Source organism: Crinia signifera, chromosome 6 (assembly GCF_055691185.1).
Source record: "Crinia signifera chromosome 6, ASM5569118v1, whole genome shotgun sequence".
NCBI classification, from domain to species: Eukaryota; Metazoa; Chordata; class Amphibia; order Anura; family Myobatrachidae; genus Crinia; species Crinia signifera.
In genome coordinates, this window is record NC_139222.1 from 124,264,408 (window position 1) to 124,552,765 (window position 288,358).

The 288,358-nt window shown below is 42.3% G+C and overlaps 1 protein-coding gene and 1 long non-coding RNA gene across 4 annotated transcripts; one reads left to right on the forward strand and one right to left on the reverse strand.

Moving 5' to 3' along the window:
* The first annotated feature begins 34,095 nt into the window (after positions 1 to 34,095).
* On the forward strand, positions 34,096 to 50,297 carry LOC146007052 (uncharacterized). 2 transcript variants are annotated; one of them, XR_014444224.1, is made up of 4 exons: positions 34,096 to 34,201; positions 42,246 to 42,465; positions 45,019 to 45,098; positions 49,782 to 50,297. It is a non-coding gene; the product is annotated as an uncharacterized LOC146007052 (long non-coding RNA). The 2 variants fall into 2 exon arrangements; XR_014444223.1 differs by lacking the exon at positions 49,782 to 50,297 and adding an exon at positions 49,040 to 49,349.
* Positions 50,298 to 53,100: 2,803 nt separating this feature from the next.
* Positions 53,101 to 178,845, reverse strand: UQCC1 (ubiquinol-cytochrome c reductase complex assembly factor 1). Of its 2 annotated transcripts, none has more exons than XM_083147029.1 (10): positions 178,690 to 178,845; positions 157,870 to 157,971; positions 148,566 to 148,667; positions 146,233 to 146,340; positions 138,965 to 139,037; positions 136,331 to 136,388; positions 125,757 to 125,865; positions 73,500 to 73,577; positions 71,079 to 71,192; positions 53,101 to 55,091 (listed from the first exon to the last, which is right to left on the reverse strand). In XM_083147029.1, the coding sequence occupies exons 1-10, from the start codon at positions 178,711 to 178,713 to the stop codon at positions 54,957 to 54,959; spliced, it is 903 nt and encodes a 300-aa protein (XP_083003155.1). In that variant the 5' UTR covers positions 178,714 to 178,845; the 3' UTR covers positions 53,101 to 54,956. The 2 variants fall into 2 exon arrangements, with proteins under 2 accessions (XP_083003155.1, XP_083003156.1); XM_083147030.1 differs by lacking the exon at positions 178,690 to 178,845 and adding an exon at positions 178,562 to 178,623.
* Between the last annotated feature and the right edge of the window lie 109,513 nt (positions 178,846 to 288,358).

Consider the following 288,358-nt stretch of genomic DNA (forward strand, 5'->3'; position numbering starts at 1 on the left):
TGATGTTAGCATCCAGCAACCTCCCTCCAGATCTAGTTCCTGATCTTACTGCAGTAGAGGTCCGACTGGCGGCGGCTCCTCCGCGGACACTACATAGGCAGCAGCAGTGCATCCCATCTACTCCCTCTCCAGCGGCAAGTCTCCCTCTCATTGGGACCCCGGATCCCGGTCTCTTGCATCGGCAGCAGTGGGGGTCCTGCATATACCCACTCCGGGAGTCTGACGATGTGGGGAGACACATGCCGATCCGGGCAGAGCGCATCCCGGGGGACGCAGGCATACTTGCCGCCAAACGACAACCGCATTCATGTCAAAGGTCAGACGAGCTACTACAAATCACCAGGCGAGCCACCCGTCGCTCGGGTTGGCGATCCCTGGATTAGACCATAAAGTTTCTATGCTACTGAGATCTAATGAACTGTACAACACTTTTGTTGGTAAACTGCTCAATCAGAGGTCTGTCACTCAGGTGCCAAAAGGGAGGGGTAATTCTGGTTAGGATTATTATGTAGATAGAAACATAGAATTTGACGGCAGATAAGAACCACTTGGCCCATCTAGTCTGCCCCTTTTTTTAAACATGTTACCTCAAACCATATTTGATCCTTATTTTTTTGTAAGGATATCAATATGCTTATTCCAAGCATGTTTAAATTGTACTACTGTATTTGCGTCTACCACCTCTGATGTAGGCTATTCCACTTATCTACTACTCTTTCTGTGAAGTAATTCTTCCTCACATTTCCCCTGAATCTTCCTCCCTCTAGTTTCAGTGCATGTCCTCGTGTTCTGTTGCTCCTCTTCCTGTGAAGAATGTCTCCCACCTGTACCTTGTTAAAACCCTTGATATATTTGAAAGTTTCTACCATGTCCCCCCTTTCCCTTCTCTGCTCTAAAGTATACATATTAAGATCTTTTAATCTTTTCTTTTTTTTTAAATTCATTAATTTTTTATTGATTTTTCACACACAATTAAACAAGTCAAACAAACAAATAGACACGGCATTGTATAGGTGGTATATATCCAGGTAAAAACTTAGCATAGTGCAATCATACCAAAGGAGACAAGTATTTATTACAGGATATAAGAAATAATTCCCATATATTTCTACCAACAGAAATACCCGAAGGCGCCATTCGGGTAAGTGTCTGGTGTAAAAGTAGCGGGAATGTACATAAAACGGTCTTATGAAAACTAAATGGACAATCCCCTCTGTCACATAGTATAAACAGAATCTTTGTATCCACTCAAGCTGCAATCAACATAGGATAGTAAGAACGACGTGTCTAACAAGAAATAAAATAAAACCCCCACAAAGCAACCCCCCAATTAACCCCCCTCCCTGTATGACCTAAACCCCAACCCAGGTATACTTGGATCCCTTAAATAGTGCCCAACAATCCCCGCCTACTAACTATCTATGTCCCCCAACCCACCCACCCACCCACCCAAATGTGTAGGGACAAAAAACTAATGACCTTGAACTGAGCGTGCACCGGCTCTCCCACCAGGAGCCTATACAGCTGAGCTGCCTCGTAATAATACCATTAAGGTAAAAAAAAAAACCTTATCAGGATATAGTTTCAATAAGAACAACAAAATCAGACAAGGACAAAATAGGATTAGATAGCATATAACACGGTTAATAATAGGAAGTGATCACATTCGGACATAACCTCTTCATTAGAGAAAGAAACCACATCTTCAGTCGGGCCAAGCACAAACGTCCTGATATGGGATAAGTATAGCGCTAGTCCTATCCCCATACAGTCCAGAACATTCAGCAGTAGATTCACTGCATGTAGATATTAGAGGTTTCAGGATATCCAGCAGTGGCAATGGTAGCCACATCATGAGCATCCTGGCGATCCCACAGTACTGCAGCATGGAGGTACAGCGGTCTATCGATCCAGAGAAAGTCTCATAAAGAAATCGGTTTCCATCGCATGCACGTTTTATAGGCGTAGCAGGATTGTTATAAGTGAGCAGAATAGACCCATCACCAGCTTGGAGCATATTCATGGCGCGTAAGAGGACAGGTATATTCACATACCAAGCTGCAACATTCGCATGAGAGAGAGGGGTACAGTAATCAAGGAGAGCTGTTTTATTTTCGTCCTTCCCATATGTAGGAGTAGAGAGGGCAGAAGGAGTCTCTATCTGTGTAGCCTGTAGGTGTTCAGGAGCTAGAGATGTAGAACAGACAGATACATCAGATATAGCCCTGTCGTCACCATCTGCGAGGGCATAGGAAGGGGACAAATTTCCCTGTCGCAATTCCTCAAGTTTAAAAAGGATTCTTTGGGTTGAGGCTTGTATAAAGTCAAGGAGATGAGCGATGGCCATGGTTATGGTGGAGAACAAATAAATTGTACAAAGTATATAGTATGACACCGATGTGTAAGGTAATATATAAAATAATATTCAGCACTCTGCTGCTGACTTTATAGCTTGAAGTAGAGATGGAGAGCACAGTAGCAGAAACCCAGACTGCAGATTATCAGGAGTAAACGATAGACTCACCGCTACAGATAAGCCACGTGCTCCTTGCAGAAACGCTGGCCAGGAGAGTCAAAGATGGCCACGGCTCTGTACGATCACCAAGATTGTCAGCTGAGTGGCAGCGGGCGGCGGGTATGACCAGTCCGGACTGTCAGTCTGTACAGGCAGTCACCGACAAAAAGGACAAAAACTGCACTGAAATACCGTTTAAAGACATGCTGTGTGAAAGGGGTTTTAGCTGGCAGACCTGTTTTTAGAAACATTTTAAAATACCTGGTCAAAGCCAGTTTTGCGGTCTGAAAGCATCATTAGCAACAATCCCCCAGATGTGCTACTGGGGGGGGGGGGGGGTATCTTTAGAAGATAAACAGTAAATAGATAGGCAGTCAATTGGTCAACACTAGATGGTAACAGTCAGCAAGTTGATATGGTCAAAATTATGCCAGTTAAATGGTCAACACAGAAATGGTTGACATGATTTTTCATGATATTTAGGGTTAGGGTGAGAGCTAGAGTTAGGTATAGGTACTTGGGGAAAGGTTAGAGACATGAAGCTAAATGTTGGCATCCCTAAATTTGGACAATTGGACGTTGTATGTGTTTCACTTATAAGGCGTGTTGATCGACATAAGCATAAGCCTGTTGTCAGCTGCATCTCATGCGCTGAGTATAGGGTATTTCTTTCTAATGGGGTGGGCCTACCTGTTCACATAAGGGAAACATAGCAGTTAAGCTTTTGTACCATTCCTAAATGACTCATAATAGCTAATTTGCAAAACATCATAGTTTAAAATAAATATGTATTTTTATTTTTACCGAATAGGAAATAAGGTCTCATTGTGTTTCTAGTAAATGCCTAGCAGTGCTTATTTGCGTTTCAGGTTTCCTGAATATTTTCTATCCTCCCCTTCTTGAAACATTTATTTTATAGCCTGTAGTATAAGTAATGTAACAATGATGTCACTAATCTGGGTATTTGTTGGAACTTGACTAATTCTTTAGCAACACCAAATGTATCACTTCCTCTTGTATCATGAATATTATCAATCCCTCAAGCTAGACGCATCCTGATTTAATTTTTCCTTGTTCCTTTTTGTGGATTCAGATGAGTTAATTATTAGCAAAATAAAAGGATGAGCGCCTCCTATGATCAAAATCAATATAGATGGACAATGAATCTTCACTTATTCAAATAAAAGAAAGATACATCCCTTAATGCCAATGTAGGTCACGACTAAAAAAGGGGCAGACTAGATGCGCCAAACGGTTCTTATCTGCCGTCAAATTCTATGTTTCTATGTATCTATGACTGCTCATTCTCATTCCATCTTGTTGTGTTGAGCCTTGTCTTATTGAAAATTCACACATATCGAGCTCATGTGGATTCCATTACTTGAAACCCACCAGTACTAATTGCTGATGGGGAATTACAGTACAAGCATTCAGGGAGGGTTATGTAATTTATGTGAGGGTAACGAGCTATGTACAGTATGCAGCTCAATCTGATATTATCATCATAGCTGCATGCATTGCTGGGGACCCAGTGACATAACTGAATGATGTAGTTAAACAATATGGTTGAGTGTGTGTGTTCTATATTGTTTACACAGCAGTACCGCCCATATAATTAACCATATCGGTGGTGCCTCTAATGTTGTAGTATGTATGGGGCATACAGTAAGTCACTTCGTATCCCCAATCCTAGAACACATAGTGATAAGGGTGAATGCATGTGCACAGGATTTGTACTATGCATGAGCAAATCTATGGGGGAGGGGGGGTGATTTAGCAGTAATCGATCCCCAGTGGGCGTTCAACCGGGTGGTATTTCAGTGCTCAGTAAGTAGCAAATTTTGCTGCTTACTGAGCCAACATGAACTAGGCCCTTTGACTACAGAGAATAGTATGAAATCATTGCAATAAAGGCTATGCAAAGTCACAAATCCTAATAGTAGAATTCTACCTATTATTAAATTATTACTGATGTATATAAGCAATTCGCTAGAGTAATAATGTTTTATAAACTATAGGATTATATTATACAGTATATGTCAGTAACTTATAAAACATTATTTTAAATATTTCATAAATTTACTATTTAATTTATTTTGCTGCATTTTAAATATATTTCCACCAGTGAAGATTGGTTATTAATGCAAACAATTCAAACAAGTTACCTTTCATGAATGATTTTTATTGTGCAAAAAAACTGTATATAACAATTGCTCTTTTCAATAACAATGTCCAGTCACTTAGGCTGGAGGATATGTATTCCTTCAAGGACAATTTGTCTATACAGAATGAAGTAAATCAAATAGAATAAATGGAAAGAAAAAATAGAAAAAAAGAAAAAGAAAAAAGAAAAAAGAAAAAAAGTAAAAAAAGTATCACTGCTTTTTTACTTTTTTTCTTTTTTCTTTGTCTTTTTTTCTATTTTTTCTTTCCATTTATTCTATTTGATTTACTTCATTCTGTATAGACTAATTGTCCTTGAAGGAATACATATCCTCCAGCCTAAGTGACTGGACATTGTTATTGAAAAGAGCAATTGTTATATACAGTTTTTTTGCACAATAAAAATAATTTATTTTACCAACTTGTAGAATCTTAGTGACAGAGCGCAGCACTGAAACCAAAATTCCTATATTGTAATCCACAACGGACATAGTCACCCGTTCTGAGTGCAGCTGCTAGTCCTAGGGACAAACCAATAGAATCTTTGCGCAGGTATACCTAAAACAGCCCCCTGTTTTTTCCAACTGTAAGTTACCTTTCATGAATCCAATTAAAAAGATAATTGTGAATCCTATTTGAAGATTACATTTCTCTAACCTGTTTCTATGCTCCCAGCTGCTCTGGTTACTGGTTCCTTTCCAGTTCACCGGTCCCAGTCCAATCTCCTGCTCCAATATCTGTTCCAGTACAGTCACCTACTGGTTCTAGTCCAGCTCCAATACCAGTTCCAGTCGGGATGCCATTTTGCTTTCATTCCACGCATCTTTATTATCATCATCAGAAACTGGATTAGACATTCCAGCTTCCAGCCAACTATGTCCACCTCTGTTCCAGCCACTCATACCTCTCCCAGCCAAGCTCTACCTTCAAGCACACCCTTTTCCTTCAGTCGTGTAACAGTTTCTTCTGATTCACAGCAGCAGTATCAAGGCTGTAATTGTCTACATATGTCATAAACCAATCTTTCAATCAATCAAGATTTTTGTCTCTTATTCATGCATACGTATACTGGTAAAGTGCAACGGAGAGGGGGGTGGGGCCGGATCAACGTGCGATTTGAAAGCGCCAAACTGAATAACCAGGTCTACCAACCTAGCATTTCAACCAGGGTTATAAGTAGGGTTAAACCAGGGTCGCCCAGTGTATAATGAGCGTCAGGGGTTTAGTGTGAAAGGGTAGGACCCGGGATCAAAATACCTCTTCCGACCGGGGATATCGATCTGGAAGAGCCTCTTAGACACACTGCGCCAGAAATACACATTGTTATACACTGTAATGCCAAGGTTGACACGGTTCTAGGAGATAATTAGTTCGACAGTGTCTAGGTCGACAGTCAAAAGGTCAATATTGTGTTTTTCAATGTTTTTTTTACCCAAATGTCGAAATAGTCGACATGTACACAGATTAAAGTGCACCGCATCGCTTGCTGCACTCGCAATGCATCGGGCACGGGGCCTCGCTATGCTCGGCACACTATTTTATTCTCCCACCATGCCCTAGTGGATGGTAGGGCATGACATACCACCTGTCAGCACATGTCGGCTCAAAAAAACAGTGAAAAACCCCAAGTCGACCTTTTGACTGTCGACCTAGACACTGTCGAACTAATGACCTTTGAACTAATGACCTTTCGACCTAGAACCATGTCGACCTTGTCCCATGTCGACCTAAACTCATGGCGACCTTTTCCCATGTCGACCTAATGGTGTCGACATAATGACTGTCGACCATCATGCTGTAGACCATATGACCGCATCCCCCCCAACATACCCTACTCCCCCTATCTCCTTCAAACACCCCATATACTGCTACCCCCAACACATCCTACACTTCAGTTCCTGTTCCCCAACATATACCCCCATAACCCATAATCCCAGAGAGGGCAGCCAAAAAGTCGGCAACTATGATGTGATAGCAAGCAGTAGCAGATTGTACTATTTATCAGAATCTACTACTGAACCTGGATAAGGCCCTTAAGCTGTAAAAATTATATTGCGTAGTAAAACAATCTGCAGTTCCAATTAAATTATTAACTTTTGTGGTGAAACAGTTTTATCAGAAAGTGGTATAATTCTTTGGTCACAACTGCCCTGTAAACGGTTAAAAAGGAACTGTCCAGCCTTTAGAGAGAGTGCTTTGCAGGAGGTATCAAAACCTGGTTCACTGCAAAGCCAGGAATGGGTCCCTGAGGTGTGCCTGGGGGAGAAACGGGCGAGCTCTCCTGAACACGGCTTGAGTAAAGGTTTTCAGACCTACACAGCTACAGGTGGGAACTGGGATAATCGCAGTAGAAGAAATTCCTCAGTTTGCTGTTCATGGCGCTGGTGCCTGGTAGGGACCAGTTAGTTTTTGAATAATTTTATAGCATTGTTTTCCAGTGTGTTTCTGAGGGCCCTGGTTGAGGAAGCCTTGCATATTTATATATATATATATATATATATATATATATATATATATATATATATATATATATATCTTCTGTCAATATTAGTCAATGTGTCAAAGGTTGCAAGTGTTAGAACAATGATTCATTCACATTGTGTGCAGATGCCATAAAGTCATGTCACAAGGATACAGAAACAGAAAAACTTACAGTATCTTCCAAGGTAGCAGATATACATCAGTAGTAAACATCATATTGCATACAGTGCCTGATTTGTAACACTGTAAATAAGTATTCCTATTGATGATAAGCTTTATGAAAAGCACATCTTTAATAAAAAAAAAAGGAAGGTGACCTCACCATCCACACATTAAAAACTATTGAAACCAGTAGTGTTTAATTGTATATGGGCAATCATGGTGTCAATTCACTTTGCTCTGGTTGCAGTAGGATTGTTAATTCCATGCAAAAGAGTTCAAATTCCATCTGAGAAGTATTTTGAATTCCCAAACTAAATGTAGGATGAGATGAATATTTAGTAGCTGTTTCCCCACCATAAAGATTGTAAAGAAACCCCGTATGCGTTAGATGACCCCCACGGTGGCCGATATTGTTAGCGATATCAAATTGAGCATACACACTGAACAATATCGGTAAATTATATATTTCAGTGATGTCACTGGGACCTGCTGAACATGCAGATCATTGGCTTTATAAGGAAAATTAACCTGCATGTTCAGTTGATGGGGGGGAGGGGGGGTTGTTAAAGATGCATAGGAGCACGCATCGTTAATGCAGCAACACACTACCCTTTTATAAAGATATCACCCCGAAGGGCCCTTACCTCAGTCTCTATATATAGTTTTCTTATAGTTATAACTACATGAAGGCATCACAAATTTGCATTGCAGTTTACTGTCATTTACATATTATTGTGAACTATATTTCAACTTAGTTCCAACTGTATACAGTATATTCTAAAACAGCAGGTTAACCAGGTAAAATGACAAATTAATCTTGTAAGACTCTGTTAACAGAATAAAATACTAAAGCAATATATTAAGTTTGCACAGATTAAAAGTGTGTATGTTTAGGTTACATCTGACCTTTATCATTCTATTTGTTCGCAAAGAACTGGATTGAAAAAAGAATCAAGATTTATTTAAACAACTCAATCAGTACCAGAGTGAAATACTATCAAATGAATGACCTGGCTAGTAGTTTACTATGGCATGGCCCAGAAACAGCTGTTTGCTGGTGCAAAATAGTCTCTTATCAGAACAAGTACTCTGACGTGCGGGACTTACAGATCAGTATAGAAACAATATTTCATTTTTCAGGGTGTGATTCATGTAAAATTATCTGAAAACTAATCATGTACATGGGCATACTTGTCTACTCTTCCAGAATGTCCAGGGAGCTCCTGAATATCCAGTGGCTCTTCCAGACTCCAGGAAAACTGGGCAAAATCTCTCAACCCCCTTGCATCTCTATGCTGCGACACTATGGGGACAGGCAGTTTGGTGATGCACTTCACACTGAGGGGCAGATTTATTAAGCTTGGAGAAGAGATAAACTGGAGATAAAGCGGAGAAAAGGTAAAAGGAGATAAAGCACCAGCCAATCAGGCAGTTGGGAGCTGATTGGCTGTGCTTTATCTCCTTTTACCTTTTCTCCGCTTTATCTCCAGTTTATCTCTTCTCCAAGCTTAATAAATCTGCCCCTGAGGTTCTTCAAGGCGAACCCGCACCTCACTTTACAATTATTTCTAATCTTATATTAATCTATAAACACACATCAACAACTTGGTTTCCCCCTCTGTAAGGGGGAAGCCATGGAGCCAGTTAGGGTATGCAGTCCCTGGGTCGATACTGTATAGGTCGACAGTCACTACGTAGACCACTAATGGTCACCATTGACAGAAGATGTCACAATCTTAAGGTCGATATGGACATGGTCAATACTTAAAAGGTCGACACAAGTTTAAAAAAAAAATGTGTATTGACTGACTTTGTTCATTCTCCACTAAGTGGGCATAGAGTGAGAATATAATAGTGTGCTGAGCGCAGCGAGGCACCGTGCTCGAAGCATTGCAAGCGCAGTGAACCATGCAAGTTGATGCGGTACATTTATTTGGTGTTCATGTCGACATATGTTGACACAGACACAAAAACCATGACAAACTCGTGTCAACCATTTTCAGGTTTCGACTTAGTCACAGTCAACCATTAGTGGTCGACCTACGCATTGACAACACCCCATACCATAACTGTCATTTAGTTCGGGTCATGTGCATTTTGGCTATTGTCAGCAGGGCAGCCGACAGGGGGGGGGGGGGGGGGCAAAGAAGGACACCTGTACCATGCCTCAAGCTTGTTAGGGGCCCCAAGGTTCTGAGGTGCTCAGGGGCTGTTGGCATAGCTGCCGCAGTGCAGTGCCTAGCAATGGTTTATAAAGGTACCCCCCAGGTTCCTGTAAGGCAGGGCTGGGCAATTGCGGCCCTCCAGATGTTGAGGAACTACACATCCCAGGATGCTTTGCATTAGTTTTGCTATGTGGTCATGCTGAAACTGATGCAAGGCATGCTGGGATGTGTAGTTCCTTAACATCTGGAGGGCCGCAATTGCCCAGCCCTGCTGTAAGGGTACTTACTCGGACCCTCCTCCAGTATTAGTGAAATATTGTAACAATAAAAAAACACATTCATTTTGCAGTATAATAAAAATGTTTTGCTCAAGCGGGTGGGGTTAGGGGTGCTCACCAGAGATATCAGTGTACCGGGCCCAAAAATTTCTGTTGCCGGCCCTGATTGTCAGCTGCAGTATTGGTATCTTTACTTCCTCTCTTATTAATGTACATGGAATATTGTATTATTTGAAACAAGCACATGATACATATTTTCTTCAAACAGTCCTATATAGTTTATTACTGCAGTCAATATAAGAGACAATTTTTTTGCAGGTATTTAACAAATATATATATTTTTTCTTAAGATGGTATATGTGTCATTGTGTAATTAATTTGTTTTAATACAGTAATTCACAGTCTTATTGAATTCATTTACCAGCATATTCTAATTCAGGCACATTCCTTACCATGGGGAATATTCAGACCTGATCGCTGCTGTGCGAATTTGCAAGTTGATTGATTATCGAATGACTGCGCATGCATACAGATTGTGGCATGCATGTGCAAGGCCAGACAGTGACAAAAAGCAATGATTTAAAAAAAAAAAAAAATTATTGAGATATTGTATATATGGGGTTTATTCTGGTTCGTGCGGCTGGGCCGTAAGCGTACGTTCCGTTTTTTTTTTTTTTATCTGCGCATGCGTACCTTCCGCAATGCGCAGGCACGACGAGTGCACAATGCTCACGGACGGTTCTGTCCGCAAGAGTACGGTCATTGTGGGCGGCATAGGGGCGTGTTGAGGGGAGCGGCCGAAATACTGGAAAACTGGGCGTAAACATGGGCGTATATGGGGGTGTGCACAAAAAATGTACGCTGCTACTACCGCTCGATCGGCGAAAGCACCGTGCATTTCGGAAACAAAACAGGCGGCCGCCACCTCCAGACCACCCCTACAGATAACGCATGAGAGCGGACGCCTGGGTCTGCTAATTAACTCTGATTACTACTCAAACACATACACCTGAATGTAATAAGCAATGCTGCAGCCTATTAAGCCCAAACCATTATTTCACTAGCTGCAAGCCACACACAGCACTCAAACACATTGGAAGCATATCTTTCTACACTTCTCTACATGTAAAGGTTGGTTTAATTTTAGGTAAGATTCATTCTAAGACCTGCTTATATATGTCAAGGTAGTTATTTTATAACCATCTACACCCATTCAATAATGTTTTTGTATACTTTAAAAAGCAGGACACTCAATTCAAAGAAGTCGACGTGTCAACTTTTTCACTGTAACACCAACATAACTTTATTTAAAAGTAAAACCAATGTGGGGACACATAGATAGTAATTAATATGCAACATTATAACATAATAAATATACATGTAAGGAGGGGTAAAATGTATTTTTATTAGGCTGTTCATTAAGGTAGACAATTGAGGTAATAGAAAACAATAATTGAATAACAATTAGAATTTCATTTAATTGGCTTAATCATAGTTGAAAGGCTAGATTAGCAGGTCCATATATGTGAAGGGTATGCCAGCGTTCACGGACGTGAGCTCACTCTCACGATCGGTGACATACGCTGAGTTTTCCATTGAAAACAATAGAGACCCGTCCGTGCACGGTGGCGTACACTCAGATAGCCGCAAGATGTCGGTGGGAAAACAGACAAGAGACGTCCGTAAACGGTGGCGTACGCTCTGTTGTACCCCAGTTGTCGGAGTCTAAGCGGTGATCCGTCCGTGTACGGTGGCGTACGCTCAAGTGTACGCCACTCCCCTTTGTCGGTGTTTGTGACCGTCCGTATGCGGATGTTTTGTGGGTGGACTTTCGCTCAATGTCCGCGCACGGGAAACGTACGCTGATACGGAACGTACGTAAGTTTGGCCGCCGCAACCAGAATAAGGTCCTATGTTACATAACAGACATATTGTCGTATAGAATATAAAGTTCAAATAAACATAGAACATATTAAATTGTATTTGTCCAGCATTTTTCTGTCTAACCATCATATAGGACACTTTAAGGTTACTTAAGGAGAGGCAGTAAATATTACATACACATTCTCATTCAAGAGGGTCTTGAGCAGCCATTCTAGTTTGACATTCGTCTTGTGGTAAGAGGTAGAGTGGGTATATAAGATTTCCATAAAAGAAAAACATTTTCCACATATTTACCTCTATCAACAGTAGCCTCTATCCAGTCCATACCTAATAAAAAGTGGAGCTTAGTCAAAAATATAGGGGTATTGTGGGGGTGTGGCATCAATCCATCCCTGAAGGATAGTTTTTTCGCCCGCTGCACTCACTGCTAGTAAGAGTTTTTTGCTTTCTTTTGTCATGCGGATAGCGGGGTCAAAGATGCCCATTATCACCCATTCTGGATTGAAGGGAACAAAGGTGACCAATTTGGCCTCTGCATAGCGCTTTTTAAGAAGCCAAAATTTGCGAATTATAGGGCAAGCCCATAAATAGTGGTAAATGTCTGCATTGTCTTGTTGACATTTTGGGCAGGTATGGGTGTCAGAGGTTCCCATATGGTAACATCTGAGGAGGGATAGATAGGAATTATGATAAATATTAAGGAAGAGTTCAGTGTACATACTAGACAAGAGGGTTTGTCTGGAATATAGGAGACCTTTTTCTAATGTTGGTATATTCAAAGAGGGAATGTGTTCCAACCATGTGGACATTCCTCCCTTTATTTTAGTGTGATCTAGAATTTGTATTAAAGAGTTATAAGAGTATGTCTTTAGCGGGTGAGACTGGATATGATAACAGGTGTTGTTCCAATCTTTTTGTGAAAAATGAGAAAGAACATGGGAAATGTAAAATCTGGCCTGTAAAAATGCCAATGGGTTTGGACTGACCATAGAATATTGGGCAGACACTTCTGAGAATTGTAAAAGACGTTTTTCTTCTTTCATTACTAACGAGCTAATGGAGAGTATCCCCGCCAGCTTCCATACAGAGAAAGGGTGAGCAGCCATGCTGTCTAGGAATATGCCGTCACAAAATATCTCCCATCTCGACCAATCCGCTCTGCACATGATCTGCATCTCTCTTCTGCATGGATCACTAGCTCCCATTCACTATTACAGGACTTTCATCGGGCTGCTCCCATCTTATGGAATGCCCTTCCACGCACAATAAGACTCTCCACTAGCCTCCAAACTTTCAAGTGTTCCCTGAAAACTCACCTCTTCTTCAGGCAAGCCTATCATATTTAAGTCCTACACGCATAACCCTCTGAGGCACTTATGTATTATATAGCTTCCCTTCTGGACTTGAAACTTTGTGGGGCTGCTATGCTATTACTGATGCCTGTCCTTGTGTTTCCCTCCTATGTCCCTATAGATTGTAAGCTTGCAGCAGGGCCCTCCTACCTCCAAGTCTGTCTGTCTTTACCCAGTTTGTTTTATCACTGTCTACTATTGTAAAGCGCAACGGAATCTGCTGCACTATATAAGAAACTGTAAATAAATAAATGCAGGGTTTTTCAGAAGGGGTAAGAATAGGAAGTGGTATTGGTTTAGACCCGCTGCGTGTTGCAGTATGTGCAAAATCTTTCTAGTGGACCAAAAAAGGGGTTGACTTTTAAGTAAATCAATATTTTTTAAAGCTCCCACATAGGAGCGATATGCGTCAGTGAAACCTTTGTGAACCCCACATTTGCAAACTACCCCATGGATGAGACTTTGATGAGACAGGAGAGACAGCGCAGTTTCATACATGGCACCTGGAGAACTGGAGGCAGAGAAATCCGAGCGGCAATTGCACTCATTTACAACAGCTCTATTATTGGGAGAGGTAAACCTCCAAAGCCGTCCTGAATACTTCTTCAACTCGTGGAGAGAGGGCATTTTACTATACTGCTAAACCGAACTGAGCTCAATCTGTTAACCAGTTTTATGGACCTATCTATTAACGGGGATTAGGTGGCCCATGCGAAATTTTGCAAGCAAATAAAATACAATTAATTTTATAGCGAGGTTGGGGGTTTGTAGTAGTATGAAAAAAAACTGGTTCATTTGTAGCCATTTTGAATAGCCGAGCAAAACTGATAATCTCAAGGGGCCTACACATGATGTGCTGAGCAATCTGTCAGGACTAATGTTCTCCGGTGAAAACACTGGCCCTGACCAATTAATATTCAACATGCTGGATTTAGCTATGTAGGGGCATTTTCTAAGCTATATAGTGAGATAGCTTAGAAAAGGCCCCTGAATCGCTACGTGTGTAGGCCTCATTAGCTGTGCTCAGGGCCAGCGCTGGCCGCTCAGCAGCTCCTGCAAAGCAGGGAGGCGCCATGGTGAAAAGGCGCACTCTCCCTGCTCTGCTGCTAAAGCTGCCTCAGCCAGCCCCTCGCCTTCACTGCCTGCACGCAGCGCTTGTCTGACAGCGCCGGGCGGCAGTAATATGGAGACTAGAGTATACAGACAGCAGTAATGGATGCTGCTCCCTGCGCCGGGTGCGCCCCGCTGTGTGCGCACTGTCACAAACCCTCCAAGTCCGCCTCCTATGTGTAACCAGCAAAGAACGGTCGTGACGTGACGTCACTCACGGCGGTGCCCGGCTGTTTCCCCCCTGCACCAGTCCTAGTACAGCCTGCGCAGTGCGACGCGTCGCTTTCGCTCGGGCTCGGCTTCAATGTATGTTTATTTTAATAATAATGGCTACTACTCACTGCTAGTTAGCTACTGGCTGCCACAGCCTGTCAAATATTATGACAGGCAGCCAGCGGCACCAGTAGCTCCCCTCACTCACCGAGACAATGCCTGCAGCCCCGCCCCCTACCCATTGCTCCCCAGGCTGTCAATCAAATGAGCAGCACTGCAGAGCCTTCTGGGTCTATGTGTGGAGTGGCCAGTGTCTACACTCCGCCCCCTCTATCTCCTCCTTCTCTCCCCTCCTTTCCCCCTCAGTCACGAGAGGGGTGTAATGGCGTCCTGGTCCTGCCTGCGCAGATAGAAGAGGAGGGACTGGTCTGCACAAGATTATAACAGCAGTGAGTCTTTTATAATACATGTTATAACATATTTTTAATAATTGCATATTTTTTTAATATTCATTTAGACGGATAAATTATGTACTTAAATCATACTTGTCTACCTGAAAATGCTTTGCTCCTGGACTTTTCCTGGTAATGTATGATTGCCATCACCTGTGGTGACACCTTTCTTATCAATTACCTAGCTTCCCACAGGTGATGGCAATCCTACATTACCAGGGAAGTCCAGGAACAGAGCATGTTCTCCTGCATGGAGAGGGTCAGGTAGGCAAGTATGACTTAAATAATGGGCTGGGTTATATTCTAGTCCATTCGTTCCTCTGTGCATTCGCACGGAGGACCGTTGGTGCGCGCCTGCGCAGGCGTGTATCTGCGCATGTGCAGACGTAGGGTGCGTGCACCCACGGCAAACTTTCAGTTCGCCGGGTGCACGCACCCATGATGGCGTGCAGGGGGCGGAGATTACCATATGGGAACTCCCAGCATTCCATAGGCGTTCCGATGAGAATGCTGAGCGTTCTCATGGTATTGAGGTGGTGGCGCGGGAGCAGGGGACTGGCAGCTGACATCACCGGATGTCAGCTGCCCGCCCATTTCCTGCCAGCGTGCATGCATATGTAAGTGACATAAAAGTCACTTATATGTTTGTACCTACCACATCTTTCGATGGTTGCTGACCATCGAAAGATGTGGGCGGTTACTCGAGGCATATGAATGGATGTTTATGCTAAACATCCATTTGCAGCCTGTGCGGGCGAACCCGCAGTGCGACGGGGGTGGGTGGGCGTTCATTCGCCGGGAGGGGTTTGGTGTACTCGCAAGGCTGTGCTGCCTATCTGTAATGCCAGACGCAGGCCGGCCATGTGTTGGTTTGTGTGCCCTCCCCTGACGTGCCTGAGTTGTCTTGACCGGTCACGTGAAATGCTGAAGCGATGGCCCCACAACAGGCCATCGGTGGTGGGGAGGGTAGGCGGTGACAGGGTTTTGCATGAAATGCTGAAGTGATGCCCCCGCAACAGGCCATAGTCAGCAGGGACGGTGGATGGCAACAGGGCCCAATGGCTTTGCTTCAGGATTTCATATGAACGGTCGAGACAACGCATGCATTTCGGGGGAGGGCATTGACGGCTGGGTGACATCACACACAACCCAAAACATGGGCAGCCTGTGTCTGGCTTCACAGCTAGGCTGCGCAGCCAGGGTGCAGCCGGTACTGTGCACACATTGCACTGTGTAGCAAACTGCTCGCATCTCAGTGCTGTGTCCGCAAATTGTTGTAGGCATGTCACGGGCTGGGACCAGGCGAGCGGAACAGCCTTGCCCTGTGCTGGGTATAGTATTATATATGTGCGCATATTATTATGATTAATTATAGTTTTGATTGTATAGATTAATTATAATACAAACTTTGTTTTGTGCGTTGTAGATATTGTCACATGTTGATGACCTCTCACTGTCTGGATGGAGTCAAGTGATTATAAGGTAAGCTTAGGGTTATTTTATTTTTATGTTAATATTTTTTTTTCCATTAATGTTAATATTTGTTCTCACAGCCTATCATCCTCTTCCCATTGACTCACACTGCCTCTACCTGGCCATCACCCTCTTCCCGGCCATCACCTTTTTCCCATCACTTCTCTACTTTCACCCACTTTCCGTCATCTCCCATTGCCTCTCCCAGGCCATCATCCCCTCGCTGTCACCTCTCCTCTGTTATTCTCTCCCTGTCACCACTGACTATCACCACTGCCTTTTCCAAGCTTTACCCTCTGCCAGTCATCTTCTACTGCATCTCTTCAACTGTCTCCTGTCACCAACTGACTCACCCAAGCTTCACCCTCTGCCCGACGTCTCCCACAGCCTCTCCCTGGTCATCACACTCTCCCTATTACCTCTCTCCTGTCACCCACTGACTGTCACTCACTGCCTCTATTCTTTGTCACCCTCTGTCCATCTTCTGCTGCCTCCTCTCTGCCTTCACCCTCTCCCCATAAACTCTCTCACCTGCCACCCTTTGCCTTGTCCCCCTTATCCTCTCACTGTGGGCCAGGTGTATCAAGCTTCAAAAAATGGTAAAGTGTAGAGTGATAAACAACCAACCAATCAGCTCCTATCTGTCAGTTCTCAAACCCAAACTGTAACATGACAGGTAGGAGATGATTGGCTGGCTGTTTCTCACTCTCCATTTTATCACTTTTTGAAGCTTGATACATCTGGCCCTTTAACCTTTGACTTCCACCCCCTGCCACTCCCCAGCATCGCTCTCTGCCCATCCATCTCTGCATCTCTCTGGTTGCCACACTCTACTTCTCTTCACTGTCACTCACTGCCTTTCTCCATATCGCCCACTGAAGTCACTGTCTCCCACTGCCTATCCCATCATAAATATATTATTTTGTGCAATTGTAGGTCTGCCGCACGGTGATTACCTTCTGCTGCTAACTGATTGGAGTCAAGTTATGGTGTGGTAAGCTTACATTTATTTTTTGTTATGTTACTATTATTTTTCTGACTACTGCAGTGTCCCACTGCCCCTCCCTAGAATCACGCCTGCCCACCTTCCACTTCTTCTGCCTGCTTCTGTCTCCTCATCACCTCTCTCCCTGTCACTCAGTGATTCTCTCACCCTCTCCCTGTCAGCCGCTGACTCTCACCCTCTCCCAGTCACTTTTTTCTACTGTCACGCACATACTATCACTCTTCCTGTCCCCATATCTCCTCTTTCACTCTCTCCTTGTCACCCTTTACTTCTCAGTTTCACCCTCAGGTTTTCACTGTCACCCGTTTTCTCTCCCTAGCATTGACTCCTGTCTGTCCACCATACTTTACCACTCCCCAGTGTCATCCACTGCCTGTCACCCTCTCCTTGTACCCAACATCCTTTTCCATAGCTCACCCTCTGTCTCCCATTGCCTCTTCTCCCAACCCACTGCCTTAATTGACATTTAGGCATATTTTGAGCTCCTCTCAAATTCGGAGTAGGGAATAGACTAGCAACCTCTTGCCATTATGCAGAACAGCAGCATGGTCCATTTATTTTCAGTTACCATAGAGTACCCCCTGACAGGAGAGTACAGTGCAGATTCATGACTCTGTCTCCTCTATATGCCTCTCTCCTTCACAGCCAGGTTATTGTGGGCTGCCAGCATTTTAATAGTGCTAAATGGCCAGGATATTACAGCAGCACATCGGGCCCCGACATTTTTCTCCTGGCTGTCCTGTGCACACACAGGTTATGGTATTAGATGTGGAGTGAGCTGCTAGCACACTAGCAGCTCACTCCACATCTAATACCATAACCAATCTTCACCTACAGTATTCCCTCCTCTCCTGTCTGCTCCAGTCCACAGCTCCCCTCTAACACTAAAGGTGCCCATACACGTTACAATTATTGTATACAATATCGCATCTCATCGCATCTCGGTTTTGCGATGAGATGAAATCTAGTACAAAAAGTATGTGCTGCACATACTTTTTGTACTAGATCTCATCTCATCGCAAATCCGAGATGCGATGAGATGCAATATTGTATACAATATTGTATACAATAATTGTAACGTGTATGGGCACCTTAAGTCTCCCAGTCCCTGTCCTACTTGTCCCTGGCTCCATAGCCCCTTTCCCCATTCCCATCTGTCAGACTATGACCCAATATGGTGCTCTGTCCCTTCCTTTTACTCCCCCTGGCTGTCCATCTATACCAGACACCATATCCGTCCATCCATTTATGCCCCCAATAGCATTTCTATCAGACATTGGGCCAGATTCTCTAAGCTTCAAAAGTGAGAAAATGGAGAGTGATAAACAGCCTGCCAATCAGCTCCTACCTGCCATGTCACAGACTGTGTTTGAAAAATGTCAGACAGGAGCTGATTGGCTGGCTGTTTATCACCCTCCAATTTATCACTTTTAAAGCTTAGAGAACTTGTCCCTATGTCCCCAAATGGTGCTCTGTTTGTCCATCAATACTCCTCATCCGGCTGCCTATACCTCTCCCTCTCTCCTGCTCACTCTCCCTCCCTCTCCCCCCCCCCCCAGTTTTCCCTGTCAATTTATCTCTCTCTCTCTTGCTCTCTCTCACTCTCTCTCTCTTTCATTGGCACTGTCTCTCTTTTTTCCTGATACTTTCCCTCTCCCCCCCTATCTTTCTGACATTCTCTCTCAGCTCTCTCTTCCTGACACCATCTTATTCTCTCACTTCCTTCCCCCTTTTCTCTCCCTACAACCCTTGCTCTCCCCCTTTATTTCCCTGACACCCTCTCAATGTCTCTTCCTGACCCTTTCTCACTGTCTTGCTCCCAACTTTCTCCTTCCCTGACACACTCTTTCATCCCCACTTGCACTTCCCCCCTCTCTCTGATGCACTCTCTTCTCTTTCTATCATTTTCTGTTTTTCCATGGCTGTAAATGACTACTATTATATTTAGTCAATGCTTTTTGGGGATTATTGAGGTGAATGAAGCAAGATATTTTTTAAATGGCTTAATTTATTTCATATTATTTCATATTATTTATTTTATGTATAGCTACAATGCTAATAGCACCATTCAATGAAGTCAGCAATGTAAAAATACAGATAGAGCCATCCTCATCTAGCCCTTTAATTGGATTAAGTGAGCCAGAGCTGTTGGATTTAATCCTCTGCTAATCCCCTACTGTATTGTTCTATGTATTGTATTGTAACTGAGAATAATAGGCCTTGGTGAGCCATGGCTATCCAGAGAAGGCTAGTTGAAGAAGGCTCCATCTGTATTGTTGCCATTAGTATTGTATATTGGGTATATTTGTTATTAGGGTGTGAGTGAGATTATATAAATATGGATTCATTTGTGTTCCTATTAGGTGTCTTTTGGGTAAGGCTTAAAGGATTATTTGATTTATTTAGACTATAGGTGTGTTGTTCTGAGTAAGGATACCTTGGAGTGGCCTATGTGGTAGCAAATAGGAGTAGTATCCTGCACAGGACATAGACTAGTTACGTGTGAATTATAGAACCAACTAAACAGACAATATGTTTGTATACATACAAATTTTTTTTATATGTGTTGGAGGTGCCCCCAGGAATTAAGTACTAATATACTTAAACAAAGAGAAACAATGGTCCATAGATAGTGGGCCACCGTTCAAAAGAAGAATTCCTTTTTGGAGGCACACTTTTGAAAGAGTAAGGATAATGTTGAATGAGTAAGATAAAACTTAACTTTTATTTCCAATTATTATAAAATACTGATAACTCTATAATTTCATGTGTTACAAAATTTACCATGAAGAGTTAAATAAATAAATAATAATGAAACAAAGAAAACAAACGAAAAAGGCCACTCAAATTTACTGTATATTTCTCTGTCGACACAATGGCAATTTTAGCATATAGTATTGTCGACACAGTGGCAGGTAGTGGTGTTATTAAGTAATCATATAATGTTAATATATGATTTATAAGGGTCCTTAATAGGCCCGGGCTGGCGACATGTCCAGATTCTGTGAGAGGTTTGTACTGCTAGCACATCTTAAATATCAGAAAAAATTGATTGTTAGGCTAGGTAAAAACAATTAATCACAGAAATACCCGCTGGTAGTACAGATAGTATTAGTACATGGGCAAAGATTAACATTTTAATGGCATATCAGGTATCATAAGGGGTTTAGAAAAGCAAAAGTACAGTGAGATAGATTCAATTCTTTCTGCTGCCCAATGTCTTCACAAATAGGAGCGGACAGAAGGTGAGAGAAGAAATTGATGCACTGATAGAAAAAAAGGCAAATGGAAAGAGGACACTTCTGTGAGTGGTGTTGGGTCCACCCTGATACTTTTAAAGCATTGCAGGGTGGAAATGCACCACCAGAAAGTCTCTCTTCCACGGATAAAGAAAAATGATTAGAAGAAAACGATAATGACGACAATAAAGGGTTAGTTGGCAATTAATGTGCCGATATTCAGAGACAATCAGTCAGGCTGCTCTGACAAACTACTGGGACATATCTATCAATGCTTTGACTTAATAGTTAGGGTGTGTCTCAATTCCAAAGTGCTGATGACTGCCAGATATCAGGATATGGTTATTATGTCGACACCAATGTGTGTCGTCAGTTTGACAGTCACTGAATCTACAAAGTAGGAATGTAAATCATGACCTAATATCTTTCAGTGTAGGTTGTTAAATTGAAGCAAGATGCCGAAAGCACTATTAGCAGCTGGATGGCAGGGTGTAATTGACCTGTCAGCCTGTGTGATTAAATTAACAGAGAGTCACACCAATTGATGGGAAAGGTAAATATCACCCAATATCTTAAGGCTTGTTAATCAATTTACATAGCAGCATTTATCAAATAATAGATATGTACAAGTACCGCATGAATGAAATGACGGATATCACCCAAATTATTGAACAATCTCAGAATAATTGCCGATATAGAGTCAAATTAATAAAAAGCTACAGACGGAAGAAAGGAAGAAAACAGTGTTTAACTGCAGGGATCAATCACACACGACCCATCATCTGGGAGCGGACGGGAGGTGATAGAGATGAAGCCGGCACACTGTGAGAAGGATAAGGAGCGGTGTGCAGGGACAGACGCTGTGTGCGGCGTTAGGTCTGCCCTGATACCAAGGTAGAGCAGGACCGAGATGCGCCGCCAGCGTGTCCGTCGCACCCTGAGAAGGAAGCGGGGAGAGGGAAGATACCTGAAATACCAGCGGGTAACTGGAGCGATGTCAGGGCTGTCAGTGTCCCGATGCTCGGGGAGCTACTGCAGCCTGGTCAGCTCTGTCAGAACGCGTTTCACCACGTGGGCTTGATCACCTGAAAGCCTAACGTGGTGTACGCTGTATCAGGTATATATAGCGCCAGCTGATCAGTTAATATGTTTCAGCTGGAAGCACTTGGCGCGTTGTTAAATCATTGCTTGCGGCTGCCAAGTGTTTGCTATCTAATGTGAGACGGAGGGACATAAGCATTAAAATGCCTATGAATACCGGGGTGTATACAGCCAGCTAAACATCTTGTGTGTTCTGTCGGCTGGAAACATATTGCACGTATGTTAATCATTCTATGCGCCATAGTGGGATCCCGTATCTATGTGTAATAAAAGGATACCTCCTGCGGCTTGTATGTGTCCCCGTGTCCATGCTTAAACAAGGGGCATTTAAATTTACACTATGTTACGAGCACACAATGGGTAATTACAATAGGCTTGCTATTGTAATCAAAAAGAGCGATATTAGCATTAGGATGCCCATGCATATAGGAGTGTGTCTAGCCAGCTAGTCCACTTGTATGTTTTCAAGTATGCGCGATTGGTACCTTTATAAATCGTTATTTCCAACTTGTATCAATGTATGGCATAGGGGCATCTCCTGCAGTTTGTATGAGATCCCGTGTCTATAGACACCAGAGGGACAGTTAACTAGAGAGCCTAGATGCTTGGATTATGTAACAGAGTTTCTTGACATATATTGTTACAGGATATTTATCAAAAGAAAAAAAAGAGAAAAAGAAAAAAAAACCCAGTTCTGCGGTTTTTATTTAAAGAGAGATGATAGTGAGTATATCATAATAGTATAGATAAATAACAATAACGCAAGATATTTTTTAAATGGCTTAATTTATTTCATATTATTTCATATTATTTATTTTATGTATAGCTACAATGCTAATAGCACCATTCAATGAAGTCAGCAATGTAAAAATACAGATAGAGCCATCCTCATCTAGCCCTTTAATTGGATTAAGTGAGCCAGAGCTGTTGGATTTAATCCTCTGCTAATCCCCTACTGTATTGTTCTATGTATTGTATTGTAACTGAGAATAATAGGCCTTGGTGAGCCATGGCTATCCAGAGAAGGCTAGTTGAAGAAGGCTCCATCTGTATTGTTGCCATTAGTATTGTATATTGGGTATATTTGTTATTAGGGTGTGAGTGAGATTATATAAATATGGATTCATTTGTGTTCCTATTAGGTGTCTTTTGGGTAAGGCTTAAAGGATTATTTGATTTATTTAGACTATAGGTGTGTTGTTCTGAGTAAGGATACCTTGGAGTGGCCTATGTGGCCAGCAGAGCTAAACAGACTGGTGGTAGCAGTGCCTTTGACAACCACTACAAAGTTATCGGTACTTCTTTACTTTCACGGCGCCAGCATGGCGCCGCGCGTACTTCCGGGTTACGCTCGCCACGAATTAAGTTAAAAAAACGGAGTTAACGCCATGCCAACATGGATAGTTCATACCTCCACTATCCATGTTGGCATGGAGTTGATTTTAATTAGCGTGGCGAGCGTAGCGAGCCACCGAGCCCGCAGCGTGGGCGAGCGAAGCGAGCCCCACAAGGGGACTCTGACGCGCGGCGCCATGCTGGCGCCGTGAAAGTCCAGAAGTACCAAGTTATCCAGCTAATATGTACCTGTTAACATCTACCTATTGTCAAATTTCCATTTTTTACATTTCCATCTTTAATATATATTTCTAAATCTATAAATTCAGGTTTGGGTACAGTGTTAAATTTGAGAATGTGTTTGCTCATCTCCATATGTAATTACGGAATGAGTCAAATCAATACTTTCTTTTTCCTAGATATTCTGATAACTAAATGGTGTTCCATTGTTGTTGTTACAATGGAAGGAAAAAAGAAATTATCAGGCTGGCAGAACAAGAAAAGAAAGACAGCAAAAGAGGAGGCCCTCAAAAAACAAGCTGGGGCTCTTTTTAATTATATGAAAAAAGCCAAAATTACTAGTGAAAACACACAACTTGAGGACATTCAACCTGGTACTTCTACAAGTGAGATCATCCAGCTGGAAGAAAATCTAGAAAGTACCTCTACAATTGAAATCTCCCAAATAGAAGAAAGTCTACCAAATACTTCTACAGATCAGAACCCACAACTGGAAGAGAACGTCGCTAGTACTTCTGGAACTAGCCAAGATCTGGATGTTCTATCAGGACCAGATGTATGTACAGGAGACGAAAATGACCAATGTGACTCTGAAATAGCTGAAACAACAAATTTACTGACATCTTCATCACATTCAAGCTTACTTGCCCTTGAATTAGAGGATCCTGCTAAATGGCCCAAAATTACAGATAAAATAAGACTGATTCTTATTGAATCAGGACCTGTTCAAAAGAAAAATATTGTTTACCCAACAGATTCCAGTAGACTAAAGTTTAGCAACACATACTATAAACGTAAAATGGAAAATGGTGAATTACTGCCAAGGTCTTGGCTAGTATATTCAGCATATAAAGACTGTGTGTTTTGCTTCTGCTGCAAATTATTTGCACCATCAGATACAAGTGGTTCTTCCAGCTTTGTATCTACTGGCTATAATCGATGGCAGAGTTTATCCAAAGCTCTTCATGCACATGAAACAAGTCTGAGTCACATAAAGCATTTCAAGATGTGGTACGTCTTAAAAAAAAATCTGAAGAATAAGACCACACTAGATTCCCAAAATCAGCAGTTGTTCGACCTGGAAAAGAAACATTGGACAGGTGTAATTTCAAGGCTTATTGAAATCATTAAATATCTTGGTTCAGAATGTATGGCACTAAGGGGTTCATCTGATAAACTCTGCCAGAAAAACAATGGACATTTTCTGAAGCTGGTACAACTATTCGGAAAATTTGATCCTATTATGACCACTCACATAGAAAGAACACTCCGGGCAAAATCTCAATTTCATTATTTGAGCAAGGACATTCAAAATGAAATGATTGAATTATTGGGCAATGCCACCACAGAAAAGATTGTTTCTTCTATCAATGAGGCCAAATATTTTTCTATTATCCTGGACTGTACACCTGATATAAACCACACTGAGCAAATGACTGTTGTCATTCGTTTTGTTTCTTGTAAGGAAAATGATGTTCTCATTGAAGAAAACTTCTTAGGTTTCCTTGAAGTTGAAGATTCAAGTGGTGAAGGCTTGTGTGAGACCATTCTGACAAAATTGTCCACCTTGAATCTTCCGATTGATAATATAAGAGGACAAGGCTACGACAATGGTGCCAACATGAGAGGAAAAAAGATTGGCTTGCAAAAACAAATTTTAAACAAGAACCCACGTGCTTTCTATGTACCATGTGCTGCTCACACCCTCAACTTAGTTGTTAATGATGCTGCAAAAGTCAATCATGAAACAATGAGCTTTTTTGGATTAGTTCAAGAGATATATAAGTTTTTCTCAGCATCTCCAAAGCCTTGGGCAGTTCTTAAGAAGCATATTTCTTCCTTGACACTAAAGCCTGTTTCTGAAACAAGGTGGGAAAGTCGTATTGATGCTCTGCGGCCCCTCAGATATCATTCTGGAGAAATATATGACTCCTGCTATGAAATCGTTTCTGACGAAAAACATTTTGAAAAAGATTCCAGACATCAAGCACGGAATTTCTGCACAAGTTTAAAAGATTTCCAATTCTTGTGCTCCCTTGTCCTGTGGCATGACCTGCTAAATCATATCAATCCTGTTAGCAAGATGCTTCAAAACACTGGGGAAAATATTTCCATTGCTTTAACTGCCATTGCCAATTTAAGAGGTTTTGTTTCTAACTACCGAACAGATGCAAGTTATAAGGCCTTGATTGAAACTGCCAGACAGCTATGAAAAGATCTTGATGGAGAACCTCGATTTAAACCTGCAGAAAAAGTATGTCAAAGAAAAAAGACTTTACAATTTGATTACGAACACTCAGATGAATCCCCTCAAGCACCTGAAGATGTTTTCAGAGTTAATTTTTTCTACACTGTTTTAGATGTCGTAACATCATCTCTAAAGGAAAGATTTGAACAAATGCAGCAACATACTAATAAATTCAAGTTTTTGTATGAGCTAAACAATGTTTCTGGACAAGACAACGAAGATTTGAAACAGCAGTGCCTTAACTTGGAAACCCACTTATCGGATGGTGATAACAGAGACATCACTGGATTAGAATTATTTGATGAACTGTGCGTCTTCAGGGATCTGTTTTCATCCGAACTGGAAAAGTTAGCAAATCCATTTGAAGCAATTAAGTTGATCCATTCGAATGAACTGTCATTCCCAAATGCCTAACATCATCTAAAGCAGAGTTTTTCAACCACTGTGCCGTGGCACACTAGTGTGTATTGAGCTGGTCTCAAGTGTGCCCCCAGCTCTAGAGATGCTCAAAACCGTTTACAGCCACCACCAGTTTAACTGTTATTGAATGGTCTTTTCTTTTCATGTAAAGGGCCAATATATTTTATTTTTGTTACCTATGGGGACCAGTGTGATTGTTTTTTATATGGGGCCAATAGGTTTGTTATATTTCCTGTGGGGTGCAATGTGTTTTGCCTTGGCAATTTTAAAATCATATTTAGTGTGCCGCAAGGAAAAAAGGTTGAAAATCACTGATCTAAAGGATAAAACTTCTTCACTAGTTGAATACCCAAAGTATAAGCCTAGACTATGTAAATAAAGGTTGTGTAGACACTTTAGCACTTTTTTTTGCTAGTTTATTTGCAGTTATAAATGTTGATAAGGCCACTATCCCCAACTTCTTATATAGGATATATACCTCATTATATATTTTTCTTCTGTACTCCCCACCAAAGTTTTAGTATTTATAAATTATTTATTTGAAAATAATTTATCATTTAATAAATATTTGCGGTTTGCAATAAATCTCTGTTGTACTTTATTACATCAGTTGCATACATACACATTTAAAGTGTAATGAATGTTAAAACGTCACAGGAGGGTGAAAAGTTTTTTTCTTAAATATCTTTTTATTGGAGCCATAAAGTGAGTATAAATATAAGAGTGAAATATTTCACAAGATACTGTACTGCACATTACATTACAACTATGAATCATTGCAAAGATACATGTCAACAGGATAAACATATGTGTCCAGTGGTGCAAGTAGAATTTTTTTCTTGGTGGTACTGATAGCCTCCACCAAAAAATGGACGTGGGCCATGTGTCATGAGGGGGCGTGGTCACACAAAGCTAGAGGAGTGACTAAATGACAATAGTGGCGTGGCATCAGGAGTCAGGGAATCAGAAACAGGGAATGACTGGGGGTGGGTTGGCTCTTGCTTGGGGGAGAGCCGGGCAGCTTGTGCTTACAATTGTGGAGCCTTCATGCTGTCGGTGCCGGTGATGCCTGTCAGTGTGACAGGCTAAATCAGCAGTAGCCGGTAGCTGCATACAGCACCAATCATAACGCTGGGTGGGCGGGCTGCGGATGCATTATATTTAGACTTAAAATAAAAATAGAATTGACAGTGGGTCAGGGGGTAAGTGGTACTGCGTACCTGCAACATATTTCTTACAGGTACTCCGTACCACGCCGTACCCCCTTACTTGCAACACTGTATGTGTCCTTAAAGGCTTATTGGCCTTAAACTAAAGGCTTAAACTTAAAGGCTTATTGTGGCAAACTTACAATTAGAGTGCAAGCAGGTGTATGCATACATGCACCAGAGATCCTTCATAGGATTCCATGGTGCATACGCTCGCACAAACGGACTGCAGCTTGTTGCTATGGCAATGTGAAAGGGCGCAAAATTTATGGTTTGCAGGAGGGCGCCGGACACCCTAGCACCGGCCCTGGCTGTGCTGTATCGGCGCATCAAGGGAAAGAAGTCTATTGCCAAAAGTCCATTTTTAACTTCAATTTTTTTAAACAAACAATACAATGTGCAATTCTAAATTAACAATTTGTCATAAGAGGAGAACATAATCTTTATAATGGTACCTCATTTACAAAGGGAGAAAAAGGGGTCGATAAATAGAAAATATCTTTTTAGTGAAGAAACTCTGGCTGTAAATATGGTATAAGTGGTATAAGAAGCTGGTACACTAGGCATGTGCAGTAGCTCTGCTCTGTCCCTTAAACTGCATGATGTGGTGGCAGCTTTTGTCAAAACAGCCATATTTTGAATACAAATATATATATATATATTATATATATTTAAAATAAAATAATTTCAATAAGTCTGAAATAGGAGTTTTTCACCTAATTCAAACGAAGAAACTATTACTGAGCAGTTTTTGGAAAAATAGAAGCAAGTTAAGTGCTTAAGAAGTATAATCCTTTTGCTAATCCAGCTCGGCTAGGCATGATGGGAAGAACCCCACTGCCTATCACTGCCAGACTGTTAGCACGTGTGACAAAGTGACACACTGTTTTGTGCAAATCTCACCTCCCTTCCCGCCCTCCACAAAATGAGCAGCTCCATGTTGACAAGATCAAATTTGTTTTCACTATAGCACTATGATCTCATCCTCATGGTGAGGAACGCTTTCTTCTTATTTATTTATTTTTTAATTATTATTTTCCCACAGTACAATGGCCACTGATAATTACATGTGGCAGTTATGTGTGTTGTATTACCTTACTCAAAGTGTACCTGCAAATAGACTTCGCATTGGACAATGCATCCATCAGTGAAAAGTGCCAGTGCAGGTACTGTAACTAGGGATGGCCATCATTGCCATTGCCATTGATGGTTGCCATCATGGCAATAGTGCAGCCAGACATTGATAGTTGCATACTATGCAATGAATGAATATTGTTGTTTTTTCCTATCAATGGTCATCCGTTTTCTTTGAATGATTGGCCTGTGGGCCAATCAGAACCTTCACAGGGGTTGGGGGCGAAATTATGCTGTGTCCCGGTCCCTTGAGGAAAAAACCAAACGATTCAGTTAAGCTGGGCCATCGATGGAAGGAAACCATCTGATTCTGACCCATTGATGGCAAAATTACTTTACATCAGCCATAAACCATCGAAGGGTACTGCTTTCCTAGCACGGCGCCCGTCTCATTGATTGTATGCCTTAAGTTTAAGGTACTTAAGGCATACAATCAACGCGATGGACCCGATTTTTTAATCTCATGGATCTTATGCATCCATAAGATGCATGAGATCCATGAGATCCATGAGATAAATCGTGAGCCCCCAATAATCAAACGCCACAAGCACTATCAACGCCAACGAGGGGCGAGGGGACGCGGACTACTTTACATGTATTCTGCGTCCGCTCGCCACGCTTCGGGCTCGGTGGCTTGCTGTGCTCGCCACACTATATAAAATCAACTCCACGCCGACGTGGATAGTGGGGGTATGAAAAGGTCGGAGGACGCGTACCGCCGCCCCTCACGGGCTCGCTGCGCTCACCGCGGTTAGGGTTGGCGTCAATAGTGGGGTGGCGTTAACAATGGGGGGCCCATTTCACCCATGGGGGGGTTAGCAATTAAAATTGGGGTTTTGGGGCCTTTTTACATTGATTCCAATGTAAAAATCTCGTCGATTGCATCATCTCATGCATCTTATGCCGCACAAACACATAAAATGCATGAGATGCTTGCAATGTAAAAATCTTGTCCATTTTGACGATCGCGTCGATTGCATCATCTCATGCATCTTTTGCCGCACAAACACATAAGATGCATGAGATGCTTGAGATATCAGCCCCACACATACAATCTAGATCGTGGGCGCAGCAGTACCCATCGAAGATTATAAAACATTGATGGTGGATGGCCATATTTAACTGTAACTTAGGCTAAAGCAACACCTGCCTTGTTCTTAGATTTGCTGGTTGCACTGGAATGTATGGATGGTGTAATGGTTAGCATTACTGCCTCACACCACTGAGGCCATGGCACTAACTGTGCGGAGTTTGTATATTCTCCCCGTACTTGCATGGGTTTCCTCCGGGTACTCCAGGATCTTCCCACAATACAAAAATATACTGGTAGGCTAATTGGCTCCCAACAAATGAATCCTAGAATGTCTGTGTGTGCATGTAACATGTGGTAGGGAATATAGATTGTAAGCTCCACTGGGGCAGGGACTGATGTTCAAATATTCTCTGTAAAGCGCTGCGGAATATGTGTGCGCCATATAAGAAACTGTAAATAAATAAATAAATATATATATGACAGATGTTGTGTTTCTGCGCATGTGCAGACGTAGGGTGCATACCCCTTTACCAAATTGGAATGCTCAGAGTTACATGGGTGTTCCCATGAGAACATTGGGCATTCTCCTGGTAATGAGGCAGTGACGCAGGTGCGGGGGGCTGGCAGTTGACATCACCAGACATTCGCCGGGTGGGGTTTGGGGGATTTGCAAGGCTACCAATTTGAAGCCTTGTGAATCAACCAGAATAACCCCATCTGTGTGAATTGGGGTTGCCTATTGCTAGATGCGGGGTGCGGTACCCAAAAATTAGCATAAGCCAGAAATCCCAGAGCAGCACACCAAAAAACTAAAGTATTAATAAATGCTATATATACAAATAGTGATGCAAAAGTAATGAATGTCATTAAAATATTAAGAAATAGTGTTAGTGAAGAGATTAGTAAGAGCAAAGTGTTAAATAGAATTTAATAATGTGCCACCTCAGAGCCTCATGCATCAAGGTCAGCAAGTCTGAAGGTCGACATGCAGTTATATCGACAGGGACATGAGGTCGACATGGGGTTTTTTACTTGAGCTGACAGGTGGTATTTCATGCACTACCTTCCACTAAGGCGTGGTGGGAGAATAAAACTGTGTGCTGAGCTTAGCGAGGCACCATGCCCGAAGCATGGCAAGCGCAGCGAGCCATTTGAGGGGATGCAGTGCACTTTTTAAGTGTCCATGTCAACTGTGTTACATACAGGATTAAAAAAAAAGCGGAAAACCCCATGTCAACCGTTTTACAGGCCGACCTAGCCCATGTCCAGGGGCGGGCTGGGCCAGGGGGAAGGGTGTCATGTGCCCCCCAGGCCGCTCTAACGGGAGTGTTGCAGGCCGCGGACACCTTACCACCTCCACCTCGGCCGCTGGCTTTCAAAACATGGCTGCCGGCTGCAGGAACATGGCTGCCGGCCTCCAGGGCTATGTGGAGGAGGGTCCGGCTGCCTGTTCCTCCTGATGCCCGGCGGTGACGCTGCGTGTGGACCTCGCCCACCCATGCATCTCCGGAGGACTGGGACTGTGGGACCGGGAGCCGCGGCCAAGTAAGCACTAAGCAGCAAGCAGGGCAGAGAAGCAGGGAGCCGCAGCAGCACAGAGGGAGGAACATCAAGCAGGTGAGGATCTACCTCACAGAAGAAAAAAATATTTATGCTGTTTCCTGTGGTGCCCCCCTTTTAATGTGCAGCCTGTTGTGTCCTCCTGTTATTATGCAGGGGGAGCAGCATGTGGTGTCATGGCATGATTATTATACAGGGAGAGCATCCTGTGGTGTCCTGTTCTTTATGCAAGTGAGCAGCCTGTGGTGTCCTGTTCTTTATGCAAGTGAGCAGCCTGTGGTGTCCTGTTCTTTATGCAAGTGAGCAGCCTGTGGTGTCCTGTTCTTTATGCAAGTGAGCAGCCTGTGGTGTCATGTTCTTTATGCAAGAGAGCAGCCTGTGGTGTCCTGTTCTTTACGCAAGGGAGCAGACTGTGGTGTCCTCCTGTTATGCCTGTGGTGTCCTGGTTTTATGCTGGGGGAGCAGCCTGTTGTGTCCTGGTACTGTGCAGGGGGATCAGCCTGTGGTGTTTTTTTATTATTATTATTATTAGTATGCAAGGGGAGCAGGGGTTTTTCCCACCCCTTAGCAGCCCATCACCTCTGATGGAACAAATGTTTTAATTTTTGTTGTTGTATGATCACGCATTGTGATCATAGCTTCGCGCCCTTGCCCTCTTACCGAATTATTCTCTGGCCATTTGCGGCAATATTTAAATTTTGCCGGGGGGGGGGGGATCTTATGGGCCTGTGCTCTGGACTTGCCCCCTAGGCTAAAAGTTGCCAGCCATCCCCTGCCCATGTCGCCCTATTGTTTGTGTCGACCTAATTACACTGTGGCTGTGGACCTAACCCCATGTTGACCTTCAGACATATCAACCTTGATACATGTCGGCCTTCAGTGGTCGACTTAATGCATGTCAACCTTCCTCTTGTCGACCCTATGATCCATTCCCCTCGGAAATATCCGACGCAAATTACATTGCTACGTAGGCGTTGTAAGGGTACTTTATGATTAGGAAGTCAGTGGTCAGAAAGTTCCCACTTGGCAGTTGGTTTCCAGAGATAATTAAACTTTGTGAAGCATTACTAAAAAAACTTTATTTGATACACATTACAAAGAGGATACAGTTTGCTCTTTGTAATGCGTATCAAATAAAGTTGTGCCCTACTTCTGTTTTTTTCATACTTTCATGTTTGTGTTTTATTTACAGGCCAGGGTAGAGTATTTTTACTCTTGCTGGTGGCAACCTGCACTCTGCCAGTCCAGTCTGTAGGCAATGACAATCAGAACAAATAGAGTATTGCTGTCAGCCACAAGAGGGAACTCTTGCACTATTAACTAGAGGAGAACTCCTGAAAACACAGAACATGCTAACCAATATATGTTTTAACAAATGTAAAATACAAACGGGGAAATTTAATTAGATATGAGTTCTATTTCACATGAGATGTTGCTATGGGCAACCAATCTGATACTCTCTATTATCTTCTAGAATAGTAATGGCTAACCTTGACACTCAATCTGTTGTTGAACTAAACATCCCAACATACCCTGCATCAGATTTGGTTAGCCATCACTGTTCTAGAAAATGCTAGATAAATAAGTAGATTCTGATTGGTTGCCCATAACAATGGAATATGGGAACTCCCATCTTAGTAACTTTCCCCCAAACACAGAAATCAACAATGAAATAATTTGATTACTCTAAAGTCACACCAAGTTAAAACCTATGTTTTCCCATATGAAAGCCTAAGTTGAAAGGTTTGAAAATACAGTAGCATTTGAAGGAAATGATCACAGTAACAGCATAAACATCTGGCTGTCCAGTTTGGGAATTGTAGCAATAGTTACGCTCTCCCTACATACATCTGCGAGCCAATAATAAACACCCCTTTTATAACCTGGCTGTTAGCAAAAGCATTTTGTCTTTTTTTGTTACTCTAAAGATAATGATTAAATGTTTTATATTACAGGAGGGACATAGGAGCACAGGGTGTGGCCTTGACAAAAGGGGGTGGGTCTTAACAAGAATGCATACTGCATTAATTCACGACTGCTCTGCCAAGCAGAGCAGTGAGGGACAGGGGGATTCCTAACTACTCCCCCACCCCAACCACCAACACTGTGGGACACTGCGGCCCACGGTTGAGACATCGGGACATTCCCAAAAGGGGAACAGTCCTGTGAAAATTGGCACAGTCTGGAAAAGTGCTCAAGGCACTTTAACAGTCCAGGTTTAGGATATCCATGGCTACGCAAAGATGTTTAAATCAAATTGATTAATCTAATACCCTGTACACACAGGGTGATGGGAGAAGTGTGCTGAGCAATCTAGTTTTGCACAGATCGATCATCACAGCATTGCCCCAGCGTGTTCAATTGAGAGAGCACTGGTGATCACTAGATATATACTGCATGCCGTATGAGGGGTCTATTCAATTAGAATCGGAAACTGCCGTTTTTAGTCAAATCCATGATTTGACCTATTACATTATTTTTTTTTGACAGGTCGGAATTCTCCGACCTGTCAGAAAACATGTGGATTGGCGGAATAGCCACAAATCTGCATGCTTTTGTCGAAAATGGGCCAAATTAGATTTCTGACAATCTCAAGCCGACTATTAAAAAAGTCGGATTGAGGAGATGAGGCGGGGAGGACGTCGCCGGGTGAGCAGCAGCGGTGGTGCTACCACTGCTGCTGCTTATCCGATTTAGTGCCAGGACTTGGTGAGCAACAGCAGCGCACCATTGGAAGCTGGATCCGTGGTTATAGGAAGACACTCATCTCTGACGGCCCCTGGCCAGGTTCCTCTCTCCTGGCAGCATTCCCCGGCCCACAGGTGGCTACAGGACAAGTGCCGCTCCCTCTAGCAGCTCTCTGTGATTCCACACACAGGGAGCTGCTGTCAGCAACAAGATGGGGCACTAGTAATGGCCAAATGATTTGCCTCAAATTCGACATTCGGATTTGGCCGCCTATTGAATAGGGCTTGTCGGATCCATTCCGACAAATGCATGTCGGAATGGATCTGACTAATTGAATAGACCCCTAAATCTAGTCAGGCGACCTTGCATTGCCATCACCAGGGGGCAGGGCCGGACTGGCCATCTGGCCTTCTGGCAAATGCCAGAAGGGCCAATGGCCAGGTGTGCCGAATTTGAGTCTTTTGAGTCTTTTCTGAGGAGAGGACGGATGTGCTGGCCGGCCGGAGTACACGAAACTGCTGCTGCTGCTCTCCTCTCAGCCAATGTCACTGTCCACTGCAGTATCGCTGGGTGCCTCTAGGTGTCTCTTGCTTTGTGCTCAGCTTTGAGCACAAAGTGAAAGCTAAAGTGACAGAGGAAGATGGTGTGCACACAGCAGCTCGGAGGCAGGAGCAGGCAGCAGCATGGGGGAGAGACCTGAATCCAGACATCACATTCAGGAGCTGGGATCATACAGTAAAAGTTAGTATTGTTATTGTGTATTTTATCCCCCCCCCTCTCCTTCTCTCTTTCGGTTTCTGTCCTGTCTGTCTCACTCTCTGTTCATCTGTCTTTCTATAGTCTCTTCTCTCCCACCCCCACCCCCTCTCTGTCTCCCCCCCCTCTCTGTCTCTCCCCACCCCCTCTTCTCTTTCTCTCCAACTCTCTTGGTCTCTCCCAATCCCCCACCCCCCTCTGTCTCTCCCACCACCCCACCCCCCTCTCTGTCTCTCCCACCCCCCCTCTCTGTCTCCTCAACCCCCCCACCCCCTCTCTCTGTCTCGACCACCCCCCACCCCTTATTAGTTGGGGGAGCAGCCTGTGGGGTCCTGTTTTTATTATTATTATACAGGGGGAGCAACCTGTTGTGTTCTGTTATTATACAGGGGATCAGCCTGTGGGGTCCAGTTAATATAATACAGGGGTAGCAGCCTGTTGTGTTCTGTTATTATACAGGGGATCAGCCTGTGGGGTCCAATTATTTATATAATACAGGGGGAGCAGCCTGTTGTGTCCTGTTATTATACAGAGGGAGCAGCCTGTGGGGTCCAGATTGTGTCATATTCTGTAATGGGCATTATGGTGTGTTCCATAATGTGTAATGGGCATTACGGTGTGTTTCATAAAGTGTATTACGGTGTGTTTCTTAATGTGTAACGCCTCCTTTTTCTGATGCCATGCCTACTTTCCATGAGACCCTACCCCCTTTTCGCTGTGCGGCTTCACCGTGTAAGGGTCCCGCATGCTGCAGGTGGGCCTGTGTGCTCAAAATGCCAGGGCCAATTTCTGTTCCCAGTCCGGCCCTGCCAGGGGGTGTAACATGGAGCCATCTGTGCTGCATTTCTAAGCAATCTAGACAGATTGCTTAGAAATGGGTCTGTAATCGCCCTGTGTATATAACCCATAACTAAGACACTTGTGCCCAAGCATGGTTATCCCTAAAACCTGGTCCATTAGGGTGCCTTGAGGACTGACTAGGGTTTTCCTTGGAAAGAGCCTTAGAAGGGTTTCAGATAAGGGAGAAATGTTTTTGCTGGGGGGAGGTAGCTATGGAAGCTACTGTCAACATTTATAGCATTATTTTGGAATTAGTTTCAGTTGATATTTAATGGAGGTAAGTTTCCACCTCAAAATTATTTAAGAAGCTATTGGGAGTGTTGTTATACAGTATGTTCCAAATGTTAGGTAGATTTTTTTTCAGTTACTTTACTTGCTATTTGGCATTTTTCTGCATTTTCTAAAATATTGTTAAACTGTGTTTCGGAATGCACAAATAAATCTCCCCAATTATAGGACTCATTTGAGACCACACCAACCTAAATGTGAAATGCTGTAACCCTCTAAAGCACAATGGACCTTATTCTGGTCGGCACGCAATTCTGCATTATGAGTGGATAAAATGCCGCCTGCCGTTCGCACAGTGGTGTCCTCCCCCTGCTTGGTGAGTTCCCCCGTGTGGCTGCGAATGGCTGTTTAGCATAAACAGCCATTCGCAGCTTTGGGTGTGGGGGCCAAATCATTATATGGTCGGCAACAATCAAATGATTTGTAAGGTGCACGCAAATCTAAGAAACTCACTGGTGTCTTAGATGTAAGTGCTGCCTGTATGGGAAGAGGGAATGCAGCCCCCCCCCCCCCCCACACACACACACACCCGCATCATGCCCACATTAGCATGGGAACGCTAAGCGTTATCATGGGAACATCCATGAAGTACTGGGCATTCCCATGGGCGCAGCCCATCTCCGCCAACTCATGCCCCCCGTTTGCACTGCTAGCTGAAAACAGGATGGCAAACTAGCAGCTTGCTGTGCCCGCTCACACCCAGCATCTGCGCATACGCATAAATGTGCATGCGCACATGTGCAGAAATGCACATTCGCACATGCAAAACATTGATGCGATCAAATCAGAATAAGGCCCAATATCTGGATTAATAGAGCCCAGATGTGTACAGGGGTGTAACTTCTGATGCCCTGTTTCTTTTGAAGGGAGGGATGGGGATTTTAGCGGTCAGCTGATCCATGTCTGGAAATAGGTTATTTTTTGTGTCTCCCGAGAGGGGGTATTTAAACCAGTCTACTACACTGGTCTATCACACGCCTTGAAAAAGATTCATTGTGAATCGAAACCGGTCGGCCTGTGACCTGTGACACAAAGGGGACTTCGGTGGACCTTGCCTGATACTTCATACCAGCAGCACTCCGGGGACGCCTGTGGTAACATTCCTATGCGCTGTTTGTCTACATTTACACCTGTAGACATATCTATCCGGTGAGGGTCCTCTGTTATAGTCCTCCTGTGTCATTCTGTTTTTACCTGTTACTATTAAAACTTACTGCACCAATATTATTTCTTTCATTTTTTGGAGCTTCACCTGTTCCTGGTGTTTAATGAGAGAAAGCGGATCCTTTGGTGGAACCCAGATTCCCCCCAATCAAGTGCATTTGTCTACCTATTAAGTAGACCAATCTCTGTGGTACGAGCAAAAGCCTCATTTGTCTTATAGATGTGTTCTACGTAGTGTAACCATATCACACTATTGGTTTTTTCCTTCTCTTTTGGGTACCATACAAATAATATCTAAAGAGGAAGGCCTCCTACTGATAGCGCTCTGGAATTTCAGACACCTTTTTGGTATTATCTGGTATGACATTTATGTATGCATTGCATTATCGTCTTAATTAGCTTTGAAACATGCTCTTTATTTTAAGTTACAAAATCTCCCCTGGATACTTCTCATACTTTTGCTCTTGTTAATTCACTGATCATATTTGGCTGGCATAATATTAATGTGCATGTATGCATTTTAATACATTTCAACTTTTTGGAATATTCTGCACCATAGAAGGTTTTTCTTTTATACACACATATCGTTGACCCATGGGGAAATAATAAAGCAACCTTGTTGTACCTGTTTAAAGCATTATTCTGTAAGCACAAGAAGTGAACATCTACAAGGCTGTTATCTTCTTGTACAGTATGTTTCTTTTTGGTGAAGGGAACTGAGCAGCGGTGGCTATTACCTCTACAGAGAAGGGGGCTGCTGCAATGCCACCCCCCACCCCAACCTGCCGCAGCTGCTGGACCCCACCCCTGTGCCCGCTGGTCCCTGCTGCTGCCTCCGGTGCCTGCTGGTCCCTGCTGCCAGTCTTGACCCCCATCGCAGTCCCGTTAACAGCGCATGAGCAGTAGCTTCTTCGGTACTGCGCAAACACTGGCCCCCCAGCCTCTATAGTCTGCTTCTGCAGCAGTCCATAACAACATTTCACAGTCCCGGATCTGGCGCAAGTGCAGTATCATCCTTGGTACTGCGCATGTACAGAACCTGTTTTTATGGGCTGCCACCGCAGCAGCCCGTAGAGGCATAACAGAGGGAGGTAACACCTCCCAATGGGAAGACTGCCTTGGTTGACTGGCAGGTTGGACTTTCAGTAAGAAGCCACTGTCAGTCACTGTGAAGCCAGTGCAGTCTCACAGAATGCATCTGGCTTCACACAGTGGCTGATCCTTGGGGGGTGCAGCCCTGCAGCTCATAGGTAAACACCGCTATTGGAACAGAGGTGTAACTCTGGGAGGCAATGGGCTCCTGCTCCCAAGAGCCACCTCTCCTCCCCTGCATGTTTGAATCAGTTAATTAAAATTCATGAATATCGCTTTGTGGCTGACTCTACCTCCTAGCAGGACAATAGATGTCACACTCTCTTTATTCTAAACATAATTTTTGCAAGTGTCACTCACTTATTCTTCTAATGAAGGGTTGAAAATAAACCTGAAAGCTTGAAATCCATTGTGACATTTTTTTGCCTGGCTTTTAAGCTGCATAATAACCAACATTTTGGTCCTAATCTTGGACCTTAGTCACTACTTGGGGATTCTTATAATGCACTGCGTCATGACTAAGGTTCAAGATTAGGACCGAAACCTTGGTTATTCCCCACCCAGCAGCTACAGAGCACATCCAGCAGTGATGGAGGGGGGGTCCCCACCCAGCAGCTACAAAGCACAGCCTGCAGTTCACCGGCCACCAGTGATGGTGCAGGGGTCCCCATCCAGCGGCTACAGAGCACAGCCGGCAGTTCACTGTCCAGCAGTGATGGTGCGGGGGTCTCCACCTGCTGGCTACAGAGCACAGCCAGCAGTGTAATGGTCAGCAGTGATCGTGTTGGGGTTCACACCCGGCAGGTGTAGAGCACAGCCAAAGCAATTGCAAATATAAGCAATTGCCTAGGGCATTTGGAAGGCTCAGGGGCATGCATTCTATGCTTACGGCCAGCTCAGTTGACAGCAACAGCGGCGGGACCAACACAAATCTATAATAGAGCTGGCAGAATATTATGGGAGGCACTGTGTGTGTGGCAGGATAGAAGGATGACAGCAAGTGAGGAAGGGCTTAAGGTGGTTCAAGAGTGGGCCTGGCTTTGGAGATATAATGGAATCCAATTCAATCTGCAGGGGTGGGGTAGCCCTTCTGCTCCAGGGGGGGCAATGGTAGCTAGTACAGGAGTACCAGCCTGTCAGGCCCGGTGGTGCAGAGACACACATAAAACGGGACTATGTTACAGTGAGTGTGCTGACCGCAAATCCATAGTCACTCAAGTAGAGGGGGGGGGGGGGAATCCGGCAAGGGTAGCCACCCCCAATCACAAAAGTAGCCCCGCCTCCACCACCTCCTGTCACCTGGTCTGTGCTATGCTGATGTCATTATGCTGCATCCAATTCGCCAGCCCATCCTTCACTGCTGCTGCCACCACTGCCATATAGCAGGACTGTATGAGGAGCCAAGTTGAACCGATGGACAGCTTCACAAAACAGCTGAGTGAAGGTACCTGCCCCAACCATGAGGCAGCTGACACTCCCTCCAAGCAGTCCTTGCACATTTAACAGCTGAAAAGGGGGAAGTACAGCACTGTTGTGGGGAAGAAGAGTCTGGAAACAGCTTAATTTTATTTACCTGCTTCAGAGAATGATTACCCCAGTGTCTGTCCATCTGATAACTCCACCTCTTCCTTGCTGCGGTCAGGTATTGTTTAAGCACCCCTGCCGCTGCCCTGCTCCCTTACCATTAAATGTACAGTATGGCAGGCTGTCTCGCTGAGTCCCCATTTGTCTCCTTGTCCATGTCTCCACAGTCCCCCCCAGTCACCAGTATGTATGTCAAACTAGGCCCCAATGTGTATGTCTCCATCTATACCCCTCTCCAGCCACAATGTGTATGTCTGGGGTATGTGGTATGGAACATTACACTTAAAGACACGCCCCTTTTCCAGAGCACTCGTATAACTACATCAATTATTTTTCCATACCCCAATTTAATATTTCCACTTCAAGCATTGGTCTTTGTACTTTAATGTCTGTGGCTGAGCTCCTCCCCTCTTCTGCCGACATATTCACAAGAATCTGTTGCTGCTGACTACATATGCTTACTTAAGCACAAATATAAACACAAGCTGGTGCCTACCTCCTAGCTGCCCCTCCTCCTTGTTGCCAGGCTAGTTGGTGAGCAGATTAAAGTCCATCTGCCCAGAAAAAAGGGAGAGTAGGCAGCCTGACCTAAGCTCCTCCCTGATAATATCACCTGACACTGTCAACCCGCTTCACACAGCCTGCAGTCACAGGGTTTGTCAACAGCTGATGACTGCCAGGCCTCGTTAATCAGCTGCCATTAGTACATGGCACTGGTGGTGGCCTGATCATATTGCCAAAGGCCTCACCCCACTATGCAGAATTTACAATTGCTGTAAATTGCCAGAGACCATCTGGATGAATCCCCCGGAAACCCGGCAGGCCAGTCCAAGTCTGACTTAAGGTGTCATACACTTAAAACAGTTAGGGTTAGAGGAAACACCAAAAATACAGTGCAACTTAGGAGCCTTAGAAGATCAATGTAACAATTTATAGTTCATTTCATCCTAGGTTGTAGAAACCAAGGGCCTGATTCTGGTTGACTTTCACTTTTGCGAGATCGGCCCTGTTTTGGGGACTGCGCATGCACGATTATGCGCATGTGAAGCCTCCCTGTGCGAATGGCTTCAGTGACTTGCTTAGTTGCCATGCTGTTCGCAATTATCAGGGTGGGAGGGGGCAGACTGGGGGCATTAGGACACTCAGCATTTCCAGGGCATGCCCACAAAAATGGTGGGTGTACCCAGGAAACCACTGGGCATCCCTATGCTAGCACTGGCAGGCTGAAGCCTGCTTGGGGTGTCCAGGCACTCACAAATATGAGTCAGTCTAGGCTGACTTATATTTGCAAATGGGTGGCACAATCATTCGATTGTCAGCAAATGATTAGTTGCAGCAGGGTGGCTGGCAATCAGTGCTAATGCCTGGGATCCCTGCTGTCGGTCCTGGCTGATGATCCCTGGGTGATTGCCCCTGTGATCCCACCTGCATTTCCCCCTTCACTACACCGTGGCCCCCGGCCCAAATTTAAAAGACACCCCCCAGGGGGGTTATGAAAACTGATCATTTAGATGGCAGCGGCCTAGACAGGAAAGAGGGAGTTACTGATTTTTATGAAAATCTTCCTCATATTCATAACTAGACTATGAAACTTAGAAGAAATTTGAAAGGGATGTGAAGAAAAATGTTAACCAACATATTTTATAGACGTGTTAGCCCATTGAACTGGAAATTGACCAACCCATTCTGCTTGAATCCATCTATAAAAAGCTAATGCTACTGTTAAAGATTTAATAATTAGAAAGCCAGAGATAGAATGAAAGTTCTAAAGTATGTAGAACTGTTGGGATCGCCTCATTGGAGTTGCAAAAACATAATAAAAATCATCCACAAATGTGGAAACTTTCAAACTTACACCATTATGCATTAAAGTTTATGTTAATTATATGCTTGTTCAGAGTACACGATTTAATGTTCAAGGAGCCAGATGTACTAAGCTTGAAAAGTTATAAATTGTAGAATGATAAACCACCAGCCATTCAGCTCCTAGGAGAGAGAGGACTACTCTGTCCATTCTCTTTACCTGCTGCCTCGTGTCCTGACCATCCCTGCCATCCTCACTTCTTGCCTCAGGTCTCCTTACCTGCACCTCATGTCACCTGTCTGTCTCTCCCTCCCTCTAGATTGTAAGCTCCTTAGAGCAGGGCCCTCTTCCCTCCTGTTCTCACAGCACTCTTCTTGTATTTCAACTACAGCTCTCTTACTCATCTACAATCTATACCTGCATCTATTCTCATTCACTTCCTTATATCTCAGCTGTATTGTGTACTAAGAATTGTGCTTTAATTGTGTTATGTCTAGTTCTGTGTACCCTGTACTGTTCTTTTGTGTTCTATATGTACGGTACTGGCTGGTGCAATCACCATGTGGCGCTGTTGATTGGCTGCCTGGGTGCTGCACAGCTCAGTAATTATATGTTCCCCATGTCTGTGTCCCTCATTAGAGTACATCTAGTATATATATATATATATATACAACATCACTTGGGCATTACCCCCACATATATACCTGTGACAACCACAGGACCAGTGTGCTTTTTCTTCCTCTCCTCTTAAACTTCTCGCTATCACTTTACCCTTTCTGTTTTACCTTGAGTTGTCCCACAGTTAGTTATATATTTTTTCGACTACCCAGTATAGACCCCATAGGTCGAATTGGGCTTGACATTTGCATTATGACTGACTTGATGCCGACACTAAAACAGTTGACTCCTGTTGTCCGTGACGGAACTATACAGGGAAATTCAACCCTGACAGATTGCCATGCTGCTACATGATACTGGCTATCCAGGTGCGTCAGTCACAGTAAATGCACCGATATCCATAAGCACGGTATCCAATATTATGCAAGTCCTTACAGACTGCCAGATTTACCCACTGTGAGAGAGGTGTTACCCACACCTTGTGTAGATGTTTTTTATTCAACATGTTTTTATATGATATGTCTTTCTCACCAATATATAGCACTAGATACACGTATATATAACACATTGAATGTCTTTTTCACCTCCTATTACGTTTTGCTATTTGCATTTACTTTACTGTGTATCTTTGTCTTTTAGGCAGAGACCAATCACGCAGCGGCTAGCTGGAGACATGCACACACCCCCTATGATTGTTCTCACCAGTGTCTCCATGGAGACCATGCAGCTTGCACTCCAATGTGCTGTTCACACACAGGAAATCCTGCCACATAGCACTTCCTGTGCTCACACTTCCGGGTCCTGTAGCACCAGCATGCTGAACAACGTGATTTGTCTCTGTCACACTTTGTTATTTAAGGTAAGCACCAGTCACTATTTTCTTGTTATTGCACTTAAACCTTGACAAAGGGGTGAATGATACCCCGAAACGTTGGTTTGCTTTAATACACGCTGTTGAAAACCCTTGGAGTGCCGCTGTCTGTTCCTTCTTACGAGACTACCTGTTTGTTCCAGAAGGCACCCAGGTACTGAATCCCAGCTGAGGGAGTGCCAGGCCGTCTACCTCTCTCTCTCTCTCTCTCTCTCTCTCTCTCTCTCTATATATATATATATATATATATATATCTGTACTGTTACTGGCTACCTAGCTGGCTGTGCAATCACCATGTGGTGCTGCTGAATGGCTGCCTGGGTACTACACAGCTTGGTAAATATGTTCCCCATGTTTGTGTCCCTTGTTAGAATGCGTCTTGTGCATATCTGTATGTGTGATGTATATCTGTACTGCCATTGTTGCCTGTTCCTTGTACTGATAACCCTTTGTATTGCAGTATGTGCATTGTTATTTTTAATGTCTGTAAAGCGCCTTGAGTCCTGTTGGAGAAAGTGCGCTATATAAATAAAACTTGCTTACTTACTACTACTTACCTGTAATTTTTCAAACACAGCCTGTGACATGGCAGTTATGAGCTGATTGGCTGGTGGTTTATCACTCTTTGTATCACGTTTAAAGCTTAAATACATCTAGCCCAATATCTTATTAGCTTATAAAATTGTATCTTAGTATGGGTCTATCATGTGTTTAAGTGCTCTCTAATAATATTTCACTCAATAAAATAAATAAATAGAATTGAATGATAGAAAGTGATATACATACTTTTAAACTTATTATAAATCTTTTATACTTGGCTAAAAATAGCTGCTGCACCCAATCCACAACTCGTTCCAAAATTTACCTGCCCTTGGCTCATGGTTTCCATGGAAATGAAGACATTGACATGAAACAGTGGGGGGGGAAAAAAAACTAGAAAGACATTGACATATCCCATGTATATTAAGCAGCAAATCCAACATCCTGAATCTCCTTTTATTTCTATTTACAAAAATATTTTAAGATGAATAAAAAAATAAATATAATTGGTAGTGAGAAAGTATGTCGCATATGAAACCATAGGGATTAAATAACAATTTTCTATATGAGTTAAAATATGCCAAATTGTCTGTCATTAATTTTTCCATATATAATAGAAATGGCAAGATACACAGAGCAAAGTTTATTTTGGGCACTGATGTACTTTTCTCCCATTAAAAATAAATTAATCAGCAAATTCTTACACAGCTAAGCCCTCTTTCTGTAAATATAACACAGCTGTAATGCATTACAAGGTGATACTGTCTCACATTTACTTTACACATAAGTACGTTTTCTGCAGCTCACCTTGCAACAAAAGCATGTTAAGTAAACTGAGAAAATTTTGTTTGCTTTGTAATGTTTTTACAGAAGTGGGATATACCTTACACTTATAAAGTTTCTTTATATGACTCATTTTATAAGATGTTAAAGTGAGGAAGTTTGGCTTGGAAAACAGAATTAACAAAATTGCTTTCTCTCCGGCTGAAAACCAACCTGTTTCTGTGTACTTGGAAAAAAAAAAATCTATGGCGGTCGACAGACTTCCACAGATATATTTCTAAATGTGCAGTGTTCTCAGAGGAAAGATATATGCCGTGAAATTAAAAAGGTGCCCTGAGGAAGGCACAAATGCACTTACAACTTAATTTAATATTCCCAAAGGTTAAAAAAACATGGTTTTAATATTGAGTAAATTATAACACACCAGTTTTGAACTGTAATAATAATACACGAACACATAAAACTGCATATATGCTGACAACCACAAAGTTAAGTCTTCTGTAAGCTGGTAAGCAAAATGAATTAGACACATTTCATTTTTAGAGGTATGTGAAGTGGTGTATATAGTTATGATTTTGGATAAGCAGAAAAAGTTCACAGGAACTAAACAAATCCACTAACTGAACAGTGGTTTGTTAAAAGATTTCTCTGGACTTTTGAAAGAGGAATGCTGGACAGTTGCCTGGTTACTTTTAGAGAGGGGCGATTCTCCCAAGTTTTGGTTTTCCGGCCCACTGTGTAGAATTTTAGTGTTTTATGAAAATTTTCACCTGAAGTTCTATGGAGATTCTTAGTGAGGTGTTTGAAAAATATAGAGCTTGCAGTTTCCAAATCAAGGTGTTTTGGGAAAACCCCAACAAAGTTAAATGCTATACTGTCTGGAATTAACATCTCATCTCTTCCTCCAAAAACAATCTTATTTCATATTTTTCATGGATTTAAATCTGAGTCTGCATGATGGAAACTCTCCCCCTTTTCCCTCTTACTCACAATTTACCTTCCCTGATGGGATTGACTATGTTTAAATAAATAGCCTGAATAGCACAGTGTCATCATTATATAAAGTTTTGGATCACATCTCAACCAATTTCTCAGAATAAAGTGATGAGCGTATGGTCTGCTTGGTACAGTAGGTAAATAGGGGGGTGATACCAAGTGCAGAATTTATGTTGATGTGGGCAGTGTGGCCACTCACTCCAGAGGATTTGTCTTCCATAGTGGGAAAGTTGCAGAGTAGAAGAAAGAATGAAGATATTGTTAAAGAAGAAGAATCTGGATCTTGCTCTGTCCTTTATGGGGTAGGTACTGATGTGAATGGCCAAACACTGCCAAACTCAGTGTGAAGAGAGAATTGAAGTACATTATGTGTTGATGTATTTCAACTAATGAATGTAATAACCAATGAATAATGAAATGAGTCCTCTAAACTATGTTAACATAACACCAACATTTGACATCAGGATGTTAGCTTCTACCATGATTATAATAAGTAGCTTTCTATTGCAAATGATGCGATCCCGAAGTAATTAGCATTATTATTTAAACTGTTTCATCTTGGAGCAATACTGGAGTAATGAACACATACATTTGTTTATTGTTTGAATGAATGGAAGGTATCCAAGATCATTAAAATTCTAACACCGATGTTCTGTGCATCATGGCTCGACACGCTTATGATGGCATGATGAATTTGGGAAATCTTACCATTGATATGTCACCAGGCTATACACTTTATTGAAAATACTTTCACTGTAAATGCCTTTAACCTCTTTGCTGCAGAGAATGAGTGGAGCTCATCCTACAGATATATGGCCAGACTGCAGGGAACAAGCCCCATTTGTCCTCGACAGCTAGAGGCTGAAATAAAATATTACTTTTTACCTTACCCATGTTCCAAAAGCCTGGCGGAAACGCACTTTAGCAAAAGGTAGAAAAAAAAGGAATGAAAAATATTGGATGGGGGCTGTAAATCTCCCCAACACCAGCACCTAGAAAGATTAAGCTGCCATCATTTGAAAGGGGGAACAATCTCCTTCAAACTTTGGGGGTCAATCCAATTATTTACTTGTTGCCAAAATCTTTCAATGCCAGCAACAGTACAATAACCCCACTTCCTTTTCTCAACGATGATCACTGGAAAATGTTACCCACACTAAAGAAAAAAAGGTACTTGTTTAGTTTCACGGCGGCCGATATATCGGATGCAATATCGGGCGATCCGGTGCGATTTTTTACCTGTTCATAACCCCACTATCCATTACGCATGGAGTTGACTTTATATAGTGTGGTGAGTGCAGCGAGCCACCCAGCCCGAAGCATGGTGGATTACTGCGCTCGCCACACTATATAAAATCAACTCCATGCGTAGTGGATAGTGGGGTTATGAACAGGTAAAAAAAAAAATCGATAAATCGGCCGATATCCAGTGAGGTATAGTGGTAATGCAAGGGTATTATCCTTCAATCAAAAGCACCTACAGAGAGACTACATTGGCCTGATTTGTCATTTCTGGATGAAACAGATTGGGCATATTGTTTGATGTGTATGCCTGATATGTGGGTGCCAACAATCACTAGAGATGTCATCCGCGATAACGCTAATGACCATGGCATGTATAATGAAGGAAGGAGCGATATATTTCGCTTTGACCTTTATTACACCATTCAATATCCACCCAGGACCTTATATGTTTGCCCTTCAGGCCGACATTGTACCAGTGTGTATCCAGCTTAGTGCTGAAACAACAATAGCAAAGTATTTCTATGTGGCATTTATAGGAAAAAGGGACATTTGCTTTTCTTAAAATTTTAGTTAAGAAAAAACTTTTTTGGCCATTTATGTGTCATGTTAAAATGTGTAAAAAGACTAGTGTTACTTTGCAAAAAGTGATTTGAAAGAAAAAAACAAGCTAGATTGTGTAGATTGCATGCCAAAATCTGTGATATGATTTGATGTTGGACATCAAAAAACTACAGTACTTTCAGCAGAGAAAGGGTTAAGAAGGTAAAGTTGGGTACAGACTATATACCGACATTGGCAGCAATGGGACCAGACATTGGCAAGTTGATACACATCTGCCCCTGTGGGCAGTCACAGAGGGGCCATACTGTTGACATCCCATTGGCCCTGCATGTAAACGCTGATGACCCGTGTGATCATGCCGAATAGGTCATTCTGTTCTGCAGGATTGAACAATATATATTCTAGTGCAGGGGTGGCAAAAACGGTCCTCGAGATCTACCAACTCGGTACTTGTGTAATAGCACGGCGCCCGGCTATGCTACGTTTTCAGCATAGGCTAAGCTACGCTGTCATCATAGCCCAACGGCTGCCTAGCGTAGTTAGCGTAGTGACTCCGCGGCAGCCCAATGGCTGCATAGCGTAGTTAGCATAGTGACTCCGCGACAGTCCGGGTCTGTCCCCGGCATCCATGGCTCTGTCCCCGGCATCCATGGCAAGCCTAGTGAGCGCCTCTCACACAATGCCAGTAACCGCTAGGTCCCCTGCGTTGGCGGACACCTGCGGAGAGGCCCTCCATCTGTCTGAGATGCAGGTGCGTCTCAGACACTCCTGCGTCTCAGTATTATTGCGGCAGGGTACGGCAACCCTATGCTAACTACGTAACGGGCGCCGTGCTATTACACAAGTACCTCCAAATCACCTAGCTGGTGCACAGATGTAGCCATTACTGTCAAATTCTGCATTCTATCCTACTATAGATCCACAGTTTGACTGAATGCGCGCTGAAAATGGGACACGCTGTGCTTCTGCGCTGCAGTCGGTGCAGGTCCCAAAGCACAGGCTTCTTCAATGAAGGATGATGGCACCCAATTAAAATGCTGCACCGGCTGGTGAGCCAATCAGAGCTCATGTACCGGCAGCTGCTCTGATTCGCTAATGGTACACAAGCTCTGATTGGCTCAAAAGCCAATGCAGCATTTTAATTGGCCACCGGCATCCTTCATTGAAGAAGCCTATGGACCTGCACCGACCGCATCGTAGGAGCACAGCGGAGGCAGTGTGTGTGTGTGTGTGGGGGGGTGTTGCGGTGGGCAGCTGTACCCACAGCACCCACCTATCGGTGGCCCTGTCTGGCACCACCTGCTGTTTCACTTTGTGAAGTGCCAGACCAATGCTGTATATATATATATATATATATATATATATATATATATATATATATATATATATATATATATATATATATATATATGAAATGGAAATCCGGCACTCAGTCAGATATGCTCTCCTTGCTCCGGTGCCCTCCTGGAACCCGCAACGGTCCAAAACACACACAGAAATGGCAAAGGCGTCACTAGGAGACTGAATAAATGCTTAATCCAATGCTTTTATTGCATTACTAGTATCTGCAGATACCAGTAATGCAATTAAAGCATTGGATTAAGCATTTATTCAGTCTCCGAGTGACGCCTTTGACATTTCTGTATATATATGTATATATTAACGTTTCGGTCTTTAATGACCTTTGTCAGATTGAACAAAGAGCATACAGTAGAAATTTACCTAAATAATTCCCGCCACCACCATGATTCGGTGCTCGGCACGTGCCATCCATTTGGTCAAATGACATCATCCTCAGCGACGGGCGGCCTCCTGATGCATTGCCAAGGCAGCCTTCAACGATAAAGTACTGAAAATACATGTACTGTCTGACATTTTGCAAGAAACAGTAAATAAGTACCCATTTACGCTATTGTAATGGCTGTTAGTCTAAAGCAGTTATATCAGAAAAGCATTCCATTGAAAAAAGTATCATAAGAAACAAGCTAGGCTATTATGTTCATTAAGCTCGTGCAGAAACAGCGTATTAAGTCGGTGTATCCAATGGTCCTCACATTGGGGTTTATTCTAGTTCATTCTTTCTGACAAAATCCTTCTTAGATGGACAAAACCATGTTCAATGCAGGGGGGCAGATGTAACATGTGCAGATAGAATTAGATTTGGGTGAGTTATTTTGTTTCTGTGCAGGGAAAATACTGACTGCTTTATTTTACACTGCAATATAGATCTCACTTTGAAGAAAAACCCCACCCAAATCTAATTCTCTCTGCACAAGTTACATCTGCCCCACCCGCAGTGCACATGGTTTTGTCCATCTAAGAAGGATTTTGTCAGAAAGAATGAACTAGAATAACCCCCATTGTAACAACTGTTTGGCACGGTCTCCTCCCCTAGGGTTAAGTGGGACCTGATCTATGATCTTATATTTCAATGTAGATACCACATGTCTAAGTTCACCAAGATGCCTCATCGCTGGTTCTTCTGGAGTACCTGGTTTGCCTCCCAGGGACAGGCGTACAGTGGACCTGTGGACAGCTGCTCTTTCCTTAAAAGGGGCGGGTGGTCTCCCCCACGCATACCAGTCCAACAGGCATTTTTGAGAGGGGACTCTCTTTTGTTCCATCGACACATTTTGACGGATCACTCCTTCCTTTTGTGGCCTCAGGCGTGCACAGCGCTGCCGGGTCGCGGCCCCATAAGTAGTGTGCCTGCGCTGCCGCTCTATTAAGATGCTGGCGGCAATAGCAGCGTCTCCAGTGCCAGTTCAATTCAATACTACTTGTCACGATCTGGGTGATTAAACGGACATTCGTACCATTCAATTGTTTGCGCAGACTGTGCCTGCGTCTCAAGCAAGGGTGCTGTCAGCGTCCAGTGTGCAGTGCGGCTGCTCTGCAATCATCACCATATTCATCCAGCACCGCGCAGCATGTCTCCCCTCTCATGTTGGCTGACAGTTCTTAGCTCTGTACAAATGTACTTTCTTGCCATAGCGTGGCTTCCATGTTGGTTACAGTCACATGTTCTTCCGAGCCAATCCTGTAAGGTCTATTTTCATTATCATACTTCCTCAGCCAATCACCGCTTCCCAGTGGGTATACGTATGCTGGGAAATCTAGATCTAATTGCTTTTGCTTCAATTGTCTTCTGCTGATACAGTTGTGTCTCTCTGCTGCAGTGTGTTTGCTTACAGGTATTCCAGCTCTTGTGATCCTCTGCCCAGAGAAGGATACTCACACCTCAGCACAATCCTGCCTAGCTATTGATTTTCCACCATCATTCCTGAGTTATCGATGTTCCGCCATCATTCCTGTGATATCGATGTTCCAGTGCTATCGGTGTTTTAACCATCGCTCCTCAGCTACTGATGTTCTAACCATCACTCCTAAGCTTACAATGTTCTAAAATTGCTCCCAAGTTCTCAATGTTTTAATCATCTTTCTTGTATCATCTACAGCAACAGTAAGTAACATACTCTCTGCACCTATTATGTTTATCGGCTGTAGCCTTAGCCAAGAACTGCATCAGTGCACTGCACTGCACTTTTAACATCATTGCTGCATTAGTCAATGTCTTGCCAATTACTGCTTGTTTGCCGATGTTACCTTTTGAAAGTTACTGAGTACAGTCTGTTACCATTTGCTGAGCTTTAATAAAGGGATTGTACTTTTACCAATTGTCTCCTCCATGCTGATCCTGCCTCTGGGCTTACTCCAGTGTCATACCCTGGGTTCATCGGTCTGAGCCTATGCCTGATGCCTTTGTAATCTCGACTCAGACCCCAGGCATGACACTACTCACAGCGTGTTCGGGTTACTACTTATGCCTCCTGGCAGCGATGTGAGCGCCTGAGCCACAGATAAAGGTTGAGAAGAGCCACATGCGGCTTGTGAGCCGCGGGTTGGTCACCCCTGGTCTAGTGCGTACCCAGCTTCAGAATTGATGAAAAGTACAAAATGGAGAAACATTGGTCTCCAGCTTTGAAGGGAACATCCGGCCTGACCTCCATTGCCTCTGTTGAAGTCCAGCCTCTGCGCTCCATTCACCTGTGTAATGAAAGCAGCGCTGCTCCTGAATATTAGTGGAAGAGGATACAGAGCTAGTCGTCAGTGTCAGTCAATGTTCCCGCCTTCTGACAGCCCTGCTGCAGCCTGTCCAGCTCTCTACCTCCCGCGGCCCTTTGACCCTTGCTGACTTCGGACAGATGTCATAGCTGAGAGGGTGGCCGTTGCAGTGTTTGAGACCGTAAATGTGTGTATGTGTCATGTGTGTGTATATATGGGGCTAGGTTTATGTGTGTCTTTGTGTGCATTCTGTATATGGGCTGACTGCATATGTAGCTGTGTGTATACATGGGTGTATGTGTGTATAAATGTGGGGGTATGTGCATATACAGCTGTGTTTCTATGTGTGTGCATATTGTACAGTATATGTGTGATGCTGTGTATATAAATGTGGCTGTTTGTGCACATGCAGCTGTGTTTATATGCGTGCATATATGGCTGTGTGTATACATTTGTGTGTATGTGGCGGTTTGTGCACATGCACCCTTTCACTCTACCTCACCTCCAACAATTGACGGCGCTGCTATTTCCACTAGTTCACATGTGTGCTGTCTTTAAATAATACTTGACTATTCCCTCTTCTTCAAACCACACATTTAGCACCTTTCACAAACCTGCCGTTTTTATCTCAACAATATTTCCAGGATCAGACCCTTTCTCACTTAGGAACCTACTAAGAGCCTCATCCACTCCCTGGTAATCTTGCGACTAGACTATTGTAATCTTCTCCTACAGTATGTGGCATCCCTGAAAAATACCTCTCTCCACTCCAATCTGTCCTCAATGCCAGAGCCAGACTCACCAAATGCACTACATCTACCTCCCGCCTCTTACAAGCCTTTCACTGGCTCCCCTTTCCTTTCAGAATTCAATTCAAGCTTCTCACACTCACAAAGCTCTCACCAATTCCTCTCCCATTTACATCTCTGACCTCATCTCCTAACCATTCTCTTCCCTCCGCTAATGCACACCGCCTCTCCTGCCAACCGGTTACTTCCCCACACCCTTGCCTCCACGACTTTTCACGCACTGCTCCCTACATCTGAAACTCTCTACAAAACTTTAAACAGGCTCTCAAGACCCACTTCACCAAACTCCGCTAACTTTCATCCTGTCCAACTGTAACATGCTCACTCCTACCACTTGTCACCCCTGCCTGCTGCCCTTACTTATTTTTCCTTAACCATCTACATACTTTGTTTGATGGAATCTAATCCCTTGGTTAAATGCCACCATATTACTTATTTTAGGATTGTCTGCTGATGCAGAAATGTTTATATACCATGTACTTGTCCTATACAGTCTTAAACTGTAAGTCACGGTCTTCTTGTTTTTTGTTTACTTATTCGTAAACTTTGTAACTGGGTGCTGAGGATCCCTTGTGACACTATATAAATGATAATAATAAATTGTTTGTATCATACAGACAAATGTAGCACCTGTTTCAAATCTTTTGCATCCAGCAAAGGGAGGGTGTAAGTCTAATAATTATGGCTATGGATTAAAAAATAAAATAAAAAAAAAAACAGTGGATGGAGCAGTCTTCCAAATGCAGATGTACAGATACTTGGCATACACAGGTGGATACATACATTAGGAAACACACAGGTGTGAGTGAATCAGGATCTGCGCAATACGTACGTACATTACCATAAGGCAGTATCCAGGCAATGGCCTGTTTACTACTGATGATGGCTGCTAACAATGTTATAACTTTCAGCTGGTTTGTTGTTTACCATCAGTGGCGGCTCTTACCTCTGCGAAGGAGGGGGGCTGCCACGATGTGTGCCCACCCCCTCCGCTGCTGTGCTCGTGGTCCCCGCTGCTGCTGCCACCACAAATCCCAGTCCCAGCCGCTGGTCCCTGGCATGGGGCCAGCGCAGTAGCTTCTTGCATACTGCGCATGCACTGGCCCCCAGTCTCTATGGGCTGCTATTGCAGCAGTCCCCGGAGGCATATTCAGGGTCCCGGGTCCTGCGGAGTACTGTGCATGTGTAGAACCCATTTTTGGAGCTGCCTCACAGCTGCTTATAAAGAGGCATCCCGGAGGGAGGGAACACCTACCAATGGGACTGCCTTGAGTGACTGGCAGGTTGGACTTTCAATAGGAAGTCACTGCCAGTCACAGTGAAGCCAGAGCAGACTTGCCGACTGCATCTGGCTTCAGCCCATAGGTAAAAACCGCCACTGTTTACCATCATCCAGTTTGGTTGCTACTGAGATCTTTAACAACTGAAATGTATTCAAAGCCCATATTTTCTTTCCCTGATGACCGTTATATGTACAAGCTGATATCCGGCAATTGCTAACTAACAATGACTACATCTATGGTAATGCATTTATCAGAGTATTATGCCTTTTCCTTTGTAGAGTCAACTTTAGGAACCCTTGTGTGGAATGAATTTGCTGTTATAACAGAACAGTAGTCATAAACCCAGAACAACAAGTATTTAATGAACAATCACAAATACTCAAATATTAACTTTTGAAAATGTAATGTACATATCTATTTTTCAAAACATTTGTTGTATATGTACTTATATTCTTATACATTTCACTTTCTACAGTAATCAGTAACTAATTGTATATAAATTCCTCTAACACCACACATAGGTTTCACAACAACAGTTATAAGTGAGAAAAACATTAAGAGGAGGAAAAGCTTCTTTGCAGTTTGCAATTAATGTAACAGTAAAAATACATGGCCACAAGTGTATATGAGCAGAGGAGTCTAACTCTAGTCTCGTAATCCATAGCTCCCAATCAGATTCTTTATTTAATTGGTTTTCAATGACACCAGGCGATTGATTTTCTTGCTATTGCTCCAGTTTTCATTATCTACTACATTAGCACATAGAGTGGTCCCAACATCTAGCCATAATGGAGGCAGCCATTAACTCATACTCTATGAGGCAAGTTTCAGCGGATTGATGAGTTAAATATTAGTTCCATACAGAAAATTTATGCATCCACTATGAGTAGGATTTCAATCGAAATAGAACAATCAATAAGATATTCGCTTTTATTTATGTAACCAGCACTAGACTGGACATTGTGCATGCATTTTTCTTAAGTTCCTTTCAGTGAGCTTCTATAACTAAGGAATTGTGAGACTACATTACAACAGCTAACGTCTTTGTTATACATGTACATTGTGATGGGAGAGAAGCAGAGATCTGTCTTCTAGTTGTCTAGACTGGTGCTAAAATGCGTCAGACCTGAGCTCATGGCTTTGCTGAGGTGAGGAATTGGCAGAAACCCATAAATGTTTTTAATACAGGTGTTAATTTATGTAAATGACCATAAGCTTGCTGCTAAAATTGATGCACACTACTTCGCTTTCTTATTCTAGCTGGTGTTAAACCGTAGACTCTGGCGCTACTGCAGCATGTGTACACTGCTGTACACGAACTGGGCCATTTTCCTAGTGACTTTTTTATGGCCACCACGGGACTACAGAGAGGTATTAAAGAGCCCTGCACCCATTATAGATACTCCTACCCTGTTCATTAAAATTCTTCACAGAGGATACTTGACAGATACTAGACCATGAAGTCTATGGAGACAGAAGTGCACACTGGAACATTACAAAGGCAATTAAAGATCAGTGATTTAATGCAATACCCATCAATAGTCTAAAACCTGCAAAAATCAGAACACAGAGGGAGACCAGTTAAAATGTGTATTTCTTTGGGTGCACATATTTAGAGAACTATTACACATAAGTAGCCTTTTTACAAGAGAAGCTTGGTAGCCATATCTGAATTGTGAACAGCCAGAGATGCTACTTCGAATACTAAATAAAAGACTAGAACCATTATTTTAATCAGGCAGCATCTTAAACAATTGATACTTTATTCCCATGCTTAAAGTCAAAAATAACCATGCTGGTACCTTTTTCAGGATACCTGTGGTTCTCACAGTGTACCGAATTGCAAATTATGATATCATCTTTTTGGTAAGGAGGCTCTGTCTTAGCTCCAGAGAAGAGTAGTAAGTGTAAATCAGTGTGTCAGTGTTCTGAGATTTGAGAGAATCTCTATAACCACAGGGCCAAGACAGATATTGCATAGAATTATTAGAATACTGGTTCTCCTGTACCAGTACACTAAGTGTTAGAGTACATACTATTTAGTCTTTTCCCTGAAATTTATAATGTAAACTAATCCACTCAAATTATCATAACATCTGGTTTCTTCTGCTTCCGTATAATTGCACAAGAGTACTCCTTGAAGGTCTTCACGATTAAACACACCACTTTTAGGATCACAGAGAGAGATACTATTTTTCTAAAGTCCTTCATCATTGTATGTTGGAGTAGATGGCTTCAGAATGCTTTTAGGGTCACTCTCCACCAGAGGGCGCCAAGATACTTCCCCAGTTAACAGAAGATCTTCTCCATTTAGTGAATCCAGATATTGCATCTAAATTAATTAGAACAATAAAAACCCTGTTAATACAGAGAAAGTATTGGAAAAATATTTTTTCAATAAATATTAATTTGAAACACTAGTTTGAAGATTAAAATCCAACCAAACATTAAGTAACATCCTAGTAACATAGATACAGAGAATTTGACAGCATATAACAACCATTCGGCCCATCTAGTCTGCCCCTTTTTAAACCATATTATTACCCTTACAACCTCATTTGAGCTTTATTTATTTGTAAGGATATCCTTAGGTCTATCCCATGCATGTTAAACCCTTTGAGTGCCAACGTTGCTGTAAAAGATCCTCAAAATATCTGATACAAATGCAAGTGTCGCTCACAGCGACTGTTCTTTTAGTATAAATACATACAAATACAGCAGAATTAATTGAAGTTTAGTTAAATATTGCACCCAAAAAAGCATTTTTAGCGGATATTTTGAGGCTCTCACAGCAACGTTGGCACTAAAAGGGTTAATAAAAATGTTTGCTTGACAATTTTCACATGTATTTTGACAAATTCCCTTGGCACTCAAAGGTTAAATTGTTCTACTGTCTTAGCCTCCTCTGAGACAGTAGAACAATTTAAACATGCATGGGACAGCCATAAGGACATTGTTAAATAGAAAAAGGGATCAAATGGGGTTTAAGGGTAACAATATGGTTAAAAAGGGGCAGACTAGATGGGCCGAATGGTCCTAATCTGCCGTCAAATTCTATTTTTCTACGTTACTGGGAATCCATTTAAAATATTGTCTTATAATTTTGGTTACGTTACTTTGTGACTGCATTTTAATCTTCCAACTACAATGTCAGTACACTTATGCACAGATGCAGAAATAGGAGAGTACCAACAGTGGTGCGCAATTAAAACAATGTGCAGCTAGTGTGATTACACCAAGAGGTATAACATCCAGAATATACCCACAACAAGGATGCAATTGATACAAAAGGAGGTGTTTCACACACAGCGCTCAATGTATAACCTCAAAAATAAAGATAAATATCACCATTTGTTTCCCACTGATTTCTTAGATGGAGGACTCAATCAGGGACTTATGCACAGATATCAACCTACATGGGTCACAAATGTGAGGAATGATTAGGAAGCCGATTAACAAATGCATGTAATTTTAATTTTACTGCAATGCACCTTAACCAAGCATACTGTATGTAACAGATGACTCTTGGCTGGAAATGCATCTTCATTTGTGACTGAGGGGTAGATTTATTAAGCTTGGTGAAGTGATAATGTGTCTGGTTTTTATCACCGCCCAATCACCTCCTACCTGTCCTTTTGCAAACCAAGCCTGTAACTTCACAGTTAGTAACTGATTGGCCGGTGATAAACACCACACTTTATCACTTCACGAGCTTAATAAATCTACCCCTGACTTTGTTAACTGCAAAGCAACGGTGTGTTCGCACATAAGCAAAGCCAGGTGGTGGAGCGGAGAGGGAGCATTCTTTAATAGCCTCCCAGTCTGCAGCCAAACCCTGAATTTGTCAGCATGCCCATTGGTAGATGGAGGGAGCTATCCACCAATCAAGTGCTGACAGCCATTCACTGTATACAAGCATGTGGAGAGACAGCGCAGGACTACAGGAGGGTCACGTTTTATTTTTAATTATTCATCATGTCAATGTAAAAGTAACATTTTGTAAATTGTCAAGGGCTGCATTTTATTTGTATTTACTTGGCAGATCATATATAAGATCTGTAGGGATTAAGCTGCTATAGATCTGGCTCAAATGCCAGGGCAGTACTATGACCACACCATGTGTAAGTGTTGTCTTGAGCATTTAAACACTATTGCATGTGATGCGTGGAGTCGATTATGCCTTTCATATCAGTCGTCACTGCAGATTCCTCCATCACTTGAAGGCACAACTGAGTATCACATCCACCTAAAAACTAGCAGAAAGAGGCTACTAAACATCTTGCATCTGTGCTGGACAAGGAGAACTCTGAAATGTTTCTCCTCCGAATAGATTAGTACAGGTAATGTGCTGGTGCACATCTGTGACCGTTCTCAAATTTCTGTTCTTAAGTGTGTGCGTGGCTGAACATTGGATGAGGAGTTCAGGTGCTGAGTAAAGAGTCATTTTATAACATGTGAAGACTGTCAGCGACTCTCATTCTGTAACTGACCTGCAGTGTGAGAAGCTTGACCCACTGGCCTGGCAGGACGCATATGACCTGTTAGCCATATTTTCCCCTCCCTTAATGGACATTCTCCACATTTTTTTCTATCTACTTTAAATAATACTGTCTGACTACATAAATGATGATAAATAATATTTATTCTAATGCAGATCATCTACCAGCTGAGAAAAAAGGAGAAGGTTAAACTTTGCTACACCTAAAAACATGCAATAGGTGTGGAAAATTAACAATGTGGTTTATCAAAACAAAATATTAGGTACTTAAAAGCAATATTGGTTGCTATAAAAGAATAAATAAAAAGGTACTGCCGGTATCAAGCAGGATTTAATGATAAAATGTATAGTCACCCACAGTCCAAAACGATTTCCTGTCCAGTGTCAGTTCCTTTTTTGCTTCCCTTAGTGTCCCAATTGTTTTAGGCTTATTTCTAATCCAATGACTCTCTGGGAGAGACTGTGCTCTCCTGCCGGTGGAATACCTTTTTGAAAATGGGGTTCCACTTGATGTACTGGCTGTTTGAAGTCCCAATAAGGAAAACGGCTACCGGGATGGTGTGGGAGCTGGTCCAGTCACAATGTAGAAAGGGAGGTGTGAATACAGATTGGTGTGTTAGCATGCTGTAAGTCACCAACGCGTTTTGATTTGCAGTACCCTGTACCAGTGTTTTATACCCTCAGCAATAGGGCCAATAACGAACACCTGTTGTGTGTTTAATTGCTAAATTCTATATATTTTCAATAATATTTATAGGCTGATCGTTCTCAGAATAGGAGACAAAATATTACCCATTTATATATATAATTTGATATAAAACAAGTATTAGAAGGCATTAAAAAACCCAGTACTTGTGTATTATCACGGTGCCCGGCTACGCTAACAACGTAGCCTAAGGTACGTTGTGAGCGTAGCCAGCACCGTGATAATACACTCGATGCCTGGCGAATACACTCACGATCCCTGGTGGTGACTGACCAGAGGCGGCAGCGAGAGATAATACACTTACGATCCCCTGCAATGACTGACTAGAAGCGGCAGCGGGAATCCTGGCACGGAGGAGGTGACGCACAGGAGTCAAGGAGGGGGAGCGGGATCTGGCAGCGCCAGCATTGTACGTAATTCAGCGTACTGCCGCTGGGGGAGCATCACATGGTTTCCCTGCTCCCCCAGCGGCACTACTCTAATTGCGTACATTGCTGGTGCCGGGGAGAGGAGGGGGAGTGAATGCTGCCGCCGGGGACATTGGTGCGGGGATCGTGAAGGACGTTTGCCGGCCCGGAGGAGGGTAAGGATAAAGCACTACACACACACACTAACAATGTCATATCTCAAGTATCCACGTGGGCGTGGAGTTAATTTTATAAAGCCACACTTTATAAAATTAACTCCACGCCCACGTGAATACTGCGGGTATGACCTGGATAGTGGGGATATGAACCATTGTGTATTATCACAGCTCCTGAACAAGTGACGTAAATTATGTAGTTTACGTAAGTTACGTAGCCAGCATAGTGGTGTATTGGTATTCTCAATACACCCCTGTGCAAACTACAGAATGGGCACCGTGATAATAATATATCGATGCATTTGAGCTATATACAAAAAATTAGATCGATATCTACATTTATATTTGTGTTTCCTCCTGTATTTTATCTATTTATGTCTTGTATTTATTATTCAGTAAGACCACACATGCGCACCATAAATCATAGCAATATATATGGAACTAATATAAATGCCTCCTAAATGTGGAGAACAAAGAATGGGAACATGACATCATTTCCTGCTTCAATAATGATAAGCAGTAGATACTACAGATAAAATAGCGCTTACCGGCATATGAATACCGGAAGTATGAAATCCTCCATTTTGGAGATGGGCAGAAATAGATTAATTGGAGTGCCGCAAGCTAATAGATGAGGTGCAACGCATGTGCGGTCCATTAACCGGAAGTCCTGTATTCCGGATATCCGGAAACGGACTGTATATGTAATCTTACTAATTTGGGTTTTTTAATGCCTTCTAATACTCGTTTTATAACAAATTATATATAAATGGGTAATATTTTGTCTCCTATCTGAGAACGATCAGCCTATAAATATTATTGGAAATATATAGAATTTAGCAATTAAACATGCAACAGGTTTTCGTTATTGGTCCTATTGCTGAGGGTATAAAACACTGGTACATGGTACTGTAGACATCACCTTGAGAAAGCTGCAAAGCGAAACGCGTTGGTGACTTACAGCACGCTAACCCACCAATCGGTATTCACACCTGCCTTTCTACATTGTGACTGGACAAGCTCCCACACCATCCCGGTAGCCGTTTTCCTTATTGGGACTCCAAAAAGCCAGTTTATCAAGTGGAACCCCATTATCAAAAAGTTATTCCACCGGAAGGAGAGCACAGTCTCTCCCAGAAAGTCCTTGGAAATATCGGCCTAAAACAATTGGGACACTAAGGGAAGCAAAAATAGGAACGGACACTGGACAGGGAACCGTTTTGGACTGTGGGTGACTATACATTTGATCATTGATACCAGCAGTACCTTTCATTTATTATTTTATAGCAACCAATATTACTTTTTAAGTACCTAATATTTTGTTTTAATAACCCATATTGTTAATTTTCCACACCTGTTGCATGTTTTTAGGTGTAGCACAGTTTAACCTCTTTTTTCTTTATTGTTATTTGGGCTTGACACCCAAATTAATTTTAAACTGCAGCTCTAGCAACTCTGCTCCTCCCTAGGCGCCCTCTTGAGACACCCTCCTTTCCTCCATCTACCAGCTGACGCTGGTACAAACTATGTAAACTTGACGGCAGACTCGCCTTCGTGTGAACAGAGCAGCTGATTCAGCTAAGTAGATTCACTTACCGATCCACCACTTGATGTTTAAAGTCCTGTCATCCAGCTGGGGTACAGCCAAGTCAATGGACATCTGTACACACAGCCAGATGAATCAATATATCTGCAGATATATCAGCCATTGGCTGTGCTGCACAGCTGACGCAATATTATTTGTATACAGCCACCTATGATATATTGGCCATTTCCTGAAATGGACAAATATCTCCCAATGTGTACCCAGCTTAAGACGAATAAGGATTTGAACAGTTCGTGTATCATGCATACTAATTTTAACTTATTTTGTTTACTTAATTTTATTTAGCAAGTTTAGGGACATTTCTATATTTATTTACAGTTTCTTATATAGCGCAGCAGATTCCATTGCGCTTTACAATTGTAAACATAGATAAACCAAACTGGGTAACAAAAGACAGACAGAGGGCCCTGCAGCAAGCTTACAATCTATAGGGATATAGGAGGGAAACACAAGGACAGGCACCAGTAATAGCATAGCAGTCCCACCATGTTGCAGGTCCAGAAGGGAAGCTATACAATACATAAGTGTCTCATAGGGTTTTGCGTGTGGTACTTAAACAGATAGGCTTGCCTGAAGAGGTGAATTTTCAGGGAACACTTGAAAGTTTGGAGGCTAGTGGAGAGTCTTATTGTGCGTGGAAGGGCATTCCGTAGGATGGGAGCAGCCCCATGAAAGTCCTGTAATATTGAATGGGAGCTAGTGATCTGCACAGAACAGAGACGCAGATCTTCATCAGTCCATATTATGGGTTTGAATATTGTATATCTAACAAATTGCATATGCAGCTGCGGGATACATACGCATCTTTACAAACTTATGAGCAATTCACAGTCATATGTATTTTGGTGATTTTTTATGGGTGGCAACAGGTCTGTAAAAAAGTAAACACATGCAAAAACCATTTTGTATGGGTCATGGGCCTTTAGCCACAGTTCTTGCTATTCTGAGGTGTACATATGCAATGAGGATACCGAATTCAGACGTATGCCCTCTGCCTAGTATGGGGTATTATGTAGGTGCGAACCTAGGTGGAGTGGGGCAGAGCGATTGCAGTGATGCACACAACCAGTGGCGGTTTTTACCTACGGGCCCAGGTATGGTTACCACCTAGACCCTTTAATTCCGGACACATATTAATTACACAGGTTCTGTGGCTGGCTGACTTCAAGACTCCACTTCACCTGATTTTAAACTGCCACAGAACCTGTGTAATTAACATGTCCCTAGGCCCAGGTAAAATCCGCCACTGTAGTGAACCCAGATGCAGTCTGTGAGACTGTGAAGAAGCTGACCAGCAGAGATGCTTCCAATAGCAACCAATTAGCTTTGAGATTGCATTTATTAACACTCTATAAAATGATAGGTAGATGCTAATTGGTTACTATGGACAACTTCTTATGAGTATCTGTGTGCTTGCTTTTTAAAACAGGTATATTTTTATTATTTTTTTAAATTTTAACACAAAACATATAGAATACACTAAAACAAAAATGATGATAAATAACAAATTACAGCGATGTTTATAGTCGCTAGGCCAGTGGTTCCCAAACTGTGTGCCGAGGCACCCTGGGGTGCCTCGAGACACTTGCAGGGGTGCCTTGGATTGGTGGTCTAGGTCAAATTCAATAGGCAAAACCAGAGTTTGTGGCTGCCAATCATGAAATATGTGGCAAGCAAAAGCTAATGTTGTTCCTCACTACATAATTGATCATAAGGTTGATATATAAACACAATTTACTTAATTTAATATTTTTTCTAAATTTATCAACAAGAAACGTTTGACCTAGGGGTGCCTTGAAAAATATTCTGATAGTCTAAAGTGCCGTGATTCAAAAAAGTTTGGGAACCACTGCGTTAGGCACTCTACATTCAGTAGTTATAATTGAAAATGTAAACATACAGAAAAAAACATTATTAGGAATCAGAAAATCATGAATGTTATAAAATTGACACACAACTATAGATAAGTCGGTACTTGTTTACATTCACAGTGGCCGATATATCGGATGTGATATCGGCCGATCCGATTTCTTACCTGTTCATAACCCCACTATCCACTACGCAGCGTGGCGATGGCGGAAAGCATCCTCCCGACCTTTTCATACCCCCACTATCCACGTCGGCGTGGAGTTGATTTTATATAGTGTGGCGAGCGCAGCGAGCCCCGCAAGGGGATGCAGATTACTTTACATGTATTCCGCGTCCGCTCACCACGCTTCAGGCTCGGTGGCTACCCACAATATATAAAATCAACTCCACGCCGGCGTTTGAAAAGGTCGGGAGGACGCATTACGATGCCGCTCGCCATGCTTTGGGGTGTTGTGGATAGTGGGGGGGGGGGGGGGGGGGGGGTGTGTGTGTGTGACTAAAACCTCATTGTATGTCATACAAGTGTATAGCTAATGGCATGGTATTGCACCCTATAAAATCGCAAGCGATTTCACTACGGTAGCGTACGTAGGAAAACTGGGCGCCCTGCTAGGAAACAAGTACCTCAAAATCTAATGTCGGTACTTGTGGAGTATCACGGCTCCCACGACCTTGATCGTATGCTGATCGTATGAGAAAAAATCGCATCGCATGCGATGCGATGGCACCCGATTTTGCACTGAAATGCATCAAAATGCATTGAAATGTGTAGTAAACATGTGAAATGCCCCCAAATGCCATTTTTCATAGTGTACCACCCCCACTATCAACGTCAACCCGAAGCGTGGCGAGCGGCAGCGGTACGCGTCCGCCGACGTGGATAGTGGGGGTATGAAAAGGTCGTAGGACGCGTACCGCCGCCCCTCGCAAGCTCGCTGCGCTCGCCACGCTTTGTGTTGGCGTTGATATTGGGGGTGGTACACAGTGAAAAATGACAGTTGGGGGCCAATTAACAGGTTTCATACTAATTTTAATGCATTTGGATGCATTTAAGATCAAAACCGTATGCCATCGCATCGCATCGTATGCCATCCGATGCGATCGCATACGATTTTTGACCAAAAATGCTGAAAAATCGGTAAAAATCGCATCGCATCGTATGCCACTACGTATGGCATACGATGCCATACGATGGGAGCCGTGATACTCCACAAGTACCCTAATGTCAAATCTCACCGTGTGTACACAGCATTAAGGGCCACAAAACAGATGCATCCACATACAGCATTAACAGTGTAGGGTTTGTGAGGTTTTTATAAGCTCAGTAGCATACGCATGCAGTGCGCACATTAGGTACAAAGTGATGGCATATTTCTCAGCAGTTAATTTCATATAATTATATAACAACACTTGTATGAACCACATCTAGCTGGTGCAGCCACTGCAGTACAGTAGGTTTTTATTCATTGCATCTTAGCAGCAACTTCACAGAAAATATCAGGTCTTCCACAACAGTAGATTACAATTTTTTTTTTTTTTAATAAAGCAGTCACAGCAGTGGGGTTTCCCCTTTGGTTACAGCAATTTATGCAAGAACAGTGGTCCCTCCTGGTCCTGCCATCCTGAAACTAAACCCCACCAACCACCCGGCCTATTGCCTGGCTGCCTTGTTTAGCATCATGAGCCCTGAACCTTGTTCAAGGGGAATCTTTAAGCCCAGCTCTCATATTATGATGCCAGACTTCAAAACCTTGACCAGACCTGCCATACACCCTTCACCATGGAAACGAGGAGGAGAGCATTTCACAACTTACTCTGCAACTGAAAATCATACTGGGCCAACTTATTCAGCTGCAGCCCTGTGACCACCCCGCCACAAGATCTAGCTAATTTTTTTTTTTAGGTTTTGACAAAACCACCTTCCTGTGTAAGGGGGAATTCAATTACCTGTGATCCATTCCATGGTAAAATCACATTTTACGGGATTTTTTTTAAATTTGGGTAATTACATAACCCATTTTTTTCCATGAAAGTTTTCACACAAAAACCACACAGGATTCCCATATTTAAGTTTTTACCGTGGCTCACTGAATTCCCCTCATAGTCTTCTGAAACATTGGGGGGTTTTCAGACCTGATCACTGCATTGCTAAATTGCAGTGACCTGCGATCAAGTAATCACCACCAAGAGTGAAATCCCGCCCCATAGAAGCCAACAATTTGCTTAGCATGCCTTGTGAATTAGCTGGATCAGCAAATAGCTGCACATCCATTCGAAATCAAACACCATCGAATGATTTTTCCAGTGTGTGTAGGCCAGGACTTACTTGGCAGCTGCAATAGAAGCAGACAGATCCGGGCCAGAGCTGATGTCACACGCCCTCCTCCCCTCAAACTCACTAGCAGAAAACACTGATTGCCACCCACAAACGCTGACTTTCTTTCAATTAACTTTGTTACGGCCAGTGATCAAAAAAGTAGCAGTATTTCATTGCAGGACGGTTTCGCGCCATGATCCAATTAGCTAAAATCTAATTTGCCATGAGGTAAAGTCCTCAAATGAAGGCACTGTACACCTGAATAGAAGAAAGGTAAGTCTCTGGTAGAAGATAAGGGGATCATTAGAGTCACAGTATACACACACATGCATATATTTTTTAAATCATTAGAAGGTTATACAGGTTGAGTATCCTGTATCCAGAGATCCATTATCCGAATTATTGCAAAAAATGTGTTTTTTTGAATAATTTGAATACCTCCCCCCTGACTCTTTTTTTTAATATTTACCAAGTCCCCCGGGGTCCACGGCAGGCCTTCAGCAGCGTCTCCGGCGATCCCAGGAGTGCATTGCGCAACATGACATCACCGGCGCACCTGGGAACTTGCGCAATGCACTCCTGGGACCGCTGGAGACGATGCTGAAGGCCTGCCATGGTGCCGGGGGATGCCGAGGGACCATCAGGGCACCACCAGGGGACAGGTATGTTAAATCACTTATCCGGAGTGCTCGTGGTCCCGAGCATTTCGGATAAGGGATACTCAACCTGTATTGCCTTTAAGAAAATGAAAAACAGTTTTAGAGATGCACCGACTTAGTAACAGAGGCTTTAGATACCTGTATTAATAAAAAATAAATAAAACATTTGGATTTTCCTGCAATTTCTCACTTTCAAATGAGCTGCTAATGTCACACCTCCGTGACTCTCGGCAGCTTGCTTTCCATCCACTATCCATTCACCTGCCAAATATCACATCGCTGAGCGTTTACCTACGCACGGCTCGTCCAGATTATATTTGTCTTTCAGAAGATCTAAGCCTTTCCAGAGGGAGTACAGGGATGAGAAGACAGACACTGAAACTCATATTTTCAGTAAATCTAATTTGTACTTGGGCTCAATTTGTTGGTATTAACAGGCTCAAAATGGTTTATGTCTGAATTAAGCTGCCAAGTCTGTATATTTCCGTGTATGCTACAGGATATGAATTTATTCAGCAATTGAAACCTGCCCTAATGAAAATATTATTATGTGGAAAAATTAAAAAATGTGAGCTAAAATTAGCGGACAATGAAAACACCTGAGTAAATGAAGGACACCAAGTATATTGAAAGCACAGATGTGCTTCATTAATTTCTCAGCCAAGCATGACCACTGTCATATATAAAAATGCTAGACTATACTGGCTGCCTGTAATTATGCCTAGCATGGATAGAAGAGGACACCTCAGTAACATGGAAAGAGGTATTGTTTGGTGGGTAAAATTTTAGAGGAGCTTCGGTGACCAAGATAGCTCAACTTGTGAATGCTTGACAAGCAATGTTGGCTAAGATGATGTCAGCATGAATGCCAGGGAAAACAAAATAGCAAAGGACAACAATCTTCGGCAATTCAGCATCCTGCATGTTGAGGAAAAAACATATATTTGTGCAGATAGATCAAGGTAAATGAAGGAAATGTAAAGAATTATTATACTGTATGTAAAAAAGGCAGCTCTGATGTAGTAATATAAATAGGAGTTGCAAAAAGCATAATTGAGGGGAAAAGCTGAAGTAGGCACAGGGGAAATATTTTAAGTTGTTGCTGGCTGTATTCTTATTCCTTCTGTATTTAGGGCTATTTATTCAGCTCTGGATTGCACGAGATAGACACCAAATGGCGCCAAATGTAAAAGAGTTTGAGAATAAGAAGGTAAGAGATTTTGAGAGAGTTATCACATTTTTATTTTTTAAACGGCAATCCATTACATTACCTGGTTTTGCATTGTAAATGATTGCCGCTTTCAAAAGAAATGGGAAAACTTTCCCAAAATCTCTTTACCTGATTCCCACACCCTTTTACATTTGGCCCAAGAAGTTGTTTGACTGTGATAGTTTAAATGGACATTTGAACATTACTAGAAAATACCACGCCTTTCTTTAGTCTGACAATAGTGGTTATTCCCTTTCCCCATCTTGAACATTGTTTAGTTCACACAACTACAGATTACACAGCAGAAACGCAATTTTTGAAAGCGCTCTTTACATTTCTAGCATCCCGAACCATGAATACCATGGCAGGAAACCCAAAGTGTGTCTGACATATGTATTGATGGCAGTTCTACTGGAATTAACTTACACCCAACCAACAAAAAATATATGTCCACAAGGTGTGCGTGAGCTACACTATGTTTCTGGAAGACGTCTGGTGGAATAACACTGCTTAGCATACACAGTGTGTCCCGAAGGTCTGGGAACTGTTCTCACCAGGCTTGGCCTGCAGTCAGCAAGCGAGAGCACCAGCTACAGAGTGGCAGGAACACAGACCAGCTGAATAAACAATGACATGTTAGAATGAAGGTAAAAAAAAAAAAAATCTACTCTCAAGATCCTGCCTGCCCCGTACTTGTTAACACGGCTGTTTCAGCCCAATCTCACATAATCCGTAATGAATACCTTGTGTTTAAAAAGAAAAAAAAGAAAGAAACAACTTTAAAAGTGAAATTAAATAGATTTTTTTTTTTAAAGACCAAGAAGAAATTTTAGAAATCTGGTTATAAAGAACAGAAAATCCCATCTTCTTGCATGTGGGAAAGGACCCAATGCCCACTGGAAACTGGGAAGACTGAGTGAGGAGGGTTAACTAGAGCTACACCTTCAAATCAGTTCTATCTTTGGTAAATATCTCACGGAATCCTTGTAAGGAGCATGGAGTCATTTGGGAAAGGATTACGTAACTCACAGGTGTTTCTGCAGACCCATACAGTTCAGTCCATGCAGAAAAAGACATCATTAAAACCAAACCTTAGAAGGACCTACAAAATCCACATGAGACTAAACACTAAAACATTCTTTGGAATTGAAGGATTATTAAGCATGTCACGGTGGTGTTTATTTCATTTAACGAGTTTCAGTCCAGCTACAGAAACCGTACCACAGAAGGCATGGATGCTGGAAACTTGAGCATTGCTCCACAAACGTTCAGTCAGGGCAGCACGCAATGCTCTCCTGTGTCCTCATGTCCTTACTATATCCATTTACTAGCGAGAACATGCTAAACAATATTAACTAATGCCCCTGGTGAGTTGTTTACTGCATGCCAACACTATGTGTAATGCGTCTGTAAAATAAAATATGTAGTCAGGATGCCTCTAATACACCATTGCGTGTGTGATCAGCTGCTTTGTATTAAAATGTGATAAACAGAGTATTAGAATGTCTCTCATTGTTAGCTTCCAAAAAGAGTTGAGAGAGCGGTACTTGTTTCCTATCTGGGCGCCCAGGTTTTCTACGTACGGCACCGTACTGAAATCGGATCGCATCGCATCGTACACATACACGATATTGAACGATGCGATGCGATGCGATGCGATCCGATTTCCCATAGGAAACAATGTTAAATGGCTCAATTTAGCCAAATTATCATAGGAACAATAGTAAATGGGCCAAAAACACCCCTGAACATTGAAATGTCCCCCCAAAAGTAGTTGACGCCACCCCGCCATCAACGTGAACCCGAAGCGTGGCGAGCGCAGCGAGCCCGCGAGGGGCGGCGGTACGCGTCCTCCGACCTTTTCATGCCCTACTATCCACTAGGGCGTGGAGTGAGAATAGAATAGTGTGGCGAGCGCAGCGAGCCACCGAGCCCGAAGCGTGGCGAGCGCAGCGAGCCCCGCGAGGGGACGCGGATACCTTCACAGTTATACGCGTCCCCTCGCGGGCTTCCCAGGTGTCCATGGCGACGCGGACACCTGGGAAGCCCGCAAAGGGACGCGTTTACCTGTGAAGGTATCCGCGTCCCCTCGCGGGGCTCGCTGCGCTCGCCACGCTTCGGGCTCGGTGGCTCGCTGCGCTCGCCACACTATTCTATTCTCACTCCACGCCCTAGTGGATAGTAGGGCATGAAAAGGTCGGAGGACGCGTACCGCCGCCCCTCGCGGGCTCGCTGCGCTCGCCACGCTTCGGGTTCACGTTGATGGTGGGGTGGCGTCAACTACTTTTGGGGGGACATTTCAATGTTCAGGGGTGTTTTTGGCCCATTTACTATTGTTCCTATGATAATTTGGCTAAATTGAGCCATTTAACATTGTTTCCTATGGGAAATCGAATCGGATCGCATCGCATCGCATCGTTCAATATCGTGTATGTGTACGATGCGATGCGATCAGATTTCACTACGGAGAATAGCATGGTGCTCAATTTACTTAGTGGGCGCCCAGATAGGAAACAAGTACCGAGAGAGCTTTGCTCAAAGAAAAAACAGCTATAGAAAAGTAAAAAAAAAAAAAAAAAAAATCAGTAAAGTTTGGGAGCAAAGTTAGCGATAAGGAGGTGAAAATTAATTTTGTGGGCTAAGGCGTAGTGAAAAGGAGAAAAAAAAGCTGCTCTATTGTGAAAAAACTAGGGCAGGCAAATGCAAGTTTGTTTTAATTTGTGTTGCACTTAACAATAAAGAGCTGGAATGAGCAGCAATCAGCACCAAACACAGACAAAAATGTAACAAAAGTATCGTGGAAGGATCACTTTCCAAGATGGCCTCTCACAGCGTTGATCCAGCAGTGATTGGGCTGATTGACCTCTCGTATGACGGCATACTGGTGTTTTGTTATGGTCTAATTGTTAATCATGTGTATACAATGAGCCAATCAATTTTATTTTGCTGCCAATCATGTAGTAACATAAAGCCAATATGCAAATGTGGCTAGCGATTAGAAATAAAGGGTGCCTAGCACTTTTCCTGTGGATAAGGCTGTCATTTTGATTTTTGCATAAACCAATTAAGAATAAATTGGTCAATCAACTCAGCATATTTGTATGTTTCAATTTAGGCAGGGATAGAAAAACTTGTATCCAATAATATGAAACCACACAAACATCAGAAGATATCAGATTTGACTTGTTGTGCACTCACAAACAATATGTATGTATATACAATTCATGAGTGAAGGGGTGTACACATGGACAACTTTTAACAGGAGATTTTGACTAGATAGTCAAAATCTCCTAGAAGGTTAGCCAAAATCTCCCTATTTTTCTCCTGCTTAGTCGATATGGTCTAGCAGAAATTGCTTAGCATAGAAAGACTGTGCAGGCAAGGCAATTTTGACTAGATCATAGACTATCATTGCTTAGACAAAATCACTTAGTCAAAATCTCCAGAGCATCTAGCCAAAATCTCTCCCAAAATTGCTAAGTCAAAATTGCTTAATCAAATTGTCCATTAGCCAAAATCTCTCCAAGTGTACACCCCTTAAGGAATGTCTTTTTGAGCAGATTGTACCTGTATATTGACCAGGGAAGATGAAGAACAATTATCTCCCTGCAGACTTGTAATCTGCAGGAGAAGATAGAAACTAGGCAGAATAGATCATTTTGAACTCTTCCATATGCAATACTTCTAGAGCCAATTCAAATCAATTTAAAGATAGAAAAGACACAAAAAGGCTGATGTTTCCACACTCATGATTAATATAAAATGAAAGAGTAAACAAAAGCAGTATTTTGATGGTGGAAAAAAAGTTAAAATAAATAAAAGTGTGGGCTTTAAAGTGTGATTTTTTTACTTTTTCCAGCAAGTGAATTTCTACTTATACGTGTAGTCCAGCAGAGTGACCCGCGGCTCTCACTAGGGATGAAAAAAGGAGTCAATTGAATGGTTACTCCATCTGGCCATTTATTAGCCATGGGAGACACATTTCTTTTACCAGCTAGTTGTCCTAACCAGGACTGTAGATGGGTTAATTTCTACATGAAATGTAAACCTGTCTATCTGGGCATGTAAAAAAAAGTTATGGGTGCCTGATCAAAACCAATGAACTGCTCCGATGGGTGCCTATTACTTTTGGTGCTCATTAAAACAATTGAATTTCCCCCTTGGTGTGCACCCTACAGTATACATGGAGGGGATAAATAGATACAGATTGAGTATCCCTTATCCAAATATCCGTTATCCAAATTATTCCAAAAACCATACATTCCAAATAGTAAAGAAAAAAAATTACTTGCTAAAAGCACTACTGGGGACATCTGTAGTTGCCACTACTGAGGACATGATATGTAACTGGCACTAAATATGTGCAAGACAATGATTGCTTGGCATTCAAATTCAGTGTCTGGGATTGTGCACAAACTTTGTTTCATGTTTTGAAACCTTGTTTTATGCACAAATAAAATCTATTTGTGTGTATTTCATGTGTTTGATGTGTTTATACAGCATAAATGCAAGATACTTCAAGATACAGCATTGAAATATAAAAATATTCTGAAATACAGAATAATCCGTTATCCAAAATTCTCCTGGTCCCAAGCATTTTGGATACGGGATACTCAACCTGTATATGCACACAGTGATCAGTACATTTTGGTTGAAACAGTCAAAGCAAGCATGACTTTCATCTCACCGCCATGGTATACTTATCTTAAAAAATTGTTCTATTTATACTAGAACTCCAGGTCTCTATTTATTGGAGGTGTGCAGAAGAGACGGACCCTATGTCTTACAAAGTAGATGCATCATGTACATTTTATTGCAGTCAATGTATAAATTGAATTGGTTTTATTTTCTTAACTAGATGACCCTTTTACCTGTTTGCGCACATATTCAACTATTAGTTCCAGTTGTTGGGGATCATCACAACGCATATTGAAAATATTTCGCCAAAGAGCTGCAGCCAGAACTCGGTCATCGGATGTAATCCCCTAAAACAGGGAACAAAATGATTTATGCCTATTCACCAAAAAAAAAAAAACTAAACTGAAGAAATATATACATTAACCTGACATAAATATTTGCAATTAATCAATGGGAAGTGAGGGATTTCTGTACCATAGGCAAAGGTCCCATGGCACTGCTGACAAACAGAATTAAGCAATTGATGAGTACAGTTAATTTACATGTTAAATTCAAGAAGGCTGCTGTTATTTAACAACCATGTCAGAACGCAGAGAGGTATTTGAGATATATATATATATCATTAATGAAATTCTGCTGAGGCAAAGTAGTTTTTGGGTTTGCTCACAAATTATGTACCGTCTGCATAGTAAAGTAATAGTACCTCCTCTGGCCTTTCTAACTGTCCGTGGGCTTGTGTTGTTCATGCAACTTGCAGTACGGATTCCAATTTGGCAGCCTGCCCCCTGTTTGAAGAGCTTTGTCAAGCCTTATATAAAGCAGGCGTGCTGACGAAATGCAATTCGAACTACATATGGCTGTATTAGCTTCAACATAGCAAGGTGTCAGGAGAACACAATTGCCAGGTCCACAAATGAAAACCACATTTTGTATAGACAGAAACGGATGCTGGCATCCCAAAAGACGGAATCCTGATAGGGATCCGGTAAGTATACTTATCTTCCCCCTGCCCCTAATGCTCACCGCAGTTTAACCCTACCTGCTAGGGTCTAACCTTAAGTTCCTCTTTAGTGCCTAAACTTAACCCTCCCTCTCAGCCTAACACTAATCCACCCCCAGATACTTAAACTCGGGATGTTAGCAGTCAAGATTCCGGCATCTGCATCTTCATCGTTGTCAGGAATCCAGCCCCAGTCTTCTGGCTACAAGTCGGGGTGCCGGCATTGGTATTCTGACTGCCGTCATCCCATCAGCTGGGATGTTAACTGAATTCCACACATAGGAACAGACTTGTACATACACGTGTGGCTAAAATCAGTTGAATCTAGACAATGACAACATGCACAGCAATATGCGGCAACAGTTTGCAACAACCCACCTATCATCTAATAAATAGCACTTACAGTATATTATTGTTCTGGCATAAAGGATGTTTCTGGTATGATTTGTAGACAGTTATGTAAAAAGGCTGCTGTTATTTAACGACCATAAATTACTTAAAAGCTAAATATTGCAGGATTCCTTTGTCAGCAAGCAGAGTGATCCCTGAGTCAGTATTAAGGAAATGTAGTGTTGTCTTCTTCCACAGAAATATGCTTGTTGCTTACTGGGTTTCAGCACAAATTATGTACAGTCTGCTTAGTAAAGTAATTATACTTTATGATATTCCATCCAGAGGAGGCTCCTGCTATAGGGCTGCCGCCCCTCCACTCAAAATCCCAACACCAGAGACACAGACAGACAGCACCAGAGCTCCGGTGCTTGCTGGCTGTGTGTCTGACATGCTGGTAACCTCCTCTCACCAGGCCCCATGAAGCAGCTGTGCAGACACAGCAACAGCCCAACCCTGTGGGGAGGAGTTCAGCATGTAGTGGATTCCTACTATTGGAAGCTGCTACTGCTCATCATACACAGAGCCACATATCTGTAAACTACCTCCCTTCTTGGGCTGCCAGTACATGGATTGATGACAGCAATAGCTTTCCAGCAGGAAGCCATTCTGTGCACATCACCAGAGCTACAGTGCTTCTATGGGCTGCTTTCTGTGCAGCCCAGCAGAAGCAAACCCTCTGCAGTAAGCATGCCCAGACTTTAGTGAGTCAGTGTGACGCAGCTGAAGGAAGGTATGCATTGCACCAGAAAGGTGCATGGAAGTTTATTTTATTTTAATAATATTTGTGTGTAGATCTTTATTAAGAGTATAATTTTGTATACTTTAATTAATATTAAAGTTATTAAAAGTGTGTATTTTGCTCTGTACCTGTGTTTATGTGTATATGAGTACATCATTTATTTACAGTAATTGCATACAAACACTTGTACAGCGCAAATCAAACTAATAACCTGCAAATAATTAATGACTGTTTGCAATGAGCAGTACCCAGGAAATTGCAGCCCCACTTAAGTCTAAAGGAAGGAGCCACCACTGATCCCATCTGATTTTGCACAGATCGGTCTAAAATACCATTATTCGGATATTCTGAAAAATTGGATACTTCTGTTTGCAAGAAATTTTGTTTATGGAAGACTCTTCGCAATAGCACCAAAGAATAGCAATTACTAAGGATAATCATAAATGGTGTATTTCTGACCCATTGCACGGGACACAAAAAGCTAAATAATTTGTTTTAAAATAATATACAGTAATAGCGTACCTCATCATAACCAAATATTGAAGCATAAAATATTTCAGTTAAAGCTTTCATAGTGGTCTTCATGGCCCCTGAATCAATCTGAAAACGAAACAAAAGTACACATATGAAATGATGTTATATGTTCGAATATCACACTAATATCTTAGTTTGTAATAACCCCCCCCCCCCCCCATAGAAACATAGGAGCTCTGCTTAGAGTGACAGCTCAGCCAATCTGGAGAGTGCTACTATGTGGCACTGCCTGATTGGCTGATGGGTCTCCAAATGACAGGTCGCGTGGATGTCCTCAATTCAAGGAGAGAGAATCCATGTAAACACAATAGTAATTCTTCCTTTTACACGATAATGCCAGGCACAGCACTGAGTTTCAGACATGACTATTGTGTGCCCTAGAGAGGGGACCTCACTATCCTAGGGACCCTGACCAGGGATGATTAGTTGAGGGGTAAATGCTATAGCTGCAGGAATCATTATATATGCCTGTCCCTGGTTGTGTCATTACATAGTAACATAGTAATTAAGGCTGAAATAAGACGTTAGTCTGTCGAGTTCAACCTATCCAACGTATAACTACTGACTTGAGTAAGTTATATCTATGGGATTCCCTTAGTGGCCAAAAATGCATCCAGTTTTGATTTAAATTCATTAACAGTAGTTGCTGTAACCACCATCACCGGCAATGAGTTCCAGAATTTTACTGCTCTAATGGTGAAGAATCCTCTTCTTAATTCAGTACGGAATTTATTTTCCTCGAGCCTCAGTACATGTCCGCATGTCCTAAGTATAGGCCTGTTAGTGAACAAGTCATCTCCCAGTTCCATATGATTACCAATCCTGTATTTGAACATACTAATCGTATCACCTCTCAACCTCCATTTCTCCAGTACCTTACTGACTAGTGCAGCCTGGCGCCAGGTTTAAAAAATATGAGTGAACCCTACGCCCTTTTTTTCCCTGTATTTTTGGGACCGGACCAAGAGCCTGATGCTGGTTCTATAAATAGAGGTGGACCGCAGTAGCTCTGTATTTCTAGAACCAGGAATGACTCAGATTGGGATAGATAATGCTTAGGAGTGGGGAACCAGAAAGGTTTTAGTTTTTTTCTTTTGCAAACAAAAAGTTCTGCACATATCTGACAATGGTCTATTGATTTATACATGTGCATTCTACCATGATTTTTATTTGTATCTGAGCAAACCCTGCCGTGTTTTATAAATTAAGAGATGTATTTGACGGCTGAGAATGCACTCTCAAATCAACACTAACGTTAGTAAATTGGCCCCTTCAAGTACATAGCATTATAGCACACTTTGAAGTGTTATGTTTAAGAATTGTATGCAGACAACACATGGAAGATGGCCCATAGAAGAAAAGAACACGCATTACACAAAGAATGTCTATAGGTACCTGCGTAGCAGTTTTGTCAGACACTTACAGACTGTTGTTACCATATTGTCTACAAAACCACCAAAAAGCATCATGGTCACGTGTGGCCAAATGATGTGCCAGATATACAGGGGGTGATTCAGGTTGGCACATCCCCTCACATGTGCCTGCAGCTGGAGAAATAATTTGATGGTTTGTGACCATTGAATGGTCTCCCCTGCCTTTGAATATATAAGTCAGTGAAGACTGTGGGCAGCGGGACGAAGACAGGGCGGGTAGCTGGCTGACGTCATGTGATGTCAGCTGCCCGCCCCCGGCACACCTCGTCTCGCCCGCAATCCAATGGAAACGCCCACCATTTTCATGGGGATGCCCATGAAATGCTAGGCATTCGCATGGGCGCTACCCAAGTCAGCCGCCTCAGGACCCTGGACCGCAATACTCCATGCAGACGGCCCGGCAACATTGCACATCACTGCAGCCGCAAGCAGTCGGGGTGTGCGTTTTGCAGAAAAGCGCAACCCCAACCATGGGGGCAGATTTCGGTTCCCTGCGAGTAAACCAGAATCGGACCCACATTGTAATAACCGCACATAAATTAGGACATTAAGAAGTTGACAAAAAAATTCTCAAACAGATTAAGGGACCCAAATTACATGACCATTGATGCCTTAAGAAATCGGGCTTTAGAGTTATAACCGTTTACTGGCATTGAGGAAGTTTTTCTTCTAGTAGTGGATTACTACTTTGTCAAAGTCATGTGCAAATGCTATTCTCTTTTTGCTTGTGTTGAAAATATTGACTGTTTTGAAGTGACACACACACGCATATACACTAAAATGGCCAGTTTTATAACATGGATTTTGCCAGACTGCTATGACCATACCTTCTTCCTGGATTTATAATCTAATCTAAATGAAGTCCATAGTTCATACCTCAATAAATCAAACAGTCCAGAATAATATAAAGCATGGTCAAGAACATTTTCATAGTTCAAACATTCATATCAATTATAGGAGATTCATATCACAGCTAATGATCAGAAGGATACTAAATTGTATTTAAATAATTCTAGTGATACCTGCCAGACAAATGTTTACAATATATACATGAAGAATAAAGGGACACTGAGGAAACATCCATCATAAAAATACAAAGTCCACAATCAGTAGTTGATTGAGCCCACCAAAGTAAGATGCAAATCCAGGACCAGGAAAAGGGCCCTCAGCAGCAAATATGTGTAACTGACCAGTGCTGTGTGGGTGTGACCAGAGCCATATTGGTATGTACACCCCCTACACTATAAGCCCCAGTGTCTCCCTAAATAAGGAAAAGTTGAAAATGTTATAATTTTGTGAGGAATTTACTTAATCTGCATTTTAATGCTCAGGATTTAAAGTCAACTGTGTGGCCGGTGGGTGAATGATAAATCATCATGCTGTCATGATGGTGGACCTATTTTTAGGTGGAGGCCTGGAGCTCATCTTCATCAGCCCTATTATGGACCAGTGCATAACAGATAAATAAAAAAGAAGTGAGAGCATCTCTGTCAGCGCAGGCGGGTTTTGTGTTCCCGGCTGTGACCGTGGTGGACCAGTGGAGGGCGCTGGAGAGCCAAAGGCAGAGGGTTTGATGTAGGACATACACGGGGAGATCAGGGCACAGCGAACCAGAAGGTTGACGGAGACCAGGAACAGGGGCGCGGAGTCTAACCTGCCAGCGGTATTCACCAGGGAGCCCCGCAAGGAGCTTTGGACTTAGCTGCGTCTGACAGGCAGGTCGCGGCCCCCTGCCCTGGTCCTCTGGACGCAGGCAAGGGAGATGATACTGGAGGTAGTATTGAAGAAGGGAAGGCAATCTGGAGACTGCGGAGGATTGCACAGGATGTCGACAACTGAGGTAGACTGTGGTGCCGACAATGGTGCCGACGGCTGGTGAATGACTCAGGTCTATGCTGGAGCAATAGGACGTAGATGATAAAGTCTCTATAGAGCACAGCAGCTGGATGTCGACGCTGGTGTCGATGGAGCCAGTCGCTAGTTCAGGACAAGATGGAGAATGTCTCTGAAAGGCTTGGGAGCCAATGGTGGTAATAGCGAGGCACCTGTACTCGACTGCAGAGGTGGAATAGCAGGAGTCTTCTGGAGATGGACAACCCAGGTAGGTATAGCGGATGCAGGTAACGCTGGAGAGAATCACAGGGGAGCCTGGAGATCTCGGAGTCTTGGAACTTCTCTGTCACAGGAGAATACTGAGAGCAGGTAAGCAATTGTTCAAGACAAGGAAGGAAGGCCGCAGGCCGGCTTTATCCCCCTTGCTTGTCTGTGATTGGCTGCCAGGTGTAGCACCAATCAATGCTGGGAAAGGAGCACACACCTTGATCCAGGTACAGGTGTGTGGGTCAGAGGTGACGTGGATGGACAGCGGGGATTGGTCTGGGGAATCAGCTGACTTGAGAGTATCATGGCGGCACCCATGCTGCCCGGGAACGGCGTGCGCTTGGCAGGGAACTATGGCAACCGACCGCGGGGACACTGGGGACATCGCGCCACACATCAGAAGTCATGCGGATGACAGGCCTCTCACGCAGTACCGACCATCGAGATGGTAATGAGCGATGTTTCCGATGGTAAGATCTGCGGTTTGTGACAGTACCCCCTCCTTTTAGGGTGGGCACCGAACACCCTTGGGGCTTGGAAGGATGTTCCTGATGGAACTTTTCTCTTAGACGAGGAGCATGAACGTCTTCAGCATTGGTCCAACTTCTCTCCTCAGGACCATATCCCTTCCAGTCAATGAGATACTGAAGGCGTCCATAACGATGGCGAGAATCCACGATCTTTTTTATCTCAAACTCCACTCCTCGCTCAGTTCTGACTTGCGGTGATACCGGGGATGAAGACTGGAAGCGATTAAGAATTAGAGGTCGTAGCAAGGAGACATGAAAGGAGTTGGGAATGCGTAAAGACTTGGGTAATTTTATTTTGTATGCTACCGGGTTGATCTTCTGTTCGACAATATATGGACCTATGAATCGAGGCGCAAATTTCATTGAGGGGACCCTCAGTCGTATGTTTCGGGTAGACAGCCATACTTTGTCACCAGGACGGAATTCTGGTACTGCACGTCTCTTACGATCCGCAAAGAACTTGTAACGAACAGAAGCTTTTTTTAGATTGAAGTGCACTTTCTTCCAGATTTGTGAAAGTGTCTCAGGGCTGCGGTAGCTGCTGGCACTTCGATGGTTGCTAATGCCTCGAAGGTGGGTGGCCTGGGATGTTGGCCATAAACAATGAAGAAGGGGGAGTGACCTGTGGATGAATGGTACCTGTAATTATGGGCAAACTCAGCCCAATGGAGTAGCTTGGACCAATCATCCTGGGAAGATGAGATGTACAGCCGTAGGAATGTCTCGAGGTCCTGATTAACTCTTTCTGTCTGGCCATTGGACTGCGGATGATAAGCAGATGAAAACTTCAATTTAATTGGAAGGGCTGAAGACAGGGCTCTCCAAAAGCGTGCCACAAATTGCACTCCTCGGTCAGAGACGATTTCTGTAGGCAGGCCATGGCTTTTGAAGATGTGCTGCACGAATAACTGCGCCAAAGTAGGAGCGGAGGGTAACCCGGAGAGAGGTATGAATCGGGCCATCTTCGAAAAACGGTCAACTACCACCCAGATGGTGTTGTATTCTTGGGACTTGGGTAACTCTGTGATGAAGTCCATTGAAATGTGCGTCCATGGACGCGTTGGAATAGATAAGGGGCAAAGTTTTCCAGCAGGAATTTGACGAGGGGTTTTATGCTGGGTACAGACAGTACACGATGCCACAAAGTCTTTGACGTCTTTTCTCATCTGGGGCCACCAGTAAGAACGTTGGAGGATTTCAAAAGTGCCCTGAACGCCAGGGTGTCCGGAGAATAAGGACTTGTGAGCCCAGGACAGCAGTCTTTGGCGGAGCTCAGGGGGTACAAGAGTTTTGCCAGGAGGAGGTACCGGAGAAAGTTGCGTGGGAGCAAATGCGATGGGGTCAATGATGGGATGATTCTCGGGTACTAGAGGATCCTCTTCCATGGAGCGAGATAAGGCATCGGCCTTTACATTTTGAGAACCAGGACGGTACAAGATCTTGAAAGAAAATCTGGAAAAGAATAAAGACCACCGGGCCTGACGAGGATTCATACACTGAGCCGATTGTAGGTACAGGAGATTTTTATGATCAGTGTATATGATGACTGGAAATTTGGCGCCTTCCAGGAGATACCTCCATTCTTCGAGTGCTAATTTAATAGCCAGTAACTCCTGGTCGCCTATGGAATAATTTCTCTCTGCTGGTAAGAATTTGCGTGAGAAAAAACCACAGGGATGCTGTTTCCCATCCTCGGATGTCTGAGACAGTACTGCACCTACCCCTATGTTGGAGGCATCGACTTCTAGGGAGAAAGGTCGTTCCATATCAGGCTGGGACAGAATGGGTGCAGAGATGAATGACTGTTTCAGCAACTGGAATGCCGACAAGGCCTCTGGGGACCAGACAGACGGGTTGCTACCCTTGCGGGTGAGAGCTGTAATAGGAGCAATCAGAGTGGAGAAACCCCGGATGAATTTTCGGTAATAGTTGGCGAAGCCAATAAAGCGTTGTACGGCTTTCAATGTAGTGGGTTGAGACCACCCAGTGATGGCTTCCAATTTCTCGGGGTCCATGCTCAATTGTGACCCGGAAATTAGGTATCCTAGAAATGGGACTGAGGGTACCTCAAATGTGCATTTGGAGATCTTGCCGTAGAGTCGATTTTCTCTGAGACGGAGGAGGACCTCTTTGACTTGGGAACGGTGTGAATGTAGATCTCTGGAGAATATTAGAATGTCGTCCAAATAGACCACAAGACAGACGTACAGCATGTCTCGGAAGACCTCGTTAACAAATTGTTGAAAGACAGCTGGGGCATTGCAGAGGCCGAAGGGCATCACTAAATACTCGTAGTGACCATCCCTCGTATTGAATGCAGTCTTCCACTCATCACCCTTGCGGATACGTATCAAGTTGTATGCCCCACGGAGGTCCAGCTTGGTGAAGACGGTGGCACCTTTCACTCGATCAAATAATTCTGTAATCAAGGGGAGCGGATAGCTGTTTTTGACTGTGATGTTATTTAACCCTCTGTAATCAATACAAGGTCGCAGACCACCATCTTTTTTTTTTACAAAAAAGAATCCTGCGCCCGCTGGGGATTTTGAGGGTCTGATGAAGCCTTTCTGTAAGTTCTCACGAATATATGTAGACATGGCTTGAGTCTCAGGGACCGACAGGGGGTATGTACGTCCCTTGGGAGGAGTCTTTCCAGGAAGGAGGTCAATTGGACAATCCCACTGACGGTGGGGCGGCAGTGTGTCGGCTGATTGTTCACAGAACACGTCAGCAAAGTCTCTGTAAACTTCGGGGAGGCCAGGTACAGAGGTGGCCACAGCAGAGCGCACAGGTATCACAGGATTGATGCAATGCTGATGACAATGATGACTCCATTGCTCTAATTGTAAAAGCGACCAGTTGATGGTGGGGTTGTGGAGCCTGAGCCAGGGAAGGCCCAATACAACATCATAAGATGCTTTAGGAATGACAAAAAATTTAATGTGCTCTTGATGTAATGTGCCCACTTTCAGCAGAACCGGCTTGGTACAGGCACGTACCTCACTGCCCGGAATTTTACTGCCATCCACTGCTGTGACAATGAGATGAGGATGTAGAGGCATCACGGGAATTTGTAACTTGGTAACAAGATGTTGAGAAATGAAATTTCCTGCCGACCCGGAGTCGACCAAAGCGGAGCTTGATCTGAGTCCAGCAGGGGTCTCTAAGGACACTGGGAGGGTAAAGTCAGTACAGGGAGGAGACTTTGAGACATGACCTAACCTAACTCCTCCGTTACAGGTTAGGCCCTGGAGTTTCCCGACCGCTCGGGACAATCATTGATGAAGTGACTGGGAGCAGCACAGTAAATGCAGAGTTTGTTGCGCTGTCGACGGGAACGCTCCTCAGGAGTCAGGCGTGATCTACCTATTTGCATTGGTTCTTCACTCGCAGGGGACTCTGAGTGTACTCGAGGAGTAAACTTGGGAATTAACTTCTTTTGTTTCTCCAGACCTCTTTCTCTGAGGCGGAGATCAATCTTTACACACAAGGAGATTAAGTCTTCCAAGGAATCAGGAAGATCGCGGGTGGCCAGTTCGTCTTTAATGCGGTCTGATACCCCTAGCCAGAACGCGGCTGTCAGGGCTTCGTTATTCCATTGTAACTCAGAGGCCAAAGTCTGGAACTGGATCACATATTGTCCCATGGATCGGGACCCTTGTTTGACCCGTAGTAAATCTGTGGATGCTGAAGTAGAGCGTCCAGGTACATCAAATATACGGCGGAAAGTCTGTAAGAATTTGCCATAGTCTGACAACAGGGGATCAGATCTCTCCCATAACGGTGATACCCAATTGAGGGCGGAGCCAGTTAGCAAAGAAACCATGTAGGCTATTTTAATTCTGGCAGTAGGGAAATTGTGTGGAAGAAGTTCAAACTGGATCTGACACTGGTTGATAAACCCCCGGCAGAGTTTTGGATCGCCGTCATATTTGCTGGGGACAGGTAGCAGGAGACGAGAAGGTAGAGCAGCGGGTGGAGACAGATTCCCCTGGGCAGTTGACACAGGAGTCGGCAATGACTGTTGCAATGTGTCCAATCGATTGGATACTTCTTGGAGGAATTTTATCACTCGCTGCTGTGTGGCTTCTTGAGTCTCTATTCGGGCGGTAACATTTTGAATGACCGCTGGTCCCACACTGGGGTCTTGAGCCGAGTCCATCGGTCTTGAACAAACTGTCAGCGCAGGCGGGTTTTGTGTTCCCGGCTGTGACCGTGGTGGACCAGTGGAGGGCGCTGGAGAGCCAAAGGCAGAGGGTTTGATGTAGGACATACACGGGGAGATCAGGGCACAGCGAACCAGAAGGTTGACGGAGACCAGGAACAGGGGCGCGGAGTCTAACCTGCCAGCGGTATTCACCAGGGAGCCCCGCAAGGAGCTTTGGACTTAGCTGCGTCTGACAGGCAGGTCGCGGCCCCCTGCCCTGGTCCTCTGGACGCAGGCAAGGGAGATGATACTGGAGGTAGTATTGAAGAAGGGAAGGCAATCTGGAGACTGCGGAGGATTGCACAGGATGTCGACAACTGAGGTAGACTGTGGTGCCGACAATGGTGCCGACGGCTGGTGAATGACTCAGGTCTATGCTGGAGCAATAGGACGTAGATGATAAAGTCTCTATAGAGCACAGCAGCTGGATGTCGACGCTAGTGTCGATGGAGCCAGTCGCTAGTTCAGGACAAGATGGAGAATGTCTCTGAAAGGCTTGGGAGCCAATGGTGGTAATAGCGAGGCACCTGTACTCGACTGCAGAGGTGGAATAGCAGGAGTCTTCTGGAGATGGACAACCCAGGTAGGTATAGCGGATGCAGGTAACGCTGGAGAGAATCACAGGGGAGCCTGGAGATCTCGGAGTCTTGGAACTTCTCTGTCACAGGAGAATACTGAGAGCAGGTAAGCAATTGTTCAAGACAAGGAAGGAAGGCCGCAGGCCGGCTTTATCCCCCTTGCTTGTCTGTGATTGGCTGCCAGGTGTAGCACCAATCAATGCTGGGAAAGGAGCACACACCTTGATCCAGGTACAGGTGTGTGGGTCAGAGGTGACGTGGATGGACAGCGGGGATTGGTCTGGGGAATCAGCTGACTTGAGAGTATCATGGCGGCACCCATGCTGCCCGGGAACGGCGTGCGCTTGGCAGGGAACTATGGCAACCGACCGCGGGGACACTGGGGACATCGCGCCACACATCAGAAGTCATGCGGATGACAGGCCTCTCACGCAGTACCGACCATCGAGATGGTAATGAGCGATGTTTCCGATGGTAAGATCTGCGGTTTGTGACAATCTCTCTTTCTATTCAAGGATTCCGCAACCCATTGTTGGAATTGAACTTGCTGGATAAACTATTCGCCAACTTTTGAATGCTTTCCCCGACATACAGAAGCCCATTTGAGGATGATTGCAGCAATATGAGTGGCATGTGACGGTGCTTTATTGCAGCAATATGAGTGGCATGTGACGGTGCTTTATTGTATCATTCTAATACAAAGTACAAATTCATTGCTTTTTCTATAGCCCTGTCCAAGAAGCATCAGCAGCACAAGAGTAGCAAAACCAAATCCATTTTTCCTCTCTTAAACAGACAGCATTGCTACCCTTTTCACACAAGTATTGAGACACTTCACTTGGTCACCTTTTGAACATTGCATAATTGAGCAAAGGATCCATAACACTCCGAGATATCCGAGAAGTTAGAATAGACACACATTTCTATAAACCGTTTTTTTTTTTACAAAATGCATAGTCTTAAGCACATTTATAAGTCCATAATGTTTTGTTCTGGCTTTCTATTAATCATAAACAGTATCTAAATGTACTGTAATTCTTTAGATTTTTCCTATTCCTATTGTGGCAGGAGAGGTGTTTTGCCCATCTGGAAACAACCCTAGGGACTTGATAGTGGCTTGTGCCACTGATACAGTGGCTGGCGGAAGCTACTCACAGGGTACCAGGGGTAGATGGAAAGTGTGCATGGACCGGGTTCCCATTCATTGGGCCCAGACCAGGTCTTATAGGCTTCTTAGCCCAAGAAGCCGCTTCATCGGCCAGCACCTGGCTGCTGGGTTTAAAGCAGAGTCTCTCCCATTAGTCAGGGTTCCTGATGGCAGCTACTGTCCAGGTGATAGGTCTGCTAAGGACAGTGGGATTCAAAAGACTGGGGCACTAGTGTCAGGAGGCCTGGACCTGAGGGGTTCCTTATTAAGTAAAAGGGAGTGAGGCAAGGCCTAACCTCCCTTATTGTTTATTTGTATTTGAGCAACCTGAATAAAAGGTATTTGATTTTGAACAACCTGGTCGCTGGTGGATTTTTGTAGCAAGAAGCCTGTTACACTATGTGTATAGAAATGCTACACACCATTCTATGGTGGCCCGACAGTCAGGATTCCAACGATCAGTATACCAACATCGAAATCTCAACTGCCGGTACTCCAACAGGGAGGCAAGCACACTGAGGACCCTTGCCGTAGCTTACATGGAAGCTGCAGTAATCGCACTAATATGGTAATGCAGCAGAAGGCATCATAGCCTCTGCATGTATTGCTGATCCATGCTGCTTCCTAGGGCTCAGCACCGGATAATCTGCAACACCATCGGCCAGCTGCATGACCCATGAGGTCATGCAAACCAGCTGCCGTAGAACAAAGAGGCTAGGAAATCTGTGCCCACAGATGGAGATCTTGCTCATCCCTCCCCAACATTGGGGGTATTGCTCCACTAAAACTGAATGCATAGCTGCCCCGCACCCAACTGGCACATGAAAGTATGCTGCTGACCCCCACGCTACTTCGCAGACCTGTACTGCGAGTGTGCAGAGTACGAAACACTTTGTTGACATCTGAATTAGGCCCAGAATTACTAACCTACAGTATAAAGAAGAAACAAACTAACAAGTGTTTCTTTAGAAGCACTACACATATACCCAACCCTAGGTTTCCACTCATTTGCAAAAGGAAAAAAACAATGCATTACACGTGTCTCTAAACTATATATGTACCCTTAAATTAAACTCCAACTATTTTAAGCTTAATCTTTCAATGTATCATTCTGAAAAAATAAATGCTCTCTACAAGGGTTTTAGAAATTTACTGTTTACAGAACTGCGATATTAAAAAAGTCTAATGTTTGCAGTATTTTAGGTAAACAGATTTTTTTCTATGTTCCTGGCCCTTTCAGTAACATGCTCGATTTAAGAAGCTTCAGTTCTGCCATTCTTGGATTCAAGTCAACCTGCCGTCTTCTCTACAGACTGTGTCACTGACACCAGCCAGAGCACAGAGCTGCCTGCGCAAGTGAGATCAGCATAACCGAACATACACCAATTTCTTTATTAAATTAGAAAACTTTAATTGGCATTTTCTTCATCAACAGAAAGTTATGTCATCTGATTATATAATGTTATTTTGGCTATAGCAAATAAGAGAGATAAACCATGCATAGTTTCAAGTTGGATTTGCCTTAATGCCGAGTTGTGGAAAGTTCTTCAGGGAGAGTGAGCCCCCATTACAGATCTTCTTACGAAGGTTGGACTGTAATGACGTGATTTGCACTTGCTCCTTGTACCAACTTTTGGGATCTCCTGGGGAGGAGATCCACAAATTAGGCAATGTTATCAAAGTGATGACAAAAAGGCATTCAGATCTTTGTTATTTGTACAGAACTGTTCTAAAAGAACTTTGCTATAGTTTTCAGTTCATATTTGAGATAAATCAAGCAAGGGTAACCTCATGTAGACATGTAAATAGTTGAAAAGGACATGTACATAAAAGCACAATAACTTAAGGCCCCCATACATGTTGCAATGAGAAGCCTGCAATGCGACGCGATGGGATGCGCAATCCCTCTGGCATCCCATCGCACAGAACAAAAAGTATGTGCTGCACATACTTTGTGTACTGCCCACGGATCGCATCTCACGCAAAACGCATGCGTTGCGATGCGCCCGATAACGCGTTGCATTGCACGCAGTTATCGTAACGTGTATGTGCACCTTTACAGTAATTGCCTTTGATCTATCGCCTAGATTCTCAGCTGGTGGTATATATACACCAATAGGTACCTGGATAGATTTGCTTCATATAATATTCAAATACTTTTTGGAAATACTTGGTATGGTCAAGATCGGGAAAAAAGTAGAACAGCGTCCTAAGACGTTATTCTTCTCCTGGCGCTAATTATACTGATGTCAATAGGACATAAATAAATTTAGATAAAATTGACAGTAATGATGTTTGGCATAAACATTAATGGCTATCCCTGCCGCGTGTGATCTTGGGATTGGCCACCCCACCAATAGGTGAAAAAGAAGAAAAGGAAATTGGGTTAGATCACAGCGACTGGGAGAGGGCCAGTAATTGTAAAAACAAATAGGTATAATTAATTGTATAATCGACCGCTAGAGATAAGTAGGGGTGATTCCTACAGTGTATCATCTTAGATAGATCTTAACGGGTTGATGGTATTCACAGTATGAGGAGAAACCATGCGTAGCAAAAAAAAACGTTTATTAGCACCGCAAATAATTGCTCTACAAAGGCGATGAATATCAAAGTATAGTAATTAATTAAAAACGCACACAAAATAATAGGATGATAAATACAGACAGTGGGTTAATAAAAAGATGACGATAATTTAGGATGTGTGGATGATAATATAAAATGAAAGATTGATGTGGCTAGATGGCCACAGTGGTTCCTTAATTGTACTGATACTCTAAGAAGTAATGGTCCGGCGTCCTGGCAATTGCTTTTAAAAAAACAAAACAAAAACAAAAATATTCCTTTGCAGGATGAAATTGCACTCACTGCACTGGACATGGATTGTATATGTTTGTAAGGTAGATTGATGTACTGTAGCAATCCTTCAAGGTCCATGCAACATGGACATTGTGGGAGAAGCTGTTCTCTGCAATGGGTCGGCAGATGGGAGATACAGTCCGCTGGGGGAATCTATAGTGTTGGTCGGCACGGAAAGTAGGGAGCCAGGTAACCACAGGATATAGGCTGGCTTCAGAGCACTCCGACCACTGGTTGGAAGTTTTCCTGCCTGCACCGGAATGTGTGTGTGTGTGGGGGGGGGGGGGGGGGGGGGGGGGGGAGGGCTCCCCGGGACACAGGCAGCACAAGCTTCTCCCCGGGTGAGCTGGCAGGGGACACGGGTAGGGAGCCGATGAACTGCTCCCGCTTGTGCATAAGTAATGAGTGGGAGCATTGAATATATGAATATGTAATGAGCGGCTCTCAGCCCCCTGCTGGCTGTTATGTGTAAAAAAAAGAATTTTTTTTTTAATAGCATGCCCCTTCACCGAAAAAAGTAGATTTTTTTTTACACCAAATAAAAAAAAAAAACTATATTTTAAAAAGATAACATTCCAGCTCACCTTAAAAAGATGGCGATTGCTACACAGTGAAGCACAGCAAAAAATCACGCTGAATGCAATTCGCCATCCTAACATTGAATACACTCACAGCAGAATCACAGTGAAAAACAACAGCGAATTGCGGCGACTAACAGACAGCAAATTGGCAGTCATTCACTGTTCGCCGTCGACGAATTTGTTGAATGTGTTGAATAGGGCGAATGACTTTTCCAGTCAAAAAATTCGCCAGGGAGCACGAAAATAGGACACATTCGCTGCGAATCAGCCTCATTGAATACTGCCCACTATCTCAAACCATCGCGGTTATCTGCTGACAACTGTGGCCTGGATCCAGTGAGCGCATGTGTATGTATTTGGTCTGTTACCCAGAAGTCTTTTTTGGTGTTTTATACTGTACTTGCATTTCTCTGTATACCTGCGTTTATTGTTGATCAACGGTTACTGCATTCTGTATCGTTTTTCCCGTTTTCTCTTTATTAAATATTTGCGGGTTGGAGTGCAGTACATTTGTAATGTGTTTGTTATAGATGTAAAGTGTTGCACTTCTCATCAGAGTTGTGTCCACACGCTTACCAGTTTGAGCTTGTGCATTCTTAGCACTGGGAGGTGCCATACGCTAATTGACGCAGAGTTGCATCCGGTTACATTAACCATTGTACTGGTTTTAAATATATTTAATCTTTCACACTGTGTTGCATCCAATGAGAGGATTCCATGGATAGCACAGTATTCTCACAGGCAGCATATCCCAATTCAAAGCGCCATTGTACAATGAAGCGTGTATTGTGTACCCAGCTCAAGCCACTGCTATTATCAACAAATAAAGTGGTAAGAAAATGCACTGTAGTAAAAGTCTAGTAGTGAATGTCAAAGCAGTGTCTTCTAGTGACTAGAGATCATGGAACTGAAATATGAATTTCTTTAATCCAGGTACAGACAAGGTCTGTATTAAGGACAGAGGTCTTTGTGTTTTTACTCAAAATACTCAGTAAAAGCTGGAAAATAAAGATTATAAAAAATAATTTTGAGAAGGTGGTAATGGTCTGAAAAACAAAAGTTCAAAAACGAAGGTCTCAGCTGTAGTGGCGCCTTCTCTTCGCCCCAAGAGAACTCTTACTAGGCTATTCCGAGCCAATTTTGTCTTGAAATGCAGACATATTTTGGAAGTCCTTCTATCTAGAGACACTCGAGAACAGGTCGGCAGAGCGGAGGTCTGAGATGCAGACCTCGACTGGGCTGTCATCCAAACGGGGCCTTCAAAACAGCAGGAGACTTCGCTGCTACTGATGACTATTAGAGTGTCAATCACAAAAGAGACGACTTGTTCTATCCCACTGACTGCGAGAACATAATCTTTTTTTTCTTAAACTTCTTTGAAATATATATAAAAAAAAACTTAAACATTATAGGCCTATGGGGAAAAAAATCTAAATAATGAAGTCATTTTTTTTGTAGATTGCCCAAATGCCTTTAATACATCTGGCTCCAGTTGATGGAGGGGGGACAGCTTTTTTGCCTTTTGCTAAAGTCATGTACTTTAATCTTTTATGTGACTGTGCACAGACCACTTCCACAGCTTCTAAATAAAACATTTTAATACAGAATTGTGTACTGTATGTTACGATATTTTTTTTCATTTGGTATCAAAATCTAGTAAATGAGGATTGCTTTATCAGATAAAATAAGAACAGGCATGTCCAAACTATGGCCCTCCAGCTGTTATGGAACTACACATCCCAGCACGCCATAGTTTAAGCATTCCCTAATAGCAAAACTGTGGCAAGGCATGACATAGTTTGGACATGACTGCATATTGTGCAATATTATTCTTAATCTGCACAGGCGTTATATAGTGTATGTATGTCCAATCTGTCATTCACTGCATTCCCACTGGATGTTGACAAATTCTATATTTCCATATTTAGAATACACTACCCTGGGGTGCCTCAAGACACTTGCAGGGGTGCCTTGGATTGGTGGTCTAGGACAAATTCATAATAGTTATGGGCAAAGCAATAAGCAAAACCAGAGTTTGTGGCCGCCATTCATGAAATATGTGGGCAAGCAAAAGCGAATATTGTCCTTCACTACATAATTGATCCAAAGATTGATATATAAACACAATTTACTTAATTTAATATTTTTTCATTCAATGCCGGCATCCACCAGAATGTCCACGCTGGCGAGCGCTGGCTGAGAGGGAGGTACTTGTGTAATACCACGGCACCCACTAAGCAATTTGCTTAGTGGGCTATTCTCCGTAGTGAAATCGCATTGCATCTGTTCGCACACCGTGTATGGTGACGTGCGATCCGATGCGATGCTCCTTTAATTAATATTAAGTGCACTCCTGCCCGAGGAGAGCATCGCATCGGATCGCACGGCACCATACACTGGGTGCAATCCGATGCGATGCTACATTTCATTGTATAAGCACCCATGCTATGACATATGATGGGTGCTCCATTTTGAAAGCACCCATGCCATTTTTTTGCATTTTACTTTGCACACCCCCACTATCCACACCACCCCAAAGTGTGGCAAGCTCCGCGAGGGGACACGTAATGCGTCCTCCCTACCTTTTCATACCCCCACTATCCACGTCGGCGTATTAAAGTGTGGTGAGCGCAGTGAGCCACCGAGCCCGAAGCGTGGCAAGCCCCGCGAGGGGACGCGGAATACATGTAAAGTAATCAACGTCCCCTCACTGGGCTCGCCACACTTTATAAAATCAACTCCACGCCGACGTGGATAGTGGGGGTATGAAAAGGTAGGGAGGACGCGTTACGCGCGCGCTCGCCACGCTTCGGGGTGGCGTGGATAGTGGGGGTGTTTTAGGAACACATTTACACCTTCAATACATCGGCCAAACAAAAAGAAAAACAAAAATCAGGATAGCGGAACATATTTACAACATAAGAAGAGGTTTAACCACGCATAGTGTATCTAACCACTTCCTTGAACATCACAATAAAGATCCAACAGAATTGAAATTCATAGCAATACAAAAAATTCACAAAAACTGGAGGGGAGGAGACATTGTCAAAGATCTTCTAAAGAATGAAATGCGATGGATTTTCGAATTAAAAACCCTCCACCCTCGGGGGTTAAATATAGATATAGAACTCAATGCTTTTCTGGACTAATAAAAACTACATGTATAAGAAATTTCCTCTGAACCAAAAAGTTCCTAATGGACCAAAACACCACTAAATGCCTTTAAACCATCATTCTTCAGCTACGTTATATTAGCATCCACAATTTATTTTATTTTATTTATGAATTACAACTTTTTTCACAATTTTTTTCAATTTTTTTCCAATGAATAAACGAGTGGCACCGTGAAGACTAAGAACCCATGAGGTTCCCACCAAAAAAATGAGGACATCCGTCCAGCAACTTCCTGTTTTTCCAATAAAGTTTTTAGAATAAAAAAGCGGAACTTTTAAACAGACTGCATCCTTGAAAAAGTGCCCTAGCGGCATGAAACGCGTTGGAGCAGACCCAGCAGACCCAGAGCCCACCTGCCTCATCCCCTTCGAGTACCCAACAGCCAGCAAGAACATCATCAGAAGCCGTGCCGGGACGCCGGCGAACAACGGGATCTGACAGCTGCATCCCCGCTGCCATACGGGAGAAGGTACACATAGCCGCGGCTATACAACGCAGCCTCCGTGCTGCGCCGCCGGCTATTAGTTAGGGTGAGATAGGACGGGCAACTCCACACCAATTCACGTAAAGAGTGTAAACATTGGAATTTCCAATTCTTAACCCATTATTTCCTTTACAGGTGTCCACTCGTTATTCTATTTCTTTCCGTTTTTTTCATTTATTTTTGCTATATATAACTTCATTTCTATTTTATTCTTATTTATTTTTATTATTATTATTTTTATTATAATTTTTTTATTTTTATTTTTAATTTACATCTAACCATAGAGCGCTCCATTACCCCCGTTTTTCACATTTACACCTGCCATATCATACATCTGACACAGTAATGACGACATGTGTTAACTATTGACTTGAATTTACTTAATAATTAAATATAACAATCAATCGAGTAAAAGAACATGAATAATGACAATTAATAACTAAATGAACCATTAATAACAAAAGTTACCCTTCACACTGTGCATTGGCTTTAGGAAGCAGCCCAATTGCATGCAGAATACGTAGAAACGCATTGTCAGCGCCCAGTCTTCCGCCACATAAATTCCTGCAGGTAGGAGTCTAAATGTTTGCGTGACGTGCCTCTTTGGCACTTGTGCCATTTACATGACCCCCCACAGGCGCTCAATGTTCTGGGTGTGAACACCTGTCTCCATCAATGTAGTGGCATCAAGCTTCTCGACTGGAGTTACAAAGCAGTCACCAGTCTCCCTGCAAATCCCTCCAAAGATCCACTGCTGAGGCAGCATCCATCCCACATGGCTTTACGTTTCACAAACAGGCTCTCGTCCACTTCGACTATCTTACCGGGACCGTCAATTTGCCGTTGGGGCTATGCAATTAGGTCCAGAGTGCAGGCCTCATGCATTAAACTGTTATACTGGATTGGACTAGTTTTATTAGACAACTGCAGTTGATGCTAACAATAAGTTACAGTTGTCAGCTCCTCCGCTCAGGAATATATAAAGCGTCAAGTGTCAGGAAGGACAAACGGCACCCCGGGAACCAATGCGCCGCTCTGAGGCTCTTTCTTGCGACAGGTTTTATTGTGGCAGCGCCACATGCACTCTTTCATCGATAGTAGCATAGGGTGCTTGTTAACACAATTTTGCGTGACTGGAAGCAAATTGTGTTGCTGGAAAAAAAAAAAAGAACAGCCTCCTCCTTTGTCTTTGGCAAGGTGAACATGCTCACAGGTTCACCAGCCATTACTGTCACTTAGTTTTCTGCTCTCCCTGATGCAGCCATTACTGTCAGTCATTCACCTCTGACAGGGACCGGGAACCCTACGCAAGTTCAGACTGACTACGCTATTTGCGCAGCCTACGCTGATTCTGAAAGCACAGTTACACTTACTGCCTACCTTCCATACCATATTAACTACTGAGATTGCATCGCATGGTACTAAAACGGCCCATGCAATGCGATTTCCCAACGCTAGAGTACGTATGCTAATTGGGCGCCGTGCTACTACACAAGTACCAAGAGGGACTCCATTAGACTGGGACGCGCAAACTTCTCACACGCACGCACGCACTTACCAGTCAACTGGCGGCGGAACCCTGCCCGTCTCCGCTTCAGGGAGACCGGCAGGGTTAGGGGGGTGCGGCAGAAACAGACGGGGAGCCAACATTAACTTATAACCGAATACGGAAACACTGAAAAAGCAATACCAACCTTGTCGTAGCCTAAGCATTTGGTGGAAAAAAATTAGCGATCCGCATGTGTGGCCACAAAGTCCATCTACACACATTATGGATTATGAGGTGCGAGAGGAAAAAGTACAACATTGTGGAATGCCTTGAGGACCAATCCGGGGCCACAGATATTTTAGAATGTCAACAGAACTATAACAATGTAGCCAATCTGAACATCAGTAAAAATACGATTATCAAACATTATTAAAAACACCAGTATTAACAGCACCAAATGTACAAACATATAAAAAGTGAATTTGAATGCACCTCATTATATAAATAAGGTCATGCATGTAACTCATTAAGAAATCACTGAGGCTATTTCCGAGGGGTTGGTAACGTTATCCCAGCGCACACAGAATCCTGACCGTGGAATCCAGATGTTCAAAATCTTGACAGATTTTATTATATAAATTTTAACCTTAACCCTAATCTTAACCCACCCCTCTCACAGCCTAACCCACGCCTCCCACAACCAAAACCTAACCCACGCCTCCCACAGCCCAACCCTAACCCACGCCTCCCACAGTGGAGCCCTAACCCACGCTTCCCACAGCGGAACCCTAACCCAGGCTTCCCACAGCCTAATTGTTCCCTTCTGAAATCTAACCATAATCACCTCCGTAGCCTAACCTTAAGCCACCCCCTAATGCCTAACTCTAACCCCAGTACTTCTCGCCGGGACGCCGCTGACTGTCTGATTCTGTGCACCAGGGATATTAACTACTGTACATCCCATATCCTAGAATGTGGACAAATCATGCAAGTACTAATGCACACATTTATGTAATGATAACTGACAGATCATCACATAAATGTTCCAGTCTCTGTACCTTCTGAGCAATCAGTGTGTACATTTTACAATGCATTGGGAGGTTGGGTATTCTAAATATTGAACTACATATTAAATGCACCCTTTTAATCAGACTGCTGCAGGAGAGTTTTAAGCTGTTTATTGTCTAACCATCCTGCATACACTCCTATACAATCATTGAGACATCACTTAATATTGGGTGATCAGCCGGACTGTTGTGTACTGTAGGTGTGTACCCAGCTTAAAGCACTCTACTTTAACCTGAAGTGATTACCAATTGTCAAACAAATATCATATGTTTGAAAGACTAAACTAAAGGTGCCCATACACGCTGTGTTTATGGCAAGCATGTAAACTTTTAAAGTTCAAAACGAATTGCATGTGTGATAATCACACCGTGTAACCGCGGGGATGAGATGCGCGTCCCCGCGGGTACAATATTGTATAGCACAAAAAGTATCTGCAGGCAGTACTTTTTGTGCTACATTGCATCACTTTAGTAGTACATGCGATGAGATGTACATTTGTAACTATTAACTTAAAAAAAAAAAAAAAAGGCTGAAATCAAATCACATCGCATCCACTTCAAGTGCCAAAATCGCATGTACAAAACGCACAGCACACAAAATCGGTGCGTGTATGGGAACATTAAAGCAACAATATAACAATAACAAGGCAACCCAAACAATAAATAAAACTCTATAAATAGGTTTTGTAAACAAGTTTCTACAATACATAATAACCTACATTATAAAGACATAACAAATTCAAACTACATGGAGTTAAGTAAAAAGGTTGCTTTAAAAGTATGCAAAAATAAAATAAAACAAGCTGGTGACAGTAAAGTTGTGTGCGATTTTACCGACATCGTCAAAGTCGCTTAGAAGGCTTTCCTGACCCTCCTGGTGTGTACACCGTGGGCGATAGCGATGCGTGGCCCCCGCAGAGTCTCCACCGCCCGGCCAAATAGACACTGTAGGCAAGAATATTTTGACTATACACTAGTGTCCGTTCAGCTGTACACACGGGCTGCTGATAGGGATAGCCGCCGGCTTAGCTCCGGCACGACTGGGCGATTTTGACTGAGCAAATTCACTTAGTCCGCATCACCCAGCCTCCAGCTTGTGTGTACACCCCTTAAAATGTTCTTTCCTCGAAATAAAAGCAATGCATATAGAGATAAAAATACTCCTAATAAACCTTGATGTATTTAAGTAAAAAAAAACACCGCCATTTTGTCTCTATGATACAGCACAATATGTAATTAAATGTAGATACCAACACTATATTTACAGCTTTATGAACGGATGGATTTTAATCAAACTAAGTTTATATTCACCCATATATTACTGGTAAATCTGTCTCAAAGAGGAAAACACCATTCCGTGAAGGTAAATGGTCTCTATTTTCCAGAGTGTGATTTACTAAACGACATGCTGCAGTGGGGCTTAAACTGCAGAATTTATTGCAAATTTAAAATTGTTCTCCGGATTTGTTCTTTCATCATGATAATGTTCCCAGTTCATATACAGCACACTGCATCCATTCATTTTTTTTTCTCTTTACAATACATTTTAATTAATGGTATCATGCATGGCATAGCCACAAACAGTTAATAAATATGGTACACTATATCGTAAAAGGGCAAAAATACAAACTTAATTTGTAAAAACTGTTAGTATCCTCCAGGCTGTTCAAAAATAAATATACTGTAGAAAATTCTCATCTAGTGCACAGCAGAAAAAAAAAGAGAGTAGGAACTAGGTGTGCTGGTAGTGCCATTAACAGATTTATTCAACAGGTCACTAGGTGCAGTTCCAGAGGACTGGAAAAGAGCAAATGTAGATCCACTGCACAAAAGCAGAAGCAAAGAAGGAGCAAGTAACTACAGATCAGTGAGCCTTACATCAGTAGTAGGAAAATTAATGGAAACACTATTAAAAGAAAGAATAGTGGCATATCTTACATTAAACAATTTACATGATCCAAAACAGCATAGTTTTACTGCAGTGAGATCATGCCAAACAAATTTTATTTACTTTTTTCACTCCAAAACCAAAATAATATATGAAGGGGGGTCTGTAGATGTGGCATATCTAGACTTTAGTAAGGCATTTGACACTGTCCCACATCGCAGACTGCTAAATAAACTTGAAAGTGTAGGATTGGATTATAAAACAATTAAAGGGATAAGAACCTGGTTGCAGGGTAGGAAACAGACAGTTGTAGTAAATGGAGTGCATTCTATGGAGAGACAGGTTATCAGTGGAGTACCCCAGGGATCTGTACTTAGACCAGTGCTCTTTAATATCTTTGTTAGTGAGATTGCAAATGGTATTGAAGGGAAAGTATGCCTTTTTTGCAGATGACACAAAGATATGCAACAGAGTAGACACACCAGGAGGGGTAAATCAAATAACTGATGATCCAGGTAAACTTGAGAATTGGTCAAGAGCATGGCAACTAGTTTAATGCTAAAAAATGCAAAATTATGCACTTGGGACTCAAAACCCCCAAAACTCAATATAGTATCAAGGGTACTATAATGGAAACTACTGAGGAGGAAAGGGATCTAGGAGTCACTATTTCAAGTGACTTAAAGGCAGGAAAGCAATGTAGCAAAGTAATGAGGAAGGCTATTCAGATGCTTGGTTGCATAGGGAGAGGAATCCGTAGCAGATATGTCATTGGTACGGCCTCATCTGGAATACTGTGTCCAGTTCTGGAGACCATATCTTCAGAAGGATATAAATACATTAGAGAGTGTACAAATAAGGACAACTAAAATGGTGCATGGCCTACATCACAAAACTTACCTGGAAAGACTAAAAGATCTGGTACTCTTTACCTAGAACGGTGCCCATCGCGACCATCGCGACCATCGAATGTACTAAAAATCGGGTGCGATGGCCGCGATTTCCCATAGGGACCAATGTTAAAAATGAGATTGGACCCGATTTTAGTGTTCAATGCCTCAATGCCCGCGATTTTTACATAGGAAACAATGTTAAATGGGCCACATAGCCCAAATAGTCACCGTGAAGTCTGAAATGGCCCCCACAATTGTTAACGCCACCCCACGATCAACGTCAACCCGAAGCGTGGCGAGCGCAGCGAGCGCGCGAGGGGCGGCGGTACGCGTCCTCCGACCTTTTCATGCCCCACTATCCATGTCGGCGTGGAGTTGAGAATAGAATAGTGTGGCGAGCGCAGCGAGCCCGAAGCGTGGCGAGCGCAGCGAGGGGACGCGGATACCTTCACAGTTATACGCGTCCCCTCGCGGGCTTCACAGGTGTCCATGGCGATGCGGACACCTGTGAAGCCCGCGAAGGGACACGTTTACCTGTGAAGGTATCCGCGTCCGCTCGCCACGCTTCGGGCTCGGTGGCTCGCTGCGCTCGCCACACTATTCTATTCTCAACTCCACGCCGAAGTGGATAGTGGGGCATGAAAAGGTCGGAGGACGCGTACCGCCGCCCCTCGCCGGCTCGCTGCGCTTCGGGTTGACGTTGATCGTGGGGTGGCGTTAACAATTGTGGGGGCCATTTCTGAGTTCAAGGGCACTATTAGGGCTCTGTGGCCCATTTAACATTGTTTCCTATGGCCAAATCGCGGGCATTGAGGCATTTAACAGTAAAATCGCGGTCAATCACCGTTTTAACATTGATCCCTATGGGAAAATCGCGGGCATCGCGTCGCACCCGTTTTTTTATGTACCCGCGATGGCCGCGATTTTTTACCCCCGACGCCCGCGATTCCAATCGCGGGCGCCGTTCTAGGTAAAGAGTACCAAAGATCTTAACATGTATAGTTTGGAGCAGAGAAGGGAAAGGGGGGACATGATAGAAATCTTCAAATATATCAAGGGTTTTAACATAGTACAGGAGGGAAATTTTCGTCAAAGGAAAAGTAGTAATAGAACATGAGGACATGCACTGAATCTGGAGTCAGGGAGGTTCAGGGGAAAGGTTAGAAAAAAATACTTCACAGGACGGATAGTGGATAAGTGGAATAGCCTCCCATCAGACGTGGTAGAGGCTAAGATAGAACAATTTAAACATGCTTGGGATAGGCATATGAATATCCTTACAAAGAAATAAGGATCAAAAAGGGTTGAGATTACCTGAAGGATAAAAAAAATGGGGCAGACTAGATGGGCCAAATGGTTATTATCTGCCGTCAAATTCTATATTAGGTGCAATATGGATGGTGTAATGGTTAGCATTACTGGCTACATTACTTGAGTCCCACCAAGGTCCTAAATGCCCATACATACTGGGAGACTTTGAGCTGAAAGCTGCTCAAAACCACATTTTTGAGCGGCTTTCAGCTAAAAGCAGCACAGTGTGTATGCCCCAGCGATGAACGGTGAGGACTGCTGCGCGCTCCCGCATCATCGCAGGGAAAGTCGCTCATCTGCTGGTAATACCAGCGGATGAGTGGCTGTGCATAGCTCTGCGCTATGCAAAGATGTCCTCTCTCCTCCGTTGGCGCCGGGCAGGGGGAAAGCCGCTCAGTGTGTATGCACTGAGCGGCTTTCCCTCCCAGCAATGAAGGCTATCATCGCTGTCCATACACGCTAGGCATAGTCGCCCAGTGTGTATGAACCTTAACTGTGTGGCGTCTGTATGTTCTCCCTGTACTTGCATCTGTTTTCAAATATATATACTGGTACGTCAATTGGCTCCTGGCAAATAAATAAAACTAACCCTAGTGTGTACATGTGTTTAGAGCAAATTAGATGGGTCAAGTGGTTCTCTGTTTCTGTGATCTCCCCAACCAATGAGAGCTGGGGCCTATAGAAGAAGGAAGCAAAGTGTCCGGTCAGAGAATGCTAGTCATGAGCTCTCTTTCATACATTTGGAGATTTCAAAGCAATGATAGGTGGCTGCACTTAAAACATGATGGGCAAGCTTAAAAGCATGGTTGGGGGCACTGTATCCATTTTTATTTTATATGTATACTGAATAAATCTAAATAATTCAGTGTTGCTGCATACATGTTTCTGTGGCCTGTTTCTCTGGTCAGCCATTTAAAACTGCATGGGATATAAGTAGACACATTCTGTCACGCCACACCACCTGGCAGTCCAGCGCTCCTTCTTACATAGGTGTCTGATAGGGATATGCGGCAAGGTGGTCTCTGAGGCTACAGCAGTGTCTGGCGATAGCAGCAACTCCCACTGTTCACCTTGTGCCACATGATGCCGAACCACCTATAAGGGGTCAGCAATTCCGATCTGGACAATCAGATTGCCCCTAAAAGGTTTTTTTAACCCTTTGAGTGCCAAGTGAATTTGTCAAAATAGGTGTGAAAATTGCCAAAGAAACATTTTTGTTCATCATAATGGCTTGTAATGTTTGCCTTATATAGGAAATACAATCTTTTTTTACACAACATTTTTTATTTGACTTTAGATAACTAATGCAATTTGTAGGTGATATTTTGCCCTTCACAAAGATGTTGGCACTCAAAGGATTAAACATTGCTCCCAGAATTCACAGATGCCAGAGCAATGTTTCCCATAGCCAGACTGTGTGCAAGTGTCCTGAGCTCCTTGTCCCTGTGGTCCCAGCATTTGGGTCTTCTTGGAACCCAAGCTATTTCTCCAGTTCTCCAATCATCTGGTCCTTATTCTTCTGGTCTAGTCCATCTGGTATATTTATTAGCAGTCCTTTTGCAAGAGGTTAGAAATTAGCTGTCCTTCTGTGTACTGTTAAAGGTACATACCCTTGAAACACTTTGGTACCTTCCCTTGGCATAAAAACTTTGACTCAGAATATTGTGCCTCTTCACACATTAATCTGTATGATATAAAGTATTGTGTAGAGATAGGCATTTCTAAACACACTGACCACTACAATAGCAACACCTGAACATATGAACATAAATGAAAAGGTTTGGAAAAATAAAGTGGGTGAAATAAAGTGGGTGGTTCTAAAGTGGAAGTTGTACTCTAGTAAACCATACTATTATTTCCATAAGGCACAGTATTAACCAACCTATAATACCAAGCTCTAGAGCGGGTGCCCCTTTTGGTTTAAGCCTTGTGCACATAATGAAAAATACTGAGGGATAGATTATTAAGCCTTAAAAAAATATAAACGCGGTGATAAAGAGTGATAGCATCCAGCTAAAAATCTCCTGTCACACTTGCATTTTTCTCTTTTTAAGGATTAATACATCTGCCTCTGAAGTTGGTGGAAGAAAATTTGTGTTAAATATTTACTAATTGGGCAGGTATCAAAATGTAGGGCATTACAATATATGCAATATATTTTAAACAAACTTATTGGGAGTAAGGAAAGCAAGGATGAGTGCAAGATTAGCCATCAGAAAATGTATGCAGGGTTTACAAGCTACTGTATGTTCAATTGGGTTCTAGGTAGAATTGCTTTCAGGTGCAAACTTTACACTGAACCACAACCATAAACTACCTGGAGCAGTGGTAGCCAACTCCAGTCCTCGAGAGCTACCAACAGTTCACATTTTCCAGACAACCTAGCTGATATATAGGTGTACTCATTACTCACTAACACATTTTAAAAGATCCATAGGTGGAGCTAATTAATTCACTTGTGATTCTGTGAGGAGATCTGGAAAACATTAGCTGTTGGTAGCTCTCGAGGACTGGAGTTGGCTACCCCAGACCTAGAGTAATGCTGGATATGGATTATAAGATTGTCTGTCCAATCTTTTGGAGTGGAGCTGGAAAACAGGCAAAAATTGTCATTTTGATAAATCTAATTAAATTTAACCACATTTTCTGAACATCCATTTTTGTCTTTATTCCGGTGTTTTGGAGCCAATGGTCAATTGTCATTTGCTCTTATACATTACCAGATTTTTGGATATTTAATATTATAGTGTGTTTCCAACATGAATTAGACAATGAAAATGGACAAGACAGACATTGTAGTGAATTAATGAATCTGGTGCCAACAACATAATATTGAACAAATCATTACTCTATATTGATTGCTGAAACTTCTGTAAAAATGTTATTTAATACATTCAAAAACCTGTATTCATTTCATAAAGAATATACACAGATTACATATAGAATATATGTAGAAAAACGGAACCATAGGTATAAAATAGTGCAATTATAGCTCAGAAATTAAAATTAATGGGGCACCTGTATTTTAAATCACCTCCAGAGTGGAGGCGAGTCTCTCCAAATTGCTGGTATTACAAAGTCTGATGCAAGGAAAAGTTCCAAAATGGTATGAAGTTGCTAGGTAGAAAGATCCGGATTAGTAGTGGCCTTTTCACTGTAGGCTTGTGGCATATTTATAACCAGTGCAGTGAGCGTGACGCACATGGGCCTCTCACAAATTGCACCCATTTTTTTTTTAATACTTACCCTTCAGATTGATTCAAATGGGAAAGGATTCAATATCACATAAAAGTATTGACTACTTTCATTAATTTATGATCATAAAAAGAGCGATATTCAGATTCCTATATCAACTAACACAACAAGCACAATTTTTTGTAATAAAAACTCATACATCAACCCCCTCCCCCCCCCTGGAAATAAGGAAACTCACAGGAACCAGAGAGGCTGGTCAGGGAGCCCTCTTGTTCGATTCACGTAAATTGCTTCAGGAAATACGTTGTAATATACAATATTACCAAAATGTACTGTACTAATATACAACATTAACAATGATGCTTCACACTGGGAAGATGAAAAACACAGTTTTACCTTTCAGTGACTTAGCAACTGCGGGAGCACCAGGCTCTCTAATCATACTCATGCTGCTATGGGCAATGGATTGTGTCACGGCGGTATGGATTTCCTTCCTTTCAGTAATATATAATATCTGGCCAAGACTGTAAAACAGAAGCACTTTATATAGCTCACTTCCTGTGGGTTGTATAGATTTGCTACAAGTAAAGATATATGGTGCAGGCAAGACAGAGCTGTGCTTTGTAGATACAAGCGTGCATTGGCCAGCTTACAACTCTTTTAAAGTACATCTGACAAAATGTGGGGGACTTCAAGTGTGCTGATCACAGGAATATAAAACATGCCAAAAACGATACATACTATATCTATTGTGTGTGTGTTATATCTTAATAAAAATATATATATATATATATATATATACACACATATATACACACACACACACACACACACACACATCTATATATACACATACATACATCTATATAGACCTACTGTATATCAATCTATATACTGTATATTGTGACAAGGAATCACATAGACTGGATATAAGTACATTATCGTCTTGTTCTGTATTTGTAGCAGGTAGGCAGCATGCAAGGCAACAGCGCAGCAATTCTTCAGTTACTGCATGGTAGGTTTTCCACAGTAAGGAAACACTCCAGCAAACAACTACTGTAATCCACACTTTCCCCACCGATCACCCAGCCTCTTAGGCATTAGGAACAATGACCCTCTGCTGTGCACAAACATATAAGAGGAAGTAACAGGTGCTGTTAATCAGCAGACAATGATTCACAATACGTTGGATTGAGGGGAAAAAGGGAAGACTAGTGCACAGGCATCAAAATCGTAATAGGGTTAAAAGGTAAATGTGAAGATCCACAATTAGGACCTTATTCTGATTGATTCGCAAGGCTGTGAATCCGTAGCCTTGCGAGTCCACCAGACGTCACCCTGCGAATGGCGGGTCAACCGCCCTCCCCCGCTCACACAGGTTTTGAATTGATGTTTTACATAAACATTCATTCGTAGGCTGTGGGGGAACACATGTTACTCTGAGGTAGCCTTAGATGTGCATGGGCATTCGTAAGGAAATGGGCGGGCAGCTGACATTTGTTGATGTCATCCGCCTGCCCCTAGCACCCACGTCACTGGGCGATTTCCATGGGAACACCCATAAAATGCTGGGTGTTTCCATGGGCACGACTATTCGCCGCAAATCCCCCTCCCCTGCAACATGGCCACATGCACCGGGCGTATGCACATGTGCAGAAATGCAGCTGCGCATGTGCATATGCCAAACGTCGGTCCCCATGCAAACGGATAAGAATAATCCTCTTACTCACAATAGAATAACAGTGCCATCATATTGGGTAATTAGTGTGGAGGTGCACCCTTGAGAGTAAATAAGTTCAGAATTTGTAGAAGAAAAAAAATACTCTATTTTTGTTGGGGCACTCTTTATCGGAGATATTATATTATGTTATTGATGAATAGTTTATATGAGTAATATCATCTATAGGGCTAAACACAAATAAAGACATAAGGAAGAAAGGAATGCTCTGTATTGTATACAGTACTGGTAAATGAGTGATAGGGATCGTTCATTATAATCAGATTAATGTTAAGACTTAACTTTAAATAAGTACAATAAAATAAGTGCATACATACACACACACACACACACACACACACACACACAGATGTAAATGACACACAAATAAACATGAAAATATATACAGCTATATGAACAAAAAGATGTAGGTTTTTATAGGATAGAATATAGCCCCCATATCCCTATAAAATTATGTGAAATGGATATTATATATATATCACAGACTGCCAGATGAGCTCTCTAATACCCCTTTTACATCGCACTTAATTACCGGGTTCATGCTAGTTCGAACCGGTAATTGGTGAGATGTGAAAGGGGTTACCGGGTCCACCAAACCGGTAGCAACACTGCAATACTAATAAGCAAAAAAGAAGGGTTCTTGCTTTGCATTGTGAACTGGTTAATTAGGTCAAGCGACTTGTTTCCCATTCACACTATGGAGTAGGCAGTGCTTGAAGCAGCGCCAGCTCTAAGTGCAGATGCTGAAGCGATCTGAACAGCGCAAAATGCAGGGTCGCAGCGGGACTGAACCGTTTCAAAGTCCCGGTGTGAGAAATGTAACATTGTGTCAGTATACCGTCACACTTTTGGTGGATACTCTCAAACTGATATGTTGTGTCTATTAGTCTGCAAGTAATGGTTAAACAGTCTGCTGACAATTAGTATTCCAGCATCACATAGTTCTCTGTGGACAAAAGTACACATCACATAGCAGGTTCTGCAGTAATTTGGAATGTTTTGATAATTAAATAATTAAGTTCACAATATAGGTGATGTACTGCTCAGATCTGTTAATAGAGATACATATAACATTAACAGGTACTTGTGTATTATCACGGCGCCCACTAAGCTAATAGCTTAGTGGGCTATACTGCGTAGGAAAATCGCATCGCGTAGCGTCTGTAGTGCTGTGCGATGCGTGCGGTGCGCTATCCATGTTAACTGTACAGGAGTGCTTATACAATGAAATTTTGCATGGGATCGCATGGCACCAAATACGATGTGATGCGATATTTCATTGTACAAACACCCATGCCATGAGAGGTGATGGGTGCTTACTATGACATGTGATGCAAGCACCTCTGGCATTGTTTTGCATCACCCCCAGTATCCACATCAGCTCGAAGCGTGGCGAACCCCGCGAGGGGCGGCGGAACGCGTCCTCCGACCTTTTCATACCCCTACTATTTACGTCGGCGTGGAGTTGATTTTATATAGTGTGGCGAGCGCAGGGAGCCACCGAGCCCGAAGCGTGGCGAGCCCGGAGAGGGGACGCGGAATACATGTAAAGTAATCCGCGTCCGCTCGCCACGCTTCGGCGCCGACGTGGATAGTTGGGGTATGAAAAGGTCGAGAGGATGCGCAACGCGTGTGCTCGCCACGCTTCGGGATGACGTGGATAATGGGGGTTTTTCTGGACACATTCACACCAGCAATATAATTCATCTGACTCAGTAATGACGACCTGTGTTAACAAATAACTGGTCTAATTTAGTAGAGAATTAATGATGAAAGAGCATATAACAATCAACCTCAAAAGAGTTAAGAATGCCAAGCGGCACCCCAGGAAGAAATGGGCTGCTCTCAGGCTCACCTTTTGCCAGCATGCTTTTATGTGGCACCTCCACATGCACCCTTGATGGACAAGCGCATGGCATGCCCATTCGTGCATGTAGCCATCACTGGCAGCAGGTGATGCTCCTGGAAAAATTGGACAGCGTCCTCCTCGGTCTGAGGGAGCGTGAATAGGCTCATTAATGATGTTGTCATTTCACAGAAATTATTGGAAATCACAGTCGAAATAAGTGGAAAACACTGGAAAATCATGAGCTCTGAAATACACCTCTTGTCACCAAGATGTGACAGGGGGTGGGAATAACATGGAGCAGGAAGGGTAACATTGCATCGCATGTTCATATAACGCTATGCGATGTCACTAAGATAACGTACGTAAGAAAAGTGGGCGCCGTGATAATACACAATAATACACAAGAACCCATTAACATTTAGACAGTGTGATAATGTTCTGTCAATTACTCACAAAAAGGTAGATAATTTAGTTGCATAAGTGGCACCATTTAGAGCTTTGGTAACTGCTCATAGACCATATATGGTCATACAATTTTCAGACACTTTGGTCCTTATTCAGATCTGATCTGACAAATTTGTTCTCAAACTAGGCAAAACCATGTGCACTGCAGGTGAGAGTTACATTTGGGCAGGGTGTGTTGAAACTGAAATCTGAAAATTGCAGTGTAAGAATTCAGCCAGTATTTACCCTGCACAGAAACAAAATAACTCACCCAAATGTAACTCTCTCTATACATGTTACATCTGCCCCCCCCCCCTGCAGTGCACATGGTTTTGCCCAATTTAAGAACACATTTGTACTGTGATCAGATCTGAATAAGGGCCTTTATGTGTAATAGAATGAGCAATTTGTTTTACTCAACAAAAAGGTGCAAACGATTTAGTGCAATAATGGCGCCAATTAGCCTGCTCACCGACCTTATCTAGTCACACAATTAATAGACACTTAATGTGTAGTAGATTTAGAGCAATTTGTTAGATTAGTTTAACTGGGAGAGGAAATATGTACTGTAGCGAAAGCAAAACCAGATGGCATAATATAGTATGAGTAAATGCAGGTGTTAATACCTAATGCCACTGCTAAATCTATACAGTTCCACAGTGCTGTCACAACTAGACAGTTCAGATTTAGGACCTTATTCTGATTGACTTTCAAATTTAATTTTGTAGCCTTCCGAGATTATCAGACACCGCGTGACCCCCCACACGCCTGCGAATGGATGATTTACATAATCATCCATTCGCAGGCGGGGAGGAATCATTCGATTGTCATTGACACACCCTGCGGTCCTCGAATCAATCAAAATAAGGTCCTTAGTCTCCAATTAATAATGACATCATTTGTATTTTAAACAACATGATTAACATGGATAGTAGATATGAAAATAATAGTAGTGTCAAAATGCGCTTTAACCCCTTCAGTGGTAATCCCGAGAATTTTTCCGGGCTATGCCTAAATGCCCAGACTGGCAAGCCCAGAAAGTTATCAGGATTGCCACTGATCAGTGCCTGGCAGCACTGCTGAGTTGATCGCTGAGTTGCCGGTGGCAGGGCCAGGCAGCGGCTGAAATAGTGTTCAGCGGTGCTGCTCGGCCCAGGAGACCGCGTGGTGGGTCTCCTGGGCCAAGCAACACCACTGAACATTATGTTGCGCTCCCCCCAAATAAAATTCACCCAGGAGCGCAAACTTAAAAAAACACAAAAAAGAACACCACTGAAGGGGTTAAGTAATGTGTTAAAACGGTCAACCCCGTTTCGGGATTACTCCCGTCGTCAGGACCAACATGTGTTGGTCCTGACGACGGGAGTAATCCCGAAACGGCGTTGACCGTTTTAACACATAAAAGTATCACCTTTTTGCATGAGACCTGGAGTGACACCCATCTGTTCCTGCACAGGAACATTTTGCCGAGCTCCTCTGTTCAATGCTGTCAGGGAAGACAGCATTGAATAGGGCCGGCGGCCATCTCCCCCTCAGGAGATGGTCGCCGGTGATTGAATACCTCCCAAATATCATCATGATTGGTCATCAGTAAACTGTGAACAAGGCTCTGGGGAGAGGGGTCTCCTGCACTGCTTATCGGTTCATTGTTGAGATTTCACAATGCATAGGAGAACATCGTCACTTGCTTGTGACAGTGCTGGGAGTAAAAGGGCGCCTAAGCTGAGCAGGTATCGCAGCTAGGATCTATATATATTATACACAAATACATGTATTAAAAGGTGTTAAAAGTAATGGATATTAAGGAATTTTGCAATATAAACCTAAATTCAAATATATCTACTGTATATTAAACACAACTGTTTCAGCAATTGTTTACTTTTTGTACAGTAAGCATATGAAATGCTTACAGATAGTCTGGTGCAAGCGATGGCTGTAAAAGTCAACTAATGAACAAACATTTTTCTACCAGTCCCAAAGGGGTTAATCTAAACCAACAAACTGAAAGCATTCTGTAACAATTCTATGAATTACAGTGACTGAAAATGTTTCTATTATAACAAACGAGTAATTAAATGGGGTACATAAAGCCATTCATTTTCCAGTGTATAATAGGAAGAAGTGGATCAGTCGTGTTTCTAGGCTGTAAACACCTGCCTAAAGAATCATGGAGCCGCTTAGATCTGGTTATTACAATATTTAATAAGGTTTGATAAACTAACAGAGACACATTAGAAAATTCATAGTATGATTACAATTCATCTGATGGTTCAATTATATTTTATAGTGTTCACAAACAATGAGCTCACGTCTGGCCAATCAGAGCAAGCTGTTCGACGAGAGTCGCAGGACATGTTTTTTCTCAGAGGAATACATTGTAAATTAGGATTACTTGGCTTTAATAAGGCAGACCCGGGTACATGTAGCACACTCCATAAATTACCTCTCCATTTTAAAATAAACAAACTCCACGACTTACAATATATTTGCTACGCTCTTTTTATGACATAGTAAAATTGTTACCTTGAGAATTGCTTAACACTTATTACAAAACTTACATCAGGCAAATCTAAAGAGGCTAGGAAAATAAACTTTGTTTCCATTAATTGAAGTACTTCACTCTATATACCAGATAGATATATATATATATATATATATATATATATATATATATATATATATAGATAGATAGATAGATAGATAGATAGATAGATAGATAGATAGATAGATAGATAGATAGATATATATACACACATATCTATATATACACATATATCTATATACACATATATCTATATACACATACACACACACACATATATGTACACATATACACACACACACATACATACATGCTAGTAAGCCTGCTTGAAGCAAAAGCTTTGAAAGCGTGTGAGAAAGAAGTAGTTTCACTCTTTGCCAGCAGATGGCAGTGTTTCAAAAACTCACGGACACTAGACGTACATATAGAGGATCTCGCTTTCATAATATAATATATATAATATACATCCAAAACTGGTGCATAACTAAAATCGACGTTTCGGGGATAACCCCCATTTTCAAGGTGCAGATAATGTCACAACGGCGTTGCCAGCACAACAAAGCCCCTTGAGGGCTCGCTGCGCTCGTGGACCCAGACGAGAGAGAATAGCCGACGGCCGTCGGGAACCTGGCCGTCTGTGTTTTAACAGTCGGGATCCCGACTGTTGGAACCCCCTCTGGCACCCATGAGGGCATATAACAATCAACCTTTTCCTCCCAAACACAGGAAAACAGACAATGGTCATGCATCATTCATTACATCCATTGTATTGATATAACAAATTTCTCCAAACAATTGTTTTTGTCTGTTATCCAATGTTTGGGAGCAAATGGTTGATGGTTGATTTTTATTTGCTCTCATACATTACAAGATATTTTGGTACTTGTTTCCTAGCACAGCGCCCATCGGGTCCCATCGCATACCTTAACTTAAGGTATGAGATGGGACCCGACCGACCCGATTTCGGGCTTTTTTTGAGGTTTCCCGACAAATGTAAAATTGGGTCCATCGCATGCCATTATAATGGCATGCAATGCGACCGACCCGATTTTACATTGTAAGCATTGTATGTAATGTTAAATTCCTATGTAAAATCGGGTCCATTGTATGCCATTATAATGGCATACAATGCGACGGACACGATTTTACATAGGAACCAATGTTAAATGACCCCCATACAATCAAAAATTGGGTATACCCACCCTGATGAGTAATTTGTATGTCAAATGCCCCCCCATTGTTAACTCCACCCCAACGATGAACGCCAACCAGAAGCGTGGCGAGCGCAGCGAGCCCGCGATGGGCGGCGGTACGCGTCCACCGACCTTTTCATACCCCACTATCCACGTCAGCGTGGAGTTGATTGTGGAGTTGATTATATATAGTGTGGCGAGCGCAGCGAGCCACCGTGCCCGAAGCGTGGCGAGCCCCGCGAGAGGACGCATAATACCTGTGAAGTAATGCGCGTGCGCTCTCCACGCTTCGGGCTCGGTGGCTCGCCACACTATATAATATCGACTCCACGCCGACGTGGATAGTGGGGGTATGAAAAGGTCGGAGGACGCGTACAGCCGCCCCTCGCGGGCTCGCTTTGCGCGACACGCTTCCGGTTCACGTTGATCGTGGCGTGGCATTAACAATGGGGGGCATACAATGAAAAATGGGGTCTGGGGGGCATTTAACATCGGGTCTCAGGGACCATTTAACATTGGTTCCAATGTAAAAAAATCGGGTCGGTCGGGTCAATCGCATCGCATGCAATTTGGTTGCATGCTATGCGATTGACCCGATTTTTGAAACCCGATTGCATACAATTAAAATTGGTGGTGCCGTGCTAGGAAACAAGTACCAATTTGTCAAAATAGGTGTGAAAATTGCCAAAGAAACATTTTTATTTATCATAATGACTACTAGGAAACAAGTACCGATTTTTGTAACCTACAGACAGATTCGACAGATATCTTTTAGGTATGTACTCAAGTTGGAGGAATGGACAGTAAATACTATCTGTGTAATCTTTTTTGGTATGCTCGACCACTTCACTCAGGGACACTTGCTACTGTACATAGGAGCAGATGTACTAAGTCTGAAGAAGAAAATTAAGTGATAAGTGCAGGGTGATCAGGCACCAGACAGTCAGCTCCTGTCAAATTCATAATAATTGACCAGTGCGTTATCACCTTGCACTTATCACTGCTTTATCACTTCTTTATCCATACCTCCCAATATGACCCAATCCAGAAGGGATAGAATGCTCTGTTTCAGGACTTCCCTCTTATTTTATTATTTAGCAATCACTGATTTATGACATTTATTCAATAGTCATAATTAGCATCTGATTGTTCCTGTCAAGGCTATTCTGCAATTTCTCACCAATTGGGTCTAAAATAGCCTAAAGGTGCCCACACACTAGAACAATTTTTTTGTCGACTGGCCGATTTCCGATAAAATCGGCAGATATATCGTCTGATGTTTACCGAAAATCGGCCCCATCGGTCCAATGCGCGCTCCCGAGGATCTTTTGCTAAATCTTCTGATCTTACGTGCTGCATGAAAGATCAGAAGATTTAACAAAAGATCCATAGGAACGCACATGGAATCTTGAGAAAAATCTTTGGTAAAGATGTGCGCTTGCCTGAAATCTATTGTCCAGGACAGACAAAAGATTTCAATGCTAATTTATGCGCACATCTTAAGATGGCAAACTTTCTCTAGCTTAAGGCCATGTGTTGTTTCTACAGAGGACAGGTCATGCTCTCAATAAATCGGTGAGGAAAATAAATAACTTTAACCCTTTCTAGCCATGGCTTTTTCACCCCTGTGCCAAGCTTATTTTGGCACTTTTTGGGCTGGTCACATTCCATGATCAATATCGGTAATTATTATACAGTAACCACACAAATTATAGCTTCATTTTGGTCAGACAAGTTGGAATTCTCAGAAAAATTTGATTTATTTCTTTATACCGTGTAAGCAGCAAATATAATCAACCCAAAAAATTACGTTTTTTTTTTCTAACAGCAATACTATACTTTGAGGATCTAGCTTCAGCATTAATGCACTTCTTCAAAACCACAAATAGCAATTACACATAGGTTTACATAACAAAATTTGTACTTGAAAATTGTGATTTTCTTTTAGTTACTAGTCTGACTAAACCACATATAATAATATGCCGACCAATAAGGCATATAATGTTGCAATGTACACATCCTGCCGTATCAAATGAGGGCATCACTGAGTATACTGAAGTCAGGATGGGGGAGAGCTGTACTTTTTAATGCTTTCTGTATCATGGGCTGTTAAGGCTAAATTATTATTATTATATTTTTTTTTTCCAGCAATACATTTTTATTGTGACAGATTTTTAATATGGGGTACAGAAAAGAAATAGGGGGCATTTAGGGGAGGGGGGGAGGGGATAGAGGGTAACAGGCGTATACAAAATACAGTGTATTTTGCTACGCAGAGCGAATAAAATTACATAGATAAAAGAAGATATAGAACAAATATCAATAACATATAATATCGATAACAGATAGCAATGTAGAAGGCAAAGTTATAGCGGGCCATATTACATTTCCCAAGGGGGAGGGGTCTATTGAGTAGGGTGAGCGTGTAGATCAGGCATGTCCAACGTTGGCCCTCCAGATGTTGTGAAACTACACATCCCAGCATGCTTTGCCACAGTTTTTCTATTAGAGAATGCTAAAACTATTGCAAAGCATGCTGGGATGTGTAGTTTTACAACATCTGGAGGGCCAACGTTGGACATGCCTGGTGTAGATGTAGCTCTGATTATTATTGAACCTCGGGAGGTTCATTTAGGCTGAACTGAAGCGGATCTGAAGGAGAGGAAGAGGGGAAAAATTGAGCACCTTCACCCTCCGTTACATAAGTGTGCCATAAAAGCCATCGCATATGAGGGGAGGTGGGTGAGGGAACAAATGAGGTGAAGTTTGTCTCCATACGGAAATGGTGGTTCGTCTTCAAAATGACTTGGAACAAGGGTTGGGGGGGAGGATTGTTTCCAATGCTGGGCCAGGTTGGCTCGGGCAGCAATAAGTATATGTCCTAATACAAATCTTTTCTCCGGAGGAATATTCTGAGGGTAGAGATGGAACAAAGACAGAGTTGGTTCAGGTGATATAGCTATCTTTAAAACAGTGGAGATCAAGTTGAAAACTGTGGACCAATACTGTTCAATTATGGGGCAGGACCAGAAAATATGGTATATGGTGCCTACACATCCACATAGCCTCCAGCATTGGTTAGAGGAGGATGGGCAAAAGGTAAGCAGGCGGTCGGGGGTAAGGTATAATCTATTAATTAGTTTGATGTGCATCTCTGTGTGATTTAAACAGCGGGACATTGCATAGGAGGAAAGGAAGATCTGTCGCCATTACATAGGGGTAAATGTTTTACCTAGATCTGTTTCCCATTTCATGTGGGAGGGCATTTTGGAAAAGGCAGAAGGGGTTACCATGGTCTTGTACCAAAAGGAGATGTCAACTTTAGTTCCTGTCATGAAAGGTCTGGACAGGAGTATCTGTGATGTAGCGTCTGGGGGGTATAGGTACAAAAGTGAGCTTTCCACCAATGTGCTATTTGTAGATAATGGTAGTATTCAGAGGAAGGGATAGAGAAATTACATTGTAGGGATAGAGAAATTACATTGTAAGGTAGAGAAGGGGAGCAGGGAGTGAGCGTCTACCAAATCTCCTAGGGTGGTTACACCATGGGTCTTCCATGTATTTAAGTTGAGGTTAGGGATTAGGTTCGCTACAGTTGTATTGGAAATGTTGGGTATAGCGTATGCCGGGGTGGATAAGGTGGCCAGTAATTGGTCCCAGGCTTGTAAAGATGCCTTGGTGGATGGGAGTAGAGACGGTTGGGCAGGTCTAGCGTGTTTTGGAATTCTAATTAAATCTGCTAGGGGAAAGTGAGGGGTTGAGGCTTGTTCAATGGAAACCCATCCTGTAGGGGAGTTAGTGTCAGTATAATTTTTAAATGGGGCAAGGAGGCATGCGGTATGATAGCTAGCCAAATCCGGGAGGCTCTGGGTAAAGACATTCTAGAACGGGCCATAGCTGGGGGCCTGGATGACCACACATATTTTGTCAATATAGACGCGCAAAGTTGCAATGATTTCTTAGGAAATGTGTAAGGAATGGTGCGGAACAAGTACATTAATTTGGAAAGTAAGGACATTTTAAAAGCTGCCACACGTCTCATCCAGGAGATATCAAAAGACGGCCAAGATTTGGTTAGGGTGGATAATGTTGTGAGGAGGGGAGTGAGGTTAATATTAAAGACCTTAGATGTGTTTGAAGGAATATAAATACCTAGGTATTTTATTGATTCGATTTGCCAATTGTATTTGTAATTTGATTTTAGGTGGGATAAGGATCCAGTGAGATTAATCGGAAGGGCATCTGTTTTGGTAGTGTTTAGTTTGTAATAGGAAGCTGCGCTATAGGAGGCTTATATAGTATGGAGGTAGGGAAGTGTTCTAACTGGATTGGTCACGAAAAGTAATACGTCGTCAGCGAAAAGACAACTTATGCCGCTGAGGACCTATCTGCAAGCCAAGGAAGTTAGCATCGTTGCGTATAATAATGGCTAGGGGTTCTATTGAGAGAACAAAGATTAAGGGGGATAAGGGGCACCCCTGTCTAGTGCCATTTGTGATATCAAAGGAGTCAGTCAGATAGAAAACCGTTGCTGAACACCCGAGCCGTGGGGGAGCTATAAAGTGTCAGGATCGATTTTAGGATCCGACCTTTGAAGCCAAAACGTGCAAGTATTTGGAGCTCTGTATATGTTACAAAAATTTACGCCGATTGAGCAAATTGTTATTCATTTGTGAACTGTACACACACACACTATACAATTTATTGGATGTAACCTATTATCACAATCCAATCCATTTTCGCTATCATGTCTCATTTTTGAAATTCAGTGTACTAAATTGACCCACATTTGTGGACATATACACTAGAAAATTGACCCACATTTGTGGACATATACACTAGTGATACCAGTGATATATCGCTGGAGGGACTCAACTGAGTCCAGCAAGTGGTTCTTACCACTGATTTATGTAGTATGTTTGTGTCTTTTGTCCATTGCAAAGCCTTTTAGGATTTATTGATTAAAAGTTACGTTTTAAAATTGATAACCATTACAAAAGTTTTTTCTTTTATGACAAGCGTGCCCCCAAACAAAGGAGAGTACTTTTTTCTTTTTTCCTTGATTCCATTCGCAGAGTAACCTACCGGATAATGCAAATCTTTGAACAATGGGAGATTAGTGGAGTTAAAATGAGTCTCCTGGACAGCAACCACATCTGCTTTCTGTTTGTGGAAGTAGGAGAGAGCTAGCCTTCGTTTATTAGGGGAGTTTAACCCCTTAACGTTTAAAGAAAGAAAGTTAGGCATCGTAAGTTGAGGGGGGTTGGTAGAGGGGATCTAGTTCCTAACTTGAAAAATACTCTGCATCCACAACAGTCGCCAGTACTCTGGGGGTAGGGTCGGGGAGGGTTAGGGGACGTGAGGGGGAGAGAGGGGCAAGGAGAGAGAAAAAAGCATAGGGAAAGGTAAAACAAAAGGGTCCGGTACATTGGACCCGCATGACTACTGCAGGGGAAAAGGGTTCATGCAGTAGTAGGTGTAGGGTTGGCTCGGCTCACAGAAAGGGAGCTGCCACTCACTAACTAACACACAAACACTATCGTGTAACAAAGTAAGTCTAGTAACTAAGAAGTGTAACAGTCTAGGCATAACCCAAAGCTTGGTTCAAGGAACAAGAACCAAAAATATTCGGCAAAACAATAAATTCTAACAAAGTGAACTAATTGTCAAGAGACTTGCATAATGTGACAAACAAACATATAAGATACTTAGCGTATGGATCCCATCCCGGTGGAAGGGAAAGCAAGTACACAGGCATAAAAGTTCACGGAACCGGTGTGTTCAGTCGACGGCCCAACGCAGTTCGTCAGGTAGCAGCCCATTCTTGTTGTAGGGTATGCGGACGTTTTAACTCTGGAGGTCTTGTGACCGATATGTCCCAGTCCATCAGGAGCTTGACTCCCGCGTCCAGGGAGGATATGGAGTATGTAGTGTCTTCATAGTAAATGATCAGCTTGACCGGGAACCCCCAGCGGTACCTGATGTCGTGGGATCTGAGTGCGGCGGTGATGGGAGTAAGTGCTCTTCTATTGGCAATAGTTGTAGGAGAAAAGTCCTGGAAGATTTGAAGGCCTACTAATGTGTCGGAATTTTTTGACTCTCGAGCAGCTCTGAGGATGCGTTCTTTGGCCGTGAAGAAATGCACCCTGAGGAGGGTATCTTTTGGTAGGTCGGCAGAGATTGTTCTAGGTCTTGGGAGGCGGTGTATGTGGTCTATCAGGAAGTCTTTGGGATCTGTTGAAGGGAGTAATTTACGGAACAGAGTGTGGACGTAATCTTCCAGCTCTGAATTCGCCACTGAGTCTGGAGATGCCTCTAATGTTATTGCGTCCGGGTCTGTCCTCCAGGTCCGCTAGTTTAGATTTGAACTGATCTATGTCGCGTTGTTGGCGGTCATAGGAGGATATTAGATCTTTGTGAGATGCGACCAGCTCCTCCATTTTACGCTCCAAGTGGTCAGTTCTGTCTCCTATGGCGACCAGCTCTGTCTTGACTTCACGGATGTCCGATTTTAGATCTCTGGACATCTCTGCTTGGAATGCAGAAAAGACTTGACACAGAGACTTCACTGTCACTGGTGCATCCGATTCAGTGTCCACCCCAGCCATCCCAATGGGAGATGATGGTTTCCCCAAGTTCCCTGGGAGAGGTGACACCTGATTTGGGGAGCCAGCATGAGTTGTAGGACGTTGTGGAGATTTCCTGGGGTGGAGGGAGATCCTGGACGGCACTGCATCCTTAGCTTTCTTGACAGGCATAGTTAGTTATGGGAGCACGTATTAGGAGAGGTACCGGGGGTAATATTTAGGTTAGCTATATCATAGTTGTTACCAGGATTATAAATTTGGTGAGTGGCAGCTGAGGGAGCTAGTTTTTCACATGCCTAAGCTGCTGATAAATCCACCCCTATATTCACACAGTTGGAGCACCTCGTAGTGGTTGGACTGATGTATGTACTCATAGGGAGCACCTCTGTGTACCAAGAGGGGGTACTGTATATGCAGCGGTGTAAGATATGGAAAGCGAGTGTTTCGTATTATATTAACCCCAGGAGTTGTGTTGCAGCATATAATGAGGGCTGTATAAGGGGGTTGTTCAGTGGGGATTGGGTAATATGGAGCTGTGAAGGCCCAGCGACCCAGCTGTCCTGTAAGTCACAGGGCCTAGTCCTGGTGGATGATAGAAATGGCACCAGGAAGTGCTTTCCCCAGAATGGCAGTGGTGGTGTGTCAGTGGTGAGTTTCCAGGTGCCTCACTGTGCCACCTTTCCTTTGCTCCGGCCGTCCCTCAGGTTTGCGGGCGGTAGGCAAGCTCTGTCTCCCCCAGCCTCCGTCCTCGGCGCCGCCCCCCGCTCGGCGGGGTGCCTTGACGGGCTGTTTGCTGGCGGTCAGAGGAGTGCTGCGGGCGCGGCGGGGTTCTGGGAGGAGAGGCGCGATGTAGGGGTAAGTCAGCCCCTGCGTCAGATGTCGCGGCAGGGATACTGCTCCGTCCGTCTGGTGAGGTGTGGGGATCAACTTCCGGGCAGAACTTTAGATCCTGGCTCCAGCCTCGTGACCGGGCCGCAACCTGCAGGAGCACTGACAAGTGCTCCACGGCTCCGCGGCGGGGGTCAGAAGCGTTCGGGGCACGGGAGGAGAGTTGTAGGGCTGTTGTGGGAGGAAGGGTGAGATGCCGGGGAGGGAGAAAAGGGTATTTTAGGGTGATCCGAGCAGGAGCTCCGGCTGATTGCTTCCTCTCAGCTCGCTCGCCAGGCCATGCCCCTATTTATTTATTTTTTTAAGTAGCTCCCTTTTGGAGTTTTTGAGCTCAAGATCACCTAGTGTGTATGGGCGGGCGATGAGCAGTGAGCACTGATACGCGCCCCCGAATCTTTACTGGCTGCCGTTTTACCAGCCTAGTAAACCACTTTCCAGTGTCTCATACTGGGTTCAGCCCCGGTGAAAAATCACTGGGCAGATTGAAAAAGTGTGTAAGCTCTGAGCGATTTATTGGCCAGCGATTTGTACATCATTGCTCAGCAAAAAACACCCAGTGTGTATGCACCTTGACTGTCTAGTGACCAGCAGACCATAACTACAAAGGGTACATCATTTGAAACAGGGGGCGTTATCTATCTGTGAACTTCTTACTGATTTGTGCAGAGAATCTATATATAAAAAAAAAAAAAGGAAAAGCTTGTTTGTTCAAAATCTTAAATCTCCAAAATTTCTTCACCGATTGCTTTGAAATTTGGACACAACGTTGCATTCGTATACGTGCATGTTTTTTATGCACAATAAATATAAATGATGAAATTGCACAGTATCAGGCTGGAAGATACAGAAGCAGCAATGAAGCTGTATGGCAAATTCTTCATTTCCCATACATGAACGAAGTCCATCTGTTGTTCACTTAGCAGAACATCTAGAAAATGGACAACGCGTTTATTTCACAGCTGCAATTGTGCAACAAGCACATCGCCGACTACCGCACACATAATTATTGCATATGCATGTACATATGTGATAGTTATCGCAAAGGCCAGCTCTTGCGTTAGTAGCGGTCCTTTGCGTTGTGGCCAGTGATGTGCGGCGGGTCCCCCTCCCTCCCTTTACCGGCTGCTGGGCATGGCTCCACCTCCTACCTTCACCGGGAAGGGGGACGTAGGGGCTAGGGAGGAGGAGGCCAATGGCCCGGCCAGCACAGGATTGTGTGGACCAGACAAAGGTGAGGGGGGGGGGGTCGGCAGGGGGTTGACACAGTGCGGCGGGGGTCACAGTATGAAGCTCATAGGTTTCTATGGGGTATCACCAGCTTTTTTTATTTCACAGCTGCAAATGTGCAACAAGCACATCGCCGGATACCGCACACAGTCGCAGTAAGAAGCACATTGGTTTCTATGGAGCGATACCCCCGGCAGCGAAAACCCGGTAAAGGGGTTTTAAACACATTTTCAGTTTAGCGCATCCCACCCATGGACAATTATATTTTGTGTGTTCTAGACAATCTCTATATCTGCACAGACAATGGAACAAAAAATATTGCATATCCACGAGCATTGTAAAATTAAACATATTACAAAACGTGCTCTCTCTCTTTTCTTTCTTTTCCATTTAACCAGACTGAGCCACAGCAACGCTTGGCGGGTACAGCTAGTAAGGAATAATAATGCATGGCACAGGTCACTATACATCTTCCTTTATTTTGCAACTTTTTTCAAGTTTATGGTCCAGATGTAATAGCGTCCGAGTTTAGCAGCCAGGCTGGTTACCAGCCAAGCTCGTACATTTTTTTTTAAAAGGGGCGCTCACAAGGCAAAATCATGCCTTGTTAGTGGCTGTACGTCCGAGATCAGCCGGCAAACAGTCTAGCATGGGAGCTTTAGCAGAGTCTTATATAGAGTTTAATATCACTGCTATTGTGCAGAAGCCAGACTAACAAGCTGTAGATTAAGATACGCTGTATCGGCCAGAGAATGCTTTTAACAGTTACAAATAAAACATGCGTTTCAATGTTTAGCTAAATGTTCACATTGTATAAGTGACATGAAAAGTACTAGTACATGCAATTTGAAAAAATGGAATGATGGCATTTTGCGGAATGCATTATTGGATACATTCTACAATCAGAACCAAGAACCAATCTTCATGCTATACGTTTTTATTGTGAAATAAAATCTCAATTGATTTATAACCTTCAATGACATACTGTATGAACAGTTTCCAAATCACCACGAGCCGCAAAACAGTTTTCCTGATCATAGATCTCATTCTCCTTTGCCATACGTAGCTTATGCAAATGACTGTGCTAGAAAAAAAAAATTCAGGATTCTGCACGGTCTCAAAATATAATTAATACACAGCAACAATATATATATAGCTGTCTTTATATGGGGATGGTTGGTTAACTATTATGTATGTATAGGTTTGGGAAAAAATACCCATTTTTGGCCTGTGAAAACATATACTAGAACTTTGCTGAAAAATGAAGCACTACAATTATGTTTCGATCCTAACGTAAAGCTCCAGATGTACAGTGACTCATTGTTTCCCACACTGCACCTGCACAAACGTGGCATTGACATATCCATTTCCCTTCATAGAATTGTGCCGCAGACTGGTAGTATGCTACACCCAAGCACAGCTGTGAGCCTGTGTTCAATATTTCAGCATCCGATTAATAGAAAAAAAAAAAAAAAAAGAATTGCCAACATACATGTACAGACGGACTTTAGGTGCAATTCTGATTTGGTATAGTAGAATATACCAATATGGGGAAAGAAAGAATAGGACACATTAAGAGTTAGATGTCAATGTGTATGTGGGGGTGGGGACAGAAAATAACATTTGGGTGCTATTTATCAGGATAGTTCAGTGAAAGACTAGAAATAACAGGTAAAGGAAATGGGACACTGGGGATGTGTGAAACCAGAGAATACACAGACAGACAGATACGCTAAGGGCTTTTTCAAACGCTCCGGCTCCTGCCGGGCAGCGAAATCCCGCACGGCCAGGAAGCCGTGCCGCACACAGTAGTTTACAATGGAGGGGATGGACACAGCCCGGCAGCCGTCCCTTCCTGTGGTGGGATCCGGCCGCAACCGGGCGGCCGGGCCGTCTCGTGTGAATGGACACATTTGTGTCCATTATTTACTGCTGTGTGCGGCACGGCTTCCTGGCCGTGCGGGGTGTCGCCGCCCGGCAGAAGCCGGAGCGTGTGAAATAGCCCAAACTATGCTAATTGCTAGTCCTTTTTGTAAATCCAATTTTATAGGTATTCTATATACTGATGCCTTTATTTGCTTTCATTTACAAAAGCATCTGAATGTCTTCCAAACTTTAGAATAAACAAATGTATATTGAGGACATCCCAGTCTTTTTGGTCCGAGTCAATGCAGTGTGCTTTCATGGAACAAACGGTGTGAAATTTAATAGGACGAGAGATTAAGAAAGTGAGGGATATGGTAAGAAATCTCCAATTTTTTTAAAGCAGCAACCATTTACACTGCAAAATCAAACTGGTTTTGCAGTGTAAATGATTGCCGCTTTAAAAAAGCTGGAGATTTCTTACCAAATCTCTCACTTTTTGAATCTCTCATCCTATTAAATAAATAAAAAATAGTAACTAGCTAATCACACTAACACAAATCTAAATCAACTTTACCCTGGTATCCATGGACTTATGTGGGGCAGGCCCATATTTGCAGCCTGCCTCATAGCACTGCGAAGCACGGAGTTTTGGAATAAACTGCAGCTTTGGTCAACAAGAAGACACCTTATCACATCTGTCCCCAGATTCTCTGTCTTGTTGTAACTGTACCTCCAGTGATGGCCAGCATAACATAGTAAAGACTGTCAGTATCAGGATGGGGATTTCGAAACCTATTGCCTGACTTTGATGCCTGAGTCACCACCACGAGCAGGGGGACTTTCCCTGCCATGGTCACATTCCATGCAAACACAAAAGAATGTGGTTGGTCATTAGCGATATTGAGTGTACACACTAAAATAAAATAGATCGCTCAGAAGTAGCTTTTAAAAAACCTTGTAATGTGTATGGGGCTTAAGAACATAGGAATTTCAGTACTCTAGCTACCTCCAAAACATAATATAGGTCCCTAGCACTAATAAAAAATAAAACTACATGGAGAATTTAAAACTACCTGTGTAGAGGGCATTTAATAAGTGTGGCATCTGGTTGGACAGGAAAAAGACAATTGTCAAAGCAGGGAAGCAGGGATGGCTCCCTTTTCCCCCTGCATTTGACAGTGCAAACCTTTTATTTAAGAGTAATACAGAGTGGGACATAACGCAATAAAATTCAAGTAAATGTGGCTAATTTAAGAAAAGCTGGCGTCCAAAATGGGACAGTCTGTTAAACAATTATTATAGCAACAATTACCGGTATAAAAAGAAAGGTTGTGTGTCATGACTGAAAAAAAACATTTTTATCATTGCTCCCAAAAGAATGACAAGCAGAGCGTGTAACTGCTAAAAGAGAAAAAGAACAAGATCTAGAAACAGGTTGTGTACAAGGGGTGAAGCAGCCCAACAGTTAAACGTTTTTCTTGCCAATGTTTTAAGCGTGCAGGAGGTTCAAAATGACAGATAAAAATAAACAATAATAGGCCTATGAAAACCTTTGGCAGCCTTGCTTTCTGATGTTAACAAAGGTCTCTTTAATACTGCAACTTTTCTGAAGTGAATAAAAATTATTGCTTTGCCCTGGTTCTGCCCTCAAGCATTAGGAAGGAGGGCGGACAGAAAAAGAAAAAAAATGCACTCTGGAGTAACATAGTAGCAGTGTCAAGCATCTTTAAAAATTGTATCAGACAAGCTCTTAATCATGGAAACTTCCCAATTTGTCACAGTTTTTTGTGGCTGAATTTCATATAAAAAAAAATGTTTAAAAAAACCTGAATTAAATGGGCCAAGAAGAGAAAATGATACAAATAGGACTAGTTTTCTACAGCTAATTTTTTGCCAAAAATGACATTAAGTTTGCCCAGGATTCTGCCAACTTTCCTTAATCTTTTGCAAAAAAACATGGTTTTACTTGCAGCTTGCTCACTGCCAGATTAAGGAAAAACTCAATTCATTTATTTGCACTGTATTGCAGTTGGTACTAAGCAAAAGAATAATTCACTGTATTTTGGCAGGAGGATTTGGTATCGTACTTTGGGCTTGTCTACTCTTTGCTAAAGTAAGATTATTTCTGAGGCTAGCAATTCATCTACATTGCACAATTTCTACCTACCTTCTCCCAAAAACAGAGGCATCACTAAAAGGTCAGGAAAGCCCCAAACAGACAGCGGTGAGTGTCAGTCAAACATTGGGGGTTCTTTTTGTGGGCATTAATAGTTCTAGTATGATTATTTAACTCATTGATTAAAATATTGGTATACAGGACATGTAATGATGCTATGTGCGTCTCTCTTGTGCACCTCTATGTCACTGCAGCTATGGTTACAACTTGCTGGGGTTATTCCCTTCCCCCAGAAATGTGAAGGCAAATGGTAGAATGCAAGCAAGACCTAAAGCATTGTGACTAAAATGTAGAGCGGTTTACTATGTTTACTAGGTCTAAAACAGCATCTAGATGGTGCAGATGAAAAAAAACTCATTTTGAGCTCTGTGGAGCAGTGAAAAAGAACTCCACAGAGCTCGAAACACTTCGGATTCCTCTGCATCATCGAGATGCCGCATCTGCCAATAAGGACTACCGATACATTAAAGCCTGTGAGTGGCTAGTAGGGAGTAATAGGAGACTCCATGCAACTCCACGGAACCCGGAAGACACTCACCACCACAGATGAGTACAATCTTGCTCATTTCACTATTGACTATATTTTATATTTCCAACATTTTACTTATATGTGAATTAATTCATGTGATTTTGTTTTAGACATTAGTATAAGACACTTCATCTTACATGTGTTCTCCCCACACCAACCATTGAGCAGCACAGGTCCATGACTACCAATACCACATTCACGGAGCAAGTGCAGTGTGGTAACATTGGGAGACATCTGGGGGGGAACTCACAATCCAGGAAGCCACTGGTTACATCCACAGGGAGAGATAGACACCGCACCCTGTGCACTGCTCAAGCTTTCCCACCAATGAAAAGCGGTTGCCAGCAAAAGTGCCATCTACACTCCATATCATTGGAGACCATAGCATCAACCATCAGAAGGGGTAAGAAGCTAAGCGGGACGCGGCTGCTTTGGCTGTCACACTTATCGCAATTCTCATCTGGTATCCATACCACTGTGGTTATTTCACACGGCAGAGACTCAGACACTAACAAGTGATTACCCCTATTGACTTTTTCCTACACCCCCACCAACCTGTCCCCTAGTGTCCCCAGTGGATTGCCTGCAGCTACAGTAATGTTTAAAATTCAATATTTTTTATTGATTTTTGAAGAGACAAACACACAAACAAAATAAGATACCTATGAAAGGAAATTATACAGGCATTATATTAATCATAATACATGAAGTTGGAAAAACACAGACGTCAAATAAGTTGCCTGAACTTGTACAGATAAATGTGAAAGACTGTTGATGACCACTACTTGGCGTGACCAAGGCTAAATTACATCACTGCTACATAATGTTTAAATTACTTAAATAAATCAGAATATTAAAAGTTTATAGAAAAAGGATTGTATTTATCATTTGTTGCATCACAGTTAGACCAGGAGAAGGCCTGTAATGCCATGTCATACAGAATAACATAAAACACCTTCCTGCGAGTGAGAGGCTGCTGGGAGATACAGCAGGAAGCATGCGACTTGCATACAGTAGGGTTGGAAAAATAAGTTATGCACCTGGAAGGATAAGATAAGATGAAGTTTATAGAAGTACTGACACTTTGCAAAGCTGTACATTATATGGTCAATGGAAAGCTTTCACACTACTTAAATACAAAAGAGATGCTATTCTATGGTTAGACGCAATGGAAAATGTGAAGAAAAATACTCTTGCAGACCACAGAGACCTCAGAAGGGAGGGAACCTGCCAGAGCAGTGCACTTCATTAGCGACTGGGCAGAAGAGTTAAACACCCGGTCTGGGAACCTGCTCTTATTAAACAGATGAGGCCGAAACAGTAGCTCATTTTCATAGCTACATAAAAAGATGTATTTACAAATGTGTTTGGAATAATTTAGGTGTAGATGCAGATATATTATTTAAAAAATAATAATAATAAAAGAAAGAAAACTACAGCACATCTTTAAGCAGCGACAACAGGATGAGTTATCTGTAAAAAGAATATAGTGCCTCCATAAAATTTGGAGGATATATAAAACTTCTGGGTAAAAATGCGCAGTAGTTAAAGTTTTTTTAAAGAACTGTTCCCCTTCAGACATTCCAAACACATAAAGCCTTCAGCCTATTGTAACCTTGATTTTGCTACTGAATTTCTTGCATTACATTTCAGCCCCCTGCCAGTGAACGACTGGAAATTTATCAAAAAACATCCAACTGGATGTCACACTAAGGACCCCATACACTAGTCCAACTTATCTTAAGGACAAGTCAGACCCAATTTCCCCTGAGCTCCTCTGGCAACTCCCCAGAGTCTCACTTACGATTTGGCACTTGATGTAGAGATGGGCAAAACGGATCATTAAGTTGAGCCGGGAGCCGACGGATCTCCCAATGAAAAGATACAGATCTTTTCGGCTGGACCTCGGCTCGCTTTAAAAAAAAAAAAAACTTATTGATGGCTGGGTGCAGAATCACCATCGATGGTGTCCGCACCGATGGCCATCCCTGGCAGCAGCAGCTAATCTTTCTATCACTTGTAGTCAAAGCACTGTACTCAGTCTCCAGAGGTAGTACATCTCAGCTGCCACAGGCTGCACTGAGATCAAGAAAATGCATTGTAATGGAAAACTAAACTGAAACGGATCACCTTTTTGGGATCGGCGGCTCACTCATTCTTGAATGGGATCCGTTCAAAAGATTTGGTTCGTTCGCGAACGACCCATCTCTAGTTCCGGGGAAACGTCAGACAGGACAGGCACTCTCTCCGCTCTGCCTGCTGCTACCCAGCTGCTCTGAGGAGAGAATCTAGCACCTAGGAACAGAGGAGCTGAGAATAGGCTGCGGCAGAGAGCGAAAATAAAAAAATCCCATTTAATCAATGGGCGGCCGCTGAGAGCCGCCTCTCACGCTGTGCTCAACCAAATCAGCGGTTTCCTATTTATTTCAATGGGAAAATCACTGATTGGCTGAGAGCCATGGCAGATGCGTCTCTTGGCCAATAAGTGGGCGCCAATTGATTCACTGGGATTTTTTAAACCTCCTGCCTGCCTCTCGGTGCCGGCCTATCTCCCCATAGCAGCTGGGCAGCAGCAGGATAGCGCCACCCTTCCCCCTTGTACTGAGAACTGCTCTGCTGTTTTCCCCATGCTTCCGACAGTCACACAATAAGAAGAGCGCCAGCACTCCTGCACTACCAATACTGCCACCACCCTCGAACTGACTACACCACCAGCACACCTGTACTGCCAACACAGCTGACTCTCCTGCACCTCCCCCACCGCGCTTGGAGGACACAGAAAGCAACCCTGCTGTGCCAACACTCCATGTCACAGTAAGTGTACTATGGTTGTATCCATCACACACACACACACACACACACACACTATATCCAACACTGTATATATGCAACATTGTATCTAACGTACACTGTATTCAACACACACTAAATACTGCACTGTAGTCAAGCTGCTCTATATGCGACCCACACTGTATCTGACCGACATTGTATCCTACACCTGTATCTAAAGGAAACTGAATCCAAACCACAATATGCCCTGCACTGTGTTGGATGGGCACTGTATCCAACCCACACTATATACGATGGACACTGTATCCAACCTGCATTGTTTCCGACCCTGTGCAGCTGCAGTGGAATGTGGACAAGTTGCACTGTGTGGAGTAATGTGTAAAATGGACACTACTCCCCTTCCCCTTGAAGCTACACCCCTACACTGTACATATGTGTGTGCGTGTGTGTTTGAGTTGGTGTGTGGGTGGATGTGGGCAATTCTCTTACTGGCATAGGTAGGCAAAACAAAATCCAAAACAATGCTGACTAGTGAGAATAACTGAACTACCCACCCATGGTTCAATTAGCCGCTGTAATTTAATGGAAGTTGTAGCTAGGTACTTTAGGCATTTAATTACCAAGAAGTCTGACATGTTTACTCATGTTACTGAATGAAGCGATGTCACTTAAATGGAGTTCTGAGTCAGTTGAATCTAGAGACCCTGTATTTCGACTCCATAAGGTACAGTGGCACAGTACTTTTGATAACACCATCCACAACAACTTTTGTACAGCTTCTCTGTAACGATTTATATAGTTGGTATTCTGTTGTTGATTTCCATTTTACCCACGTTTGTCTATTTTCATTTATTGGTTAGCTTGTAAATTGTACCATATGTATTGCATTCAAAATGGCTGACTCACCTGGTATTCTCTAATGTAGTATGAACAATGCATGGTTTTCATTTTCCAAGAATTATTAGTTAGACTATTTTGTATTTCCGACATTAGGGGTTATATCTTCTAGGCATTGACTTTTCTATCTAGTATCATCCTTAAGTGAATAACTCACCTGGATCATTTGTAGGTATGAATAATTATTGGAATTAATTACCTAAAATGGCTGCCGCTATACGATATTCATGGCACCTTGTATTTTATGAAGATCTAAATGTTTTTGTCATCTTAGTTTAGAACTGTTTTATTTTCGTTGTACATGTACAATGCCTTGAGCTCTTTAGAAGAAAGGAGGAGTTTTAAAATAATATTATTTTTATTTTCTGGGGATATTTGCACATTACCTATTAAAGCAAAAAAGGCATATTGAAAATAGGGTACTGCCAACAAATCATAGAACAAATCAGTGTAATTCAGGAGATTGTTTTGTTTGCTTGAGCAGTACAGAAGCAAGGTTTTATCCATGATGAAAAACTTGTCATTTTAGATGCAGACAGGTCATTCCCAGTTGTAAAAGAATAGATAAAACAACAAAACTTACCCCCATCACTTTCCCACGCTGCTCGGCATCTTCCCACATAGAGTAAACAATGAATCTACACATGTACTTTCCAGTTCGTCCTTCCTGCTTCATTCGGACCATACACATCCTAGAAAAACATATTACTGTCATTCTGATGCCCTTCAATGTACTGTCTTTATAATAATTCATTCACGGTTTGACATATGCCTATTTTAATACATTGGACAACAGACCTGGTGACTTTACCATATATTGATTTTCTATGTACTTAAATGGTCATAACTTATGCGATTGCAAAAGGTACAGATGCAGAAGAAATTAGTGTCTAAATTATATTAGATAAGCTCTAAATAGCTAGAACAATGTTGTACTATGATTACATGGCTCAAAACATTCTACTCCATCTATACATCTCATGCAATACCCCTGCACCAATGCTTTGCAAGAAACTTATGGCCTGATTCAGACCGGTTTGCTAGACTATATTCGTAAAATGTTGCGCTTGAAATTATATAACAACATATTTGTTCTTATAGAATGCATCCATCCGTTTCATACAAAAAACAAAACACAAAGCAAATATAGACTGATTGTCAAAGTAGATTTTCAGAATAAGTGTTTCCAATACCCCTTTTCCACTAAAGTCACAGGTCTGCCCCAGGATTTGGAACACTGTTCCAAGACGCATGAGACCCTGGGACTTTGCCCTTTTAACACTACAGCGCTGACCTGGGACATTCCGGGATTGCCACTGTTTACAATGCAAATGGGTGCATTGCCTCTTGGCCTGCACTTGCAGATGACGTCATCTCCAAAAGCCAGGAAAACCAGCAGATTGAGACCTCGGATGGGACAGAGACCAAGTCCCTAAAGGAAGTTTGCTATATCATTCTGGGGGCAAGCCCAGCACTATGGAAGCTGCTGGGCTGCCCCCAGCACCTGACACACATTTTTATCCAAATGGCACTATGTCTGCACGTGTCCCCCAACTGCCCACGGGACATTGCAGTTTGAGAAATATGGGCTCTCAGCATGCTGTAAATGGGTCCTGGGTAGGGTGACCCAGTTTTACACTGCCCCTTAACCTACCCGGTTCCATTCTGGTTGCTACCTAGGTTGTAATTCCGAATGTACTGGTCCATGAAGGTACTGGTCTTTGCACAGCAAAGTTAGAGAAAAATAAATAGGTCTCTAAGATTTCATTATGAAAAAGGAGAGAAATATATGTATATTTTTCAAGTCATGCCCCTACTTTTGAGAAAATTTACTTGAAAGCACACAGGTTTGTGCTGCAACATTGTGGAATACAGTCTAGGCGGCTGAAGAAGAGTTAAACACAGGTCAGAGAAGCCTCCCACATAGTATGCATAGAACGAAAAAGCCTGGACAGATGTTGATTCTTCTTAGAAAACATAATTGGATTACAGTTGTATATCAAACAAATGGCTTCATTGAATTAGCACATCTTCAATCTCCTTGCCAGGCTTTTTCAGAAAGAAAAAAATCAGAAAGAAAATTATAGACAAGGCATTAAATTGTAAAAGTTCTAAGACTATCTTTAAACAGGTTGATGTGAACACAGTTGAAATTATAAAAAAAATGTAAAGTTCATAAATCTGTAACCAACCTCGAGCTGCGGCCCAAGAGGAAAATTGACCCCAGATTAAACATAACCTTAGTGAGAAAACTTCCAAAAAGATAAAAGCTGAATTCCAAGGTGATCATATATCAGTGTCTGATCAAACCATCCAACACTTATTGAGCAACAGTGGGTTCATAAGAAGAATGAAAGACTCCACTTTGAAAGAATTTTTTTTTTATAAATAGGATAACTAATTCCAGTATGGTGTATATAATATGCATATTGACATCCACAATGGAATTGGGAAAATGTCCATAGGACAGAGGAGCTAAAAATTGAGCTTTTTTGTCAAAGTCTCATCAGCTCTATATTCACATGGGGAAACATGAAGCTTTCATAGAACAGAATGTTCACTTTTAAGCCTGAAGGTGCCCACACACGCACCGATCCCGGCGTGCGTTGTGGGCTTAACTAGCACACATAGCATTGCATTGTATGCCTTGTGCATACGTTGCGATGCTATGCTAGAAAAAGCTAGTACAAAAAGTATGTGCAGCACATACTTTTTGTACTGTGCGATGAGGTGCCGCGGGAGCGCGCACCCCATCGCATAGCATCGCACTGCCGGGATCGGTGCGTGTGTGGGCACCTTAAGAACTGCTTAATCTCCCATTCTCAGGTTTTCTATAGGGTGTATTTAATTACCAGTTGAGTCATTCATCCGCCATCAATGCTTAAGTTGTACAGCAGCACTCTACAAGACAGTTCATAAATACCCAAGGAGAAGATATATAATTAAAAAAAAAAACCTGTGATGGAAACATGTACTTAATACTAAGAAGTGAACAGTCTTATACCGTTCAGAGCCATTGAAAATAAAACCATTTTTATTGTATATTTCGACTTTGTGGGAGGTGTGGGGAACCCCCTTATTTTCTGGGGCTGCAGTCTTGCATGCAAACAGAACAGTTTTCACTTTTATTGATATTGTGTTTCCCAGAAAAGAACACCATACTTACCATGGAGACATAGAGAGTGCTCGGTTATGTTTTGGGTCTGTTCTGCTGTGTCTGGCATAGGGTACATTGAATTTAGGCAGGACAAAATGACATTTCAGGACTAGCAAGGCATTCTGGAGCAAAACATGCTGCCCAGTGTCCGAAAGCTCATTTGCAGGCCATGTGTCCTCGCAACAGAATAAACACATGGCCTGCAAATGAAACCGAGCTTTCGGACACTGGGAAGCATGTTTTGCTTCAGAATGCAAGACAATGGACTATTCATAAGCGGACTTCCATGAGTCCTGATGTGAATCGAAATGAACATCTATGAAAAGAGGTTAAACATGCAGTCTGGAGAAAGAGCCCAAGAAACCCGAGACAGCTGGGGGAATTAGCTCTGGAAAAGTGGGCCATACTGGGATACAAAAATGGCAAATCAATGAGCCAATCATTTTATTGGTCCATTGCATGAAAATAATACCTACTTGCAGACACCTGTAGTATTAGGAGCACCATATAAAAAACACTGATGTGGCTGGAGGTTTAACCATATTTTGCAAATATATGCAACATCTCTTCATTACTATTATCATATAGAATGATAATCACATTTATAATCTTCTGGAGGAATTCTGTGTTACTTCTTTTCAAGATTGGGCTAAGCTACCGGTACAGAAAACTTACTGAACGCTACATAAATTGTTTGATTGGACTCTGGTGGGACATGGTAGATTTGAAGCACAACTGCAGAAAGGATAGACTTAGCACAGCACCATGCATATACAACCTCCCGACACTGGAAAGAGCTATCCAAAAGGAATCCCACACAGTGGCCAGAATGAAGAGAACGCTCCTGTTTGTCCAATTGACCATTGTTTGGCCAGCCTTATTTATACCAATTAAAATGTATGCAAAAAAAATGTAACATAATTGTTATTATGATTATGCCCAGGACTTAGGCAATAATGGGAAAGTGTAGTTTTGACATGAGCGCATACAGTACATTTGTGTTATAATTTTGTGGTGTAGTAGGGTATATGTAGTACACAATTATTAGGGGTTTTTCTTTGGCTTACATAAAATGTACATTACAATGCACTGGAAAGAGACTCAAACTATGAAGAACGTTTATACTCCTTAATCTACACATACTTGCATTTAAAATCTACCAAGTAACACAATATTTCAATTAGAAGGATTTTATAGGGAGAAACATGGCCGTAGGCTCTTAATACATCAGTTTGCTCTATTATTTCTTGAGATTTTAAGGTATAATACGCTCTCTTTTAGCTTAGAACAGCCTACTTTTAGCAGCAAACCTGGCACACCTTAATGGCATGGAACAACTAACCTAACCCAATCAAGTAATCTACAAACATAATAATGTTAATAGCCTGCTAAACAAGAAGCATGCTTTATCAGTACTTAACAAGCTTTGAATCTTAATAACGTCCATAATTAGAGAGGAGGGTGGGGAATCAGAGACAGACCGCAGACAAGTAATCTTTTGTATAATCAAAGTTTTATGAGCGATACTTTTCTAAACTGTTCATTGGAATATTGTGAAATTGAGAGTGATCAGGCCATTACTTTGTCCAAGCGATTTTCCAAATTAAATCACGTCACATTGCAGGGTCTCACCATTGCAGGGAAAGTATACGTTTGATGTATCATCATGTACCAATTTATCAATTGAAATAATGAGGTAATGGAATTCTGTGTTTTTATTTGATTTTTTTTTTAGCTGCACCTGCAATCTGGGGTTTAAAAGACATATATTTTCTCAGTCCATAAAATTCCAGCTTATAATCAGCACTGTTTGTAATTCAAACCCTGCAACACATTAAAAGTCTGACTCATCATTGTCAAACCACAAAGGTAACATTGCATTTCTGTTAACAAAATTTTTAATAAACTCCGTTCCAAACTAGCTAAAGGTTAGCAACTTTTTCCATATGCAAAACAAGTGTCCAGTTTAGCCCAGTTACAGTAGTCTATGCGAAACTGCAATATGATACAATTATGACAGCACGTGGCCTACTGTATGTAGCTAGAGCCAGGTAAGGACAGGTGAGAACATTTGAGGAAATTGTCTGGCTAGGTGTTTCATTTAATCATTTTCGTTTAGAACACTATTTTCCTTTTCAGAATAGAACATTTGAGTTTCCTTGGTGACAAAAAAAAAAGTGTCATTGGGAAAAAAAGCTTGTTCAGCTAGCTAATGCCTTCTAACCACAGAGTCGTTCACTAATATTTACAATTTTGTAGACTTTGGCGATTTCTTTTGCATTGTACAGTAGTCTAATTATTTATGGGCCAGAGATTTTCTTGAACAAGAAATCTACCCAAAACCTAATTTTATGTTTTATGTGGGTGGAGTTCACAATTATAGACCTACTGTAGGAAATATTGCCTTAACTTTTCTGATGTTGTACACTCCACCCAATGTGTCTTCCAGGTTCCTCCCACTATCAAGTGCTGCATTTCTTGATATGAATAGCCCAGAGGCATCACTGGATCTAATTGATTTGGAGACCTTGGACTCAAGGACCGATTCGGTCAGCCCTGGTATAAAGGGGTAACTGTCACTAGGTCTGGAAATGGCTGACAGATGAAAAGGGTTTTCATGGTGTCAATTTGTAGAGTTCTTCACGTGGACTCCAAATTTGTGTCCCGTATCTCTTCACATGGGAAGTGAGCTTTGGGCAAGGTCCACTTGATTGGTAAAGAATTTAAAATTCCAAAAAGAAAGGGGAAAAAAATCATGTTGACCTTTCTTTTGTTAACAAGTGCAATGATGCTCTATCTACCTGATACCACCCAAGACATAACTCAGAAGGTTCCTCCTATGTGACAAGAGCCTAGTGCTGCAAAAGAATGCCCCGCTGCGGCACTCTGGCTCCTGTCACTGCAGAGGAGCGGCCATTTTAGTGACACCTGGGTGCGGCCCACACACCCTAGTGATGCAATTGGCCATACCCTTGTTTTTTTAGATAATGAATGCATGCATTGTCAATGTTGCACTCAGGGGACCACTTATTTGACACTGAGCACAAAGGAATAAATCAGCAAAGTAATTGACATGTATTCAGTGTTTGGGAGGTAACGGGGGTGGAGGGTGGGGGAAGAGGCATGTTAGTGTGGTTTTCTGGGAGATGCTTAGTCAGCCAATGCAAATTTGTCAGGAGATGGAGCAGTCCTGTATCTTAGGAGAGTGGCTGTCTGAGACATCTGTGTTCTAACAGTGCAGCTGATGTTCCTGCTCATACACATGAGCTGCAGATGTGAGATGGTGACAGAGGGCATATCTGTACACAAGGCAGTGGTTGATCCATCAGCATATTGCAGCACACAGACCTGAAACTGGCTATGCTTTGCTCTATGCTGCTAAGAGCAAGTATAACACCTGGATGTAGCATGGATTGTGCCAGACAAGGGAAACACTGCACCCAAAGTAAGCAGATTCCTACAATTTGCTGAATTCTACCTAAAAAGAGTTTTGGGTAGACCATACTTAGCAGTGAGAGCTCACTAACTTTCACAACTAGAAAACACAACACCTTTATTTTAAAAAGAGATTTTTTTTTCACTTTTAAAATCTATTCCACTGAATGGGATGCCATACCAATGTATTTCAGAAGAAAACCAGTTGTATTCAGTAAGCTATGGTACAACTAGCGGGATGTCTGATGTTTTAGTTTGGCTAAGTATGATTATTTATTTTTAGCAGGAGACATCCTAAACCAGGGGTATTCAAGGCCAGTCCTCAAGTGCCACCAACAGGTCACGTTTTGTGGATTTCTTTTATCATGAACATAGGAGTTAAACTAATCTACTTTGCTGGGTCAGACAGGCATCCTCAATACATGACCTGTTGGGAAGACTTCTGGGTTAAGGTTGAGAAAAATGTCCTGCAAAATACAGAGAAAAGTAAGAGAAGTACATTCATTGGTAAAGGACATAATATTATAAAATGTATTATATATTTAAAAAGGAGTACAGGAGAATATGTTTGAACTGTATTTACAATCCAGATATGTCTTTTGGACATATTTGTAAGGATAAACCTCTTAAATGGCTCTCATGAGTCTATCATGCGTAATATCCACCGGGTATAACTAAGGAACTGTGCATCAGTGTTGGCTGGATAACAAAAAAACTGCATTTCTCAGTCCAATTGAATGTTCTGTTAGGGAGATGATGCCTTCTGTGTTCCTTTACCTAAACAAACCATACCAGTTAAGCCTAGAGAACACTTTCACAAGAGTTTATTTCCAGAGGACACTTCTTAATAGGGAAAAAAAAACCTTTCGAATTTAAAACAGGGCTTGGCAAGTACCGGTCATATGGTTAACTAAGATTTTGGTACTTATGTAATATCTGGGCTCCCGTTTTTCTTATGAGACCGCGGGGCTCGCTGCGCTCGCCACGCTTCGGGCACGGTGGCTCGCTGCGCTCGCCACACTATATAGAATCAACTCCATGCGTAGTTGGATAGTAGGGGTATGAAAAAATGGGGTGCATTTAACATGGGAGCCCAGCTAATACATAAGTACCAGATTTTTACTAAAGTAACAGTCAGAAGAAAATTTTACGAAAAAATATTAGTAGCCAACTGCTGTCAATGGCCAATCTGACCCTGGACATTACAGAAACTTTGTGGTTGCTCAGAATGTCTGACACAGATACGCCCCTAACAAAAGCCACCCCTCAAATTACCACCAGGAACACTTATAGAAACTGCATGGATCTTCAGTGCAGTGTAGACGCCCATCAGGACGCATGCACAAGTTCATGTTGGATGCCTGAGCAAATTTGAAACGGTGGGTAATGGTGCTATAAATTCTAAATCTGTCATCTCTGAATCAGGCCCATCAGTCATTGTAAGAGCTGCCACAGATATTGTAGAACAACATGTAAATGTACAAGCAGCAACTTAAATTCTCATATACAGTAAGCAGTGTTTTCAGAGAAAATTACTACTAGCGAAGGCCCCATAATCTGAAAGATTAGTAGACATTATCTAGAGTTGGCCACAATATATTCTAGAATATCGATAGCTAATAAATGCATTTTGAATGTACACCAACACTGCATGTGCAAAACACAAACCTTCGAAGGCTCACCATCTATGGCTTCTGTCTGATGGTTTCAAATCATCAATAGTATTTTCCCCAGAATGTGGACGTTACCTTCTGTATTGGCTATGCAGATAATTAGGCAAATCATTGGAATGTCATTTATACAAAATCGGGGTAATTCTGATTGACTCGCTGCAGGAAAAATTATTTGATGGCTGCTGACCATCGAATGATTTCTCCTGTTTTCCCAAATAAAAAAGTCAGTCTCAACTGACTTATTTGTGGCCGCCGGGACGAAGACAGGGCGGGCAGCTGATGTCACATGACGTCAGCTGACCGCATACCCTTGAGAACGCCAAGCATTTTCGCCACCGCCCCTCCCTCCCTTCTGCAAACTGCCTTGCTAGCGAGTGATTCTAAACAAACAATTATCAGCATTGGTGAGTCTGGGATATTTAACAAGCTTTTTTTTTTTTTTTAAAGTGCTTACCTTGTAGATACATTGAATCTCACATGTAAGCATAATATACATATAAAATATAGTTCATTAGACAAACCTGTGCATTAAAGTAATAAAACCTCAGTTACCGTAAATAATTTAGATGATTATTAGCTTAAAATTCCTGTGACCTGTATGAAAACAGTATAGAGCTTCATGCTTTTAAATGGTCGCAAAAACAATAATCATAACGTATTCAATTTAGTCCATTAAAATCCTCTACCATCTTCCAGCATTCATGGAAAAATGGGAGGAAAAAGTAAAAAAGGTGGCACAGCACAATTAAGTCATTATAGCGATAATTTTTTTTATTTTAGAAAATTTTAGCATATACAAATGTTAATTCACGCAAGTCCACCAAAATCTTCAAGGTCAACCAATTTTCCAAATATCACATCATAACACCAGCAGTCGGATAAATGAACAGAAAACCGCTACATTCCATCTCTGCGGCTGGATAGGGGGATTCCAGCCCTCAAGGAAACTGTTTGGCGGCCTAAGACATTAAAAATACTGCCGGGTTTAAATAAGGCCCCATACATTTCAGCTAAAGACAACCCTAGCAATCAGCTCAATTTATGATGTGTTAGCTCTTGCCGGCATGTTAGCAAATGTTTGAATGTACTTCAGCGAGGTTCCTGTTACACATTAAGAAATATATCTTTCCCCTTGCCACAACATACGCTGACCTTTTCAATAATGCTAGATTAAACAATATTTTATTTTTTGGGCTATTTACTCCACAGATGAAAAGGAAAAATATTGCTTAGGTGTTAAATATTTTCACAAGCAACAAATCTGCAATTTAGGAAAATTGCATGTGTATTTTTTAGGTGTAACATAAATGTCAATGTAATAACTCTTATAGTCTTCTGACATCTTGCAGTGAAATCCCAGCAGGGACATTTGAGCTTAACCACTTGTAAGTAGCTTAAAACAGCAAAATTTGGCAATTATTATTTTTTAAACATTATATGTATTATATATATTATCTGAACTGTGCTACTTGTAGCACTGGGGATTCCAAAGTCCTTTAAAGGTTACATTTATAGTGTCTCTGGAAAAACAGGGATGCACTCAAAGAGAATATAGCGTCCTCCACAGTAATACACTGTCCCCTAGTGTTTTAAGCAGCGCAAAGCTTCATTTCCAGTGTCACTGTGCTCCAAAACGACCTCCTCTTCCCCCTCGGTATCTGTGAGTCACAGCATTTCCAATTACTGATCAGAAAATAATGAGTAATGCAACATAAATCACCTGTGCCTTTTCCTACAGATACTGCTATAGTAGTAGTGGTTAGGGGTATCATAGACAATGACATACGAAGATGCTACTTGAATGAAGAAGTGATGGGTGGTGTCAGAGGAATGAAGTAGACATGAGATTGAGCAGAAAAAGGCTAGAACCATGAGATGAGGAGATAACCTATCCTTTTCCCTCTCAAAAATTATGGAATTCCAGTATATCCGTCATGTATTAAATAGAAGTCAAACGAAGCAGTTTGATGGTGGGATTAAATGAGTGTAGTCATTTACCGCAGCTAATTGAAGAAGCGGGTCTATTCAACTAGAGCTGGCAGGTCAGTAGTCTGCAGTTAACAAGGATGTATTGTCTAGAAGCAGACTCAAAAAGAGACTTACCCTGGATTCAATGGGATAATATGTATTATTAACAGAGATATTAACCAGCTAATTTCCCTGTGCAGCCACTTAGTGCTGCTAACTGACTTCCCCCGGATGGCTCTGTTTGGGGTGTAATTCATGCATGTGGATTACAGCTCGCAATGTTTCATAACTGTACAGCATCAAATGCAGTTAAGTTAGGCAAAATTGGCAAAATAATTGAGGAGCAAAACATGGAAGGATGCCACATGGGGGGCACTTGTACATAATGAGATCTGAATAAGAACAATACAAATGCTGTAGGCAACGGCTTTAGAACTTCCATATAAAACACTCCAATTCATTTCAAAATGTGTTAAACAGCAATTAACCAGGATTGCTGCTAAGCATGCATCATGTGACAAGGATGAAGTGACAACCTGCAGAATATGCAGGAGTGCACCAAATTCAATTCAGCACAAGAACACACAAACCGCTCTTTTACTTCCTACTTAAAAAGGTATAGGGGGATATTCAATCTCCAGCGAGCACCTCCCGTCGGGGAGATGCCCGCCGGGCCCTATTCAATGCTGTCTTCCCCGACAGCATTGAACAGGATATCTCGGCAGAACGAGCCCGACAGCACTAGCTGTCGGGCTCGTTCTGCCGAGAACAGCCAGGAAGTGACGATCTGCCTTCTGCAGCTCACCTCTTCCCGGCAGCAACTTGGGCCACGCCCCCTTTTCACTCCCCAGCAGGCGGGACATTGAATCCCGCCTGCATGTTCTCGGTCAAGCTGACATAAATGATCACCCCCTTCCTACTTACCATACATGTAGCTGTGTCACGAGGAACCAAGAATTCAGTGTATCAGGAAGACTGCATTCTGGATTCAAAAGAAGAGAGATTGGCTTTTTAAAATGGCATCTACATGGGTCTAGTTCATTAATATAATATTCACCATTATGTGCAGTAGGTATGCTATTACATACAAAAAGTAGTGCTCGACTTGAGATGTCAATGCCAACACTGCAGATGATTTCTACCAATATACAGTTTGATATTCCCATATCAAAAAAGCTTTGGACCAAAAAGTACTTTGTTTCCTAGCACGGCGCCCATCGCATTGTATACCATAAGCCTTACAATGGTATGCGATGTGACATGATGGCACCCGATGTTATACAATTTCAAATCGTATACCATTGTACTTGGCAATGGGATGGTATATGATTTTAAATTGTGTAAGCACCCTAATGGGTGTTTTCAATGTTAAATGGCCCGCCTATAAGATTATTAATTGTATAATCACCATAATGGGTGCTTACAATGTTAAAAACACCCCCACGCCACCCCCAGTATCAACGCCAACCCAAAGCGTGGCGAGCGCAGCGAGCCCGCGAGGGGCGGCGGTACGCGTCCTCCGACCTTTTCATACCCCCACTATTAACGTCGGCGTGGAGTTGATTTTAGATAGTGTATCGAGCGCAGCGAGCCACTGAGCCCAAAGCGTGGCGAGCCCCGCGAGGGGACGCGGAATACATGTAAATTAATACGCGTGCGCTCGCCACGCTTCGGGCTCGGTGCGCTCAGCACACTATCTAAAATCAACTCCACGCCGACGTGGATAATGGGGGTATGAAAAGGATGGAGGACACATAACGCTGTGCTCGCCACGCTTCAGGTTGGCGTCCATAGTGGGGGTGGCGTGAGCGTGCATTTAACATTGTAAGCACCCATTAGGGTGCTTATACAATTAAAAATCGTATAGGGGGGCCAAAATTGCATCGCATGCGGCTATATGGCATGAGATGTGATACAATGCATAAGATGCCTTACGATTGAAAATCGTGGGCGCCGTGCTAGGAAACAAGTACCATTTTTTTTTGTTTTTTGGAATATTGGCATACTATAATGAGATATCTTGGGGGTGGGATTTGAAGTCTAAACTATGAAAGCATTTAGGTTTCCTATACATACATAGCCTAAAAGGTAATTGTATGCAATATTTGTAATCATTTTGTGGAAGAAATAAAGTTTGTTTAAACTGAACCATAAGGAAGCAGAGGGGTCATTATCTCAGAGTTTCCCACATGGGAGAGTTATCTGTATTTATCAGTATGTCATTCAGACATCACACTATTTCATATATTGGCACACATTGATAAGAATTTGGAGTTGGAACTAAAGCAAAAAGAGCATGTAACTTTGCACCTCAGAAAAACCATGTTGATATGTACTAAGCCAACTGTGCTAACTAGATCTTTCAGCACAAGAGTTAAACACACATCGCCCAGTGTGTATGGGGCTTTACTTGCTTTGCTCCTAACAAAGAATTGTACTTTTAATATGAACTGGCAAACTTTACCATTATAAACAATTCATAATTTTAAATATACATCCTTTAAGATGCTTTCATACACCACTTGTATTATAAGTGTGCGGGTATGAGCTACGCTGTTAGATTTTCCACAGACACACATATATACAGATATTAATCTCTTTGAGTATCAAAATATCTATGGAGCAAAGGGAAATTGTCCATGAGTTGTAGTGCTCAACCAACTGGTCATGTATTGGGCAGATAACCAAAGTACTAGAAAGCATGTGCACTCTAGAGCTGTGTACACACGGGCAACCATATTGTCAGCGACCATATTGCCAGCGATTGGAGTGTGCACTGGCGATAACTTGCCAGGTGCGCGCTCCCGTTTTCAGCGCCCTAACGGTCGGTGGAGCATGTTCCTCCGACCAGCAACTTCCCCTGCCTCTTCTCCCGGCAGTGTGTCATTTTGAAAATGAGACACTGAGCAATATACTGTAATTATAATATATTGCCAGCGATCATATTGCTTTGTGTGTACACAGCTTAAGGGTGTCACCAGGGCCCGAGTAGCAGGGCTGTTTACAGTACATACAAAATGCCACACACATACATACATTCTGTCACTGATTGTCCCTCCACTTACTTTATAAAACTTTGTTGCTGCTGTGACAGGGACATACAGGAAACTTTCTTCTGTTTAGTTCTGCCCATTTGCAGGAAGCCCTGTCCCTATGCTCCATGTAGCTCCGGCCCTTTTTGGGAGCCGCTGTCTCTTGCTTCAGCCTTTCATTGGGACTGCAGTGGCTAGCTGCCGGTGCCTCTGACTGTCCTACTCTAATGACAGGCAGCGGCAGCCAGCAGGAACAGCTCAGCAGAGAACATATCAGCAGGGATGCAGAGCTGAGAGAGGGCCTCTCTAGCCTGGCACCTCTCTGCTTTGAATCCTTTGCTGAGCAGGTAGCGCCAGCCCTGGGTGTCACCAACTATAAATGAGCAGCAACCTTTGAGCAGCTTTCAATGGTCTAACATTCTGAATTAATAAAACCCAACAGATTAGCATTAGCTACATAATCAGATTTTAAAAAGCGCACATAAAAAAAAAAAAAAAAAAAAAACACAACACATACTATACTTACTTTCAAAAAATTCATCATAATCAATCCGTTCCACACAGCATGTATACATACGCAAGGCAGCTATTTTAATTTTCTGTTGATATAAGAAAAAAATAACAGAACACAAAGCTTAGTCACATTCTATGACACTTAAGCATAGAAAGAAGAAAAATGAAATCCATTCCTATCCCATATGCATTATTAGGTGCTAGTGACAGTCCCCAAATTCTCCCCATATCAACCCCCCCCCCAAAAAAAATTATATATATATATATATATATATATATATATATATATATATATATATACACACACATACACATACACATACACACACACACACACACACATATATATACATACACACATACACTTGTGTATTATCACGACGCTCATCCCATTGCATACCATAAGGCTTAATATGGCATACAATGAGATGAGATACGACTTTAAATTGTATAAGCATAGTAATGGTTGCTTTCAATGTTAATTGGCCCCCATATAAGATTTTTAATTGTATAAGCACCCTAATGGGTGATTACAATGTTAAATGCATCCCCACGCCACCCCCAGTATCAACGCCAACCCGAAGCGTGGCGAGCGCAGCGAGACCGCGAGGGGCGGCGGTACGAGTCCTCCGACCTTTTCATACCCCCACTATCCATGTCGGCGTGGAGTCGATTTTATATAGTGTGGCGAGCCCGAAGCGTGGCGAGCCCCACGCGGGGACGCGTAATACATGTAAAGTAAAAAGCGGCCACTCGCCACGCTTCGGGCTCGGTGGCCCGCTGCGCTCGCCACACTATATAAAATCAACTCCACGCCGACATGGATAGTGGGGGTATGCAAAGGTCGGAGGATGCGTACCGCCGCCGCTCGCCACGCTTCGGGTTGGCGTTTATAGCGGGGGTGGCGTGGGGGTGCATTTAACATTGTAAGCACCCATTAGGGTGCTTATACAATTTAAAATCGTATCTAATCTCATCTCATTGTATGCCATATACAATGGTATACAATTTTAAATTGTACAAGATGCCATAAGATGGAAATCGTGGGCGCCATGCTAATACACAAGGACATATATATTATGATCAGGCAGTATTCAAACAGGAGACTCTGCTGCATACTAAATGAGGCAAAACTGAATTTTATACACTTAAATAGTCCGGAAAAATATTTTTGTGTTTGGATATCCATTTACCTCCTCTGTGTTTGGATATCAATTTACCTCCTCTGTGCTTTTTAGAACTTTTCTGTAAATGTTATACTTCTTTGTTGTTACATTTTTTGTGATCAAATAAATATATTTTTATAATCTATAGTATATATTGATACCAGTTTTATTTTTGGGGTACACCACACATGATCTATATATGGTCTATATACTGCAAGCACATCTGTGAAGAGTGACAAAGATACCTTTATGTGAATTGAAATTGCTTTTTATTTCGAGAGTGTGGTACGCCATCTTATAAAAATTAACAAAGATACCTTGATGTGCAGGTTTCAAATAGAATATGTGTGAGTTGGAGTACGAAGTTCCCTCTATATATGGGTGACATGTGAAGATTCGAAAGAAACCTTTATACATAGTTGTGCACTATGATACATGTGAGTGGGGCACGCACATTCCCCTACTTGGTGAATCCCTTATTTTTTTAAGTCCCACAACAATGCTACACATTGTTATTTTTTTTCTGACAATTAACACACCAACAGAGAATCCTTAAACCAGGAAGAAAGGAGACTGCTACTGACTTGAAAAGATCCCACAATGTAATAATATACATCACACTTAGGGGGGTATTCAATCTTCGGGTCACGGCAGACGAGCTTGCTCGTCTGCCGTGACCCTGTCCCGTTTTCGGTCAGCTCGACCGAGAACATGCAGGCGGGATTCAATGTCCCGCCTGCAGCGGGACGAGAAGGGGGCGTGGCCACGAGTTGCGGCCGGGAAGTGACGAGATGCAGCAGGCAGCTCGTCACTTCCCGGCTGTTCTCGGCAGAACGAGCCCGACAGCTAGAGAGGTCGGGCTCGTTCTGCCAGGAAACCCTGTTCAATGCTGTCGGGGAAGACAGCATTGAATAGGGCCCGTCGAGCATCTCCCCCACGGGAGATGCTCGACGGCGATTGAATATCCCCCTTAGTATGGTACGCAATCCTTGAATCCAGTGTTGAACATCTGCATAAAAACAAAAAAATACCTTGATGAGCTTATCAAAGAAGCAGCTCATGTGAGTCTCGGTATGATTCAGTTGCCATGATAAACGTGATGTATATAATAAAAAATGCACTACCATAGAAGTTTAAAGACACCCTCATATATCTCCAGCACTGAAAGGGGAATAGGCTCATCTTTCATTGAACACACTTCGCTTGGACTTTTTTTGACACATTTTTGTTGAGCGTTTTACACATTTGTTAAAAAAAAAAAAAAAATCTATATCTATATCTATATATATATACACACACACATACACATACACCAGAGATTTTCTGTCCTACTGAAAAGTGAATCTTCAATTACGATATCGTCTGAATATTTCAACCGTAAGCAACGTAATTAATAAAATTATGTTCCCCGGAACATAGAATATGGCGAGCAGGCAGAGAGAAGAAGGTTGGATTGCGAGGATGGCTTCACCCCGCAAAAAAAAAAAAAAAAAAAAAAAAAGCCATCCTCGCCTCCAGCATTAAATATACCCCTATATCTACTTGGATACTTTGCCTGATACGCTTCAATAAAGAGGTGCTTTCTTACAATATTTTTATGCCCTCCACATTCTCTACATCAGTTATGATGTAGAGCACAATAAATTACATCCACAGTGTGTATTTGGTAACACCAATGGAGAATCTTTTACCTTCATGCATATAAAAACAGGGGCAGACTAACATATAATTGTTATTAATTTGGGATGCTGGTAAGGTAGCCGTGCAGAGCTCCTCATACAATGTGGCAACACTTTGCATTAATTCGGCAAGATTTGTATGGATTACAGCATGTAAATTTGAAAGTGGTAAAAGGAAATTCTCCAAATGGACCAAAACTAATAAAATACACAAGTGTGATTCAACGCACCAAAAAAGTCAAAACCTGGACCTAACATTTTCATTAAATCACTTAACCTTTATTTAAAAGGAGTTAAAATGTCAGCATTTAGAGGATGCCAAATGCCACAAAACCACAAAGAACAGATTCCTACACAGCTTGCACAGTGCATTCTTCATTAAGCCACACTTTAAAAAAATTAAAATAAACTTTATTTTCTGAAAACACTGGTGCAGACTTTTATTAAAATGATTGAGCCATCTCATTATTTATTCTTTTACCCGAAAAGACGGTAGTCAAGTGCACAGTAAACCAAAGGGAAAAATATCCCTACATTTTGACAAATTACTCTGACTTGAAAATTGCACGTAAGCGAAAAACTGTACACGGACACCGGGACATTGCTAGATTCATCATGAATTTTAAAAACATAAACAGGAATGGGCAGTTTTTTGGAAGAATCATCATGGATGGAGAAGTATGAAAAAATAAAATAGTAGACAGCGTGCTAAACTCTATGTCGCAAGTTTTCTATACCTCAAAAAGTGTCCTTCTCTTCTAACCGGAAACTCAATGTTGGGCAACAGGTAACAAGACTAGAGCAATACTTTGTCTTCGTTTGTCCTCATTGTAGGGAGGCTTATATAAAAAGTGTTAGTACATGACTTGTTTGAGCACTGTATTGTGTGAACATTTTACTTTATTGCTACAATCAACATTGTTTTGAGAGCATAATCCAAAACGTGGTGTGAATTTAGCAGGACAAATGTACTGTCTTCGCATAGATGGAACCACAAAGATTGGATAGACTCCCAAGAGGAGTCAGGGGGTCTAAATTAGCAGCGGGTTTCACCAGGGTCAGCAGGTTGCGCCCTTCCGAGGGGAGTACCTTTGAGGCCCTAGGCTAGATAACGGTGACAGGTGAATTCGTAGAAGCAGGTTACTGACCACTGGTTGGATCGAAGTTCAGATACTAGGTCAGACAGAGTCTTTCTCCGGAGGACGTGCAGAATTCAATAATGGACAAACTAATAGCCTAAGGCTGGGATTACGAAGAACCTGGGGTTAACTAAGGAATACCTATCAGGCAACTGAAGATCGCTCACTTTGGTGAAATAACTAAATGTAGGCTTGATAACTGAAGCTCCGAAAGATTCTATGCCGGTGAGGGGAGATCATCGGATGACGGGCCACGCGGAGAGATCAGAAAAAGCAGCTGAAAGGAAGGCAGAAACCCGAACAGCGAACCCTGGCATGAATTGCAGGAGGTGATTTGAAAAAGTCACTCAGAGAGCAGTGAAACGCATTTTTAGAGGAGTCCTAAGGATACTACATCAGGCTAACCGTGCCCGCATCTACATTGGTGAACCCTCTGATCCCCAGCGACACACTTCATTACTTCACCGCTCCCACTGCAGCGGAGTGACAGACGGCTTGTACATCTACCATCCCCTGCCTGTGCTGTGACAGGGCGGCAGACGTTGTGTACACGCACTGCATACAGCCGCCAGAGGGGGGACGGTAACCACCGGAGAGATCTTAAAAAGGTGGCCACAGAAGGCATCTTTATAAGAGGCATGGGACGCCCAGAAGGGACACTGACACTTTTACTGCAGGGAAATCATGCCAAACAAGTCTCAATTACTTTTTTGACTCCGTGACCAAAATACTAGATGAAGGGGGCACTGTAGATGTGGCATATCTAGACTTTAGTAAGGCATTTGACACTGTCCCACATCGCAGGCTGCTAAATAAACTTGAAAGTGTGGGATTGGATTATAAAACAATTAATAGGATAAGAACCTGGTAGCAGGATAGGAAACAGACAGTTGCCATAAACGGAGTGGGAGAGACAGGTTACCAGTGGAGTACCCCAGGGATCTGTACTTGGACCAGTGCTCTTTAATATCTTTGTTAGAGACATTGCAAATGGTATTGAAGGGAATGTATGCCTTTTTGCAGATGACACAAAGATCTGCACAGAGAAGACACACCAGGAGGGGTAAATCAAATGACTGATAATCTAGGTAAACTTGAGAATTGCTCAAGAGCATGGCAACTACAGTTTAATGCTAAAAAATGCAAAAATTATGCACTTGGGACTCAAAAACCCAAAGGCTCAATATAGTATCAAGGGTACTATAATGGAAACTACTGAGGAGGAAAGGGATCTAGGAGTCACTATTTCAAGTGACTTAAAGGCAGGAAAGCAATGTAGCAAAGCAACGAGGAAGGCTAGTCAGATGCTTGGTTGCATAGGGAGAGGAATCTGTAGCAGAAAAAATGACGTAATAATGCCACTTTATAGGTCATTGGTACGGCCTCATCTGGAATACTGTGTCCAGTTCTGGAGACCATATCTTCAGAAGGATATAAATACATTAGATAGTGTACAAAGAAGGGCAACTAAAATAGTGCATGGCCTACATCACAAAACTTACCTGGAAAGACTAAAAGATCTTAACATGTATAGTTTGGAGCAGAGAAGGGAAAGGGGCGACATGATAGAAATCTTCAAATATATCAAGGGTTTTAACATAGTACAGGAGGGAAATTTTCTTCAAAGGAAAAGTAGTAATAGAACACGAGGACATGCACTGAATCTGGAGGGAGGGAGGTTCAGGGGAAATGTTAGAAAGAATTACTTCACAGAAAGGGTAGTGGATAAGTTGAATAGCCTCCCACCAGAGGTGGTATAGGCTAAGACAGTAGAACAATTTAAACATGCTTGGGATAGGCATATGAATATCCTTACAAAGAAATAAGGATTAAAAAGGGTTGAGATTACCTGAAGGGTAAAAAAAGGGGCAGAATAGATGGGCCAAATGGTTCTTATCTGCCGTCAAATTCGGTTTCTATGTTTCACCATAAAATTATTGCTTCACACACTGAAATGTGTGAGGTGTGGGAGCATTCATCACAGTACCATTACCACTACCATTGGAGGGGATTCGGTGTGAAATCCCAACGATCAAAATCCCAAATGGGTCAAAATACTGACAAGGACAAAATCCCAACATTTAAAATCCCGACAAGGTCAAAATACAGACATATAGACTGTACAGGTGAAACAGTCAACATGACTTTGTGTCGACAGGTCGCGAGGTAGGCATGGGTTTTTCACTGTGTTTTGACCCACATAATACATTTTAATCTTGTGTGTACCTTTGAGCACCCCAGCTTTTTCTTTTCATGAACTGCAGGAGGCACTTACTGGCAGGATTCCAGGAAGTTGCAACAGCATCAGGAAGCCCCGGTCGGTTGACTTTAATCCCCCCCAGGAGAACTGCCAGAGGACCAGACCTCCAGCAGAGGTCAGAAATAAGCCGGAATGGGAAGTCCCCCACGGAAGCAAGACGGTAGTGCCTATACCCATAGCCGGCGGCAAACGCTCACCAGACCCTCCGTGGAACTACGACCACAATCCAACACCTACTGGAGCCCTTTGGGCGCACGTTGGAGAAGTGGATGGAACAAAGACGCCACCCGGGTGAGTATGCAGGACCCCCCTTACTTCGGAAAATCACAAGGTGTATGATTTTTTAAACACCTTTAAAAAATTCTGCAAAGTTTTGTACACATTTTAACCTCTATATTCTGTACCATTACTTGAATACCGTGGAATTTAACTCCATGAATTTTCTTTTTACCTTGCTAACCTTTACAATGCGAGCAATGCAACAAAACGGACACTGAAACTTTTCGGGCGCTCTGAGGGGTATATTTTCAGATGCCGATAGGCCAAATTTGTATAGAAATATTCAAATACACTAGATGGCCTGTGTGAAAATTTCACATGTGAATGGGCCAAAAGTTCATTTTTAACCTGGATTTTTAAACAAACAATACAATGTGCAAATGTAAATCAACAATTTGTTAGAAGCAGAGAACTTAATCTTTAAAATGGTACTTCATTTATGGATTTTAGTTAAGGATGAAGGGAGAAAAAGGCATCATAATCTTCGCACAGGCCTCCTTACTTCACAGAAAGAGTAGTAGATAAGTGGAATAGCTTCCCATCAGAGGTGGTAGAGGAAAATAAAGTAGAGCAATTTAAACATGCTACGGATAGGCATATTGATATCTTTACAAAGAAATAAGAATCAAATATGGTTTGAAGTAACATGTTTGAAAAAGGGGCAGACTAGATGGGCCAAGTGGTTCTTATCTGCCGTCAAATTCTATGTTTCTATGTAACTCTAAATGATATTTATAAAGATAGAAAAGTTCTCTTACCCATTTGCTGTATTTAAGTGGTCCAGTGAAGCCCATTGCCTCAATTATCTTGGTAAAAGTGCCAACCTCTTCCTCCGATGGCTGAAGTTCATCTTTTGTTGTGCAGTTCTAGATCAGAATAAAAAAATAAAAATAGGGCATTTGCATAGATTTCAAACACAAAACAAAAATGCATATCATCTATGCTTGATTGCACTTGTTCTGTTTTTGGATTCAGAACCTAGGATGACAACACCCTTCAGTTTGCCGTAAATATCATAAGCCCTTCACCATGGTGTGTTTGTTTTAATATCTTAGTAATTGGAGGTTGCTTCTATTTTACAGAAGTAGCTATAAAGACCAGCGGTTGGGTTAACAACGTTCTTTATATAAAGTCACAGATGAAGAGCAGAAAATAAACAGTTGACATTGGCATCTGCCCAAACAAAATATTCTAATATCAGAGGTAAACCACAAAGTTTTATTATATGAATCCAAGGGTTTAGCAAAATAAAGATAAATATGCTAACAAGGGTCTTCTTTAGGTAGAATTTACAAATGGGCCCTAGATGCGGTTTGTGTTTTCAGAATCGCTTTGTCGTTCCGCATGTTCAGATAGGTTGTGCAGAACCATATGATGGCATGCAAGAAGTAATCATCTCAACCACTTGTGCATTAATCACTTTGATGTAGGCATTACTTTGCATGTTCCTCGATGTTGGATGTAGTTGTGAGCAGCTATATATTCCAAATCAGTCGAAAGTGACCCTGAATCGCAATGTTAGCTGCATTCGATCCCGATGTGCGGCCCTGTGGTAACAGGATCAAAAGAAGAAATAGACTTGGCAGGCAAGTCTATTTTTGCTTCGATCTGCTATATCAAAAGCAGTGCCATGATGCTCAATGCAGCTAGCCCTTTATTTAGCACTACAGAGGGGGAGGGGCATGGCAAAGATTTGTTGCAAGAGATGAGTTGAGGCTGGAGATGACCCCTACCTCATTGCAGACTACCTGTTCAGACTCCAGAAGTATCTGATTCCAACATGAATGTTGTGCCTAGGGCAGCAGAAACCCTAACTCCGCCTCTGGAAATAACAGCAGTGTGACAATTATATTGCAAAACTGCAAAATGTTAACACTCGTGATGACATCAGCAGAAGCTTACATAATGCAATTTTGTGTTTTGCTGCAGTAGATATTTCAATTAGCATTTAAGGGACAGGTTATATAAACAGATAAGCTGGGAGTAGCCATATTCGATCAATAAAAAAAAAAATCTTGACTTTTGTACAGACAAATGCTTTACTGGTCCATGAAATTGCAAGCCAATACAGATATATAGGTCCTGAGTCAGAGAAGAATGTACTGTAGCTGCTTTCGCGGTGGTATCTTCTTATGCAACGGTACTGTAGAAATATGCTAATGTTGCACTTGTTGCTCCTCTAATTACCTGCTTAAATACAAAGATGCATCGTCAAAAGCACATCAGAATTTTCAGCAATCCGGGGGTTGCGGAGGACGTCCATCAGAAATTAGGGGCCAATAATTCTGCCCCATCCCCAATGGTGGGGAGTGCACATGCGCATAGTCACCTTTTGACCATGTGTTACCTTTTGGACCCTATCGACCTAGACATTGTAGATCTAATATACCATAACCCTGCAACACACCCAGGAGATGGTCACAACATGTCTGCATTTAACTAGCATCTCCAATATTACCTCTCATAAACGGTCAATCACTCAGTGTTCAAAATCACAGAGTGACCGCCGTCGGTAAATCAATCCTGATGCAACCATCGGCACTGCACCCACCTCTGAATATGCTTAACCAAATCAGTACTGATGATTGTGAACAATCATCAGTACTGTGTACAATAGTGGGGGTATGAACTATCCACGTTGGCATGGAGTTAATTTACTTTATTTTAGAAAGTTTGACGAGCGCCGAACATGGAAGCCATTTTATTTGTCACTTTACAGCTAAACACATGAATGCAATGAGGTGGATCATGGCCAGACCAGGTTAATGAGATTATTATTGAGTTTACCTTATTTCCACCCAAAATAGCATTTTTAGCTTTAGCCGACGTTAGCATTCCAATGAAATACTACCCTGTCTTAGTGGAGAAAAAAAATGGTTTATTCAACTCTTCAACTGGTAAACCGTGGGCACAGTTTGAAGGGAGACAATGGAGTCAAAAAGAAAGTGGTTCAAGGAGGGACAGAGAGTTCAGAACAGGATGATTAAAATCTGTAATGTAGTGAACAGTTGTACTTCTGTGGTGACTTCAGAATCTGCTTTTCTATGTTCATTTACAGAACCCATACAATAGTACAAAACCTAGGTCTTACTTTGTGTGTGGTGTGCAATGTTCTCCATGTCTGTCTTGCTGCAGTCTTGTGCTGTACTGCTTTACATTCATCTTTCAACACTGTAGTAAAAGTGCGCAGATTCTAAAGAAAAAAAAAAACACAAGTCAACATAGTTTAATGTAGTGGTTCCCAAACACAATCCTTAAGGCACCAAATGGTCCAGTTTTTAAATAGAACCATCTGTGCTGAGCAATAGGTATACTTAAAATCTGGACCATTAGGGTGCCATGAGCATCAAGTTTGGGAACCTCTGCTTTATTGAAATATATGGCCATCGCAGCTAGGGCCTGAAAGTAGATGCTTTGCATTAAGCCCTACAACATTGATGGGAAACCTTCGGCCCTCCAGCTATTGTTGAACTGCACATCCCAGCATGCCCTGCAACAGATTTAGCATGACCAAATAGCAAAAATGTAGCAGAGCATGCTGGAATGTGTAGTTCAACAACAGCTGGAGGGCCGTAGGTTCCCCATAACAGTGGATGTGGTACAATTGTGCTTTTTACATTTGGAAGCAAAAAGGAACTGCTTCAAAGTTAATCACTCCACGCTATCAACTGTACATTCAAAGTGACTAATCCGCTCATCTATTTGTTGAGACTTTCAATTACAGGCAATCCATCATTTCGGAGGTGGCTCCGTTTAATAATACTAATTGATGAATATCTCCTGGTATTTTCTGTGAGAAGCGGATATGCTATTGTTAACAATTATTAGGATTAGGAGCAGCCTAATTAATCTTTTAATTGAATATATTCCATTAATCTCCATATATATATATATATATATATATATATATATATATATATATATATATATATATATATATATATATATATATATATATATATATATATATATATACATATATATATATACAGGTTGAGTATCCCTTATCCAAAATGCTCGGGACCAGGAGAATTTTGGATAACGGATTATTCCGTATTTCGGAATATTTTAATATTTCAATGATGTATTTTGAAGTATCTTGCATTTATGCTGTATAAACACATAATATACACACAAATATATTTTATTACCACATAAAATACACACAAATATATTTTAATTGTTCAAAAAACAAGGTTTCAAAACGTGAAACAAAATGTGTGTACTATCTCAGCACTGAATTTGAATGCCAAGCAATCATTGTCTTGCACATATATAATGCCAGTTACATATCATGTCCCCAGTGATGCTGTTACAAATGTCTCCAGTGAGTTTTTAGGCCAAAATTTTTTTTTTTTCACTTTCTGGAATGTCCGTATTTCGGAATAATTCGGATAACGGATATTCGGATACGGGATACTCGACCTGTATATATATATATATATATATATATATATATATATATATATATATATATATATATATATATATATATATATATATATATATATATATATATATATATATATATATATATATATATATATATATATATATATATATATATATATATATATATATATATATATATATATATATATATATATATATATAGAGAGAGAGAGAGATAGATATAGGAGAGATAGGTGGAACAAACATCTAATTATCTTGCCTGATTGTTTTATTGTTGTTACCTGTTCTTAAAAACAGTATTTAAAGTTGATCTATAGAAGCCTGTTTGCAACAGCCCACTACTGGGTATTGATTGGTTACTTATATCCCAGCTGTATTGCAAGGGAGTGTAGAGTGGAAATTACCTTTCTGCGAAACCGTGACACACAAAAAGCTGCCACAGCCTTGGAGAAATGCAGACAGAACTTGCCACCTTGTGACAGTGTTGACTTCATCCAATTACCATTAACCTGTCCATTTTGTCTCATTTCTTAGTGCACACTTCTCCATATAAATATACACACACAGCATCTTGCCCCCAGGGTCAATACCCATTAGAGATTACAGGTATCCAAACTTCAACAGTGATAAGCTGGGTACACATCTATACAAACCGTTTTCTTCTGACCGTTCACAAACAGCCGATACGCGCGTACACACCTGTACAATTAAAAAAAGATTGTACCACCGTACACACTGTCTCGATTTGGGCTATTGACACGTCATATGTGAAAAAAAATTATCATAATGGGCTGGGTTAGGGCATACTTATAGCAAACCACTATATAAGCAAAATTATTCAGCCGGCAGGGTGACTGAACTTCTATATAGACGGGTTATGCATCTAAATTTTAGTCGCGAGTGCTGTGTTGCGACCGCCATGCACTGCATGGGCGGGAGCATTGCAAGAAGACAGAGTCCATCAGCCGCAGCAGAAGCAGCCATTACCCTGTGCAGCCGGAGCTACAGTAATAACTGTTCAGTGTAAAAAAGGTAAATGCTGCTCCCAGCTCATTACTTTCCCTAGCTGCCTCTTGCTCCTCTCACCCAACCTCACTCATGCCGACCTCCTTTCCCCAGTGACTGACAGATCCAGGGGTTGTCATTTATTCATAAAAAGTGACAGTGTGGAGGAAGCAGGGGGGGGGGGGGTGTCACCCCCAAACAGGTTAATGTGATTATGTCTGATGATCAGACATAATCATATAACCCTGTTTGGGGGTGACACCCCCTTCCTCCACACTGTCACTTTTTATGAATAAATGACAACCCCTGGATCTGTCAGTCATCCATATCACCCTCACACTGCTGTGCATTAATTAGCCATCCCTGGTGTCTCTTCAGTGGTGGGCAGAACTGTTATGTGTATGTCCCCACGTGTATAATGCCCACATGTATAATGTCCGTGTGTACAATGCCTGCATGTATATATCGCAGCCTGTGTGTATAATGCCCACATGTATATATCGCTGCCTGTGTCTATAATGCCCACATGTACATGCCACTGCCCCTATGTATAATGCCCGCATGTATATGCCACTGCCAGTGTATAGTGCCCACATGTATATATATATCACTGCCTGTGTGTATAATGCCCACATGTATATATCGCTGCCTGTGTCTATAATGCCCACATGTACATGCCACTGCCCCTATGTATAATGCCCGCATGTATATGCCACTGCCAGTGTATAGTGCCCACATGTATATATATATCACTGCCTGTGTGTATAATGCCCACATGAATGTGCTGCTCCCCATGTATATAATGCCCACATGTATATGCCACTGCCTATGTATATAATGCCCACATGTATATGCCACTGCCCCTGTGTATAATGCCCACATGTATAATGTCCGTGTGTACAATGCCTGCATGTATATATCGCAGCCTGTGTGTATAATGCCCACATGTATATATCGCTGCCTGTGTCTATAATGCCCACATGTACATGCCACTGCCCCTATGTATAATGCCCGCATGTATATGCCACTGCCAGTGTATAGTGCCCACATGTATATATATATCACTGCCTGTGTGTATAATGCCCACATGAATGTGCTGCTCCCCATGTATATAATGCCCACATGTATATGCCACTGCCTATGTATATAATGCCCACATGTATATGCCACTGCCCCTGTGTATAATGCCACATGTATATGGTGCTGCCCATGTGTACAATGCCTGCATGTATATATAGCTGCCTGTGTGTATAATGGCCACATGTATATGCCGCTGCCCGTGTGTATAATGCCCGCATGTATATACCGCTGCCCATGTGTATAATGCCCGCATGTACATACCGCTGCCCAAGTGTATAATGCCCACATTAATATATTGATCATTTTTATATGGCCCCCGAAGGATTTTTTAAATATCCAAATGGCCCTTAGTAGAAAAAAGGTTCCCCACCCCTGCTTTAATACATCCAAAGCCCATACATACTGATACTTACCTATCTTGAGCCCGTCGGTAGGTCCCTGGGTCTGGTCCGGTGCCTTGGTTCCGGGGCTCCAGAGCTGAAGAGTCCGGGGTCCTGGATCCAAAGAAATCCATGGGGGACCTGTGGAAGGAAATCCTACTCACCCAGGTCCTCTGGCAAAGATCCCCTCATCTTCTCCGCTTTCTCCGTCTCCGCCGTAGTCAGCCGCCGGTACCCATCGGACTTGGAGGCGCGCAGATGTTTCATCTTCCGAGGCCAATCAGGAGCCGACTTTCTCAGCTCTGAATGGCCGAATAGAATCATTCGCCTCTCAAAGTCCGATGGGTACCAGAGAAGATGAGGGTATCTTCGCCAGAGGACCTGGGTGAGTAGGATTTCCTTCCACAGGTCCCCCATGGATTTCTTCGGATCCAGGACCCCGGACTCTTCAGCCCTGGAGCCCCGGAACCAAGGCACCGGAGCGGACCCAGGGACCTACCGACGGGCTCAAGATAGGTAAGTATCAGTATGTATGGGCTTTGGATGTATTAAAGTTTTATTTGCAGTGTGTGTCGGTGTGTCTATTTGACTATTTTTTTCTGTAAAACTACAAGTGCTAGCGGGCCCTTTAATGCCCCGCATGCTGGGACTTGTGGTTCTCCAAGTCCCAGCATGCAGGGGGGATGCAGTTAAAATCCCGGCGTTCAGAATCCCGACGCCGGAATCCCGACCGCCGAAATCCTGACACATTCTCCCTCCGTGGGTGTCCACGACACCCCTGGAGGGAGAATAAATTAGTGTGCCGAGCGTAGCGAGGCACCGGGCCCGCTGCGTGGCGAGCGCAGCGAGCCCGCAAGGGGGGGCGATCCACGTCCCCCCCTTGTCGGGATTTTGGCTTTCGGGATTCTGGCGTCGGGATTCTGAACGCCGGGATCCCGACCGCCGGGATTCAGTACTGAATCCATGCGGAGGAGGCTTGCTGGGACTCATAGTTCCACAGTAAAAGACAATAGTTTTTATTCTATTTTTTTTTACACTTCAATCAGCCTGGTGACCACAGCACAGGGTCACCGGGAACAGCACCAGGCTTCAGCCTGGTCAGGTAAGTCCTGGAGGGGGGGGCCTTTATTGATGGGGTCCCCACTTCCCCAGGACCCCTGGCTAGGCTGACCGGTCAGAGAGCTGAATGCTTTGGCCGGGAGGACTTGTATAAAAAGTCTCTCTCCGGCTGTGGCATTGGGATGCGGTCATTTGGTCGAATGCATTATGGTAGAATGTCATTACATCGAATCCATTAGGTCGAATTGCTAAAAAGTCGACATGATTCTAGGTCGACATGGGAAAAGGTCGAAATGATTCTAGGTCGAAAGGTCATTAGTTCGACAGGTCATTAGGTCGACAAGGTCATTAGGTCGAAATTGTCTAGGTCGACATTCACAAAGTCGACATGGGGTTTTTCACTGTTTTTTTACCTGAATGTCAACACAGTCGACATGGACACAGTTTAAAGTGCACTGCATCCCCTCGCATCGCTCGCTGCGCTCGCTATGTGTCGGGCACAGTGCCTCGCTACGCTCGGCACACAAGTCGACATGGGGTTTTTCACTGTTTTTTGAGCCGACATGTGCCGACAGGCGGTATTTCATGCCCTACCATCCACTAGGGCGTGGTGGGAGAATAAAATAGTGTGCCGAGCGTAGCGAGGCACTGTGCCCGACGCATTGCGAGCGCAGCGAGCGAGGGGATGCAGTGCACTTTAAACTGTGTCCATGTCGACTGTGTTGACATTCAGGTAAAAAAACAGTGAAAAACCCCATGTCGACTTTGTGAATGTCGACCTAGACAATGTCGATCTAATGACCTTGTCGACCTAATGACCTGTTAAACTAATGACCTTTCGACCTAGAATCATTTCGACCTTTTCCCATGTCGACCTAGAATCATGTCGACCTTTTAGCAATTCGACCTAATGGATTCGATGTAATGACATTCTACCATAATGCATTCGACCAAATGATCCGAACCCGTGGCATTACTCTGCTGGCTGGTTCTTAAAATACGGGGGACCCCTATTCATTCTGTCCCCCCGTATTTTGGGAACCAGCCCCGGACCTGTAGCCTGGGGCTGGTTTTGAAAAAAATCAGCAAAGCCCTAATTGTCGGGTTTCCTGATTTTTAAATACCAGCCCTGGCTCTTCAGCCTGCTGCTGGTTACAGCCATGGGGGGGACGGGTGGGGGGGGGGCAAACCCACGTTGTTGTTTTTTTTTAACGGGTAAAAATGGTGACTAAAGTTCTATATAGACAGGTTTGCGTCTAAATTCTAGTCACCCTGCCGGCTGCATATCGATCAAACGTGCGTACACACTGCACTTTTGTTCCGATATGGGACCATCCTGTCAGATGAAGATTTAACATCACTAAACCTTCGACTGACCGAGTATGGACGGACAAGACCGTTTTTGCCCGTTTATCACTCGTACGGGACAGCGTACACACCTATACAATTGAACGGATGTCCGACCCAGAACGGATTAACAGATTTATTTCAAATGATAAAATGTAGTTTAGAAAAAAATTAAAAAGAAAGAAAGTGAATAATGACAGAGTCATTGTTCTAATCATCTTCCTGCGCAATGTAATGGGTCTCTTATGCTAGGTACACACCGGAACGATCATGAGACGATCGTACAATGGTTGCACTATCTGTTGGAGCATATGATCTGCACACAATCCAATCACGATCTGTATCCAGTTAAATGGATCTTCAACAATCAGAAGTAACAAAAAAAAAAAAAAAATCCGGTCTCTTGTGAACTATGGGCATTGTACATTTCTAGCCAAGACCTAGCCAGTATACACGCTGCCAGGTCTCTTTATGGTCTGTGGTTTAAATGTGGAAGAGAGCGTCTGTGAAAATGAATAGCTGCCACAATGGTAGACTGTTCCAGAGTTGCATGCCGTGCCCCGACAGCTGCCAACAAACCATTCAATATAAAAACACTCCCTGTGGGTACCGGTGAGCTCGCAGCACAGCAGCCTATGATATATAGGTCATCGACCACTATGTTGCTGTCTGCACAGCCTCCTAGTGCCATAACGTTGGCAAGCACAGATTGCACCATGCTGCGTGTATTGTGCACTCTTGGAATGTGCACGCTTCAATGGAGCTTTTGCATTACAGTCCTGCACTTTTAAAGATAATTTACATTACTAACATATGATAATTTTATAAACAACAGGGACTGGAATTTCCTCTGAAATAACTTCAATGCTGAAATTTTGCAGCTGACTGTTCCAGTGATTTATGAAACATTTTCCCCTCTATTTATGTACCTTCTGCTGATTAAGTGTCATTTGAAAAACATCTGTGGAGCATTGAGGTATTATGCCACAACCAGACTTCCACCAGGATCTTAGTTAGTGTTATATAATAAACACAGCTGTGAATCTCCTGCTATTTTCTATACTTCTGATTCTAACAGAGCATATTTAAATAAAAGTGTTGGCAAGTTAGGTTAGCAAAGCTATAGGAAGGAAGGGAAATGTTGGAAAACCTACAAATGTAGGTTTGTGAAGGTCTTGTGTTAAACGACCATTAATCAGCTGCTAGGATCAATGGCAATCTCAGTGTCAGGTAAGATAATATGGATGGATGACTGCAGGTTATTCAATGGAACTTTAGGTGCTCATATAATTCATGCAAGGAATGCGGAAAGGTTGAATTAAACAAAATCTATGGTCAACACAAAACTGACAACACCTGTACCACATATGATATCATAATTCAGTGTACTACTATAAATCGATTTAGGAGTTTAAGCAAACATTTCTTTGTGGCGCTCAAGGAATAAATAAAACCCTTTCATACCAGAAAATGCAGGGACTTAGCCGGGAATATGGTCCCTGAATCATGCAGGAACATTCCCGGGTTGGACCCTTTCACAACGGCCTAGTCCCTGCAATTTCTGGTGTGAGGGGGCAACAGGATCTGGACAGTTGGTGGCAGGGTTCAGGCAGCAGGGTCCAGACTGTGGCGATCCTGCAGCGGTGGCTGGGTGTTTGTAGCAGGACAATTAAATTTTTTTTTTGAAAAAGACTGGCCGGATGCTGATTGGCTGAGAGTGTCCTGCAAATAGCCCAGACACCGCTGCTGGATCCCAGCAGTCAGGACTCCGGACCCCGCTGCCCGGTTGGAAGCAAGCCGGAATAGGCCTGCTTCCCGGGCTGGTTGTATTCTAGCAGGGTTGTATTCCCGGTACATTTTCCTGGGAATTTGGCCTGGGAGACTTGCACATCAGCGCTAGTCATGGGCTGTTCCTGGGAATTCAGGCTGGTGTGAAAGGGGTATAAGGAGTTGATGTATCAGGCAGTGAAACAGTGGAGATGTGGACCAGTGGAAAAGTTGTCCAAAGAAACCAATCAGCTTTTATCTATCATTTTATAGAATGTACTTGATAAATTTGGTAGGCAATACTGATTGCTTTGGGATACTTCTATACTCTTTTCATTGCTTGACCAATCTTTTTAAAACTTTTAATTCTTTAATTTGCCTCTTCCCTATCCTGGCAGACCGTTTCTAAGTAATAGGTGGGTTCTCCAAAGGTTCTTAAGTCCTTTATGCCTGTGATGGGTGCTGAATCTGGGGCATAACTCCCAGAGGCAATAGAGGCTCCAGCCTGCAGGCTCCAAGCCCTGAAGGGGCACTTGCATATACAGCAGTACCTGTGTGGTTCACTGTGGGATCCAAGTGTAACCACAGCTCTTGCAATGGAGCTGTGCATCTGTAGGTAATAAGCTCTACCAGGAGCCCTGCTAACATCTTTAATAGGGGACAGGATGGCTACTGCCTGGTACCACTCAGCCTGTGCTGCAGCAAGTAATGCTGAAGGACTCAGATGAAACGCACAGGTGAATGTTTGTGCAGCGGCAGGGGGTGGGCAGTGGGGTCCGTGGGGTGGTCGGCATGGTGGCTGGGAACTAGTAGCAGTATTTGCCGGGCGGCAGGGTGGGAAGCGGCTGCTGTACTTGAAAAAATATTTTGAAAAGACTGGCCGGACGTTGATTGACTGAGAGAATTTGCTTGGCCAAATAGATGGGAGGGGGAATTCCCTAAGCCAATAAATGGCTGGCCAAAATATTTTTTCTAATTCAGCAGCCGCTTCCGGCCTCCCATCAAATACCACTTCTAGTTCCCAGCTGCCACATGGACCCTGCTGCCCGCTCCGCACTACACAGACCCCGTCGCTGCCAGCTCCCCAGGAGTTTTTACATACAATAAGTAGCATGCGATTTATTGCATGTAAAATGGCATATCAAGTGCCAAATCATATGTGAGCCTCCCGGAGAGCTGCTGGGAGAGCTCAAGGGCATATTGGGACAAGTCGGATTAATGTATGGTGGCCTTTAGAGCATAATCCACTACAGAATCAATAATGGAGATTTACAGGCATCCTAATGACTCCCATAGTAGCTTGCTAATGCTTGTATGTACAGTAGCTCAATTCTATGTTCTCACCTGATTTGTATTGGAACATCTCCTATGCCACATAATCTGTGCTGTACTTGACTGGATTGCACCACAAGTAGCAATCTGTGATCCTAATCGCACCTGCAGCCTCTGGAAAAAAAAAAAAAAAATCTAGTTAACCAACCATTTCCTTAACAGTATAACAATGCAATTACAAGTCAAGTAAAATTGTATCTTTATGACCAAGGGTGGTCAGGATATTTTTCATGACTTATAAGCGGGCCATCGTTTTACAACAGTGTTAGTTTCATCAGGGATTTTCAATTTAGTTTTAGTCTTAAGGCCCATACACACAGGGCGACTTAACTGAAAGTCGCTCAAAACACCCAGTTTGAGCGGCTTTTAGCTCAAAGCCGCCCAGTGTGTATGCCCCAGCGATGAGCGGTGAGTGCTGCTGCGCGCTCCTGCATCATCGCCGGGAAAGCCATTCATCTGCTGTTTATTGCAGCAGATGATCCACTTTCAGGACAGCTTTGCATAGCTCTGCGCTATGCAAGGCCATCCTTCCCCCCATTGGCGCCGGGCAGGGGGAAAGCCGCTCAGTGTGTATGCACTGAGCGGCTATCATCGCTGTCAATAAACGCTGGGCATAGTCGCCCAGTGTGTATGGACCTTAAGACACTTTCCTAAAATTTTACAAAATTAAATGTAACATTTTAGTCAAATTTTTTTATCTAGTCGTAGTCAAGTTTTAGTCAGTGGATTTACACTCATTGTTTCAACCGTTGCTATCCAATCCACATATTCAAAGTGGAAATAAATGATAAAGTGATTTGTAGCTGGCATCTCCAGGGCCTTAGCCTATTGTATAAACTTTTGAATGACGATTGTTCAGACATTCTTACTATATCCCAGTTGAAAGAGAAGTACCCAAATCTTAGTTTTCCTCTCTTTGCATATTTTGAGATACGTAGTTTTGTCACTAGCAAGTTAAACTCACACCCAACTGATCCTACTTTCCCTCTAGACAATCTAGTTTGAAGATATCCAACCTCACCACACTCCACTTCACTGATTTATTCTTACACTAGAAAGAAATTAGACTTATCTAACCTAACAGGTATGATCAGATGGATAGAGACTTTCCCACAGGTTGATCTTAAAACTGTGATTCAGTGGTGCACAGAGCTTAGTAAACAATTAGTATCTTCATCATCATAGGCGTGCGCAGCCCGATTTCTTAGGGGGTGCACCATTGGAGGGGCATGTCCATCACCGCCTACTGGGCGTCAATGCAAACTAAATAGAAGGTGACTTATTTATGTATTTGGGCTTCAGAATGAATAATTCCCCTCCACGCACATACTAGAAACAGGAACAGTGCGCGGTGAAAGCGCTGCAAAAAATGTTCACTGTAAAAGCCCATTACACATAATGCCACATACAGTAATGCCCATTACACATTACACATTATGCCACCCACTGTAATTCCCATTACACCACACACCATAATGCACATTACACCACACAGGGACCGCTAGCATTAGGTCGGGGAAGGGGGGTGGGGAGGTTAGGCTCAATGGGGGAACTTAGAGGTAGGCTGTGGGGAGGGGGAAGGTTAGGGTAAGACCGCGGGAACAGTGGTTTCGGGTTAGTTACTTAGAAGGTGGGGTTAGGGTTAGTCTGCAGTGTGGATATGTTTAGGTGCTGGGGCACTGGGATTAGAGTAGTGGGGACAGATAGTATTAGGCTACTAGGGCAGGGCTAGGCAGCAGGAAGTGAGGGAGGGTAAGGGGGGAGGATAAGTACAGTATACCTACCTGACAGCTGTCAGGATTCCCTCTATTGGGATACCAGCATTGTATTCTGACGGCCAGTATATATACACTATTGTAGGATAAGAATTTGTGGCCAGCATGATTTAAAAAAAAATATATCAACCAAACCAACAAAAACGACCATAAAATACACCAATAAAATAAAAAATATATACTAATTACATGCCAGTAGTATTTATATGCGCCCGAAAAGGTAGAGTGTTAAAAGGTAGAGCAAATCTGTTATAAAAGTAATACGGCCTACACACATGCCGATATTAAGGCATTTTCTAAGCGATTTTGCTTAGTTTGGCAAAGTCGCTTAGAAAATGCCCTCACATCGGTGTATGTGTGGGGGCTATATCGGCAGCAGTGCGCGTCCCTGTGCGTCTTTATCGCTGGCCGAGATTGATGGACAGTGTCCATCAATCTCGTATCGGCAGGGTTCTCCCACCGGAGAACACTGGCGCTGTCTGCTCGTTTAGCACACAGAGCTGACAGCTCGCTCTGTGTGTGGGCTGTCAGCTCTGTGTGCTATGCGATAGCGGCGCAGCACAGCCCGACCTAGCATAGCTAGGTCGCCCTACACACATCGCTATGTGTGTAGGGCCCAATACACAGAAGTCCCACAATATACAGTACAGATGCTTGACAAAAGCCCATTACAGCACTGAAATGTTGCTGGTACAGCACTGTGCTTGGTCTTGTTATTTGCACTGGAGTGCTGGCATTTGGGAATAATATATATATATATATATATATATATATATATATATATATATATATATATATACACACACACACACACACACACACACACACATACATATATACATACATACACAGTAATATATATATATATATATATATATATATATATATATATATGATACACATTACTAATATTGTTTTTCTTTACTGCAATAGTTGAGGCCTCTCCTGTCTTAAAATGGGTGGATGAAAATCCCCCCCCCCCCCAAAAAAAAAAACACAACACAGATATCTAGAGAGAGAGAGTCAGAGAGAGAGAGAGAGAGAGAGAGAGAGAGAGAGAGAGAGAGAGAGAGAGAGAGAGACACAGAGTGAGAGAGAGACAGAGAGAGAGAGACAGAGAGAGAGTGAGAGAGACAGAGAGAGAGTGAGAGAGACAGAGAGAGAGTGAGAGACAGAGGAAGACAGAGAGACAGAGGAAGACAGAGAGACAGAGGAAGACAGAGAGACAGAGGAAGACAGAGAGACAGAGGAAGACAGAGAGACAGAGGAAGACAGAGAGACAGAGTGAGAGAGAGACAGAGTGAGAGAGAGACAGAGTGAGAGACAGAGTGAGAGAGAGACAGAGTGAGAGAGAGACAGAGTGAGAGAGAGACAGAGACAGAGTGAGAGAGACAGAGAGAGAGTGAGAGACAGAGAGACAGAGTGAGAGAGACAGAGAGACAGAGACAGAGAGAGAGAGAGAGAGATACTTGACAGGCCAGCACTCACTGGATCAGGAAAGTAACTGCCGGGGTGCTCAGTAATTAGCAATGTAGCCTTCTAGTTTCCAGCAGCACTCCCACGGACTTGCACCAGCGTTAAGCTCTGTGTCCGAGTGATATATTGTGCAAGTCCGTGGGAGTGCTGCTGGAAACTAGAAGTTCTGTAGTTCATACATGTGTGTGTATATACATATATATATATATATATATATATATATATATATATATATACACACACACACATTTACCATGCAAGTTCTTGCCTGGGCTCTGCCTCGGTCTGTTGCTGATCGTTGTAGGGGCCGTCTGTGTGGTGAAGCTGCACTGGCACTGCAGCAGCTACTTATTAATGGTACCGGTGCTGCGCTTGTGTCAACAACAGTGTGGTACACTGGTAGGGTCCAAAACTGTGCGCCGCACAGGAAGAAAGTGTGTGGGCGGGCAGAGGTGTGGGTAGCAGCGCTGCAGCGCCGCGCAAACTCGCTCTGCAGGCAGCTTGGCTCAGTGGCATGATGAGCAGAGCCGCCGATGTCCTCGTTTGATCAAAGGCAGTAAGGAGCAGGCGGGTGCCCCATGTGATCAGTGCGCCGGTAGAAACAGCACTGCGTGCAAGCGCGCGCGCGGGGGGGACAGTCATTAGGAGGTGCCTGTGCACCCCCGGCACCCCCCGTGCGCACGCCTATGTTCATCATATACAGAGAGCACCCCCCCCCCCCTTAAAAAAAATTTAAATCTTAAAAAAAATCAACTACTGTACCCAAAAAATGTGGTGTCCTGACGAAAATAATACAGCATTTTTGTCTTGTCAATTTTAGTCATGACAGCATGGATTCACAGAAGAAAAAAAAAAACTGTCAATGAATAGTTTTAGTCTAAATTTTAGTAGAAGAAATTAACACTGCTTTACAAGGGGGCTACACATTGCATTTATACACATCATTCAATATCCAAGACCTTGAGTAGACAATCGCATGTAACAGACTGTACACATGCGCTGTGCTCACTCTGACAGCAAACTCACAAACAAAAAAGTACTGTACAGAGATGGGCCACGTATTATCCACCACTACTACTGAAGCTTCCTATGTCATGTGAAGTGTGGAGAAGTTTCTCAGTGGAAAAGTTGCCTATAGCAAGCAATCAGCTCCTACTTATCATTTTACAAAACTGATAACTGCTAAGGCAAATTGGCTTAGTTGCCATGGGCAACTTTTCATGTGTAACTTATAGAATGTTTAAGAATGCAATTATTGCTCTATCTAGTCTGGACACAATGTTCATCTGAACATCGCTGTACAGCACAGTAGTTAAACTTACTTTCCTGTGCACCAATATGGTTTGCAAGGAAGAGCTGCAAAGTTGCTTAGTGTACCTTGTGCCAATCAAAAGATAATATTCCCCCTACAGTTGTTTAAGTGCATGCTTGCAATGGCAAGATGAGACTTACAGTATGGAAAACTAGAGTGACAGGATGACCTTAACTTATATATGTATTTATACTGTCCGACCCAGGAAATGTACTGAAAGTATTTGCTTTTTTTTTTTCATAAAGGACCCTTTTAAAGTATAGGAGGAAGTAACATTACTGCACATAGTAATTTACAGAACACTGCACTCTCCTGGAGACACTAAATTGAAGCCAGTTGCCTATTATTTATGTATCGGACTATTGAATCTGTTAATTAAAGCAGTATAAGGATTACACCTCCCAAAGCCAAAAAAATTAAAATACACACCCTTCATTTCACCTATTTATGTGCAGATTTGATTTGTTGTAATGTTTATACTATGAATACCTACAACACTAAAGGTGTGTACACACGGGAGCAATATTGTGTGAAATCGCTGGGAATATGGTCGCTGAGCGACCATATTGCCAGTGATTTCGAGCGCAGGTGGCGATAAATCGCCAGCTGCGCGCTCCAGTGTGCACTGCCTAATGGTCGCTGGTCGCAGGAGCATGCTCCTGCGACCAGCGGCTTTCCCCGCGATCGCTGTGCCGGGAGGTCAGCGCCGGGGAGATCAGCATTGATCTCCCCAGCCCCGTGCGGCTGCTCCCTCCCTCCTCCCATCAAAGTGACAGCAGCAGCGTCTGCTGCTGCTGCGCTCCCCCTCCGCCCCGTAGCAGTGTCTCCTTTTCATCGCTGATGAAAAGGAGACACTGAGCAATATGATTGCTGGGGATATATTGCTAGCAATATATCCCCAGCAATCATATTTCCCCGTGTGTACACAGCATAAGTGAGACTCCATAATACTATGACATCAATGTTTATACTGTATATTTATTATAGTTTTCTTTTCCTAAAATGAAGATATGTCAAGCAGACTGTCCACATCATAAGTAGCAGCAGCAGACAAGATAGATGAACTGAAGAGTCAGTAGCACACTTAAGGTGTGTGCACGCGGTGCGATGTGGTAGCCGCCGATATTGATTCGATATTGGCAGCCACCAGGACCTGGCATGAAGGGGGGGGGGGGGAAATGGGGGCCATGATACATCGAGCAGCATGGCCCTCCTTTCGATCTAGCAGATGGAAGCAGAAATAGACTTGCCTGCACAGTCTATTTCTGCTTTCAATCCCAATGCCGCAGGAATCAGGATCGAATGCGATTTAGAGATTCATTGTCACTTTCTATTTAATTTGGACTATATAGTCCAATTTGAAACATAGAATTTGACGGCAGATAAGAACCACTTGACCCATCTAGTCTGCCCCTTTTTGACCCTGAATTGCACCACGTGTACACAGCATTACGTTATATAGAGACCTGTACTTATTATGCTGAAATGTGCATTATACAACTCATCTGTAGGCACAGCTTCGTTTTGTATGATTTTGTAACAACTGTTACATATTTATTCTTCGATGCATGGCCAGGACTTAATATCACAAAAACCAGTCCAAACATGCAGACACAAATGAGGACAAAATATGAAGTGGCAAGTTGTATGTGTGCAGTTCTGAAACTATAGCTGTGTGCCTTATTTATATAAACACATAAACCTGCTAATGTTTTAATTGGTCTTAAATTGGGCCCACAAGGTTATTCGAAATTGACAGAAAATTATATATATTTATTAACATATAAATGTTTAGAGGAGGCACAGACATTTCCTTTTGGTTCATGCCACAACTGATTAATGGGGGATCAGCACGGCATGTGATTAGACAAGCCGCAAAAACAAAAAGGAGAGAAGGCGACATAGCTGAAACCCCAAAGCTACATTGGAACCCAACTGTTTAATGGGTGCCTGACCAAAATTTCTTCTTCTAGCCTCTAGAAATGAACAAAATTACCAGTTTGGGCACCCAAAGGGCGCTTTTTTACATTGTGCCCAGCACAAAAAAAATATTCAATTGCATATCCTAATAAGGATGGTTAAATCAAATCAACTGAGGAACTGATTATGTCACCTGTGCTCAAGCATTTAGATCTTTAAAACTGGACCGTAATGGGGAGATTAGGCAACTATTATAAAAGTATATAAGACCACCACTTTGAGATTCAAACCATATACTTCTGAGGAAGCTATGCACCGCTGCATAAAGACGTGCGATCAGTCTGCTGCCTCAGTTTATATGATGGCAATTTACATATACTGCAGAATGCCATGATCAGGTGAGCTGTATTTAATTGCAAAGTCCATCTGTGTCATGACAATTACCTTAATCCCAAAAACATTATTTCCACAGCATTTTAGCCCTGCCGCACATATACCAGCTGACATCATGTCAGAGAATCTCTTGTGAACAGAGGTAATACTGTTGACGATGACAAAGCTGGAGATCACATTGTCATGACGACTGAGTTAGAATAACAGACTGGAAGAGATTGCACCTCAATTTTTTGTGGATTTCAGTGCAGCATCAAGCAGGGATGATGGGGGGGGTTTGACATTACATACGTTACATTGGGACATTACATGCGGGGGGGGGGGGGGGGGGCATGACCACAGAGCTGCACGGCATCTAGGCAGCCATCAGCGGCGCCACTGGTTATTGCAGAAGCGAGGTGGGTAACAATATAAGCAGTACAGATTTCACATGGGGATACATACCCGCCGAGCTGCACAGCGCCTAGGCAGCCATTCAGTAGCGCCACTGGTCGTTGCAGAAGCCAGGTGGGAACAATATAAGCAGGGACGGTACAGTTACCGCACAAGGAACACATTCCCGCCAAGCTGCACAGCACCTAGGGCAGCCCTTAGCGGCGCCACTGGTCATTGCAGCAGTCAGGTGGGTAACAGTATGAGGTAACAGTGTGAGCAAAGAGAGCACAGTTGTAACAGAGACAGTACAGTTATCAGATAGAGGACACGGGATACATATGGCTGAGTGCACAGTTCCTAGGCAGCCATTGCGGCGCCATCTTGCATCTTCCTGTAGGGAGAGCCGTGGGTAGCGTGGGTGGTGGTGGTAGTAGTGTGTGTGGGAGGGGGGGGGCGAGTCACTGAGGCCTGTGTGGAGACATTGAGGCCTGGGGCTGGAGTTGGTGGGGGAGAGTCAGTGAGGCCTGGGCAGAGTCAGTGAGGCCTGGGGCTGGAGTTGGGCCCTCCGTGGGCTGAGATCCATGCCACAATGTCTCCTGGGGGCACCGCTGGTGCCCTCCCATAGCTTCTTCTCACCTCTACCACCGATGGTAGCCGGGAGCCTGGACGCCGGGGTCACTGGATACACGACTGCAGACCTTTGTGTGGGGCCTCCGCCAGGCCAGACCGCCGCTGCCTGGGGGGATCCCGGCCCTCTCTCCTCTTCACTCCTGGTGGCCGTCTCAGCTCGCGATCCTGCAGTGGGGCCGGGGGTTGGGAGCTCCATAGATGGAGCTGGAGCTCCCATTGTGGTAGCCTCTCCAACCCCACCAGGGGGGCTGCCCGTCCGCAGGCCGATGGTCCTGACTGTCCCGCTGCTACTCCAGCAGATTGCGGTGCTCGCTGCCGGGGGTGAGCAGTGCTGCCTCGTCCCTCTCCTCACCGCCACGCTGCCCCGGAGGCCGGTGATGGTGGAGCTCCGTGGATGGGGGACCGGAGCTTCACGTGCATGCGACCATCCCCGGCCCCACCGGAAGTTGTATCTCCAGGATGTCTCCTCCTAAATCAGCTACAGGTTTGTGGCACCAGCAGTGCAGTAATGGCAGCAGGCAGATGTAAGTGTATCTGCACACACAGTGTGGCAAAGACTTTTGGAGGATGGCCTGGTGTCAAGAAGGGCAGCAAAGAAGCCACTTCCCTCTAGGAAAAACATCAGGGACAGACAGATATTCTGTAAAAGGTTGATATTCTCCAAAATTGGACTGCTGTGGACTGGGATAAAGTAATTTTTTCCTTTTCAGCTTGTTTGATACATCTGGAAAAACGCTTGTCTGGAGAAGTAAATGTGAGAGCTAAAATGATACCAAAACATCCCCCAAGTGCAGCTCCTAACCATCCAAAAACGTTTTTGTGATGAGCAATGCATTTCCAGCAGGATGGATGCCATATAGATAAAGTGATAACTATGTGACTCGGGGAACAAAACATCAAAATTTTGGGTCCATGGCCAGGAAGCTCCCCAGGAATTTATCCCATTGAGAACTTATAGTCAACCCAAAGAGGCGGGTGGGCAAATAAAAACCACCAAATTCTGACAAACCCCAAGCATTGATCAGGCAAGAATGGATAGTCATCAGTAATGATGTGGCCCTGGAGTTGATTGATAGCATGCGAGGGCATATTGCAGGAGTCTTGAAAAAGTAGAATAAACATGGCAAATAGTGACTTTTTGCATAAACTTTATGAAATGCTTGTCATTTTACTTTTAGAAACCATGGTAACATCTGACAAAAAGGTCTAAATACACTGAAGCAGCAAACTTTGTGAAAGCCAATGCTTGTCATTCTTAAGACTTTTTCGGCCAATCCAAATTAATTGCAAGACGCCCACTTTCCATTCTAACCAGCTGCATTATTGGATGATTTAAACATTTCTGAACATCTTTGCATGACTTTTGGATGGAGTCTGGGTTATGAGCTAGGATCACTTAGTCTTCATTCTAGCACCCGCTGTATTTGAAAACCCATGCAGTTCCTCTTCCCTGCCTGGGGTGTCACTGTCTGCTCTGGTGTTTCTAGCACAGGTCTGGTTTGCATAACAGTGCTGATATACAGACCACACTGTGCTAGAAGCACTACAGCAGACAGCAACACCCCAGGCAGGGAAGAGGAACTGCATGGGTTTTCAAATATGGCGGGTGCTAGAATGAACACTAATCACTCAAACACCCCATCCCTGATCTTAAATGGTTGAGTTTATATAGAGATCTGAATTTTGGGCTGCTACAGATTATTTCGTAGGAAATGAGTTATTACTGATGGTAAGCCACAGTTTTCATCTTCAGTGGCACAATTTTCATCTTCATTATTCATGGCAGCTGTACAATCGGGTCAACCACATAGTGGTGATAAGCCTACTCGTAGCAAAAGCTTCGAAAGCTAGTCTGCTAACTTCTGTGTTTGTGCATGTGTGAGAAAGTTGTAGTTTCACAGACAAACGTCAGCAGATGGCAGCATTTCGAAGACTCACGGACACTACGCATACAATATAATATATATATATATGTGTATGAAAAGAGGGGACAATGGTGCAGTACTATTTTAATATTTAGAAAGCAAAACATTTTTCATAAAAGCAGTCTAAGTACGACACCCGTAACCGATAATTCTGCAGGTGTGGCTGGTTACCACAAGATTTAACAAACAATCCCACTGGTACACTGCTACCTTGGAACTGCTGACCGCTAGGTGTTCACTCACGGGACCTCTCCCCTGCGTCTTCAGATGTCCTGCAACGTCGGACACAGTGGGGTTCTTGCAGCTCTCCACGCTGTTAGCCGGCCAGTTGGGAATAGACATGTCATTCTGGCTACTCCCCTACCCATTACGTCACCAGACTTCATCACTGCACAGCAGTTCCGGAGGGCCAACTGAAGGGACATGGTGCATACTTTCTAGACCAGGGGTGTCTAAACTTTTTGCGACGAGGGCCAGATTTGGTGAAGCGTAAATGTGTGGGGGCCGACTATTCAGCCTGACATTCTTTGAATCATTAATCACACCAGAATGGTCACCCACTCTGCCCCCATTCACTCTATTTCCTCAGCCTGCCCCCATTCAATGTATGTTCCCCACTCTGCACCCATTCACTCTGTCCCCCAGCCTGCCCCCCTTCTCTTAATGTCCATAAGTGCCTCCAATCATTGTATGTCCCCAAGCCTGACCCTCCTTCACTGTATGACTCCCATTCACTATGTTCCCCACTCTGCCCCCATTCACTGTATGTCTCCCAGCCTGCCCCTGCTCCCCCTTCTCTGAATGGCCATCACTGCTTCCATTCACCGTATGTCCCCCAGCGTGACCCTCCTTCACTGTATGTCCCCCACTCTGCCCCCTCCCTTCTCTGTATGTTTCCCAGCCCCTTGTGTGAGCCAGAGGAAGGAGAGGCAAAGCAGGCACTGCAAGGACAGGAGATGCTTGGGCTCCCACTGCTGCCCTCCTCCGCTCTGCATGTTACGGGAGCAAGCTTCCCCCTTGCTGCCCCCCTCCCCAAACACTGCTGTCCCTGTGATTGTGGAGTAGGGTGATATACGATTGCAGCAGCAGGGGTAGGACGCCAAACACATCTGACTGTGGCGGCCAGTACCTCCTCACTGCAGGGGACAGCAAGGTAAAGGCTCGCTGACTTTGGACATGCCTGCACAAGACGATATGCACAAAAAATTTAATTGGATCAAAATAAAAAAATCTGTATTAATAAATGAACCCCTTAAAAATTAGAGAAGAAGGAAACTAAAGAGGCCCTGGCGGCGGCGAAAAGGCTGGTCCCGGCTATTCAAGTCGTTGGTGCACAGTGTTGGATATCACTGTGGCAAGCTGTTTGCTGTTATCTATGATGTATGTGAGCCTGCACTTTTAGTAAAATTTGTTTTACACTTTGCTCATATCTGCGATATAGATATATATATATATATATATATATATATATATATATATATATATATATATATATATATATATATATATATATATATATATATATATATATAGTCCTGACGAAGGGGGTATTACCCCGAAAGCTTGACCTATGTGAATGCAATTCAGAGTGTTTTTCACTACCTTTGCTTCCCGAGTGACATTTTTTTTGTGTATGTATGTATGTATACATACACATACATATATATACACACACACACACACACACACATACATACATACATACATTCTGGGGTGTCGCTGTCTGCTGTAGTGCTTCTAAATTAAATGAGCAAAGAAAAGAGAACAGTGACCCAGTGCAATGGTTATGAACACAATGAAACCAAACCATAGGGAAATGGCACCAACACAAAAACCTCAAGGCATAGCGTGAGGGATGGAGTGCAGTGTCCCCCAGCTGGATTTAAAGGTGAGTAACCAAAAATGCCCTTTTTGTCTTTCATCCAGGCTGGTAGACTATGGTACCATGGGATAGGGGAGAGAATGCCCAGGCTGCCTGAATGGATAACCGTACACCCAAAGTGGGCGCTGCCTGAGACATGAAAACAAAAATATGTGGACAGTCGACCAGGTTAGTTTAAGTACAAGGTCTACAGTCTTATCCAGTAACCCCACGACCAGTGTCCCCCAGCCTGGATGAAAGAACAAAGAAACTGTAAATCATTGACCAAAACAATATAATAAACAACTGAAGTGTCAGTGCATAACAAAATAGATCTACCACCCTCTCTTTCGCTGCTATGCTGCACCTTGCCATGGAGGGAGATGGTTCTATAAATAAACAAGCAGTGACCAACAACTAGGTAGACCTTTTCTGCAAAAATAAAGTGTGTATTGGTTGATTGATGCTCAAGGTCAGTGCCTATGAGGACAAATCAACGCAGTCTTAGGAGTTACACCAGTTTGTCATGGATTGGAAAAGTAATAATTTACTTTTTTTTTTTTTTTTTTTTTTTTTTAAACATTTTTTAGTGGATATTTTGTACATCTCTCACAGAGATGTTGGCACTAAAAGGGTTAATAGCTGCACTGGAAAATGTCATGTTATCAATAAACAATGGTACTTGTGAGTTATCCGGGCGTCCGATTTTGTACTTACGATTTGCATGCGATTTGCATGCGATATCGCATCCGATATCGGATCCGATTTGCGATTTACATGCGATTTGCATAAGATTTGCTATTCATTTCATTACCCCACTATCCCCAAAGTGTGTCTATCAACGTGAACCCGAAGCGTGGCGAGCGCAGCGAGCCCGCGAGGGGCGGCGGTACGCGTCCTCCGACCTTTTCATGCCCTACTATCCACTAGGGCGTGGAGTGAGAATAGAATAGTGTGGCGAGCGCAGCGAGCCACCGAGCCCGAAGCGTGGCGAGCGCAGCGAGCCCCGCGAGGGGACGCGGACACCTGTGAAGCCCGCAAGGGCACGCGTATACCTGTGAAGGTGTCCGGCTGCGCTCGCCACGCTTCGGGCTCGGTGGCTCGCTGCGCTCGCCACACTATTCTATTCTCACTCCACGCCCTAGTGGATAGTAGGGCATGAAAAGGTCGGAGGACGCGTACCGCCGCCCCTCGCGGGCTCGCTGCGCTCGCCACGCTTCGGGTTCACGTTGATAGACACACTTTGGGGATAGTGGGGTAATGAAATGAATAGCAAATCGGTACTTGTGAGGCTCCCGATTTTGTACTTACGATTTGCATGCGATTTGCATGCGATATCGCATACGATATCGGATCCAAAATCGGACGCCCAGATAACTCACAAGTACCTAAACAATATATTAACCCCTTCAGTAGTGGGTTTTTTTGAGGGAGCGCTCCCCACTGGGTAAGTTTTTTATGGGGAGTGCTCCCTAAAAAAAACCACCACTCTCTCCCCGGGTCCGGGCAGCGCCGCTGCACTGTCAATCACTGCCCGGCACTGCGCCCAGCCGCCCCGTGTCCCTGCTCCCGGCTTGTCATAAGCCGGCGCCGGAAACTTCAATAGAAAACTCGGAGGGGAGGAGGAGGCGCTGGGGAGGGAGCTCTAAACAGTGGCAATCCCGAGAATTGTCCATGCCTGTCAAACTGGGCACGGAGGCACAGCCCGGGAAATTCTCGGGATTTCCACTGAAGGGGCTAAATGTTCAAATTTTAGGGTTTTGTCATCAATGAAACAGTTGCACTGTACATATAGATGCACCATAACAATAAAAAAAAAAAAAAAAATCAACTCAGGAAATGCTTCCAAAACACACAGTGGTATGAAACCCAAATATTAATACAAGGTGACCCCATAAGGGTATAGGGAGGTAGAGTATGGAGACCGGACCACACAATTTTTTTTTTTTTTTTTTTTCGGAAACATAAAATAGACAAGCATATGTGTCAAATGAAATTTAAATGATTGTCAAAGTAATTGATATAACAAAATGTACAACCGTATTCTGAAAATGTTATTCTTTTTAAATGCTTCAATATAAGATAAAATAAATATATGTAATTATCCACTAAAGAGTGGCTTAGCCGCTCCATGTATTTGGCACTAGAGAACACTAATAGCATCCGGAATGGGATCATTCGTCAGACTGCATTTAGGTCTACAGTCATTAGGTCGACCCCACTAGGTCGACTGGCAGGAAGGTCGACCTGACTTAAGGTCGACATGGGCCAAGGTCGACATGACTTAAGGTCGAATTTGCATAAAGGTCGACATGAGGAAGGTCGACTGGTCATAAGGTCGACATGGGTTTTTCACTGTTTTTTTATCTGAATGTCGACACAGTCGACATGGACACAGTTGCCAATGAGAATCGGACCCTCGCATCGCTCGCAATGCTTCGGGCACGGTGCCTCGCTGCGCTCGGCACACTATTTTCTCGCACCACGCCCTAGTGGATGGTAGGGCATGAAATACCGCCTGTCGGCACGTCGGCTCAAAAAACAGTGAAAAACCCATGTCGACCTTATGACCAGTCGACCTTCCTCATGTCGACCTTTATGCAAATTCGACCTTAAGTCATGTCGACCTTGGCCCATGTCGACCTTAAGTCAGGTCGACCTTCCTGCCAGTTGACCTAATGACTGTAGACCTAAGTTCATTCTAATAGATGACCGCATCCCTAGCATCCACACACGGTTACCCTCACTGGAGAACATTATCTCCTGTTATATCTCCTATATATTTGGCTACATCTGTCACTCAAAGTGGGTGTCTGTGTCTATAACGCTCAGTTCCTGGACTTTCCTCTTAATGTGTGATTGCCTTCATCTGTGCTGAACACCTTTCTGAGAAATTAACCTGTTTAAAACAGGTGATGGCAATCATACATTAAGGGGAAGTCTAGAAACAGAGCATTGTGTCCCTCCTGGAGAGGGTCATGTTGGGAGGTATGTGACAGAGAACCAGCCCAGTGAGCCCACAGACAGTGCCAGACACCCACTGCCTTCCCATGTTGCCCAGCACTGCTACTCCACAGCCACCAGGTGAGCGCCCCCCTCCCGCGATTTGCGGCAAAAACACCCGCTCCCCCGCGACCCCCCCTACCGCGATTCGCAGCAAAAACACCCCCGCGACCCCCCCTCCCGCGATTCGCTGCAAAAAGAACCCCCCCACGACCCCTCCCGCAATTCGCGGCATAACCACCACCCCGCGACCCCCCCCACCGCGAATCGCGGCAAACCCTCCCCCGTGACCCCCCCCCCCCCGATTCGCGGAAAAAACACCCCCCCCCCGCGACCTCCCTCCCGTGATTCGCGGCAAAAAGAACCCCCCCGCGACCCCCCCTTGCACGATTGGCGGCACCCCCCCTGCGACCCCCCTCCCGCGATTCGCGGCACCCCCCCCCCCCGCAATTCGCAGCAGCCCCAGGCTTAAATGGCACATGCAAAACACTGACATGGCTATGGTCGACAATGAAAAAGGTTGACATGAGTTTTTGAAGATTTATTTTTAATTTTTTTAATTTTTTCATATTCATTCTCATGTGTCGACATGGACACCAATGAAGTGGCACACTTATGTCAACATTTACATGTGTTGACCTTTCTGTGTTGATTTTTTATTGTGGCGATTCGCGTCACACCCCCCCGCAACCCCCCTACCGCGATTCGCGGCACCCCCCGTGACCTCCCGCAATTCGCGGCAACCCCCCACCGGAACCCCTGTGAACCCCGCCCTCCCGCGATTCGCGGCACCCAACCCCGCGACCCCCCCCCCTCCCGCAATTCGCGGCACCCCCCGTGATTCGCGGCAGCTCCAGAATTAAATTGCACATGGAAAACACTGACATGGCTATGGTCGACAATGAAAAAGGTTGACATGAGTTTTTGAAGTTTTTTTTTTCATTTTTTGAATATTTTCATATTCATTCTCATGTGTCGACATGGACACCAATGAAGTGCCACACTTATGTCAACATTTACATGTGTTGACCTTTCTGTGTTGATTTTTTCTTGTGGCGATTTGCGTCACACCCCCCCCACCACCCCCCCCCCCCCCACAACCCCCACTCCCGCGATTCACGGCACACACACACCTCCCCCGCGATTCTCGGCACCCCACCCCGTGACCCCCCCTCCCGTGATTCACGGCACACCCCCACGACCCCCCCTCCCATGATTCGCCGCAACCCCCGCCCCGTAACCCCCCCTCCCGCGATTCGCGGCACCCACCCCCGCGACCCCCCCACCCGCAATTCGCGGCACCCCCCCGCGATTCGCGGCAGCTCCAGAATTAAATTGCACATGGAAAACACTGACATGGCTATGGTCGACAATGAAAAAGGTTGACATGAGTTTTTGAAGTTTTTTTTTCATTTTTTGAATGTTTTCATATTCATTCTCATGTGTCGACATGGACACCAATGAAGTGCCACACTTATGTCAACATTTACATGTGTTGACCTTTCTGTGTTGATTTTTTCTTGTGGCGATTCTCATCACACCCCCCCACCCCCCCCCGCAACCCCCACTCCCGCGATTCACGGCACACACACACACCCCCGCGATTCTCGGCACCCCACCCCGTGACCCCCCTCCCGTGATTCACGGCACACCCCCCGCGACCCCCCCTACCATGATTCACCGCAACCCCCGCCCCCGTAACCCCCCTCCCGCGATTTGCGGCAACCCACCCCGCGACCCCCCTCCCGCGATTCTCTGCAATCCCTCCCCTCCTGCGATTCGCAGCATCCACCCCCCCACAACCCCCCCTCCTGCAATTCGCGGCACCCCCCGCGACCCCCCCTCCTGCAATTTGCGGCACCCTCCGCGACCCCCCCTCCCGCGATTCGCGGACACCTAAGTTGCAATACAGGGCATCTTTCATACAATTCTAACCATATTTCTCATATACAAACGTTCACAAATTAAGGGGGCGCAGCCCCTTACGACGGTGTGAAGAGCGCCCGTAGGGCGCGATGAATCACCTAGTAGCATAATAGTGGCTCTTCACGTCCTTTTACATTATTTGTTGTCTAGTTGTTTTGTGTATTTTATATTATTTGTTGTAGGATTAAAGTTGTCCATTTTTTATGAGTTAGAATTAAAATGATTATTTTTTCTCTCGCAAAGAGCATTCTACTAACCCAAACAACAAATAGCGACCTTCAGGGGTTAAAAACTTCTGACGAAGTAGAGTACCTATATTCTTAGTGAAGTCCTTATTTGGAATTTGGTTAGTGACTAATTGGGAACAGGTTGGAGTTGCTTATAGAGCCAATCCACAAGCGCGCAACCACTCAAAACCCCTTCGCTGCCTTTGTTCACAAAATGTTGCATTTTCACTGACAATAGTTTGTTATACAGTACATGTACTAATGCTCTTGTCACCAACGTATACTGGTAATTATCCCTGATACACTGACTATTTGCTGTACTTATATTGATGTTTCTTTTAATAATGTATACTGATAATTGAAATTAAATTTCTTATTTGACTATTTAATGTATACTCTGCTTCAATAAAAAAAAAAAAAAACAGTTGCACCGGAATAGTTACCTAGCTCAAGGTTTTCGGTAGTTTTGCCTGCTGCATTTAAAATGGCAACAATATTGATTTCAATCATAGTATTGCCATGTTATAGCCCACTGGCAAAAACTGCAGAAAACCCACTGCTTAGTAATTCTGCTCCCATGTTGAGTATTACAATATGTAGTGTCAGGGCCGGTGCAAGGCACCGGAGCGCCCCAGGCGAGTCGGGCTGGGGGCGCCCCGGTGCCGGGAGGGGGGTACCTGTCGTTCGGCGCTGTCTATTTAAATCTGGCGGCGGAGGCAGCGGGGGTCCCTGCAGTCCATTAAAAATCACGAGCGCTATCCGCCGGGCTATGCGGAAGCGCTTCTAGTGTGAAAACACTGGCAGCACGCTGATTGGCTGAGATCAGCATGCGCCGTGCTGCCAGAGTTTTCACACTAGAAGCGCTTCCACATAGCCCGGCGGATAGCGCTTGTGATTTTTAATGGACTGCAGGGACCCCCGCTGCCTCCGCCGCCAGATTTAAATAGACAGCGCCGTAGGACAGGTACCCGGGCGGCACAAAATGCCGCCCTCCAGTGGCCGGCGCCCTAGGCAAATGCCTAGATTTGCCTAGTGGTGGCGCCGGCCCTGTGTAGTGTTCATTCTAGCACCCGCTATCTTTGAAAATCCATGCAGTTCCTCATCCCAGCATGGGGTGGTATGTGTGTATGAACTAGTATGTATGCACATGATAGCACAATTACTCAGAGCTCTGTGACTTATGCAAAGAGCATAATATATTGGAATTATTTACATGCCCGAATATACACTTTGTTCTTTGTTACCGTGCCTAGATTCATGTTAGCACAGGATACTTTCTTGTAGCAATATAGCTGTAAGTAATAGTTTTGACATAACAATGACAGATTTCTTAGAAATGTCAACTTTTTTCACACTACACTAAACTTATTAATTTTGAGTTAAACATGACCAATATACACCCCACACAGTTAGAGGGCAAATACAGCAGACCAACATTCCTCCAACTAGTTAGTTGCTTGGAATACAAATCTGTTAATGTACCTGAGCAAAAGATCAGTAAATTGCTATAAAAGCTGGAGAATGGACAAGTACATCATTCAGGTGAATTGATTAAATCAAGCAGATTTAACAAACTTGAGTCTTTTTTCAGACATTTGGGAGCAAATTGCTTATTAGTATTTGTCCCCATACATTATCAGATTGCCGTTCCAACCAAACAACTAGTTGGAGGAAAATTAGTGTGGTATACTTGCCCTGTGAATTAAAAAGTGTCATGGTCTCAATATCTGATAAATGACAGAAATGCACAAAATGCCAACATTGGATAAGGAAGCCAGTAAAGGGCTGGCAAGAATTTAAAGTTTAAAGCAAAGCACAATAAAAGTCAGTGTAAATCCCGCTCGCCGATGTATTAAGGCCCTTATTCTGGTTCACTCGCAAATGCAAAGTCCTTCTTTGTGCACTGCAGGTGGGGCAGATGTAACTTGTTCAGAGACAGTTATGTTTGGGAGGGGTTTTACTTCAAAGTGAGATCTATATTGTAGTGTAGAAATAAAGCAGGCAGTATTTTCCCTGCACAGAAACAAAATAACTCACCCAAATCTAAATTTCTCTGCACATGTTTCATCTGCCCCCTGCAGGGCACATGGTTTTGTCCATTTGAGAAGGAATTTGCCTTTGCGAGTGAAACAGAATAAGGGCCTAAGTCTGTGCACGTGTCTAAGGGCCTTATTCTAGTTCACTCTGACAAAATCCTTCTTAGATGGACAAAACCATGTGCACTGCAGGTGGGGCAGATGTTACTTGTGAAGAGAGAATTAGATTTGGGTGGGGTTTTACTTCAAAGCGAGATCTATACTGCAGTGTAAAAATAAAGCAGCCAGTATTTGCCCTGCACCGAAACAAAATAACTCACCCAAATCTAATTCTCTCTGCACATTTTACATCTGCCCCCCTGCAGTGAACATGGTTTTGTCTATCTAAGAAGGATATTGTCAGAAAGAGTGAACTAGAATAAGGCCCTAAGTCACACAGTGCTTGCATCCCAATTGTTAATGCTCAGAGACAATACACAAAATCAGACGCATGGTCTGTGAAATGTAGTTAGTGTTCTTGGGGAATAGAATATCAGTGGCTAAGGAGATGCAAGTGTCTCTCTGTAGGTGGCTGCTTTCAAAGACGCATATGCCTACACAGAAGGCCAAGATCAGACTACACCTGACTTATGGGGCCTACACACATATTTCACTTAGAAATTAAGCAAAAATTGATGCGTGTGTAGGGCCCATAGCCATAGTGATGCGCTGCAAACCCACACATCGCTATCGCCGGCTAGATATTTCAAGCAGGCTTGAAATAATCGAGTCATTGCCCATGTTTTCTCTATTAAGAACACGGGCAGTGACTGATCGCACAGTACACATCGCTGGTACAGCACTGTGCTAAGCGATGCTAGATCATTCAGTGTAAAACTCCCATTGCCTCATGTGTAGGCCCCATAAGGGCTGTTACAAATTTTGATGGTGCATCTGGAGCAAATGCTTCAAGTGGGGTGTTAGCATTCACAAAATTGCACATAAGCTTTGCTCCCCTAAAGCAATGGGTAGGAGGACAGAGCAAAGCAACAACTGAATTGCTCCATTGGACACCCATAAGTTTAAACTCCCACCGGGGCATATCTGTGATATATGCATTTCTTTTCTCGGCTTTGCATAGCGCAGTTCTATGCAAAGCCGCTCATCTGCTGATAATACCAGCATATGAAATGTTTTCCTGGCGATGATGCAGGAGCACGCAGCAGCGATCACCACTCATCGCCGGGCCATACACACTGGGCGACTGAGCTGAAAGCCACCCAAACCTTCTGTTTTGGGAGGCTTTCAGCTCAAAGTCAAAAAGAGGTTTAATAACTGCGCTTGATTGTGAAAGAAATTGGTTCACAACACAATCGTATTACACTTTTTAAATATATTAACAAAATAAAATATTTATCATAAACATAATTAATGTGTACACAAATTTCTAAAATGTTGCTAAAATACCATTAATTGGCAAGCAATTGATGCATAGATTGTTAATGATAGAATCTTCCACTTTGATTGTGTGCACGGTTCAGCAAATAAGCTGAAAACAAGTTTTAAAGTTAAAGAAGTCTGGTATGCATGGCAAGTATTATGAATATACATAGAAAGTAGTTTGTTAGTGACACACACCACACTTACATAACACACATCACATGTGAAAAAAAAAAAAAAAAAAAGCGCAACCAGCTATCATGTTACCCAACACTGTCCATTCAGTCAGTACTGTACAGCAATACTACCAATGACACCTGTCAAGTACATACATTGAACGCAATACTATGGGCATCACGTCTGCCTTGAGAACATAAGGTCACCTTGTTTCATGCACTGTGTGGGCTGTACCTGTCCTAAACTCACATGCATTGCAGCCTCCATGCCCTCCTGCCCAGCTCATTAATGAGCCTCATAGGTATAAAGAGACACTGCAGACCATACCAATCGCACGCTGCTGCGGGGGTGTCCCAACACACACCACCTCTACTTACTCCCAATCTGACGAGCGCTGCCATAGTGACGCCAAGGAGTTTACTTGCCGCTGCAGCCGCTAGTTCTAGTTCTTCAGGACATGCTGCAGAGACTGAACACTTCCGAGGTAATTGTGCCCAGCATCCGCCTATCCCTGGTGTCCGTTGTGTAAGTGTTGGCCGCCATCTTGTGGTTGGCGACGTGTTTAGTGACAGTCTGCAGAACAATTTTAAATGACGTTATAAGCATCTAACTCGTGATTAACTTATAACTACTCCGAGGCTAATGGTTAGATAATTATTATTATTTTGTTTTTTATTTATTTATTTTCTCATTGAATAGCAAAATGATTTGATCCTTTGAAATTGAATGATAAGATGCATGGAGGTTCTCACACCCTCCTTTTAAAGATTGTAGGGTACTATCTCGCCATCCATCATATAGGTGTACAGAGAAGATGCTCATAATAATGAAAAATATTATTTTAGTAGCTTTGTGTTTGAGGGTGGCATGACTAGGCTGCCAGACACACACATCATGGCACGATCTAATGTCAATTGATTACTGCCCAGGAAAGCCACTAGGTTAATGGCTGGTGTATCAAAGGGGGGGTCATTTAATAACACAAAATGTGCGTTCAAAGATTAAGGGGTCGATCCTATTAACTCCAAAAGGTGCTAGTTCCCGTTCGGGTGTCGTTTTAACGCTGAAATGGCACCCGAATTAACCCTAACTTGCACCCTTTGCAGGGCCGAATTAGCTAAAAATTGCTCGCATCCCTAAGGAGGTGCGAGAACTTTTCAAAGAGTTCTGCCCGCCGTAAAGTACGCCCGGTGTCATGACAATTCACAAATACCGGGCGCATCCGCAGCCTTCGGGTGTAATAGGTTCAACCCCTAAGGCTAGTTTCACACACTCCGGTTTTGACCAGACGGCAAAAAGCCGGACACACTTTGTCCAGCTTTTTGCCTGACAGTTGTTTCTTTCACATGCTCTGGCTCCGTGAGCCAGTGCTGTGTAAATTTGAGGGTAGAAACTGAAGTGACGTCAGTTTGGTGGCTGTGGAGAGCTAAAACCGGACACCAAATGACTGGTGTGTGTGAAAGGCCCCCATCGCCCTCAGCACACACTGACCTGTGAGGACGGGACATGAAGCCATGAAAATCTCTCATCAAACTCAATAATTCTACCCTGCAAGATAAATGGGGAATTTTACTAGGATAGGAATTAGACTTCACATGTGATGTTGATATGGGCAACCAATCAGATCCTGTCTACTATCTTAGAGGTTGCTAAATAAATAAGAACTAGATTCTGATTGGTTGCCCATAGCATCATCACATGTGAAGTCTTATTTGCATCTAAGTAAATTTCCAGTGGCAAACGCAGGATTTTCAGAAGGGGGTTTCCAAAGGGGCGGAGCAAAGCACAGAGATGGACACTTAGGTGACCCAGTATATGCCGGGTCAGTTAAAGTATTATAGATAGACCAAATCTATTTCCCGGAGGGCCGGCCCGAAAAAGTCATGAAACGGCTGCTCTACCCCCTGCTGGGCCGCGGATCGCCATTTCTGCGGTTAGCTGCCACGGCCGCAGCACTTTGCCCTGAACAAATATGGACGCGGGAGGGCTGCCTGCTGCGCATGTGCGGGCGCACGCAGCTCCTCCTGCAGACTTTGATTGGTGACAGTGGAGCGGCAGCTGGCAGCGGTACCACTAATCAGCCAAGTCACTATCACCTTCACCGGCACGTGGGACCCCAGGAAGCAGCCAGAACCTGCACTGCTGGTATCTGGTACCACAGGACGGCGGCCACATCCTTAACCATTAGCAGCCGGGCCCCTGGGTAGCAGCCATGTCCTGGACCACTGACACCCCGCACTGTGACAGCGGGAACATTGCGTTCTGCCTACACCGACGGCAGCAGCCACCTCACGCACCACAACACTGGGAACCCAGCTTGAGGGCTGTTCAGCGCCACCCCTGCCTGTCAGCACTATGACCTGAGACTACGTCTGGATGCAGCTTCAAGAGAAGGTCAGGGTAAGAGAAAGGGAGAGTAATAGGTTCAAGGGTAGGAGGCAAAAGGACAGTGTGAGAGATGGAGTGAGGGAGTTAAAAGTACAGGGTTAGAAGGTATGAAAGGGGAAGGTGGGGGGGGAGAAAGAGCACAATAGGGAAAGGGGAAGTAAAACAGAGAATGGGAAAAATCAATCACCATCCTGTGTTAAATAATGTGATAAAAAGTATCTATATTGATTTTACATGATCAAAATCAATAAAGTTTCTGGAGTTCTTGGTGTACCGCATACCCCCACTACATATTTCCCAATCTGATCACTGTCCTAGCATATAAAACACTTCTGCCATCAGCCTTGGTGAAAACTTTGAGGCAGCGCTCACCAGGACTATGGGAAGGGGAAGAGTCAAGACTCAGGATTGAACAGTAAACACCCCCCCCCCCCCCCAATTATTTCCGCCACTGCTTCCATGTAGCACTCAGAGCAGAAGAGGAGAGGGTCTGGCCAGGGGCGGATTGGCCTACCGGGAAACTGGGCTATATATATATATATATATATATATATATATATATATATATATATATTTTATAAGGATCTGACGAAAAGAGAGACATTCTGGATTATAACACTGAATACCATTATACCACAGGGACTGAATGAAAACTACGAGATAACACCTTTCATTCAGGATAACTGACAATTTAAATCAGTGGAGTGGAGAGAGATTTGGTCACCTCCGACCCTGTATTATTTAATGGTATCAGTGTGACACTAATACAGTATATCAGACAATCTCCTACCTTATATACAATCTCCGTCCGCTTATAAAAAGACCTGTGAGACATCAGCGTGTTGGCCAACCAGAAAATCTCGAGTATAATAGTAGATAAAGAACAAAGGCCACCCATATGGTCATAAAGTACATATATGCATTGAAAACTATGTGTCTGTAGCTTGTACATGAAAGCTCCCATATAATGGTTTTAAACAAATGTATATATATAAAAAATTCGAAACATCTTTATATGAGGTGGAGACACCAATAATCATCTAAAACAAATGAATCCATAATAAACAGTGGGAATTAATGTTACCCGTACTACAATGAAAATTCTCCATGATACTTGTATTAGCTTTAGGAAGTGAAAAAAGTTGACAGCCCTGTCGACAACTCGCTCTGTGCATACTGAGATCTCTAGCCTGACAAAATAAGATATATTGTATAATAAATACCCCTGAATTAATGTTAAATGAGACCTTTTTCTATCCCCGTGTAAATGAGACCTTTAGCTATCCCCTTGTAAATGAGACCTTTAGCTATCCCCGTGTGAATAAAAGTCGGGTGATAAAAAATCTTGTATCAAAAAATCTTGTATTACTAAATATCAAGCCTATGTGAAACAGTTACTGAGTTGAACATGTATCGAGTTCAGCTACTGTAATAACTAAAATCTAGATAATAATGCCGCTAATACAGAACTAAGATCACCTGTAAATGCCGTAAGCTTGCCAGTAGCTGCGTGTATACATGCATATGGTGCGTTCACGGTCCAGAAAGTATTGAGAACATGGACCATGTCTGGTCCTTCTGTGATTAGAGAATGCAGATGTACTAAGAATATGGATTCTTTCTCTCACTGGATGCATTAGCAAATTGAAAACTAAGGAACCAACTACCTTTTAAAGACCCGTTCCACCATATAAGACCTGTACCGAATGTACAAATTTTTTATTATTTATATTTTATGTTCATCCTGTGCAGCAGCACTTATTAGAATTTTTAAAGTGTCCAGCAAAAGATCCATTAATAAAGATTTTAAGCATTGTTGAATCTCCGTATTCAGTGAGGGAGGGAAACATCAATAAATCCCCACTTTGTAATATTCTAAATAGATGTTTCTACATTGGGCGGTCTCCGTGAGTGGAGAGCCGCATATAAGGAGTTACTAGCGTCAGCCAGGCCACCCCACTGACGAAGTCTTCTGACGAAACGCGTAGGGGCATGGTTTGACTGACGCAACCATGTTCGGAGCAGAGGAGTGTGTCCCCGGAGTCCTGTGCGGCGTGGTGTTCCCGTCCCTGCACACAGCCAGTGTGTAGCCGGCAACCGTGAGTGTACAGCAAGGGGTCACACACCCACCATTGTTTCCAGCTTGCCAGTGTGGATTTATGTATTGCCAGGTGGTTGATTGAGTCCACCGCTGATGAATCATCTGGTACGCAATATGTACAATTAAGTACTTTTAACATTCATTTAAAATAAATACCAAAGATACTGCACCATTGGGCGCCCTTTTCTTCTGTTGTTGTAGAGAAGTGTTGGTGATCTCCCCGTGGGAATTGGGAGCGAGGAAGAGGAGCGACGGTCCAGGATTTGAGGACACGTGCATATAGACTGAGAACTGTTTAAACAGCTCTGATTGAGCAAACGTGCCAGCGCACCTATTCCTGCTTTTTCTGTGTATGTGTATATATATATATATATATATATATAACAAGAGAAATAAGTGCGCAATCAAATGAAAAAACCTGTGGACCGTGGATACTGTTAGAATTATCCACACATGAAGGACAGATGAATAAAGTCCCAATTTCAGTTTGTCTGCACCAAAGGAATCTCAATTGTCCTGGCTGCTCTCAATCACCTGAATTTCACAGGTGTAGAAACACTAAAAGAAGAGAGGAGAGCGCTCCATAGTGCAATATCATAAAAACTTTTATTTATAGGAACAAAGATTTTCTTCAGTAAAAGCAGGTATATAATGACGTACCACAGTGAGCGGTATACCACCGCAAGATTTTCGCATAAAAACGTGTTTACCCAACACAAATGTAGGAGAGGTTACACTCCGGCTTTTCAGCGTCTTGACACAGCTGGTGGATAGACTGCAACGCCAGGCCACGCCCCAACGCGTTTCGTAATCACATACTTCGTCAGAGGGCTGGCCTGGCGTTGGTCAGATTCCTCTTTTAAAGGCCGCGGCTGTCTTCTGCAGCTGAAATCCATCAGCTAATTTAAAACTATACTGCAGTAATCTTTGACAGCAGCGGTCTCCAAAGGACTGTCTTTTTCTAAGTGCAAGATGCTACATAAAATGCTACATACAATATAAGGTGTAAACAATTCATTATAAAATAGAAACAATTCATTAACATTTAAAAAAAAAAAAAATTACTTTAAAAAACAAGGTATATTACCGATATAAAATATTTTCCAATTACACGGAAACATCGATGTTTATCACAATGCATTTTAAAACAAAGGAAAAAATCTTTTTTGCATTATTTACTCCGTGCAAATATTCTCAATATTTTAAAAGCGTTATTTATATACAAAGAAGAGTAAAATAAATATTGTTGCAAGACACAATCATAGTTATTTATCCGGTATTGTTACAACATCATTTATAGATAACAAGACGTATTCATGTGAAAAAAATCGATGGTTCATTACAATCTTTATCCGAAGAATGTGATGGTAATACGTCTCTCTCTTTGTAATGGTAGTTGATTCAAGCGATTTCTGTATACTACACACTTGGCAATCAGGCGATATGTCTTTACTTCATGAACCATCAGTCCGAATAATATTCGCACAGATATGAGAAAAAGAAAAGAAACGAGATGAGGAATAAAAACAACACAGATATTCATCATCTATATATATATATATATATATATATATATATATATATATATATATATATATATATATATATATATATATATATATATATAACGTTTTTTCTTTTGTTTTAAAATGCATTGTGATAAACATCGATGTTTCCGTGTAATTGGAAAATATTTTATATCGGTAATATACCTTGTTTTTTAAAGTGTTTTTTTTTTTTTTAAAATGTTAATGAATTGTTTCTATTTTATAATGAATTGTTTACACCTTATATTGTATGTAGCATTTTATGTAGCATTTTGCACTTAGAAAAAGACAGTCCTTTGGAGACCGCTGCTGTCAAAGATTACTGCAGTATAGTTTTAAATTAGCTGATGGATTTCAGCTGCAGAAGACAGCCGCGGCCTTTAAAAGAGGAATCTGACCAACGCCAGGCCAGCCCTCTGACGAAGTACGTGATTACGAAACGCGTTGGGGCGTGGCCTGGCTTTGCAGTCTATCCACCAGCCGTGTCAAGACGCTGAAAAGCCGGAGTGTAACCTCTCCTACATTTGTGTTGGGTAAACACATTTTTATGCGAAAATCTTGCGGTGGTATACCGCTCACTGTGGTACGTCATTATATACCTGCTTTTACTGAAGAAAATCTTTGTTCCTATAAATAAAAGTTTTTATGATATTGCACTATGGAGCGCTCTCCTGTCTTCTTTTAGTATATATATATATTGACTTTCTAGTGCGGGCACCCACAAAGCAACGATACAGGAGGCAGTGCCTGGTAAGACTGTACATGTATATATATATATATATATATATATATCAAACAGAAAGATTAAAAACAACCGGCGCTTTACCTCAAAGCAGCTGCACGAATCTCTAATTTTAGCAACTACAACCTGCTAAAACAAACAAGTACATATAACAAAAGGTGGTTTAGAGATCTCTGCGCTGCTTATCCTCTCAAAAATTGATGGTCAGAACCGTTGCCTCAAACAAAGATTTTCTCTGTGTTCACCAAAGATGTTATTTCTTCAGTATAAGCCGAATCTCCACATATAGGACAGGAAAGAGAAACAGCAAGAAACAGACCGTCAGGCAACTTTCTTTACGTATATATAATGGAATATAATCCAAAGGAAGGGGGATTCCCAAAATCCCAATGTGGATGGCTTACACGTGCTTACAGGGATAACGTGTGTAGTAATCCTATCTGGGTATCTTTTTATGGGACCACCAATATGTGCTCAAACGATGTTAGCTTACATGTGCTTACATGCAAGTCGCTTGGGGTACATATATAATGGTATCTTTACAGACTTCTATGGGACCACCACTTAAGTGCTGAAAACGATGTTATCTTACATGTGCTTTCATGCAAGATGCTTAAGGTACACACAGAAAGGTATCTTTTTGCTTGACTTTGAAACAACAATGCTCACACTGTCTTACGTGATTGAAAAGCAGCGTCAATCATACAAAGGTATCTTTCTCTTTGTTCAGGACAGATGTATTTTCATATGCAATAAAGAAAACATCTCCTCATGGTGCAGATATGATAAAGACACAAGACTTTATTTACAAAATAAAATAAAATGGCAGGCCAAGCCTCGTACCGTAGGTCAGGGATACAACAGCAGGGAAATGAATGGAAACCCGGGTAACTCCTACTGCAATCTCAACCTGGTCCTCTGTAGCGTGGATGGCCTCCTAAAAACACTCCTCCAACATGTTTCGACGCTCCAGGCGTCTTTTTCAAGGTGGAGTGTATGTGTGTGCACCCAGGGTATTTATCCCCCTCCTACCGGAAATAGTCATAACCCGGAAGTTGGTGTAAAAACAATGAAAAGCCTGGAAATCATAAATAAATGAAAATACCAGCATAGCGTTATATGGGTAAACGTCCCACCGTGTGTATTATCTATAATGCGTGTCCCGTGGAACCAGGATCACGCTGCTATTACAACTAGCGGTGCTTCGTTTCCGCGATCACGTGATCTGGGCTCAGGGCCGTTTCTAGACAATTTAGCTCCCAGGGCAAAGGAATAAAAATGCGCCCCCCCCCAAAAAAAATAAAAAATTAACACGTCATAGAAGAAATTGCGCGCGCTGTAAAAGGGGGCATGGTTTATTTGTAAAAGGGGTGTGGCTTAATATAAGGGCATGGTCTAGCAGGAAAACAATTACCTTACATCTCATGTTTGCAGCCTGCATGACCAGACATTGGTTACCGCAGGAATTGTCATTGTCCTCCCGCACTTTAGTTGGCGGGCTGAAGGCCACACAGTGACATAAAAATATAAAAGGCCCACACAGTGACCTAGTACGCCTCACGGATCAAGGCCAAACAATGACAGGCTACTTGAATTATTATACACTATTTATCCGTGATGCCAATTACACATGACGCCACACACCGTGATGACAATTACACATTGTCGCACACCGTGATGACAATTACACATTGTCGCACACCGTGATGACAATTACACATTATATCGCACACCGTGATGACAATTACACATTATATCGCACACCGTGATGACAATTACACATTGTTGCACACCGTGATGACAATTACACATGACGCCACACACCGTGATGCCAATTACACATGATGCCACACACCGTGATGCCAATTACACATGATGCCACACCGTGATGACAATTACACATTGTCGCACACCGTGATGTCAATTACACATTGTCGCACACCGTGATGACAATTACACATTATATCGCACACCGTGATGACAATTACACATTATATCGCACACCGTGATGACAATTACACATTATGTCGCACACCGTGATGACAATTACACATTATATCGCACACCGTGATGACAATTACACATTATATCGCACACGTGATGACAATTACACATTGTTGCACACCGTGATGACAATTACACATTATATCGCACACCGTGATGACAATTACACATTATATCGCACACCGTGATGACAATTACACATTATATCGCACACCGTGATGACAATTACACATTGTCGCACACCGTGATGACAATTACACATTATATCGCACACCGTGATGACAATTACACATTATATCGCACACCGTGATGACAATTACACATTATGTCGCACACCGTGATGACAATTACACATTATATCGCACACCGTGATGACAATTACACATTATATCGCACACGTGATGACAATTACACATTGTCGCACACCGTGATGACAATTACACATTATATCGCACACCGTGATGACAATTACACATTATATCGCACACCGTGATGACAATTACACATTGTCGCACACCGTGATGACAATTACACATTATATCGCACACCGTGATGACAATTACACATTATGTCGCACACCGTGATGACAATTACACATTGGCGCACATTGGCGTCTGAGAAAAGACAACATAACTATAAAGGGAAATGTGAACTACTCATATTTATCAAACTTCAATTGTAAAATTAATTCGGAAGGGTGATAATATTGCCACTTCTTAGAGGCGTTATGTAGGTATTATTTGCAATAAGGCTGCCTTAGCAGCCCCCCCCCCCCCCCCTTCTCTCTCCCCCAATTGTGTGCAGTTCTCTAGGGAACAGATACCTTTTATTAATCTACTCTAAGCATTGTGACTCCATGCTTCTGTGCACTGTATGGGGGAAGAGATCCCTGCAGCTCCGTCTCTCACCTGTCCCCCCTCCCTCCCCCTCCTCATTTCTCCTGCGGGGGACTGTAATGTATAACAGCACAGGCAGGAGTGATTCTAAAATAAACATGTCCTGCTGTATATTCTATGGCACCAGCGCAGGGGAGGGAGAGGGGACAGGGGAGAGACAGAGCTGCAGGGATCTCTCCCCCTGTGCTGTGCAAGGAGGCAGAGTAAACCACATGAAGAAAAGTAGGAGCTGGAGCAGATGATCAGCAGAGAGGGGCCAGGTGCTTCTCTATATTAGTTTGTGTTAATAAAACAGTGTAAAGAAACATGTGTAGCCGGTGACCTCTCCCATGTCTGCCCTCCCTCCTCACTGCTGCCGGGGACTGGAATGTAGTGTACTGCAGCACTTCGAGCTCAGGCAGAAGTTCATGAGCCCGCTGTGATTCTTCAGCAAACAGGGACTCTCCTGCCTGAGCTCCTGGGCGGCTGCTGTACACTCCCATCCATAGCAGCAGCGCTGGGGAGGGAGAGGGGACAGGGGGAGAGACGGAACTGCAGAATCTCTCCCACTGATACTAATGAAATCAGGAGCTGGGGAGGGAGGGGGGACGGGGAGAGACGGAGCTGGAGGTCGGACGGACGTGGGAGAGACAGAGCTTACCTGCTCCACATGGATGTTTCTTTACAATGTTTTATTGAAAATATATATGGAAGCATCTGTCCCCTCTCCTCTGATCAGCTGCCCCTGCTCCTGCCTGCTTTATAAGCAAGGAGCAGCTGCTGCAGGGCACACGGGGAAAGTGAAAGTAAGCCTGCTGGCTAACTTTCTATTAGCTGCACATGCGCAGTAAGATCCTGGACTATTACACTGCGAACGGGGGGAGAGCAGGGAACTGAGTGGCAGCATTTAAAAAGAGGGGATGAGCCGTGCGGCGCCCCGGGCAGATGCACGGCTCGTCCCCCTGTAAAAACGGCCCTGTCTGGGCTAAAAGACAGTATCCAGTCTGACGTTGCCAGCGTCAGATGCATCGGCGTCCAGGAGATGAAGAAAACCATGTGATGTAAACAAACATCACATGGTCTAGTAGCGTCCAGACCACGTGATCAGCTCTCACTGACAGTGTCTGATCTGACGCTGCCAGCGTCAGAATATGTCAGCGTCTAGGAGATGAAAAGCCATGTGATGTAAACAAACATCACATGGTCTAGTCACGTCACCGCTGGAACTTGGCAACGTCTCCCAGGCATATTATGCGTATCAGAACTGAATAGGTACTATATAGCTATGCAAACGCTTCTTTAAAAAGAAAGGAATTCTTACTGGTTCTGCATACCCAGGTTACCATTCTTAACAGGAATACATGTATATACAATAGTACAATATTTCTCAGGTGGGTGTACAAATATATAAAAATACAAAATTTCATAAAATCTATATGTATAAAAAAGTACAAAAAAATTTGTAAAAATACACATATATAAAAAAACATCAAAATGAGTCATAATTCACTATATCAACAGATCTTAAACAACTGGACAAAAATGGAGAAATATAGGGATATAAAGATTATTGTATTGCACGAGGTACATTTATTCTTACTTCTACAGAAACCACTTTACCTCAAATTCTGCATTAAGCCCATGTGGTTTCAGTGAATTTAAATCATATATGCATCGCATCTCCTTGCGTGCTAACCTCGCGTCTCTATTATTATTTCTCCAGTCTTCTTTAACCAAAGATATCCCACAAAAATTCTTTATCCCTTTAGTGGACTGTGCATGCTTTTCTTTAAAATGAGCTGAGAAAGGATGTGTCATCACTCCATTCGTGATGTTTCTCACATGCTCAGCCCATCTTATTTTTAACTGCCTTTTCGTTTTCCCCACATATAGGAGATTGCAGGTACATTGTATCGCATAGATTGCATAGCGAGTATTGCATGTGAGGAAATCTTTGATTTTAAAAACCCCATTTCTATGTTCTAATTCTACCTGTTTAGATTTTGGACTGGGGCAGGCTTTACAGATTTTACAGTCGCCACAGCGATAAAAACCTTTGTTCCTAGGGAGGAAACGGTTTCCATCCATAGGTAAAGCGCTAGTGACTAATTTGTCCTTTATAGTGTTAGCTCGCCTATATATAAACTTAGGTTTATTTGGTAGAACTTTTTTAAGGGCTTCATCCCTGAGCAAGATATTCCAATTTTTATGAAAAATGGATTCTATCTTCTTATGTTGTCTATTGTATTGGGTACAGAAGGCCATAGTGAAATTAGTCTCATTTGAATGAACGGTTTCTACTTTCTTTGTGTCCAAAAGACTGCTCCTATCTAGAAGACTCACCTCTGTCGCCGTTTTTTCTAGTGTATGTCTATTATAGCCTTTACTGACGAATTTCTTTACCATATTATTGGCCTGGATCTTATAAGTCTCGGTTTGGGTGCAATTCCTTCTTAAGCGTAATAGTTGTCCTTTGGGGACATTGTCCAACCATTTGTTAAGGTGATTGCTTTCCCTCTCGATATAGGTATTCGAATCGGTAGGTTTATTATAATTGCACGTGATGAGTTTGTTATTCTCTATCATTATTGTTAAATCCAAAAAATTCACACACTCTGTACTTATATTAAACGTGAATTTAATATTTAATGCATTATCATTGAGGTGTTGGCAAAAAGCATCTAGAGACGTCCTGTCGCCTCTCCAGACGAACAGGACGTCATCTATATAACGCCACCATTGCACCAGATTCGCGCTCCAGGCATGCTCACTGAAAACCTGCGACTCCTCCCATCTCGCCATGAACAGGTTTGCATACCCGGGCGCGAATCTGGTGCCCATGGCTGTTCCCACGCGTTGGATATAGAATTGACCATCAAAATTAAAATAATTATTATTTAGGGTGAATTCTATCCCTTCTATAAGGAAAGAGCATAGTTTATCATCTAAATCTGTTCTTCTGAGGGTCTCGCTAATTGCGGCTATTCCATCTTTATGTGAAATAATGGTGTACAGTGATGTAACATCACCTGTCACCAAAAACATCCCCTCTTCCCATATTATGGGGTCAATCTTGACCAGAACATCTCTAGTATCTTTCAAATACGCTTTCTCATTGCAAACCATAGGTTGCAAGTGGTGGTCGATGTATGCTGACATGTTAGCTGTAATAGCATTTGTGCCGGCCACTATCGGACGTCCAGGGGGGTTGGAACTGTCCTTGTGGACCTTCGGCAAAAGATATAAAACCGGGACGGTATATTCATTATTAATAAGAAATTCTGCAGTCTCCTTAGTAAGGGTGCCGCAATCCACATATTTTTGTATAAGGGTCTTTAAAGATGTTAAAATTTTATTAGATGGATCACCACGGAGTTTATCATATGTGGTGCCATCATTCAATTGCCTAAGGCCTTCCTTGATATAATTAACTTTATCCATTAGGACAATCCCCCCCCCTTGTCGGCCTGTTTTATAATAAGGTCTTTATTGGCATGTAAGTCTTTAAGGGCCTGATTTTCTGCCATAGACATATTGTTTTTATATTTATTTTCTTTATTTTTCATCTCCTCTATATCTTGTAGTACACTTTTATAAAACGTGTCAACAAAACATCCCCTTGCAAAAGTGGGATTGAATTTGGATTTCTGTTTAAATTTATTGATAGTATAATCAGCTAATTCGTCTTCACCTGTCTCTTTCTGTTTGCTATCAAAAAAATTTTTCAGAGATAATTTTCTGATATACTTTTGTATATCGATAAACAGATCGAAATGATTGATATCATTTGATGGAGAGAACTTTAGACCCTTCCTTAGGACAGATATTTCAATGTCTCTAAGTTTATGTGTACTAAGGTTAAAAATCTTAATATGGCCTTCATTAAGGTCTATTGAAGCTGAATCGGCAACTGGTCTATTTCTAGTTATATTCTTTTTCCTAGGTAAGTGGGTATGGGCCCCTGCTCTTTTTCCTCTCTTAGGCCCTTATTCTGGTTGGTGCGGCCGGAGCCGCACACGGTGCTCCGGCCGCACAAACCAATCCCCGCCCACGAGACGGATCGCCACGGCCGTCCGTACACGGACGGCTGGCGATCCGCATAAAAATGGTGGAGGCGTACGCCTCCACCATGGTGGGAGCTGCCCCCTGCATTCGATGGTCGTCGACCATCGAAGGCAGGTCCGCACGCCCCAGCAGCTCCCGCAAGCTGAGACCACACGGACAATCGTCCGTGTGATAGCTTGCATGGGGGCTGAGAGCTGACATCCGGCGACGTCAGCTTTCCGCCCCCATGAGTTGCGTCATACCCTCATTACCATGCATACGCCCCGCGTTTGCATGGGAACGCCCATGAAACGCGGGGCGTACACATAGGGAAATGAGGGTATGAAGCCCCTCACGCCCCTATATGCCCCCTTTGCGGCGGACGAAATCCGTCTGCGGCGAAGGGGGCTGCACATGCGCAGATTGACCTCTGCGCATGTGCAGAATAAAAACATCGGCGGTACGGCCGCACGCGGGCCGTACCGTCCGATTTAGAATAAGGGCCTTAGTTTTTTTCTTTTTAGGTTTATCTTGAGTTACCACAGTTTCCTGTGGAAACTCCTCTCCCCTAAAAAATTATTTTCATTCTCTGTGTGGTTTAGATTTTCAAACCGATTATAGGTGGGTAATCTCCAATCATCAATTGTTTTGGGTTTAAATTGTCCCCCTCTTCCATTATTTCTCCATGTTTTATTTGGACCATGATGGATGGGAGTCCTCCAATTTTCATTTTCCCAAGAGTTATTATATTTATCTCTCCCCTCATCTCTCCTGTTGAATTTAGGTCTATGAGTATAGGGTTTTTGAATATAGGGTTTTTGGTATTGCTTCTGGTAATAATTGTCTCTAATCTGCGGTGTATTTCTATTCCTTAGATTAGGTTTTTTGTATATCCCAGGGGTATTTAAATTCTCCCTTGGGTTTATATTGGGATTTTTATTCTGATTAGGATACCTCTCTTTTCTTATTTGTTTTTTGGTAGGGACCACACTTTGTTTGTTCTGTGTGGTCTCAACATTGACAGATTCTGTCAAGGACCCTAAATCCCTGAAGAATTTTTTCTTTTTCTTATTTATAATTTCTCTTTCATTTTTCTGTAATTTTTGAGTAACTCTATTTTCAAGTTGTTTATAATCCTCCATATCAATGAAAGGATGCACTAGGTCTTTAAGTTGTTTAATTTCCCCTTCATAGGTGATCAGCTCTTGTTTTCTCTCATGGATAATGAGGTCTATGAGGGTAAAAGAGCAGGTTTCTAAAACCTGATTCCATTTATTTTTGAATGGCTCAGAAGCTGAATTGAATGAGGCCTTCTTATCAATTTGTAGACCTTTAGGGATGAGTTTATGAGAGATGTATTGCTCTAGGGACATAATTTCCCACCAAGCTCTGTTTTCTTTTAATAGTATTTTCTCCAGTTTACTCATGAGTCCCTCTAATGTCTCATCTCTGAGGTCTGGACATTCCTCTAGGGTGTTATTCTTAAATATATTATTAGCTATATTGACTCTGTGGTCTCTATGCGAGAACATAATGCTGCCGAAGTTTTATAATGTAGTAAGGAACATATATCAAACAGAAAGATTAAAAACAACCGGCGCTTTACCTCAAAGCAGCTGCACGAATCTCTAATTTTAGCAACTACAACCTGCTAAAACAAACAAGTACATATAACAAAAGGTGGTTTAGAGATCTCTGCGCTGCTTATCCTCTCAAAAATTGATGGTCAGAACCGTTGCCTCAAACAAAGATTTTCTCTGTGTTCACCAAAGATGTTATTTCTTCAGTATAAGCCGAATCTCCACATATAGGACAGGAAAGAGAAACAGCAAGAAACAGACCGTCAGGCAACTTTCTTTACGTATATATAATGGAATATAATCCAAAGGAAGGGGGATTCCCAAAATCCCAATGTGGATGGCTTACACGTGCTTACAGGGATAACGTGTGTAGTAATCCTATCTGGGTATCTTTTTATGGGACCACCAATATGTGCTCAAACGATGTTAGCTTACATGTGCTTACATGCAAGTCGCTTGGGGTACATATATAATGGTATCTTTACAGACTTCTATGGGACCACCACTTAAGTGCTGAAAACGATGTTATCTTACATGTGCTTACATGCAAGATGCTTAAGGTACACACAGAAAGGTATCTTTTTGCTTGACTTTGAAACAACAATGCTCACACTGTCTTACGTGATTGAAAAGCAGCGTCAATCATACAAAGGTATCTTTCTCTTTGTTCAGGACAGATGTATTTTCATATGCAATAAAGAAAACATCTCCTCATGGTGCAGATATGATAAAGACACAAGACTTTATTTACAAAATAAAATAAAATGGCAGGCCAAGCCTCGTACCGTAGGTCAGGGATACAACAGCAGGGAAATGAATGGAAACCCGGGTAACTCCTACTGCAATCTCAACCTGGTCCTCTGTAGCGTGGATGGCCTCCTAAAAACACTCCTCCAACATGTTTCGACGCTCCAGGCGTCTTTTTCAAGGTGGAGTGTATGTGTGTGCACCCAGGGTATTTATCCCCCTCCTACCGGAAATAGTCATAACCCGGAAGTTGGTGTAAAAACAATGAAAAGCCTGGAAATCATAAATAAATGAAAATACCAGCATAGCGTTATATGGGTAAACGTCCCACCGTGTGTATTATCTATAATGCGTGTCCCGTGGAACCAGGATCACGCTGCTATTACAACTAGCGGTGCTTCGTTTCCGCGATCACGTGATCTGGGCTAAAAGACAGTATCCGGTCTGACGTTGCCAGCGTCAGATGCATCGGCGTCCAGGAGATGAAGAAAACCATGTGATGTAAACAAACATCACATGGTCTAGTAGCGTCCAGACCACGTGATCAGCTCTCACTGACAGTGTCTGATCTGACGCTGCCAGCGTCAGAATATGTCAGCGTCTAGGAGATGAAAAGCCATGTGATGTAAACAAACATCACATGGTCTAGTCACGTCACCGCTGGAACTTGGCAACGTCTCCCAGGCATATTATGCGTATCAGAACTGAATAGGTACTATATAGCTATGCAAACGCTTCTTTAAAAAGAAAGGAATTCTTACTGGTTCTGCATACCCAGGTTTCCATTCTTAACAGGAATACATGTATATACAATAGTACAATATTTCTCAGGTGGGTGTACAAATATATAAAAATACAAAATTTCATAAAATCTATATGTATAAAAAAGTACAAAAAAATTTGTAAAAATACACATATATAAAAAAACATCAAAATGAGTCATAATTCACTATATCAACAGATCTTAAACAACTGGACAAAAATGGAGAAATACAGGGATATAAAGATTATTGTATTGCACGAGGTACATTTATTCTTACTTCTACAGAAACCACTTTACCTCAAATTCTGCATTAAGCCCATGTGGTTTCAGTGAATTTAAATCATATATGCATCGCATCTCCTTGCGTGCTAACCTCGCGTCTCTATTATTATTTCTCCAGTCTTCTTTAACCAAAGATATCCCACAAAAAATCTTTATCCCTTTAGTGGACTGTGCATGCTTTTCTTTAAAATGAGCTGAGAAAGGATGTGTCATCACTCCATTCGTGATGTTTCTCACATGCTCAGCCCATCTTATTTTTAACTGCCTTTTCGTTTTCCCCACATATAGGAGATTGCAGGTACATTGTATCGCATAGATTGCATAGCGAGTATTGCATGTGAGGAAATCTTTGATTTTAAAAACCCCATTTCTATGTTCTAATTCTACCTGTTTAGATTTTGGACTGGGGCAGGCTTTACAGATTTTACAGTCGCCACAGCGATAAAAACCTTTGTTCCTAGGGAGGAAACGGTTTCCATCCATAGGTAAAGCGCTAGTGACTAATTTGTCCTTTATAGTGTTAGCTCGCCTATATATAAACTTAGGTTTATTTGGTAGAACTTTTTTAAGGGCTTCATCCCTGAGCAAGATATTCCAATTTTTATGAAAAATGGATTCTATCTTCTTATGTTGTCTATTGTATTGGGTACAGAAGGCCATAGTGAAATTAGTCTCATTTGAATGAACGGTTTCTACTTTCTTTGTGTCCAAAAGACTGCTCCTATCTAGAAGACTCACCTCTGTCGCCGTTTTTTCTAGTGTATGTCTATTATAGCCTTTACTGACGAATTTCTTTACCATATTATTGGCCTGGATCTTATAAGTCTCGGTTTGGGTGCAATTCCTTCTTAAGCGTAATAGTTGTCCTTTGGGGACATTGTCCAACCATTTGTTAAGGTGATTGCTTTCCCTCTCGATATAGGTATTCGAATCGGTAGGTTTATTATAATTGCACGTGATGAGTTTGTTATTCTCTATCATTATTGTTAAATCCAAAAAATTCACACACTCTGTACTTATATTAAACGTGAATTTAATATTTAATGCATTATCATTGAGGTGTTGGCAAAAAGCATCTAGAGACGTCCTGTCGCCTCTCCAGACGAACAGGACGTCATTTATATAACGCCACCATTGCACCAGATTCGCGCTCCAGGCATGCTCACTGAAAACCTGCAACTCCTCCCATCTCGCCATGAACAGGTTTGCATACCCGGGCGCGAATCTGGTGCCCATGGCTGTTCCCACGCGTTGGATATAGAATTGACCATCAAAATTAAAATAATTATTATTTAGGGTGAATTCTATCCCTTCTATAAGGAAAGAGCATAGTTTATCATCTAAATCTGTTCTTCTGAGGGTCTCGCTAATTGCGGCTATTCCATCTTTATGTGAAATAATGGTGTACAGTGATGTAACATCACCTGTCACCAAAAACATCCCCTCTTCCCATATTATGGGGTCAATCTTGACCAGAACATCTCTAGTATCTTTCAAATACGCTTTCTCATTGCAAACCATAGGTTGCAAGTGGTGGTCGATGTATGCTGACATGTTAGCTGTAATAGCATTTGTGCCGGCCACTATCGGACGTCCAGTTCCAACCCCCCTGGACGTCCAATAGTGGCCGGCACCAATGCTATTACAGCTAACATGTCAGCATACATCGACCACCACTTGCAACCTATGGTTTGCAATGAGAAAGCGTATTTGAAAGATACTAGAGATGTTCTGGTCAAGATTGACCCCATAATATGGGAAGAGGGGATGTTTTTGGTGACAGGTGATGTTACATCACTGTACACCATTATTTCACATAAAGATGGAATAGCCGCAATTAGCGAGACCCTCAGAAGAACAGATTTAGATGATAAACTATGCTCTTTCCTTATAGAAGGGATAGAATTCACCCTAAATAATAATTATTTTAATTTTGATGGTCAATTCTATATCCAACGCGTGGGAACAGCCATGGGCACCAGATTCGCGCCCGGGTATGCAAACCTGTTCATGGCGAGATGGGAGGAGTCGCAGGTTTTCAGTGAGCATGCCTGGAGCGCGAATCTGGTGCAATGGTGGCGTTATATAGATGACGTCCTGTTCGTCTGGAGAGGCGACAGGACGTCTCTAGATGCTTTTTGCCAACACCTCAATGATAATGCATTAAATATTAAATTCACGTTTAATATAAGTACAGAGTGTGTGAATTTTTTGGATTTAACAATAATGATAGAGAATAACAAACTCATCACGTGCAATTATAATAAACCTACCGATTCGAATACCTATATCGAGAGGGAAAGCAATCACCTTAACAAATGGTTGGACAATGTCCCCAAAGGACAACTATTACGCTTAAGAAGGAATTGCACCCAAACCGAGACTTATAAGATCCAGGCCAATAATATGGTAAAGAAATTCGTCAGTAAAGGCTATAATAGACATACACTAGAAAAAACGGCGACAGAGGTGAGTCTTCTAGATAGGAGCAGTCTTTTGGACACAAAGAAAGTAGAAACCGTTCATTCAAATGAGACTAATTTCACTATGGCCTTCTGTACCCAATACAATAGACAACATAAGAAGATAGAATCCATTTTTCATAAAAATTGGAATATCTTGCTCAGGGATGAAGCCCTTAAAAAAGTTCTACCAAATAAACCTAAGTTTATATATAGGCGAGCTAACACTATAAAGGACAAATTAGTCACTAGCGCTTTACCTATGGATGGAAACCGTTTCCTCCCTAGGAACAAAGGTTTTTATCGCTGTGGCGACTGTAAAATCTGTAAAGCCTGCCCCAGTCCAAAATCTAAACAGGTAGAATTAGAACATAGAAATGGGGTTTTTAAAATCAAAGATTTCCTCACATGCAATACTCGCTATGCAATCTATGCGATACAATGTACCTGCAATCTCCTATATGTGGGGAAAACGAAAAGGCAGTTAAAAATAAGATGGGCTGAGCATGTGAGAAACATCACGAATGGAGTGATGACACATCCTTTCTCAGCTCATTTTAAAGAAAAGCATGCACAGTCCACTAAAGGGATAAAGATTTTTTGTGGGATATCTTTGGTTAAAGAAGACTGGAGAAATAATAATAGAGACGCGAGGTTAGCACGCAAGGAGATGCGATGCATATATGATTTAAATTCACTGAAACCACATGGGCTTAATGCAGAATTTGAGGTAAAGTGGTTTCTGTAGAAGTAAGAATAAATGTACCTCGTGCAATACAATAATCTTTATATCCCTGTATTTCTCCATTTTTGTCCAGTTGTTTAAGATCTGTTGATATAGTGAATTATGACTCATTTTGATGTTTTTTTATATATGTGTATTTTTACAAATTTTTTTGTACTTTTTTATACATATAGATTTTATGAAATTTTGTATTTTTATATATTTGTACACCCACCTGAGAAATATTGTACTATTGTATATACATGTATTCCTGTTAAGAATGGAAACCTGGGTATGCAGAACCAGTAAGAATTCCTTTCTTTTTAAAGAAGCGTTTGCATAGCTATATAGTACCTATTCAGTTCTGATACGCATAATATGCCTGGGAGACGTTGCCAAGTTCCAGCGGTGACGTGACTAGACCATGTGATGTTTGTTTACATCACATGGCTTTTCATCTCCTAGACGCTGACATATTCTGACGCTGGCAGCGTCAGATCAGACACTGTCAGTGAGAGCTGATCACGTGGTCTGGACGCTACTAATCCATGTGTTGTTTGTTTACATCACATGGTTTTCTTCATCTCCTGGACGCCGATGCATCTGACGCTGGCAACGTCAGACCGGATACTGTCTTTTAGCCCAGATCACGTGATCGCGGAAACGAAGCACCGCTAGTTGTAATAGCAGCGTGATCCTGGTTCCACGGGACACGCATTATAGATAATACACACGGTGGGACGTTTACCCATATAACGCTATGCTGGTATTTTCATTTATTTATGATTTCCAGGCTTTTCATTGTTTTTACACCAACTTCCGGGTTATGACTATTTCCGGTAGGAGGGGGATAAATACCCTGGGTGCACACACATACACTCCACCTTGAAAAAGACGCCTGGAGCGTCGAAACATGTTGGAGGAGTGTTTTTAGGAGGCCATCCACGCTACAGAGGACCAGGTTGAGATTGCAGTAGGAGTTACCCGGGTTTCCATTCATTTCCCTGCTGTTGTATCCCTGACCTACGGTACGAGGCTTGGCCTGCCATTTTATTTTATTTTGTAAATAAAGTCTTGTGTCTTTATCATATCTGCACCATGAGGAGATGTTTTCTTTATTGCATATGAAAATACATCTGTCCTGAACAAAGAGAAAGATACCTTTGTATGATTGACGCTGCTTTTCAATCACGTAAGACAGTGTGAGCATTGTTGTTTCAAAGTCAAGCAAAAAGATACCTTTCTGTGTGTACCTTAAGCATCTTGCATGTAAGCACATGTAAGATAACATCGTTTTCAGCACTTAAGTGGTGGTCCCATAGAAGTCTGTAAAGATACCATTATATATGTACCCCAAGCGACTTGCATGTAAGCACATGTAAGCTAACATCGTTTGAGCACATATTGGTGGTCCCATAAAAAGATACCCAGATAGGATTACTACACACGTTATCCCTGTAAGCACGTGTAAGCCATCCACATTGGGATTTTGGGAATCCCCCTTCCTTTGGATTATATTCCATTATATATACGTAAAGAAAGTTGCCTGACGGTCTGTTTCTTGCTGTTTCTCTTTCCTGTCCTATATGTGGAGATTCGGCTTATACTGAAGAAATAACATCTTTGGTGAACACAGAGAAAATCTTTGTTTGAGGCAACGGTTCTGACCATCAATTTTTGAGAGGATAAGCAGCGCAGAGATCTCTAAACCACCTTTTGTTATATGTACTTGTTTGTTTTAGCAGGTTGTAGTTGCTAAAATTAGAGATTCGTGCAGCTGCTTTGAGGTAAAGCGCCGGTTGTTTTTAATCTTTCTGTTTGATATATGTTCCTTACTACATTATAAAACTTCGGCAGCATTATGTTCTCGCATAGAGACCACAGAGTCAATATAGCTAATAATATATTTAAGAATAACACCCTAGAGGAATGTCCAGACCTCAGAGATGAGACATTAGAGGGACTCATGAGTAAACTGGAGAAAATACTATTAAAAGAAAACAGAGCTTGGTGGGAAATTATGTCCCTAGAGCAATACATCTCTCATAAACTCATCCCTAAAGGTCTACAAATTGATAAGAAGGCCTCATTCAATTCAGCTTCTGAGCCATTCAAAAATAAATGGAATCAGGTTTTAGAAACCTGCTCTTTTACCCTCATAGACCTCATTATCCATGAGAGAAAACAAGAGCTGATCACCTATGAAGGGGAAATTAAACAACTTAAAGACCTAGTGCATCCTTTCATTGATATGGAGGATTATAAACAACTTGAAAATAGAGTTACTCAAAAATTACAGAAAAATGAAAGAGAAATTATAAATAAGAAAAAGAAAAAATTCTTCAGGGATTTAGGGTCCTTGACAGAATCTGTCAATGTTGAGACCACACAGAACAAACAAAGTGTGGTCCCTACCAAAAAACAAATAAGAAAAGAGAGGTATCCTAATCAGAATAAAAATCCCAATATAAACCCAAGGGAGAATTTAAATACCCCTGGGATATACAAAAAACCTAATCTAAGGAATAGAAATACACCGCAGATTAGAGACAATTATTACCAGAAGCAATACCAAAAACCCTATATTCAAAAACCCTATACTCATAGACCTAAATTCAACAGGAGAGATGAGGGGAGAGATAAATATAATAACTCTTGGGAAAATGAAAATTGGAGGACTCCCATCCATCATGGTCCAAATAAAACATGGAGAAATAATGGAAGAGGGGGACAATTTAAACCCAAAACAATTGATGATTGGAGATTACCCACCTATAATCGGTTTGAAAATCTAAACCACACAGAGAATGAAAATAATTTTTTAGGGGAGAGGAGTTTCCACAGGAAACTGTGGTAACTCAAGATAAACCTAAAAAGAAAAAAACTAAGGCCCTTATTCTAAATCGGACGGTACGGCCCGCGTGCGGCCGTACCGCCGATGTTTTTATTCTGCACATGCGCAGAGGTCAATCTGCGCATGTGCAGCCCCCTTCGCCGCAGACGGATTTCGTCCGCCGCAAAGGGGGCATATAGGGGCGTGAGGGGCTTCATACCCTCATTTCCCTATGTGTACGCCCCGCGTTTCATGGGCGTTCCCATGCAAACGCGGGGCGTATGCATGGTAATGAGGGTATGACGCAACTCATGGGGGCGGAAAGCTGACGTCGCCGGATGTCAGCTCTCAGCCCCCATGCAAGCTATCACACGGACGATTGTCCGTGTGGTCTCAGCTTGCGGGAGCTGCTGGGGCGTGCGGACCTGCCTTCGATGGTCGACGACCATCGAATGCAGGGGGCAGCTCCCACCATGGTGGAGGCGTACGCCTCCACCATTTTTATGCGGATCGCCAGCCGTCCGTGTACGGACGGCCGTGGCGATCCGTCTCGTGGGCGGGGATTGGTTTGTGCGGCCGGAGCACCGTGTGCGGCTCCGGCCGCACCAACCAGAATAAGGGCCTAAGAGAGGAAAAAGAGCAGGGGCCCATACCCACTTACCTAGGAAAAAGAATATAACTAGAAATAGACCAGTTGCCGATTCAGCTTCAATAGACCTTAATGAAGGCCATATTAAGATTTTTAACCTTAGTACACATAAACTTAGAGACATTGAAATATCTGTCCTAAGGAAGGGTCTAAAGTTCTCTCCATCAAATGATATCAATCATTTCGATCTGTTTATCGATATACAAAAGTATATCAGAAAATTATCTCTGAAAAATTTTTTTGATAGCAAACAGAAAGAGACAGGTGAAGACGAATTAGCTGATTATACTATCAATAAATTTAAACAGAAATCCAAATTCAATCCCACTTTTGCAAGGGGATGTTTTGTTGACACGTTTTATAAAAGTGTACTACAAGATATAGAGGAGATGAAAAATAAAGAAAATAAATATAAAAACAATATGTCTATGGCAGAAAATCAGGCCCTTAAAGACTTACATGCCAATAAAGACCTTATTATAAAACAGGCCGACAAGGGGGGGGGATTGTCCTAATGGATAAAGTTAATTATATCAAGGAAGGCCTTAGGCAATTGAATGATGGCACCACATATGATAAACTCCGTGGTGATCCATCTAATAAAATTTTAACATCTTTAAAGACCCTTATACAAAAATATGTGGATTGCGGCACCCTTACTAAGGAGACTGCAGAATTTCTTATTAATAATGAATATACCGTCCCGGTTTTATATCTTTTGCCGAAGGTCCACAAGGACAGTTCCAACCCCCCTGGACGTCCGATAGTGGCCGGCACAAATGCTATTACAGCTAACATGTCAGCATACATCGACCACCACTTGCAACCTATGGTTTGCAATGAGAAAGCGTATTTGAAAGATACTAGAGATGTTCTGGTCAAGATTGACCCCATAATATGGGAAGAGGGGATGTTTTTGGTGACAGGTGATGTTACATCACTGTACACCATTATTTCACATAAAGATGGAATAGCCGCAATTAGCGAGACCCTCAGAAGAACAGATTTAGATGATAAACTATGCTCTTTCCTTATAGAAGGGATAGAATTCACCCTAAATAATAATTATTTTAATTTTGATGGTCAATTCTATATCCAACGCGTGGGAACAGCCATGGGCACCAGATTCGCGCCCGGGTATGCAAACCTGTTCATGGCGAGATGGGAGGAGTCGCAGGTTTTCAGTGAGCATGCCTGGAGCGCGAATCTGGTGCAATGGTGGCGTTATATAGATGACGTCCTGTTCGTCTGGAGAGGCGACAGGACGTCTCTAGATGCTTTTTGCCAACACCTCAATGATAATGCATTAAATATTAAATTCACGTTTAATATAAGTACAGAGTGTGTGAATTTTTTGGATTTAACAATAATGATAGAGAATAACAAACTCATCACGTGCAATTATAATAAACCTACCGATTCGAATACCTATATCGAGAGGGAAAGCAATCACCTTAACAAATGGTTGGACAATGTCCCCAAAGGACAACTATTACGCTTAAGAAGGAATTGCACCCAAACCGAGACTTATAAGATCCAGGCCAATAATATGGTAAAGAAATTCGTCAGTAAAGGCTATAATAGACATACACTAGAAAAAACGGCGACAGAGGTGAGTCTTCTAGATAGGAGCAGTCTTTTGGACACAAAGAAAGTAGAAACCGTTCATTCAAATGAGACTAATTTCACTATGGCCTTCTGTACCCAATACAATAGACAACATAAGAAGATAGAATCCATTTTTCATAAAAATTGGAATATCTTGCTCAGGGATGAAGCCCTTAAAAAAGTTCTACCAAATAAACCTAAGTTTATATATAGGCGAGCTAACACTATAAAGGACAAATTAGTCACTAGCGCTTTACCTATGGATGGAAACCGTTTCCTCCCTAGGAACAAAGGTTTTTATCGCTGTGGCGACTGTAAAATCTGTAAAGCCTGCCCCAGTCCAAAATCTAAACAGGTAGAATTAGAACATAGAAATGGGGTTTTTAAAATCAAAGATTTCCTCACATGCAATACTCGCTATGCAATCTATGCGATACAATGTACCTGCAATCTCCTATATGTGGGGAAAACGAAAAGGCAGTTAAAAATAAGATGGGCTGAGCATGTGAGAAACATCACGAATGGAGTGATGACACATCCTTTCTCAGCTCATTTTAAAGAAAAGCATGCACAGTCCACTAAAGGGATAAAGAATTTTTGTGGGATATCTTTGGTTAAAGAAGACTGGAGAAATAATAATAGAGACGCGAGGTTAGCACGCAAGGAGATGCGATGCATATATGATTTAAATTCACTGAAACCACATGGGCTTAATGCAGAATTTGAGGTAAAGTGGTTTCTGTAGAAGTAAGAATAAATGTACCTCGTGCAATACAATAATCTTTATATCCCTATATTTCTCCATTTTTGTCCAGTTGTTTAAGATCTGTTGATATAGTGAATTATGACTCATTTTGATGTTTTTTTATATATGTGTATTTTTACAAATTTTTTTGTACTTTTTTATACATATAGATTTTATGAAATTTTGTATTTTTATATATTTGTACACCCACCTGAGAAATATTGTACTATTGTATATACATGTATTCCTGTTAAGAATGGAAACCTGGGTATGCAGAACCAGTAAGAATTCCTTTCTTTTTAAAGAAGCGTTTGCATAGCTATATAGTACCTATTCAGTTCTGATACGCATAATATGCCTGGGAGACGTTGCCAAGTTCCAGCGGTGACGTGACTAGACCATGTGATGTTTGTTTACATCACATGGCTTTTCATCTCCTAGACGCTGACATATTCTGACGCTGGCAGCGTCAGATCAGACACTGTCAGTGAGAGCTGATCACGTGGTCTGGACGCTACTAGACCATGTGATGTTTGTTTACATCACATGGTTTTCTTCATCTCCTGGACGCCGATGCATCTGACGCTGGCAACGTCAGACCGGATACTGTCTTTTAGCCCAGATCACGTGATCGCGGAAACGAAGCACCGCTAGTTGTAATAGCAGCGTGATCCTGGTTCCACGGGACACGCATTATAGATAATACACACGGTGGGACGTTTACCCATATAACGCTATGCTGGTATTTTCATTTATTTATGATTTCCAGGCTTTTCATTGTTTTTACACCAACTTCCGGGTTATGACTATTTCCGGTAGGAGGGGGATAAATACCCTGGGTGCACACACATACACTCCACCTTGAAAAAGACGCCTGGAGCGTCGAAACATGTTGGAGGAGTGTTTTTAGGAGGCCATCCACGCTACAGAGGACCAGGTTGAGATTGCAGTAGGAGTTACCCGGGTTTCCATTCATTTCCCTGCTGTTGTATCCCTGACCTACGGTACGAGGCTTGGCCTGCCATTTTATTTTATTTTGTAAATAAAGTCTTGTGTCTTTATCATATCTGCACCATGAGGAGATGTTTTCTTTATTGCATATGAAAATACATCTGTCCTGAACAAAGAGAAAGATACCTTTGTATGATTGACGCTGCTTTTCAATCACGTAAGACAGTGTGAGCATTGTTGTTTCAAAGTCAAGCAAAAAGATACCTTTCTGTGTGTACCTTAAGCATCTTGCATGTAAGCACATGTAAGATAACATCGTTTTCAGCACTTAAGTGGTGGTCCCATAGAAGTCTGTAAAGATACCATTATATATGTACCCCAAGTGACTTGCATGTAAGCACATGTAAGCTAACATCGTTTGAGCACATATTGGTGGTCCCATAAAAAGATACCCAGATAGGATTACTACACACGTTATCCCTGTAAGCACGTGTAAGCCATCCACATTGGGATTTTGGGAATCCCCCTTCCTTTGGATTATATTCCATTATATATACGTAAAGAAAGTTGCCTGACGGTCTGTATCTTGCTGTTTCTCTTTCCTGTCCTATATGTGGAGATTCGGCTTATACTGAAGAAATAACATCTTTGGTGAACACAGAGAAAATCTTTGTTTGAGGCAACGGTTCTGACCATCAATTTTTGAGAGGATAAGCAGCGCAGAGATCTCTAAACCACCTTTTGTTATATGTACTTGTTTGTTTTAGCAGGTTGTAGTTGCTAAAATTAGAGATTCGTGCAGCTGCTTTGAGGTAAAGCGCCGGTTGTTTTTAATCCTTCTGTTTGATATATGTTCCTTACTACATTATAAAACTTCGGCAGCATTATGTTCTCGCATAGAGACCACAGAGTCAATATAGCTAATAATATATTTAAGAATAACACCCTAGAGGAATGTCCAGACCTCAGAGATGAGACATTAGAGGGACTCATGAGTAAACTGGAGAAAATACTATTAAAAGAAAACAGAGCTTGGTGGGAAATTATGTCCCTAGAGCAATACATCTCTCATAAACTCATCCCTAAAGGTCTACAAATTGATAAGAAGGCCTCATTCAATTCAGCTTCTGAGCCATTCAAAAATAAATGGAATCAGGTTTTAGAAACCTGCTCTTTTACCCTCATAGACCTCATTATCCATGAGAGAAAACAAGAGCTGATCACCTATGAAGGGGAAATTAAACAACTTAAAGACCTAGTGCATCCTTTCATTGATATGGAGGATTATAAACAACTTGAAAATAGAGTTACTCAAAAATTACAGAAAAATGAAAGAGAAATTATAAATAAGAAAAAGAAAAAATTCTTCAGGGATTTAGGGTCCTTGACAGAATCTGTCAATGTTGAGACCACACAGAACAAACAAAGTGTGGTCCCTACCAAAAAACAAATAAGAAAAGAGAGGTATCCTAATCAGAATAAAAATCCCAATATAAACCCAAGGGAGAATTTAAATACCCCTGGGATATACAAAAAACCTAATCTAAGGAATAGAAATACACCGCAGATTAGAGACAATTATTACCAGAAGCAATACCAAAAACCCTATATTCAAAAACCCTATACTCATAGACCTAAATTCAACAGGAGAGATGATGGGAGAGATAAATATAATAACTCTTGGGAAAATGAAAATTGGAGGACTCCCATCCATCATGGTCCAAATAAAACATGGAGAAATAATGGAAGAGGGGGACAATTTAAACCCAAAACAATTGATGATTGGAGATTACCCACCTATAATCGGTTTGAAAATCTAAACCACACAGAGAATGAAAATAATTTTTTAGGGGAGAGGAGTTTCCACAGGAAACTGTGGTAACTCAAGATAAACCTAAAAAGAAAAAAACTGAGAGGAAAAAGAGCAGGGGCCCATACTCACTTACCTAGGAAAAAGAATATAACTAGAAATAGACCAGTTGCCGATTCAGCTTCAATAGACCTTAATGAAGGCCATATTAAGATTTTTAACCTTAGTACACATAAACTTAGAGACATTGAAATATCTGTCCTAAGGAAGGGTCTAAAGTTCTCTCCATCAAATGATATCAATCATTTCGATCTGTTTATCGATATACAAAAGTATATCAGAAAATTATCTCTGAAAAAAATTTTTTATAGCAAACAGAAAGAGACAGGTGAAGACGAATTAGCTGATTATACTATCAATAAATTTAAACAGAAATCCAAATTCAATCCCACTTTTGCAAGGGGATGTTTTGTTGACACGTTTTATAAAAGTGTACTACAAGATATAGAGGAGATGAAAAATAAAGAAAATAAATATAAAAACAATATGTCTATGGCAGAAAATCAGGCCCTTAAAGACTTACATGCCAATAAAGACCTTATTATAAAACAGGCCGACAAGGGGGGGGGATTGTCCTAATGGATAAAGTTAATTATATCAAGGAAGGCCTTAGGCAATTGAATGATGGCACCACATATGATAAACTCCGTGGTGATCCATCTAATAAAATTTTAACATCTTTAAAGACCCTTATACAAAAATATGTGGATTGCGGCACCCTTACTAAGGAGACTGCAGAATTTCTTATTAATAATGAATATACCGTCCCGGTTTTATATCTTTTGCCGAAGGTCCACAAGGACAGTTCCAACCCCCCTGGACGTCCGATAGTGGCCGGCACAAATGCTATTACAGCTAACATGTCAGCATACATCGACCACCACTTGCAACCTATGGTTTGCAATGAGAAAGCGTATTTGAAAGATACTAGAGATGTTCTGGTCAAGATTGACCCCATAATATGGGAAGAGGGGATGTTTTTGGTGACAGGTGATGTTACATCACTGTACACCATTATTTCACATAAAGATGGAATAGCCGCAATTAGCGAGACCCTCAGAAGAACAGATTTAGATGATAAACTATGCTCTTTCCTTATAGAAGGGATAGAATTCACCCTAAATAATAATTATTTTAATTTTGATGGTCAATTCTATATCCAACGCGTGGGATCAGCCATGGGCACCAGATTCGCGCCCGGGTATGCAAACCTGTTCATGGCGAGATGGGAGGAGTCGCAGGTTTTCAGTGAGCATGCCTGGAGCGCGAATCTGGTGCAATGGTGGCGTTATATAGATGACGTCCTGTTCGTCTGGAGAGGCGACAGGACGTCTCTAGATGCTTTTTGCCAACACCTCAATGATAATGCATTAAATATTAAATTCACGTTTAATATAAGTACAGAGTGTGTGAATTTTTTGGATTTAACAATAATGATAGAGAATAACAAACTCATCACGTGCAATTATAATAAACCTACCGATTCGAATACCTATATCGAGAGGGAAAGCAATCACCTTAACAAATGGTTGGACAATGTCCCCAAAGGACAACTATTACGCTTAAGAAGGAATTGCACCCAAACCGAGACTTATAAGATCCAGGCCAATAATATGGTAAAGAAATTCGTCAGTAAAGGCTATAATAGACATACACTAGAAAAAACGGCGACAGAGGTGAGTCTTCTAGATAGGAGCAGTCTTTTGGACACAAAGAAAGTAGAAACCGTTCATTCAAATGAGACTAATTTCACTATGGCCTTCTGTACCCAATACAATAGACAACATAAGAAGATAGAATCCATTTTTCATAAAAATTGGAATATCTTGCTCAGGGATGAAGCCCTTAAAAAAGTTCTACCAAATAAACCTAAGTTTATATATAGGCGAGCTAACACTATAAAGGACAAATTAGTCACTAGCGCTTTACCTATGGATGGAAACCGTTTCCTCCCTAGGAACAAAGGTTTTTATCGCTGTGGCGACTGTAAAATCTGTAAAGCCTGCCCCAGTCCAAAATCTAAACAGGTAGAATTAGAACATAGAAATGGGGTTTTTAAAATCAAAGATTTCCTCACATGCAATACTCGCTATGCAATCTATGCGATACAATGTACCTGCAATCTCCTATATGTGGGGAAAACGAAAAGGCAGTTAAAAATAAGATGGGCTGAGCATGTGAGAAACATCACGAATGGAGTGATGACACATCCTTTCTCAGCTCATTTTAAAGAAAAGCATGCACAGTCCACTAAAGGGATAAAGAATTTTTGTGGGATATCTTTGGTTAAAGAAGACTGGAGAAATAATAATAGAGACGCGAGGTTAGCACGCAAGGAGATGCGATGCATATATGATTTAAATTCACTGAAACCACATGGGCTTAATGCAGAATTTGAGGTAAAGTGGTTTCTGTAGAAGTAAGAATAAATGTACCTCGTGCAATACAATAATCTTTATATCCCTATATTTCTCCATTTTTGTCCAGTTGTTTAAGATCTGTTGATATAGTGAATTATGACTCATTTTGATGTTTTTTTATATATGTGTATTTTTACAAATTTTTTTGTACTTTTTTATACATATAGATTTTATGAAATTTTGTATTTTTATATATTTGTACACCCACCTGAGAAATATTGTACTATTGTATATACATGTATTCCTGTTAAGAATGGAAACCTGGGTATGCAGAACCAGTAAGAATTCCTTTCTTTTTAAAGAAGCGTTTGCATAGCTATATAGTACCTATTCAGTTCTGATACGCATAATATGCCTGGGAGACGTTGCCAAGTTCCAGCGGTGACGTGACTAGACCATGTGATGTTTGTTTACATCACATGGCTTTTCATCTCCTAGACGCTGACATATTCTGACACTGGCAGCGTCAGATCAGACACTGTCAGTGAGAGCTGATCACGTGGTCTGGACGCTACTAGACCATGTGATGTTTGTTTACATCACATGGTTTTCTTCATCTCCTGGACGCCGATGCATCTGACGCTGGCAACGTCAGACCGGATACTGTCTTTTAGCCCAGATCACGTGATCGCGGAAACGAAGCACCGCTAGTTGTAATAGCAGCGTGATCCTGGTTCCACGGGACACGCATTATAGATAATACACACGGTGGGACGTTTACCCATATAACGCTATGCTGGTATTTTCATTTATTTATGATTTCCAGGCTTTTCATTGTTTTTACACCAACTTCCGGGTTATGACTATTTCCGGTAGGAGGGGGATAAATACCCTGGGTGCACACACATACACTCCACCTTGAAAAAGACGCCTGGAGCGTCGAAACATGTTGGAGGAGTGTTTTTAGGAGGCCATCCACGCTACAGAGGACCAGGTTGAGATTGCAGTAGGAGTTACCCGGGTTTCCATTCATTTCCCTGCTGTTGTATCCCTGACCTACGGTACGAGGCTTGGCCTGCCATTTTATTTTATTTTGTAAATAAAGTCTTGTGTCTTTATCATATCTGCACCATGAGGAGATGTTTTCTTTATTGCATATGAAAATACATCTGTCCTGAACAAAGAGAAAGATACCTTTGTATGATTGACGCTGCTTTTCAATCACGTAAGACAGTGTGAGCATTGTTGTTTCAAAGTCAAGCAAAAAGATACCTTTCTGTGTGTACCTTAAGCATCTTGCATGTAAGCACATGTAAGATAACATCGTTTTCAGCACTTAAGTGGTGGTCCCATAGAAGTCTGTAAAGATACCATTATATATGTACCCCAAGCGACTTGCATGTAAGCACATGTAAGCTAACATCGTTTGAGCACATATTGGTGGTCCCATAAAAAGATACCCAGATAGGATTACTACACACGTTATCCCTGTAAGCACGTGTAAGCCATCCACATTGGGATTTTGGGAATCCCCCTTCCTTTGGATTATATTCCATTATATATACGTAAAGAAAGTTGCCTGACGGTCTGTATCTTGCTGTTTCTCTTTCCTGTCCTATATGTGGAGATTCGGCTTATACTGAAGAAATAACATCTTTGGTGAACACAGAGAAAATCTTTGTTTGAGGCAACGGTTCTGACCATCAATTTTTGAGAGGATAAGCAGCGCAGAGATCTCTAAACCACCTTTTGTTATATGTACTTGTTTGTTTTAGCAGGTTGTAGTTGCTAAAATTAGAGATTCGTGCAGCTGCTTTGAGGTAAAGCGCCGGTTGTTTTTAATCTTTCTGTTTGATATATGTTCCTTACTACATTATAAAACTTCGGCAGCATTATGTTCTCGCATAGAGACCACAGAGTCAATATAGCTAATAATATATTTAAGAATAACACCCTAGAGGAATGTCCAGACCTCAGAGATGAGACATTAGAGGGACTCATGAGTAAACTGGAGAAAATACTATTAAAAGAAAACAGAGCTTGGTGGGAAATTATGTCCCTAGAGCAATACATCTCTCATAAACTCATCCCTAAAGGTCTACAAATTGATAAGAAGGCCTCATTCAATTCAGCTTCTGAGCCATTCAAAAATAAATGGAATCAGGTTTTAGAAACCTGCTCTTTTACCCTCATAGACCTCATTATCCATGAGAGAAAACAAGAGCTGATCACCTATGAAGGGGAAATTAAACAACTTAAAGACCTAGTGCATCCTTTCATTGATATGGAGGATTATAAACAACTTGAAAATAGAGTTACTCAAAAATTACAGAAAAATGAAAGAGAAATTATAAATAAGAAAAAGAAAAAATTCTTCAGGGATTTAGGGTCCTTGACAGAATCTGTCAATGTTGAGACCACACAGAACAAACAAAGTGTGGTCCCTACCAAAAAACAAATAAGAAAAGAGAGGTATCCTAATCAGAATAAAAATCCCAATATAAACCCAAGGGAGAATTTAAATACCCCTGGGATATACAAAAAACCTAATCTAAGGAATAGAAATACACCGCAGATTAGAGACAATTATTACCAGAAGCAATACCAAAAACCCTATATTCAAAAACCCTATACTCATAGACCTAAATTCAACAGGAGAGATGAGGGGAGAGATAAATATAATAACTCTTGGGAAAATGAAAATTGGAGGACTCCCATCCATCATGGTCCAAATAAAACATGGAGAAATAATGGAAGAGGGGGACAATTTAAACCCAAAACAATTGATGATTGGAGATTACCCACCTATAATCGGTTTGAAAATCTAAACCACACAGAGAATGAAAATATTTTTTTAGGGGAGAGGAGTTTCCACAGGAAACTGTGGTAACTCAAGATAAACCTAAAAAGAAAAAAACTAAGAGAGGAAAAAGAGCAGGGGCCCATACCCACTTACCTAGGAAAAAGAATATAACTAGAAATAGACCAGTTGCCGATTCAGCTTCAATAGACCTTAATGAAGGCCATATTAAGATTTTTAACCTTAGTACACATAAACTTAGAGACATTGAAATATCTGTCCTAAGGAAGGGTCTAAAGTTCTCTCCATCAAATGATATCAATCATTTCGATCTGTTTATCGATATACAAAAGTATATCAGAAAATTATCTCTGAAAATTTTTTTTGATAGCAAACAGAAAGAGACAGGTGAAGACGAATTAGCTGATTATACTATCAATAAATTTAAACAGAAATCCAAATTCAATCCCACTTTTGCAAGGGGATGTTTTGTTGACACGTTTTATAAAAGTGTACTACAAGATATAGAGGAGATGAAAAATAAAGAAAATAAATATAAAAACAATATGTCTATGGCAGAAAATCAGGCCCTTAAAGACTTACATGCCAATAAAGACCTTATTATAAAACAGGCCGACAAGGGGGGGGGGATTGTCCTAATGGATAAAGTTAATTATATCAAGGAAGGCCTTAGGCAATTGAATGATGGCACCACATATGATAAACTCCGTGGTGATCCATCTAATAAAATGTTAACATCTTTAAAGACCCTTATACAAAAATATGTGGATTGCGGCACCCTTACTAAGGAGACTGCAGAATTTCTTATTAATAATGAATATACCGTCCCGGTTTTATATCTTTTGCCGAAGGTCCACAAGGACAGTTCCAACCCCCCTGGACGTCCGATAGTGGCCGGCACAAATGCTATTACAGCTAACATGTCAGCATACATCGACCACCACTTGCAACCTATGGTTTGCAATGAGAAAGCGTATTTGAAAGATACTAGAGATGTTCTGGTCAAGATTGACCCCATAATATGGGAAGAGGGGATGTTTTTGGTGACAGGTGATGTTACATCACTGTACACCATTATTTCACATAAAGATGGAATAGCCGCAATTAGCGAGACCCTCAGAAGAACAGATTTAGATGATAAACTATGCTCTTTCCTTATAGAAGGGATAGAATTCACCCTAAATAATAATTATTTTAATTTTGATGGTCAATTCTATATCCAACGCGTGGGATCAGCCATGGGCACCAGATTCGCGCCCGGGTATGCAAACCTGTTCATGGCGAGATGGGAGGAGTCGCAGGTTTTCAGTGAGCATGCCTGGAGCGCGAATCTGGTGCAATGGTGGCGTTATATAGATGACGTCCTGTTCGTCTGGAGAGGCGACAGGACGTCTCTAGATGCTTTTTGCCAACACCTCAATGATAATGCATTAAATATTAAATTCACGTTTAATATAAGTACAGAGTGTGTGAATTTTTTGGATTTAACAATAATGATAGAGAATAACAAACTCATCACGTGCAATTATAATAAACCTACCGATTCGAATACCTATATCGAGAGGGAAAGCAATCACCTTAACAAATGGTTGGACAATGTCCCCAAAGGACAACTATTACGCTTAAGAAGGAATTGCACCCAAACCGAGACTTATAAGATCCAGGCCAATAATATGGTAAAGAAATTCGTCAGTAAAGGCTATAATAGACATACACTAGAAAAAACGGCGACAGAGGTGAGTCTTCTAGATAGGAGCAGTCTTTTGGACACAAAGAAAGTAGAAACCGTTCATTCAAATGAGACTAATTTCACTATGGCCTTCTGTACCCAATACAATAGACAACATAAGAAGATAGAATCCATTTTTCATAAAAATTGGAATATCTTGCTCAGGGATGAAGCCCTTAAAAAAGTTCTACCAAATAAACCTAAGTTTATATATAGGCGAGCTAACACTATAAAGGACAAATTAGTCACTAGCGCTTTACCTATGGATGGAAACCGTTTCCTCCCTAGGAACAAAGGTTTTTATCGCTGTGGCGACTGTAAAATCTGTAAAGCCTGCCCCAGTCCAAAATCTAAACAGGTAGAATTAGAACATAGAAATGGGGTTTTTAAAATCAAAGATTTCCTCACATGCAATACTCGCTATGCAATCTATGCGATACAATGTACCTGCAATCTCCTATATGTGGGGAAAACGAAAAGGCAGTTAAAAATAAGATGGGCTGAGCATGTGAGACACATCACGAATGGAGTGATGACACATCCTTTCTCAGCTCATTTTAAAGAAAAGCATGCACAGTCCACTAAAGGGATAAAGAATTTTTGTGGGATATCTTTGGTTAAAGAAGACTGGAGAAATAATAATAGAGACGCGAGGTTAGCACGCAAGGAGATGCGATGCATATACAGTATGATTTAAATTCACTGAAACCACATGGGCTTAATGCAGAATTTGAGGTAAAGTGGTTTCTGTAGAAGTAAGAATAAATGTACCTCGTGCAATACAATAATCTTTATATCCCTATATTTCTCCATTTTTGTCCAGTTGTTTAAGATCTGTTGATATAGTGAATTATGACTCATTTTGATGTTTTTTTTATATATGTGTATTTTTACAAATTTTTTTTTACTTTTTTATACATATAGATTTTATGAAATTTTGTATTTTTATATATTTGTACACCCACCTGAGAAATATTGTACTATTGTATATACATGTATTCCTGTTAAGAATGGAAACCTGGGTATGCAGAACCAGTAAGAATTCCTTTCTTTTTAAAGAAGCGTTTGCATAGCTATATAGTACCTATTCAGTTCTGATACGCATAATATGCCTGGGAGACGTTGCCAAGTTCCAGCGGTGACGTGACTAGACCATGTGATGTTTGTTTACATCACATGGCTTTTCATCTCCTAGACGCTGACATATTCTGACGCTGGCAGCGTCAGATCAGACACTGTCAGTGAGAGCTGATCACGTGGTCTGGACGCTACTAGACCATGTGATGTTTGTTTACATCACATGGTTTTCTTCATCTCCTGGACGCCGATGCATCTGACGCTGGCAACGTCAGACCGGATACTGTCTTTTAGCCCAGATCACGTGATCGCGGAAACGAAGCACCGCTAGTTGTAATAGCAGCGTGATCCTGGTTCCACGGGACACGCATTATAGATAATACACACGGTGGGGCGTTTACCCATATAACGCTATGCTGGTATTTTCATTTATTTATGATTTCCAGGCTTTTCATTGTTTTTACACCAACTTCCGGGTTATGACTATTTCCGGTAGGAGGGGGATAAATACCCTGGGTGCACACACATACACTCCACCTTGAAAAAGACGCCTGGAGCGTCGAAACATGTTGGAGGAGTGTTTTTAGGAGGCCATCCACGCTACAGAGGACCAGGTTGAGATTGCAGTAGGAGTTACCCGGGTTTCCATTCATTTCCCTGCTGTTGTATCCCTGACCTACGGTACGAGGCTTGGCCTGCCATTTTATTTTATTTTGTAAATAAAGTCTTGTGTCTTTATCATATCTGCACCATGAGGAGATGTTTTCTTTATTGCATATGAAAATACATCTGTCCTGAACAAAGAGAAAGATACCTTTGTATGATTGACGCTGCTTTTCAATCACGTAAGACAGTGTGAGCATTGTTGTTTCAAAGTCAAGCAAAAAGATACCTTTCTGTGTGTACCTTAAGCATCTTGCATGTAAGCACATGTAAGATAACATCGTTTTCAGCACTTAAGTGGTGGTCCCATAGAAGTCTGTAAAGATACCATTATATATGTACCCCAAGCGACTTGCATGTAAGCACATGTAAGCTAACATCGTTTGAGCACATATTGGTGGTCCCATAAAAAGATACCCAGATAGGATTACTACACATGTTATCCCTGTAAGCACGTGTAAGCCATCCACATTGGGATTTTGGGAATCCCCCTTCCTTTGGATTATATTCCATTATATATACGTAAAGAAAGTTGCCTGACGGTCTGTTTCTTGCTGTTTCTCTTTCCTGTCCTATATGTGGAGATTCGGCTTATACTGAAGAAATAACATCTTTGGTGAACACAGAGAAAATCTTTGTTTGAGGCAACGGTTCTGACCATCAATTTTTGAGAGGATAAGCAGCGCAGAGATCTCTAAACCACCTTTTGTTATATGTACTTGTTTGTTTTAGCAGGTTGTAGTTGCTAAAATTAGAGATTCGTGCAGCTGCTTTGAGGTAAAGCGCCGGTTGTTTTTAATCTTTCTGTTTGATATATGTTCCTTACTACATTATAAAACTTCGGCAGCATTATGTTCTCGCATAGAGACCACAGAGTCAATATAGCTAATAATATATTTAAGAATAACACCCTAGAGGAATGTCCAGACCTCAGAGATGAGACATTAGAGGGACTCATGAGTAAACTGGAGAAAATACTATTAAAAGAAAACAGAGCTTGGTGGGAAATTATGTCCCTAGAGCAATACATCTCTCATAAACTCATCCCTAAAGGTCTACAAATTGATAAGAAGGCCTCATTCAATTTAGCTTCTGAGCCATTCAAAAATAAATGGAATCAGGTTTTAGAAACCTGCTCTTTTACCCTCATAGACCTCATTATCCATGAGAGAAAACAAGAGCTGATCACCTATGAAGGGGAAATTAAACAACTTAAAGACCTAGTGCATCCTTTCATTGATATGGAGGATTATAAACAACTTGAAAATAGAGTTACTCAAAAATTACAGAAAAATGAAAGAGAAATTATAAATAAGAAAAAGAAAAAATTCTTCAGGGATTTAGGGTCCTTGACAGAATCTGTCAATGTTGAGACCACACAGAACAAACAAAGTGTGGTCCCTACCAAAAAACAAATAAGAAAAGAGAGGTATCCTAATCAGAATAAAAATCCCAATATAAACCCAAGGGAGAATTTAAATACCCCTGGGATATACAAAAAACCTAATCTAAGGAATAGAAATACACCGCAGATTAGAGACAATTATTACCAGAAGCAATACCAAAAACCCTATATTCAAAAACCCTATACTCATAGACCTAAATTCAACAGGAGAGATGAGGGGAGAGATAAATATAATAACTCTTGGGAAAATGAAAATTGGAGGACTCCCATCCATCATGGTCCAAATAAAACATGGAGATGGTGATGGACATGCCCCTCCAATGGTGCACCCCCTAAGAAAATGGTCTGCGCACGCCTATGAATAAACCTAACCACATGCCACATGCACATGCAACTTACAATACATAGGACGGACCATCAGAACACTAAGGACACGGACAGGCGAACATATTAGGAACATCAAAAAAGGCCTAGACGCACATAACTTGTCAAAACACTTCCGCGACAAACATAACCAGAACCCAAAAGACTTAACTGTGATAGGAATCAAACTGGTCGACCGCAACTGGAGAGGAGGGAACTACATGAAAAAGATAGACAGAGAGGAACTTAAATGGATGTTCGCCCTCAAGACCCTACACCCCAAAGGTCTGAACATTGACAACGAGATAAAATCCATAATAACAGGATAACTACCCTAAGACGGTCATAGCATTTCATTTGTTATACACAGGCAACCCCCCCTTTTTTAAAGTTTATGCATCTATTCAAATATTGATTTATTTGTTGCATACAGGTGAACCCCCCTCTCTTACAGAACCACGCAGCGACACAAGCTAATTCAGAGTCTAAATAATTTTTCGTTAAGCAACACAAATTTTCCCTAGAAAGTTAGGAGCCTGTAACTTTACAGCCAAGAACCAAGTTCAGACCCATGCTGATACTCACTACGTTAACCTATCAGTCTATTCTAAGTTATTTGCACCAAATTTACACCCAACTCCGAAGAGGACCACAGCCGTGAACACATGTGAGCGGTGCACTGCGGAGGGGACGGGACGCCAGCCCCCTGCACCACCCCCCTGTGCACTCACGCACCTATTACACCGTGACTGTGTGCCACATTGACTGTGCCTTTACACCTTGCCCATGGTGCCATCCAGTTGGGACCCGGGGCTTATCTACCCCCACTGCTCAGCAGCCCTCCAAACACTGTGCAGTTGCAAGTGTGCAACACATTTCATTTTGTTTTTGTTTCTGTTCATGCATTTGCCCCATTTACTTTACTTTTACCCAATTTGATGCAGATAACAATAAATAAATTGCCTGCACAAATAGTTTGTCGCAGAATCCTCATTTATCCACCCAACGCATTGATTATTGGTTGTCATTTATGCATTTCTAGTCTGAGAGCAGGTTACAACTTCCCTCTTTTCCATTTCCCATTAGAATGCATCTTATTTAGAAAACGAATAGGATGTACAAGCAGCCTAATTATTAAAATTATTTATAGTATGCCTATATTCTGTGTGCAACTGTGGCTGTGCCTACATACAAAATGCTACATTACAGTGTTTCTTTAAAAACAATGTAACATAGCTTTTGTATGTAGATAAAGCTGCAGTTGAACACAGAATATAGGCATCCTGCATATCATTTTAATCAAGAGTCTTCTTTTGCATAATAAAAGAGGCACCCCACATAAGCAGAGTTGTATAATGATTGCCGGCTTACTCATGCCAATCATCTTGGTGTACATGACTTATTAAGACTAGCTGTACATGGATACATCTGAACATCTGTTTGTGTGATAGAGATTACATTTGCAGGCCACTATGGTTCACTCTGTGTTTGTATTGTGTTTTGGGTACATAATACTTTTCAACCTGATTTGAGAATGAGCACGTGGGGGATTGGGGGTTTCCCTGCTTTATGGTGGAACACATAGCATGTTTCTAAGAATCCATTATTCAGAAGCCATCTTAAACCTGCTGCTACTGCTTAATTATCCCGTTGCCATTAGACATGACATTTGGAAGTACTTCATTTTAGTTATATACTTATTTCATTATTTATTTATTGCACAATACAAACTCTTGTGCAACAATCTTAGCAAATAAATGTAAGCATTTCGACTCCAGGTGCTGTGATGGAAAATGATAAATGTGACCTACATATAACCTTCAAAATTACCGCTGTCTAATTTCAGTGTGATATCAGGGAAGATGTCACTTTCATTTAGAGGTTGGTTAAAGGGAACTTGATACCAAACTATAATTTCCCAGACATATAGGGGCACAAATTGTGTTTCTGATAATGCTTGATGTTCATGAGATTAAAAAGAAACAGACATGGCATTCCAGCATATAGGAAATCTTGTGTCAGGTTCCAGCACTGTTTGTGGATGTGTGGACCTATCACAGATAGGCATGATTTGGGTACCAATTTGAAAGGGTCACCAAAACCAAATTATGAATCCTATTTTGAAAAAGAATTTATCATCCTATAAAACAAGCATATTCATAAAAGGTCATCGATGACAGTACTACCACATAAATGGTAGACGTTCAGTATGAGCAAGTTTAAGATAAATAAAAATGTTGAAATGAATTGGAAAAATGAAATATACTTAGAAACTGAATTGATTCAGAAGGTAACATTTTCCAGCCTGTGGTTCTACCGTGTGTACAAATTGGCAAAGTGCCTCATTCAAGCAAATGAGATCTGTAAAAAGGTACATTGTTAACTTTCTTCTTCCTAGACAGCAAAATGTTAATGTGCTGCCGAAATGTCTGCCAGAAGATAAAGAACTTTATAATGTGGTCAATTGAGCACAGAGTGAAAGCAGAACGATTGAGTGATGAGGTCAAACCCTTTAAAATAATGTTTCTGTTGAAGAAGAAATGCTATTTGTTCTCCTCTCAGTATTATTGATATTGCTGCAAATTATCTTTTTTTGCTGTGGGAGCAGATATTGAGAATTTCAAAACAGAAAAATAACTTTGAAGCTGGGTAGTAACTAAAAACATTTTATCACTGCGTTTCCATTAGAAATAAGTTGACTGGCAGTGTACCAGGTCAAACTCCCAAGTTCCTGCTCAAGGTTTGTATTTTGAGGTGGGTTAATGGACTAGTGATGGCCCAAAGCCGATTTCTATATTTTTTTTGATAACTTGTTATTTTATTTTTCTAAGTAAGTAGTCTCAGACACTCAACCCAATTCAGTCATCAAGTGCAATTTAAAAGTACCTTATTTTATTGCTCATGTCGCATTGACTGACATCTTAGTAGGGTTGGCTGGTTTAAACCACTTTGGTTTAAACCAAATGGTTTAAAAACAAAACAAAAAAACACTGTTTTGTTACTATTATGCTGTGATTACAGCACAGCGCTGTGGTGTCTTAAAGCCTTTTTAAACTAATCCTACTGGTATTATTATACATTTTTATTGCTGTTATCTTCGTTTGAGTGAACTGAACCAATGCAGTAAATTCATACACACAACAGGGAGAGTGGGAGGGTGAATTAGATTACAGAGGTACTAAATCTGACTAGCATCAGCTAATATTTCACAAACTCCTCCCCTAATACAGGAAAAAAACTACAGGACAGGAAAAAAACACTACTAACAGTGTCTGGTCCTTTTTGTGTCCCAGTCAGACTCCAGTCCTGTGTTTGCCTTGCCCAGCCTCCTGTAGCAACTTTGTCCCCTCAAAAGTCCTGGCAGCACCGGGGTTGAGGTAAACATAACTTACCCCTTCGAACGTGGCTGTTATAGGGGAAGCCTTAGCCTGCAGGAGGATTCAAGGACTGCTGGGCAAGTGCAACTGCACCACCTACAGTATACCACGTTGGTGGCATCCCTAACGGTAATATTTCACAGTATTAACAGTAATAATATAATATGCAGAATTCAATTTTGTTTACATTAAAACACCAATGCAAAGAAACTGGTTCAAACAACAGTTAAAAAAAAAAACTTAAAAATAAGGTTGCTTCAGCCACTAAACTCTAGTAGACATGGCTATGCTTCAGCAGGGGCATAAGGTAATGTGCGTATGGGGGGCAGGGACAGAGTCATTACTTATATATCACCTACAGTATATTACCTACAATATATGAGATGTGAAATAGAAGACAACTTTTTTCTCTTCTCTCTTTCTCTCACCCACTCCTCTAAGATCTTCATTCTAGCCTACAACTATCCTATCACATACTATGGCATGGCTTGCTTTGTTATCCAGAGAATACATCCCATTTTCCTTCTCACCAAATCCAAGGAACCATTCATTATATAACAGGAAGTCTAAATAACTAACTCTTGGAACACCTCTTTGTGCAATCAGGGCCTACTCCCAGTACTTTCCTCTATACTATACATAAACTTGTAATAGCCCTTCAAAGTACAGTTCACTTGTTATTTAATCACTTAATCATCCATTTATTGGACCTCCTGATCCTTCAGAACCTCTTGTCAATGCCCTACTCTCCAGAAGACGTGAATTAGTGAGTTGCAGTACTGTGCATGAGAGGGTTATGATTTCAGGATACCATGTGGCAAAATCCAACAGAGTAAGGATAAATCACTTTCCTGATCTGCCAGACATTTTTAAATGTCCCTCAATATCTATCACTACTCTTTGAAAGGGCTCCAAAATGTTAAGCAGTGACTGTAGTGTTACCTTCCTGTGATGTCCTGCTAGTCCTCCTGTGCTTATCATACAGTATGCAATTGTATAACTGCTCATTAACATAGTCAGTGTTTTACAGCTCCCAAAGTGTCCCACATCAGGTATATCATGGGCTAGTGATAAGAGCTGTTCCCAATATGCCTGAGGAACTACTGTTTGGGGTTAATACCTGGGTCTTTGTGTGGGGAAAGACCAACTGTGTTATACAGCAACCCATTTTCCCAAATAATTTGACCCCCTTTGCAATGTTTTTAATTTCACTTCAGTCCATTGTGCCTCCTTAACCTTTTTTTGGTTCACCTCTCACATAGAATCTGGATCACAAGGTCTTTGGTGCTCTATCTATTAACCCTTGCTGATTGCAAATAGTTTGTGGTATGGTTGGTTGGATCTCGGTTGAACAACTCTATTCAAAGCCTCTAAATCCAAAACCAATAGCTTCACCTGTACTAGCGACCTAACATCTGCCTTACCCTTAAAGCCAAATATGCTTACTGGGCTTTCGATGTAATAATTTATAAAGGCATAGTCAAGGGGATGAGAGTAGCAACCTGCACAAATGTCTAGCTGGTCCAAACCAATCAAAGCTCTAGCTGACCGCAAATAGAGTTGTGGGTATGTTACCACTCAGAGTTCATATCATATTGGCTGACTGGTGGGTTTGGCTCTAGTTCTTTGAGTACTTCAGAGAAGAAACAGGCGCTACCCTGGGCTCTATTCTACTAGCAGCTGTATAAAAAAGGGTTATAGTCAGCCTCATAAACTGATTAAATACCAAATGAATTGTAAACAGTGCTACTCAGCGAATAATGTTAGAAAACCACTGAGTATATGACTTAAAAAAAAAAATGAGGTGAAATGTAATAGGGTGCAATTTTTTTCAGACCGTTAAAAGCATATTGCATGTGTCACATTTGTGATTTTTCACGCAAAAATCCAAACTGTAATAGGGTGCGATTTTTAGACAAATTCAGATTTCACTTGTGATTTCTGGCGACGTTTAGTAACGGAAATGTCCAAAATGACCAAAACCAGCCCCAGGGTTATTGAGCCAGTTCTGGTTCTCCAAATACAGGGGGAGGGGGGGGGGGGAATAGTGGACATCTCCCATATTTTAGACACCAGCACCAGGCTCTTGAACTGGTCCTGGTTCCAAAAATATGGAGGACAAAAAGACTAGTGGCCCCTCATATTTTGGAACCAGCACCAGGCTACGGTATATACAAGGTCCCCGGCAGAAACATTAATACTGTGCCTGGTCAGCCCTGGAAGGGGTATCTGGGGGAGTGAAGACCCATCCAATAAAGGGGAACCCCCAAGCTTCACCCGTCCATGGCTGAAGCACCGGGCTGTCCTCCACCACCCATGGCTGATTTTTTTGGGGGTGTAAAAAAAAGTATAAAAAATTATAAATGGGGTTTTACTGTAGAACTACAAGTCCTAGGAGGCCTCCCTGCATTCTTGGACTTGGAGAACCTCAAGTACCAGCATGCAGGGCATTCATGGAACCACTTAGACTTTTAGTTCTACTGTAAAAACAATGTAAAAAAAAAGAGATACAGGCACAAAAAAGTATAACTGTAATACACATTCACACACCTATCCACGTTCTTGCGATGGAGCAGCTCCTCTTCCGGCACTATTGCAGGAGTCCCTGTGACATTAGTCAATGCCAATGGAGATGGGGTATTGGTCACCTGACAAATTTCACTAGGTTTGCTCCCAGCTGGTAATTGATACACCTGTACATGGTTACACCTAATTTACTCAGATATATGTTAATTCTATATTAAAATATTAAAAAGGAGGCAGACTTATAGATATAAACATACTATATACCTGTGTAAATTTGATACATTGTAAACATTTTTTAATCTTACTTACCTCTATTTCAACCCATGTTGATACCCATTTCACACTGAGAAGAGCGCATGAGAGATATCCAGGTCGGGTGTGGTATGATTCACCGACAGTCGGGATCCCGACAGTCATTATCCCGATGTTGGGATCCCGACTGCCTGGCCTCAGACAGCGTGGCCAGCGCAACAAAACCCCTTGCGGGCTCGCTGCGCTCGCCACACTGCGGGCACGGTGGCGAGCTACGCTCGCCACCTATTCTATTTTCCCTCTATGGGGGTCGTGGACCCCCACGAGGGAAAATAGCCGACGGCCGTCGGGAACCCGGCCGTCGGTGTTTTAACAGTCGGGATCCCGACGTCAGGTTAATGACTGTCGGGATCCCGACTGTCGGGATCCCGACTGTCGGGACCCCGTCCGGCACCCATCCAGGTCATGTATCGGTGTGATGTGGGTCAACCTGGGTTATGTGACTTGAGTCTGCAACCCTGGTCATGACTAGAATTTTTCCTGATATGAACTGAATATGCTGCAGCCTGATAGGGTTTTTCCTGATCACTCTGCTCTCATTTAAGTATAGTATGACTCAATAGCACTGTCATATTCTCCAATTTGATTATTTTTGTTGATATTGTGTTGTTAAGGTGACACAACTTTATGTATCCAAACATTGGGATTATGCACTTACATTTAGGCCAGTATTCAATGCCTCTGATTCTCCATATTTTCTGGGGAATCAGGCAATTCGCCGGGTTTACAGGGAATTTTCTCTTAGAAAAAACAATTCGCCCTATTCAATGGTCACAATTCGCTGCAAATGAAGAGCGAATGTCTGGCGATTCTCTGTTTGTGATTCTCCGGGATTCGCCAGTGGTTTTCAATGGAGTTTTTAGTGGAATTCGCCGAGAGTGTATTCAATGCTGAAATGGAGAACTGCTTTCTCCAGTGATTTTCCCCCGGATTCTCCATTTTACATTCGTCATCTTTTTTTGGTGAACTGGAATGTGTTCTTTGAAAATAAAGCGTTTTTTATTTTGGTGTAAAAAAATCTATTTTTTTTTCTGTGAAGGGGCATGCTATTTTTATTCATGTGCTTGCAGCACATGAATATATTTTAATATTTTTTTTTTTATAATATATATATATTTTTTTTTTACACATTCACCAGCAGGGGGCCGAGCCGGCAAGTACAGTAGGTGCAGAATAAATGAAGCACAACTGGAATAAGAAGTACGCTAAACACAAATTAAAGACACAAAGCACATTGGACCAGCTGAATAAGGATAAACAAAGTTCTAGGCACAAGAAACTATAGGAGCCAAAATGAGGTTAAAGCATCAGAAAGAATGACATGAGATGCACACAATAGTGATCGCATTACCCACATAAACGTGCACTGGATCATGAATGACAATAGATATACTCTTAAATGATCTGCGCACATGAGTCACTGTTCAAATGCCTGAGGAAGTGTTTAGATGCCGTGAAAAGAGTCACAATTAAGTGGTATTTTTATCTTTTTATTTTTAGGCATATCAATTACTGTATGTCCTATTGTTTTAAATGTATTTAAAACAAAGTTTTTAGCATTTCTATAATTAGAGAAAAGTGTTTGTCATTTGTCCAATATGTCTTTTGATACAATTAATAAATAAATGTTTTATTTGTTTACAAATTTAATTGGTCACTTGGTTATTATTTGTTCTGATATTTGATTCCAGATACATGCAAAAAAAAAATCACATACCGCTAAGCATCATTTGGGGAGATCATGCTCTAAACACGACTTCCTCCATTTCAAATACATGTTCTCATCCTACAGTGCTGCCCTTTCCATCTTTAACCTCATCTCCTATCAATTGTCACTTTTTTCCACTGTCAACTCCCTCTTCTGCCCACCCCCATCTCAACTCCCTTCTTCACACTCTACTCTTGACTTTGCCACTCCTTTCCCCATTCTGGCTTCCATCCGCCAAAGATGTATGATGTGGGAACATCGCATGGCTCAGTCAGATCTGAGCAATGCTTCCCTGTGTATAAATATAGAAAAAATAAATAAACCGGTGTGGGATCCCCTCCTATAACCAGCACCAGGCTCATGGGCTAGTCCTGATTCCCAAAATACAGGAGACAAAATTACTAGGGGTCCCCTGTATTTTGAAAGCCAGCACCAGACCCAAACAGTCAGCACGCTAATGCCACAGCTGGGGAAACTTTTTATATAAGTTCCCCTGGCCAAAGCATTAACCCCTGACTGGTCAGCCTGGGCCAGGACCCTGGGGGAGTGGGGACCCCCCAATAATTGGCAGGGGGCAGCCTGAGCTGTTCCTGATGCCTGTGGTTGGTGGGCACCGGGCTGATATTATGGTTTTAAAATTAGAACAATAATCTATTGGGTTAAGCTGTGGAACTACAGTACTAGTCCCTGCAAGCCTACCCTGCATTGAAGAACCACAAGTCCCAGCATGTGGGGCATTAAAGGGCCAGCTGCTACTTGTAGTTCTACAACTTAACCAATAATCAAATAATGCGCACAGACACTGTAGACAATAAATACATACTACATTCACTCATACATATAGATGGAGTGCCTCTCAGCCAGCGCCAGGGCTTGCCAGAATGTCCCCACTGGCGAGATGGCGCTCCATCTGACTGGGACATGCGAGCGTCTCTCACACACATGCGCCCCAGTTTCCAGACAAGGAAGGACACAAACCCTGCCCGTCTCTGCTTCATCAGCAGGGAACAGTGGGAGCTCCTTCCGGCAGCTGGCGGGGGCTAGCAGTTGACCACCAGACCCCCACTGGAAGAGAGCAGCTCCATCTGTACTTACCTATAGGTTCCACCTTAGGCAGTCCTCTTATCCATGTAGAATCCATAGGGTACCTGTAAAAGCAAATTATACTCACCAGTTCTTCCAGCGTGGATTGCTTCTTCTTCATTCCATGTAGGCATCCAGGGGTTAAAATAACAAACTGAAGGGTCCTGTATCCATAACGAACTGGAGGAGCCCAAAGTGTGTTTACACTTGGGACTTCTCTCCCAAACTGGTGGATTTGTCTGTGACATAAGACTTTGGGTCCTTCCCCAACTAATCAGCAGTGGGCACCGAGGGAGCTCTGCAGCTTATTGGCTGTTTGCGGCTCCAGAGAAGCCCATGTTATAGTTTAACATGGGCTTCTATGGGTGGTTCTCATCATAGATGACCATGTTTAATATTTTACTTAGCATTTTCAGGTCCTTGTGTTCACATTCCTCCGCTGCTCACCACACCACCAGCGTCAGATGTCACACCACAGACCACCAGGCCAAGTGTGGAGGAGCTAGTACAGTCCCTCCACACCTTCAGTGAACACCAGATGGCATACCGTCAGCCATCGACTGAGGAAGTTAAATTGCACCACAATAGTGGCTCAGGGCACCCAGGCCATCAAGATGTATCTCTAGATGTTTAATTTGGCACAGGCTATCCAGGAGCAAACACAGGCCTTTATCAGCCGCCACTACTACCAGCTCCCAAGCCACCAGCCCCTAAACAGAGTCAGTGTGACTAGCATATGGGCAGGGAGGGGCAGAGGGACTACCACCACATAGTGAATTTTATTTTTATTTTGTTGCTTTTGTGAATATGTTTGTATTTTCTTCTTTTATTGTGAAGAAAACTGTTTTTAAAAAGTATTCTTTCTTTAAGGAAGTAAAACGCTTTGTGTAAATTGCTGTTCAATTTTTAGTAATTTTCTAAAATTTTAGCATACATGAGATACACTTTATGGGTACATTAATGTAAACAGGTTGTTTAACGTGTGCACGAAAATGGATAGGGGTCCAGCGACCAATAAAGATATATATTATAAAATAGATAAAGGACAGGTATATCAATAAAATAAGGGATTTATTAATAGACAGTTAATAGAAATGCATAAAAATTGGGTACATATGTTAAATGATCATAATAAAAAAAGAGGATATAAGAGTGCATAATATAACATAAAAATATAATGGGTAGTTTAACTTAGAGGTAGAGGCAGCCAACGCGTTTCATCATATAGACTTCACAGGTTTTCTAACATGTGTAGGTACACTACTTAGGGGGTACATTATAGGTAATGAGTTTTGGTAATGGGTTTTTAGCACTTGCTGTACATGTAAGTGCTCTATTTTTAGGGGTTACATTATTGTAAATGGGTTTTTAAACAATATATATTCTAAAGTGTACTTCTAAATATATTAGTGTCACATTGAACTTGTCAGGTCTATTTATAGTTATTACGTGTATTCCAAACAACATGGGGGTTTCAGAATCTGCACAAGCAGGGCCGGCGCCACCACTAGGCAAATCTAGGCATTTGCCTAGGGCGCCAGCCACTGGAGGGCGGCATTTTGCCCCCGTGCAGCGGGGGTACCTGTCCTGCGGCGCTGTGTATTTAAAGCTGGCGGCGGAGGTAGCGGGGGTCCCTGCAGTCAATAAGAAATAACGAGCGCTATCCGCCGGGCTATGCGGAAGCGCTTCTGTTGTGAAAACACTGTCCGCACGCTGATTGGCTGAGATTCAGCCAATCAGCGTGCGCCGTGCGGACAGTGTTTTTACAACAGAAGCGCTTCCGCATAGCCCGGCGGATAGCGCTCGTTATTTCTTATTGACTGCAGGGACCCCCGCTACCTCCGCCGCCAGCTTTAAATACACAGCGCCGCAGGACAGGTACCCCCCCTCCCCCGGCACCGGGGCGCCCCCTCCCCGACTCGCCTGGGGCGCTCCGGTGCCTTGCACCGGCCCTGTGCACAAGATCATCATACGAGTAGCCATATAATTAAGGCCAACATACTGACTATTCACTTGAATACCAATATTCATAGCATTAGGTTTCTGGTGCTCCTAGAATAGAGTTCTGTAAAGTATAATTCCAGAAAAAGGTGCAGAGATACAAAGCAGTCTACATGCCTTTTCTGGGGCACACTTTACACTAATAATGAAATATTATTTAATTAAAATGTAACTTTTATTATGTACACAAGTTAAAATAAATACTAATTATACTATAATGTGTGAAATGGACAGATTTTAGGCAAAGGTATAGAGTATGTTAAAGAGTATGCATTCTAATTAGTTTCCCAGGTAAAGTAATCACAGCGTGATATGTACAGTATCTTAGCAAAGTCAAACAAATTAGTCATATCCCTACGTAAATCTCAGGCAAATAATCAATAGACTCCCGGTACATTAATAATGCATAAAATCATATAATTGCAAAATCAACATTTAATGAGCATAGTGTAATAGATTGCAACATTTGTTTTGGACATAAGCCCTGTACACATGGAGCGATTTCTGCCAGTATCGCTGGCTTAATGGTCGCTGAGCGACCATATCACTCATTTTTTGTGTGTTGTGGGCGATAAATCGCTAGGAGCACGCTCCCACAGCCAGCCCTTAATGGTCACTGATCGCAGGAGCATGATCCTTCGATTACGGCTAAAAATCGATGGTTGCTTGTGCACAATGCAACAGCACATTCTAGTCAAAATAGAATATAGGGTAAAAAAATAAATTAAACATTTTAAAGACAGAATTGCTTGCAATTTTTAGCCAAAATCACTGGTCGCTGATGAAAACAGAGAAATTAAGCTCAAATTGCTGAGAAACCAAATTGCACTGTGTGTACACACCAATACATAGGATTTTATATTATAATGTCTTGTTGACAAAATAAGTAATCATATTTTATGATTCTGAGCAACAGTAGTCCAGTATCTTATTGATGAAAAAAAAGGAAAATGTTTGAGATATTTTAGCATGGTCCCTTTTTCTGTTTGGCATCTGCCAAATGGTATTGAATACAAAATGAGAAAATGACCCAATGAGGCTTCTTCTGTTCAGTGGGTCGAACAACACGTAGTATTAAATGTAGATTCAGGGAACATAGGAACAACATAATAAAGAAGATAAGAAACCACAGTATCCCCCCGTCATTTCTCAGACAAACATGAAGGTGACCCAAATGGTCTTTCAGTCACAGCAATAGAACATATCATTGATACAAAAAGAGGAGGCAACAGATTTATAAGTTTGTGTCTTGCTGAAACATCATGGATCTTTAAGTTGGAGACTTTAAATCCACAAGGTCTAAATGAGGCTCTTGACTTTGTGGGTATCGATTAGTATTAGTTTATTTTAGGTGGTGTTATAAGAAACAATAATTATTGGGGACTCTACCTCTGTCCCGTGCGGGACGGTGAGAAAGTTATCTACCTGCAGTGCGCATTTATGTGACATTGCCGGTTTGCAGATTTCTCTCTCCCTATCCCCTACGTGACTTTGATGGAGTCTTTATATTATATTATACTGTGGGATTTATTATTGTCTACCTTTATGGGCTAGTACTATGGGATGCAGTTTAAATCCCGGCGTTCAGAATCCCGACTGCCGAAATCCCGACACTTTCTCCCTCCGTGGGTGTCCACGACACCCCTGGAGGGAGAATAAATTAGCGTGCCGAGCGTAGCGAGCCCGCAGGGGGGGGGGGGGGGGGGGGGGGCGATCCACGTCCCCCCCTCGTCGGGATTTTGGCGGCCAGGATTCCGGCGTCGGGATTTTGAACGCCGGGATCCCGACCGCCGGGATTTCATACTGAATCCAGTACTAGCTCATATATATATATATATATACATATAATTCAAATATATTCTTCATTATATACAAATTCTATTGTCTTTTACATGTATTGGGCTCCCCTGACTCAGTATGCACTGTTTTTTTCATGATTTTTTATGATTTATTTCATGTCTAGATTTACATCTGGGAAAGAATAGACTCCCAATTTATTGCTCTAATGTGAGCACAGACTCCATTCCTGTTTGGTGATTAGTTGGTTACCCACCCCTAACAAGCACGTTTCTGTGCCTCGGCTTTTTGGTGGATTTGTCTCATCACCATACATGAAATATAAATATAAATTAAATTATGCTTTATATTATATTATTATAACATTTTTTAAATAAAATACCGATTCCAATTACACTTAGGTTAATATAAACATAAATACAAGTACTTCTTCTTTAAAATCTCTCTCCCCTTTTTCTATTTCTCATATATATATATGTGCCATTAATGAAATTTATGTAAAAAATCTTTGTGTATTTTTGTGGTTACTAATGTATGATAAAATTTATTAAAATCTATTAAAATTGATCATATAGGTATTGTACGAGAACTGTGAAGGTCAGCTTCTATAATAAATGAATAAATAACTAACAAAGAATCCATTATAAATGAATACAAACTATGTCTCTCATTCCTTGATTAGATTGTTGAAACTGTCAGTCTCTCACCTGCTAAATAGGAAAAATGGGAACAGATTCATTCCTTTACTACAGGCTAATTAATGAAAACAATTAGAGATATTAACCGAATTAAGCTCTCTATAAACTAATAGAATAAATACAAAAACAAAACTATAAGTGCATTGTATATATTAGATATAAGATGTTGTAATGTCCTTGAATCTAGAACTATATTACCAGACACACTGTTTTTATGTATAGAATTTGCTTAATGACCAATTATTGGACAATAGAGATTAATATAAGGCATCTCAGCCTTTAAATAGCACACAGGACAGCTGAATGGCATCCATCTTGAAAAAGTTTCCTGTGCATTGAGGTTACGAAACGCGTTGACGTCATTCATTTCTTCCGTGGAGTCTCCAGTCTTTCCCCAGCCGGCGTGCATCTAACACGCTGAAAGCCGCGCTGATCCAGACCAGCCAAATTACCGATTAGCAGTACGGACGCTCCCCTTCATCTGCGGTGACTACACTCTGACCGGCATCCATCCTTCGGCTCCCCGCTCCTAACAACTAAGTGGGTGAGATACATGCCGGCACCAGTGGGTGCGCGAAAAAGCACACTAGCCATATGCCATATGGCGGGGCACACTCTGTGAGTATACAAGGATCTACTTACCTTACTTGTTTCACCCGGTGATTGATTCCCTGGCCACCAAAACTGTTTTTTTGCGTGTCAGTATACATGCTAAAAGAACTGGCTACAAATATATACCGGCTGACTAAATTGTACTAACACAGAGACGTGAACCGCTTATTCCACTGCTATTATAAAGAAAACTTACCATACACTGGTACATTTAAATCCATCTGCTACTGGAGACTCTATACCTTTAAGTGCTATTCTCAATATCAAAGCGCTATTAAGAGCGCTATATTTTATTTTATTTTATATTATTGTATGTATTTTTGGTGTAAAATGTCATTATATCTTTGCTACTTTTTATAAAATTGTTATAATATACAGTGTGTCCGGCTTCATCATTCTTAATTGGCAGACCATAACCACACAACTATACAGCAGCAGAGGCGTAGCTATGGTGGAGCCGGCGGAGCACAAGCTCCAGGCGACGACATGTCACCTGGCGCCGGAGCTCTGCCGCCGGCTCCCCCGCCCTGCTCACCCGCTGTGCCCGGCATCATTGGGGTAAAATCCGGCGAGCGCACTCAGTGCGTATGCGCCGGAGGCAGGGATGCGGCGCCATGACGAGCGTCTCTGATGCACGGGCTGTAGGCATGCCCCTCGAGCTCAGAGACAGCCAATCGGCATCCATCCCGGTCCCCGGCCAGCCCCCTGCCAACTGCTGTATATTAATGAACTGAGTGTCGGTGAGGAGGCCGGGTCCTTGCTCCGCACGCCCTGGATTCACACCATCCAGCCTCCGCCTAAAAATACCAGGGACACCACGCCGCAGCGGCCTAATCACCGGGGATTCCAGCGGAGGAGCCCTCAGGACACCCTTTCATGTCATCGCCGCCCCCAAGGTACGAGCACCCCCACCTGCTGCCCTTCACCCGTGACAGTGCATCCCTGCCACAGCGCCCGGCCTTTCCCCGGTGCTGGGACCCGCAGAGCTTGCACTCTATTCCCTGTGTCAGTGCAGTGACCTGCAGAGTTTACATTTTATTGCCTGTCAATGCTTTGAGCTGCGGAGCTTGCACTCTATTCCCTGTCAGTGCCATGATCCGCAGAGCTTACGCTCTTTTCCCTTTCGTTGTGAGTTCTGTGGCCTGCAGAGCTTGCACTCTATTCCCTGTCAGTGCCGTGACCTGCAGAGCTTACGCTCTATTACTCGTTGGTGCTGTGACCCGCAGGGGGGGAGGGGGGCGCGAAACATGCGCCTGCTCCGGGCACCGTGGAACCTAGCTACACCACTGTTCAGCAGCTCCTGCAGTGCAGGGAGGCGCCGAGCTGCAGTGACTGCCACTTATAACTACGCTGCTTAAAGGGGGCACGATGCACCGATATGCATGGAGAGGAGTACTGTATATACAGTAGGCGGAAAATAATACACGCAACCCTCTACTTATAACTACGCTGCTTAAAGGGGGCACGATGCACCGATATGCATGGAGAGGAGTACTGTATATACAGTAGGCGGAAAATAATACACGCAACCCTCTACTTATAACTACGCTGCTTAAAGGGGGCACGATGCAACATGTTGCTGTATGACAATTTCATACACATTACAAATGTAAGGAAAGCATTATAACGTGATGTTTTGAAATGTGACTCACAAAGCATACACGAACTCCAACAGATACCAGCTGACAACACTCGTCATTGGAATGACAGGTGCCCACATTTCACGATGTAGCACAATGCTCCATGTGCATATTCAGGTGTTTGGTCAGGTGCGTTGAGACCTGCGTAATTTAAGCGGCAATTATCGCGGGAAATATCGTCGTAAATTTGCATCTATATTGCGTGGAAAAATATACGCCCCCTTGTTCATGGCGGGAAATTAACATATAAATATTCAGTCAGATGCAGGCCACAATTGCTGCAAACATGTCTGACTGACGATTCAGCATCAGAGGTCGCTCTGCAGAGAGCACAAGCAGAATCCCTGCTTGAAGCATTACAGAAGAGGGAACAGGAGCGGAGAAGGAGGGCCCAAGAGAGGAGTAGCCTGCAAGATCAAGCGGGCCCCTCAGTAACAGGCCCTGGTGAACCTCCACCAGCTCCACAAGGGCCAAGCAACCAGCCAGAACAAGAGGTTGCATCTCTCCAAACAGGTGTGACCCAGCAGGTGCATGGTGAGAGAACTGGGGCCACCAGAAAACGTGCTGCAACATCGAGGGTGAGGACTGAGCAGGATACCACCACCAGAAAGAGAAACCCTGCATTTGTAGAGGCCAAAATGCGAATTCTAGTGCCCAGGGCACGCGAATGGATTGAATTGGCAACCAGGAAGCCGGGTGCCAGTGCAAGGAGAAACCTTTGGGACAAGATCACAGAGGAAGTGAACCAGGTGGCACCAGTGGTCAGAACTTGGGACGCGGTGAAGAAAAGGTTAGTGTGTTTGTCAGGGCAATTTTTCAGCAGTCTCCAGCAGGAACTGAGGCCCTTATTCTAGTTCACTCTTTCTGGCCAAATATTTCTTAGATGGACCAAACCATGTGCACTGCAGGTGAGGCAGGTGTTACTTGTGCAGAGATAATCAGATTTGGGTGGGGTTTTACACCTGCCTCACCTGCAGTGCACATGGTTTTGTCCATCTAAGAAATATTTGGGCAGAAAGAGTGAACTAGAATAAGGGCCTCAGTTCCTGCTGGAGACTGCTGAAAAATTGCCCTGGTCTTTGTCCCCCTGATAATGTCATATGTGTGTACATATGTTACATGTATGTTTTGAGACTAATAGAAAGGTGTGTTTGTAGATAGTGCTACACTTCAATGTCACATGTGAACACAACCATGTCTAATAACCCACATTGATATATGAAACATGCACCATTGGTGTGATGTGAGGTTATGGGCACAGTTCTGCTCATGTGAAGTATGTGATGGGACAAGAGAAAGTGTGTTTTTGAAAGAGTTGTTGTAACATGTTCCATATGATGCTACTGAAACAAGAATGAGCAAACTGTGCACATGTAGCTGGTGAAAAACTACACATCCCAGTATGCCATTCCATAGTTAAATTACTCCATAATAACCACATTGTCAAGCTATGGTGAAATGTGTAGTTTCACACCAGGTGGAGGTGCCTAATTTGGCCATGGATGATGTCATTTCTGCATAGTGATGTATGTATGTGCATTTAGTGGCCTAATGAATGAGATGAGACACTGAAATGCCTCCTAATTGAGACATGAATGTGTGTGTGGGACACATATGGCAAAAAAACATAAGATCACCCACACTAGCAAATGTCACGTAGCTAGGGGTACCACATAGTCCCTTTAATTCCGGACACATATTAATTACACAGGTTCTGTGGCTGGCTGACTTCAAGACTCCACTTCACCTAATTTTAAACTGCCACAGAACCTGTGTAAGTAACATGTGTCCGGAATTAAAGGGACTAGGTGGTAACCCTACACGTAGCACAGTGGTGCACATATCTCATGGTGATATTTGTATTTTTAAACTTGTAGGTGGACTGACTTCAAAAGTGCACTGAAGAAGAAGATGACTGACCGGTACAACCACAGCATGTCCACCGGGAGAGGTCCTATGCCTGACCATTTGGAGTATACCCCCCTGGAGCTGGACTCCTGTGACGTGATTGATGTGGGGGAGATCAGGGGGATCTCCAATATGGACAGTGAGCTCCCGGCGGAGGTCTTTGCTGCTGCTTTTGATGGTAAGTCACAGTAATGCATTGTATTTAGAAAGATATTTTTTATTGCGTATGTGATGGTGACATTGTTTTCAATTCTTATCCTAGAAGAAGCAGAAACACAGTATGTACCGGCAGCATCTTCCTCTGCAGAGCCACAGGTGGAGCAAGTGGTCCAGCCTCCACCAACACGTCGCCCCCAGCCCCAGCCACAGGAAACATGGACTGAGAGCCTGTTGGTGACGCTGGACAGGATCGAGCAGCAAGGGGTGGATGCTGCGATCCGTCAGCAGCAGGTGGCGGATTTTCTGGCGGAGTGGAAGGCCACAAACCAGCTGCAGGTTGAGGCCTTGAACCGCATTAATGAAATTCTGGCGGCTGGCATGCTAAGCATTGGCCAACACCTCAGCCGCCAGAATGAACTTCTTGCGGAGCAGCTGTCCACCACCAGGTCCCTAAGGGACAATCCCCCATCTGCTGCCCCACCCCAAGCTGCTCCCCAACCTTCCACCTCGGCTGACCCTCCTGTGTCGACTAGGGGAAGACGCCGAAAGCCAGCTGAGCCAAAGGCCCCTGTCCCCAAGGCCCCATCTAAAAGGGGCAAAAAAGGGCCCAAATGAGACCTGGTTCACTTCCTCTGTGGTTGGAGGCCAAAGGTTTAAATTGCACTGGACATCCGCTTTCTGAGTTGGCCATCGATCCATTTGCGTGCCATGGGCATGAAAGTTCGTATTTTGACCTCTACAAATGCAGGAAATTTTTTTTTGGTGGTGTGTATCTTGCTTAGTATTCACCCTGGTTGTTGCAGTACGTATTCTGGTGTCCCCATTTCTTTCACCATTGCATTTGCAGGGTAACACATGTTTGGAGATATGCAACCTCTTGTTCTGGCTGTTTTATTATTTATGTGTCTATTTTATTTGTTTATTTGATTTCTCACATTAAAGTGTCAAGCTGTGATGCTGAACAGCAAATAAATTTATTTTACAAATTAAATCTAAATTGTGGTATGTGTAATTTCTTGTGTGAAACAAATACTAGATTTATGTGTACTTACTGACCAGGGTATTTTTGAACATTTGTTGAAGTGTGGTCGAAGTTTCCCATGTGTAACCCTCTCCATGGCCATTCCCATGTTCCTATCCAACTTTTCCCTGCTAATTAGTTTGTGTCAGCACATGTGCAGAGCAACTTAATAGGTGAGAAAGCAGTTTGTGTGCAGGTGAGGTAGCTCCTACAGTAGTAGGTAAAAGCAGGTCCAGAACAATGCTTTCCTCATGGAGTGGGTGAGGCAGACAAACAAGGGTGAAAAGGTACATTTGTGTAGGAATGCATATGTGTCCTCCCTAAAAAAAGATGTGTGAATGGGCCAAACATGATAAATTAGCTTGTGAACAAACATGCATAACTTTTTAAATATATATGATTTGACAGTGTCATAAGCAGATGTAGGAATCCTTTGTTAGAGAGATGAGAGTGCAATAATGTGATTGGTGGCATCTTACATCCAGAGTGTAGTCAAATCCAAATCATAGCAGATGAGATAGTGGTACAGGTCATTATTTTGGGTACTATTCAAAGATTGTGTGGAAAATAGTGGTCATGGGCTTCAAACATTGCTGAAACATCCTTTGTAGGTGTTAGATGTGGTTTATGTTATTGTATCCTAAATACAAAACCTATGTTAGTATTAGAGTGAACACGTTGACACATGTCGACTTGTGTAGATTGAGTGTGCTACTGCGTAAAGTCTATGAAAGCACGTAGTGAATGTGTCTAACTGTTTAGCAAATACCTACCTTAGCGTATAAAAAGATTCTTACCTTAAATTAAACAAACCTTTAAATGTGGAGAAGTATAAAAACATAAGCTTCCAATGTGTTTGCGTGCTGTGTGTGTGGCTTGCAGGTAGTGAAATCATGCTTTGGACTTAATAGACTGCAGCATTGCTTATTACATTCAGGTGTATGTGTTTGAGTAGTAATCAGCGTAAATTAGCCAACTCAGGCGCACGCTGGCATGCGGTATCTGTAGGGGTGGTTTGAGCTGGCGGTTGCCTGCCGCCTGTTTGGTGTCCGAAATGAACGGTGCCTTAGTCGATCGTGCGGTAGTAGCACCGCTCATTTTTGGTGCACACCCCCGTGTACGCCCATATTTACGCCCATTTTCCCTCATTATTTCGGCCGCTCCCATCAACACGCCCCTATGCCGCCCCATTACCGTCCGTAAGCGTTGTGGAGTGTTCGCGCCGGCGCATTAGCGTATCTGCACATGCGCAGATCATGAAAAACCCCGGGACGTACGCGTACGGCCCGGCCGCTCCAACCAGAATAAGGCCCTAAGTGAGTTGTATATGCAAAATGGGGAAACATCTGTATGCGAGTTTGGTCATTGCAAGGAAATGTGAGTGTTCGTACACCCTATTACAGTGATGGCTAACCTTGACACTCCAGCTGTTGTTGAACTACACATCCCAGTATGCCATGCATCAGTTTTAGCATGGCCAAATAGTAAAGCTGATGCAGGGCATGCTGGGATGTGTAGTTCAGCAACAGTTGGAGTGTCAAGGTTAGCTATCACTGCCCTATTACATTGTGGGCGTTGTATAAAGGTGCGAGTTTTGCAGTAAACTTGCACATTTCCCAAACTTCTACCCTATTACATTTGGCCCTATATGTTTCTAGAACTGTATAGCCATGTAGGGGTTGTGATGCTGTTATATTATGATGCCACACAAAAACAAACATCTTTTGGAGTATGTTATAATTCAGGCATTGTCTGTAAAATTACATTAAATATGTTAATTTGATTTGTGTGAGACGAGATGATAAAAGCATGTGATATGCATATAGCTTATATATGAACATCTACAGGCTATAAACAGATACAATATACTGAATCATGGTGACGGACACTTTCATTTATTGTACACTTTAAATAATACGTGTAGCTTCTGAGCAGAGGTGTACAGAAATATGCATTTCTATATAAGGAGCCTGCTACAATACATTTGCACATTGCATGCTTGAAAACAAGTCACACACTATTGAGAAAAATGCTTTCATTACATTGCATCGGTCATAATCTCAATGCCAAATACATACCGGTATTTAAATATGTGCTGAAGTTGATATGTTTTAACGTGAGTATATAGCACACTCACAAAGGCGGCCCTGATACTGGAGAAGCAAATGCAGTAGCATCGGACAGAACAGTCCAAAGTGAGTACACACTTCACTTTATTGTCCAGTATTCATTGGATATGATGGAAATGAAACTGCAGACAAAACCTGATCTTAACAAATGACCTGTATTCTTCCAATATAACAGGCATACACAGTCTTGAAATATTGCATGAATGGGTTGGCTATAAAAAGTACAGCCTGATGATTGTATAGGTGTGTACCTATACCTACCTTTAATAATAGACAAGGCTGCAGCGATAGGTTGGGCTCTGGACACTAATGTACCCTGTGGGCCCCATACATGCCAGCGCTCTCCAGTTTCTTAGCATGCTTAAATGGTATAATTATCTTTTCACATGCAATTATTTTTCCCCAAAGGCAGGAAATAGTTGAGTTTAACTGATGTAGTCATTTATGGTCCACTGAAGTACTATAAAAGGAATTTTGTTTCAGTAACTGCAAACTGCAACACTTCAATTCACAAAGGAATAATGGCAGCTATTTATTTCTGGCATTTGTTAAGTGAATGTTTATACATAAGTCCCTAATTTGTAATGTTAGAAAAATATTGGGCTAATTTAGTAGGCATAAATCTTAGTGGAAGATTAAAATCATAAGATTATTTTAAAGAATCCTAGACTGTATTGCAGCCATGTCTGTATTTCCTCTCGCTTTATACTGTATGTTGTCTTATTTGCTTATAACAATTCATCCGCATGTTCAATGACAAGACTCAAAAGAGGCTACTCACCAAAACATATTGCCTGATTCAGACCTGTTCGCTAGGATGCGTATATTCGCAGCCTATCGAACAGGTCAGCTAACACCCCGTGTCCCCGCATAACGCCCGAGTCCCTGCCACTCGCATCCCCTCGCTAGCTTGCAAGGGGATGTGTACAAGAACACATCCTCTTGCATGTGGCCGAAGGGGAGAGAATTCATCCAATGGTCACCGACCATCAAATGATTTCTCTCCCCTTACGGAAATAAAAAATCAGTCTAAAATGACTTTTATTCCCGATGCAGATTGTCGAAAAGGGGGCGGGCACTGACGGCTTGTAACGTTAGTCATCTGCCTCGAGCAGACGGTGACCACCCTGGGGATGCCCATTAAATGCTTTGCATTCCCTTGCTCCAGCTCCCTGTCCACCCCCACTTGCCAACCGCTTGCCCCCGCTGAAGTGAATGGTTCAGGGAGTCTGAAACATAAAGGCACATGCGCAAACTCCCCACCATTGGACACGGCACCAAATTCGGCCGCTAAAAGCGGGTCTGAATCGTCCACATAGTGATGTGTGCCAGCGATGTGTGCTGACTGATCTGTCACGGCCAGTGTCCTCTAGAGAGAGAACACTGGAGATCACTAGATATATACTGCATGCATACTGTATATATATATATATATATATATATATATATATATATATATATATATATATATATATATATATAGCTAGGCTGGAGGTCATACACATGGACCAATCCATGCTTCATTTAATTACCTTGTGTGTATGCCTCAATACACAAACATAGTATAATTAGTAACATTATTAGTAAGAAATAATAACAGCCATAAAAAATGTAGGCATAATAAACAAGCACAATGACACCTAATGTGCTAGCAATAACAGAAAACACCAATATACTGTAGGTACAAAACTATGGAAATTTTCCAGTGGTGGCAGCATCAATTCTGGATTGTCTTATACCATATGTACTTGTTTCTAGTATCAGGTAGGTTTTAATAACACAGTTGACCAGAAAAACTGTAATAGGGCACATGTGAATTCCAACATAGTTATGCCCAAAATCTTGACTATATGACCTCCACATGCTACTAGGTTTGTGTAGCCATTGTGTTAATGATAACAGAATTAGTCTAAAGTGCTAGGGATTGCTGTTGTGTGATGTATATTTCAGCAGCCACCAAGGTGGAGGAATGTCACCCTTCAAAAAATAACAAGAAGGAAATGAGGACTGTGTAGCACTTAAAAATACATGTGAAACAGATGATGTCAATAAAAATCTGCAGTTCAAAGAGGTTAAATGCATAAGTACATAAACAAATGAGCATACAATAAAACAGTGGTTTAAATAGCAAGATATTGCAGGACAAGTACATACTTTATAAACATTGATGCAACATGGGCATATCACTCAGATAAACAGCAGGGTGGCAGAAAATAATGTCTAGGTGCTGTTGAATGGAAAAATGGAGTAAATAATATCTAATGGAGGATTAACCAAATAAGGGTGAGAGTTTACATTCTAAAGGGTAGGGGCAGACATTTAGGTGTGATAGGTGGGGTAGGCATGGCACAGAGGGTTAGTCTAAATAATGGATGGGTTTGATGAATAATTAGTTCTCCTTTAAAGTTTTGAAGAGAGTAGAGAATTCTAGAGGTAAAAAGCAGCATAGGAATTCTTGGCGACAGGGATGGAAGGAAGTAATAAGTTGGGAGGAGGAGCAGTATTCAGTTGTGGAGTGAAGATGGTGGGCAGCAGTGGGAAGGGAAAAGGAGTCAAAGATGTAAATACACAGGAATGAATGAGAATTTTGTGAGTGTTAGAAACCTGAATTAAGTTCTGAAAAGGAAGGGAAGCCAGTGTAGGATTTGTAGGAGAAGGGTGGCTAGTGTAGTACATTTGGAGAGAAAGATAAACTGGGGAGAAGCATGTACCATGTAGGACAGTTTGGAGTAGAGAGAGGCAGTAGACAGGGAGACCAGTAAGGTGGGAATTACAGTAGGCCAGTCTGGAGATGACCAGTAAGTGGATGAGGGTGTTTGTAGTATCCAGGGGGATAAAGAGTCTGATCCTGGATATATTTTAGAGATGAAAATGACAGCATGGCAATTCGTACTGAGTATGTGGTTAAGGGGGGAGTAGTCAAAAAGAGCTCCAAGACAACACACTTAGTGGCTAGAGGAGATGGTTGTACTCAGGGTCGCCAAGATAAATCCTGGGCCCTGGTACAACTTCCTGGGGCCCCCATGGATGGAGCTCTTGTTACGGACCCTTGTTACGCCACTGCTTCCATGGTGGATACAGGGACAAAAGTTTACACTGTAATGCCTATTACACATATCACACACCCATTCCATATTATACCACATGCCATATTGCTCATTACACATTATGCCACACACCATAGTGGCCAGTACACATTATGCCATACACCGTAATACCTATTACATATTTTTCTACATGCCATAATGCCCATTACACATTATTCCACACACCATAATGCTCATAGCATATTATTCAACACACTGTAATGTCTATTACATATAATACCACACATATTATGCTAAACGCTCATTTCTATGGGATTCATGCTTGATGCCAGGGGTTAACATGCTCGTTGCCATGTGTTTACATGCTCGTTGCCATGGGTTTACATGCTCTTCGCTCTGCCTGGAGTTACATTCTGTGCCAGGTGTTAACATGCCTGACAGGTGTTAACATGCTCTGCCAGGGGTTAACATGCTCTTTGCCATGGGATTAACCTGCTCTGCCAGGGGTTACATGCTCTGCCAGAGGTTACATGCTCTGCCAGGGGTTAACATGCTCATGTCCATGAGTTTAGATGCTCTGCCTGGAGTTACATGCTCTGCCAGGGGTTAACATGCTCTGCCAGCTGGTAACATGCTCTGGCAGGGGTTAACATGCTCTGCCCGAGGTTAACATGCTCTACCAGGGGTTAACATGCTCTTTGCCATGGGATTAACCTGCTCTGCCATGGGTTACATGCTCTACCTGGGTTAACATGCTCTGCCAGGGGTTAACATGCTCTTCGTTATGGGATTAACCTGCTCTGCCAGGGGTTAACATGCTCTTTGTCTTGGGATAAACATGCTCTGCCATGGGTTACATGCTCTGCCTGGGGTTAACATGCTCTGCTCGGGGTTAACATGCTCTGCCAAGGGTTAAAATGCTCTTTGCCATGGGATTATCCTGCTCTGCCAGGGGTTAACATGCTTGTTGCCATTGATTAACATGCTTGTTGCAATGGGTTACATGCTTTGCCAGGGGTTAACACGCTCGTTGTCATGAAGTTACAGTACATGCTCTGCCAGGAGTTACTTGCTGACTTCCAGAGTTGGATCTCAGCCCCAGCAGCATGCAGGAAGGCAGCAGACAAAGAACAACCATCCACCCACCTTCCACTTTGGAACACAGTGACCTGGAATATGGGTGGGGAACCAGGTCCGGGATTGCTGGGCTGGAGACATGGCACTGGCACCTGCCGCTGCTGGGGGCGGCTGGGATGGGAATGTTTGGAATGGGGTAGGCTGGATTCTGCAGAGTGGGTAGGACTCGCGCGTGAGGTGGCCTCTCTCTGACCCAGGGACTACCTACCCAAGTATCCTCCTGTCGCCGAGCCACGGTAAACTCCCAAGTGATATGGCGGGCTCTCAGCAGGCCCTGGAGTTGGAGAGCGGAAGGACCTCTGTGATGCTGCTTCCCCCACGCTGGCCCACGTCCGCACTCCCAATGCTGCCGCTGAAAAGCTGACTCCGGTGCACTCAGAAACGGAGCACTTGCCACCAAATTTAAAAAAAACCTGTGTCCCCTGACAGGCCCGGGCCCGGGTAAACTGTACCTGCTCCCCCCCTCTCTGCACCCCTGGTTGTACTGTCAATATATTATGACATTGTGGGAGGTAAGGTTATGCAGGAGGATGGAAAGATGATCAGCTCAGTAAGTTTTTGCAAAGTTTTTGCATTTCTGCGCACGTGCATGCGCCGGGTGCGTGCGGCCACGCAGTGCCAGGTGCAAGCACCCAACATTGCAGGCGGGGGAGGCATGGGTCGGCGGGCCGGAGTACTCGCCTATGGGAATGCCCAGCATTTCTCTCCATATTTTCCCACAGAAAAAAGGAGAGAAGAGCCAATATTGTTACGATACTTGCAGGTTAAAGTAGAAACTATCTCTGTCCCACAGACTAGAAATGTAACACTAGTACCGTATAATGTTTTAGTAGCTGATGGGAATACCACTGAGGCAGCTGAGCCCACCCTCTGTTACATGTTACATCAGCCCCCCTGCAGTGCACATGGATTTGTCCATTAGAGAGAGAATTTGCTTTTGCAAATAACCAGAAATAGCCCTATAGTGTAGTGGGGTTTTAATAAAGAACTTTGATCTTGAACGAATCTCATGTATCATTCTGGAAGGGCACAAAGACTTGTCATATAAAATGTGATTGGTGTTTCATTCAATAACCAGTGTATGATTGACTAGGTGGTACTAAGTCTAGCGCTCTCCGATAAATTCTTTTTCTTGCCTCTATAGTGTAGTGTATTTAATAAAACAATGTAGAAATAAAAAGCTAGTGGACAATTACAAGCAATATTGGAGAACTGTGTGAAGGCAGCTCTCAAATGCGCATGAGTAATCGTTCGGCTGGGGTCCCGGCAGACCTCATCCGACCTCCAGGATCTTTCAGTGTCCACATCTGTAACGTAATCCATCTGGCTCCTCCAACATGTTTCAGCCTCCTCCCAGGAGACTGCCCGCTGTCTTGCTTGTCTTGTTGGAGGCGGCTCCCATTGGGGAGCCGCCGCCATCTTGTCATATTACCCTTCTGACCATTTAGGCTTCCTATCCACAAATTCAGGCCCCAGGGTATATAGGGGAGCTTTCATTTGGGACCAGTTGTCAGTGAAACAATATTCACAGTTCTGTGCATGCAAGTTCTCTGTGCTCCTCATTGTGATCCAACAGTTCAGTCGGGTATAGTTGGGTCCTTAATGTAATGCAGGTAACAGGAGGGAGGGTGGGTAATAAGCCATCACTGCTATGATTGGGAGGGAGGGGGAGAGAAGCTGAATTGTTGTTCCCCTTTAATTTAACCCCACATGCATACGAGCTCCTGACGCTGTGGCAACACACTACAATTCTGGGCCACATTATATTAAACCGGAAAGCTTTCATGTCCCCAGTTCCGCTCCAGCATCTTCGAGCATGACAAAAAGCAAGAGGAAACTTGGCCTTAGAAAGCAGTGAATAGGGGCTCATAATCACTTCAGTTATTTCTCCAATAGCAAGTCAGAAACATCTATAGATATCATATAGTGAAAGGAGCTGCAGGAATATATAGATGGCAGCTATTGTAAAAAATAATTGCTGTGATCAAACAGATTGCAGGTTTTGTAGGTGGTCTATAGAAATGCCATGCTATTGGGAATTAGTGTTACTGTTGCACTGCAGCATGCTCTAAGGTGGCATTTCTAGTGAATAAAAATGTCTGCATATCAGACATGCTAAAAACTTCCTACAAGTACATCTATTATTTTAGTATAGGATATTTGGGTATTTTTCTATGTTTCATTAATTGGCTAGAAAAAAAGGAAGAATAGGTTGTCCTTCAAATGTCAAAGATAAGTTGAGAAGGCTAAATCAATGCTTTCTTGATTAAACCTGAGTTCAGTTATTTGATATGCTGGTTGATTATGGAAGGTCAAGTGTCAGTATAGCTATTCATCAGTACACAGTCAACATGTACTTAAAAAGTTTTAATGTTTTTTTTCCCCCCATTCTTTGGTGTAAAGGATTGAACCAAATCATTGTAGTTTAGAAACTAAAAATACTAAAGTGTAGCATCATTGTGTGCATATAGTGCTGATGTGTGCTTGGTGTTGGCTTTAGAAAGATAGAACCTGCACATTGGGGTTAATTGACTAAAGCTTATAAAGATGTGTTGTACAAAGCTCGAAGAGGAGACTGTCAGCAGCACTTTGGGGGTCGGGGCCTGATGTAGACATCATCAAGCCCCGCCCCTGTACTGCAAAACAAGCAAATCACGGGTATTCAGGAGGGGCGGGGCTAAATTATGTGATTTGCATCTTTAGCCGTGCCCCTCCCCCCAAAAAAGCCGCAAATCTGGGAATTGCTGCGGGAGGGGGGGGGGGGGGCAGTATCCGGGAGGGTTGCCCAGCTTTTCAGGGGGCCGGGAGGTGTACCCCATTTTCAGGAGACTTCCAGCCATTCCGGGAGGGTAGGCAACCCTAACGTAGCAACCTATCAAATTCTGTTTTTCATTTTCTAGGATAGATAGAGAAATTATAGACAGAATCTTGCTGTGGCTAACATCACCTCTTTTATTTTTTATAAACTTTAGTAAATCTACCCTGTTGTGTTAATGCCGCACAGAGCAGCCAATGTTGTTAGTCTGCATATGAACCTGAGTCACACTGTGCATGCATCATGATTAAAACTAAATGTAGAGATATGGAATATAGTGGGCATTTCTGTGAGGTCTTCACTATTAGAGGGCTTTCACGATTAGAGGGCATTCACTATTAAGCAGTTTAAAGTAATGAACCTCTAAGAAATCCTTCACTAGGAAATTTTGTATAGCATTTCTTAATCATCATTAGTACAAATAGAAGTCATATACTGTACATGTGCAAAAAGAATGCTTTTAAGCAGAGAACCTCAAATCCAGCCCTCAAGTATCATCAATACTGTAGGTAATGGTTTGTGGATCAATCATGCACAGGTGAATTCATCTATTTTTCTTGGTCAGTAATTATTCAACCTATTTCCACAAACGGGTTGAGTGTGTAAAACACTGAATTAAAATAACGGTGCATTACCATTACAGTATATAATTCTAATTATCATGGTCCGATCTGTTGATAACTATGCACCATAGAAAACTATGAGTACAGGCCAAGCTATGGACAGCTAGCTCTGGACTTTTTGAAAAGACTATCTGCATGGCTGGCTCTTGGCATAGTAAACAATTGTCTAGGTTGAGATGGTGCCCAGGTGCGGGCTGAGCACACGCCACTACAGGAGCAGCACTATAGAGATGTTCCACTGGGTACACAACTGCAGTGAGCACTGGGACTTGATATTGGTTCCTGACCGTGACCATAGTACTGTACAAAGTTTGTTGAAAATGACCATCTTTTCTTAATTGTAAAACATTTAAAAAATGTTAAGGGCAGTGAGATACTACAGAGTAGTAACAAGGAGAAAGAACATGCCTTACAAAAGTGAAATCCTTCTCCAGGGCAAAAAACTCTTGAAGTTAGTGGAATGTTTTCGACCGTACCATGTACAATACTATATTTATAGGAGAAGCAATGTTAGAGACAAGGGTGTAAAAGAAACTGCTACATAAACATAATGCCTATATAATGTGTGAGTTGGGGTACGCCTATTTGTTTTTCTAATACACAAAGATACCTTGATGTGTTTTCTATTACACTTGAATTGGTGAGTGAGGTACTGTACGCTCTGGATTGGAGTATTCACATGCCTACCTCAAACCACAATTCTTCACATTTAATTTCGAGTGATCTCACTGACACATTGGATTTTGTTTTTATTATCCTTTTCACAGTCTGTTCAAGAACACTATCACTATTGACTGGAACACACACCTGCAAAAATTGACGAACTCCAAAAGAAACTGTTATAGGAATATACTTTGTCTAAAGAGTGTGAGTTGGGATACACCCACGTTTGCTTCACTTAGTAAGCTTTTTCTTTACACCAAATTTGGTGAATGAAGTACGCAGGTGATTGCAATATTCACTTACTTCCCTCAAACCAATACTTTCCATCCACTAATCAATACGAAGTACACTTATACATTGAAATTCGCTTTTTATCTTCACGGTGGAGCACCGCTTTCAAGCAATTGAATCTTCCATCCGTGAAGAGAACAACTACTTTGGAACAAAGAAACCTTTATAGGTTTGAAAATTCCCCAACTTGCCATGAGTAGGGGTACGCCCTTCATCCTTTGTTCAAGATAGTCCATATAGACGTATAGATTTTTATAAGAAGAAACTAACACAGTTTTCGTTGTTGGCACTTTTAATTTTTGACAACACCAACACTTCAGAGCACCAGTCCAATAAGAAAATACTTCACATAAGGACAAATCCCTATTTGTGAACTGTAGACATATGCACTAGGGCGCAGTGAAAAAACTGAAATTGAGAAATTCAAAATCGGCTAGTGTGGGAAAGTTGTGACTTGACTTGAATAAGAAATGTGCAAAAGCTTTTTGATCTGAGTCAACATCTTCTGTTCTGGCAAGATTCCTGAAATTTCACTTTTTTGGTTAAAATGACGAAAACTGTGAAGATGCTCCGCTCTAGTTAAAATTATGTCAGGATGTCTTAGAGTGGTTTATTAATATACTTTAGCTTAGTAAAAGAGAGTACGAGCTTGTCCTAGTGCAAAGTGACTGACTTTGGCGGGAGAAAAAATCCCTGATAAATTACACATTTTCATGGTTTCAATTGTGAATATGTTGTTTTCTCCGGAATGTGTTTTTTTTTTTTTTTGGGGTGTGGAGAGGATGTAATTGATGTGATCAATAAAATAAACTTTGTGAAAAAAAAAAAAACAGGGTGAATCTCTTTTGTTTGGCTTTAATAGAATAGTGTACCTATGTCTCCAACAAACTCTTTACTGAATGCTCCAGTAAGTTTAGTAACAATGCATTACACTCTGTTCTTTAGGTGCATGATATAAAACACTTCTGATTATTGTTTTTTGTGGCAGTTTATTTTAAGCATGAATTGGTCTGAAGAACAGTTTTGCATCCCCTATGCTGGGAAAATGAAAGGGCTGCATTACGGCATATAGTTATGCCAAAGATAAGCCAATATTTTAACAGTTAAATACGTTTAAGTGTATTATGATGTAATAAACAAATACATCTAATGTTAAGTGATATTTAAAATGATACTTTAAACAGTTTGCACTGTTACTTGTAATACTTATTGTAACAGTTACTGTTTTTTTTAATAACAGACTGCAACAGTTATTTCTTATTAGCAAGATCTGACAACCAGACACTCTTATTGATAAGACACAATGGCGCTGTTATATAAATGATAGCAGGCCGAATGCATGAACGCATTGCATCTTACTGAGTCAACCAGAATCTCATGCCCTTGCTTTGCTAAAACCATGTGCACTGCAGGTTGGACAGATGTACTGCAGTGTAAGTGCAGTACTTACATAGTTACATAGTAGTTAAATAGTAGATAAGGCTGAATAAAGACGCATCCATCGAGTTCAACCTAGGTTTTAGTAGCTTATCCCTTGTAAAAGACAGAATATGATTCATTTCAAATTCAGAATATGTTTAGTACCCTTGGATGTTTTTATCCAATAAATGTTTGTCCAACCTTACCTTAAATGTACCTATTGTGTCCGCCGACACCACCATTCCAGGAAGAGAGTTCCACAGTTTGACTGCTCTGACCGTAAAGAATTTTTTTCTTTTGAGGGAACGAAATTTTCTTTCTTCTTATCTAAACTCATGCCCTCGTGTCCTATATTCCTTTCTTGCAGTAAAAAGGGTGCTTGACAGTTCCTTATATTGGCCCTTGATATATTTGTACATGTTGAGCATGTCCCCCCCTTAAACGTCTCTTCTCTAGTGTAAATAATCCCAAAGTGCTCAGTCTCTCCTCGTAGTTTAAATTCTCCATTCCACTGATTATCTTAGTTGCTCTTCTTTGGGTTTTTTCAATGATGTCCTTTTTATAGTGTGGGTCCCAGAACTGTACTCCATATTCTAGGTGAGGTCTAACCAATGCCTTGTATAGTGGCATAATTACTTTTAAATCCCTAGTTTCCATGCCTCTTAATACATGCTAGAATTTTATTGGCCTTTTTGTTGCTGTGTGACATTGAGCACTACACCCCAGCTTGTTATCTATTTGGACTCCTAGATCCTTTTCAAGTACTGAAATACCCAATGCCTCCCCACTTAGTTTATAACTAGCACACTGGTTATGCCTCCTGAGGTGCATTCAAACTCATATCTATATTGGTGTAAAAATAAAGGAGCCATTATTTACCCTGCACAGAAACAGTGCAGTACTTCAAACTGATATCTATAATGCCGTGTAAAAATAAAGGAGCCATTATTTACACAGAAACAAAATAACTCACCCAAATCGAACTCTCTCTGCACATCTCCCCCACCTGCAGTACACATGGTTTGTTTATTAGCAAACCAAATGTGCTTTGCGAATGAACCTGAATCAGGCCCTGTGATTAAGAAGGGCAGAAGGTAGAGTTATATTACTTATAATGTGAGTTTTAATGGATATCAGGGAGGTGCTCTCCATAGTCCTGAAATGACAATTAAAATGGTTATAAGCAATACAAGATATCTAGATGTAAACATTAAAAATATGTACATAAGTAAAATTTTGAGAATTGTTCCATAGAATATTCACCTGATTCCACATTTGCCATTTAACTTTATATACCTATGGCGTTTGACCTTAATTTTTTTCTAGCCCTGCTGTAACTACCCCACATAACATAACAGAATAAATTGTCCATTGCTGCCCCAGCTTTATTGATAGACAGTAACTTCAGCAAAATGCTAATTTATAAAAAACAAAAAACAAACATGAAAGACAGAATGGAAAGTCAAAAGCAAAACGTAAAACTGTTATTGCTGGAAATCTGCAAATGGCCTTTTCTGCTTGATATCTGATTTGTGCAAAGGGCTGCATCAACTTTGATTGTTTACTTACATAACATACAGTAGTTGTACCTGATAGGAAAGAACACAATTAGGAGAGGGTCTTTTAGATGGTATTTATACAGTAGCATGTTTAGGGACATATTCATGATCAATTACAAGCATGTTACACATGAGGAAACAAAAGTTTTTAAATGCTTTATACACTAATGTATGTGAAAGAAAGTCATTGGACACCCTGCTTTTACTCTGAAATAATGGAATCTTCCTGACAAAGTGAATATGGACTCTTCCTACATGTATAAATATGGAAGCAAGCGTCGTAGCAGATCATTTGCTGATAAAATGACGGACAGGAAATGCACTCGGTTATCATGGTCGAGCTGTGGCTCACAAGCCTCTGATCATAAAAACCAATACACGACAGAGACTTTGTTGGTGTAAGGAGCGGAAAAACTGGACGGTGGAGCAATGGAAACAAGTCCTATGGAGCGCTGAATCACGCTTCACATTGTTTCGATCAGATGGGAGAGTGTGGGTATGGCGATTGCCTGGAGAACGCCTGTTACCCGAATGTGTAGTGCCAACAGTAAAATTTGGAGGTGGAGGCATTATGTTCTGGGGTTGTTTCTGCTGGCATGGTGTGGGCCCACTCATACAGGTGCATGGGAACATGACATCGGCGACCTACTGAGATATTATGGATAACTCCATGTTACCTACGTTGTGGCATTTCTATGGGAACAACGATTGTGTGTTCCAGGACGATAATGCGACGTGTCATGTTTCGAGGGCTACAATGGAGTGGTATGACGAAAATCGCGTCACCCGACTAGCGTGGCCTGCGCAAAGCCCTGATTTGAACCCCATAGAACATCTGTGGGACGAACTTGAGCACAGGTTGCGGTCGCGATCGCCTCGCCCTTCTACACTACCACAGTTGGTGACTGTACTGCCAGAGGAATGGCACAATATCCCACTGTGTGCTACACGAACTTGTGGAAAGTTTACCACGATGAGTAGCTGCTGTTATTTCTGCAAAAGGTGGACCTACCCCCCTATTGATTGCAAATAAACACATGGTTTCCGTTAACATGTGGTGTCCAATGAGTTTCTTCTATGTAGTGTATAAGTAATGGGCCCATTCATCATAAGTGGCCCAATGTGGTCATCTTGTATTTAATGTATTTAATAAACTCATTTTAAAGTTTCAGCACAAACTTCAGATGGTGTTCGTTTTGCTAGCCCTACTTCTTGCTGTTGGAAGGAGTTCCTGAGAGCGAAGAGAGATCCATTGGTAACCCTTTTCCCCATGACACCCTTGCATAGTGATAGACAGGAAATGAGGAATTGGCAGTTTAGCGGTGTTACCGGGGAGTTTAAGGGGAGTGGTTGGGAAAATGCAGGCGTGTCAGGGCCATTTTCAGGGGAGGGGGGTTATTCTGTATGAATCACTACAGTGAGTCACTACTGCTGTGGCCAGTCTGTATAGCCATAGACCAAACCTGAGCTTCATTGTTCTCTTTAACTGCATGTAGTCTGCAAACATGTACACAATTGCAAATGAGTTTGCAATGGTTCCAGTGGACATCTCTTTTCATTCCTGAGCAGCAGATTCACTTGCTAATATAAGCAGCTGTGTACATGAATCAGGCCCTTAAACTATTAAATGCATTTATTGAGATTGAAAGTATTTTGTTACATATCGTGAATCTTATGGAGCTGCAGAGTTATTGTGACACTATATAAATAAAAGAGAATAATGATAATCTTTTTATATCACTGAAAAGTATTTTATAACCCTGAAAAAAATCGGTATATTATCCTCTGCTATATCCCTGCTTGCCCCTGTGCTTACTTTATGCACATTTCTGCAGATGCTTTGCATGATCATTTGCAGGGTTGTAGTTTGTGACATAAATGTATTTGCTGAGAAAAGTAAAATAAATATAATTAAAGATCACTCTCTTCAGGGGCTCTGTGTGGTCTCCTGGAATATGGTGCCTACTCCTTGCTCACATGGACTTTACTGAGCATGTGCAAATCATTGAGAAAATCAATGCTGCAACATTTTCCCTTTGTGCTGCGCTGTGGAGCACAATCTACTGTGCATGCACAGTGCTCTTGCTACAGCTGGGCTTCAGAGGGTAAGTATTGGAAACATTGCTGCAGTATGCGCTCTGTGGTCCCCCTGGGACTTAGGGGCCCATGGTCACCATTATAGATACGCCAATGGTCCAGCTGTTGGCCAAGCTCCCCTCATCCTCCATCTGTCGAATAAGAACAGTGCATGAGATATCATGACAAAAGCAGTGGAACTGTTAAGCAGAGGTGAGTGGAGAACCCAGTGTAGATGGTGTGAAAAACTAAATTGGAAGAAAAGACGAGGAAAAGCATGTTGTGCATGTAAGAAAGAAGTCAAAAGGGGAATGTTGACAAGATAGAAAAGAAGTCTGAAGGCATTTTATATATATATATATATATATATATATATATATATATATATATTTATTTTAATTGATGTTAAGAGGTTTGGAGACAATTCCAATCTTTTTTAATAAACATACTGTATAAATGAAATAGAAGTAGGCGGAAGAAGATCACCTGGCCAAATTAAGAGATCATATATAAATATACTGTACTGTTTGTGAAGGAAAGAAAATGTCAACATAGCCTAAAGATATGCTGCTGTCAGTGTGGAAGGGGTATGCTGCTGTCAGTGAGGCAGGGTTGTGCGGGTTTCAGTGAGGTAAGGATGTGCTGCTGTCAGTGAGGCAGGGATGCGCTACTTGCTATCAATGAGACAGGGATGCACTGCTGTCAGTGAGACAGGCATGCACTGCTATCAGTGAGACAGGGATGTGCTGCTGTCATTAAGGCAGGGATGAGCTGCTGTCAGTGAGGCAGTGATGTGCTTCTGTCAGTGAGGCAGAGATGTTCTGCTTTTCTCTGAGCAGTCACTCTTCCAGGGATACTGTTGTTCACAGTTGAGTTTGTTTTCAGATAATAGCAGTTCAGGTGTGCTGTTATATGGATATGGATAGGTAATGTGCGACTGTTGGGAAATAATGCACGGTCATTGCTCTAATTTTCTGGCATACTATAAAATGCCATTTTAGAATTTATATATAGTCGATACATATACACACATACATTCTGTACATGTAAAACTAGCACACTGAGGGGTAGATTTATTAAGCTTGGTAAAGTGATAAAGTGTCTGGTTTTTATCACCAGCCAATCAGCTCCTACCAGTCATTTTTCAAACCAAGCCTTAAACTTCACAGTTAGGAACTGATTGGCCAGTGATAAAAAACAGACACTTTATCACTTCACCGAGCTTAATAAATCTGCCCCTGAGCTTAACTTGATTTTTTCTAGAACACTCTTATCAATATGTTGCCTTTTCCAGATCTAGTACAATGCTGAATTAGGTGGATTGGAAGCAAACAATAGAAGACAATACTTTGTTAGATGAAGAAGGTGTTTTCCTAATAAAAACATAATAAATCATTATGTAAATTGGAACTATGAAGTTAGATGAGCATGCCCTATAAACTAACAGTTCCCACTGTTAGTTTATAGTTTTGATGGGTCGTATCGCACAACACTAGCTTGCAATCTATGATAATGCTCCAGTAATCATCCAAATCAGAAAGCATTCTGATACAACCACACTACTGAGCACACCTTTGGTGGTCTATTGTATTGTAGTTTGAATAGCCCATATATTATATGTCTAACTTTGGATGATTACTGGAGCATTATCATAGATTGGTATATAGGTATATGTAACCAATATCTCTGAATTCTATTATCATGTAGTGTTCTAGATTGGTTACTAGCATTGCTCAGTGTGTTGAGGGAAAAAATGTCTTGTTTTACTTACCCAGTATTTAACCCCTCCCTCATGCACCTGGGAAATGCTACTGAACTAATTGAGCATCTACCACTATCTGTATGTATGTTGTTAGAGGCAGAAGGGAGCCCATATTAGGAGGAGATGTGGGTCCTGATATGCCACATGGAGTGGTCAGGGGTTGCTCCAAGGTAGGTAGCTCTTAGTTTGGATATATCAAGTAAGGAGCCATTATCATGTGGCTCCTTGCTGGTTAATCGTAGACCCAATTTAGGGTAACGGTGGTGTGGGGTGCGGTGCTCCTGGACTGGATGGGCTGGGTGGCTTTAGTGCGGCATGCCCTTACATTCTATTAACACTTTTCCCTCACGAACACTATCTCTATCCTATTTTAATTACATTCATTTATCTCTCTCTTTTTATATAGCTTCGGCTTCCTATCACTAATTATTAACACTTAGTATATCACTGGCATGCCGCGCTGGGCTTCCCAGCTTATGATGTTTTTTTGGGGTGCTGCACCCTGCACCTAGATATAGCGCTAGGGACCCCCAATATACAGAGAAGCCTTGACGCGGCTTGGGGGCATAGCATACACCTGCGCAGGTATATGTAACCAATATCTCTGAATTCTATTATCATGTAGTGTTCTAGATTGGTTACTAGCATTGCTCAGTGTGTTGAGGGAAAAAATGTCTTGTTTTACTTACCCAGTATTTAACCCCTCCCTCATGCACCTGGGAAATGCTACTGAACTAATTGAGCATCTACCACTATCTGTATGTGCATTATCATAGATTGCAAGCTATTGTTATGCAATACGACCCATAAAAAAATATTAAACTAACAGTAGGATCTTTCTTATCCAGGTCTCAGACCATTAAGAACATATGTTCCAGGAACTGTTGAAAGCTTAGAGTTCTAACACCACATATGGCCTGTGAAACAACCCCTACGTGAAACCTATTCTACAGTCAAAACTGAACAACCTCTGATGAAGTCATATATTGATGAAACGCGTTGGTTTTATGTTTACTGTGAAAATATTACATCTACGCTCAAAAATTGGAAAAAAAAACTGTAACAGAACATCTGCCATTAAGTGAAATTTTTTAACTTTTATGAACTTTTTCTGAAAATAAATACACTCAAGGAGTTTGGGACTTTTTATTATTATTGTTGAGTGCCAGTTAAGGCTATATATAAATAAGACCTGCCCCCAGGGCGCCATCTCATCTTTGTTGTTGTATTCTTTGTTGTATCCAATCCAACAGGAAACTGTGTGAGATAGGCAGCCTTTTTCAATTCAATATACATTATATAAATATCTGTTGGCGCGTTTGAGGAAAATGGTTGTGTGTGTATATATATATATATATATATATATATATATAGAGGACAGGGGTTTGGCACTCCTTGTAACAGCAAAAACAGCAGCGCCGGTGCCTACACAGAGGATTGGTAGGAGATTTGTGGTGAGGCACTCGTGGCAATTATAATCCAGAACAAAGCTAGCCAACAGGAGATAGCAGCAACGTTTCAATTTATTACTTCAAATTTTCGTCAGGTTACACAGAAGCAAAGATAAAAACATACCTTTATAGCACACTACACCAGAGGAGTGAGGCTGAGATGCCGGGGGTTTGGGACGACGCCCACAGGACGCCATATGATGACGTCACCTGTTCAGCCAGTGAACAGTGACTGGAGAGTAGAGTTACCATAGAAACGGTAAACAAAGACAACTCCTGCACTTCATTTACAACAATATTTTTTATTTACAGCTACGGGGCTGTGCAATGGGCAGCTCCGTAGCTCCGTCATATGCCAACATTTTTATGTTTTCTGCAGAGTTTGATATTTTTTTGTCTGATTCCTTGGTTGCAGATCATTTTATTGTATTCAAAAGGTATATAGATGACCTGTTTGCCATCTGGCAAGGCGACATTGCTTTATTGCATAATTTAATATCCAAACACAATACTACCAATAATGCAATTAAATTTACCTTTGAGACCTCAAATGTGGAGGTCCATTTCCTTGATGTTAAGGTGACCCTTGTTTCAGGTAAAATCACCACCAGTGTGTACACCAAGACAACCGATCGCAACACCATGCTATCTCCAACAAGTTGTCACCCCCGCAGTCTTGTTATGTCACTGCCATATTCTCAAATGTTGCGCTATTATCGCATTAATAGCGATCAAGCCAACTGCAATCTCCAGCTCGATGCCCTCATCGATAAATTTTTGGCATGTGGCTTTAATCGCCAAGACTTGCTGGCATGTAAAAATAGAGTTCTACAACTTAACCGTGAATCTTTGGGGGAAATTTACTAAAGGAAATTTGTAAAAAAATAGGTGTATTTGTATCCAGAAATACACTTATTTTTGACATTTACTATCCCAAAAATACGGCAATTCGTATTCGTATTGATGTGCTATCAATACTAATATGAATTGCCGTATTTTCGGGATAGTAAATGTCAAAAATAAGTGTATTTCTGGATACAAATACACCTATTTTTTACAAATTTCCTTTAGTAAATTTCCCCCTTTATTACAACCTAGACCCAAAGACAAAACAATGTCTAAAATTATGCCCTGGGTCAACCGGTATAATGTTGTTTTCACTGATACGACCACCATGGTCAAAAGCAATTGGCCCCTGATTAAAAGTGATACGACTCTACCGTTTGGTGAGCATCGCATTATGCCCTGTTATTCTAAGGGTCGGAGTTTAAAGGACATTTTGGTTAAAACCAATGTCTCCTTTGACCCTGCACCGCAAATCACGACATGACTGGGTGCCAATAAAAAGAAAGGCTGTTTTAAATGTGCATGCACTACTTGCCAATTTCTCTTGACAGGTGATACCTTTAATCACCCCCACACTGGACAGGCTTTTAAAATCCGGCATTATTTAACTTGCAATTCTTCCTTTATTATTTACCAGTTGATTTGTCCTTGTAGTTTGTCTTATATAGGCAAAACCATCAGGAAATTCAAGGAGCGAATGACCATGCACAGGAGTACCATTCGCCAGGCACTGACTTCTGGTGCCAGCGAACACCCTGTGGCGAGACATTTTGTCGAGCATAAACATCCTCTACATAGTCTCAGATATAGGATGATTGATTGGGTGCCTCCCAATATCCGTGGTGGGGACCGTGGGACCCAATTGTTGCGCTGCGAAGCGCGGTGGATGCACCGCCTTAACACCATTGCGCCGAAAGGCCTTAATGAGCAAATTTCGTTTGCTGTCTTTCGTTAATGCTGCTATGTCCTTATATGTTTTCTTACTTGATGCTGCTAATATGTTTTCTTATTTGATGCTGCTAACATTATATCGTCTGTTTTTCTTTTTATTAGTACTGTCCTTTTCTGTATATACCGCTATAATGTTTTATTGTCTGTTTTGAGTTTTTATGATATTGTTACATTTATTCTCATCTATTTTTGCGGTTATTACATTTCTTACATCCCTTTGTGAAGTGAGTCTGAGATCGCGTGCAGACAGCGCTGCCTGCATTTTTGTTGAAAGTCATCCTGAGATTGTATGCAGATAGCGCTACCTGCATCTATATATATATTTCCAGCTCCCCCTTCCCACACTCTCTTGTAATTTAAGGTGTTTTCCCCTCAGTGCAGGAGTTGTCTTTGTTTACCGTTTCTATGGTAACTCTACTCTCCAGTCACTGTTCACTGGCTGAACAGGTGACGTCATCATATGGCGTCCTGTGGGCGTCGTCCCAAACCCCCGGCATCTCAGCCTCACTCCTCTGGTGTAGTGTGCTATAAAGGTATGTTTTTATCTTTGCTTCTGTGTAACCTGACGAAAATTTGAAGTAATAAATTGGAAAAGAATCGGCACTCCTCCAAAAGATGGTTAAATGCCCCGGGTGCCTTCCATAGAATTTGGAAATAGACGAAGAAACAGAGTCACTCCAGGGGTCTTGTATAAATTCTTTAGTAGATGAAAGTCCATAAGCATAGGTTACATGCAAAAAAGGTCAACGTTTCGATGCTACTGCATCGTTTTCAAGACTAGCATGTAGCCCAAATAACATACATACAGCCGCCAGCCAGCGGTGAGTTTAAATAACTTACCCAGCCCGGTATGTCAGCCCAGCAGCCGAGTGCTGCACGCGTCCTCCTCACTGTCCGGGCAGAGCGGGGCGCATACAACTGACGTCAGTCCCCAGCCGTTGCTTAGCAACGCCGCTGGTTAGGACTTCTTTCCCCGGCCGCTGTGCTGACTCCCTGTGCGGGGACAAAACATGGATTGAATATTGTGTATTACAGTGGCATTCTGCACAAGATTATAGATAACATTTGCCTAATAAAAGCCACATTTAGGTGTACATATAAAGCGATTTGTTATTAAATTGAATTATAACAGATATTCAGTAAGTCGACACTGTTAGTGTCTACACATAGCCACTTTTTCATATATGACTATTGAAAAATACGCAATAAATGTAGAGCAACGGAGTAATCAACAATGAAATTGGATGTGTGTCAAAAGGCACACATAATACGTGGAAAAAAGAAAATAAATATAAAAAATAAATGAAAAATAAAAAATAAAAAATAAAAATAAAAATAAGGGTGAGATAATGATGAACTAAAAGAATATGTTCCAACTGAAGCGGTCATTCAAACCGTGCGGTTTAATGGTTTGGAGTCTGTAGATCCATCTTGACTCCAATTTCAGTAACAGACCATCTCTGTCACCTCCCCTACGCATGATAGGTACATGGTCTATTAAGATGAATTTTAAGTCCGTGACTTGGTGATTGGCCTCCAAGAAATGGCGAGCGACTGGTTGATCAGCCTTTTTGGTGCGAATGGCGATGTTAATTGCTGATCTATGAAGGGCCATTCTTTCCCTGATATTTCGGACAGTTTTGCCGACATAACAAAGTTGGCACGGGCAGAACAACAAATAGACGACATGAGTCATGAGGCAAGTCAATACGTGCTTTATAGGGATGTCCACTTTGGTTATAGGATGTTTGAATGATCGGCATACTACCATATTTTTACATGTGGTGCATTTCAAGCACCTATAGCACCCTGGTGGTTTATGCAGAAACGATGAAGACGCTGGTGGATCAGTTTTGTCGAAACCGGTGATGTCTGTATGTACAATACGATCCTTTAGATTGCGTCCCCTGGTGTAGCAGGCCATTGGTTTAATTGACTGAAAACATGGTAGACTTGGATCTGATTTTACTATTGGCCACAATGCTGTAGTGGCCCTTTGGACAACAGGACTTGATGTAGTGAATTCCTGTTTCCATGGAAGGATGTCTGCCTTAGTGCGTACTGTAGATGTTAATAGTTGTGAACGTGGTATTGCCAACACTTCGGTCTGTGTTTTTCTTAACGCTTGGAGATCATATCCCCTTTGGGCAAAACGCTCTACCACCTGGTTGGTACTTGCAGTCGCCGCCTGGATGGTGCTGGAAATTCTTGCCACTCTCATCAGTTGTGACTTGGGGAGGCCTCTTTTAAGAGGTTTGGGATGATGGCTTGCTGCTGATAATAGCGTGTTTCTATCCGTGGGTTTGATGAACACCTCTGTTGCAATTTTGGAATTGGTGATTTTGACCAGGACGTCCAGGAAGTTGATGGCTTCATGTTGGATATTAATGGTGTATTTAATCGGTGAAGTGCTATTGTTGAGGTTGGTGATATATGTTTCCAGATCTTGTATCGGACCAGTCCACAGAAAAAACAAATCATCAATGAAACGAACGTACATTAACAAATGGCGATTAAATAATGTATTATGCAGAAATTTCTCATTTTCTTCTTTAAACATATAGATATTAGCCAGGCTGGGTGCCACCGGGCTTCCCATGGCACACCCGCTGGTTTTTTGGTAATAATCGCCATTGTACATAAAATAATTTCTCTCAAGAGTGAGAGCCAGTAGTTCCACAAATAGGTTTTGATCAATGTCCGTTATGTTGTTTGTCCTTAGAAACTCTGCTGTTGCTGCTATACCTGCGCGTTGTGGAATCGAGGTATAGAGGCTACTGACGTCCATAGTGACTAGGACTGTGTCAATAGGAAGAGTGTCAAGTTGTTGAAGCCGTAGTAGAAATGCTGTTGTGTCCTTTATGAAAGATGGTTGTGTTTGAATATGTGGTTGGAGAATATTGTCAAGTAATTTAGATATTGGATGGTATAATGAATTGATGGCTGAGATTATCGGGCGTCCGGGAGGTTTTTCAACATTCTTATGAATTTTGGGAACTGTATATATGATTGGAACCACCGGGTGTTTCTGAATGAGGACCGCTGCCAAAGAAGCTTCTATGATGTTGTTTGCGACTGCTCGTTGTAATACTTGATCCAGTTCTTTCTTATATTGGATGGTGGGATCCATAGTTAGTTTTATGTATGTTCTTATGTCACTCAGTTGTGATTCCAGTTCCAATTTATAATCTGAGAGGTTTTGAATGACGATTGCTCCTCCTTTGTCTGCTGGTCGCACGATAATGTGTCGGTATTCTGCCAACTGGTTCAATGCTTCTTTTTCAATTCTTGATAAGTTGTGGTGAGTGTGTGGCGCTGCTGCATTATATTTTGTTACTGATGCATCCACTAGTCTGGAAAATGTAGGTAATGATTTATTGAGAGACTGTGGATCAAAGGTAGATGTGGATCTACTACGAATGAAGCTATTGATGACTGATATTTCCTGTCGTGACTGGTCTTGATTCTGAAAATATTCCTTTAGACGCAGGTTCCTTTCGAATCTTGATTTATCAATTTGCCACTGAATGTCCCGATGTTGGTTAGTAGGGATGAATGAGAGTCCTTTATTAAGGACAGAAATTTCAGCTGCTGTGAGTATGTGGTTTGAAAGATTGTAAATTAATTCCGTGCCAGAGCTTTTAGTTCGCGTGATCCGCGCGTTTTGGCGCCCCCTACGGGTGGTCGCCCTCGTGCGCGTTTTTGGACCTGCGGTTCTTCTAAAGGGGCTGCTGTTCTATATGAAGGGTCATCAGATTCCTGTACTCTGAAGTCGCTATCTGAGTTAGAGGTAACTACCTCCCGTGATTTATTTTCTCTGCGACGGCGATAGTTGTTTGCGCCTCCCCTGGTATATTGTTGTTGTGGCTCACCGCCCATGAGCCAACGGTATACCTTGTTTTCCTCGTAGTCTCTTGTCACGATGTTGTATTTATTAGTTTTGAACTTAATAAGCTCCTTTCTATATGAGTCGATTTTTAGTTGTAAATTCTGTTGCCACTCAGGGTTATCGATTTTAATCTGCGGAACATTGAGCGTGGTTTCTAAGTTGTTTAGTTTCTCTTTTACAACCTTTAGCTCTCGAGCTGATTCTTCGATAACTAACAGCATTAAATCATTACTGCACTTATTTAATATGCCCACCCATTTGACGCAAAACTCTGGGTTGAAGCGTCCGATGGTGGGCATATTTCTCACGCGAAATCCCCTCGGGATAAGTTGTTGTCTAAAATACTTTGACAAAGAGGAACCATGCATTTGGTAATCAACTTCCCTCTTTTTTAGCAAAAATAATTGGTGTGCAATGTCATCTAGTGACAGATCCTCCACTATGTCATCCTCTGAGGCATCAAAGAGAATGTTAGCTGCCTGGGTGTCATTGTAGCTGTGGGTTACTCCTTTTGTGGATGGCATTGTACGGCATCCTGCCGATGAGCTAGATTCCATGTTGTCCCAGCAGGTTTGTTATAGGCTGGTATATGAAAAATAGCAATAATATATAGGGGGTGCCTTAATCCGGGTGGACAGAGACACTGTTATGTGTGACTGTCCTGTAGTGTAGAGATTGGAAAAGAATCGGCACTCCTCCTAAAGTGCACTTTAGGAGGAGATAGTGGGGGCCTTGACAAAGGTCTGGGGGCAGACCGAAACGTTGGCCCGTGGCCCACTGTCATGCACATTGCACTTTATGTTTGAACTGCTGAAGATGGATTAAAAGGTTGATTATCCTTGTATGAAGCCCGGTGAGTGTCTTCATTTTTCTCTCAATGCTGTATATATATATATATATATATATATATATATATAGACATTGGATGGGCTCTGCACACACTAAATTAACTGATAATAAATAGTGGAGATTTGGTTCATGAATTGATCAATGCATTTAAGCCTGCAGCCCCCATCAAGGGACCCCACTGTTCTGCAGGTCCTACCACTATCGCTGAAAATGGCTGCAATACACATAGCTATCACATCAATGTTTGATACCAGGCATGCTATCTGGTCTGAAGCTCACAGCAGACTTTGCTTTTATAGGTGAGCAGCTACCAACACACCTGTCACTAATCATCTAGGGAAATGGCTAACACAAGCTATGGAATCTTAGTTAAAAACAGGGTGCATGAGAGAATGTGACCACAATAAGACTAATTAAAAAAATTAATCTAATAAACAATATATACACTTAACATCGGCACTCACCTTTCCTAGTTTTGGGGTGCCCTATGGCTTGTGACCACATTGTTTAAACAGACATTGGATGGGCTCTGCACACACTAAATTAACTGATAATAAATAGTGGAGATTTGGTTCATGAATTGATCAATGCATTTAAGCCTGCAGCCCCCGTCATATATATATATATATATAGCAGTAGGCAAAGAAGCAGACAGCGGCACTCTGGGAATTTTCAAAAACGTATATTAGTGCAAAAATAGCATACCAACGTTTCGGGGCATAAGGTACCCCTTTGTCAAGGTGAACTGTGCAGTTCACCTTGACAAAGGGGTACCTTATGCCCTGAAACGTTGGTATGCTATTTTTGCACTAATATATGTTTTTGAAAATTACCAGAGTGCAGCTGTCTGCTTCTTTGCCTACTCCTGCACAACTGTACCGGAAGGCACCTGGGTCCCTGACCAGCTGGGGGAGTGCCAGGTTAACACACACCTTGATATATATATATATATATATATATATATATATATATATAAAAGGGCAGAGAAAAGGCGCTCCATAGTGCAGTAACCAATGTATAAAATTTATTTAAATAAAAAGTATCCAGGTACAAATTATCATAGACTCGTACCATATATAAAAACTTGGACGCCGCAATGCTAGCTTGCAGGGAAGCGAACGTAGTGGCCTACTACACTCTCCAGTACCTCACCACTAGATTCCTGGATTTGGTTTGTTCCTGCTTCCCTGTAAGCCAGCATTGCGGCATCCAAGTGGAGTTCCTATCCGGGCACAGAGTGTGAGCAGTTTTTGCCATATGGTACCCAGTCCACAGAGTTTTTATATATAGTACGAGTCTATGATAATTTGTACCTGGATATTTTTTATTTAAATAAATGTTATACATTGGTTACTGCACTATGGAGCACCTTTTCTCTGCCCTTTTCTAGATCACTCCCTCTGTGGATTCCAGAGACTTCCTAAGAGAGAAAAGCAGCTGCAAGTCCCACATTTTGGACTTTGGTGCTAATCAACCCTAGGCTGTAATACAGGGGTTCCTTTGACCAGTGCAATCAGTGATTGAAGCTTGGCGCGGAAGTTCATTTCTTTATTCTTGTTATATATACCCTGTTTCCCTGATAATAAGACCTACTCCAATAATAAGCCCTACCCTTATTTCTGGACAACGGTCCAAAATAAGCCCTACCCCGAAAATAAGCCCTAGCTTAATCCCCATTTTGCCCAGTCCCTGTGTTAAACTCCCAGCTCCGCTAAACCCCCCCACCCACCCGCATGAAATTGATGCTGCTGCTACGGTAGCAGCCCTGGTACCGCTGAAGCCTCTGCTGGCATCAGCGGTCCCAGGGATGCATTGTGCATGTGACGTCACTGCGCACCTCAAGGACTGAGTGGCGTCTGTTCACAGACGGGAGCGGAGTGACAGAGTGGCGGCGGAGGAAAGGCTGAGTGGCTGAAAAATGCAGAAGGAAAGGAAAGCGGCAGTTGTGCGTAAAGTATAAGGTGATTGAGGGGCATGATGTAGTTAAAAGAAGGACTGAGGAGCTAAAATAAGCCCTACCCCAAAAATAAGCCCTTTGGTGTTTTTGGACTGAAAAAAAAAAATAAGACAGTGTCTTATTATCGGGGAAACACGGTATATATGGGAATGGGGGTTCAGCAACTAAAAATGTCAAACAGGCAAATTAAATGAAAGATATAAAGATATTTATTTTAACAATGCAGGTATAAGAGAAATATAGAAATTATGTTAAAAGCATATATCTATAAAATAGAGTATAAAAGTAAATATACAAAAAAAGGGCTGTAGGTATAAAGTGCTTATCTTTTGATGGAGGAGGAGGTGGTAGGCAGCGTCCAACGCGTTTCGTCCTTAGGACTTTTTCAAGTGGTGCCTTGCATCTATTTTGTGTATATATACACACACAGATATATGTATCTCTGTGTGTGCAAGCAAACATAAATCTTTGTATGTAGTATAATAATTAGTAATATGGTAGGCACATTTTGAGAAGCAGTGCTGATTAGAGAAGCTTTGTAGTGTGCAAATAATTAATTATAAAATTTCTGCCTACTGTACCAGGGCACAGTCACTGCACAGAGCAGAAATGCGAAGGTCCATGTCCATATGTTTAGAGTGCAGCATCTATGCAGCATCTATACTAAGTCCATCTGCACACATCAGAATATATACATTGCATTGTGAAAGTGTTGTTTTGTTCATTTTCACACATGATCATCCTGTACCACAATGTCCTATGAACCTTTACAACAATTTTTGGGTCCCTGCAGAATATTTGAGGAGCCATTTAAAAATTCTGTAGTTCTACTTTTCCGGTCACTGGACTTGACACTTTGCCATTATAATTCTTTAACAATCTATCATTCTTCCAGTCTACATTATGACGTACTTTGCTTTTAAAATTCATCATTTGCTTTATTTGGCATAGATACTCATTTACCGCATCAAGTAAACTATCCCGAGACTTTAGGTCAATAGGGTCATACTCCACCTGGAGTTCATGGTGGCTGAGTTGTGTGTTCTTTAGCCATGGTTGCACTCAAGCCTTGGAAACCCTTCTTCCTGCATCAATAAATGCCTTATGCCTTACTCCCTCGTGGCCACGCATGCTGATTGAGACATTGCTGCCGTAGCTTTTAACTGGAATGCCAACTCCAACATGTGAGAAGAGGGGGAAAGATTCATTAACGTGGAAGGGCTGTGATCACACCAGAAACAGACCTTGTGTGTTTCCCGGAATTTACTTGACTAATTGTTATTGATGTATGATGAGGTTTAAATTTTGACTTTTCCAACTCACAATGTTAGTAGTAAAACAATATCCTACATTTTGAACAAATAAGTGTACATTTATTCTTAAAGAGAAACACAGCTAATCCCTAATAATTTTGCGCTATCCATTACACCTACCGTATGTGTTAAAGTGGTTGTTGAAAATAGGATTCCCACAATAGGTCTCTGCTAGAGGTGGACATATATGTGCTTAGTATGTATGTATTCAATCATATTTATGTGGAGTTTGTGCAGGGTTTACAAGTACAAAAATTAGACATGGTCAAAAGGATCAACATGTAAAAGGTCAACAGTGCTTATGGTCGATAGCTTTATATGGTCGTCCGGATCAAATGGTTGCCATAAAAATGAGCAACAAAAATATTATTCATCATTTACCATGCATATAGGCTCTGATTGGGATTGGTAACCTGCGCCTAAGGCAGCTGTATCGGAGCAAGCTATCTTTCATGAAACCTGGCGAGCATTCGAGGGAAAATGTTTCCACTAATTTGGCTTACAAGTGGTCAAACATACAAAATGTCAACAAAAATCTTTTCAAACTTTTTAAGTTGCCCACCCGATGTTTTGACTGTTCCACTGCTTGTACATGTCAACCTTTTGCGGTGTATAACTTTTTATGTCTACCTATTGATCCTTTTAACCTTTTGACAACATTGACATACTACATGTCGACCACATGGGGTCAAATTATTGACTGTTTACCTATTTCTGCTCAACCCAATATTTCACACCCACTATTTACAATAAAAAGTGGTCAGTCTGCAAAAAATATATTTTTATATTTAAAAGCTATAAAGTAAACCATTAAAACAATAAAATGTATGCGATTATATTACAAAGTTTTCGGATTTATTTTACTGCTGTCGAGCCAAGCATTTTTGCTTTTATTTATATATTTTGTTCATCTTTTCATTTGTGCTTCCATGATTGTCAATTTTATATAAACAAGCATGCAATGCCATGTTTGTTTACAGGGTATACCTGCCCAATGGTTTGGTGTACTGTAGCTCACAGACAATGTCTAGGTCGACAGTCATTAGATCGACAGTTAGGTCGACAGCAAAAGGTCTACATTGACAAGAGGTGGCAAGTTTTTTCGTGTTTATTTGGACCCCCAATAAATAAACCTTGTCCCCTTGCTGCACTTGCTTTGTTCACCATGCTTTGAATCAGGTGCCTTGCTGCGCTTGGTGTACTTTACAGTTCCCAACCAGAACCTGCATGGAAAAATCACAAAAAAGTCAACCTTTTCATGAAAAAAGCTGGCTATCCCAGTGAAACGCGTCAAGTGCATCCCATACTTCTCAAAGATTGGCATCCCTTTACCACTCTCTCTCTCTCTCTCTCTCTCTCTATCTATATATATATATATATATATATATATATATATACACACACACACACAAAATGTTATTTAGGTGTGTTTTTTAATTGAATGCTATTAATTGTATCCCTTGTGTATCATTATTATTAATTCTTCCTCAAACTAGCTCTGTGATATTATTGTTGGTTTTTTATTGTTGTTTCAAGCTGCTCATGAAGTTGTTCTGGTAAAGAGCAATGAATGGTAGGGGAGATGTTTAAATGATGTACTCTAACTGCTGATAAACTACTGAAGTCAACCAGGACACTGGTTCAGGATTAATTCAGAAAGTGAGCAGCTAACTGAAACTAAGATGGCGGTACCCAGTGCTCTAGCAGTAGATGTAACGCCATGTGATTTCCAAGAGATACATGTGGCAGCATGATATGAGACAGTGTGGAAGGCAGATGCAAAGAAAGAATGTTGCAACCAGGTAGGATAATGGGGACAAACAGCCCGGTGTATGACAGAATAGTGTACTTGTCATACTTGCAATAACTCATTTGTCATAACCATTACTACTGTATAGTGGTCAGTGGGTTCTTTTAATATGCTGTTCAATTAGATTGTGCTAATTGCTGATCATAGAATGGTAATTATATGCTAATTAGTAGTCTATAATAATATACCAGCATAAAAGATTACAAATATTTTTGTCATTGACCAGCGTTTACTAATCAACACTATTACAATCCAGGTTTTCAGGATATCCCTCCAAGGGCACAGGTGAGTTTATTGGTACCTGAGTCAATTTGAGCTAACCATTGGGACCCAAGCATCGCTATCCTTAAAACCTGGATTGTAATGGCGGAATTTGGGAAACTTTGTCATAGACAATAAAAGTCAAAGTCAACACGGGTGTAAACGCCGCTCCACCCACCCCCATGGCCGAATCCACGCACTAGCATGCCAGTGGATGTGTTCACATACATTCATTCGCATGCGGCTGCACAGGAGAGAAATAATTTGATGGTCGCTCACCATCATTTGATTTTCTTTCCCCCTTTGCTAATAAAAGTCAGTCTAGAGTAAATGTTATTGTGGCCGGAGAGAGCTGAATTTGGGGTGGGAGCTGATGTCATGTGAAGTTAGCCACCTGCCCCAAGCAGGCATCGACATGCCGGCACCTGCAAGGGTACACCCATCATTTCTATGGGCATGCCCATAAAACACTGGCAATTCCCCTGCTGCTGCCCACAGCTCGCCTATGCCCACTCATTCTAGATAGAACAGCACTTGCCGAAGGCTTTCGCTCTGTGGGTTTGCACATTTAGATATTTGCAGTGTATTCAAAAACATTGGGTACTTTATATGTACAGTGAAGATACTCCCCAGCAGGGTCAGACTGTGTAAGCAGCACTGTCCATGTTAGGGAAGCCAGCTAAATATTCTATCTCTTTCTTCCACCAACTCCACACAGTTGAACATACATCAGCCTGTCCTCACCACTCACTACATGCAGAACATCAGTCTGCCTGTATGACCAGCGGAAAAGGCTTGTATTGTACAGTATGTATATGCTGCCCTTGTAGCATAAAACACTGAACCACCTGCACTGTCTTCTACATGCAGAACATCACTCTGCCTGTATGACCAGCGGAAAAGGCTCATATTGTATGTATAAGATGCCCTTATATTTATTTATTTATTTATTATTTATTTATTTACATTTTCTTATATAGCGCAGCAGATTCCGTTGCGCTTTACTATAGTAGACAATGATAAAACAAACTGGGTAGCAACAGACAGACTTGGAGGTAGGAGAGCCCTGCTGCAAGCTTACAATCTATAGGGAGATAGGAGGGAAACACAAGGACAGGCATCAGTAATAGCATAGCAGTCCCACCAAGTTGCAAGTCCAGAAGAAAAGCTATATGTGCCTCAGAGGGTTATGCATTTAACTATGATAGGCTTGTGCAGAGCGGAGTGGTCGAGATGGGAGATATTTTGTGATAAGTAAGGAGATATATGCTGGTGCAGTATGGTTAATAGCTTTATATGCGAGTAGAAGTGTTTTATATTGAATACGGTAAGATATAGGCAACCAATGGATGGACTGGCAGATCGGATCAGCAGACGAGGAGCATCTTGCTAGGAAGATCAGCCTAGCAGCAGCATTTAGAATGGATTGCAGTGGCAACAGTCTGTTCATGGGAAGACCAATTAGGAGACTATTGCAGTAATCAATGCGGGATATAATGAGTGCATGGATACAAGATTTGGTAGTGTCTTGTGTGAGATACGGCCATATTTTGGATATGTTTTTTAGATGCATGTAACATGATTTGGAGACAGATTGAATGTGGGGAAGAAAAGACGATTCAGTCGAGGATGACCCCTAGGCAACGAGGGGTAGGGTAGATTGTCGAGTGGTCAACAGTTATGGAGATTATCAGGATGGTAACTTTTCTTGGCTGGTGGGAATAGAATTAATTTCGTTTTGGAAATATTGAGTTTGAGTTGGCGAGAAGACATCCAAGATGAGATGACAGAGAGACATTAAGATACTAGGCCCAAAACCACTGGTGACAACTCTGAGGTTGATAGATAGATTTGAGTATCATCCGCATATAAGTGATACTGAAATCCGAAAGAGCTCATTAGTTTGCCAAGAGAGAAAGTATCGATTGAGAAAAGCAGAGGACCTAAGACTGAGCCTTGCGGAAATCCAACTAACAGAGGTAGTGAAGAGGAAGTAGAGTCAGAGAAGCGAACACTGAAAGAGCGATCAGATAGAAAAGATGAAAACCAGGAAAGGGCTGTATCATTAAGATCTAGGGAATGTAATGTTTGTAAGAGAAGAGTGTGATCCACAGTGTCAAACGCAGCAGAAAGATCTAGAAGAATAAGTAGTGAGTAATGGCCCTTAGACTTAGCAGTTAGCAGATCATTCACCACCTTGTAGCATATAATACTAACCCACCTGCACTGCCTTGGTCTACCACTGAATATTTCTATAAAATGAATATATTCATTTCATCTAAATGCAGATTATGCTGTATTGTTTTTTTTTTTTTTAAATAAAAAATGATTGTGAAAACACTACAATTTGAGTAGAACCAATACATTGTTTTTATTCTAAGATGTTATTTAACCCTGCCACTTGATAAAGACAAATAAGTGTCCTATTTTATGATGTTCTTGGTATAGAGCACTGTTTTATTAGCGTCAATGGGTGAATTAGAATTGTTCATCAGACAAGCAGAACCATATAGTGGAGCAATACAGCATGAATGGTGTGTCTCGTGAATCTTTAATGCTGTTACATTTGATCCCTGCTGTTGCATTGTATTATACTGAATACACATTTGTTTGTGACTAGTAACACGTAAAACTCTCCATGGAAAATGTGATCTAACAGCATCTCACGGAAATTGAAAAAAGTCCGGCTGGTTGCACTATGAGCAAATTCTGCCACTACTATCAGGCCCAACAATTTATTTTTTGCAATTTTGTAAACAAACACATCCTCCTTGTTATGTCATATCCTAGCAGCAAATTATATTTGTGAGAAAATTCAACAACTTACTGTACACAAATCCACCAATTTATCTCGGTATACAGAATCAAGCGTAATGAATGTTGACACATTAAAAAATGTTTTGATACTCTTCTGCACATGTGAAATTAAGCTGCATTAGTTATCTTTAATATACTTTTTGTGTGTAATGTTGTATGTATTTATTAAATAGTTATATATGTTATGTTGTCTTCATTTGAAAATTCATGAATTCAAAAATAAAATAGTAATTTAATATGCAGAATATATTTGTCTTCAGTTTAAACATTTTTATTAGTCTTACCCATGTTCTTAGAAAAACAATATCTTTTCACACCTTTTATTGTGCTGGCGTTGAGGGATTTTATGTTTCTTTTAGTTAAGTTCATATGGTCTCATAGAGGTTTACTACATCTCTTGTACAAACAAGTACATTTTATGCAGGAAATGACATAGACACGTTAAAGTGTACATAAAGTTTAGGATCCCATTCAATTGGTAATGGGAATGTATTGTTTTAAGTGGCATACTTTTAGTTTTGCATTTCAAAATACAGACCTTGGTTTAAGCCAAGTACAACACACAGTTTGGATTTAACGTATACTGTTTATTTGGAATATTGCCACAATATCGACAAGTACAGTACCAAAAGCTAAATATCTTGCAATGCTACAAATGTACTTTGAATGGTACATCGAGCTGATAAACTGGTGTGATACATAGTGTACAGTAGCTATTTAATCACTGGTGGTTTTCTGAAGCCAGTATTACACCTAAAGAATATCATCAGAAGCCATTCCCATTTGTTCAAGTCATGGGCTATGGATGTTGGGATTTTCCTATTGAAGTTATTTGAATGCATGGGAATTTTCTTTAAATGGGCAAAAATTTCCAATTAAGATAAATGTTTCTGGTACTCTTGGTACTGTTCCCTCCCTCCGGGATGCCTTGCTGAGAGCTGCCGTGCAAAAACGGCAAATGTGCATGCGCAGTACCTATATCGGTATAGGTCGGCTCTCCCGATGCCTTTAACTTATATTGTACAGGCGCCGGGACCATAATTACTTCTATGGGCTGCTGCCGAAGCAGCCCATAGAAGCTGGCCATACAGTATGCACAGTACATATGTTTGTACTGCGCATGCGCCAGTCCCGGCGCCTGTCATCATATGACAGGCGCTGGGGACCTGAAGGCAGCGGTGCCTGTGACAGGGGAAGGGGGGTGCCTGCGGCCAGAGGTAGCCCCCCTCCCTGAAAGAGGTAGGAGCCGACACTGAGTCTAAATATATGAAAAATAAAGAAATCACAAATTCAACTTACAATATTTAGTTAACTTGGGGTATCCCTTTATTTTCTTCTCTAGGGATGTGAGGAATTTTATGGAGAGCTGTACTGTAGATATTTTTAATACTGTACATATTCCCGGGGCAGTATGGACTGTGTATTGGTTAGCATTACTGCCTTACAGCACTGAGATCATGGGTTTGACTCCCACCATGGCCTTAACTGTGCGAAGTTTGTATATTCTCCCCGTACTTGTGTGGGTTTCCTCCGGGTACTCCGGTTTCCTCCCACAATCCAAAAATATACTGGCAGACTAATTGGCTCTCAACAAATTATTCCTAGAAAGTCTGTGTGTGTGTGTGTGTACATGTGGTAGGGAATATAGATTGTAAGCTCCACTGGGGCAGGGATCGATGTGAATGTTCAAATATTCTCTGTAAAGCGCTACAGAATATGTGTGTGCAGCGCTATATAAGAAACTGTTAATATGTTCTTTTATTTAAAGTTAGGATTTTTCACAATAGTTCAACCAATTAATAAAATACATTTGTCTGTGTGTGCTATTACTAGAGCCTATATCACATGACTTTTCTGTTTTGTGCTGCTGTACCTAAAGAAATCGAAAAGATTTCTAGATTACCAGGAAGATGGTTATTTAATATTTATTGACGGAAAACCCCAAATGACACTGGTAAGAGTATAATTAAAGTATACCATTAATAAAATGGTATCAATCTTTAGTCAGTATTTTATATAAAGATTAAATGAATGCATAATAAGATTATATTAAAACTAATATATTGCATACCTATGTTCAGGACCTCTTAAGAAACTTACAAGATTATCAAAATCCCTTTGTTGTGTCCTGCGGTAAAGTTATCATTATTATTCCTCCTGAATAAGGGGACTCATACTTCTGCTAATGCCAAGGCATACAAATATCACCTAACAATTGTTTCCTGTGGAGCTAGGATAAGCACATTGACTCTGTTTAAGCAGAATTCGGCCAATGGCCCCTAGTCTTGCATTTACTAAGGTGCGAGTTTTTAGATGGGGAGATGTTGCATATAGCATCCAATCAGATCTGAGCTCTTATCTTTTAGAAAAGTGCTAGATAAATAATAAGTAGAATTTGATTAGTTACTGAGTGCAAATTCTCCAATAAAAACCCATGCCTTATTTATCGGAACAATCCATTAGAATCGGATTAGAAAGTGCCCAAATCCACAATGTATGGGCACCTTTCGAAATTCAAGGTAAAGTTATTCAAGCAGGCCAATACTCAGAAGAAAGATATCAAGGTATTCTTATCGTTGTCACACATAACTGTATAAGCAATAAATCAGAACTATTATGCCCCAATGACACAGCTAGTAAAATAATTTTTCTTTTAAATATCAGGTATAAACTCTATTTCTGATCCATATTGTCACATTGATAATATAAATGCAAACAGTAGATTCCTATGTGCTGTATACAGTTTTGAAGTTGGACATAAAGGTCCCACCAGTGAATGTGGTGACAGGCTCCTAAGCTAAAGAGGTTTGACCAGCCACCATAGATGGGCAACCATTAAAGTGGACATGTTCCTTAATAAAGTAGGGGACAGGGGTCTAAAAGATTACTCACTTTGATTGGCAGTAGGGCTAATCTTTTTATAGTTTTTAAAGAAACAAACCATACACCCAAGATCATCCATGATCCTGCTCCAGTAAGTTATTGATGCCTTGAGCACAGGGTGGGGCCCTCAGGCAATGTGGCTCTCTGTACACCTGTTTGTCAGTCTGATACAAGCAATATAAGTCTAAAGAGGTTAGATTTGTAAATAATACTTTTTTCACATGCTCTATTCTACGAATACAGGTCCACAGCAGCAAGTGGGTACAACAGTCACTACTTAATATGAGCAGGGTAGTCCTGAATAGCAGATATATACAAAGCAGGTCTGGCAACAAAATATCCTATATACAGGACAAAGGGAGAAATAGGTCACAGTACAGTTCCAAATGCTGCCAACAAGGTATCCGATATGTAATACTAAGGCAGAGGAATAGCTAACTGGCTTTAAGTCAGTAGAAGAAACAAGAAAAAGCAGCGCTAAAACCATATAATAATTTTAAGATCGTGATTGGATTGACTTTTCACAATCTTTATAAAGTATAAAATAGAAATCACAATAAACAATAGAAAAAAAACATGTATCATAAAATCACTACAGCACTGCAGATGTACTTTGACAATCCTATATAACCCCCTTCATCTCCCTGAATTGTCTATCTTACAAAATCAACTCCACTTTGGGAAAGTGGCGGATTTCTACTTTGGGCAACTTATATAATAGATCCTTTCTCAAGCCGTTCCAGGAGCTCCTCACGGACTTTTCAGTACCCAACTCCTTTTTCTACAAGTTCTCCAACTAAGACATGCCCTTAACACACAATTTTGGTCATAGACTCCCCAGTGAAGGGCCTTATAGTGGGAACGTCGTGTAATCATGTAGTGTCTGAACTATACTCCAATATTCAGCTCTCAGTAAATTCTAGCAACTTGCCCATGCTTAGTTCCATGTGGGAATCCATAGAATAAACTCCACGCTAGATAGATTGTTTCATATGGGAAACATTACTGCCCTGCAGGATGGGGGAGAAGGGCTCTTTTTGGCACCTAATATGTTCCTGCCCCCATATAGAGAATTTTTGGTCATGTGTTATAGATATTATAACCAATACCAGTACCGGTATAGAAAGATGTTTTATCACCCACAGTTTGTCTTCTCGCTGCCATAGATGACAACATTCTAGATACACTGCTAGAAGATATGTGACTGATCTATGCACTCTGGCCAAGGTGTGTATCACCAGGACTTGCCTAGCTAAAAATTTCCAGAGTACACATTCCTGGATATCTCTAGTCAATGATATGGTTTGTCATGAAAACTTTACGTACCTGGTCAGAAAAGCAGAAAGTTATTGGCTGTTTGGTCCAAATAGCTAGACTCCCCCTATGCACTACTAGTTATATAACAGTTGTAATGGCCCATACAGGTCCCGAAGCCTGTGACCGACCACCACCATCCTCCCTTGCTATATATCTCCTGCTATGTACATTTTGTATGGCTACTCATTTGTTTTCTTTGTTCATCTAATGTGTCAAGACTACACTCCTAATTGTCCACAGTAATAATGAGATGTAAACCACCGCCCGATGATAATATTTTAATGCTTTATTTCTTTATTTTGTATTCACTGTTAAGTTATGTTTATAATTGTATTATATAAATTTCAATAAAAAATGATTGCATTAAAAAAAATGTATATGGTTTTAGCACTGTTTTCTCTTGTTTATATTGGTATTTCTATGCATGACTAACTATCCTGGTTTTTAGCAGCAGCTTTGTGAAACAGCTGGTGCCAAAGCACCCCATCTTGACCCTCAGCCCTAGGGGGGTCATCTCTTTCCATTTTTTTGAGTGAGTAGGCAAGTGGCTGTAGAAAAACGTGCCTTCTCAGTAAGGGCAAAATGTAATAGGATGTGAGAATCAGAAATTGAGAGAATTTGGGAGAGTTTCATCCAGGCTGCCTACAAAAAATTCTCCCAAAATCTCTCACTTTCTGACCCTTTTGCTTTTGGCCCTTAGTGCTAGATAAGACACCTTAATTAGAACCCAGTATAATTGAATATTAATGTGCAGGTGGCCAAACTCCTGACTGCTGCTTTGCAATAGCTGTAAACTCCAAAGCCACTACGCAGGTACCAGACCTTATTTAATCAATATTGTCCCGACAGCAGTGAATCCTGCTTACAAGATTGAGGAACAGCAGCCTGCTTGCAGGGAAAAGACTGCTGATTCTGAAAAAGCAGGGTCTTTATCTTGGGCTTGTGTCATTATACATTATTTAAGATGCCTCTCAGGGGGTATTTTGGTTCACTCTTTCTGACAAATTCCTTCTTAGATGGACAAATCCATGTGCACTGCAGGTGGGGCAGATGTAAAATGTGCAGAGAGAATTACATTTGGGTGAGTTATTTTGTTTCTGTGTAAAAAATGCTTTATTTTTACCCTGCAATATAGATCTCACTATAATTCTCTCTGCACAAATAACATCTGCCCCACCTGCAGTGCACATGGTTTTGTCCATGTAAGAAGGAATTTGTCAGAAAGAGTGAACCAAAATAACCCCCTCAATGTTATTTTTCTTTAATAATTCCTGGACTGCTAGAATTTCACTGGTGCTGTGAAATTGATACTTATCATTGATACTTATCACCATCGGTGTTCCATCATTGATGCTCCACACCATCAGTGCTTCCCCATCGTAATCCAGCACCATTGGTATGCCTCAAGACCCCACATTATTGTGTCTGAGTATATGTTATGGACTTCCTCAGTGTTCCTAACCTGCATCATCTGCCATTTGTGCCGATAGTGTCTTTATTGATACCTGGACTTCATCAGTGTCTCTACACTGCATCTATTGTTACCATCTATGCTGCAGTACGGATGGTGTAAGGGTTAGCATTACTGCCTCACAGAGCTGAGGTCATGGGTTCAATTCCCAGCATGGCTCTAACTGTGCAGAGTTTGTATATTCTCCCCGTACTTGCGTGGGTGTCCTCTGGGTACTCCGGTTTCCTCCCACAATCCAAAAATATACTGGTATGCTAATTGGCTCCCAACAAAAAAATTAACCCTAGAATGTATTGTGTGCGTGGGACTGATGTGAATGCTCAAATATTCTCTGTAAAGCGCTGCGGAATATGTATGCGCTATATAATAAACTGTTAATAATAATAATAATTATTATTATTCTCAAGTGATGCCTATGACCTGTTGCCTGTGATACGCTGTTTATATTTTGTGATACCGATATTCAAGTCTTACCATCTTTCGTTCCTGTCTTATATTTGCGGGCATAATAAAGACTTGTTACTTTTATCAGCTGTAGTCACGTCTCTAGTCAAACTGTCCTGGGTGCCTCCTGGTAATGCACAACAGCTTCATCAAGGCACCTCAATTCACCTACCAGTCAGCCCCTACGCCTATGGTTACCTCCAGCCAGGATCTAAACACAGGCGTGGCAATACTCATGTTCCAGTAGACAAAAGGGCAGATGTATTAAGCCTTAACAAGAAATACAGTAAATACAAGGGTGATAAGGAGAGATAGACATCCAGCCTATAGGCCCCCTTACACTTGTCAACTTATTGTCTCAACAAATTGAACCTGATTGACTCGAGATTTATCCTATGTGCAGGAGGTTCAATCTCTTCCAATCTCTTGGTTATACCCAATGGCACAGGATTGTGGATTGTGTCCTACACATCAGGCACATAAGATTTTGTCAGACGGCACAGCAGATCTTGTCAGATAAATTGACTCAAATTGGATCAAATCTCACAAAATCTCACAAGTGTAAGGGGCCCTTTACACCTGCTAACTGCCATGTTACAGGCTGTGTTTGAAAAAAGTCAGTAAGGAGCTGATTGGCTGGACGTTTATCTCTCTCTATCACCCTTGTATTTATCTCTTGTTAAGGCTTAATACATCTGCCCCAAAATCACTAGCTTGCTCTCTATATTGTTTATTGGTCACTAGGATGCTTTTTGTATTGTTTTGCAGTCATTAGTACACACTCTACTTTTTATGGTAGTCACTAGGATGATCTTTGCACTATATGTTAGTCACTGGGATGCTCTTTGATTTGTATGTTGGCCACTGGAGTGTTCTCTGTATTGTATGGAAGTCATGCTGTTCTGTTTTTATTGTAAGACTATCATTAGGATTTCAATAGCTTAACCCCTTCCTGACGCAGCCAGTTTTTGCCTTCCTGACAGAGCCATTTTTTTCAAATCTGACATGTATCACTTAAGTGGGTATAACTTTTTTTTGCTTTTACTTATCCCAGTGATTTTGAGATTGTTTTCTCGTGACACATTGTACTTCAAGTTAGTGGTAAATTTTGGTCGATACAGTCTGTGTTTTTTTGTGAAAAATACCAAAATGTCGTAAAAAAATGGAAAATTTAGCGATTTTCAAAATGTTAAAGTTTCTGCTTGTGAGACAAATAATCATACCACTCAAAATAGTTAATAACTAACATAGACCATATGTCTACTTTATGTTTCCATCATTATTTCAACCTCCTTTTAATTTTTTTGGACACTAGGAGGCTTAAAATATGAATAGCAAATTCTAAAATTTTCAAGAAAATTTCAAACACTGATTTTTTTAGGGACCAGTTCAGTTCTGATGTGACTTTGAGGGACTTGTATGTGAGACACCCCCATAAATGATGCCATTTCAAAAACTGCACCCCTCACAGTATTCAAAACAGCATTTTGGAAGTTTGTTAACCCTTTAGGTGTTTCACAGGAATTAAAACAAAGTGTAGGTGAAATTTCAAAATTTCATTTTTTTTGCAGATTTGCAATTTTAATACATTTTTCTAAGGAACATAGTAGATTTTACTAGAGAAATGTGACTAAAAATTGATTCCCCCAATTCTTTTGTTTTCATAAATATCCTATATGTGGCCCTAGTGTGCACGTTGACCAAACCACAGGCTTCATAGAAGAAGGAGCACCTACTTGATTTTGGAGCCTCCTTTTTCTGAGATTATTTTTTAGGCACCATGTAGGTTTCTAGGCACCATAAGATGCTAAAAGTTAGGAACCCCCCCCACAAGTGACCCCATTTTGCAAACTACACCCCTCAGGGAATTCATCTAGGGGTATAGTGTACATTTCAAACCCCCAGGGGTTTCACCAATTGTGGTACAACTGGGCAGTGAAAATGAAAAATTACATTTTTTACACAAAAATGCAGTTCTGGCTCAAAATTTTTCATTTTCACAAGGAATGAAGGAGACAAAGCACCCCAAAATTTGTGCCCCAATTTCTCCCGAGTACGGCAATGCCTCACATGTGACCAAAAAATACCATTTGGGTGCATGGCAGGACTCAGAAGGGAAGGAGTGATTTTTGGATTTTGCAGCTCAGATTCTGGTGGAATGTTGGTGGGTGCTATGTCGCATTAGCAAGACCCCCGAAGCACCAATACAGTGGAACCCCCCCACAAGTGACCCCATTTTGCAAACTACACCCCTCAGGGAATTCATCTAGGGGTATAGTGTACATTTCAAACCCCCAGGGGTTTCACCAATTGTGGTACAACTGGGCAGTGAAAATGAAAAATTACATTTTTTACACAAAAATGCAGTTCTGGCTCAAAATTTTTCATTTTCACAAGGAATGAAGGAGACAAAGCACCCCAAAATTTGTGCCCCAATTTCTCCCGAGTACGGCAATGCCTCACATGTGACCAAAAAATACCATTTGGGTGCATGGCAGGACTCAGAAGGGAAGGAGTGATTTTTGGATTTTGCAGCTCAGATTCTGGTGGAATGTTGGTGGGTGCTATGTCGCATTAGCAAGACCCCCGAAGCACCAATACAGTGGAACCCCCCCACAAGTGACCCCATTTTGCAAACTACACCCCTCAGGGAATTCATCTAGGGGTATAGTGTACATTTCAAACCCCCAGGGGTTTCACCAATTTTGATACAACTGGGCTGTGCAAATGAAAAATTACATTTTTTACACAAAAATGCAGTTCTGGCTCAAAATTTTTCATTTTCACAAGGAATGAAGGAGACAAAGCACCCCAAAATCTGTGCCCCAATTTCTCCCGAGTACGGCAATGCCTCACATGTGACCAAAAAATACCATTTGGGTGCATGGCAGGACTCAGAAGGGAAGGAGTGATTTTTGGATTTTGCAGCTCAGATTCTGGTGGAATGTTGGTGGGTGCTATGTTGCATTAGCAAGACCCCCGAAGCACCAATACAGTGGAACCCCCCCACAAGTGACCCCATTTTGCAAACTACACCCCTCAGGGAATTCATCTAGGGGTATAGTGTACATTTCAAACCCCCAGGGGTTTCACCAATTGTGGTACAACTGGGCAGTGAAAATGAAAAATTACATTTTTTACACAAAAATGCAGTTCTGGCTCAAAATTTTTCATTTTCACAAGGAATGAAGGAGACAAAGCACCCCAAAATTTGTGCCCCAATTTCTCCCGAGTACGGCAATGCCTCACATATGACCAAAAAATACCATTTGGGTGCATGGCAGGACTCAGAAGGGAAGGAGTGATTTTTGGATTTTGCAGCTCAGATTCTGGTGGAATGTTGGTGGGTGCTATGTCGCATTAGCAAGACCCCCGAAGCACCAATACAGTGGAACCCCCCCACAAGTGACCCCATTTTGCAAACTACACCCCTCAGGGAATTCATCTAGGGGTATAGTGTACATTTCAAACCCCCAGGGGTTTCACCAATTTTGATACAACTGGGCTGTGCAAATGAAAAATTACATTTTTTACACAAAAATGCAGTTCTGGCTCAAAATTTTTCATTTTCACAAGGAATGAAGGAGACAAAGCACCCGAAAATCTGTGCCCCAATTTCTCCCGAGTATGGCAATGCCTCATATGTGACCAAAAAATACCATTTGGGTGCATGGCAGGACTCAGAAGGGAAGGAGTGATTTTTGGATTTTGCAGCTCAGATTCTGGTGGAATGTTGGTGGGTGCTATGTCGCATTAGCAAGACCCCCGAAGCACCAATACAGTGGAACCCCCCCACAAGTGACCCCATTTTGCAAACTACACCCCTCAGGGAATTCATCTAGGGGTATAGTGTACATTTAAAACCCCCAGGGGTTTCACCAATTTTGATACAACTGGGCTGTGCAAATGAAAAATTACATTTTTTACACAAAAATGCAGTTCTGGCTCAAAATTTTTCATTTTCACAAGGAATGAAGGAGACAAAGCACCCCAAAATCTGTGCCCCAATTTCTCCCGAGTACGGCAATGCCTCACATGTGACCAAAAAATACCATTTGGGTGCATGGCAGGACTCAGAAGGGAAGGAGTGATTTTTGGATTTTGCAGCTCAGATTCTGGTGGAATGTTGGTGGGTGCTATGTCGCATTAGCAAGACCCCCGAAGCACCAATACAGTGGAACCCCCCCACAAGTGACCCCATTTTGCAAACTACACCCCTCAGGGAATTCATCTAGGGGTATAGTGTACATTTCAAACCCCCAGGGGTTTCACCAATTGTGGTACAACTGGGCAGTGAAAATGAAAAATTACATTTTTTTACACAAAAATGCAGTTCTGGCTCAAAATTTTTCATTTTCCCAAGGAATGAAGGAGACAAAGCACCCCAAAATATGTGCCCCAATTTCTCCCGAGTACGGCAATGCCTCACATGTGACCAAAAAATACCATTTGGGTGCATGGCAGGACTCAGAAGGGAAGGAGTGATTTTTGGATTTTGCAGCTCAGATTCTGGTGGAATGTTGGTGGGTGCTATGTCGCATTAGCAAGACCCCCGAAGCACCAATACAGTGGAACCCCCCCACAAGTGACCCCATTTTGCAAACTACACCCCTCAGGGAATTCATCTAGGGCTATAATGTATATTTCAAACCCCCAGGGGTTTCACCAAATGTGGTACAACTGGGCAGTGAAAATGAAAAATTAAACTTTTTACACAAAAATGCAGTTCTGGCTCAAAATTTTTCATTTTCACAAGGAATGAAGGAGACAAAGCACCCCAAAATCTGTGCCCCAATTTCTCCCGAGTACGGCAATGCCTCATGTGTGACCAAAAAATGTCAGGACTCAGAAGGGAAGGAGTGATATTTGGATTTTGCAGCACAGATTCTGGTGGAATGTTGGTGGGTGCTATGTCGCATTAGCAAGACCCCCGAAGCACCAATACAGTGGAACCCCCCCACAAGTGACCCCATTTTGCAAACTACACCCCTCAGGGAATTCATCTAGGGCTATAATGTATATTTCAAACCCCCAGGGGTTTCACCAAATGTGGTACAACTGGGCAGTGAAAATGAAAAATTAAACTTTTTACACAAAAATGCAGTTCTGGCTCAAAATTTTTCATTTTCACAAGGAATGAAGGAGACAAAGCACCCCAAAATCGGTGCCCCAATTTCTCCCGAGTACCGCAATGCCTCATGTGTGACCAAAAAATGGCAGGACTCAGAAGGGAAGGAGTGATATTTGGATTTTGCAGCACAGATTCTGGTGGAATGTTGGTGGGTGCTATGTCGCATTAGCAAGACCCCCGAAGCACCAATACAGTGGAACCCCCCCACAAGTGACCCCATTTTACAAACTACACCCCTCAGGGAATTCATCTAGGGGTATAGTGTACATTTCAAACCCCCAGGGGTTTCACCAATTTTGATACAACTGGGCAGTGAAAATGAAAAATTACATTTTTTTACACAAAAATGCAGTTCTGGCTCAAAATTTTTCATTTTCACAAGGAATGAAGGAGACAAAGCACCCCAAAATCTGTGCCCCAATTTCTCCCGAGTACAGCAATGCCTCATGTGTGACCAAAAAATGGCAGGACTCAGAAGGGAAGGAGTGATTTTTGGATTTTGCAGCTCAGATTCTGGTGGAATGTTGGTGGGTGCTATGTCGCATTAGCAAGACCCCCGAAGCACCAATACAGTGGAACCCCCCCACAAGTGACCCCATTTTGCAAACTACACCCCTCAGGGAATTCATCTAGGGGTATAGTGTACATTTCAAACCCCCAGGGGTTTCACCAATTTTGATACAACTGGGCTGTGCAAATGAAAAATTACATTTTTTACACAAAAATGCAGTTCTGGCTCAAAATTTTTCATTTTCACAAGGAATGAAGGAGACAAAGCACCCCAAAATCTGTGCCCCAATTTCTCCCGAGTACGGCAATGCCTCACATGTGACCAAAAAATACCATTTGGGTGCATGGCAGGACTCAGAAGGGAAGGAGTGATTTTTGGATTTTGCAGCTCAGATTCTGGTGGAATGTTGGTGGGTGCTATGTTGCATTAGCAAGACCCCCGAAGCACCAATACAGTGGAACCCCCCCACAAGTGACCCCATTTTGCAAACTACACCCCTCAGGGAATTCATCTAGGGGTATAGTGTACATTTCAAACCCCCAGGGGTTTCACCAATTGTGGTACAACTGGGCAGTGAAAATGAAAAATTACATTTTTTACACAAAAATGCAGTTCTGGCTCAAAATTTTTCATTTTCACAAGGAATGAAGGAGACAAAGCACCCCAAAATTTGTGCCCCAATTTCTCCCGAGTACGGCAATGCCTCACATATGACCAAAAAATACCATTTGGGTGCATGGCAGGACTCAGAAGGGAAGGAGTGATTTTTGGATTTTGCAGCTCAGATTCTGGTGGAATGTTGGTGGGTGCTATGTCGCATTAGCAAGACCCCCGAAGCACCAATACAGTGGAACCCCCCCACAAGTGACCCCATTTTGCAAACTACACCCCTCAGGGAATTCATCTAGGGGTATAGTGTACATTTCAAACCCCCAGGGGTTTCACCAATTTTGATACAACTGGGCTGTGCAAATGAAAAATTACATTTTTTACACAAAAATGCAGTTCTGGCTCAAAATTTTTCATTTTCACAAGGAATGAAGGAGACAAAGCACCCGAAAATCTGTGCCCCAATTTCTCCCGAGTATGGCAATGCCTCATATGTGACCAAAAAATACCATTTGGGTGCATGGCAGGACTCAGAAGGGAAGGAGTGATTTTTGGATTTTGCAGCTCAGATTCTGGTGGAATGTTGGTGGGTGCTATGTCGCATTAGCAAGACCCCCGAAGCACCAATACAGTGGAACCCCCCCACAAGTGACCCCATTTTGCAAACTACACCCCTCAGGGAATTCATCTAGGGGTATAGTGTACATTTAAAACCCCCAGGGGTTTCACCAATTTTGATACAACTGGGCTGTGCAAATGAAAAATTACATTTTTTACACAAAAATGCAGTTCTGGCTCAAAATTTTTCATTTTCACAAGGAATGAAGGAGACAAAGCACCCCAAAATCTGTGCCCCAATTTCTCCCGAGTACGGCAATGCCTCACATGTGACCAAAAAATACCATTTGGGTGCATGGCAGGACTCAGAAGGGAAGGAGTGATTTTTGGATTTTGCAGCTCAGATTCTGGTGGAATGTTGGTGGGTGCTATGTCGCATTAGCAAGACCCCCGAAGCACCAATACAGTGGAACCCCCCCACAAGTGACCCCATTTTGCAAACTACACCCCTCAGGGAATTCATCTAGGGGTATAGTGTACATTTCAAACCCCCAGGGGTTTCACCAATTGTGGTACAACTGGGCAGTGAAAATGAAAAATTACATTTTTTTACACAAAAATGCAGTTCTGGCTCAAAATTTTTCATTTTCACAAGGAATGAAGGAGACAAAGCACCCCAAAATCTGTGCCCCAATTTCTCCCGAGTACGGCAATGCCTCACATGTGACCAAAAAATACCATTTGGGTGCATGGCAGGACTCAGAAGGGAAGGAGTGATTTTTGGATTTTGCAGCTCAGATTCTGGTGGAATGTTGGTGGGTGCTATGTTGCATTAGCAAGACCCCCGAAGCACCAATACAGTGGAACCCCCCCACAAGTGACCCCATTTTGCAAACTACACCCCTCAGGGAATTCATCTAGGGGTATAGTGTACATTTCAAACCCCCAGGGGTTTCACCAATTGTGGTACAACTGGGCAGTGAAAATGAAAAATTACATTTTTTACACAAAAATGCAGTTCTGGCTCAAAATTTTTCATTTTCACAAGGAATGAAGGAGACAAAGCACCCCAAAATTTGTGCCCCAATTTCTCCCGAGTACGGCAATGCCTCACATATGACCAAAAAATACCATTTGGGTGCATGGCAGGACTCAGAAGGGAAGGAGTGATTTTTGGATTTTGCAGCTCAGATTCTGGTGGAATGTTGGTGGGTGCTATGTCGCATTAGCAAGACCCCCGAAGCACCAATACAGTGGAACCCCCCCACAAGTGACCCCATTTTGCAAACTACACCCCTCAGGGAATTCATCTAGGGGTATAGTGTACATTTCAAACCCCCAGGGGTTTCACCAATTTTGATACAACTGGGCTGTGCAAATGAAAAATTACATTTTTTACACAAAAATGCAGTTCTGGCTCAAAATTTTTCATTTTCACAAGGAATGAAGGAGACAAAGCACCCGAAAATCTGTGCCCCAATTTCTCCCGAGTATGGCAATGCCTCATATGTGACCAAAAAATACCATTTGGGTGCATGGCAGGACTCAGAAGGGAAGGAGTGATTTTTGGATTTTGCAGCTCAGATTCTGGTGGAATGTTGGTGGGTGCTATGTCGCATTAGCAAGACCCCCGAAGCACCAATACAGTGGAACCCCCCCACAAGTGACCCCATTTTGCAAACTACACCCCTCAGGGAATTCATCTAGGGGTATAGTGTACATTTAAAACCCCCAGGGGTTTCACCAATTTTGATACAACTGGGCTGTGCAAATGAAAAATTACATTTTTTACACAAAAATGCAGTTCTGGCTCAAAATTTTTCATTTTCACAAGGAATGAAGGAGACAAAGCACCCCAAAATCTGTGCCCCAATTTCTCCCGAGTACGGCAATGCCTCACATGTGACCAAAAAATACCATTTGGGTGCATGGCAGGACTCAGAAGGGAAGGAGTGATTTTTGGATTTTGCAGCTCAGATTCTGGTGGAATGTTGGTGGGTGCTATGTCGCATTAGCAAGACCCCCGAAGCACCAATACAGTGGAACCCCCCCACAAGTGACCCCATTTTGCAAACTACACCCCTCAGGGAATTCATCTAGGGGTATAGTGTACATTTCAAACCCCCAGGGGTTTCACCAATTGTGGTACAACTGGGCAGTGAAAATGAAAAATTACATTTTTTTACACAAAAATGCAGTTCTGGCTCAAAATTTTTCATTTTCCCAAGGAATGAAGGAGACAAAGCACCCCAAAATATGTGCCCCAATTTCTCCCGAGTACGGCAATGCCTCACATGTGACCAAAAAATACCATTTGGGTGCATGGCAGGACTCAGAAGGGAAGGAGTGATTTTTGGATTTTGCAGCTCAGATTCTGGTGGAATGTTGGTGGGTGCTATGTCGCATTAGCAAGACCCCCGAAGCACCAATACAGTGGAACCCCCCCACAAGTGACCCCATTTTGCAAACTACACCCCTCAGGGAATTCATCTAGGGCTATAATGTATATTTCAAACCCCCAGGGGTTTCACCAAATGTGGTACAACTGGGCAGTGAAAATGAAAAATTAAACTTTTTACACAAAAATGCAGTTCTGGCTCAAAATTTTTCATTTTCACAAGGAATGAAGGAGACAAAGCACCCCAAAATCTGTGCCCCAATTTCTCCCGAGTACGGCAATGCCTCATGTGTGACCAAAAAATGTCAGGACTCAGAAGGGAAGGAGTGATATTTGGATTTTGCAGCACAGATTCTGGTGGAATGTTGGTGGGTGCTATGTCGCATTAGCAAGACCCCCGAAGCACCAATACAGTGGAACCCCCCCACAAGTGACCCCATTTTGCAAACTACACCCCTCAGGGAATTCATCTAGGGCTATAATGTATATTTCAAACCCCCAGGGGTTTCACCAAATGTGGTACAACTGGGCAGTGAAAATGAAAAATTAAACTTTTTACACAAAAATGCAGTTCTGGCTCAAAATTTTTCATTTTCACAAGGAATGAAGGAGACAAAGCACCCCAAAATCTGTGCCCCAATTTCTCCCGAGTACCGCAATGCCTCATGTGTGACCAAAAAATGGCAGGACTCAGAAGGGAAGGAGTGATATTTGGATTTTGCAGCACAGATTCTGGTGGAATGTTGGTGGGTGCTATGTCGCATTAGCAAGACCCCCGAAGCACCAATACAGTGGAACCCCCCCACAAGTGACCCCATTTTACAAACTACACCCCTCAGGGAATTCATCTAGGGGTATAGTGTACATTTCAAACCCCCAGGGGTTTCACCAATTTTGATACAACTGGGCAGTGAAAATGAAAAATTACATTTTTTTACACAAAAATGCAGTTCTGGCTCAAAATTTTTCATTTTCACAAGGAATGAAGGAGACAAAGCACCCCAAAATCTGTGCCCCAATTTCTCCCGAGTACAGCAATGCCTCATGTGTGACCAAAAAATGGCAGGACTCAGAAGGGAAGGAGTGATATTTGGATTTTGCAGCACAGATTCTGGTGGAATGTTGGTGGGTGCTATGTCGCATTAGCAAGACCCCCGAAGCACCAATACAGTGGAACCCCCCCACAAGTGACCCCATTTTGCAAACTACACCCCTCAGGGAATTCATCTAGGGGTATAGTGTACATTTCAAACCCCCAGGGGTTTCACCAATTTTGATACAACTGGGCAGTGAAAATGAAAAATTACATTTTTTTACACAAAAATGCAGGTTTGGCTCAAAATTTTTCATTTTCATAAGGTATGAAGGAGAAAAAGCACCCGAAAATCTATGCCCCAATTTCTCCCGAGTATGGCAATGCCTCATATGTGACCAAAAAATACCAGTTGGGTGCATGGCAGGACTCAGAAGGGAAGGAGTGATTTTTGGATTTTGCAGCTCAGATTCTGGTGGAATGAATGGTGGGTGCTATGTGGCATTAGCAAGACCCCCGAAGCACGGTGAAATGATGAACCTAATAATCCATAGATGTGTGGTATATTTTAAAACACTCCTTTATACATAGGCCGGGTTTGTCGGGGCAAGTTTCACAGTGGAAAATAGTATCCTTTCTTATTCCCTTTTTATAGCAAACTTTGCACCTTTTTTGTGTCCTGCCCTTTCTTGCAGTGGAGGGGATTTCGTTTGGAAAATGCTGCCCTGGTACAATACGGGGGCCAGTACTAGAAGTACTGGGGCCCTCTGCCTGCTGGTTCCCAAATATTAGGCCCTTTATGACTTCCTCTTGAAAGTGCATAAATGTCCCCCTCTGGCTGGTAGAATGGAATAGCACGTAAGCGTTATACAGTGCCATCTGGATGATATACACGGCCAGCTTCTTGTACCAGATTTTTGTTTTCCGCAGGGCACTGTACGGCTTCAGTACCTGATCTGAAAGATCCACTCCGCCCATGTACCTATTGTAATCCAGGATACAATTAGGTTTTGAGGTGTGGGTACTGGTACCTCGTACAGGGACGGAGGTGGTACTGTCTCCATGAATTGTTGTCAGTATAAGGACATCCCTCTTGTCCTTATATTTGACCAACAACATATTTTCGGTGCATATTCCCCTGCTTTCACCCCTTTGAGTACTTGGGCAATGTGCGTTTTTGGGAGGCCTCTTTGGTTCTTGCGCACAGTACCGCAAGCTGCTGTACCTCTTGAACCAAGGGCCTTAAACAGGGGGATGCTAGTGTAAAAGTTATCCACATAGAGGTGATAACCTTTATCCAGGAAGGGGTGCACTAAATCCCAGACAATTTTTCCACTAACACCTACGAGGGAGGGGGGGCATTCTGGCGGTTCAATTCTTGAATCCTTCCCTTCATAAACCCTAAACCTGTGGGTGTACCCTGAGGTGCTTTCACACAGTTTATACATTTTTATGCCATACCTTGCCCTCTTACTGGGAAGGTACTGGCGGAATTTAACCCTTCCTTTAAAATGTATAAGGGACTCGTCGATACAAATAAATCTGTCAGGGATGTACATCTCTGCAAATTTGGCACTGAAATGATCAATGACAGGCCTGACTTTGAATAGCCGGTCAAAGGTGGGATCATCTCTGGGTGGGCACTGTGCATTATCGGTGTAATGTATAAATTTAAGGATTGCTTCAAAACGAGTCTGAGTCATGGCCATACGGTAAAATGGGGTGCTGTACAGAACATCTGTACTCCAATATTGCCTAATTTCTGGCTTTTTTACTATGCCCATATGTAACACCAGACCCCAAAACGTCATCATCTCTACTGCATCTACAGGGGTCCACCTAGCAAATGAT

Bases quoted from the DNA above. Each gene is read 5' to 3' on its own strand.
- UQCC1 (XM_083147029.1), bottom strand. From the start codon at position 178,713: ATGGCAGCGCTCGTCAGATTGGGA. The intron at 157,972-178,689 runs GTAAGTAGAGGT...TTTTTTTTCCAG, and splicing joins CAGCGCTCGTCAGATTGGGA to AGGCTGCAGGTGCGATTAGG. The intron at 139,038-146,232 runs GTAAGAGAACTT...TTATATCAACAG, and splicing joins CACTTAAATACAGCAAATGG to AAAATTAAAATAGCTGCCTT.